The sequence below is a fragment of the Amblyomma americanum genome, chromosome 2, assembly GCF_052857255.1.
Source record: "Amblyomma americanum isolate KBUSLIRL-KWMA chromosome 2, ASM5285725v1, whole genome shotgun sequence".
Classification (NCBI taxonomy): Eukaryota; Metazoa; Arthropoda; class Arachnida; order Ixodida; family Ixodidae; genus Amblyomma; species Amblyomma americanum.
Window position 1 is genome coordinate 220,916,111 of NC_135498.1, and position 288,358 is coordinate 221,204,468.

At 47.8% G+C, this 288,358-nt stretch overlaps 5 protein-coding genes and 1 long non-coding RNA gene across 10 annotated transcripts; 4 read left to right on the plus strand and 2 right to left on the minus strand.

Moving 5' to 3' along the window:
* Nucleotides 1–9,853: 9,853 nt before the first annotated feature.
* On the plus strand, nt 9,854–13,936 carry LOC144122176 (thioredoxin-related transmembrane protein 2 homolog). The gene has a single exon (XM_077655756.1). The coding sequence runs from the start codon at nt 9,994–9,996 to the stop codon at nt 10,789–10,791; it is 798 nt and encodes a 265-aa protein (XP_077511882.1). The 5' UTR covers nt 9,854–9,993; the 3' UTR covers nt 10,792–13,936.
* Nucleotides 13,937–18,748: 4,812 nt separating this feature from the next.
* slgA (proline dehydrogenase slgA) lies at nt 18,749–192,941 on the minus strand. Its single transcript, XM_077655754.1, has 11 exons — nt 190,686–192,941; nt 105,214–105,422; nt 88,614–88,660; nt 85,891–86,043; nt 46,397–46,461; nt 44,204–44,385; nt 44,028–44,109; nt 41,002–41,094; nt 38,666–39,096; nt 23,035–23,123; nt 18,749–22,336 (listed from the first exon to the last, which is right to left on the minus strand). Exons 1-11 carry the CDS (start codon nt 190,977–190,979, stop codon nt 22,131–22,133), a joined length of 1,851 nt encoding a protein of 616 aa, XP_077511880.1. The 5' UTR covers nt 190,980–192,941; the 3' UTR covers nt 18,749–22,130.
* LOC144122175 (carbohydrate sulfotransferase 11-like) lies at nt 135,654–138,133 on the plus strand. The gene has a single exon (XM_077655755.1). It carries the CDS (start codon nt 135,765–135,767, stop codon nt 136,722–136,724), a length of 960 nt encoding a protein of 319 aa, XP_077511881.1. The 5' UTR covers nt 135,654–135,764; the 3' UTR covers nt 136,725–138,133.
* A 10,474-nt stretch (nt 192,942–203,415) lies between the features above and the next one.
* Nucleotides 203,416–204,492, minus strand: LOC144120376 (uncharacterized). Its single transcript, XM_077652731.1, has one exon. It carries the CDS (start codon nt 204,046–204,048, stop codon nt 203,416–203,418), a length of 633 nt encoding a protein of 210 aa, XP_077508857.1. The 5' UTR covers nt 204,049–204,492.
* Nucleotides 204,493–223,778: 19,286 nt separating this feature from the next.
* Nucleotides 223,779–229,815, plus strand: LOC144122177 (uncharacterized). Of its 4 annotated transcripts, none has more exons than XR_013312828.1 (5): nt 223,779–224,024; nt 224,931–225,071; nt 227,486–227,967; nt 228,923–228,981; nt 229,680–229,815. It is a non-coding gene; the product is annotated as an uncharacterized LOC144122177 (long non-coding RNA). The 4 variants fall into 4 exon arrangements; XR_013312829.1 differs by having other exon boundaries at nt 224,936–225,071; XR_013312831.1 differs by lacking the exon at nt 224,931–225,071.
* Nucleotides 229,816–234,243: 4,428 nt separating this feature from the next.
* vib (phosphatidylinositol transfer protein vib) lies at nt 234,244–286,966 on the plus strand. 2 transcript variants are annotated; one of them, XM_077655757.1, is made up of 8 exons: nt 234,416–234,740; nt 234,879–234,909; nt 234,968–235,309; nt 243,589–243,669; nt 264,159–264,197; nt 266,989–267,162; nt 280,933–281,055; nt 284,047–286,966. In XM_077655757.1, exons 1-8 carry the CDS (start codon nt 234,724–234,726, stop codon nt 284,089–284,091), a joined length of 852 nt encoding a protein of 283 aa, XP_077511883.1. In that variant the 5' UTR covers nt 234,416–234,723; the 3' UTR covers nt 284,092–286,966. The 2 variants fall into 2 exon arrangements, with proteins under 2 accessions (XP_077511884.1, XP_077511883.1); XM_077655758.1 differs by lacking the exon at nt 264,159–264,197 and having other exon boundaries at nt 234,244–234,740.
* Nucleotides 286,967–288,358: the final 1,392 nt, after the last annotated feature.

Below are 288,358 nucleotides of genomic sequence, written 5' to 3' on the forward strand. Positions count from 1 at the left end.
GCCAAGTGATTCCTCGGTGAAAACGCGGCCCTTTTTGCAGCAGGCGCTTCCCTGGTGGACGTGACGTCACCGGCGCATTGTCGACACGCTGGCTGCCTTCCCTGCCTACGGTTGTTTCCAACACCGACGGATACTGGCCGCGCAATTGACGCTGCAATGATAACTGACAAGATTTAGATGGTCTCGTCAGGCTGCCCTTAATTGCTGCTGCCAAGTGATTCCACGGGGAAAACGCGGCCCTTTTTGAAGCAGGCGCTTCCCTGGTGGGCGTGACGTCACCGGCGTATTGTCGTCGACACGCTGGCTGCCTTCCTTGCCGACGGTTGCTCCCAACACCGACGGATACTGGCTGCGCAATTGATGCTGCAATGATAGCTGACAAGATTTAGATGGTCTCGTCAGGCTGCCCTTAATTGCTGCTGCCAAGTGATTCCTCGGTGAAAACGCGGCCCTTTTTTCAGCAGGCGCTTCCCTGGTGGACGTGACGTCACCGGCGTATTGTCGACACGCTGGCTGCCTTCCTTGCCGACGGTTGCTTCCAACACCGACGGATACTGGCTGCGCAATTGATGCTGCAATGATAGCGGACAAGATTTAGATGGTCTCGTCAGGCTGCCCTTAATTGCTGCTGCCAAGTGATTCCTCGGTGAAAACGCGGCCCTTTTTGCAGCAGGCACTTCCCTGGTGGACGTGACGTCACCGGCGTATTGTCGCCGACACGCTGGCTGCCTTCCTTGCCGACGGTTGCTTCCAACACCGACGGATACTGGCCGCGCAATTGATGCTGCAATGATAGCGGACAAGATTTAGATGGTCTCGTCAGGCTGCCCTTAATTGCTGCTGCCAAGTGATTCCTCGGTGAAAACGCGGCCCTTTTTTCAGCAGGCGCTTCCCTGGTGGACCTGACGTCACCGGCGTATTGTCGTCGACACGCTGGCTGCCTTCCTTGCCGACGGTTGCTTCCAACACCGACGGATACTGGCCGCGCAATTGATGCTGCAATGATAGCGGACAAGATTTAGATGGTCTCGTCAGGCTGCCCTTAATTGCTGCTGCCAAGTGATTCCTCGGTGAAAACGCGGCCCTTTTTGCAGCAGGCGCTTCCCTGGTGGACGTGACGTCACCGGCGTATTGTCGACACGCTGGCTGCCTTCCTTGCCGGCGGTTGCTTCCAACACCGACGGATACTGGCTGCGCAATTGATGCTGCAATGATAGCGGACAAGATTTAGATGGTCTCGTCAGGCTGCCCTTAATTGCTGCTGCCAAGCGATTCCTCGGTGAAAACGCGGCCCTTTTTGCAGCAGGCGCTTCCCTGGTGGACGTGACGTCACCGGCGTATTGTCGTCGACACGCTGGCTGCCTTCCTTGCCGACGGTTGCTTCCAACACCGACGGATACTGGCCGCGCAATTGATGCTGCAATGATAGCGGACAAGATTTAGATGGTCTCGTCAGGCTGCCCTTAATTGCTGCTGCCAAGTGATTCCTCGGTGAAAACGCGGCCCTTTTTTCAGCAGGCGCTTCCCTGGTGGACCTGACGTCACCGGCGTATTGTCGTCGACACGCTGGCTGCCTTCCTTGCCGACGGTTGCTTCCAACACCGACGGATACTGGCCGCGCAATTGATGCTGCAATGATAGCGGACAAGATTTAGATGGTCTCTTCAGGCTGCCCTTAATTGCTGCTGCCAAGTGATTCCTCGGTGAAAACGCGGCCCTTTTTTCAGCAGGCGCTTCCCTGGTGGACCTGACGTCACCGGCGTATTGTCGTCGACACGCTGGCTGCCTTCCTTGCCGACGGTTGCTTCCAACACCGACGGATACTGGCCGCGCAATTGATGCTGCAATGATAGCGGACAAGATTTAGATGGTCTGGTCAGGCTGCCCTTAATTGCTTCTGCCAAGTGATTCCTCGGTGAAAACGCGGCCCTTTTTTCAGCAGGCGCTTCCCTGGTGGACCTGACGTCATCGGCGTATTGTCGTCGACACGCTGGCTGCCTTCCTTGCCGACGGTTGCTTCCAACACCGACGGATACTGGCCGCGCAATTGATGCTGCAATGATAGCGGACAAGATTTAGATGGTCTCTTCAGGCTGCCCTTAATTGCTGCTGCCAAGTGATTCCTCGGTGAAAACGCGGCCCTTTTTTCAGCAGGCGCTTCCCTGGTGGACCTGACGTCACCGGCGTATTGTCGTCGACACGCTGGCTGCCTTCCTTGCCGACGGTTGCTTCCAACACCGACGGATACTGGCCGCGCAATTGATGCTGCAATGATAGCGGACAAGATTTAGATGGTCTCTTCAGGCTGCCCTTAATTGCTGCTGCCAAGTGATTCCTCGGTGAAAACGCGGCCCTTTTTTCAGCAGGCGCTTCCCTGGTGGACCTGACGTCACCGGCGTATTGTCGTCGACACGCTGGCTGCCTTCCTTGCCCACGGTTGCTTCCAACACCGACGGATACTGGCCGCGCAATTGATGCTGCAATGATAGCGGACAAGATTTAGATGGTCTCTTCAGGCTGCCCTTAATTGCTGCTGCCAAGTGATTCCTCGGTGAAAACGCGGCCCTTTTTTCAGCAGGCGCTTCCCTGGTGGACGTGACGTCACCGGCGTATTGTCGTCGACACGCTGGCTGCCTTCCTTGCCGACGGTTGCTTCCAACACCGACGGATACTGGCCGCGCAATTGATGCTGCAATGATAGCGGACAAGATTTAGATGGTCTCGTCAGGCTGCCCTTAATTGCTGCTGCCAAGTGATTCCTCGGTGAAAACGCGGCCCTTTTTTCAGCAGGCGCTTCCCTGGTGGACCTGACGTCACCGGCGTATTGTCGTCGACACGCTGGCTGCCTTCCTTGCCGACGGTTGCTTCCAACACCGACGGATACTGGCCGCGCAATTGATGCTGCAATGATAGCGGACAAGATTTAGATGGTCTCTTCAGGCTGCCCTTAATTGCTGCTGCCAAGTGATTCCTCGGTGAAAACGCGGCCCTTTTTTCAGCAGGCGCTTCCCTGGTGGACCTGACGTCACCGGCGTATTGTCGTCGACACGCTGGCTGCCTTCCTTGCCGACGGTTGCTTCCAACACCGACGGATACTGGCCGCGCAATTGATGCTGCAATGATAGCGGACAAGATTTAGATGGTCTCTTCAGGCTGCCCTTAATTGCTGCTGCCAAGTGATTCCTCGGTGAAAACGCGGCCCTTTTTTCAGCAGGCGCTTCCCTGGTGGACCTGACGTCACCGGCGTATTGTCGTCGACACGCTGGCTGCCTTCCTTGCCCACGGTTGCTTCCAACACCGACGGATACTGGCCGCGCAATTGATGCTGCAATGATAGCGGACAAGATTTAGATGGTCTCTTCAGGCTGCCCTTAATTGCTGCTGCCAAGTGATTCCTCGGTGAAAACGCGGCCCTTTTTTCAGCAGGCGCTTCCCTGGTGGACGTGACGTCACCGGCGTATTGTCGTCGACACGCTGGCTGCCTTCCTTGCCGACGGTTGCTTCCAACACCGACGGATACTGGCCGCGCAATTGATGCTGCAATGATAGCGGACAAGATTTAGATGGTCTCGTCAGGCTGCCCTTAATTGCTGCTGCCAAGTGATTCCTCGGTGAAAACGCGGCCCTTTTTTCAGCAGGCACTTCCCTGGTGGACCTGACGTCACCGGCGTATTGTCGTCGACACGCTGGCTGCCTTCCTTGCCGACGGTTGCTTCCAACACCGACGGATACTGGCCGCGCAATTGATGCTGCAATGATAGCGGACAAGATTTAAATGGTCTCGTCAGGCAGCCCTTAATTGCTGCTGCCACGTGATTCCTCGGTGAAAACGCGGCCCTTTTTGCAGCAGGCGCTTCCCTGGTGGACGTGACGTCACCGGCGTATTGTCGTCGACACGCTGGCTGCCTTCCTTGCCGACGGTTGCTTCCAACACCGACGGATACTGGCCGCGCAATTGATGCTGCAATGATAGCGGACAAGATTTAAATGGTCTCGTCAGGCAGCCCTTAATTGCTGCTGCCACGTGATTCCTCGGTGAAAACGCGGCCCTTTTTGCAGCAGGCGCTTCCCTGGTGGACCTGACGTCACCGGCGTATTGTCGTCGACACGCTGGCTGCCTTCCTTGCCGACGGTTGCTTCCAACACCGACGGATACTGGCCGCGCAATTGATGCTGCAATGATAGCGGACAAGATTTAAATGGTCTCGTCAGGCTGCCCTTAATTGCTGCTGCCAAGTGATTCCTCGGTGAAAACGCGGCCCTTTTTTCAGCAGGCGCTTCCCTGGTGGACGTGACGTCACCGGCGTATTGTCGTCGACACGCTGGCTGCCTTCCTTGCCGACGGTTGCTTCCAACACCGACGGATACTGGCCGACGGATACTGGACGGATACTGATGCTGCAATGATAGCGGACAAGATTTAGATGGTCTCGTCAGGCTGCCCTTGCTGCTGCCGTCGGGATGCGGCCTCTCGTCTCTGCATCCACCACGTACCCGTCTGTCCCGTCCTTCTCGGCCATCTCTCCTCTCTTCCCGATCCCCCTTACCAGCTTGCTCTCCCCGTCCTTTTTTCCCCGCTGCTCCCTTCTGTCGGCTCCTTGTGAAGGCATCTTCCGCTGCATGGCTGCCTTAATCTGACGGTCGTTGCGGAGGCGGCGCGCAGTCCTTGGTCTTATCGGTTGATGCCCCGTAACTGCTGTTCGGGGGGGGGGGGTGAGGGGGGAGCGTGGTGTCTCGCGTGCGTCGCCGCTGAGCGGCAAGCACACACAAAGAAACACAATGCTCGTTTCACTCGTCCGGAGCGAACCAACGGACGCGCCCGACAAAGGGGATGCTATTTTGCCACTGATTCCCATATACTGCCACATTAACGGTTATTTGTAGCACCATCGCTGACCACCGATATGACAGTCGCTGCATATTACACGTGTACTTATCTTTATCGGGCGACCACGTTTCGCCGCCTAACAAGTGTTATCGCACAGCGCGGGACGGGCCTGCATCTATCCGAAGTTTCTGGCAAGTCATCGATGCTTCTATTCGCTGTCTGTTGTAGACGAACCTTATGTTATCTGATTTCATCGCCTGACGCGAATGGTGTAGAACTTTGTGGAAGGCACGCGGGTCCCAACGATTAGTCTGGAACATTCGACGACTGCTATATAACAGCCGACGCGCTAGACCCGCGGATCAGATTTTCGACGATCGCCGACCGTGTTGGCCGCGACCGTTGTGCTCATCATCATCATCATCATTTATTTACCCTTAAAGGCCCTTGGTTTAGGGCATTACATAAGGGGGGGGGGGAGTAGTCGTTACATATACAATGGTACAACAAAAATCAATACAAAGTGCAGGGTTCTTGTTAAACAGTAACATCATTACAAGCATCAACACTAATAAAGACACAGCTGCTCAAGAACAACTTGGAAAAAACAAAAAAAAAACAAAAAACAGACGCATACACATTCAAAAACACGGCAAAATATCTCAGCCCTTAAAATGTGCTGTTAATAAGTGCCTGAATTTATTAGGTTCTACTTCAGTAACTATGGAATCGGGTAAGTCATTCCACAATGTAATGGAGCTAGGTAAAAAGGATTTATTAAATGAGTTTGTGGAGCCATGTATGCTCTGCAAACTTAAAGAATTGAAAAGTCGGCGTGAGGTGCGAAGCGGCAGGTGTAATACAGAATTTCGTGGCTGTGGGAAGGTATGGTACAATTTGTGAAATAGGCAAAGCTGTGAAATTTTACGCCGAAGTGCCAGGGGTTGAAGATCAAGGGATGCCTTGATAAGAGTTATACTGTGTCGTCTGTCATACTGCGATGTGATAAAACGGGCTGCGCGATTTTGGATGGCTTCAAGCTGATCGATTAGATATTTCTGATGGGGATTACGTAAGTGTAGCCTCTTTTTGTGGGCACATTTTCGCCCAGTAAAAGTTAGTTTTTTTTCGCAGTATTGCTACTGTGTTCTTCAACGTCACCACCATGTGACAATATATACTTGTGCAGTTCGATAACTGCCTCCAACACAAGTTGCGCCAAAATGTTTCCAGGTGCAGCTCCTTTCGTGGCAAAGGTCGCTATACGTTGCACCCAATTTTCAAGCACATGCACAAACATAAGAACAAGAGCATGGTCCGCAAGCTCTGTGCTACCTTCTGAAATGTCACCGTAATCGACAAAGCCGTCAATCTTATATGTCCACTTGCTGAAGTTGTACGCCTGGCGCAGTTTTATTGCATCTAACATCAGAGTGCCAAATCCCTGGCCACTCATTCTCCCACGTAACTGCTTTTCTATTGCTTCCAAACAATTAAATGAAGTTGAACCCAAACTTGCAAGGTATGCCTTTGTAAGGACTTGAGTGAGACGACTCATAGAGGGCAGAGGCATATCATCTTCATGTCATAAATAACGTAAGCCTGCAAGCTCGTGGGCTAGCTATATCATCAGCATTAAACAGTTCAACAATTACCACTCAGCATTGTAGCGCATGCCACAAGCTGACTTTGATTTCAGCTGCTTTAATGATATATGTCATGAACGTCAGGCGCTGCAAAGGTGGGAGATCAACCAGTGCTCTTTCAATTCCTTGATCTGTAACCTCTGGGAGCGCCGCTTTCAGTGCCACGACCTCACTCTGATTTTTCTCCCACGCGACAGTTGCTCGACAAGCTTTCCTCTTCAAATTCTGCAGCTTCTGGCCCTTCTGTGCTGCCGTTTTCTTCCTCGCGCGCACCTGTCTTCGCAAACGGAAGCAACGTCCACAGATTAGCTGCTTCGAAAGAACATAACAGTGTTTGTGATCAACAGCTTCCGATTTCGTCGTCTGATCAAGATTTGTGTCTACTCCTCCACAAACATCGAATCCATCTGTTTCCATCAGAATGTTTCCAAGGTCAGTGACAAAAGCTACAGTTTTAAACAGCTGCTTGAGCAGCTTTTTGTAGCCGTTCACGAAGCAGCTACCATCTTCTTCAACGACAACAGCCTTAAGTTGGGAATCACTAGACGGCTTGCCGCTATAGCTTTCTGCAGTAGAAAACTGCGCACACCTACCCAGTTTTTTCGTCCAGTATAATTTCGTGTTGCCAGTCCGTAGATGGTATAGTCGCAGTCGCCAGGTCACGAATCGTCAGTGCAGTCGACGTAGTACTGGTTTCCACCGAGCGGGAAAGAGGCTCATTCGGGATGACTGCCTCACGCAAGGCTCGCCTGAGGAGGACGTACTGTCGCTGCAAGGATTTTCACACTTATCAGTCTGCATGACAGCAAGCGTTTTTGATGAATTTCGCCTGTATTTCGCAATTGTTGACTTTGAGAATCGGTCCGGAAGGCCGGGAAAGAGTCGAGGGACGGCACCGGGCACTAGCGCCCAGTTCCCACGGGGAATTCGGACCTCTTGCCCGTTTACAACGTGCTTGTACTCATTGATAATATATTCATGCTCAAAATGACGCTCACATATCTTAGATGTGTGAGAGAGCCGTCTGTCCTTGCGATGCAACATCTGCTACCACCTTTTAAATGCGCTTTCATCGCGAGGCGGTTTGAAAAAAATGATGACCGTTGGCATCATTTCTGTTGCCTCTTGTGCAGCCGGGCGCAAAGCAGGATGGCATGTTCACCTCTCGCTTGAAGTCACCAAGTGCACATATTTCACCACAAACACGTTTTCGCCTTTACTAACAGCATCATCACACGAAAAACCAGCTTGAAAATCTGACTAGCCTGTCGTAACTGCAGCGAGCGAAACTCCTGCGACAGCAGACGATGTAGAAAAGCTAGACTGCAGCGCCACTAGTTCCCGCGACCGCCACTTTAGCCACCTCCCGAGCGGAGCTGCGAAACCGAAACTGTCTAGGAACGTTGCTCTGGGCAGCTGACAGACGTGAAGTTGAACGAAACAATTCCCAGCACTGTTCGTGGAGCGTGTTTGTCTTACTCGTCTGCTAAAAGCACAGATCGGAGCTTGGAGAGTAACGTCGGGTGTGCTCTAGACGCGCATTCAAAATTGGCGCAGCGTGGCACGGAGATTCTGGCCGTTATAAACATCTTGCTCGTTCAGCGGGAATCGAAATCGAACCCTAGTGTGCGCGCGGGTTCTGCCGCCTCTAAAAAGGCACCAGTGCTTCCTGAAGAACATGCCTGAAGCGTCAGGGATTTTTCTGTCCGTCGTACAGCGCGCGTCCGCCGTATGGCAGCGCTGTGAACAAAACAAAATGGCCCCTCTATATATTATTGAGGGACTTTAAACAAAATGGTAGTGGATGAGAAAGTCCCCGATAAATGACGATTATGTAGAATGAACATGATATATAAGGGAAAGGGGGACAAAGCTGACGTAACTATCGTCCCATTAGTGACATCTGTGGTTTACAGGGTGGTGATGCAGATTATAAAGGGTAAATTGAAAACTAAACATTTTGACAGATTTGCCTGTCTGGCTGGGTTTGAAGACTTATAATAAACTGCACAACTCCAACCAAAAATTTCAACTTTAACCCAACGTATCGAAGCCGGCTCGGCTCCTTCATCAGGGGTGAGGGCAGTAGCTAAGCGTCTTTTAAGTATGGAGGAGGGGGGGGGGGGGATAGGCTGTGTAGTCACGCTGGCGCACTGCAGGGAGGTGGTGAATAGCGACTTTTTTTTCGTTGAGTTGAAGAGCGAAGTCCCTGGGGGCAGGTTTCCTTTTGTGCGGTGCATATTGTTCGGTGTGGTTTGGATATGCCAGGATTCCAGAAGAAGCCTTTTGTGGTAATTTGTTCCGAGGATGCAGGTTTCTTCGAAGTTGATTCTATGGTCGGAGTCCTCGGAATGTTCGGCTACTGGATTTCGTTCTCTTGCGAATTTGCGGACGTCGTTTTTATGTTGCCGAATTCTTTCTTTGAAATTTTTGGTTTCGCCGATGTAGCTTGCGTCGCAGTCGGCGCATGGAATTTTGTAGACAATGCCTTGGGCTCTTTCTCTCGGCGGCCGGTCTTTGGGAACAGGTAGGCAAAGCGCAACAGTGTTTGTGGGCTTGTGCGCAACCTGGAGACCCGATTTTGTCAGGACTCGGGCGATGGTCTCGCTGACACGTCCAACATAAGGTAAAGTGACGTATTTTGGTAGTGGCGTTGGTCTGTGTGCATTGATTTCGTGACGAATGTTGTGTTTTTGACGTCGAATGGTTTTTTGAATAAATTCTTCGGTAGCCGTTCATGATGAGTTCTTTGAATATCGTGCGTTGTTCTTTTCTTCTGTCAAGTTCTGTGCTGCAGTGTGTCTCAACTCTTCTGAACAGCGTCTTCACCACTGATGCTTTATGGTGAAGCCGTCGCTTGCCGTCGTTTGCCTAGCCGTCCGGCAGATGGCGCAGCCTGTGAGACCGGCTGCTTGGCTCGCGTCTGCAAAAACTGTACTCGTAGCCGAGAGCAGTTTCTCGCTAATTCCACCAAATACGGGCAAGTACTGACGCTTATTTAGACCTCAAACAACTTAGGCGATAATATTCTAACTTGTGAGCGGTGTTTGTTCTTGATAAGGCCAGTATTTTTCGCACAGAAACTTTTTAAAACCCGGCATATAAAAACGTAAGTCCCTGTAGTTCACTCTAGTAAAGCCTAGGAAAGCGATATGCGGCATCGAGCCACCTAGTGGAGATCAGTGGCGATCAATGGAGATCAATGCCACCAGGCACTGCATTTCCCCTTTTTTAAACAAAAAGCGTTGTACTTTCCAACCAGATGTACAAAAATAAACATTTTTTTAAAGCAAAAACTCGAATAATGCTTTTAAAAGTCATAAATTACAAATATGTGACCAATTATATTAATTTTGTTTCTCCACTCGTTTCATTTTGGCGCTTCAGTTCCGCAGCCATGTCGCTGGCGCTTGGCACAACCCTAGCTTCGCCTCACCTTCGCGACCTACGTAAACCGACCTTGTGGCGTGCACTGCTCGTATTGCGAAAAGTGTTCCCCGCAGCAGCAGCGCAGTGAACATGGCACTGGTGACGGGCGCCGAGCTGCGGCGCCTGCTGCACCCACATTACGTGGTCAACCTGCTGTTGGCGGCGTGCTTTCCAGTGCTGCGGCTGGTGCGGCCCTTCTGCGACATGCTCTTCCCCGGCGGCGACTGCCAGCTGGACTTCCGCGAGACCGAGATCCTGACCTTCGTAGCGGTCGTGGTGCTGTTTCGAACTCGCAAGACGGGCGTGGTGCGTCTGCTGCCGTACCTGGCCACGGCCTGCATGTACGCCAAGGTGGCCGGACTGCTGCTCTTCGTATACTGGGACCCGCGGCTGGGCCTGCTCTACGGCGCCCTGTGCCTGCTCCAGATGCTGGTGCTGCCGGAGCCGCCAGCGTACGGCGGGCCCGACCCTGTGCTCTACCTGGACGAGGACAGCTTCCGCGAGCTGGTGGAGCACGGGGACCGGCGCGTCACCTGGCTGGTGGCCTTCTACGCCCTCTGGAGCCCCGCCTGCGTCCAGATGGCGCCGGCCTTCGCCCAGCTGGCGGCGCGGTACGCGCTCGACAACCTGCGCTTCGCCAAGCTGGACGTGACCCGGTTCCCCGGCCTGGCGCACGAGCACCACGTGAGCACGACGCCGCTGAGCCGGCAGCTGCCCACCGTGCTGCTGTTCCGGGGAGGGCGCGTCGCCGCGCGCCGACCCGACGCCCAGGGCGGCCGCCTGGTGCCGTTCGTGTTCAGCGAGGACAGCATGGCGGCCGCCTTCGACCTCAACAACCTGCACCGCGAATGCCGCCAGCAGGAGCGCAGGAAGCCCAAGCAGAGCTGACTGCTGCACTGCATAGAGACTCCTGCTGCTGTGCACAGCAGCAGCCTGGCCGGGCTTCTGGCAGCAAGCTAGGGTTTGAAAGTGCTTACCCCATTGCTGCTAATGCCCGATGTAGCGATCTGTGTTCCACTGTTAGGTGCAGATTTGTTGGCTCCCATTATGCAGTCTCTTCCCAAAGGGCACAAGTTAAAACCTGAGGTGATGCGGATGTCACTGTTGGCTGCGTGCCTGCCGTAAAATAAGTTGCCACGAATTAGCACATTGTGCCGATATCTGCACTAGCGTGGACAGTTGTGTGGCAATTTTTTACTGTGTGCTATCCTAGCATCGAGGCCCGGATAGGACTGCGGGTATGTTGTGCATTTGATAATGGCGACAATTTTGCTTTCTGATCAGACTGAACACTACTGTAATGCGAAATGGCCCGTGGATTGCATGATTTAGGAAATGCCAAACCTGTGGATGTTTCTTGAGGTGGTTTGGATATGGCTGTTAATTTGCCTAATGAATTGCATTTGTCACGACATGGCAGCGTGAAGGTTTTGCTGTTTGCCAATTTCTGTATTTTTTATTTATTTGTACGTCCTGCAGGCCAGTGCTTTAGCCCAAGCAGCAGGGGCTTACAGATGTAAGCACACAACAAAATGAACACAACATCAAAAAGAACACATGGGAAACAAGTGCTTCTGAAAAAAAAAACACAAAAAATTGTCAGGCAATGAAAAACAACAGACTTTGTATATGATGGGAATGAGCCTTTCATGGGAGATAACTTTTTTTTTGTAAGGAAAACAGGATACATTAGGCATGCAAAATATGGCTTTCTAATTCTTTCACGAAATCGTTTGCTTTTAAAAATGTTGCGTGATAAAGAATTCCATTCTGTGACTGCGTGGGGGAAATAACTATTTGAATGTCTTATTGCGAGCAAGAATTGAGGCTAAAGAACATTCATGTCTATGCCGCGTTGTCCTAGTACTAGGATGTTTAACAGATTCTCGGATGGTTAACTTCATCTTTACGGAAAGGCCGTTGCAAAGAACTGTAAGGCGGCTAACCTTCCTCCGAGCTGCTAATGTAGGTATATTATTGTGCTTCATTAATTAGAAGGGGAATCTAACCATTTATATATTCCAAAAATAAATCTAACTGCCTTTCTGTGAACCATTTCCAGCTGCATAATATTTTTTTACAATGAGGCTCCCATACAACAGAGGCATATTCTAGTTTCGCCCTTATGCATGCATTACAAGCTAACATCCCGTCTAGTCGGTGCCACATGCGACAACTGGAGTGTCATCTATCTGCAAGGGTCCTACGTGGTTAGCAAGCCAGAGCTCGACTCTGTATTGCTAGGGGAAATGCACATCGCTGTGCTGAAAGCAGTTCGTGAGTGTCCAGGCCGAGCAGAGATGGTTTGGGTGAGAGTTCTCACCCAATAGAGTCAGGGCAACCTTACACTTCCATCAACCAAATGATCAGGCAGGCTTTCATAAAGGATATTCCACAGTACATCATATTCACACTATCAATCGGGTGATGGAGAAATGCACAGAGTATAACCAACCCTTCTATATAGCCTTTATTGATTACGGGAAAGCATTTGACTCAGTGGAAACCTCAGCAGTTATGCAGGCATTGCGGAATCAATGTGTAGAAGAGCCTTGTGTAAAAATACTAGAAGATGTCTATAGCAACTGCACAGCTACCATAGTCCTCCATAAAGTCTGCAATAAAATTTCGATAAGGAAGGGCATCAGCCAGGGAGACATGATCTCGTCAATGCTATTCACCGCTTGTTTACAGGAGGTATTCCGAGGCGTAGATTAACAACAGTTGGGGGTGAGATTTAATGGAGCAAACGTGAATAATCTGTGATTCACTGATGACATTGCCTCGCTAAGTCACTCAAGAGATGAATTGTAAAGCATGGTCAATGAGTTAGACAGGCAGAGCAGAACGGAGGGTCTAAAAATTAGCATGCAGAAAACCAAATTAATGTTCAACAGTCTAGCAAGGGAGCAGCAGTTTACATTAGGTAGTGAGGGGCTGGAAGTGGTAAAGGAATGAGTCTACTAAGGGAAGGTAGTGAGCGTAGATCTGGATCATGAGAGGGAAATAACTAGAAGGATAAGAATGAGGTGGAGTGCATATGGTAGGTTCCCTCGGATCATGAATGGAAGTTTACCAATATCCCTATGAGAAAAGTGTACAACAGCTTTATCTTACCTGTGCTCACATACGGGGCAGGAACATGGAGGCTAACGAAAAGGGTTCAGCTTAAGGCCAACACAGCGAGCCATGGAAATAAAAATGATAGGTGTAACGTTAAGAGACCGGAAGCGGGCAGATTGGGTGAGGGAACAAACGCGTGTTAATGACATCTTAGTCGAAATCAAGAGGAAGAAATGGGCTTGGGCAGGGCATGTAATGCGCTGGCAAGATAACTGTTGGTCCTTAAGGGCAATGGAGTGGATTCCTAGACATGGCAAGCGTAGCAGAGGGCTGCAGAAAATTAGGTGGGCGGATGAGATTAAGAAGTTTGCGGGCATTCGATGGGCGCAGCTGGCAAAGGACAGGGTTAATTGGAGAGACATGGGAGAGGTCTTTGACCTGCAGTGGGAGTAGTCAGGCTGATGATGACAGCTGGAAGCAAAGCATCGATTTCATACATGGGTCCATTTAAAATAGCCGGAAAGAGAGGCGGGAATACCTCTATGCTGCTAAGGGACGGCCACTGCTAGAATGCGTCCAAATCAGTGTACCAAATAGCAGGTCTGGCTTTACACCGCCCTGGGCACTGCTCCCAAACAATAATCCAACTGCTTCTCGATATTGCACCGCATCAGCAGCAGCCAAAACGATAACATCCAAACCACATTCTCTTCCTCCAACGTTTGAGGCAAGCAGTTCAACTTCAATTCCGCCTCAGACCAACGACACAAGTGCTGCGTCGAAGTACAAGAGATCCACCTGACGGATTCCAGTACTGTGCTGTTACGTGTGTTTTGTTTTTTTCAAGTGGGAGGCGATGTTATATCCCGCCCAAGTTTTTCATTTTCCATACAGTATACTATCATCATCAGCATTTTTCTCTTCTCTGGAACCCACACACACTCTGTTCGAAATAAACAGTCTACCCTGAGCTGCCACCTGTGCCTGTTGGTTCCTTTCATCCATACACCAGATACCACTCTGATGTTTACAATGTAAAGTCTCCCTGTAGAATGATTTTCTCATGCGTGTTGAATAGAGGGTAGAGAGAAGACCGTATAAAATTGATAATTTGAGATCGTGACACATTAGGTCAGAAGTGCAGCACTGTGACTGCATGTTGGCTTTTCATTTGCAAGAAACAGATGTCATCATAGTCAACATCTGTTCGGGTAGCCTGGATGATGTTGGCAGGGTAGATGGTGACCACCATGCATTTATTGCGTTGGGTCTTGCACATTTGGCTTTGCACACTGATGAGCCATCATATGATGGATATTTTATCTTAGCGTATACTGTTATGGCTTTAGATCACGGCATTGTGCAAGCTGTGACGTTGCAGCATTTTTTTTGTCTCGCTCGGCACCTGCTTTTATACAATGCTCAGATATAAATCTATGCTTAAATTGGTCTACATACCAAGATAGGTCACGACTGATTTGTGCAAACTCCGATCCACCTCGCATACAGTGTAGACAATGTGGAAGGAGACTGCATGTTTTATCTGCCACATCTTTCTGCACTGCTGCGACACATGAAAGAAACTTCGGTATGAACCATCAAATATGGGAAGCCGAAGCTGCCATTGAAACTGCACTTGGCCACAGTTGGCAGACTGATGCAGCTTGTGCAGGAGTGGCCTCTGCCAGTAGCTTTTTGCAGTACCACAAGGTGGCATTCAGTTCATAAGTTGCCTTTCTGAACTGCTGTAGCATGCAAATACTTGAAACGAACCACCACTCTGATGTAACCCATTTTCATGCCAGGATATTCGTAGTGGGTTGGTGCACCGGAGGAGGGGGTGTTTAAAGTGTGGCTAGGCTTGATGCTGCCGTGCCATTGACCCTTGTGAAGAAAAAGTGCAATGGCCCTAATGCAGAAGCAGGAGATCCACATGTTGGCTTACAATTAAATGCAGCTACTAAGAACTTGAAGCCATCATCATCAGCCCGACTACACCAACTGCAAAGGAAAGGCCTATCCCGTGTTTCTCCAATTACCCCTGTCCTTTGGCAATTGCGCCCACTGTATCCCCACTAACTTCTTCATCCGCCCACCTAACTTTCTGCCGACCCCTGCTATGCTTATCTTTTTCTGGAATCCACTCTGTTACCCTTAAGGACCAATCTTGCCTTTGCATTACATATGCCCTGCCCAAGCCCATTTCTTCTCGATTTCGACTAGGATGTCATTAACACGCGTTCGTTCCCTCATTCACTCTACCCGCTTCCAGTCTCTTAACGTTATACCTATCATTTTTCTTTCCATGGCTTGCTGCCTTGTCCTTAACATAAGCTGAACCCTTTTCGTTAGCCTCCACGTTTCTGCCCTGCAAGTGAGCATCCGTAAGATAAAGCTGTTGTACGCTTTCCTCTTGAGGGATATTGGTAAACTTCCATTCATGATCTGAGGGAACTTACCATATGCGCTCTGCCCCATTCTTATCATTCTAGTTGTTTCCCTCTCGTGATCAGGATCAGCGGTCACTACCTGCCTTAAGTAGACGTAGCCCCTTACCACTTCCAGCACCTTGCTACCTAATGTAAACTGCTGTTCCCTTGCTAGACTGTTGAACATTGCTTTGCTTTTCTGCATGGTAATTTTTGGACCCAGCGTTCTACTCTGCCTGTCTAACTCATTAACCAGGATTTGCAGTTCACCTCCCGATTGACTCAGCAAGGCAATGTTATCAGCGAATCGCAGATTCTCCATTAACTCTAATCCCCAACTGTTCCCAATTCAGGCCTCGGAATACCACCTGTAAGAAGGCGGTGAATAGCATTGGAGAGATCGTTTCTCCTTTCCTGACGCCCTTCCTTAATGGAATTTTATTGCTGTCTTTATGGAGGACTATGGTGGCTGTGCAGTGGCTATATATATCTTCCAGTATTTTGACATAAGGCTCATCTACACCAAGATTCCACAATGCCTGTATGACTGCTAAGGTGCTAATACTTGTTGCAGGGCTAGTTGATGCATGCTTCCAGAAAAGGGTTGTAGAGCCGAAAAAGACAACACACAGCAAATGAGACGAGACAGGCGCAAGCCTGAATGTAAAAACAATGTAAAAAGAGACATGCAGCTCCGCTTGTCAAATGTGCCCTGGGAGTCGTCTATCAGATTCCTCTCACGTGCGGAAAGTACATCGGACAAACCGGCCGCTGTATTAACGACCGATTAGCAGAACATAATCGGGATTTAAAAAATGGTACTGGTTCACATTTGCCGCATCATTGTAAAGCCTGCGGATACGATAGAAAGATTAAGTGTGTAGCAAGGCTGAAAGAAACGAAGATTTTAAACGGAAGTAAGGACCACACAGCCCGAGAACTGTTAGAGGCCTTCTATATTAAAAGCAGCTGTAGTGATTGTGTTAGTGCCACATCTATCACCATCTATTTTTATAGATACACGGGGGTGTGATACCTGTGTGCCTCACCTACCTTTTCCACTTTTTTTGTAAAACCCTCGCACGCATGTGCGGTTCTTGCTACCACACATGTGCCTGTCTAGTCTCACTTACCGTGTGTTGTCTTTTTCGGTGCTACAACCTTTTTCTGGAAGCTCTATCACTTGGTTGATAGTTTGAGTATGGTCTATTGTAGAGCATCTTTTACAAAAGCCTGCCCGATTTTTTTGTTGATGGTCTGAGGTTGTCCTGACTGTATTAGCGATTACCTTGGTAAATACCTTGTAGGCTATGGACAGTAAACTGATTGGTCTGTAATTTTTCAAATTCTTGACATCTCCTTTCTTATAAATTAAGATAACATTAGTGTTCATCCAAGCTTCCGATACAACCTTTTTCTGGAAGCTCTATCACTTGGTTGATAGTTTGAGTATGGTCTATTGTAGAGCATCTTTTACAAAAGCCTGCCCGATTTTTTTGTTGGTCTGAGGTTGTCCTGACTGTATTAGCGATTACCTTGGTAAATACCTTGTAGGCTATGGACAGTAAACTGATTGGTCTGTAATTTTTCAAATTCTTGACATCTCCTTTCTTATAAATTAAGATAACATTAGTGTTCATCCAAGCTTCCGATACGCTCGAGGCCATAAGGCATTGCATATGCAGGGTGGCTAGTTTTTCTAGCACAATCTCCCCTCCGTCCTTCAACAGTTCTGCTGTTACCTGACCCTCACCAGCTGCTTTTCCCCTTTACATTGCTCCTAAGGCTTTCTTTACTTCCTCTTTCATTACTGGCGGGATATCCCGTTGGTGTGCTCTAATGCCGACCTCACTTACGTCCCAATTACATTGGCTACTGTACAGGTCTGTGTAGAACTCTTCGGCTACTGTTACTATCTTATCTGGAGCCCTCCACTATGGCATCCCTGGTAGCCAGAGTTGCTTTGGAACGTTAAACCCCATGAAATCAAAATCAAATCACTTGAACCAGAGTTATCTGCAATTAAAATATATACATATGAGCATTTCCATGCCCTCCTCTCTCCTATAATTTTTTGCATGCTGCTGACGCTGCGGAAATTCCCCAAAGGTGGGGGAGCTTATGCACTGGTGCGACAGGGCCGACTGGACACAGCTGCAGAATGTGTGTGAAATGTCGAAGAATCTGACCAACAGCCATTTCTAAACCTACATACACAGATGTGCGACACGAAGGAAAGCAAGAGTGTGAAAGGTGCTGGGAAGAGCTCTTCCAATTTTTGAGCTCGATTGTGGGTTCTCAGCTGCATTTTATCATCTGCCTGACTGCACTCACAGCAGCTCCCCCATTAACCTTGGTCTGTGTCAGCCGCAACTACATTATCCCTGAAAACTTAATCACATCTGCCCACCTTTCTGCCACCCCCTGCTGCGCTTGCAACCTCTTGGAATCCATTCCGTTACCCTTAACGAACGCCGGTTATCTAGCCTTCACATTACATGCCCTACCCAAGCCCATTTCTTCATGATTTCTAGTAGCATGTCATTAAAATGTATTTGATCCCCGACCCACTCTGCCCTCTTCCCATCCCTTAATGTTACACCTATCATTTTCCTTTCCACAACTCGCTGCGTTCTGTTCAGTTTAAGTTAACTCGTTTCATTAGCCTCCATGTTTCTGCCTCATAGGCGTGTATCAGTAAGATGCTCACCTATGTAGAAGTGTATTGTTTAGCTCGCATATTCATGATGATACACTAGCAATGGAGCGAGTTTGTGCACTGCGCACAAAAAAATTTGCAAAGCTCCTTTAAGGTTAAATAAAAAAAAATGGAAAAAACAAAATAAGCACACCTGAAGATTATTCTGGAACAAAGCAGGACAGCGGTCCCTCTTCTCAGCTTAGCTGCAACACAGTGAAATTCTTTCCAAGTGCAAGTACCCATGCACCTTGCTCACAGTGCAGAGTACTGGGCTCATTGAATATCCAGTGGCTGCAGCCTTTGGCTATATATCCTTGATTGCCTGAAAGCCATGGCGTCCATTGCAGCTGGCCCTTGTGCCCTTCTGGGGAAAAGTCCTTCACCAGCAGCCACTGCCGCTAGAGCTGGCATGCGACGGCAGACCACCTTTTGGATTGACTCAGCTGCTTGCTGCACTTGGTGTGGCCTCCAGGGATCCCAGACACCATGCTCAGTGTCAGCATTTGTCTGGAGCTCCCTTACCAACAGTGAAGCAAAGGTTTGCCTAGCAAAGACTTTTGGAAACACCCTCGCTGCTTTCATGAGTGTCTTTGTGACTCAGCAGGAGGGCAGAACGCAGCCTGCAGTCATGAGCCGTGGCAACAGACACTGCTAAATGGCACAGCCGTTCTTTTATTGACACTACAGTTTCAGTTGGCCCAGCAGTGAACACCAAAGAACAGCCTCTAGTGTTGAGCACACTTCCTTCTTCCAAAGGGGAAGCAAAAAAAAATCCAGGCGAGATTCCAATAGCAGCACAACCGGACAAAATGGAGATTCATAGCAAACACTCATGTAGAAAAGGACAGCTGTTGAAAGAAAATAGAGGAGATTGTCTCTCTTCAGCAAAAGCTGCAAGACAGCATCCGGGCAGTGTTGCCTCAAAAGTGGCATCTGACACACTGCATCTTGTTGACAGCTAGCACCCAACCAGAGGCATCTCCAGTCATCCTTTGGCACCCACTGAGGCTGGGGCTTTGCCTTCGTGTGCCTCTGCTGCGTGCATTGCAGTGACTACCTTCCATGTCCACCAACCACGAAAGCATGGCTCTTTGACTGTACCAGTTGCAAAATTTCCCACAAGGCCCATGTATTGAAAAAGAGCGGCCCAAGTTGGCCAAAAACGTAAACAGCATTCAAGTTGCAAACTTCGTGATTGTTGATAAATGCACAACTGCCTGGCAACAAACCCAATGAAACAGATGAAAAATACAGAGATCCGACAGATAAATTAAGAGGTAAAAGAAGGGAAAAAAAATGCTTTTCAGAAGATATGGCGACATAAAGCGACAGCTTTTATTTTCCACTTCCAGATGACACCGCCATCCATAAGCACCCGAAAAGTGTATACTGGGACTAGTCACTTTTTGAAGCAAAGTTTCAAAACTAATATGATCAAAGAGGTCTGGCTACAATACAATACAATACTCAATACAGCCTGTTCAATTCAGTGCTAGCTCCAAGCCTGCGTGTCCTATTGGCGTTGAATGAAAGGCAAATGGCGTATCATTAAAACACAGTGACGTCACTAGGCAGGTGCAGACCTTGAGAGGGCACACTGACTGTGGTGGTTATACTACGCCTGTTGAAAAGCCTTTTCTAACTCAGACTGAGCTCAGTGTTTCAATTCTGAACCTCTGTGACTACTTGTCTGAGAGCGCAGTTGCCGTCTAAATAATGGCTAAGGAGACACCTCAAAGTGGTAGGCAATGAAGCCAAACGCTCGTCAGCACTGAACTTGATATTCACTGCTTAGCGGGAGTTTACTGTCTCGTAAAACTAGACCTGCAAATAATATGCACATCCCTTCCTCTGTTATCATGAGAGGAGGAATGGGCTTGCAGAATCATCGCTTGAAAGCGAATTGGTGAATTTTTCTGCACACTTGAAAGCAGTCCTTGACTGGTTGCCATTTTAAACTCAAGAGTTTGATGGAAGCCCGTCTCGTCGGGATGATGCTACATGAAAAATAGCCGGCGCCGTACAAAGGAAAAATGAAATGCTGTTTCAGCTCCCCACTGGAAGCCTTTTTCACAAAGAAGGAACATAGTGGTGCTACTCTAAATATGGTGTAGGGCACAACCCAGACATCTTGCATATACTGGTGGTACATTTCTGTCATTGAGTGTGTGAGCTGTTGTCTGAATAATCAACATTTCGCATAGAGCTGTGATGCTGCAGTGTGCTACTTTCTTTTGCGAGCACACGTCCGTTAACTGGGGGCACTGCACCAACTAGTCTAGCATAACGTGCTACCTGTTTCTGTCCCCAGTCGATACTGCAGCCAGCAGATATCCAATGTTTGTCCAATGTGCTTAGTCCATGCGACAATTCCACACTTCGATCTTATGTTCCCGCAGTCTTCTTGGAAGTTTCCTTGACTCGCCGATATACCCAGTTGGCTCATTGTACAATGACTAGACATTGCAGGTTGCCACATGCACAATCTGCATGTCACAGCAGCATTGTATATGCGCGAGAATTGCACTGCTGTCTGCTACATGCGGAAAGGGTTGGTTGCCATTTCAACTCTTCCTAGTTATTCCTACTCACATTTTTGTAGACTGTTAAAACGCTCAAGTGATGCCTGAAAAATCTAGACAATTTACATGCCACAAAACGTTGCTGTGTTTGCCTCTTCATTAGTGCTCCCTTGATGAAAAAGCGAAATTGATGGACCTGCCACATATGGTATGGACCGAGCTGAAAAGTGAGGCAGAGCATGGCGAGTGGAATGCGCCTAGTGACGCCACTGGTGAAGCACAACGGAAACATTTAATTCCAGGGGGATTCGTTATCAATTGGAAAGTGGGATGACAGGACACTCCTCCATTTACTGTGTTCTTGATCCCCCACTTGCCTGAATTTCATTCAACTCTGATAGAAAGCTAAACATTTCAATGGAATTGCCTCCTTGGTTGGCTTTGATAAACTGCAGTAAAGTGCGAGACATCTCCAACCAGAACTGGGCTCCTTCTTCAGGGGTGACACTGGCTTGCATCCTTATGTGGAGAGCCAAGCCGGCTCCGAAACAAGGAGGCTTTAAAATTACAAAGTACTGGTTGCAGATGTCTCACAGTTTACTATGATAGTACAATGCAATGGCTGGAGCACATCCAAACACTATAAAGGCATGCTAACTATGAGCTGGATTCTCTGTGTCAGCAGCCTCACAACCTGTAGGAGTAGAGAAGTGACAATGAACTTCTTCACATCAAGCATAAAATGCGGTGTGCTAAAAATGCCACCAGCAAAGCTGGCCACTTGTCAACACTGATGGCCAAAAACTAGCCCCCAAGATCTTGCATACTTATGCTGTCAACACCTGGAGCACTTTTCCCAATGAGGCAGAGGCTACAACTGCAAGGCCAGCTGCTGCTGACATTACCCCTGAACAGAACAGGTGTTGTGGCCAATGCTGTTACACTTCCTCCACCAATAAAATGCATCTTGACCAGCTGCAGAGACATCCTCGTGCCTCACAACGAGATGATGGCCCATCCAAGCCACCTATGCCAGAGATCACAGACTGCACAACAGAGCGAAAAGTTAGAGTGATCACTCCCATGTGAACACCTTGCCTGCCCCCCTGCATCCAACTGAGTGACAACTTTGTGCGTTATAAACCACGATGGTCAGGGTAGAGCAACTTCTTTGAAAAACATGTCAATAAAGATCACCAGCACAGCTGAATGTCATTTTTCATCCACTCCATCGAAACTCCTCTTCAAGCCTAACAAATGCTAATAATAAAAATAGACAGTCTTGAGACAGACTCTCCGATGTCTGCAATCTTGCAGCATGTCGCATGCTGCCATGCTTCAAGCTGCCTGCTTCAAGCTGGCTGCAGAGCAAATGCCACAGCAGAGCGCCGCAAGCAGGTAGCACCACCATTTAGGGCACCTCTGGTGACTGTGCCCAACCTCCACTACAGGCCGACGCGCATGCCTGGGCACTCAAGAGAAGGGCCGCCTTGGAGGCCGGAACTGTGGGCATCACGCGGGCCGGTAGTGTCCTCGGGGCGTGTACCAAAGCTCGCCAGACAGTAGGCGTCGCGCCATCTCGCGCCTCAGCAGGCCCAGCTCCTTGGACAGCTTCTGGAGCAAGCTGTTGTTCTCGATGGCACGCCGAGAGAGATATGGCATCACCTCTTCAATGGGCCCGTACGGGACGTACTTGTACACCGAGTAGCCCGCCTGGCCTGCAAAGGGGACTGGTTCAATCTCTGTGCCAGTTGGCCTCACCAGCCTCATTTCACGAACCACCCAGGCACGAATGAGGCCTGCCACACAAGCATTGGCAAGTGAATACAGTAGAATCCTACGGGTCACTAAAAATATTCCTATCATCGGAACAAAATCCGCATGTAGAGCCACAGAAAATGCACTGACGGGATGTATTTATGGCCGCGCCATCGTTCACTCACAATGTTGGTGATCCCTCACTGCAGTGAGCGCCACCGCTCGCTATGCGTACTGCGCAAATGGAGATCATGAAGAGCGGGCCGCACGCTGCTGCTCAATGTTTGAAGCATGTACCGCACATCTACAGACGATGACGGCGTCGGCAATGCACGGGTAGCACAGTTTGCATATTCGTATCATACACAGTGGTGTGGGAGAATGTTCGGCATATTCGAAATTCTGCACATTGTACGAAATGCACTCTTGCTAAGGAATTTCACAAATTTGTATCAGTCATGATCATATCACCAAGATTCTACTACCAACACCTTCTCCTCTGCCCCTTATCTATCAGCACGAGCAGACAGGATGCACGCCTCAACCTGATCCAAGCGGTGCTATGCTCAAATCAAGGATACGGTCACATCAACCTTTGCCATGAGGAGTGGCACCATGGCATAGCCAAGAATGCCAGCTGAAAACCCTTGGCACTCACCCAGAGGGAAGCTGACCTGGTCACACATCCCCAAGAGCTGGCCAAAGCAGACAACCCGGTCGTCAGGTCGGATGCCCAGCTCCTGCATTCTGTGCAAACAAAGCGACAAGCAGCATGAACGCTTGGTTCACACTTGGGAAACAAATTTATTTCTCCAACTCAAACTTCAGACATGACTGGACCATATGCACAGGGGGTGACTGCTGCTTGCATGCTACCAAAGCAAGAAAACACATGGACGAGTGAAAACGACAGACCAGCGCTACTTTCAACTACATTTCATTCTAAAGATCGGTTGAAATAAATAGGAACATGTGAGGGGGAGGAAGCTAAAGAAATGGTTTACAAGGCAGAACTACAAAGCCATGAGGTTGCCATGAGGTTATGGCACACATACCGAATCTCTTTTTGTGAAAAAGCGACTGATGGCGCGCTTGTGTGGTCACTGCCTGTCTGTCTCTAGTATCTCTCATGTAATCTGCGTAGGGTGGCTATCAATACCTGTGGAACTCTCGAAGTGGGAATTGGGAGGTATCAGTGGAGACTTTCCCAGGAAGGACAATGAGTGTGGTGCTAAGAGAGACGAACAGCACACTGTCTAAAAGAATGTGGCAGGGCGTAACCTGGTAATGCTAGTGGCGGGACTGAATGATGTTCTCAATACAGTAAACTCCCGTTAAGACAAACTCAGTTAAGACGAATTCTCGGATAAGATGAACAATTGAGACCATTTGGTTGGCTTCCCATAGGATTCAATGTGAGAAAAAATCCGCTTAAGACAAACTGTGTCGTGCATGCTTCGTTAAAGACGAACTTTTGCAGTGACCACGAATCCCAGTGACTCCGTGCAACGGTGCTCATGGGGCATCTGTACGGCATTGTCTAGAAAAGGAAAAATATATAAATGCAAAAAAAAACCACATCCCAACAAGATAGCTTCTGCACAACTTCGCGATGCTGTGCAGAGAAGCTTTCTTGCCGATGCGAAAAAGTCAGGGCACCTTCGCCTGTGCGCAGTGCAGATCCCAGATCTTGAAAATTTGGAAATTCTCGAACATCAATTTCTCGAATACGAATCGAATATCAAAGTATCAAAGATATTCGATTGGTATTCGAGAAACTAATATTCGAGAATTCCCGAATATTCGAAAATTCGCGAATACCCGCCAGCGATCGTATACAGCACAGACTTTCATAAATTAGACCATGGCAAAACCACAATATCTGAAAAAATTAGCCGATAATCGAGTTAAAAATTCCAGGAAAACGACACAGAGGTCCTATTCTCTTCCTTTTCCGTCGTTTATCACGCGGTCCGATCGCATTCCGACGCTGCTAGGCTTGACCTCATGCGAAATTCCGCAAGTAGGCTTTCCCACATATCACCCGTGCTGCGAACAAGATGGCTGACGGCCCGCTTCGAACAATCGCAACGCGAAATCGCGCTTTTTTTTAATCCTTCCGTAATAAGTTACACATTTAATGCTTAAATTCGAAGAATGCGTCCTGCCGCCTTCATATCTCTCCGAGCGTGACCTCCGCAATCCCGTTTTGTAAATTACGCTCTGCGGGAAAGCGCACTTGCGGAATTTGGCGGGAGCCTCCTGAAGGGCCGCGTCGAGTTAACACAACAGGGCAAGCAATCCTGTAAAAATCCCCATCTATTGCATGGTGCATTGTAACCCGCACACCTCTTTAGCGGGCGTAACGGCAGGCATGACAACGATCGGAAGGCCCCTGTCGCTAGGTGAAAAAATAGCCTGGCCGCGTAGTCTCGGTTTCTGAGCTTCGCCGCTGCCCCGCAGCAACTGGAACTGTCGGCCCGCGCATTCGCCGGTAGTCCAATCCCAGCTCCGCGCGACTTTTGAACGCCGACTGGCGCGCCGCAGGTGATTTATTTTTCCTTTCTAAAAGCCGTCCCGCCGGCCCCTTGCTTCCATTTGTGTTCTCCAACACAGGTGGCTCGTCACGGGCTTATACAGAGAAAGACGGAAAGGCAGGGAGGTTAACTAGGCAGCGCCCCGTATGCTACCATACACGTGGGAAGCGGAACGGAGGGAGAGATAGAAAGGGGAGAGAACAAAGGGATTTGATCACTTTTCCACGTGTCCGTTGGTCGTTACTTGCAGGGTACACAGGGCACACACAGATTGTTCACAACCTTGCACTCAGTCCTGAGTCCTTCAAGAACTTGAAAAGTGCCTTCAAAGCTGTCCTCTGCGATGAAGGCTTACAGGTGTTAGAAAAGCGCGATGGAGCTGCCTCATAAGGTCTTACTGCATCTTCGCATTTTCGGCAGTTTTTTTTTTTTTTTCTCGTGGGGCGCAGGGAAGTTTAGCATAAACCTAGGCCTTGGGATAAAGTGGGCATTTCTTACGGTCCCTTGAACTCCGAATGAATGAGGTTTTACTAGCCATCATGCTATTTTTTGTTGCCAGTCTTGTAGATTTTTATAGATTCTGTTTTGCATGACCTCATTACAGTTTGGATACTGTTATCCGGTGATCCGTAACCATCTCGCCCAACAACTGGTTTTGGATGCTGTTAAGCTGTCTCATCAATAGTATACATTTCTGTGTGCGCAGTCTAGTTTTGTTTATTTTAGTTGCAAAGACCATGCACTATATTGAAAAAAAAACAAGGGATAGATATTCGATTCGATATTCGAAGCCATTTTTTCTTCATATTTGTACTCGATTCATAGGCTACGGACAGCGAAAAGAAGAAAACTAGACCAATATTGTTGTGTTCAAGTAGGAAAACATGACTGTTTTATGCTCTCAATGTTGAGCTCACTTCAGATGCAGTGCCCTTCAAGTTTGTCTTAAAAGAAGTCTACTGTAATTCACCTTGAAACAGCTTCAAATTCAGTGTGACACATGAGGCGAAGAAAAAGGACAGAACTAGCGCTGACTACCTAAATATAGCATCGGAAGTCTGCACTTTCTTCATACTTGCCTCCTGTGTCACCTCGAGACAGACGTTCAAGGATTTTTATTTATTTATTTACCCACAGCGCCAGAGTGGCATTACAGTGTGTGTGTGTGTGTGTGTGTGTGTGTGTGCGGGGGGGGGGGGGGGGGGTAGGTTGTACAAAGCAAAAAAGAATTATTACAAGGGCAGTCATAATGACAATGCAAACACTTCATTGTTAGTAATATTAACAAGGCAAAGCATTCCATTCTCGAACAGTGTGAGGAAAAAACGACATCTTGAACAAATCGGTTCTTGATTTGAATTCGCGCACTTTCTGGTTCTGATCAACCCGCTCGGATCTGTACTTCTCCCTGGGAATAGCAATCCTGTTGTAATATATATTATGAAAAAATTCAAGCCTTAGCTTTCTCCTTCTTACTTCAAGGGGTTCCCATTCTAATTCCTGTTTTATGCTAGACACACTAATGTATTTACTATAAATCCCAGAAACATAGCGGGCTGCTAAGTTCTGGACCCTTTCTAATTTTTGTCTGTCGGTCTTTGTCGGCGGGTCCCGTACAGTACAAGCATATTCTAGTGCGGACCTAACATACATTTTAAATTGTTGAGTCTTGTGGAAACATTCTCGTGTTACGGGGCAAAAAAACCCAACATTTTACAAGCTTTCCCAGCAACATAATCAACATGCCGATGCCAATATAGTTTTGAGGTGATGTACACACCTAAATACTTATATTCGAGAACAGTTTCCAATAAATGGCCATTTATGTTATAGACGTAATTAGGGACATTCTTTTTATTCATGAAACACATGTGCATTGTTTTTTTGCAAATTTATATTCATGTGCCACTGTTCGCACCACCGGTGCAATGCATTTAGGTCTTCCTGCAAAGCAAGTGAATCCTGGGAATTTTTCACTTCTCTGTAGGCTACACAGTCATCAGCGAAGAGCTGCATGTAGGAAGTAATATTCTCCGATATGTCATTAATGAACACAAGAAAAAGCAACGGTCACAAAACTGACCCTTGTGGGACGCCTGACATGACGGAAGTTACATTTGATTTGGCTCCGTTTATTGTGACATACTGACACCTTAAGTTTAAATATTCCCTAATCCATTCAACAACCTTCTCATTCACATTTAAACAACGCAACTTGTGGACTAAGAGACCATGATCTACTACACCAAAAGCCTTTTTAAAATCTATGAGTATGCAGTCAATTATGCTACAACAATCCAAAGCTTCGCATACTTCGTGAACAAACTCGGTTAGTGGTGTAACACAGGATGTTCCCTGCCAGAAGCCGTGCTGATTTGGATTTAATAAGGGACTGAGATGATTCATTATGTTCGTATGTAGGATGTGCTCTAGAGTTTTACAAGCATTGCTCATTAAGGATATAGGACGGTAATCAGAGACTAATTTCCGAGGCCCGGTCTTATGAATAAGGACCATGCAGGCAACCTTCCAACCTGTAGGAAGAGAACTGGTGAGCAAAGACTTCTTGAATAGGGAGCTAAAAAAGGAGATAGATTCGGCACATATCTTTGAAAGGCCATTGGACAAACCATCAGGGCCTCCTACTTTAGACAGATTGAGTCGTTGAAGTAATGCAGTAATTCCCCTTTCATCTATTTCTATGGGCGCCATGGGATTAAGCCGAACTGGTTGATAAGGGATGTCACAAGTTGCGCTGGGCAGAAATACCGAACTGAAAACATCATTAAAGGAGTTTGCCTTTTCAAGACTGCCATCTATCAGGTGGCCATTGTGCGCTATGGATGGAATGCATACGTTATCTTTACCATTGCGTTTAACGTATCGCCAAAATTTTTTTGGGTTCTTTTTGAACCTTGATGAGAAGGAGTCAAGAAAGCCCTTTCTAGCTTTTGCAACAGCCATCTGTAGAGCATTTTTTGCCACCTCCAAGTTTGTTTTCGTCAAGGAGTTTCGATTCTTTTTATAACTTTTTAAACGCTCTTTGGCGTTTGTTATGAAAGCGTCGTAAATCGGCATTGAACCATGGCTTATTCTTCCAACGCCTTGGTGACTGCACCCATGACGGAACAAACCTTTCCTGTAAATCTAACATTTCCTTTTTGAGACTAAGCCGCAGATCATTAACACTGCAAGTTTCCGACAAGGCCTCGTAAAGGGGAAAGTAAGTTTCTAACACTAAGTCTATTTCAGCAGTATTAGCTTTCGAGTAATTATATATCTTTCTTACTGCATTCGATTTTACCTTTTCATAAGACACCTGGATTTGACACAAACTGATTCATGATCACTGATTCCTGGCAGGACTAAAGTGGACGAAACCCAAGTTGGCCGATTTGTCAGTACTAAATCTAATATATTGGTCAGTCGAGTTGCTTGGGTCACCATCTGGGTCAATGCGAAATCATGCATGATGTTCACAAATTCTTTTCCTGTGCCAGAGGCTGCACCACACGGGCTAGATTGTTGATTGAAACAGAGCTCTGGTAAGTTGAAGTCTCCTCCTGTCGCAAGGCACTCTGCTTGTATCATTTCTGCTGTTTTGTACAATTCTCTCATTGTATCAACCGAACTTCCAGGGGGCCTATAGAAGGAGCACACAGATAAACCTTTCCCGTTTGGCAACCTAATCCAGCACCACACAGCTTCGCATGACCCATCTGGCACTTCAAGACGGGAGCAAGATATAATATGATGAACTAAAATAAAGACACCCCCTCCGTGGCTGTTCCTGTCTTTCCTGTAGCATGTGCAATCGGCTGGAAAAACTTCACTATCTCCAATATCAGAATCGAGCCATGATTCTGTGCCCAGAACTATGAAGGGCTCTGTCATGCGCAGTAGGTTTTCCAAATTTTCCCCCTTGTTTCTGATGCTTCGGCAGTTCACAACCAGAACACCGCAGCGGTGGCCAAGTGGTTGAGCATCCGCCTCGTATGCGGGAGGTGCGGGGTTCGACCCCCAGTGCCGCCGGGTACCCACCGGTGATACAATGGGTACAAGCTTTCCCCTGGCCTGGTGCTCGGCTTATTTAGGGTGAAATGCTTGGGAAATGGGTCTTTGACCCCACCTTGAGAAAAAGAAAAAATACCTTGTGACATGGCACTCTTTGGCCATAGCTGCCCTTGCGCCATAAAAATCCATAATCATCATCAGTTCACAACCAGAAAAGAAATGTTAGATGCTGATACTGGCTTGTATCATGCACTCCCAACAACTTGACCTAGACCTTCGTGGTACACATATTTTGTATCATTTAGGTGCAGCACATCATACTTCGGTTTTACACGAGTGCCTTCACTCGTATGCAGCTTCAAAAAATCCCACAGGAATTTCCTTTTGCGACGTATAGCCTCAGAGAAATCTTCCAAGATACTAACAGTTTTCCCTTTCAACTTGTCGCTAAGACGCTTTGTTTTACTTTCAAAGAAGCAAATTTAGCAATGATGGGTCGTTTTCTTCCTTCATGGTGTTTCCCTAGCCTGTGCGCTACTTCAATGTGCACGGTGCCTACACCAAGGTCAGACACTATTTCCGTGACGTGTCTTTCAGATGTCTTGGGAGGCTCATGAGTCTCTGTATCAGAAATTCCGTAGAATAGTAAATTAGAACACAGACTTCTGTTTTCCAGATAATTGACTTTTTTCAATAAGTTCTTCACCACAGTTTGGGTGTCTTCGCATTGTTTCCTGCATGTGGTTAAGGTCGATTTAATAGCCTCAAACTGTTCGATAGTTTCCTCTAAGCTCTCTATTCGCTTCTTCAGGTCATGCAAGGCAGTCATAACCTTCTCCTGCTTTGCTTCGATAGCTTCTAACTTCGATTTAATTTCATTCTGTCCTTCCAGAAGCATGCCTAATGTATCTTGCATATCGGGTCCTGGATTCAACTCACATCCCCACACAATAGTAACAATTGAAAACAAAAAGCATAACTACGCATTAGGACCAAGCGTCGCCGCTCAGAACGCTTGACGCATTGCGACGGTGCGCTTGCAAACACAATCTGGGGCGGAACCGGCATGGCGTCATTGTTTAGCTGTCCGCTTATTTTTGAAGAGGGCACTTTTTAATGTATGGGCGCCCATGCGGAAACCTTTTTATTTATTTATTTATAAATAAATATGCAGGGAGGCATGCAGCGGCACCAAAGCAGCGGCACAGAGTTGTTGATATGCTGCATTGTGCAAGCATCTGCCCACCATGTGGATTAACCGTTGTCCAACGTTTTTGCATTTCGTTGTGTTGGTCATGGCAAAACTCAAAGCAGCAGTAAGACGAAAGCACATCAGTGCATGATTAGACTGCTGCGTGCATGCCTTCTCGGCTGCTCCAACAGCACTGCATCAGTGCTCGGTGCCCCGGAGACACAGTGACAAGTGGTGGCATGGATGCAAACCTGCGCGAACAGCATCTAGCTGCGTCGCTTTTGCATTTAAACCCGAAGGTGAGGTATTGTTGCTCTCGAGATTTGTGTCACATTCTGTAAAGCCTTCGATCTGTTCCCTTTGCTGCACATTTCAGTTACTGCGTGGCATTGACGCACCAGTATTAGCTGAATATTGGTGGTTTGTGATATGAAGGGTAATTTCTCATGGGTATATTAAGCAGTGACATCACTCTAAATTCAGTGCACTGAATGTGGTCGTTTTAAAGCGGCCTATTACAGAAAATCCGTGCCAAAAATATGCCCTTATGACATCATGAATTTTTTCCGTTGTGGTGTGATAGCACCGAATCTTTCAGGTGGGGCCACGAAACTCAGGCCAGAGGGGATAGCGTGGTGAAAAGCTATGCAGCTGCATCCACAAACAAGCTGGGCAGTGATGAAGGACGAGAAAGAAGTGCATGATGCGAGGAGACTGTGAGAGACAGTCGCAGGTGCAAAGAAGCAATAAAGGAGGGGCTGAGATACGATGCATGTGTGAAATTCACAGCACTGTCATGGAGGACTGTGGAGTCAATCACTGAACATGCGAAGTAGAAGGTACACGAAAGGATGGAACCTTGTTGCGGTGGCTGCAGGCTTGACTAATGTTCTCAGGGGCTAAGGAGGAGCAAAGAACATGGCAGATTGCGGCATGCACATGCATCCGCGAGGAGGATGCAGTGTTGGCTGCAAACTGGGATACTATTGCAGAGCTGGGACTCAATTTGAGGTACAAGATGCGAAAAAGGTTCCCAGCAGGATGGCATACATTTTAAAGGGGTCATGACACCATTTTGCAGACTCAAGTCGTTTATTGCACTGAGCAACTGGTCAAAATATGAGCTCATTTGGTGTAGCGAGTAATTTGCAACTAAATTTTTAAAAGTTCCCCTAAACTGTGTGGCACTCAGGCAACACAGGCACACTTGCAATCCATGACGACATAAGCCAACGGTCACGCACTTGCTCGTGACTGAACGACTGAACTGCACGTTGTGAGCGTAGAGGAGTGGGTTTGTACGGGTGCGGAGGGGGGAAGGCGGAGAGATGATGCGGAGTCGCCATAGTGCTGAGCCCACATCCCTCGACAGGGGGACAAAGGCCTGTGTGCTTCCCTTTTTTGTCTAGCTTCTGCTCGATCTCAGCGACTTCATTCAATGTGCCACATCCAGGCTCAAGTACACACGCCCAGTTCTGCACCGACCGTGTGCACGGTAGTTTTGCAGCAGACGACGGCGCTGTCAGGTCATGATGTCACTCCTTCAATACGGCAAACTTCTAATTGCAATTTCTAGCTCAAATGCACGTGTAGAGCCCTAATTCTTTTTTAAGTGTGCATTATAACGTCGTGGCTAGGAGCTGCAATGAAAAAGCAGAATTTGTTGGTAGACGATAAGACGATCCCTTAAACTACGGCATGGGTGGAACAATAGGATGACGGCTTGAGAGTAGAGCGGCAGCTTTTTTTAAGGGGTCCGAAAGCGTTCAGAAACAGAGAGTAATTGGAGACTGGCAGCTTTCAGAAGCCAAAAGTGTGCAGTAAAGACTGCTTGTCAGGGCACAAAAGGTGCCCAGAGGGCCCAGATGCCAGAACTGAAGCAAAGCGTGGAAAGTAATATGAGTGAAATCGTAAAAGAATGCAGGGAGGAATAGCGGCTCGAAATTAAGCAACCGATAGAAACAGAGAGTATAGCAATTTATCGCTTCCCGGAAACACACCTCGGGGATCTTAACGTAGCTGCACTAATTCCAAAGCTATTGTTGAAAAGGTTACAACAAGCAGGCCGGAGAGCACCAAGGTGGAGGTGTATGAGTGGTGATTATGCAATATGTGAGCAATATGTAATGCTGCAAGCAAAGATGTGCCAGTAGGAGCAGTGGACGGGAAGCAACAAGTCAAAAGACAAAGCTTTGAACAAATGTCTACCAGAACTGATGCAAAGAAAAAGAGAGATTCGCATATTGGGGGAAATGAAGAATTGGATGGATATGTAGACTGTACTGGAAAAATGATGCTGGCCATGTGTGAGCAGAATGACTTTACAGTATAAATAGGGAAGTGCAATGTGACTTTGAAATCATTGCATAATGATGGGGGATTCATAGTGTTACAAGTGGACGAATCATGAATGAAGAAGTGGCGGTGCGCTGAATGACGACGACGTTGACAGTGGGTAGCGGGGCGCTCGGTTCTGAGCTGAGTGCTGGCCATCTCAGAGCAGCCGCCAATATAGACTTACCGCCGTAACATCCCCGTAACAATATGAAAGGCTGAATGTGATGAAAAAAGACGAAGGAATAAAAGTATTGGGAGCAACCATTTAGTAGATCTTGCGATAGAAGTGTAAAAACAATTGGGGTGATCTTCTTAGATGACACGACTTGGAACGAACATGTCAAGATTCTTTGCGGGAAAGTGCAAAAAGCTGTTGGTATTTTAAATAGGTGCCGGTCACTCGTTTCCAACTGGTGTAAAAAACTTCTTTACAATTCTCTAATCCATTCACAGCTTGATTATTGCTCACTGATTTGGGGGAACACGACAGTAAAGAAATTACATAGCTCAGTTCTATTGCAAAAGAAAGCAATACGAGCAATTGAGAATGTGCCTTACTTGGAACACACTCAACCACTTTTCATCAAAAACAATATATTAAAAGCTACTTACATATATAGCTTCAAGTTAATTGGATGCTACAAGAGAGCAATTAAGGAGAAACTTGAGACATTCCTAACACAGGCAAACTTGGAGAACACACAGCGTCTACCGTTGTCGTCATCATCAGGTACCCTGGAACATTCCTTTTTCGCGTACATACTATGGCCAACAAAGAATTGCGCGCACGTTGCCAGGCATTTTTAACCGCTTCCACTCAGAAGGCATGGATGTGGAAAGGCTTAAAAACAACCGAATTTTTACAGATACTCTTATGTCATAGTGAAAATTTGTGATGTCAATAGAAATAATCAATGTGGATAAGTTTCCACATCATTGTAATAATTAGCGTTTTCGCTTTAGACAACTGCGTTGCATCTGTATGTCTCTCTTCCATGTATATTTGTCCGAAATTCATTTTTATATTTCTTTTTTTCCTGTAAACAATTACTGTCCTTTGACTTGGACTTTTGTAACTTCGAAATTGTGAAACTTGTAGTCCTGTATGCAGTATTTAACTTTTGAAATCTATAGCCTTTTCTCTAATCTTGTAACGTGAAATATGCAAGCTGTTGCTGTTGCCTTTGGGGGATGGAGAGCTGTCAAGCTGTGTTCAAACAGCTTTTTCTCCACCCTCCCTTTTCACTTTTTGTGTGGAATAAAAGTGACTGCTATGCTATGCTAAGCTGAAACTGCAAGAACATAACATGCAGCATAGAATGTAGTACATGAATGACGGCAAAGAAGTGAACACTGTGTTGCCATCTATCTCCATCCTGTGTCTGTTGTGGTTTTTAGTCATTACATCTCACCAAATGGCCTACAACTTTACTCTCCTAAGGCTCAAATAGACCATAGATGTACAAAGGGGCAAAAAACCACCAAAATGTTGGTGGGACAGTCCCAAGCCAGCAAGCAGTATACTGGGCACAGCAGAAAGCAAAACAAAAAAAATAGGCCATTGCCTAAAATTCAAGAGAACTGAGACAAGTACAAAGAACAAAAGAGCCATGAACAAATATGGTCCAGGAATATTGTAGTGCAAATATTGAAATATTCTGAATATCAATACGGTACTTGATTCAGACTTCAAAGCTAATAGCAATATTCGAAAATCTCGAAAATTTTTGACGTACTGCATTTACACAATTGTAAGTTGATCTATTTTTCAAAATTTGAAAATCCGAAGTGGGGCGGGGGGGGGGGGGGGGGGGGGGGGGGGGGGGGGGGGTAGACGAAATTGAAACCAAAAAAAAAATCGCACCACAAATAAAAGTGAGACAAACGAGATGTCAGGCATGGTACAGCGTGGTTGCATTTTTGCTGCGCAGCTCCGTCGCGCAGCAGTTGCTGGCCTTGAGCAACTGCTATGTCAACGCGCAGAACCACCATCCCCACCCCGCGTGCGACGGCCGATGGCTGTCGATAAGCAGCAAACCGGCACCAACCCACTCCCCACACATGGCCACAGATTGTGTCTGCTGATAAGCAGCAGCGGCCCAATAACACATTCGAGTTCTACTCTTAATAGGTGCCGTCCAAGTTTTTTTTGTTTACTTTCAACCTTGCACTCGGCGCTGAAGGGAGCGTCAGTAGTTGATGGAAGGGCCGCTGTTCAAATTGCGGCGGCACCGCCACCGCCACTCGGAACCACAGTGGCACCGGGTTGTGTCGGTAGCCGACGAAAAAGCCGACGCTGCTCACGCGTAGTTTCTCTTTGGCTCTGATGCATTTGACTACTGCCGGCCGCGTTTCACAAGTTCTTAATGTAGTGCTTCCCTCATTTGTGCTGTGGGTTCAGTAAGCGACCAGCGTTCATTCACGGCTACATTCAAGATTTCTGTCTTTTTTTACGCCAAAGAAACGAACAACTGTGCACCGGCCGCATGTTCGACGTTCACAACGGGTGATACAGGTTTGGCAACTGCAGCAAGGCAAAATTTTCAGCTGTTCCACGCAATGTCATGATGTGGCTGTTTGCGAAGTGCGGGATTTCGCTGCACAACGATGTTAGAACGACAAGCTGTGGCACCGCAGCAGCGATCACAACGGAAGCGCTAGTGAGGACGATGGCGCAAGTGTGGACAAGTAGTCCAGTGACTAATACATTTTCGTTCTGGAATGTGCCCATGGGCACACAGACGTGCTGCAGCCGATAGCGGCTGGGAATAAGTGGAGGCCACAGGATAGTGCTATCGCGTTCTGTTATCAAAGGCCAAGTGCAAACGACCTCCAAGTTGTTGTTTTTTTTTTTTTTCAGAAAAGTGATGTCGACTTATAATAGTTGTAATGGGACCGACTGGCAGGAGTTCAAGCAGCGCAGAGAAGAGGTAGACGAAGTGCAGCTGTGATTCTCGAGTGACGCCTGTGAGTGTGTTCGTCGTGCCGCCCCCCGACCAACATGGCATGACTCAGCGGTTCAATCGCACACTCAGTGACATGCTCGCCATGTACATTGACACCGCCCACTCCAACTGGGACTAAGTGCTCCCTTTTATCACGTACGCGTATAATACGGCTACGCAAACAACGACGAGGTTTTCTCCTTTCTTTCTCTTACATGGCCGGGAGCCTACATCTACCATGGACACCATCCTTCCTTATCGCCCTGAGCCTTCCGAGACCACCTCACTTTCCGAAGCTCACTTGTATATCCCGAAGAATGCCGGCAACTTGCCCGCTCTTTCACTACACAGCTCCAATGGCATCAGAAGCACCGTCGGGATTCCTCGGACCCTCCCGCGTCATACCCATCTGGCGCCCTTGTTTGGCTCTGGGTGCCTTCCTCCACTCCCGGCCTCGCCACAAAACTGCTTTCTCGCTATCACGGACTTTACCGGATGGTGCAACAAACTTCTCCCGTGGATTACATAGTTGAGCCGCTCGGCCCCGTCTGCGAACCACCATCGCCGGGGGCGCAAAACTGTGCACGTCGAGCGCCTCAAGCCTTATTATGATCCGCCCTTGCTTTCCTCCCCGTAAGTCGCCAGGATGGCTCCTTTTTTGGCGAGGAAGTAACTGTAATGGGACCGACTGGCAGGAGTTCAAGCAGTGCGAAGAAGAGGTAGACAAAGTGAAGCTGTGATTCTCGAGTGACGCCTGTGAGTGTTTTCGTCGTGCCGCCCTCCGACCAACGCCTACCGACCTGCGGTTCGAATAAACACCTTTACATAGTGTAAATACGGTATTATTTAAGTTGAGGAATTCATGAAAATAAGCTGCTAGAAGAAGCAGTCAATGGTCTTATGCATGCTCCGACACTTCCAAGCGAACGCACTGCTCTAGATGTCGGCACGTGGCGGCCGTGTCCACAAGCTTGGCCTACGACGACTCTATGGTTAATACCCCTGTCACACGGCCAGTTTCAATCACCCTCGAGTCGAGGGTCTTCGAGATTCTCAATCGCCATCGAACTCGCCGCTGCTACACGGCAAATCTCAATGGCCATTGAAATGGTTCTCGTGTCTTACGCCACAGATGAGTGGCGCCACAATCGCTACTTTGGATTTTGCAAAAATAACAAAAATAGTTGATAAATGTATACTAAATGCTGAAATACAGGCATACGCGAAAGTCGTTAAAAACCCTTTTAGTTGCACGTACGCGACGTACATATGCATACACTGCTGTAGCCACTTTAATACAAGACGAGCCAAAACCAAGCCAGTTCAACTGCGTCGGAGCGCTGCTTCGTCAGGCTTAAGACCGGGGAAATCGCCATGATATCTGAAAAACAAGAGCTATTTTTCTCTTGAAACTTTATGCGAGAGTAAGAATGGGCAAATCGAAGGCGAATACAACAGCTTAGAACACGATATTGCTTTGAGGGATTAGCGACGAAGCTGTTATCGCTGTGAAGCGGGCGGGCAGGGTGCCGCCATGTTGTCAACGTTAAGTACGCAAGCAACGCAAACACTGCAACGCAAAATGAATGCGCTTAAAACCAGTCTAATATAATTTTAAAATAATTTTACAGGCTGCTTACATTAAATTTTATGCGAGTAATGTTTGTTCATGTTTTTTCACCGTGATTGTGTCGTGTACGAAAGTGCGCTTGGCGCCGCTCGGAGCAACGCTAGCAACCTTGGGCAGCGCTCGAAGGCCCTCGAAATCTCGATGGAGTTCTGCGCTACTCCGTTGACTCGATAGGCTATTGACTCGATCGCCATTGAAACTGCCCGTGTGGCAGCGCTCGATCGCCTTTGAGTCGATAGACTATCGGTTCGAGGGCCCTCGAAATGCCCGTGTGACAGGGGTATTAGACACTGCTGAGGGGACAGAGCCCAGATGTGAAATCAAACATGCCGTGGTGGGAGCTGTGCTGCGCACACCACGGAGTTTCTAAATACTACCTAGAGCTGGTGCAGCAGTCTATACGAGTTTCTTAAAAGGGCATTTCATCCACCATGAGAATGCTGGGAAGGCAGCTTACTTGGCTTGGCCCTAAAACATAACTACGACTGCTGAAATACAAATTTTTGCAAAAAATTATTGCAAGAAAATGTTGTTTTACAATTAGTATGAGCAGTAATAAAAATATGCTCACAGGACATTGCAAGAAACGAGCTGAAAAGCAGATAGGCGTAAATGAGCACTGAATTTACTCTTAATGAGAGAGGGCCTCCACTTTTTGCAATCATCATGCTGTAATCCGTGTTGGATGCACGAAATGTGTCTATTTGGGTGCACAGGATCTTTCTTTGCCTGCTTCTGCTTTGCAACACTGTGATTCATGTTTCCAGCACAAAAAAAGAACACACGGAGAGAGGAGGAGGAGACACCGCACAGAACTGAAATTTATTCCACAAGAGTGAACCTGACATGCAAAGGGCGACACTGAAATGCAAGAGACCATAGTGGTAATAGAACAGCAATCATTTTGCTGCTTTGGATGATTGTCGTCTTGCTATTGAAATGGTCTCCCTCTGTCTGCGGTCTTCTTCTTTTTTTTTTTTTTGCTGGAAAACATGAGCCACAGTGTTGTCCAATCAGCTTTGGTGGCAAAATGCGGCCTTGTGGTCCAAGAAGTGGCACGATATGTGCTTCAGTCGGTTTGCACTTTCAAAGACGGGATCAGTATAGTTACTGTGAGATGCAGTGTGGGCAATTATGAATGAGAGGAATGGGACAAATTTGGGCGAGAGAGGGACACCACTGCACCTCCATTTTCCCTCCTTTCTACATTCCTCCCCTCACCCTTTTACAGCTGATGCTGCTCACTCAAGCCAGGAGTGGGTGCCTGACAGCAAAGGTGATGAGGGATGGGACATGAGCTGATGTACTGCAGGAAAAGAGAGCCTAGTTGAAATCAAGAAATGAGCATGAGTGGGGCATGCAATGCAAAGGCAAGATAACAACCGCTGGTCCTTGAGGGTAACGGAGTGGATTCCAAGAGCAGGCAAGCGTAGCAGGGGGCGGATGAGATTTGGAAGTTTGTGGGGATAAGGTAGCCACAGCTGGCACATGACACAGGAGAAGCCTGGAGTGGGCGCAGTTAGGCTGACGATGTTGATGCACTGAAACCAAATGAAGCTGCTCTCTCTTTTTGCCCACTTCTCTGTGGACAACCAATGAAAGCTGGTTATGACACGAAAGCAGGCTGCTCTCACTTGTTGACTGTGAAGCGAATGGTGTCCTCGTTATGGGAGGCCACCATGATGGCGATGGTACGGCGCTCCTTCCCTTCGACCACCTGGCGCAGGCACTCGGTTAGTGTGCGGTAGTACATGGCGTTGGTGTCCTCATAAGTGGCATTGATAGGGTCCTCGTAGCCCAAGGTACGTGCGCGCAGCCGCTCCTGCTCCAGGTAGGCGCCGCGCACTAGCTTGGCGCCAAAGAAGAAGCCCTGGCGCCGCGCCAGTTCCAGGTCACGCACCACGTGGTCGTAGGTGGCACGCAAGTAGCACTGGTACGTGTTGAACACGATAGCCTTCTCCTTGTTGTACTTGCGCATCAGCTCCATGGTGATGCGGCTGATGGCCGGCTGGAAGTAGGTCTGCTCAGCGTCCACCATCACACGCACGTCACGCGCACGTGCTGCCTGCATCCAAGGGCCACAAAGGCTAGTGCACGGACCCAAGCAAATACAAAAGAAACACCGCTGTCATGCAAAGGTGGAGCCACGCAAAAGCTTCTTCCACCAGAAAGCACCTCATGCAGGAGTGTGAAAACAAGCACACCCTGATAAGCTTAAGACTCAAAGTCCTCTGCAGGACTCAAGAGTAAGTAAAAAAAAAAAAAGACCTTGGAAAAATTACGCGCTATCCAAAAATGGTTCAAACATTTCCACTTGTCTGATAAAGGATGAGGAGACCTGACGTATTTAAAGACTATAGACACCAAAATTTTGCATGGTTGCTTTCTTACTTTAAATGATGCATTACATATTAATACACATGGGTCACCTCGTGATACTGGTCTATGATCACTGAATAACTTATAAATCAGTTTCTAGCTAATGCAGTTTCGGTTACTGTTTCATTAACCAAATGATGGCTGTGACATGTAGTTGACCCTTAGTTCACCTGAGGCATGGAAAAAAATAGAACTGCAATATCACTGTTGATATGCCCTTTTTTTTCATTTCAGCTCTTGAAGCAGGCTGATTTAAGTGTCGCTGCGAATTAAAACTACGTATCAGCACCTACATTTAAGTTTTTTCGTGCCTCATGTGCCCAAAAGGTCAACTACACGTCACAGCCATCGTTTCGCTTGATGAGACAGAAACTGAAACAGCATGAGAGAAGAAATTCAATCATAAATTATTTAGAGGTCATGGGTGAATACCGTGTGGTGATCTAATGTCTAATGCACCACTTGAAAGATGAAAACATGCAACCAAATTTAGGTGTCCATAGTCCTATGGCGCCTGTCCGCTGTCTCCTTGTCTCTTTTGTCTGTGTGAATTTATTTGCGCCAAGGTGGATTTTTGCAAGCTCCAAAAAAATGCTAAACAAACTAGCCCAGCAACATGCCTTACTTAGCCTTTTAAGGCACATGGTGAAGCTTTTATTCACTTTGGACTACAGAAATTTGTTATTTATGGTTGCAGCCAAGACAGCCTCGCAGTTGCCACCTCTAAGGCTGCACTAACAGTGTGTGAAGTGTGGAACAAGGCTCTCCTCTTCCACACACAGTTGTAAGCAGAAGGTCCTTTTCACACGCCACCACAGATTTTTTCCCACCTTTGATGATCCATACAATGTCTCCTTTATGGTCAACACTCGGCAGTTTGCCCTGACATGAGAGTGACATCACTTGGGGGAAGCACACGATCTATGACAACGCCAACATCATGACAATGCAACAACACAAGGCCAATCACAGTTGTGTAATGACTCCAGGCAGCAAAGCTGCAATAGTGGCTGCGACACATGGAACAAAATGAAAATTTGCTGTGGCTAGCCTGAAATGCAGAGAAGCTGAGCCACCAGGAGCGCTTAGAGATCGGCACCTGTGAACAGGGTGGTGGTGGGGCAGCAGGATGAGAAAGCAATGCCAGTCAAGGTGAGGCAGGGGCTTCCACCAGTCTCCGCCTCCGTGGCAGAGAGACAATGGGGAACCAGCCTGAGCCCCACTCTCGCAGCTGGGTTATCTGTTCAATCGTTTCGTTCGCTGTCGCCAGTAGCGGCCGACTCCTCTCAGAGGTTTTTTGTGACGTGTGCAAACCCCAACATCAAGAAGAGTTGAATGCCGCATTAGGGCTGCAGCACCAAGCACTATGAGCACAGACACGTACAGAGATGTTTAGTGTTGCAAGTGACGCTGTGCCTGTGCCTCCCCGATTCTTTGCACTTAATGTCCTTTCCAGATATTGCAGCAATAAAAAACTCCAAAATCAATGCAGTTATGAACTTTCAATGCCCCAAAGCTTTGTTTACATCTTCACGTGGTGGCGAAAATCGCAGACCGCGATGCCAGGCAAGAAAGGAGTAGCGCCACTCACCCGAGCAATGGTGTGCACCCGGCGCATCATGTTGCGGAACATCTCCTCTTCTTCCTCGGTCAGGGCTGAGATGATCGGCTCCATGCGCCCCGTCTATGGCACAAGACAGAAGACACTGTATGCAGTGCACCTTACATGCTCTGCATTGAAGAAGCCCCCCTTTCTGTTTGCTGCCTATATTCAATTCAGACTAGATGGACACATTTGGTTACTAAGAAATGAATACATGCAGCGGTGCATGCGTTAGCACTAGTAACCCCATTGTGCGACCGATATAAGTGGATGGACAGAAAATGCCAATACAAACTCTCCGCTTGTAATCTGCGATGCTTTTCCTCCGCGGTGACATCTCTGTTGTGCAGAATGGTGGGATCCCCGGCAAGAGGCTGAAAACTCCTTTCCAAGCTGCTGAAACTCAGCCTGCCCTGCTGGACGAGCGTCTGCATTGTACACTGAAAGGGTGGAATCCACCACTGATCCCCTCCCTGTCGATGGTTACCGTAAAAGCAAGCGGAGGGCAGCGGCCTTGCAAGGCTGAAGAGGATAAGAGGAGAGTGCGCAACTGGGAACCACTTGCAGAGGGCATGCTTACTATGGCAGGAGGGGGGTTACTATGGAAGGAGGTGGATATGGCGACAGCGTAGGAATGTGCAACTCCAAAGGGCCACTTCGGAAACATGAAATTCTGTAGGGTGGTTACCTTGGAAGGAGTTTATGAGGAACGAGCAACCGGAGGGTGACAGCCACAGGAATCACCTCAGAGGATGGTTACTGTGGAAGCAGAAAAGTGTGGCGACAGCGGATGAATGCATAGTTGGCTGGTGGTTACTGTAAAAGTAGGCGGAGAAGGGTTACTGTGGAAGGAGGTGGGTGCGGCGACAGCGGAGGAATGCGCGACAGGAGGATAGTTGCCACAGAACCACCTGGAAGGTGGTTACCATGGAAGAAGGAACAGTATGATGACTGCAGAGGCATGTGCGACCAATGGCAACCAGTGGTGGCCACGGGAATCCCCCGGAAGGTGGCTACAATGAAAGAAGGGTATGGCGAGAACGGAGTAAAGCATGAACGAAGGGTGGATGCCATGGGAAACATTAGGAGGATGGTTATCATGCAAGGAGGGAGGGTGTGGGGAGAGCGATGGAATGGGGTACGCTCTGTCTTTTACAGCTGCTGCCAAATGTGTCGCTCTATGAGAGGCTCATCGGCAGTGGCGCCGCACGTCTGGAGCAGCGAGCTGATGAGGAGTACTACTAGAGGAACGAGTTGTGTAAAACTACGAAGAGTGGTATATAACTATACATATACGCTGCTCAGCCACTGCGGTGGCTAAGTGGTTATGGCGCTCAGCTGCTGATCCGAAAGACGAGAGTTCGATCCCGGCCGCGGTGGTCGAATTTCGATGGAGATGAAATTCTAGAGGCCCGTGTACAGTGCGATATCAATGCAGATTAAAGAACACCAGGTGGTCAAAATTTCCGGAGCCCTTCACTCCGGCGTCCCTCATAGCCCGAGTCACTTTGGGGCGTTACAACCCCCATAGACCATATACCATATATGCTGCTCAATATCTAATGAAGGCCTCGAATCTGGCAGTTTTCATGTCGTAGGCAGCACAAGAAGGTTCTTGCACAGCTTCCGCCCTCACCGTTCGATCGTGCTCCTATGTGGCACTCGCGGTAGTACAGGACGTACTTATCCACTGCTATGGAAAAGGTGGTGCTGGTGAACACACTCAATGTTTGGTTACACTACACATAAATACTTGCGAAAGCAGAAGGTTGAGCAGCCGCCGCTGTAGTTTTGGTGGTAGAGCACCCGACGTGGAGTTCGGAGGTCATGGGTTCGGATCCCATCAGCGGCATGCGAGTGTTGTTTTTTCTGCTTTCTAGTCAGTTATCCTTAAAAACAATTAATTTATAGCTCATTGATAAATCCCAGAAATTAAAAAAAAAATCCCCTATGCTCCTTAGTATCGGTGACTGTTGGCTTCCGTCATGTATGTCATAACGAGCACCTCCTTTCCCTTCTCTTGTTTCCATATATATGCATGTCACTCTCAAATTATTCACCACCACAGTATATATCGTGAAGTGGAAATATCTCATGAGCTGTCGCTGAATCTCGCGTTACACAGTGGTAACTATACTAAAAACCCTTGCCTGCCGGCCCGTAGGTAGGCCAAGAGGGCTAGCCATCATCATGCACTGCGAATGCAGCATGCGCCTCCTGCTAAATATCCACCATGCAGAATTGACTGGCCTGTTGTTAACTCGCTCTTGCTGTTAACTGTGCATTTTTAAAAGGAAAAATGATGGTGATAATGGGTTAATGCCCATACATATGCAGAATTGGTCATCCCCTACTTTACGTCCATAGGGATTCCTCAGGCCACTCCTGCTGCAGCGGTTAAGTGACCCTGCGATGGCAGGTGCAGGTATCGGTCGGGCTTGAAAATCCCAGGTTGCTCTCCCCAAACAACCTCTCGTAACCAATCATTAATTGAACGGCCACAATGGGCAGTTTGTTCACATTCCTTGCCCACAACCAGGTGGGCAGCCTGCCACAAAGCCAGCTTCAAAAAAACAAACACACAATGGCTAAGTGCGGGGAATGGCGACTATAAGTGCTAATGCACTGAAAAGTTCACTCCTAGGAAGGAGATTTGAGCCACTCTCTGATGCATTGAAAAACAGCGCTAATCCACTGCACCAACGAAAACAAGTGCTTTTATTTTTAATGGTGCTGCAATCTGTTTTGACAAAAATTCTTCTGTTTTCCGTTTGGTGTCACTGCAGAGCTGCTCTGTAGCGGGTAGGAAACAACCTGGTCAGATACAAGACGCCTAGCATACAACACACAACCAGGCAATGCATGGCAGGGCATTTGGAGTGTTTTTCCTCTCTACTGAAAAAGGATGTCGTGAGCGTGACACCACAGCCTGCACCAAACAGTGCCCAACAGTGAAAGCTTCGTTCACTGCCATTTTGAGACAGCAGTGCACCTGATCAGGGCGCCCCACTCACCTTCAAGTTGGGCACCTTGAACAAGTCCGAGATGAAGTAGTTGGTGTCGACCAGGCCACTCCATGAGAAGATGTTCATCAGCCTGAAACAGCGAAGCAAACGCAGACCACCTCAGCTGCAGCTGCCCAAAGCCACCAAACTCATTTCTTGCTGTTGAATCCAGCTCGAATATTCACCCTTTGCGGTCGTAGTCCATGCGCTCGAGCCATCGGCGGAAGGCGTTCTGGTCGGCGGGTGACACGTGCAACTTCTGGCCAATGGTCGATGGGCTGACAGAGGAGAGTGCCATGGCCTGCTCCGCACCCGTCACTTCCTGGAAGAACTGTCTTGTGTGCACCACCACCTCGCTCAGCTGCATCTGCGCACAGGGATCAGCAGCAAGGCCTCCTTTTGACAAGGCTTCTTTCAAAATTTTTTTGCATCGTCTTGGCGACATGAAGCTCTGTGTGAAGACTGCTGCACCTTTCACCTTGTTCACTTTTCAGTCAAAGCTGATGCTGGAACCTGACAATGGAGCTGCGGACATTTCTCTGCCTCACACTGTGAAGACGGCTCTGTAATACGAGGCCCCTTTCATGGAAGATGAGGGCTCTGCTGCTCATGGGTCTGGCACTGCAGACACTACACTGGGGAAGTGGTTTTGCAGAAAACACAAGGCAATACTTTCCTAGAAATTAAAGCACAGAAAACAAAAGCATTAGGAGTACTTACCATATTTACACAATTGTAAGTTGACCTATTTTTGTTTTACAGCTATAGCTGTTAGGCACCCATCGCTAGCTTGCACGTAGTCGTCACCATCGGCATAACCGGTGGGTGCGTTAATGACATACACCCACCGGGAGGGTGTCATTAATGCACCCGCCGGTCATTAACACACTCACATTATATTACGGTCAACCCGGGTCACATAAGCCTACGGGTGGCCCTGTTTGGAACAGCCGCCTGCCAGTGCAGGGGTGCATCTCTTGAACACTACAACAGTGCGCCAGGAATATATCCCCAAAACTAAACACCTAAACAGCTATCGCTGAATCTCGTGCTACATAGTCGTAACTGTACTGCGAGTTTTTTTTCATCCGAAAATTCGAATTAGGGGGCTCGACTTAGAATTGAATCTGGCACCATAATTAAAGGCGAGACAAGCAAGATACAAGGAATGCTACAGAGTGGTTGCAATTGTATGTTTGCTCTACAGCTCTACCCTGTAGCATGTGGTTATCCTGCATGCTTTTTTCGGAAGGATTTTTCTTTTTCTTTTCCTTCTAACTGCGCGCTCAGCACTCATGGGAGTGTTGACAGTTGATGGAAGGGCCGCTGTTACAATCACGGCGACACCATCACTCAGAACGGCAGCACTTCCGGGAGTGCCATCAGCTCATGGAAGAGCAGCTGCCGCTCATGCATAGTTTCTCTCTTTGGCTCTGTTCGATGCATTTGACTTTACTGCCAGTCACGTTTTACCAGTTTTTAATGTAGTGCTAAGTCAAATGTCATTTGCGCTCTGGAGCCGGTAAGCATTCAGCGCTCGTTTACGTCTACATTCAAAATGACTATCATTCTTTATGCTGAAGAAACAAACAACTGGATGCTGGGCTACAAGTTCCACATTTCAGAAAGGGTGAAGCAGGTGTGGTGGCTGCAGAGAGGCAAAATTTTCAGCTGTCACATGCAATGCCATGGTACAGTTGTTTGCGAAGTGGGGGATTTCGCTGGCTGATGACATTACAAAAATGTGCTGCGAGACCACAGCAGTGATGACGAAGGTAAAAGCATGGACGAGTAGTCCAGTGACTGATGCATTTTCATTGTGGAATGTGCCCATGGGCACACCCTTCTTTTTTTTTCCTGACATGCAATATGGGGGGGTGACTTACAATCGTATAAATACGATACATGCAGTGCAATGCCCTGAAACTGATTGGAGGCAAACACAGGAAAGCAATTTCGATGCTTCAATGCAGAATGAATGCATAACGGCAGTCTTTCATTCCATTCCTTTGAATGGAATGGGCTGCGGTGCAAAATGACCACCTTGGAAACAGCGTTCTGCTGTGCTTGCTTGCTTGTGAACAATTCTTGAATGCCCTTGTTTCTTGACGCATTCTCTCATGTTCTTTTTCAGTCTCTGCTTGTGAGGCTCCATACAAGTGTTGCTGCTAGTGTAATTTGTTTATTTTTTACGTCACAGTGTGATAATACTGTATGCGTGCCTGCTTTCATAAGTTCCTGCCTAGGCAGGTGGCAGTATTGTAAAATGAAATGAGCTACACGTCCGCACATGCAGCTTGGCTAGCAACCGGCAGCCATGTCCAGTTTAGGGTGATGTGTACTGTGCCGCGAGCACTGCCTATATTGTGGCCACTCACCAGGAGCTGTGGTCTGCCCAGGGCTGTCAGCTTGATGGCTGCTAGGCCGGTACCTTCGGTGGCACCTGCGACAAGGCAGAGGGTGCCACCGTCACCATGGGAGAGGTGCCAAGGAGCACTGCACAGGCAGCGAGCTCCCACGTCGTACCACACACGAAAGAGAGACAAGCCCAATTTTGAGACTGAGCATAATAAGCGAAGCCTGCAGTACGAACCTACTCGTCAAAGGAAATGACCACGAACAATGGGGGACGAGCGCTTGCCAGCGAGTGTACACAATGAGACTGTTAGATGTGCAAATGCCAATCATTTCACAAAAAGAAAAGAAGAAAATTGAACAGTACACGAAAAAGCCCAACAAATCATCCCAGCCTGCCTTCACGAAGGACACTGTGCAGCCCATCCAAGAGCGCAAACTTGTGGCACAAACCACCAGAGTGGCAATGGGCACTTTTGCTCTTTCTCTACTGACTTAAATCTTTCATTACCGCACCTACACAATGCGTTCAATTTAAACAATGCCCCAATCTACGTGATCCAAGCTGCTTCTGGGCAAGTAATGGCATCAGTATGTTGCTAAAGAACTATGCTTCAGCTTCGGATAGGTTTCCTTCGTCAGCCACATGCGGGAGCATTTTTAAACTGTCAGCATACCTGTCAATGCAGAGCGATTATTGCAGCAAGCCTGGAGTTCAAGGTGGCATCCCCACATTTCGCCGATGCTGCTTAGCAATGGCGGCATTCTTGAGCATCAACACTTGACTCTGTAGATGCAGGCGACAGCTTTGTGTGAAGTCCATTCATCTGATTTGAGTTCGACAGAGATAACTGCTTTACCCAACCTGAACTGTCGACATGTGCCCAGCCTTAACTCTTGTTTCCGCCACTGCTGAGGAGATCTGCAGCTTTCCGAGGCTCTCTGAAGGTACTGCGAATGTTCTAAAAGATTCTGTGCCACCAGCAGTGTAGCTGACCATATTTTTACAAGACAGCCTGGGGTCTCCATTGCACTGCACTGCACTGCACAGCAGCCCACTACTACAGCAGCTCTTACTGCTGCTCCTTAAAAAAGCGACTGTCGTCTTTTGGTCCTGCCGTGCCCACATCAGTCTGTTTCAATGGCCTATGATGTGTACTGTATGCGTGCTTGCTTTTTGGGATGTTAAGTTAAACCCCGGTCCTGGCACAGATGAGTTGTTTTACATTGGGTTTAATGGCGCCTAAGCAGCTAAGGCTATCATGTGCCAAGCTCAAGGTATAAGAAAACAGCTTTCTGCGGATTTTTACAAATATGTGAAAAAAATATGGTAGTGTAGAAAGCTTCTACGACACAGACTGACAAAGCGCAATGGAACTAGGACGAGTAGAAGAAACACGAAACACAGGAAGCGCCTGTCTTGTGTTTCGTGTTTCTTCTACTCGTCCTAGTTCCGTTGCGCTTTGTCAGTCTGTGTCGTATCAGTATGAACCAACTAGCCCACACCAAGGTCCTCTTAGTAGAAAGCTTAAAAAGTTATTTCCTTCTACCTAGTATTGAGAGCAAAAAGAAGATTTACACATGGCTACCGTTAAAAGTTTCAAAGGAGGTCGGGTAACCTCATCAGCCATCCTTGGCTGGGCAAGGATCTGGAGGCCTCCAACCAATCAAATAAAAACGTCAGCCATTTTCTCAGGAATGAGAAAGTGGCTGAGGTGCATCAGGCGAAGCACTGGGTCATGATTTACATTTTTTAAAGAAAACCAGCCTCTGCTAAAAATCTAAAAATGCAAGATATGTCCACAATTGCATTATCGCCCAAGAGTAGTACTTGGTGAAGAAGAGATGCATTGGTTATAAAATGGAGAAAAACACTTTTTCCTTAGCTTTTCCAGTTAAATGAAATTAATGAAATTAAAATGTGACTGACTGTAAGTCCACCTCCACATGTACAAACTGGTTTGTCTTTTTTCGTCAGCAGAAAGCTGTGTGTAATGTGTGTGGCCTATGCAGAAACGGCTTATACGAAGACTGCCACATTTTGATTAGATTGTGCATGTGTTGTTACAACCCAGTGCGCGCATGCACCACCGAAGTGAATTTATGTACCTTTCTGTCGCAGTAAAACCTCAGCTGATGTACCTGTCTTCTTCTATGTCTGTGTCCCAGTTATATGCGCTAGTCTTTAATTAATGATGACACACCAACTAGCCCAGCTTTCCACTTTGATGGCAGATAAGGACTTCCTTGAAACATTTGTGGTGCATACATTCACCTAGAACTGGTTTCATTAAGTGTAATTTGTTATTTACTTCGTTGTTCCAAGCGGACTGCCATTTTTTTCCTTGCATTACAGTGTAGTAAGTTCATGCAATTTTTATAGGGCATATTTACATTTTTAATTTGCTTGCCACAAGTTTGAGCAGCACACAAATCTGCTCTTTTGTTGCCGTTTCTGCCGACATGACTTAGTATCCAGCAGAGTCTTATGTTTTGTCCTTGAGCCGTGGCTGTTGTAATGTTATGTACGAGGTCGCCAAGCAGTGGAGTTATTGCATCTCTAAAATGAAGTGCTGTAAGCACACTTAGTGAGTCTGTAAATAATACTGTTGGCAAGGTTCCCATTTGCTATTTTTCTATGGCCACACAGATGGAGTAACATTCCGCAGTGAAGATGGAAGCACAGTGTGGAAGTCTTACTATTTTGTTCCAATTCCCCTGTACAGCTGCACTTCCAACGTAAGCATCTGTTTTTGAACCATCTGTACAAAAAGTTGTGAAAGTACTGTACTTTTCCTCAAGTGTAATGCTGCAGAATTTATTTTTTACAGAACTGTGTAAGAGTGAAATCGCAGATTTCAGGGAAATCACTGATTTAAGAAGTTTCCAGGTGGTCAGTAGTGGAGCACGCCTTTTTGAAACCACATTGATGGACATCCAGAAGCTCCCGGTCTTCTAACACGAACGTTAGTCTGATATTCAATACTCTTTCAAAGGATTTCGCTAGACAATTAGTCAGGGCTATGCCCCTATAGCTTCTAGGAAGGGTAGGTGGTTTTCCAAGGTTTTAAAAATGAAACAATAATGGCCTTCTTCCAGGCTTCAGTAATTTTCCCCGATACCCAAACTTTGTTAAAAATCTTAAGAGTGCTTCTAAAGCCGGTTTAGAGAGATGAGCTAACATTTGATAATGTATTTCATCAGGGGCAGGTGCTGTTTGCTTACCGGCGAGCAGTACTCTAGTAATTTCTTGAACTGTGTGGGTTTCTCAGTGGGCACAGGCCACTAACCACCGCGGGTTCAGGCTTCGCGCGAGCCAAAGGACCCAATCAGCCGTCATCACGTGCACCCTGGGGCACCGCTGCGGTGCACTCAACCTCTGCAGAGAGGAGACCGACCCACCGCAAAGACACAGGCCTCCAAGCTCACGAAGGAGACCTTTATTCACGCCGTCCTTCAGCGGTACACAGACTCAACTGTCACCCCGTCCCGAGGCGCGCTCAGAGCAAGCCTCCGGTGCGCGCTCGGACCAACAAGAGTATTGCGTGCCGCTAGCACGCCACTGCAGGAGATTGTCCCCGCGGCAGTGCTGTGATCTCTCTCGTGTCGGCCGTTGGGCCATTTGCGAGAGAGAGTGGGCAGTCAACGCAAGGTGCGCCTGTTGGAGGTCGCTGGACCCCTGGACAGGCTCGAGCCGCTGCAGGTCGAGGGCCCATGCTGGCGAGCTCGAGAATGCCCTGGTCTGAATGGCAAAGGCCGGCCCAGACAGACAGTAGCGTACGCACCTTACGCTGTCCCTAAGAAGTCTCTCTCTAGCTCCGCTCGGACGGTTGTGCAGCACGCAGCCGCCCAAGCGGGTTTGAATTCCTGCCAAAAGGCATCAATGGTAAAGGCCCTTGGGAAGCCAGGGCAGAGCTGCATCTCCGTCGCCTGAGGCGGGAGAAAGGGAAAGAGGAGAACAATGCGGGATGTCGGCAACAGCTGCGCAAAGGCAACGGCGGGAAGCCCGGATTCCCACAACTGTAAGTAATTTATTATAAGACTCGTATGTACCACCACTTGTAGGCAGTCTTGTTTCTCATCTGTGTTTTTGCATTTGAGGAATGATTCTGTGTAGTGAGATGAACTGGAGACTGCAGAAAAATATTCACCCAAAATGTCTGCGTGCTCCTCTATATTTGTCTGTATACCAGGGGCTGACAGAAAAGGAACTGTGAATGGGGAGTAGCTGCTCTTTATGCTTTTAACCATCTCCCACATTTGTTTTGATGTGGTTGAGCTGTTTATAGAGGATGCGTAACCTTGCCATGAAGTTTTTTCGGCATTATGGCAAATATATCGGTCTTTCGTTCTGGACTTTTTGGACTTTTTGGGCGTTTTGTTTCTTTTTTGCATCTTGGCATTCTTGTGTATACCAAATTTTGTGATTCTGTTTTACTACTCCAGACAACCGAGGAATTGCTAGGCATGCAGCGGTTAAAATACAGTTTGTGGTAAATTCACTTAGTTCATCTATGCTGAAATTATCTGAAACTATTTTATCTAGGCTGGCCTTTTCTCTAAACAGTGCCCAGTCAGCCAAATGCAGCTTCCAGCGTTGTGGTTTTGTTGGGATGACTTGCGGTGCACATGTTAAGCTGATTAGTAAAGGGCGGTGATCGCAACCGTATGGGTTGTCGATGACATCCCATTTAAAATCGCTAAAAACAGTGTGAACTAAAAGACAAATCTATGGAACTCATTTCTCCCGCGCTCGGAGAGCAGTATGTATCTTTGCCAGTGTTTGGGAGGGAAACATTACTACCTAAAATAAAATCTTCAAAAATACCACCTTTTGCATCAGTGTGTGCACTTCCCCAAAAACTGGAGTGGGCATTAAAATCAGCAACTAGCAGATATGGCCCTGGTAGCTGTTCTAAAAGGGTTTCTACATCACGAACTGTTCTTGTTAGGTGTGGCTCAAGATATACGTTACATACTGTGATTGCTTGAAAATGAAGGATGGTGAATGCGGCAGCTTCGTATTTGGTTTCTAATTCGATCTCGCAGGTTCCAACACCAGTCTAGATTACAACAGCAACACCTCCAGACAAATTACTTGCTAGCTCAAGGTCACACCGAAAGACATAATACTGGTTTAAAATGTTTTTTCTTTTTTTGTTTAGGACCTAAGTTGGTTTCCTGTAAGCATAAAGCCACCGGGGGCAGTCTGTTTAAAAGCTTTTTTACGTCACTGTAGTTATTTACTAGCCCTCGGCAGTTCCACTGTATAAGGAACGCCATGTTGGATGATTTCTGGGAGTGCTGTTTAAAACTTAAGCTACCGGTTTTGCGGGCGCCATTACTGGGGTCTTCTCTTTTCATTTTCGCCCAAGGAAGCTGTGCCACCGCTGCAGCGGAGGTGAGTTCTATGTTGTGTCCATTGCCTCACTAGAGGCTCTGGAGGCTCGCGGAGAACCTGTGGGTGTGCAGTTTGTGGGCCTCTCTCGACTGGAGGAAGCCATGCGGGCGGCCGGCTGAGGGGCAGCGGGCCCTTTTCCTGATGTGGCAGGGCAGCCTTCACTGCGTCTGCCAGGGGCGTGGGTGGCCCTGCCTCACGCTTTACTGGGGCAGTGGCCAAAGCCGGTGTGGTGTGCCGCCCCTGTGCACCTTGTTGTCTTTTCGCATTTTGATGTGGTGGACATCGGTAACGTTCTGGTCTTTCAGAACCTCGAGCATTTCTTCTTCTGAGAGGTTGAGAAACTCATGTTCGGATATTACGCCTCTGACAGTGTTTAGAGATCAGTGAGTAGTTACAGATACAGGGATGTCTCCAAAGGGCACTATGGTTGGGAGTTTTCAGTATTGTGTTTTGTCTCAGATTTGGAGAAGGAGGTCGCCACTGGCTAGCTTAGCTTCGTCACCTTGTAGCCAAAGCCCAGGGCATCAGTAAGAGATTTAGGTACAATGAATGGAGGCATTTTTCTAGCTGGCTGCTCTGCATTTTCACTATGTATGACATGATATCTAGGGAAATGTTCTTTTGCTTTTTTTGGAAGCATTGGGCAGTTATATCATTGGCCCACACTCTTTTTAGAGCACAATCATTTTGGGAGGGAGGTGGAGCCATAAAGTGTGTTACATGTTCGGTCACGATGCCAGCCGCCCACCACAGACCCCAACGAGAGGACGGGACAGGAACTTGCAAGCAAGTCCTGCCCGCGCCAGCTGTACACCCCAACTATAACCAAATATGACGCAACTCAGGGTGGTTGGCCACAAAAGGTTAACCCTCGACGCCAGAAAAGAAAGAAAAACCAAGAAGTGAGCAGGAGACAGGAGAGTTGTGAGAAAGGGGTAGGAAAGTGAAAGATAGAGGGGAGGATAGGTAAAGGCGACTGCTGATTTCCCCCAGTCGGGTCAGGCTGGAGGTGCAGTCTACAGGAAGCTGGAGCCAAAGTGTGTGTTGCCTCTGGCAAGGGGCCTTAAAGGTCCCAACACTCGCCATCGCTTCAACCACCAAGATCCCCCTTTCCCCTGACACGGCAACGCAACGCAACGCACGGCTAAGCGCGGATGCTCGGGTCTGTGGTGATGCACTGCTCACCATCATCCCCCTGCGGGGATGTCTCTGCGAATGCTTAGGAACCCTTGGTGTCGCAACTCACCAAGATCTGCATGAAGCAGACGTCCCTGTGGGTCGCAGCTGCTCGGGTCCGTGGTGAAGCACTGCTCACCATCATCCCCCTGCGGGGATGTCCCTGCGGGGATGTCCCTGCGGATGCTCAGGAACCCGTGGTGTCGCAACTCACCAAGATCTGCATGAAGCAGATGTCCCTGCGGGTCGCGGGTCTGTGGTGACGCACCACTCGCCATCATCCCCTAGTGGGGATGACCCTGCGGACGCTCAGAAATCCGTGGTGTCGCAACTCACCAACATCTGCATGAAGCAGATGTCCCTGTGGGTCGCAGCTGCTCGGGTCCGGGGTGAAGCACTGCTCACCATCATCCCCCTGCGGGGATGTCCCTGCGGATGCTCAGGAACCCGTGGTGTCGCAACTCACCAAGATCTGCGTGAAGCAGATGTCCCTGCGGGTCGCGGGTCTGTGGTGACGCACCACTCGCCATCATCCCCTAGTGGGGATGACCCTGCGGACGCTCAGAAATCCGTGGTGTCGCAACTCACCAACATCTGCATGAAGCAGATGTCCCTGTGGGTTGCAGCTGCTCGGGTCCGTGGTGAAGCACTGCTCACCATCATCCCCCTGCGGGGATGTCCCTGCGGATGCTCAGGAACCCGTGGTGTCGCAACTCACCAAGATCTGCATGAAGCAGATGTCCCTGTGGGTCGCGGGTCTGTGGTGACGCACCACTCGCCATCATCCCCTAGTGGGGATGACCCTGCGGACGCTCAGAAATCCGTGGTGTCGCAACTCACCAACATCTGCATGAAGCAGATGTCCCTGTGGGTCGCAGCTGCTCGGGTCCGTGGTGAAGCACTGCTCACCATCATCCCCCTGCGGGGATGTCCCTGCGGATGCTCAGGAACCCGTGGTGTCGCAACTCACCAAGATCTGCATGAAGCAGATGTCCCTGCGGGTCGCGGGTCTGTGGTGACGCACCACTCGCCATCATCCCCTAGTGGGGATGACCCTGCGGACGCTCAGAAATCCGTGGTGTCGCAACTCACCAACATCTGCATGAAGCAGATGTCCCTGTGGGCCGCGGGTCCATGGTGAAGCACTGCTCACCATCATCCCCCTGTGGGGATGTCCCTGTGGATGCTCAGGAACCCGTGGTGTCGCAACTCACCAACATCTGCATGAAGCAGATGTCCCTGTGGGTTGCAGCTGCTCGGGTCCGTGGTGAAGCACTGCTCACCATCATCCCCCTGTGGGGATGTCCCTGTGGATGCTCAGGAACCCGTGGTGTCGCAACTCACCAACATCTGCATGAAGGAGATGCCCCCTGTGGGGACCTGGAACAGATGAGGCTGGCACTCGTGAATTGCTGGAAAAATTTCTTTTGGGCCAGAATAAGTTGGCTGAGGAAGTGGCAGCACGCTGCACTCAACAAACATGGAAAAACGCTTGCATAGACAGCCTTGAACGCACGGTGCAGTCCTAAGATTACTGATTTAGAGGACCGAAGTAGACGCTCAAATTTAGTTGTCATAGGTGTACCAGAAGATCATGATGAGACAGACGCTGTGTTGCGCTACAAAGTTTAAACAGATATTTTTTCCACTAAGCTCGAAATCACGTGCAAGTCAGTCAGCAGAATCCGTCACCATGCTAAGCCTGGTAAATCATGATTAGTCATCTTGTACTTACAGGACTATGAAGAATGCTTGCGATGCGAAAGGTACCAATACATCTCTACAATATGACTACTTTCAAAACACGCTCAGGAAGCGCAAGCTTCCATGGGACAGTGCTTCAAAAGGAAGACAGAAAAAAAGGAAAGTAACTTTAATTTCAGGACAAACTGCATATATCTAGTGAGCTTTTTAATTGGGATGACACAAAAAACTCTACAGTTCTAATTGTAAAGTACAATTCTAAGAAAGACTGGCTTCATCGACTTTGATAATAAAGAACTCCGAATTATAACCATTAGTGCACATCGTGTTGTCAACACCTGCGACTGACTTGAGGCTGTTATCTCAGGATATAATCTGCATATCGTTATTTTAACAGACACTTGGCTACACAGCGGTATAAACGATGACACATTCCCACCTTCTTATCACGTTTTTGGTGAGGACAGACCAACGAAAGCAGGTGGGGTGGCTATGCTGGCAAAGAAAAGCATGCCAGTCACTCTTTTGTGTGACGCTCATGATAGAGAAACTGTTAGCCTAAAGGTTTCTTGCTTGGGACAATAATTTTTGTTCTTTATCGAGCGCCAAGCTCACCACTCCAATTATTGCGTGTTTTCCATGCACATATTACGTCCTTCGTGCACAAAAATTTCTTTTAATTGTAGCCGTTAATCTTCCAGAAGTTAACGGGGATCATATTTCTTCTTGTGCTGAACTTCCTCCTCATGTCAGCTATATGCGTGATATATTCCTGTGCCACAATTTATAAGTTGTAAATTTACCTACACGTGTGTATGACTCCTCCTCGTCAGCACTTGATATTGTGTTTGTGACTGGAACAGTGTCAGTTGAACGCGGCATATCTGATCATGAGTGCTAGTCATGCTGTTTGCAAATACGAAAGGTGTTTCTACAAGGGAAAACTTTGGGCTAGTTGGTCTGACATGATTAAAATGTAAAAGAACCGCGACTTCAGAACAGGATGTAAGAGGAGGTGGACAGGAAGAGCGGCAACTAGCAACTGACGTTTATTATGAAGAAACACATAGCAGCAAAACATTGCGTCTGCATGTGGAATGCCATGAAATAATAAAAGCACAAAAATAACACCTGGTAAAATCACAGATGATGACAATGAAAAAACAACTGCCAAGGGATAACACAACTATCACTGGTCAATCAAGAACCGGTCCCTTTATCTAAGAGAGCCAGAGAAGGCTCACTTATACAGGTGTCAAGGCCAAGTTTGCACATGCGTGCTGCTTCTAAAATCTCCCGCTCAATTCTAGACTTTCCCCTTCCTACGATAATATTTTGATTAAGCTTGGGAAAACAACCACTGCATTCCCTGCAATGTCTGGGGAAATTAGAGCCAATTTCACACTTCAGAGAGCAAAAATGCTGCCGCAGTCTATCATTGACACATTGGCCAGTTTGGCCAACGTAAACTCTGCCACACTATAGCGGAAACTGGTAAACCACACGAGTGGAGCAACGCACGCACTGGTACCCGTGCTTAGTGGTGCAATCGGTGCTGCACGGACCGTCCGTCACACGCCTGCAAAGTTGAGACAACTTGCAGGGGGCGGAGAACACGACGGATTCCCTGCTTAGCAGCCACCTTCTTCAGGTTATGTGCCATTTTATGCACATAGGGCATAACCACTAGCTGGCCTTTGTCAAGGGGGGCCGCTTGCCTCAGCCCGTGCATCTTGTCTTACAGCTTCCACATCAACGATTCAGCCACTGCCTGGAGGACGGGTGGTGGAAAGCTGGCCTGCTTCAACTTATTAACCTGGGCCTGGAAGCTTTCCGCAGTTTTGTGTTGGCACGACTTTAAGAGAGATGACCTCATACAGGTCAAGGTGACACCTCTCTTCAATAGTTTCGAGTGTGACGAACAGAACGGTAAAATAGCTTTGCTGGAGCACGGCATATACGCTCAGCACACATGTTCACTCACTTGGAAAGAAATTTGCAGGTCTAAAAACTGGATGGTGAGCCCATGCTGCTGTTCAGGAGTGAAATTTAAGGATTGGGAGCATTGCTTGAAATTTTCCAGAACTTCCCTGGCAATACTGTCACGAATCGCTTTGCAGTCAACATTAAGCATGACTAAGAAATCGTCTACATATCTAAACCCTTTTTTAACACCGAGGTTGGTGGCGTCAAGCTGAGGCTGAAGCTGGTGGCATCAAAAGTGTTTTTGTCAGACTTTTCACATGCCAGCGACAAAACTGTTTTAGATTACCTGCATCTCCACCTCAACAGCACACAATAGAACTCTGGGACAGCATCAAAGACGTTTGCACATTCTGTATTGAAAAACTGATGCCAAGCAAAACAAAGCAAACAGCTAAAGTTAACCCTTGGATGATGTAGGAAGTCATTCAATTAAAAAGAAAAATTAAACGCTTAAGACAAAGGTATGCCCCTTGAATAAAAATTCAAAACTCACAAACCTTATTGAGCAGGTCTCTTGTGCATGCTAAACGAAGGTATTTTAATCACATTTGCCCAATTTCATTCGTTCCGCACCACAAAAGTTTTGGATGTTCTCGAGTAAGAAAAACAAACCGGTGGAACAAACAGTGGAGGATGGGATTCGTATTGCCGAAAAGCAAAGTACAGCAGAGCATTTTAACGCGGACTTCCACACTGTCTTTTTAAGTGCAAATGACTTCAGCTCCTATTTTGCCATTTTCCAGTACAAACTTGGAGCCTACATCTGTAGCGGGAGTAATTTCTATGCTCCCTTATCTAAAAACGAAATCTACTCCTGGTCCCGACAACATACCAAATGTTTTTCTGCATCTATGCGCTGCAATGCGGTCCCAATTTCTTGTAATCATTTTTCGTGCATCATTATTTACTGCAACCCTTCCTTCTGATTGGCGAACCTAATACTGATAACTATCGCCCAATATCGCTAACATCATCCTGGTGAAAGAGGCTAGAACACATCATAGCTAACTTCACTACCAAATTCTACGTGATAACAGTGCCCTCTCACCTCGGGAGCATGGTTTTTGAAAGGGTTTTTTCATGCAACATCAGTAACTCAATCCTTTGTGAATATCCTAGATAAATCCAGCCATGCAGACGTAATATTTTAGATTTCAAGAAAGCGTTTGATCTTGTTTCGCGCTCTAAACTGACTTTAAAACTTTGATCAATTAATCTTCCTTGTTTCATCATTACCTAGGTTCCTGAGTACCTGACTAAACAAAAGCAGTTTGTTAGCATCGGTACTCACTATTCCCATGAACTCCCAGTTACCTCGGGTGCCCTCAGAGTAGTGGTTTAGGCCCTCTGTCATTTTTAATACATATTAATGACATTGTGAGCATAATTGCTAATCTCGTTCAAATAAAATTGTTTGTTGATTGTGTGATGTTCAGCGAAGCGACATGATAAATAGCCTTGAACAATAATCTTCAACATCTTCTTTCTTGGGGCAGTCGTTAGAATGTGGGACAAAATAATAACCACAAAATTTAATAACCTCTCTTTTCCTTACACCCTGGGCGTCTGAACCGTTAACCGAGGTGAGAGAATTCAAACAGGGCGTCATGCTAACAAACAGCCTAATGTGAAACGCTCACATTACTAATGTATGTGACTGAGATGTATATGTAACAGCAGTGCGAACACAAAACAGGAAGAAGAAAGAGAATATAGTACAGAGCGCTGAGCTGAGTGCTCTGTACTATTCTCTCTTTCTTCTTCCTGCTTTGTGTTCGCGCTGCTGATACATATGGATTGCAACCAACTAGCCCGGCAGATGGTGTTATGTGACTCAGCCTTTCCTAAACTTTGCCTTCTATGCCATAAACTAAAGCAAGCTGCCACTGAAAATAAACTTTTAGCCCGCACTTCACTAATTAGACCAAAACTGGAATAGGCAAGCATAGTATGGGACACTGAACATTGATGCACTAGAAAGAATTCAGCATAAAGCTCATATTTAATTCCTCAAAGACTGATTCCCTGATAGCACTAATAATAGAACAGCATGGTATCCAGACACTAGAAATGAGAAGAAAAAATTCGAGGGGACAGTTAACCTCTGCCTTGAGGGTATGACATGATACAGTAATGGGTTAATTCTATATATTGCCACACTACTAACTCCTCTAGTGGCGTCATACCACGGCTAAACTGCATTTCTTGGCAGTTGGCAAGCCTTGAGCCATCTCGGGGCTAGATGCTTTTGTCGCCTTCATCTCTTGTGCTGCCTGCTGCCTTGCACGTCCCAACGTCTTGAGCGTATAAGTAACGCAAGTAAACCAGCCCTGCTTACGTCAACCGTTTCTCGGTGACATATTTGGTGGAGGTGGTGGGTACGGGCCATGAACGCTGACCTCGACATCAGCTCTCAACGCATGGCTACAACACCAGTCCACAAGGCGAGCCGCCGCCTGCGAGGCCTACAACCCGAGTTCGGCCAGCTCACAACATTGGCAAGGGCCATGACGTCCACTACGGCTAGCCAGACAAGTCAGCTTTCCGGGGAATGCCCCGCCGTTCGTCCTCCACACACCGCGGCAGCCCCCATCGTTCCATGGTGAGAGGCTTGAGGACGTCGAATACTGGTTGGCCAGCTTTGACCGTGTGGCCGGTTTCAACGAGTGGGACGGCGAGCGCAAATTACGGAATGTCTACTTTGCACTACAGGACTCGGCCAAGACGTGGCATGAGAACCATGAAGCTGCCTTCACTAACTGGGAGGTTTTTCGCTGAGAGCTCTTAGCCACGTTCAACACCAGCGAAAGAAAGGAGAAGGCTGAAATTGCCTTGCAATCGAGGTCGCAGCAGCAGAACGAGAGCGTCGCTATGTTCATTGAGGACATGACGCGACTTTTCAATCGCGCTGACCCTGCTATGCCCGAGGCCAAGAAGGTACGCCACTTAATGCGCGGCATAAAAGAGCAATTGTTTGCTGGACTGGTACATGACCCCGCCAAGAACAGTGGCAGACTTTGCCAAGGTGGCAACAAGCATGGAGCGTTCTCTGCAGGAACATGGCACGCACTACAGTCGTCAGGCGAGCATAGCAGCCGCTCACCACTGTACGCCTACGTCACTACCCACTAAGGAGCTTCGAGAGCTTGTGAGGAGCCTGGTACGCGAAGAACTCGAGAAACTCCGCTTCGAAGCTCCACAGGCCAGCGTTGCTGCCATACCGGACGTGGTCTGGGATGAAGTCTGGCGAGTTGTTAAGCTGCCACCAGCTCTGTAGCCGGCGCCCTTCTCCCCCGTCCCTCCTGTGCCTTCACTGCGGTATCGAATTGCAGCTGTACCCGCCGTACCGCAGGAGTCCCGGTCTAAAATGAGAAAAACACGTTTGGTGTATGCCAAACAGTAGGCCACTCTGCTACCACTGCGGGGAACCCAGCCACATCCTCCGTCACTGCCCCTACCGCAGAATGCGCTTGCGGGGGTTTCCTTCCGACGCCCGTCGACCGCGCAACGCGCTACGGAGAACGGCCGCGAGACATCGAGCAATATCTGGCCGACAATGTGCAGCCATCGACCTGCAGCCCCGATCGCCATCCCCAAGGCGGTTTTCTTCGCCAAGCCGCTTGTCGTCTTCTAGCCAGTTCAGAAGCACGTCCCCACATCGGGGAAACTGAAGATGGCATCCTCCGGGGGTAGGGCTGCCGCTAATGGACCAAGTGAAGAGCCTCCACCCGATGATCCGCGGCTACGATCTGACCGACAATGACTTGACCTCACGACCTCAACGACGACACGCTGTGACCGACAGGCTTCTGCCGAAATCGATGATTCGCTGCTACGATCCAACCGACGACCTCACCCGACGCCCTCAACGACAACGACGTGCTGTGACCAACTGGTGTCTGCCGAAATCCCTGTAACCGCTGATAACAGCGATGTGACCGCACATGTGGATACCGGTGCTGATTTTTCTGTAATGAGCAGTCGGTTAGCGTCGGCCCTCAGAAAGGTTCTGACCCCTTGGTCTGGACCGCAGATCCGCACCGCTGGCAGCCATGTGGTTACGCCGATTGGCGTCTGCACGTCACAAATACAGATCCGCGGTGCTACTTTCCCTGGTTGCTTTGCTGTGCTGCCCGAGTGCTCCAAAGACCTGATACTCTGTTTGGATTTCCTTCGAGAGTACGGAGCCGTCATCAACTTTAAGGAGCTGGTCGTGTAATTTTCCAATCAACCCCCTGTTGACGGTGATCCCGAGCTACACAGGACTAAATTACGCGTCTATGACGACCACGTTTTGATCCCGTCAAGATCCTGCATGTTTGTTACTGTATATTGCGATAACAGCACCGGAATTCGTGGCATCGCTGAAACCAACATGTCGCTGCTCCTTGGTCGGCAAGTCTGTGTTGCTCGAGGAATTACTGAACTGAACAATGGCCGAACCAAACTCTTGGTGACAAATTTTGGCTGTGAACCTCAGTGTTTGCCTGTCAGAACAGCTATTGCGTATTTGGAGGAACTCAGCGAATTCGCGGGACAGCACGCTTTGTCCGGAGCCCCGGCATCAGTGGAGGAACCGACCACTCCCATAAAAACTGAAGTGAACCCAAACCTCCCATCTAATCAGAAACGCTGCCTGGAAAGCGTTATCCAGTCTTTCTGCGACTGCTTTGCCTCGACCTCCAAGGTTAGGCAGACACTGCTCACAAAGCACCGAATTATAGTCGCCAACCAGCGGCCGTTATGTCAGCCGCCTTACCGGACCTCTTCGAAGGAGTGTGATGCCATTCGCCTCCAAGTTCAAGAAATGCTCCAGGACGACGTGATATAGCCGTCGACGAGCCCATGGGCGTCGCCTGTTGTTCTAGTGGCAAACAAAAATGGAACCCTACGGTTCTGCGTTGATTACAGACGTTAAACAAAGTCACAAAAAAGGATGTTTATCCTATCCCGCGTATTAATGACTCCCTGGACCGGCTGCGCCACGCCAAGTACTTCTCATCGCTAGATTTACGAAGCGGCTATTGGCAAATCGAGGTGGACGAACGCGACCAGGTTAAGACTGCCTTTATTACACTGGACAGCCTGTATGAATTCCGGTTGCTCCCTTTCGGCCTGTGCTCGGCTCCAGCGACCTTCCAGAGGATGATGGACACCGTTCTTGCCGATCTCAAATGGCAGTCCTGTCTCGTGTACTTGGATGACGTTGTCATCTTCTCTGGCACGTTCGAAGAGCACCTGAGATGCCTGCATGCTGTGTTCGAAGCAATTCGGTCAGCCAGTCTTTCCCTGAAGCCCAAAATGTGTCATTTCGCTTTCGAAGAGTTGAAGTTTCTGGGCCACATCGTGAGCGCTAAAGGGGTTAGCCCAGACCCCGATAAGACTGCTGCCGTGGCTGCTTTTCCTGTGCCCACCGATAAGCACAGTGTGCGCTGCTTTCTAGGTCTCTGCACCTATTATCGGCGTTTTGTGCAGAACTTCTCCCAGATTGCTAAGCCCCTCACCCGACTCACGAAAGATTCCGAACTGTTCTTCTGGGGCCTGGAGCAATCAATCAATCAATATCAATCAATAATTTTATTTCTTCCTCACAAAAAGATTAGCGGAGGACGAGGAGGGCTCGAAGAAAAAGTGGAAGTTTCCACTTGACGAGCTTCGAGCCCCCTATTTACAAGGCATATACAGTGGAAGATTAAGAAACATACATCTTTATACATTAGAAAGTTTAAAAGTCAGTACGTATAATATGCAATACAAAAATAATATACTCATTTTTGAGCCACAAATAAAGGTCAGTATGTACAAGGAAGGCAGCCACGGTAGCACACCAATTCTACAAGAGAATTTCTAAAATACATATAACAATTTCATACACGCTCACTGTTGCGTTACAAAGGACTTAAGCATATTGTTGGTAATGGTGCTTATGTTAATTCCTTGACAATGAAGTTGGTTTAGTAGGGTCGGTAGGGCATGACGGAGCATTTGTTCAGATAGTCTTAAGCGTGAGTAAGGAATTTTCCAAATTAGATTAGTGCGTGTATTGTAGTGTCGTGTTTGAGGGGTCAAGTTAGCAAGTGTACGGAGAATTTCAAGCGAGTCATGCTTATATCGCTTTGCAAGGTAGAATGAGTACATATGATGGATGGAAAGAATGTCAAATTTAGTGAAAAGTTCGGACGTATGTTCACGATAATGAACATTTGCTATGCTGCGGATCGCTCTTTTCTGTAGGACATGTATGCGATTTAAATTACCAAGTGTTGTTTTACCCCACACTAAGAGACAGTAGTTAACATGTGAAAGGAAAAGTGAATTGTAAATGTGTAATTTAACGGCCGTCGGTAAGTACGATTTATATTTAGTTATGACCCCAGCAGCTTTTGCTATCTGTGTGGTAACGTGGTCAACGTGCATGTCCCAGGACATATTTTTGTGAAAGTGGACACCAAGACATTTGACAGAATCTACGATTTCTACATCTGCGTCGCCTAAAGTGAACGTCATTTCTGGAGCGCTGGCTGCTTGTCTGGTAGTGAAAATAATTGCCTTTGTTTTATTAGCATTAATCTGTAAAGAGTTTATTTCGCTCCAGGTGGTCAGTTTTTCCAGAGTGTTGTTTTCCAGAGCAAGCCTTTGAAGACCTCCGCACTCGTCTCCAAAGTACGCCCATCCTTAGACATTTCGACGAGTCAGCCGACACTGAACTACACACAGACGCCAGCAACATCGGCCTCGGTGCGGTCCTTGTGCAGAGGCAGGATTGTTTCGAACGCGTAATCGCATACGCGAGCAGCACCTTGTCATGATCTGAGGCGAACTATTCCACCACCGAAAAACAATGCCTGGCCATTGTGTGGGCAGTAACCAAAATTCGCCCATACCTATATGGCCACCCTTTCAGGGTCGTCAGTGACCACCACTCGCTGTGTTGGCTGGCGAACCTCAAAGATCCCTCGGGACGGCTTGCACCCTGGAGCATTCGACTTCAGGAATTCGATGTCACCACCGTCTATAAGTCTGGTAGGAAGCACTGTGATGCCGACTGTTTGTCTCGTGCTCCTATCGAGAACAACCGAGCTGACCCCGACGACGATTCTGTTTTTCTTGGCGCCATCTCCACATCCATTCTCAGTCAACACCAAAGAGACGGCAGCGAACTACGGCCCCTCATTGAGTATCTCGAAGGAAGCACTCAGTCTCCCCCGCGAATCTTTTCGCGCTGGCTGTCATCGTTCTGTTTACGTGACGGCATCCTGTATAAGAAAAACTACAGTCCAACAGAAGCTGTCTATCTACTCGTCATGCCTACGGCCCCTCGCGACGAAGTCCTGCAGGCGAGCAATGATGACCCATCTTCTGGTCACCTGGGTTTTTGTCGAACTTTGGCACGAATGCGGCAAAAATACTACTGGCCCAGGGTTGCTGCAGTTGTGAAGCATTACGTAAGAACTTGCCGCGAGTGCCAGTGTCACAAGACTCCGCCGACTAAGCCAGCCAGCCTACTCCAGCCTATTGATCCACCTCAGGGCCCCTTCCATCAAGTCGGCATGGACATACTCGGCCCATTTCCGGAGTCCTCGCTGGGTAACCGCTACATTGTGGCCGCCACCGACTACCTCAGCCGATACTGTGAGACTAAACCTCTTCCCCGTGGTACTGCTGACGAAATTGCGAACTTTTTCATTCAAAACTTTGTGCTTCGTCACGGTGCACCCACCATCGTTTTAACTGACAGCGGAACAGCGTTCACCTCGGCCCTTACGCAGGAGGTTATGCGCCTGAGTGGCACCAGTCACCGCAGAACAACCGCTTACCACCCTCAAACGAACAGCCTTACCGAACGGCTCAACAAGACGATTGCCGACATGATTTCCATGTATGTCGACGCAAACCACCGGAACTGGGTCGCCATACTCCCTTACGTCACCTTTGCCTATAATACTGCGGTCCAGGAAACAACACGCTTCACTCCATTTAGTTTAGTACATGGTCGCGAAGCCACAACCATGCTGGATGCAGTGCTGCTTCCAGCTAGCGCTACCCCCTCTGTTATGGGTGCTGCCCAATTTGTTCGTTACGCTAAGGCCGCCCGCCAACTCGCTCGACAGCGCATCCGGCACCAGTAAGTTCACGATGCTTGGCGCTACAACCTCTGCCACCGAAACGTGCGTTACCTGCCCGGCGAACAAGTTTGGGTGTGGAGCCCAATCTGCATGCGGGGACGCTCTGAGAAGCTTCTACGCAGATACTTTGGCCCCTATGAGGTGCTCTGCCAGCTCAGTCAAGTTACCTACGAAGTTCTCCCTCAGGGAACAGTTCGCTCTTCTATATGGCCAACCTCTGAAGTTGTCCACGTCACCCAGATGAAGCCGTACCACGCCCGCTAGCCCCTCGCGCGTGTCTACACCACACGCCAGACACGTACGACTACCCTTGTGGCCGTGCCTCCCATTGCTAGCACACCGAGTAGGTGTCTTTCAGAAAGGGGGAGCAATGCCACACTACTAACTCCTTTAGTGGTGCCATACCGCGGCTAAACTGCATTTCCTGGCAGTTGGCAAGCCTTGAGCAATCTCGGGGCTAGATGCTTTTGTCGTCTTCATCTCTCGTGCTGCCTGCTGCCTTGCACGTCCTAACGTCTTGCGTGTATAAGTAACACAAGTAAACCAGCCCTGTTTACGTCAACCGTTTCTCGGTGACAATATGCAGCATTGGTCATTCTCTACATTCATAGATCCCTGGTAGTCCTCATACCACTCCTGGTGCAGCAGTGCAGCGGTTAAATGACATGCCACTACCCTGCAATGGCAGGTGCTGCCACCAGTGGGCCTTGTGCGACCTGGGTAGCTCTCCCCAAGCGACCAATCATTAATTTAACTGCCACCTGCAACGGTGGGCATATCCGGTGGGCAGGTTGTGGCGACGCCGCAAGGTCATGTGACCTAGGTGGCCCACCTGCCTCCTAGGTTTCTTCTCTGGGGATTTTTCATTGATTTTTCACTCACGGTCAATGACACCAAATTTTCTGCTACACAAGCTCTCCTTCATGCTATAATGTCAAAATCCATAGGTTAAAATTTTTTTCTTCCTAAAAAAAACCCTGCTTGTCCTCACTCCCAAGTTTTATATAACGCCACTGGCAGCACACAAATACAACATTGTCACGCTGACACTCTAACTCCCTATAATGGCAGAACTAATGTTTTTAAATATTCTTTTTCCTGCATACTATTACAGATTGGAAAAATTTACCTTAGTATTGATTCCACTGAGCATTTGAATTATTGTCATCCCTGTTTTCTTGTGAAATAACTACCGCAAAATTCCGAGCAAGTGCCCCCACCCCTCGACTTCACTTCCAGGACAGCGACCCCCGCCTAACCAAGACCTACTGAACTAGAGACCTGCACATTTGGCACTGCTCCAGCGTGCACCTTCTAGGTCATGCCTTTTGCCGCTAGGGAAGGGCAGCTACTGGCAGTGTGGCGCTACAATTAACCTGTTGAACAAGATGGTGTTGGTTATTTTATTTCAAGGATGTAATAGTTTTGTCATTTGTCTACGTTTCGAGTACTCATCATTCGTCCATGGCCTTAGCAAAGATGCCAGAAAGTCTCACACATGCATGCGTGCAAACAAAATATTCACCGCTAGGATTTAAAGAAATGTCATATTTGCATCGCTTATTACTAGGGTTCAAAATAATAAGACAGGACAAATGCACAGGGAGGCAGTGAGAGGAGAAAAATCATTTGTCGCAAGCAGACGATGATGGTCATCATGACTTACGGACAGGTCAACCGAGCGCCCTCAACGGCCAAAACGTTAATGCAAGTTGGCAAACGCAGTCCCATAGGACCCTGCCAAATCTGCAGGTCTGTAGTTCCGTAGGTCTTGACCCTAACTCCCCGCTCTGTGCCCTAATCACGCATTGCGCGCAGGCAACACTGGCCTGCCACATGCAGTCCAAGAATCTAACCCAATCCAGCCATGCTTTGCAGCCCCATCAGCCATGCGCTATTTGCTGTTTTGTTCTGGTGGTGCCACATCAGCTCTGCGTTCCTGCACAGTGGCAATGAGAATCGAGGCCATCCAGTGGCATCAGAAACAAAAACCTGTTCTCGACACTTCAAGTCTGGCCGGAAAGGGACATGGGAATGGGATAACAATTTTCACACTTTGCTACAGCAAAACTGTGGAAAAGAAAAACTTCCATGAAAGCTAAGTAACGGCGCATCGGTGTTCAGTGAATGCATGGAAGATGCGTCACTCAAGTTCTTTGAGTGCGAAAGAAGCACAGGTCTTGCAGTTAGCAGCTCACTTCTTTTTCAAGAGGCTGTAACAAATCTTTGACCGAACAAAGTGCATGTTCCCAGAGATAAATAAAATTTGAAATCCATGTGCACTGCGCTTCTTTTTTCTGGGAGGAAAATTTTGTCGTCGCCATCCTGTCTTGAATTTTGGTGCTGTTCCGAGATAGCGCCCCTATCCGTCCTGTCTTTCTGCCTTGTGTTGTGTCTGTTTTTGCGCCTGTAACCAGAGATGCAGAGTTACCAACTTGCCCAGCAAGACGTTCTTTTAAAAATGTTCGTGCAACTTACATTACATTTCAATAACAATTCTACTAACTGTAATTTATTCACATAAATCACAGTTGCCAACGTTCGTTATTTCAGGCAAATTTCTACCACAACTGCCATGTTTTAACATTACAAGCTCAAGGAAAATCAATTTTAACTCGACAGCATTAGAGCGGACATTTGGAGTAAAAGCAGAGTGTGTTGTCACACTAATACCCCTATCACACTAGCAATTTAATGTCATTTGATTCGAATTCCATTAGCGTATCATGTCATTGTCTGCTACATGGGAACATTTAACATCATTAGGTTTGAACAGCATTTGCCATCGAACGAGTTTGTGGAACTCAATTGCAATCGATCTCAAACCAAATGTATACACCAGATATGCAGTAGAAACAAGCGATGTGAAAAAAATAATGCGCACTCTGCCAAATCTAGAAGTTGCATTTATATAATACCACTAAGAAAATGTTAATGAAAGTATTCGTACTTGAGGTTGTCGTGGATAGCTATTACTCTCGCTCTCATAAGCAGCCAACGGCAGTGGCTGAGTGTGAAACACTGCCTTGCCCGCGACCGTCAATCATTTTGGGATGAGTGTTTGTTGTTGGTTGGCTGTCACTGTACGTTTAGCTCGGGAATACTTAAAGCTGAAACTGAGTGTTTCAACTTTTGGAAGCCATTTCCATGCTCCACCATGTCCGCCATTTGGGTTGTTTTGTAATGGACTAGACCGAAGTCGGAGCACGTCACCCTAGTCAGGAGACGACGAAGACAAGTAGAAGCTGGAGCAACGCCTCAGAGGAGCCCACAGAGCTTATAGTCCAGCGTTTCAGCAAGGAAGTCCAGGGACTGAACCCCACATAACATTTGTTGGAGGTCGCTCTTGATTTTTGTCCTCATCCTCGAACTCCGCAGCCGTACATTACCCTCAACCGGCCACGATGCAGGACGGTGCCAGCCAGACATTGCCGCCCGTCCCTCCTACCATTCTGTGCTCTGGTGCGCAACGGCAGTGCAACCCGGCTATCTTCAGTGGTACCGATGACCACAACATTGACGACCGGCTGGCCTCCTATGAGCACGTCAGCACTTACAGGTGGGGCAATTCTGTCAAGTTGAGCAATGTGCTCTTTTACCTAATGGGCATTGCCAATCATTGGTATTACAACCACAAAGCTGACATCCCGACATGCAAACCCAGCTTTCTGACGGATTATTGCTAGCCCGACAGAAATATTTTTCCAGTACCTTGCCGAAATACATAAAAACTAGTCCTGATAAATTTTTGCGATACCTTGGAAATAAGAGCACACACTTGCAAGAAATAAGACGGCACGATAATGTCATAGCTGATCCTCAGAAAATTTCCAACATAATGAATGAATACTTTCATTCTGTATTCAACCAGGTTGATAGTGTCACAGAGGCTTCGTCTTCTTGCTACCAAGTGTCAGACTTCATATCTTTTGAGGGCGTGTTTTCATTATAGCTAAAAGTTAAACAAAAATCTTCTGGGGGCCCAGATGGCATACCGAATTCCTTCCTTCATCATTACGCCGAGCCTATTGCACACATTTTAATAACTATCTTTTCTTTATCTATTAGCACGGCAACATTACCTGACGATTGGCGTGTGGCCCGTGTCATAGCAGTCCACAAAAAAGGTGGCCGCCAGCTTGTGGAAAACTACCGCCCAATTTCGCTGACATCTACGAGCTGCAAAACACTAGAACACATCATCGCTCACTACATAACAAATTTTCTGGAAGCTAACAACTTACTCTCTCCATTTCAGCATGTAGTTCGGAGGGGTTTGTCGACATGTACCCAACTTTTAACAACTGTTCATGAAATCGCTCTAACACTTGATTCTTCCGGGCAGGCTGATCTTATCTTCCTTGATTTTAGCAAAGCGTTTGATCGCATTCCTCATGGCATTCCTCACTTCTTGAAAAGCTTACTAATTTTGGACTTCCTGCATTCACAATAAACTGGATAAGAGCGTACCTTTCGAACAGCACTCAGTTCATGGATGTCAATGGCCATGCCTCCAATGTGTTACCGGTTTCGTCCGGAGTGCCTCAAGGAAGCGCACTGGGACCAATTCTTTTCTTAATATATGTTAATGATATAACTAGTGCCGTTCATACTCATGTTAACATCAGATTGTTCGCGGACGATTGTCTGCTCTTTAAACAAATTACAACCTGTGACGATCAACTTCAGTTACACAATAGTTTAGCCACACTTAATGAATGTTCACGGCTTGGTCTATGACCCTAAACACTGAAAAAACGGTCTTACTTCGCGTCACGAACAAAAAACAGCCAATTTCATTTTCATGTTGCATCAATAATACTCAAATAAAGGAAGTCACAGAATGCAAATACCTTGGCGTAACGTTTATACATGCTCTTTCATGGTCCAAACACATTGATAACATTTGCGCATCCGCCTCCCAAAAACTCGGCTTTCTGCGTCATAAGTTGAAAACAGCCCCTCCTGATTTGAAACTGCTAGCCTACAGAACTTGCATATTACCGAAATTAGAGTATGCAGCCATAGTATAGGATCCCTTTCATCTAAAGCATAAACATAAACTTGAAATGGTTCAGAGGCGAGAAGTAAGGTTCATTTTCAACAAGTTCAGGCCCACTGATTCCAAATCAAAACTCATGGCTGAAAACCATATCCCTACCTTAGAATCGCGAAGAATTATAACACGACTCAAATTTCTTTTCACGATGTGTGGCAAGTCGCTGGAATTTAACAGATGGCCATACATTCAACGTTACCTGCCACGCGCATCAAGGCACCATCACGCTCACAATTTGCTGCCTTTCCATGCCTGCACTAACTTGTATAGAAATTCTTTTTTTCCCCATACAGTTAGTCAGTGGAATGGTCTCCCCTCTGAAATTTTTTCATCAACAATTTTGACCAGGCGCTGCTGCTGTATTTTGCGTCGTGACATTCTGTGCCGTTTTTCCGTACTTTCATCAGGTTATCGTTATTCTGACGGGTAGCGTATGCAAGTTCATTTCTGTTGAGATTACGTGAAGATCGTTCTACAAAACTGAAATGCGTGCTTGTTCACTTTTGCTATCTTTCACATGTTAAACGCAAGAGCATATGTATAATTGATGTTAATCAGAAGGAAATGTTGTACGACATGACCACCTGCTTAGTCTCCTTGAGACCGCAGTATTTTTAAATAAATAAATAAATAAATAAATAAATAAACATCCTTTCAAAGCTAGCTTTGCGGATGTCTTCGGCTGACCCGCAGTGAGGCAGCTCCGCGCCGAACGTCTCCATGCCAGCGCTCAACAAACTGACGAATCTTTCACAAGCCAAGGACATTGTTGACCTGTGCAAGCGTGTAAACCTGCCCATGCCAGAGACTGACAAGGTCAATAACATCCTCAAAGGACTCGCCGATGATGCTTTTCAAATGCTCTTGGCAAAGTATCCCACCTCCGTCGCCAATGTCATCCGGCTTTGCCAAAGCTATGATGAATTACAGAAGCAACGTGCTTCTACGCGCCGGTCGGACGAGCCTGGTGAGGCATCTGCTTGTTTGGCCCTTGGCGCTCCACCTTCAGATCAGTCACAGTTCGTGCGGCAGGTCAAAGCCTTCATCCCTGAAGAAGTCTCTTGCCAGCTGTCTCTTATACCTCATGTTCGGGACCCCATCTGTTCTGGTCCTAACCCTGTGCCATCTCTCGTGCCAAGTATTCACCACGTCATTCAGGACAAGGTCGCTGAAGTCCTGCCATTGACTCCTCAGCTTCCTCCTGTTACTGCTTTCACCTATGCTGAAGCTGTGACTCAGTCGCGTCACCCGTTCGCTCTGGTCGTGTATCCCACCAGCCCTCCTATGTTTACTGCGACATATAGCGCGAATAAAACAGCGGACAGAGCGGACAGCGAACACACACTCTCTGTGTCTGTCCGCTATTTTATTCATGCTAGCTAACATGTCGCAGCCAGTATCCCAGCACCAACTAGCGCCCAACTTTCTTGTTTAATACTATGTTTACTCTGCCACCGCCCTTGCCTCCGCTGTCTTCGTCGTTCCCCCGGTATCCCTGACACCCTCAAACGTGAGGCGCACCACCAATAATAGCCCCATCTGCTATGCATGTGTGCTTCCAGGCCACATCGCCTGCCTCTGCCATCAGCGTGCGCCTCTTTTCGACACTGCTGTGCCTCGTGAGGGGCAAAACCCCAAAACGGGACGGGACTGAGGCAGGCGACAACACAGGCGACAACACGGGCCTGCCTCAGTCCCGTCCTGTTCTGTTGTTTTGCCCCTCACAATGTCCTACCCACTGGCATACAACCAAGTCCTTCTTAGCTGCTCTGCCCCCCTACCAATACGATACCAATCCTCCCTTGCCCAGCGTCTTTTCTGGCTCGTCTTCAGCTCACCCACCATGCCTACCTCGTCACTCACCTTTGCCTTGACATCGGTCCATATCTCCTATGCTCCACTGCTCTGGCACTCCGCCTCTGTCTGCGAGGAAAACTAACATCCGCAGTTCCAGAGGCAAGCACTGCGTGCTTTGCGAACTGCTCAAGTCCTCCGTCTACTCTCACAAATGCAATTAAAGTGTCCATTGAAGGCGTCCTTGTTCTCGCTCTCGTCGACACGGGAGCTGCAATGTTCGTCATTAGTGATGCCCCTCGCCGAAGAATTCACAAGGTGGCCATGCAGCTCCCCGACTTTTCCCTCCAGACAGCCATTTCACAGCACGTCCAGCCTGTGGCAGCGTGCACGATTCGAGTTTGCATCAACAATGTTTCATAAACAATGTTTCATACACCATCGAGTTCGTTGTGTTGTGCCATTGTTCTCACGACGTCATCTTCAGCTGTGGCTTTCTTTCGACCCACAGTGCCGTGATTGTGCCCATGCCAAAATTGCACTCTCCCCCTTTTGTGACGCTTCGTTGTGCACCCTGCTTATGCCTCCTGTTAAACTCCTCGTGGCTAAAGACACTGGTATTCTTCCATTTTCCTCTGCCCTTGTTCCCTCTCGCTTGTGACTCCGCCTTTGACTGCCGTGTCCTATTTGCTCCCGCCGCAGCCTCTACGCGACGACGCCTGGTTCTCCCTTTTGCCGTTCTCGTGATTTGCAGCGGAAGCCGCGCAGTCTCTGTTTGCAACCCATTTTTATGCCCGTCCTCCATCCTCCGTAGCAAATGTCTGGGATGTGCCAAAGCCTCCGACAATGCACTCACCTGCGTAGTCTCCTACGGCCATGCTATTCCTCAGGTTGATGCCATGACCTGTTGTGCTGCTGCGACCGCTTTGCTCCCCGTCGACGTATTGGATTGTGCCATCACTAACGACATCTTGCCTGCCCCATGCGTCCAATTATTCACCGTTCTTCAAAGTTTTAGTGAGTCCTTTAACTTTTCCCAGTCTTCCTTTGGCCGCGTGTCGGCCGTCACTCACGGAATTGACACCGGCCCGTATGACCCCTTCAACAGCATTCGTATCGCGTCTCAGCCACTGAGCGCCGCGTCATCTGTGCAAACGTCGACGACATCCTTCACCCTGGCATCCTACAGCCCTCACACAGCCCTTTGGCCTCTCCAGTCGTCCTGGTGACGAAAAAGGATGGCTCCATTCGCTTTTGTGTTGACTGCCACCGGCTCAACAAGATCACCCGCAATATTTATCCTTTGCCACACATAAACGATGCGCTGGATTGCTTGCAGGGTGCTAAGTTTTTCTCTTTCAACTTATGTTCCGGCTACTGGCAAGTGCCGATGGCTGCCGCTGACCAAAACCTAAAACAGCCTTCATCACCCCTGACGGCTTGTACGAGTTTAACGTGATGCCATTCGGCCTGTGCAATGCCCCAGCCACGTTCGGGCAAATGATAGACAATATTCTGAGTGGGCTCAAATGGGAAAGCTGTCTTTGTTATCTACAGGATATTGCCATGAACCTTTGTAGTGTTCGTTTATTCTTCAAAGTTGCCAGCACGCCACTTTACCGCTTTGTTTGTGATGCAAGACGCGACCAGATTTATCTCGATTGATCGGATACAGGCGAAGCCGATTCTACCTTGTTCCAGAATGTTCTTGTAACTTTGCACGCTTTATCTCGCAAGTTCGCTATCAGCTTTAAATTGAGAACAACAGAGAGCGGCGGGGATTCTGTTTGACGATCGCTGAGCACGCTTGTTGCTACAGTTCATTGTTGCTTCAGTCCATTGTGAGCGCAAGTCAGCCTAAATAAAGAGTTTTGTTTAGCCGCCATTTTAGCTGTCTTTCTGCTCTCCGGATCGCAGTCACCACTTTGTTACATCTGGTGGAGATGCTGGGTAGCCGTTAATGTACCGGGCACCCCCTTCAAGTCGTGACGCCAGCCCCCTGCGCTTCGCACCGGAGGATGAGCCAGCAAGTAACTGAGCCAGCCGACGTCTTCAGGGAGAGCAGCCTGAGTTCGGGACCCTGCTGGACCGCACCCAACAATGAAATTTAGACGCCGCAACATCAGCCATGCCCACATCACAGACGTCGACTCTGATATTCCTCCAGCAGCCGCGAATGGCGCCAACATTCAGTGGCTCCCCAGGCGAATACCCAGAAGAATGTTTGGACCAATTTGCGCGCGTTGCATCGTTCAAGAGTTGGGATGATGCGACTAAGTTAGGGCACGTCTTTTTCTCACTGGAGGGCTCAGCACGCACGAGGTATGAAAACCACGAGTCTTCCCTGACGACATGGGGGCTATTCAAGAGAGAACTTTTGAAGACATTCACCAGTCTCGTGAGGAAAAAAAGAGACGAATGACTCCTTGAGTCCAAGATCCAGCTTCCGAACGAGCCTGTATGCGGTTACGTAGAAGAAATGCAGCGCCTCTTTCGCTGCGCTGATCCTGACGTAACTGAGGAAAAGAAAGTTCAGTTTTAAAGCGCGGCATCAAAAAACAACTCTTTGCCAGCCTCGTCCGCCAGCCGCCAAAAACCGTCGAGGAATTCATGCAAGAAGCTTGCATCATTGAGAAGATCCTTGATGTCCGGACTCGGCAGTACAACAGCCTTGCTTATGTCTCTGCTATTCACCCAAACGCGATGACCACCACCAGCGACAGTTTGCAGGAAGTTATCCGCAAAATCGTTCGTGAGGAGCTAAAACGACTGCTACCATCCTCCACACAGCCCCAAGCAGCGACTCTCATGGATGTGGTGCGGGAAGAAGTGCAACAGGCACTTGGCACCCCGGCGGCCACAGAACCCCAGGCCATGACCAAAGCCACTGCAGTACGCACTCCTCAGCCCCAACGACACCTCCCCCGTCCTCTCAGAGATGAACCACTTGTTCCAGAACGCCGCCTCCCTGGCCCCGCCCGCACAGCCTATGAGCAATGCTCAAACCCCAGAAAATGCGACGCCTGGAGGACTTCCGACAATCGACCGTTGTGCTTCGATAGCGGTGAGGGCGGCCATATTCTTCGTCACTGCCGGTACCGGCGTATCGAAGGCGTGGATTTGCCGTTGACGCACAGCAACCACGCTTCGGCCAGTGTCTGTAAGAAATCAATGAGTACCTGCGTAGAGAGGAGTACTCGCTGAACCGCCTTTTGCACACCGTCAGCCTCGCGCTTTGCATCGCCACGCAGCCGTGGTACGAGGAAGCTCTCCCAGCCCATGTAGGAGAAACTAAAGACAGCAACCTCTGGTGGTGAGGTTGCTCACGAGCGAAACACCGAACATCCTCCAACGATCATGCCGCATGAAGACGCCCCTCACCCCTGACATGCCGACGCCACATACAATGACAACCTCAACCACAATGCGAACCGCCTTCAAAGCGACGCCGCCACCGAGAAAGGCTTCGATGAAACGACATGCCCTACCCACTATTCCCATACCGGAAGAAGCCGTGACCCAATGCCCATGACGATGTGCAACGCAAAAGCCAGGACACTCGACTTAGAAGTGGTTATCGACGGCCAGAAAGTTACCGCTCTAGTCGACACAGGAGTTGATTACTCGGTGATGAATGGAACATTCGCTGCGCAGCTGAGGAATGTCATGACTGCTTGGGATGGCCCACAAATTCGCACCGCAGGGGACCACCTCATTATCCCATCAGGACGCTGCACAGCACGAGTGACTGTCAAAGGACATACCTATTCCTGCGACCTTCGTTGTGCTACGGTAATGTTCCTATGAAGTGATCTTGGGCATAAATTTTTCCCTAATGAGCTTCAGGCGATCATCGACCTGCGATCCAAGCTGATCACGCTTTCGACGGACGAAGCCATCGCTTCGATGAAAACTCGGGAAAATCCCGTTGCCCTAAGTGTCCTGGAGGAAGAAGTGAGCGTCCCACCCCGTTCAAGCGTTATCGTGACCGTAGGCGCCACGAAAGCCATTAACGCTGAAGCCATCATCGAGGGCAACATGGAGTTGCTCGTAGACCGAGGAATCAGCATCGAAAGAGGCATCGCACATTTGCGCAATGGCCAGGCCGAAGTACTGCTGACTAACTTCACTGAAGAATACCGGCGCATTGACAGAGGAGCGACGATTGCTTTCTTCGATGAAATATTCGACGTACGACACTCCTTCGCCCTCTCCGACCCCTCTGCAGAAGATTCGCCTCACCAAGAGAACTCGCCCACTTTCGACATCAACCCAGCCCTACCCCGGAACAAACAAGACCAGATCCGCAATCTGCTTCGAAGCTACAGCGAGTGTTTTTCATCATCGCCGAAGGTACGACAAACACCAATTGCCAAGCATCGCATTATAACCGACTAGCACGCTCGACCTCTCCGTCAAAGCCCCTACCGTGTGTCGCCGCGAGAACGACAAACCATCAGGGACCAAGTGGAAGAAATGCTTCCCGACGACGTCATCCAGCTTTCAAATAGCCTATCGGCGGCACCGTTTGTTCTAGTGCGAAAGAAGGACGGCGCACTTCAATTCTGCGTTGATTACCGCCACTTGAACAACATAACAAAGGTGGACGTCTACCCCCTCCCCCGCATCAACGACACAGTGGACCAGCTCTGCAACGCCAAGTATTTCTCATCGATGGACCTCAGGACCGGCTACTTGCAAATTGAGGCCTATGGAAGATATCGTGAGAGGACCGCACTCATCACTCTGGAGGGGCTCTTTGAGTTTAAGGTGATGCCATTTGGCCTCTGTTCCGCACCAGCAACGTTTCAGCAAGTAATGGACACAGTGCTGGCAGGCCTGAAGTGGCAAATTTGTCTGGTATATTTAGATGACATCGTTATCTTCGCCTCGAACTTTGAAGAGCAGCTCAAAAGACTTCGAACAGTGCTAGACGCCATCAAGTCGTCTGGCCTAACCTTGAAAGTAGAGAAGTGCCACTTTGCGTACAAAGAGCTGCTGTTTCTAGGCCACATCGTTAGCAAGGAGGGAGTACGCCCAGACCTGCAGAAAACAGCTGCTATTAAACAGCTTCCACCACCAGCTGATAAAAAAGCAGCGCGCTGATTCCTCGGACTGTGCGCATATTACCGACGATTTGCAAAAAACTTTTCGCGCATTGCCGAGCCCCTGACCCAACTGTCGGAGCCAGACGTGCCATTTAAATGGGAAGTGCCGAGAGCAGAAGCCTTAAAAAAAACTTCAGCGTCATTTACAGCGCCCACTGACCTTCGTCGCGCATTTTGATGAAAATGACGATATTAAAGTTCATTCATGCTGGCGCGAGCAGCGTGGGCCTAGGCGTCGTCCTCGTTCAAAAAAGCGACGGGCTAGAGGAAATCATCGCATTCGCTAGCCGTTCCCTTTCCAAGGCCGAGGCTAACTATTCGACAACTGAGAAGGAGTGCCTTGCCATCATCTGGGCTAGGTCGAAATTCCGCCACTACCTGTACGGACGACCGTTCAAGGTGGTCGGCGATCACCACGCGCTATGCTGGCTTGACAATTTGAAGGACCCCCCTGGCCGCCTCGCTCGATGAAGTCTGCGTCTTCAGGAGTTTGACGTCACCGTCGTTTACAAGTCCGGACGCAAGCACTCTGAGGCCAATTGCCTCTTACGAGCCCCTGCAGATGCACCACCGCTGCACGACGATGAGGACGCCTTCCTGCGACCCAAACCCCCGCTCTTTTGCACAGCAGCAACGCTCAGACCCCGACCTAAAATGCGTCATCGAGTACTTGGAAGCAAGATTTCTTCAGTTCACCCCCCGCCTCATTCAAGTGAGGACTGTCTTCCTTCTGTATACAGAATGATGTCTTCGTGAAGAAGAACTTCGAAGCGAACAAAACAGCCTATCTGACTGTTGTACCTGCTTGTCTCCGCGAAGAAGACGAGCCGACATCTGTACATCTCGGGTTTACTCGTACCCTCCGCCTTATTCAAAACAAGTATTACTGGCCACGACTGTCTGCCGATGACACACATTATGTGAAAACCTGTCGAGATTGTCAGCGACGCAAGACCCTACCCAACCAGCAGTATTTCTGAACCTCATTGAACCCCCCCCACCCCTCAATGCCCTTTCAGCAAATCGGCACGGACTTGCTTGGCCCTTTCCCAAAGTCAACGTCTGGAAGTAAGCGGATCATCATAGCGATCGACTACCTGACCCGCTACAATGAGGCGAAGGCCCTGCTGAACAGAACAGCGGCAGAAGTCAACAAATTTTCCCTAAAGTCCATTCTACTGTGACACGGTGCCCCCGATGTACTCATCTCGAACAGAGGAACAGCATTCACGGCAGAACTGACGCAAGCCATCCTGCGTTACAGCCAAATCAGCCACCGGAGGACAACTGCATACCATACACAGACCAACGGACTGATCGAGCGCCTCAACAAAACCATTGCCGATATGCTCGCCATGTATGTCGATGCCGAACATAAGACCTGGGACGTCATCCTGACTTACATCACCTTCGCCTACAACATCGCAGTGCAGGAGGCCACCCAGATGATGCCTTTCAGGCTCGCACATGGCAGGGAGGCCACGACCACGCTAGATGCCATGCTACCCAATGTCACGAAGAAGAGAACATCGACGTCACCGCCTACCTTCAACGCGCAGAAGAAGCCCGAAGTGTTGCCCGACTATGTATCAAAGACCAGCAGCGGACCAATGCCAGGCGCTACAACCTACGAAGATGCAACGCGGAATACAAGCCAGGAGACAAAGTCTGGGTTTGGACGCCCATTCGCCGCCGTGGATTGAGTGAAAAGCTTTTGCGCCGCTATTTCGGCCCTTACAAGGCTCTTCATCGGCCAGGTGAACTGGATTATGAAGTCATCCCTGACACAATGACTGCATCCCAGCGACGTAATGTACGACCACAAGTTGTCTATGTCGTCCATCTAAAGCCCTATTACGTGCGCTAAAAATTAAGGAGGCTGTGTTTCAACATTTGGTGTTTATTTTGCACAATCGGTGGTGTTTCTAGTTGCCTTATGTTTTAAAGCATAGAGTCGATGCTTATTTGAGAGGGAGAATTGCCGCGAACATTTGTTTCAGTGTGTTTATTCTTCAAAGCTGCCGGCATGCCGCTTTATCGCTTTGTTTGTGATACAAGACGCGATCAGATTTATTTCGACTGATCGGATACAGAAGAAGCCGATTCTACATTGTTCCAGAATGTTCTAGTAACTTTGCACGCTTTATCCCGAAAGTTCGCTATCAGTTTTAAATTGAGCACGGCCGAGAGCGGCAGGCATTCTGTTTGACGATCGCCGAACACGCTTGTTGCTACGCCGCCACCGAGTAATTCAGTCCATTGTGGGCGCAAGTCAGTCCAAATAAACAGTTTTGGTTAGATGCTATTTTAGCTGTCTTTCTACTCTCCAGATTGCAGTCACCACTTCGTGACGTAAGTGTCGTTTTGTAGTGATAGCTACATTACGCTAGCATTTTCCGAGTGGGGAGGGGGGGGGGGGGGGGGGGGGAGTGAATCACGTCCAGGGATGAAGATGAAGAAGGAACGTCCAGCGAAATGGGGCGGCAAAAGACTGACTTTGCAATTCAACTCAGCGAATTCCACTCAGCCAGCTGTAACTGTCGCGTTAATCCAGGTTTAACCAGAGCTAAACCACAGCTAACTTTTTTTGTCACATTTTTCTTGCCGACGCCGGGGCTCCAACTGAACGTGAAAAAATGTCACTTTGCTGCAAAGAAGCTCACGATCTTAGGGCAATGCGTCACCAAGGATGGCGTTCTCCCTGATCCTGCAAAACTTGGTGCTGTTGCTGGCTTCCTCAAACTGACTGCCTTGAAAGACTCCGAAGTTTTGTCGGCTTGTTTTCCTATTTCTAACAGTTCATACGCAATTTTGCTTGCGTGATTGCCCCTTTAACTTAGCTTCTCTCCGGCAGCCAGAAGCTCTCATCCTGGCTTCTACCGTGTTGGAATTGATCTCTATGGTCCACTTCCAACCATTGCAGCTAACAATCGATAGGTGATCGTCACCACATATCACCTGATGTGTTACGTCGAAACATCGCCCCTGCCCTCTGCCTCAGCCAGATGATGTTGCGTCCCTGATCCTTCACCACCTCGTTCTGTGCCACGGCGCACCTCAAGAACTGCTCAGTGACCGCGGGCGTTTTCCTTTTGAATGCAGCTTAATCCTTGCTTAAAAAATGCAACACCATTCATCGATCAACTACAGCGTACCACACTCAAACTAACGGCATTACCGAGGGCTTCAATTGCACTCAGCAACATTCTTGCCATGTACATTGACTCGGCTTGCGCAAACTGGGACCACCTTCCTTTTGCCTCGTATGCACTTAATACGGCTACGCAGACTACGACAGGCTTCTTTCTTCTTTTATGGCCGCGAGCCCACGTCTACTATGGACACCATTCTCCGCTGCAGCCCTGACACCACTGAGCTACTCCCCTTTCCGCAGTATGTACACCGAAGAGTGCCGCCAGCTTGCCCACTCGTTCAGCACTCAGCACCAGTGGCACCAAAAACACAGCTGGCAGCCCACCGATCCTGCCCCCTCATATCCACCTGACTCTCTTGTTTGGCTCTGGGTCCCCTCCACCACTCCTGGTTTATCCATGAAGCTGCTGTCCCGCTAGCCCGGCCCTTACTGTGTTGTCCTACAAACCTCCCCAGTGAACTAGACTGTCGAGCCCATTGCGCCCCCTTCGGACCATCGTCACCGCGGCAGAGAAACTGTCCACGTTGAGTGCCTCAACCGTACTATGACCCGCTCGTTCTTTCTGCCCCAAGTCGCCAAGATGGCTCTTTTTTCGGCGAGGAGGCATTGTAATGGACTAGATTGGCGTCAAAGCACGCGACCCTAGTCACAAGACATCAAAGACAAGTAGAAGCTGCAGCAATGCTTCAGAGGAGCACACAGAGCTTATGGTTCAGCATTTCAGCAAGGAAGCCCTGGGACTGAAGCCCGCATCAAAGTTTACATTTATCAGATTTGGAGTTGACTTAGTATTTGGCTTGCTTTTGATGGCTAAAGTGCTGTAGAATGGCTGGAAATAATATTTTAAGCCTTTAATATTGGGCAGAAAAGTTCTCACTCACTTTTAAAATACTACACAGCAATTTCAAACACCTTTTATATGCGCTGATGTCCCTTAGCTGTACTAATTTTCTTTCACTGATCACCATTGCTATCATTTAACAATTAGTTTTTTTACTGTGTATCATGGAAAGAGACTGAATGACATTAAATTTGCTAGTGTGAGAGGGGTATTATTCAGGACTGGTTGAGAGGGTTGTGACGTCAACGTTGAGCTGTAGAATGAAACTGAATAAAATTCCAGTTAAATTGTGACTATGAGGTCGTAGCATGACTGCAATGTCATTCTGGCATATACAGATGCAAAGTAAGTTAATTACGTTGAGAAGAAAACTGAGGTAATTAGTAGGGAATCAAACCTATGACCTTTCTGTTATGTGCCAGACACTCCAGCCGTAGGTCATTGAGGCACGTTCGTTCAATTTGGTTAAAGATAGATCTTGTGTGTTTTGCGGTGTATCACATCGCCTAGTATGCCTAGTGATGTATGCTTATGAGTGTGTGCAATAGACAATATGCGAAACTGCTTGGTGGTCTGGCAACACCGCGCCCGCCGCTTCCAGTTTCCATCTTGGTTCGAGCTCGTCGAGCCGGTGCGTCGTTGCCGTCATTTACTATGCGGACATTCTGATACCGGTGTTGCTGTCATGAATCTCACGAGTGAAATTTCAAAAGCCAATGCCTCAGTTGCTGTGCTGCTTGCTCTGCTCACTTTTTACCAAATGAGAAGAGCGAGTTGACGGGCTAGTTGGTATTGCATGGTGAAGGAACAGCGCTAACTACGGGACAGGAGACAAACATGGAAGCACAAACACAGTGCCCGTGTTTGTGCTTCCATGTTTGTCTCCTGCCCCATACTTAGCGCTGTTCCTTATTCACGTTTTACCAAAAGTAGGTCCTTTTACTTAGCGCCAGCATGCCCCTACCGCGTCCTCAGCTTTGCTTGAAATTTGGCGCTGATGATGGCAAGAATTGGCACAGGAAAGTGGGCTGGAAAGTTGAACTCTGTGCCGTTGTCGTTTTATTATGCGCATTTAAGTACCGGTTCAAGTGTTGCACATTATTGTCGCTATTTTAGGTGGAGGAAAATTCATCCGGTAGGGTAGCAAGTGGTTATTTTGTGCTGAGTGCATGAATTCGTGCAATGCAATACATTCCCACAAGACCCTTGGCCAGCTGCATACTGCCATTCCCTTAACTGCAGTGTGCAATGCATGTCCCAGATTTTCAACATCCCCATTTCAAAGTCGGTGCTAGTGCGCTGATTCAACGAGGCCTACGCCTCGTTTAAACTGCGTCATGGAGTGAATATTGCGCTGTTAGCAGTCCATATTAACAAGTAGATATCCTTAAAAAATAACACATTCACGCCTCAGTTTTTATACGTAGTGTGTATCACGTCACACAGACACATTGACGCGCATACCATGTGGAGGCGATCGCGCGACATTAAAGGAAAACAGCGCTTGGGGCCTTGCAATAGCTCCATGGCTGTGAGAGCTTTCAAGGCCTTCTAAAAGCAATCGAACTTGAGAAAACTCAAGTGAAGACTTTGAAAATTAAACAGTAATCAGTGTATGGTTCTTTGAGTGCACTTATTTCGCCATGGCATGAGCGATCGAGATTCGTAGATGAAGCACACTTAGTGCCTACGGCCATGATTTGCCGGCAAATTAATTAACACGGTTCTTCCTGACTGGACTACACGATTAACCAACACAGGCCTAGGCTGACTGAAAAAATTTGCCTCCTCTATTACGCTGTTGAAGTATGTATCGGTATGTTCACGTCCGACCGACTTTGCGCTATCAAATAGTTAGTAAATGCACAGAATCGACTCCTAATTTTGATCAGAGAGAACAAAGACTCTGATCTGTAACCTAGTTTGAACGAAAATCACCTCTAAAGCTTTGTGAAAAATCAGCGCAGAAAGTGAAAGGTGTGCACTGGTCAGCGTGCTGACACGATACCTTGTGTGACATTTGGTATTATTAAAACCGAGTTAAAAGATGCTGAAACTTAGCTGGTTCCCGCACGCATCGTCCTTGCAGAGCGCACCGCAACAGTGCACCGGCAACTCCTACTTCAAACGGAGCGCAGCCGTTCTAACCCAACGCTGGGCAGCGGTTTCGTTTTCCCTACCGAACAAACATTGCGGGCCTAGTTCTCGGAGCGCCAAGAGATGCCGCTGCGCATTTCGCATATCGTCTATTAGGAGTACAAAATAAGAAAGTACGAAATAACCATTAACGCTGTCATGTCATACCCTTAAGACAGAGCTCAAGTGTCCTCCAATTTTCTTGACTACAATGAATTTGCTATGCACGTCTATTTGCAAGACGCTTCCATAGATGGCGCCAGCTTTACCAGTGACGGAGTGAAGCGACCATGCCTATTTGGCAGAATGACATGGACGCTCTGCCCCTGTGATTCCCCTTCATTGACAAGAAAAGCTGTCTCAGAGTATAGCGAAAGTGACACTGCACATGCCTGGCACTTTTTACAGCAAGAGCGGTTTCTAGAATATTCTAGCACTGCAGCAGCGTCACTCCCCCTGGTGACACCACATTCAGCGGGAGATCGGCACAAGCTCTCTTCGGCGCTGCCGGCCACCAACATAGTGAGCTGCGCTTTACCCGCCACTCTTGTGCTCGTGCACCCTCTTGCCATGCGTGCCCTTCACCGGGGCTCCACAGGGTTGTAACCAGCAGCTCCTCACCTTTGACCTGCTGCTCCAAGTGCACTGCCCACCGAAAGCCAGGGCTGACCACCCGAACTTGGCAGCTTTCAACGAATGTTTGACGTCCTGACCTTGGACTTGCCACAACCCATTTGCACATTGTTCTCCTTGCTATGTGCCACTGACTGACCGTCTAGTGCCAGCACGAGCGCTTCAGAACACTCGGGACCCTTCACTGCTGCCACCGCTCCAATACGTAGGGAAGTCTGCTAGTAAATGTGGCTGTGGTCTCCTGCCAGGCGGCCTCCACAATTTATTATTCTTCAAGGGTCCCTACACACGACATTACTTAAGTGGTGCGGATAACAACAGCAAAAATAACATTATACATGACTTAAAATGATGAACAATGGCTTAGACTGATGAATGTGTTTCCTTGATGGCAGATTTGAAGTGCCAAGAGCTGATGATTGTCACCACTTCAGTCAGAAGGCCGTTCCATTAATGAGAAAAACGACTGCTGTAATGCTGCGGAATGCATATGTTTTGGGTAAAGCATTTGGGTGGTTATCTTTACAATTTGGAAAGTGATAGCAGCTGCTTAGAAGGAAAGGACACACACAGCTAGTGCTTTCCAAGACGTAAGGATGATATACCAACTCAATGTCATCATCATCATCAGCCTGACTACGCCCACTGCAGGGCAAAGGCCTCTCCCATGCCTCGCCTCTCCAATTAACCCTGTCCTTTGCCAGCAAATTTTTTAATCTCATCCGCCCACCTAGCCATCTGCCGCCCCCTGCTATGCTTGCCTGCTCTTGGAATCCACTCTGTTACCCTTAAGGACCAGAGGTTATCTTGCCTTCACATTACATGCCCTGCCCAAGCCCATTTCTTCCTCCTGATTTCCACTAGGATGTCATTAACCCGCGTTTGTTCCCTCACCCACTCTGCCCGCTTCCGGTAAAACTTTGAAGTGGTTATGGCAGGAATTGTGATGTGGGCATGCGATGATTTCGTTGGCTTCTGGAATGTTGTGAAGGCTGCCCTTTGATAGCGTGCACTCAAAGTTGATTAAGTGTGGCATTGTGTCTTCTGCTACCCAAGCAGCGGTGATAAAAATTTGCCTGCATACCAGGTATGCAGAGCAGTGTTGCAGCACAGGTCGAATGTCTGTACAGCGCACGCTACACTCCAGACCTGGTGCATAGGCAGGAAGAGTAGCAAGCAAGAGGAAGCTGATAGCTGTACCTTCATAAGCTCTCTCACAACTGAGAGAAGGTAGGCAAGTGAAGCGGCGTTAATGTTGTTTTCTTGGCCCTTTGCAAACTTGCAAAGGTCTGTATCTTGCTGGCCAAACCAAAGAATAAGCCGTGTGCAAAGAAAAACGTTGATCCTTTCATGGAATGTACCACATGTGTTATCTATGAGATCCCTTTGAAGTGCGGACGGTGTAAATCAGCCAAACCAGCAGGTGTCTAAATAACAGGCTACTTGAACACCGCCACCTTGTAAGAAACAAGGCCAGTGGCCATTTGGATGACCACTGCAAGACATGCAATGAGTGTGAGCCACTGTGCATACGCATGCGAATCAAAGCACGTGCTCGAACTGAAATGGAGAGGGTGATCATGAGACTCTGCTGATTGCCAAAGCCGGGGACCAGTGTGTCAGCACCCCTTCTAATTTACTGGCTGACAAGGAATATGGTTTCCTAGAACATTGTTAATTTTGAAGCAGCTTTTGTATTCATGTATTGACTTTGCCTTTCTGTTATTCTTTTTTTGCACGTTTTGGTTAAAGCTGCTTCGTGTTCGCTGTTATGATTGTGTAGTTCTGACTCAGCTTACGCTCCGTTGTTTTCCTTGTTAGAAATGTTTTGTTTCTGTTATCTTTTACTGTGGACATTATGACGCGTTTTTGTTCCTGTTAACTTTTACTTCTGACTTTACATTTCGTTTTTGACACTGCTCTGGTTCGCGCTTTTAATCTTGCTCGTTTTCACTGTTTTCTAGTTATTCACCGGTCTCGGTTTCAGCTCACCGTGTCTGCCGCTACATGTTGAATTCTTGCTGTACACGTGCCAAATGTTTGATAAGGCTATTGATGGATGATGTTTCGATATCAAGATTTCTTTGCTTTGTGAGCTGTTAATCATTTTCTGGTGTCACATGGGTCCCGGCTTGCATTTATAAACCTGCCTGTCGCTCTCAATAAATTGTTGGCAGCTCGGCACCTGTCCTGTTGGCTTCTGTGTTCGCCCTCATCTTTTCATGCTGCTCCCTCTAGCCATGAAACGAGCCCAACAAGCCGAAACCACAACTCTAGCTGTGAAAGCACTCGAGAAATAAACACAAGTTGTGTGATGGCTGGCAGTGAAGCGACAAGAAGCGCTTGTGCTGCAGAGCTATGGGTCAAAAGTAAAGTGAAGTGCAGAGTATAGGTGCCACCTGCGACAGCGTCGATGCACTGCAGGAAAATGTCCATGTTCTTCTCGCACTGGGCCTCGTTGAGGTAGAAGTAGGTGCGTGCCATCACATGCGGATGCCGCCGGTCAGCAAACTGCTCGCTCGGCTGGAACTGCCGCAGGTGGCCACCTCCCCCTGCAGAGACAAGTGCAGACAGGCTTCTGTGGGAACGCCACCACCCCTGAAAGGCATGCCTATTACCCCCAGGTAATGCGCACTCAGCACAAGGGCATTGCTGTCCACTGAAATGCATCAGCCATAAGCCGGACTCAACATGCGTCCTTGGGCCCCGCAGCCAGACACAGCCACTGGGCCACTGCAGCATGAAAGCCCCCTTAAGGCCCATTTGTTATTATTAACAAATATTGCGCGGATTACACTCAGTGGTGATGGCAGTCTGGCAGTCAGGAGAGCACCAAAAGGTTTAAAAATCTTTATTGGGCAGGCCTTTGCCCATAAAGAAGAGCACAACTTGGTGGTGGCAGCAAATGTGCTTGGCGTTCGTTGAAGAAAATAATCACCGCCGCTCTCACTTTAGAGCTGGTGAAGAACTTTTGAGATAAGGTGTCATAATCATCTACAACAATCTCAAACCAATTGCATGAGGCAAAAAAATTTAGGGGCAAACAATTGGATCGCTGTGAAGGAAACGCAATAGCATTCTTCTTTCCCCTGCCAATCTATTCCAGTTTTTACGCTATTTCAATTCTGATTGTATTCCAGTTTTGAGTCCAGTGTCTCACTGCAATTCTGAATCTATTCCATTTCGTACTACTCAACTATAAAAAAAAATGACACATTGCTAGACCGTAACAAGTAATCGTACCACGACTGGCGCAGTGATTTTGTGATACACCACTGCACTGAAAGACGTCAGTTTCAAGTACACCCAGGTCGCTCTTCCTGAGCACTGTGAGAAGGAACAGCTCCTGCAAGCCTCATTTTTACATGCATATTTCTTCAGGAGGCTTTGCATGCAAGGCTGCTGTTGTATTTCTCTTCTTAGTCATTTCTTTTTCTCCCTTACAGGCAGGAAGAGAGAGATGATGGAGAGGGGTAAATCCCCCTAGACACCACCAAGCAGCTGCAGGCTTCACAAAGACAGCGACACAGGCAATGCTGACATTGCCGGACAGTTCTCACCTTCATGGCCCTCCTAATGCTATCGCACTACAATGCTCCAGAGAAATCTGGCAGCACCTTTCGTCATGAAGTGATAAAGTCGTGTGCTGGCAGCTTCGAGCACAAACAAACAAGCATTACAAAGTTTCATGCCAATACTCATCTGCCCTGACGCTATGCAAGATAAGCTATTAGAAAGCATCACAATCATATTGACTACCACCGTCATCTCAACCTCATTTTACTGACAACTTCATTTCAGTGAAGTAAACTTCCCCACGACTTTGCATAGCGAATTTGAGACCTAAAAACAATAGGCAATGATGTTTGATACCTGATACCTGATTTAATATCTGCTGCTGGTCCTTGGACCCAAGATATTAAACTTATTTTTGAAATTAGGCGGAGTGCTAGACGAACTCTGGCACGGGTCGGCCCGGTATTGCACTGCCTCCGGGATCGGCCCGGAGGCAGTGCACGCACGCAGCAGCGAGCGTGGCTTGGCTAGAGCCAGTAGGCAGGCCCGTGCACTTTCCTTTCTTTCTTCCTGTCAGCAACAGCAGCAGCATTCGATGCCACAGCATGGAACTACTGCACTTAACAAACGTTCCTTCATAAAGCACGATAACCAGGCCACACATTTGTATTTGCATTATCGTTTGCATATAACAAACACTACAGTAAAAGCAGCCAGCACATGTGTTTGTGGTTCTTCACAAAAAAGGTCACCACAACAAAAAAATTGCAACACTAGTATGCATAGTTCTTGTAAACCAGTGCAACGGCTCGAAGCCAAACAGAAAGGGACAAAACACAGCGCTGAACTAACAACAGAATAGTTTTATTCAGGGCACCATGCAGTGGTTAAATACACGCTGGTATCGCAGACTAACGGAAAAACAGAGAAAAACAAGAAAAAAAATAAGAAAGGTATCGTTTCACAGCCTAATCATTGTGATTGTGCGAAAGCTTTGCCGAAGCACGTAATCTATGACATTAGGTATCCGTGTTCTTTTTCCGAGATAGCAACAGAAGGGGTGCTTATGCTTTGCGTGCCTATCCTCATGATTTCTGATGCCTCAATTATCTCCCTTTCACTTTCCCGATTGTACGTTCTCTGTTGCATGTAGAAGTGCACTGTTTGGCTCAGGTGTTCATGACAAGAGGATGTAGTCATTGCGACAGTTTATGTACTCTGCTCAGAAGGTTTTTCAGAGCCCCTTTAAGGGCATGATGCAGTAGCGCTAATGGGTTAATGCCCGTACATGCAGAATTGGTCAGTCTGTACTTTCCATTCATAGATCACTGGGAGCCCCATTCCACTCCCGGCACAGAGTTGCTGTAGTTCAGCGATGCACCATTGCCCTGCGATGGCTGCCACCGGTGGGGATTGTGAGACTCAGATTCGTCTTCGTGAGCAACCTCAGTGAACAATCATTAAGCTAAAAGCCACCTGCCACGGTCGACAGTTAGCCACAGCCCTGTGAACAGGTTGTGATTACGTCATGGCCAACAACACTCAGAGACGGAACATTTAGTGCCACAGGACATTAAAAAGGAAAGGCTACTGTTATCTGCCTTACCTGATGGCTGACTCTCTTCCTTGGCCGCTGCCTGGGAACTGCACGCCCTGCAAAAAGCACCAGCTCTGCATTACTTCGGATGCCGCAGCAAGGGCACGCTCTGGATGCAAACCCATGACTATTAAACAAAAAAATTAGAGAATTTTTGCCTACATTTTATAAACCTGCAAAAGCAGATTTGCATGAACAATAACAACGACAATGTGCAATGCACAGCTCGAGAGTGTGTTGCACTTTAACACGAGGTGTGATCGGCTGCAGCGATAGCCTAGTGCTCTTGTGCACTGGCCAGCGAAGCTCATCGGTTCATGCCGCCGAGGGTTCGAATCTCAGTCGTGGCAATATTCGTTTGATTTATTTCTATTTATACATTTCACCTGGCACAAACCCGCAAACACTGCAAGGCCTTGCTCGGGGCTTACCCATCAGAATAGCGCTTTCGCATTAACATGTTTTCTTCCAATGGCTGCTCCTTTGTAGCCAAGTGGTAGCACTAAACGTTAGAACCATGTTTATTTTATTTATTTATTTATTTATTAACAATACTGCAGAGCCGTATGACTCCAAGCAGGAGTGAGCACAAAAAATTACATACAATAAAAGTTACACCACACATCACACCACGCAATAAGCATTAACTTCTTCACATCAGGGCATGAAGTTAAACAAATGAAATCGGACACAGGAGTACAAGAACATCTTGAACGCATTTTCCTCAAATTCACAATGAATGTATCAATACTGGGGCTATCGACAATATGTTTCGGCAATTTATTCCAGTCGTTGATCGTTCGAGGAAAAAATGAAAATTTAAACGTGTTATTCTGAGCGGCATACTCTTGAATCATTTTGCCATTATCAAAATGGGAGCTTGTTCGTTTGGTGTTAGCTGTAATGAATTTATGAGTGTTCAAGATCTGTTTATTGTACATTAGATATAGATACCTTAATCGACATTCATTACATCTGGATTTAAGTGTGTCAAGGCCGACATACCTGATCATTTCTGTCGGGCTGTCAGATCCATTATATTTATTGCAAATGAATCTAGCTGCGGTCCTTTAGACTTTTTCTACCCTAGTTATGCTTTTGTCAGTGAAGAGATCCCAATGACAGGAATAGTACTCTAAGCATGGTCTTACTAACGCTTTATATGCTGCTAATTTAACATTTACAGGGGCTTTTGAAAACTTACGCCGGATAAACCAGAGAGACCTAAAGGCATTGGTACAGATGTTATTAATTCCATCATAGATCTTCTTTAATAGTAACGCCTAGATGTCTTACTGCCAATGATTCTTTAAATGGAATGCCATTAACTGATTAAGAACGCAAAACTGTTTTGGTCCTGCATTAACGAAGAACTATGCACTTATCAGTATTTAAATATACATGACCCATTTCGTGCACCAGTCCGAAATTTCTTCAAGACTTTTTTTGAGCTTAATTTGGTCGGTTTTAGATATAACTGAGGTGTAAAGAACGCAGTCATCTGCGAAAAGCTTTATCTTAACATCACTACGTACAGCTTTTACGATATCATTAATATAAATAAGAAATAGAATTGGCCCCAATACTGAGCCTTGTGGCACCCCTGAAGTTACTTTACTGACAGGGTCTCTGAGCAGGACTTTTCAACTTGAACATATTGACACCGGTTTTCTAGATAAGCCCTGATAAATTTAATGAGCGTACTATTTATTCTGATGGCATAAAGTTTCTGTATTAATTTATTATGAGGGACTTCATCAAAGGCTTTGGCATAGTCTAAGAATATAGCATCAATCTGTTCTTTGTTATTAATAGCGAGTGCGAAGTCATGACATACACTAAGTAGTTCTGTCACAGTCGACAAGCAACGTCGAAACCCGTGCTGAGCGTCTGATAAGAGATTATTTTCCTCCAGAAATGCAGTCAAGTGGTAGCAGATAATGTGTTCTAGTATTTTACAGCTCGTCGAAGTCAAGGAAATCGGGCGGTAGTTGGAAACGGACATGCGATTGGTTGATTTGAATATGGGAATGACGCGGGCATTCCTCCAGTCTGACGGAACAGAGCACTGTTCTAGCGAGGCCTGATATATTATCAACAAATAGTGCGAAATCCATTCAGCATAGCGGCGCAGGAAAACTGCGGGTATCTTATCAGGACCATCTGCTTTTTTAGCATCAAGATCAAGAAGCAAGTTAAAAATACCTTCCTGGGAAACAACGACATCAGACATGGGAGACAAAAACCCTTCTGGCTCAGTAATAGCACTGTTATCTTTTGAAGCGTATATGGATTGAAAGTATTTGTTAAATTCATCTGCAACTGTTTTAGCATCTGAAACCGGTGAGCCGTCAACCAATAATTAAATACTGCTGAATTTATTGCCGCTTAAGTACCTCCAAAATTTATCTGGCGCTTCTTTAAGAAAATTGCCTAAAGTGACAATGAAAAAGGTGTCCTTAGCTTTTCTCATCTCCGTTTTAAGCGCGGTACTTAGCGTGCTCATAACAGAATCCTGAGGCCGACCTGAGCACCTTATTCTCTTAAGCTTTCGTTTCATGTGAATTATTTGTCTTGTAACCCAGGGATTATGTTTTTTTTTCTTAACCCTTTCGAGAACAAACATGGCAATACAATAATAGCAAATTTTTTTAACTTACACCACAATGCATTTACATTTTCTTCAGCACTAAAACAATCCATATTCAATTCTAAGTAGTCGAGGATGCTCACATCATCTGCCCTACTGAGATCTTTCACAACAATCATGGACTTATTTTTCCCAGAACACTTTTGAAAGGAAAAGGTGGCAGACACTAACTTGTGATCTGAGAGACCATTCATGACATCAACGGATGTACATTTCATTGCAGTGCTTATAAGCAATAAGTCAAGTGTATGTAGCAGTAGTCCTGTTTGGAGCAGTAACAATCTGAGCCAGGTCGCACGAAAAAGCAATGTTCAAAAGAAGGTCAGAGTGCCTAGAATTCATGCCCATTACATTCATGGTTGACCAGTCAATATTTGGTAAATTAAAATCCCCAGCGAAAACAAATTTTACGTGCTCCCACGGAAACGCAGTACATAGTCATATAGTTGCTCAAGAAACCCATGACCTATTGTTGGAGAACGGTATACAACACTGATAACAACAGAATTACCATAGAAACTAATTTTACAGAATATACTTTCATGATCGGGAATAGCTGGTAAAACAGTCACGTTAATGCTTTCGTTAACAACAATGGCTACTCCACCCCCTCGGGACTGTCCGTCACATTTTTTTGTACGACAGGGGAATAATTTCATTGTCAAGGACTCCTGCATGCAGCCAGGTCTCCGTCAGCAATGTAACGTGTGGGTCATGGTCATAAAGTAGCGTTTCAAATTTAGCTGACTTATTTACAACACTTTGTGCATTTAAAGAAAGCAATCGCTGAGGGCAAGTGTTACTCTCTTGTCAATTTGACGCTCAGTTTGCGGCCATCCGCCACTGGGTGAGGATCCGATCTGTTTGAGGCATAGACTGGCTGTCATCATCTTGCACTGATTCCTCGTCTGGATCCGTACGAGATCTAACAAGCTTGCGTCTTTCGTTCTTGACCTCGTCCCACACGTACGTTTCCTTGTTAAAAACTAGCTTATCATATCTCAGATACACTTTATATTCAGGCGTATGACTGTCTTTAACGGTTGACCATAGCTGCTTTCTTATTTTCTGAATTCTGGGTGAATAGTCCTCAGACATCGAAAATTCAGTGTTCTTAAGTTTCTTTGCATTTCTCAAGAGCTCAGTTTTTTTCATTGTGATCATTAAAGCGCATTATCACTGGACACGTCTTGTTCAACCCCCTTTTTCCGAGGCGCTGTATGCGCTCAAGACTGCTAACTTTGATTCCCAGTTTCTCTTCAAATATTTCACTGAAAACAGTATCTCTCAGTGAAATCGACGTCTCATCTTCATATTCTTTCATTCCATAAATGATCAAATTATTGCGCCGACTTCTGTTCTCAATGTCATCAATTTTCCCTACTAGTACTTCAGTCTCATCTTTCAGCTTAGAAACAAAACGCTCAAACTCTTCTACCCTTTGTACGGCATCTGAGAAGGACTGGAGTTTCTGTTTAATTGAAACCAGCCTTTTGTTTGTTTCTGCAACGTGAGATTCTAGACTTTCCCGAATAGACTCAAGCTCATTTGAGGTCACCTTTTGGTTTTCTAGAATAGCTTCCAGCTGCTCAGAAACCGTACGATTGGGACCGTGGTTCATCTCGATATCCCCACTTAACAAAAGTACAATAAAGCACAACGATTCAAAACAACCCGCGACACATTCACACAGAACCCTTGGGCAAGGGACCACAATCAGACACAAGGAATCACTTTTAAAATCGAGACCACTAGGCCTGCGCAAAAATGATGAACCAGGTTAGACGTGTCTGCATCCTTCCGTTGGTCCCTTTCCCACTGAAGAAAAAAACTTGAGGGGCGGTGCCCGTCGGCTCAGGTGATGACGATATTGCTCCGATGTGCCTTTGCGGAACAGGATAAATGTTCGAAATTCCAAACACCACTCCCGCTCCGCAAGAAGTCACTGTCAGAAAGCGACACAACCCGCACTTGTGGATGAAGCTTTTAGATTGGCGGCGTCTTGGCATGATTGAATCCTTGGGTGGCTAACGGCTCATTGCATGCAGTCAGAACCTGCGCAAAAATGATGAACCAGGCTAGACGCGTCTGCATCCTTCCGTTGGTCCCATGCATATGATGTCAATTGGGCGGCGTGCAACACAGCAGTGTCATCGCGTTGTCGGGCAAACCCGACACTGACGTGTGGAGCCTGTCTTTGTGCAGACCTCCTCGCAACAGCCACCCCAGCAGGAGCCGCTTACATCTTAGATCGATCTTCATCAGCCTGACTACTCCCACTTCAGGGCAAAAGGCCTCTCCAATTAACCCTCTCCTTTGCCAGCTGCGGCCACCATGACCGCCAGACTTCTTAATCTAATCCGTCTATCTAACTTTCTGCTGTGTGAATCATGTTATAACCTAAGGCAGGCACATATAACGTTATAGCTGTGTTCTAAATGTTGATAAACGTTCAGATCATAACTTCAAAGGAACAATACAAGTGTATTTCGAGCCCAAGGATACAGCCCAGTCGTGAAGTGGAATGCCACAGTATTCCACGAGATTAGGAAGACAGAGGATGCATATCAAGTGCTGAAAGGCATATTCCAATACTGCGGCTGCCTGGAGAGGCTAGAGCTAGTAAGTGTAGCTTTCTTGTTCAAAAAAGGATATAGGTGGCAACATCTACAGTTATCATTCAATCATTATTTGTACAGCCTCACAAAATACAAAAGCCCTGTGTCCATGGTTAACACAGAATACAAATACAAACGCACCAGCCAAGCAAACAAAACAACAAATACAATACCCAAAATTAACTCTTTAAGCATAGCTTAAGCGACATGATGAATATACATTTTCACAATTTTCTGCCATGCACCACAAGAGTTCGAAAAAATGCACCTTTAAAGGGTCCCTCAAAAGAGTTTTTGAGCTTGGCTATAAAATGGTTGCATTATGTACAGTGCAGGCCACCGTGCGTTCATGCCCCATATGAGACCTCAAAAGCAAGTGGATAATTTACAATACATTTTTTTAAAAATTCCTGCTTTTGCATTTCGCAGCGACCAGCCTTGCCAGGCTTTTGCACGAAGCCCCCCCCCCCCTTGGAATCCCCGTGCGCGTCGGCAGCAGGCAGAGGTAATGGAGGGGCCCAGTGGGTGGGGACTGCCAGAGAAGCGTCAACATTTCAGCGTGCAAGAATTGACGAGAGGAGAGGGAAAGGCGCTAAGACACGGAAATATCAAATTTTGACTACAGATAACACAGCTTCCGCAACACTCATTACAAATGTTCTTGCTGGAGGATACTTGTGAAGCGCTGTCCTTTGCTTGGTATACTGCGACTTTATTCAGAGCCGCTTTAAGCCTGACCTAAAGTTAAGGGCTTGCAGAATGTGTACTGGCTAAAAATTCCAAATAAGAGTTGTGTTAAAATCCACGAGCCATTTTCAGTGCAGATTATGAGATGAAGGTAATTTATGTTTATGGCAGCTCTTGTATTTCGTAACAGGATTTTAAACAAAGTGATGAGAAGCGGATCACTGGCAGCACATGAACAAAGCTAATCAGGTATGAGCAGGGTTGAGTGCCCCCTGAAAAGGTAATAACTTAGTTTTTGCAGTTGGTTTATAGGTTCCAGATAAGTCATAAAAGTGTTACCCCAAGACTCAATAGAGTGACCCCGAAAAAGGCATAAGTAGAGAATGTGCAGAATAGGACATCCGAAACATTGACGAGCCTTGAGTAAAACATGTGCGAGCTTCGAACAAAGGTGTTTAATGTGCATTTTCCATTGCATGTCCTACTCAAATGAAGTGCCTGAATATTTGTGAGAGACAATTTAATGTTGTTTTCTGCCTTGTAATGATACATCGAGTTCCTCAGTATTCCACTGCTATCCGCGAAAAACAGCATACTTAGTCCTACGAAGATAAAGGACCAGTTGTTTGGACATCAACCTTGCAGAAACACTGTCTTAACTCTAGGGTTATTTCCCACAAATTCTGTCCTACGGATATACCAGAGGTGTCATGAGCATATAAGGATTCCAGTTCTCAGCTCTTAATTGCGGGTAGTGAGCATAGCGGAGTGAGTTGTTCGCTGTTCAGGCTTGAAGTGCCTTGGAGTAAAGAGAGAGTAAATAGAGCGCAAAGGCCTGTGTTCCTCCCTTTTCTGTCTAGCTTCTGCCCGGTCTCGGCGACATCACCACAGTGTGCCACGGCCACACTCAGGTAGGCGCGCACTCTGCTTCCCATTGACTGTACACGTGGCAGTTTTGCAGCAGACAACGGCACTCTCGGTTTATGACGTCACTCAGGCTGCTTCAATATGGCCGTCGTTGCCAGGGGGAGGGGCTTAGATCCAATAACTTCAAATCACAATTTCTAGTTCAGATGAGCGCATAGAGCCCTACTTCTTTTTTAAGTGCACATAATAATGTTGCGACCAGCAGCTACAACATAAAAGCACGATTTGTTGGTAGACCATGTCATGACCCCTTAAGTGTCCAGTAATTTCCACTTTCTCCGGAGCGAAGTGTCTCGGTGGAAACAGGAAGCACATCAATCATGATCTCAAGATTCGTCCTGTGAAAAAGCCGCTTCGCATATATTTACTCGTGCACGAAACTGCAATACGTAGAACAACCAAGTCGTGGCTGCTTTAAGGAAATACAGACTTGTTGCGCAGGCTTGGTGCAGATTACTCGTATTTTGTAATTATGTAGCCACATGTAGCAGGCTTTGCTGTTTGGGGAAGAAATCACATTACTGCCCAAGGGTCAGGGGTTCGGCTCCCGACTAATTAACCCAATTTTTTTTTTTTTCAGCGCAAGTCATTTACTTTATATACCCATGTGTTCTAATAAGGTTTGAGTCATGTAGCGACCTTGTAATCACCACTTTTCAAGTCTCCCGTCCCAAGCGTGACGTAGCCACATTTTTCAATCAATCCAATGTTTGACTGATTCCCACTGATTCCGCACACTAGGCAAGCTTGTCCTTGTGCTTCTTTTTTGCACCAAAGCTTGTGAGAGGTGCTGGGATTTTTTCCACTCCCACTCAGCTCCAGAAACTGTGCAGAATGACCAATCCCGGCACCTCTCACAAGCTTCGGTGCAAAAAAGAAGCACAAGGACAAGTTCATCCAGTGTGCAGAATCGGTCGTCTATAGCTTACCAATGTCACGTGGAAACACATATGCAGGTCAGAGTGGGAGGTGTGTAAATGATCGCCTCCGTGAACACTGCAGGCATGTGACGGACAGGTACGGAGGGTTCCTCGATGTGCATTGTAGGAAATATGAATACAGATCCTCGTGTAGAACCCAGTTCCGCCCCAAGAGAAGACCCCATTGCAAAGTTCACCAATCTATCAGGATTGCACCATCATTACAAAAATCAGCTGCCAACTGAAGCGCGAAATAATCGAGGCAGAGTTGATCGACCGTTTAGGGGACATCTGTGTGTCCAAGCCATCTACCAAGCAGTCTGCGAAGGAATTACAGTCCTTGCGTTGTCACCGATTGCTTTGCTTGCTGCACATGCGTGATCTCAGGCCATGATTTGCCTAGATATTCTGCTCTCCGGTTCATAACAAACTGCTGCAAGTCAGCGCTCGTGTGTCACCTATCTTTCTTTGCCACGCTCGTCTGGCTGTGCACTTAAACTTTCATGTCATATCATGCCAACACGCCCAAACTGCAATTCAAAATTAGTCATTCTCTACTGTACATTCATAGGAGTCCTCACACCACTCGCAGCGCAGTGGTTAGGTAGTGCGCCACTGTCCCAGCAGGTGAGACCCAGGTTGCTCTTCCCGAGCAATCTCTCGTGACCAGTCACGACTGCCACGGTCGACAGTTTTCTCACAATCTGGTGGGCAGGATGCCATCTGTCACTGAAGGCAGGCTGTGATGATGCCGCAAGGCCACGTGACCTCGGTGCCTAGGTTGCTCGGGAAGAGCGATCCGGGTCTCACAAGCCCCAACTGCTCTGAGAATTTTTCGCTCAAGTTGTCACCGCTGCTGCCAACGGGTTTTCCACTGAACGGGACCCTTAACGCTATCATATTAAAACAGAGTACACTGCAGTGATAGGCGACTTCAATGCCACGGTAGGCAAGAAGCAGGCCGGACACCAGGCTGGACAACTATGGTACAGGCTCTAGGAATAGCAGCAGGGAGTTATTAGAAGAGTTCGAAGAGAGAAATAATTTACCCATCATGAATGCTCACTTACGCAAGCGAGAGAACAGGAAATGGACGAGGAAGAGTTGCAATGGCAAGATTAAGAACGAAATAGGCACAGTGCAGGATGTGAAGATCCTCGGAAGGGTGCGATGTAGTGACCATAGGATATTAAGGTCTCAAATTAGCCTACACTTTTAAGAGGGAATGGAAGAAACTAGTGAGGAAAGAGCCCACCAACGAGTTAGCGGCAAGAGGGAAAGTAAAAGAATTCAGGATATCGCTGCAGAACAGATACTGAGCTTTAACTGAGGATCACGACCTTAATGTTAAAGAAATTAATGATAATCTCACAGCTATCATTACAGTGTGTGCAGCAGAAGTAGGTGTACAGGATGGTTAGACAGGATATCGGAAAGGTTTCTCAGGAGACGAAAAATCTAAATATCAAAGCATCAAAGCATCTTACCCCACAGACAGAAGAGAACTGGCAGAGCTAATCAATCAATAAGCTCAAAGTAATCGACATAAGGAAGTTTAATAATGAGAGAATCAAACACTCTCTAAGGAATGGAACGTTAATCAGAGAACGTTAATCAGAGAGGCAGTACAGCACAGCAATGGGACATCCCGCCAGTAACACAGAAAGCCTTAAGAGCAATGCAGAGGGAGAAATCAGCTGGTGACGATCAGGTAACAGCAGATCTGTTGAACGACGGAGGGGAAATTGTGCTAGAAAAACTAGCCACCCTGTACGCGCAATGCCTTATGACCTCGAGTATACTGGAATCTTGATCTTAATCAATACGAAAGCAGACGTCAAGGGCTTGAAAAATTAAGAGACCGGTCAGGTTACTATCTGTTGCCTACAAAGTATTTACTAAGGTAATCTCTAATAGTCCGGGCAACCTTACACTTTAATCAACCAAATGACCAGCTTTGGCGCCCTGCGTTAGCCGTGGTCGTCAGAGTCCTGCATTGAGCATGGTCATCGGCTGTGAGTTCTTGGCCTGCACCACCCGGCTTGCCCCAGCCTCTCAGACCTGAGCAGACCTCGCCATTGCTCTCCCGCCCCATCCCCCACCCAGAACACCCGACATGACGAACTGCACCCGACATACGGACCTGACCTACTGACCCCACCGACCTGAGACGCCGCTTATATATTGTGGGGACTTTGCCCCACGTCGTCCCCTTTGGTTTGCTTCCCCGCTATGAGTATTCCCTAGTTAGTTACCTTAACTAACAAGGGAGGGCGCCAGCGTCGCAGCTACATGAGCGCCACAGACGGCGTGATTGCTGCGTGCACGAGCGCGGGGGAGACGACGCTATCTTCGAAGGGCTGAGGAACTTGGCGGGCGCTGATGTTCCGGCGCGATGCTCCGCCCTTAGCCAGCGGGGCGAGGCTGTGGGGGAGGACGTTCTCCCACATCTCATCCTGTCCGGCCGTGGAGTATTTAGCTTGAGCGAAAGTTCGCTCGTAACCATGCTGGTGAGTTGGACAACCTCGATTCCTTACCGCATTTCATTGCTAGCTGGCGTTATTGTTGTTGTAGCAATAAATGCCTTGTTTATGTCAGCCAGAGTGCCGTTCCTTTGTTTCCCTCAGAGCAAGCCCCCCCATGGTCGGCGTGCGCTGGGCAGGTGGGTTGCGGGCGGCACTGATCTGTCAGCCACGATTAAACGGGGGAAATGTATTTAATCCCGTATTACAACCCCACAGTATCGATACACTGTTTCCCTGCCCATGCCGTACGTTCTGCCCCTCTTGGGGCTTTGGTCGTTGGCTCCTGGCAACCTGTGGCCCGGAAGCTTTGTGGACCAGGATACATTGGCTCATCTCTCATCGTGGCGGCCAACACGTCACAACCTTGCCATTGCTGTTGTGCCGTTGCTGAAGCCCCTCACCATTTCCCACATCCCTTCGTCGGTGTCTTCTATTAACGATCGGGACAATCGCTGGGTGGCCTAGGGTAGTGTCACGAAGAAGACGAAGCTGGCAGTGGCGTGGGACGGAGCGCTCATGCTAGGCCAGCGGCCATAAAATCATCTCACTGCCATAAGTCGTGTTGTCTCATTGTTTGGCTGGCCACCAGGCAGCAATATTGCTGCTTTAGTGCAGCACGATCTGCTACCGTGATCTGCTTCTGCAGGGACCCAACTACGCCTGCGCAGCGGCAGGTGTATGTTCCTCAGTGCCATCTGCGTAGATAGCTCACCGCGGATGTTGTTCACAGTAGTGGTAAAACTGTACTAACGCAACAGCGTTCCGTAGCTTGCGAGTCGGAAAGGCCGGCATCGTCGCCAGAGCAGCGGTGGAGCCGCGTCGTTCGTGCTTGAAAAACCCCGAGGTACCAGCAGCAGGGGCAGCTGCTCCATCAATGCGTGGAACCAGCGGTGGCCCAATAACGATATTGTCACGGGCGATTCACATTCTACTCTTAAAGTTGAAGCTTAAGTGTCCTCCAAGTTATTTTTTTTAATGTTATCCCACGATTAGAGTCCCATATTCTCACAACAACCAGATTGAATGCAGCATCCAGTACAGTTTCAATTTCAGTGTCGCATCTGTATGGCCACGCGCACGTCGTGCGTGCCTTCGAGGCAAGAAAGTTACGATGCAAAATTGAAGCTGCATCAGGAATCGCGCAGCAGGGAGACAGTTCGACATGAGGGGGGAAAAATTATCCCGGACTATCTGCTTCTTTTTGATAAGGCAACGAAGGAAACCTCGGACTCGGCGCTCACTGAGAGCTTCGCAGTAGCCTGCCGAGCAAGGACGTGAAGTCAACACCAGCTCCATTTGTAAACTTTTGTGCCATGCGCATTTTTGGCGTGCACTCCACAGCACGAGATGACCAGAGTGTGTGCTGCAGGCCTATTTCGCTTGTTTTCATTATGCGGGGCGACAACTTGCCCGGTCAGCATGATGCCCGCCCTCATATATATATTAGGGACTAATTGAAGGATTCTCGTACAACGCACATTTTCCGCTAGTGCTGCCTAACGCAGAAGTTGAATAGCGTGCGCTAACAGGACGAACACAAGAAACTTGGAGAAGGCCAAGTTTCCTGTGTTCGTCCTGTTAGCGCACACTATTCAATTGAAATGTACCAACTAGCCCGCCAGAAAGTTTTACAACGCAGAAGTAAGATAACACGAGGCACCTTAGAATTTTGTCCGCAAGGAAATACGGAGTTTTTGCACAGCTGACTCGTTATTTGTTGCAATGTAGCAGCATATAGCAGGCATTGCCTTATGGCGCAACTGGCGCAGCTATCACATCACTGGCATGGTTCTCTGGAATTTGCAGAGCTTTATGTCTCTCGCGATCGTTCGCATGCACAGAAAGTCCTAAACGACCTGCAATGGCTCTGCCTGAGCTGTTGTTGGCAGAAGGAAGGCAGCAGCGCAGTTTGGGCATGCATGCAGCTCCTCCACTATTTTCGCGGCAGCCGCTCTAACCCTATACAATCCTCGTCTATCAGAACCTTGAAATCGCATTTTGAATCTTCAAGCGAGAGGGATTACACAGATGACAGAAACATGCCTCGGAGTCTCGTGCAGCGCTGCCCGCGTGGGGTTTGCCGCGGCATAGTTTCATTTGTACGTCACGGGTGTCTACGAGATTGGTTTATTGGGGTTTAACGTCCCAAAACGACCGAGGCTATGAGGGACCCCATAGTGAAGGGCTCCGGAAATTTCGACCACCTGGGGTTCTTTAACGTGCACTGACATTGCACAGTACACAGGCCTCCAGAATTTCGCCTTCATAGAAATTCCACCGCCGCGACCGGGATCGAACCCTCATCTTTCGGGTCAGCAGCCGAGCGCCATAACAACTGAGCCACCGCGGCGGGTCGGGTGTCTATGAGAGCTTGTACAGGACTGGCTCATGAAAACGTAGCTGCTGAGAATGTAACAGCGAAGTTTTACTGTAATAAAAACAAGACAACATTCCTAAAGGCTACTCAACAAAAGACCATATTCGCATTATCAATCAGAAAGATTTATTTATTTGCTTATTTATTTTGTTACTATCAGAGCCGCTGAGGGGTTACAGATAGGTGTGGTAAGTGATTAATCAAAATCAAATACAAAAGGAGAGATATTAACATAAATGATGAAGAAGCGCAGATTTGAATGCTTCCGGTTCTGGGATGCAGACGATGCAGGCGGGCAGGTGGTTCCAGTCTGAGCTGGTCTTGGGCAGGAAAGAATGAAAGTACTCTCGTTAGTTCTGCAACTTGGAACACTCACTTTGAATCGGTGATGAATAGGGGATGATACATAACTTGGAGCAGTGAAAAGACTTTGTTTTAACGATTCATTTGTGTAATATATTTTGTGGAAAGTTAAAAGTCTAGAAAGGTGATGTCGCAGTGAAAGGTCTGGAAGGTCTAGAGTTCGCTTCATGAGTGTGACGCTAGACGAACAAGAGTATTTAGACAAGATAAAATGGGCTGAATGATTCTGAATAGATTCTAAGGCATTAATCACTGATTTGATGTTAGGGTCCCATACGGAATGCGCATATTCTATTTTAGATCGGACGACTGTTTTGTAGAAAAGTAGTTTTAAACTAACCGGAGCAAGTGAAAAGTTACGGCGAAGGAAACCAAGCATGCGATTAGCATTGTTAGTTATGTGCTCAATATGCGTTTTCCATGCGAGGTCATTGGTAATGTCTACGCCAAGATACTTATAGGCAGAAACAAAAGCTAAGGGGGAGCCATTTCGAATATATGGATGCGGGTTAGTTTTGTAAGGTATTCGTGTTACTTTCACTGCTTTACATTTACATGCATTAAGCTTCATTAGCCAAGTGTCACACCAAGCAGAAGTGTTATTAATGTCAGATTGAAGAACTAAGGTATCAGACGGGTTGGAAATTTCTCTGTAAATTACGCAGTCGTCAGCGAGCAGCCTGATAGATGATGTTATGAGATCAGGAAGACCATTATTACAGATTACGAAAAGGAGAGGCCCTAGAACAGATCCTTGAGGAACGCCCGATGTTACTGAAGAAAGACCTGGATTAGGAACAGTTGTGAATAAGAGCTAATGGACAATATCTCTTTAATCTGCGATTCACCAATGACATTGTCTAGCTAAGTCACTCAGGGGATGAATTGCAAAACATGATCAAAGGCTTAGACAGGCAATGCAGAATGGTGGGTCTTAAATTGATATGTAGGAAACTAAAGTAATGTTCAACAGTCTCGCAAGGAAACAGTAGTTCACAATCGGTAGCGAGGTGCTGGAAGTGGTAAGAGAATACGTTCACTTAGTGACCGCAGATCCGGATCACGAGATTGGAATAGCTAAATAAGAATGGGGTGGAGCATTTAGCTGGTTACTCTCAGATCATAAATGGCACTTCAACAATATCACTCAAGAAAAAATACATTTCGCAAGTATTCATCATGGGCAGAAACGTGGAGGCTAACGAAAAGGGTTCAGCTTAAGTTAAGGACAACGCAGCGAGCCATGGAAAGAAAAACGATAGGTGTAACATTAAGAGACAGGAAGCTGGCAGAGTGGATGAGGGAACAACCGCAGGTTAATGACATCCTAGTTGAAATCAAGAGGAAGGAATGGGATTGGGTAGGGCATGTACTGCAAAGGCAAGATAACCACTGGTCCTAAAGGTTAACGGATTGGATTCCAAGAGAAGGCAGGCGTTGCAGAGGGCGGCAGAAGGTTAGGAGGGCGGATGCAATAAAGAAGGACAGGGTTAACTGGAGAGGTATGGGAGGGGCCTTGCAGTAGGCATGGTCAGGCTGCTGCTGATGATGATGACAACTGACACTGTCACCTTCATGGGTCACACACACTGGAACAATTAGCTTGGACGCTTCATGCTCACTTGGTTACCTGCGACAAAATATTAAATCTGCATCTCCTGACACAAAGCAGCTAGCATGCCAAATCTTTCTTTGCTGAAGACGACAGTGTGCAGCATCTATCTGGCTCCCACGGCAATCATTTTACAACTTTCAGACGATTCAAATGCTTTATCAGGTCCGTTGAAGTCCGAATGATTGAGATTTTACTGTAGAACCAGCTGCTCTATATAGTTCTGAGAGCTTACATTTGACAGAGCTGAAACATCAGGAGTCATGAAGCCTAGGGTGTAGAAGAGGTGTGTTGTTTCAAGAAAACACACTCACCAAAGGACCCCCACATGTACCTTGTTCTGAATGAGGATGGATGGAATGGGCCACCTCTTATAGTGGAGTGGGCATAGATATCGAGGAGATTGCCCTTCACCCTGTTAATAACATTCTTGGTAGTCTGGATGTAAATAGATTCTAAAAGCAAACGTGGTGATAAAGATTTCTCCGTGTCCAAGATTGCAGTGTTACCCCAGTCAGGGGTGTAAGTAATCACTTCTGCATGTTCTGCAAGGCGTCAGAGGACGTGCAGCCTTGGTCGATGTCATTCTGGAGTTCTCTTATTCTGCTCCTAAAATTGCCTAAATCCCTGCATAGCTATTGCAGTGGACCCTGTACTCAGCTCCAGGCCATTGCAGACAAGCTGCTGAACCGGGGCTGTATGCGCAGGTTGCAGAGAGCACTGCTCATGGCTTTGCAGCAGCAGTTGTCATGGCAGGCTTTCTTCTGCTCAGAAGAATGCACACTGGGACTGGAACTGACCAAGAGGTGGGCAGAGTTAAAATCCAGGCCCGCAGGCTTTCGGTAAATGGTAGCAGCAAGTGCGTTGGGAGTTCGGAGAATGAGGATGCCAAGAAAAATGATCCTTTCGGTGACTTCTTCACCCATTGCAATCTGAACTGCTGGCTGAAAAGAGAGATGGTACAGAAACGGTCTGGCATCCTTGTGGTGAATTACACAAAGCCAATCGTCCACACAACGCAAAAATTCGCAAGGCACTCAAGACTACTTACGTATGGGAACACAAAAGCATTAACGCGTTGAGTCATGCTATGTTGCGGGATGACTGTGACTATGAGTCATGACTTTCATACGTTATCTTACATCATTCATGACTATACAACTTCGCTTACATGTGCTGCGACCTTGTACACCAGCATTCTGACATCATCCGAATTTCGTGCCATGGATGGCGACGATCGCCGGCTTTTATGCTAATGGGACATATACTGCTTTCGCATTAATGACAGCTTCGGACGGGCATGGAACAATTCCAGTGGCGAAGTGCGAGGTAGGCACTAGGTTACAGACAATGATGCAACCATAGGTATGCCAGGGGACCCATAGGGGTCCCGAAGTGTAATATTTTAAAACTTCTTTTTTTTTCGCAAGCACATATTTTCTTGAATCAAAATGCTTCTCATAGCCAGAAAGGAATAAGGCAAACCCTGGACTAAGAGGCATGTGTAATGGTAGTATAAAATATCTTTAGGGATGCAGACATCACAGTCCTCCACAGGAAAAATGTTAAAATTTCAAAAAGGAAAAGCGTCAAACCGACTCGTTCAACCAATCGCACTGGTTCGCCCAGTGTTTTCGGTAGCGATTCACTTTTCTCAGAATATCAAAAAGGCCGCACTGATCTGAACCCCGAGCTTTAGCATGAAGGTAAAACTCCGCGCACAAATTTTTATGTTGCTTTTAACTGCTCACTATAGCGGAGGTCCCTTCCAATGGTTGCTTCCACAAGAGCGTTGCTACTTGGGAAAATTATTCCTAATGACAGGCTTTGTTGGAGCGATTGAAAAAGAGGAGGCTGGCTCTTGTCTTCGTTATCCGCTATTAAAAGAGCCCGAATTATGCAGTCAAGTGGAGCGCAATGGTACACATACGCCATCTCGGCCTCTTTGGCCTCCTGCTCGGAGAGGTCCTCCTCGGCGCTGTAGTCCAGTATGGACTTGACGCCGAAAGAACGCAGGCGCTCCAACAGGGGCTGGATGGCCGTCGCAGACTCGCCACCCACGAAGTGACCATAGAAGGTGCTCCGCATCAGGGCCCGGAACAGCCGCCGGCCCAGAACACGCTGACCCAGCCGCAGCAGCTGTACATCAGCAAAACACGTTACGGGAAATTTATTTCTCTGCTAAAAAGTTCTTTTACTGCATCAGCTGTATAAGCGACAACCCCGGCATACCACGATGCCTCCACCATGGAGAGGAAAGCGCGAGCCGTCCCAGATAATCGAAGAAACCCCCGCGGAAGCCGCAACTATGTACACAGTCCGTTGTGAATGTAACTGAAGGAGGAACTGGCGCTAGCGTCTGTAGTAAAAAACAAGAACTAACCACAAGAAGGTTCTGAAAGGATATAACGTCTCTATCTATCCCTTTTTAATTTTGCAACTGCCACGCTTCCTTTGCGTGTTTCGTGAACTCCGTCAGCTGCGTTACTTTGGGTGTTCTCGCCTGCTTTACGGCACTGGTCACAGTCACATTGGTGTCATGTTCCTTCATGTGTTAGTGATGTCGGTGCTGCGACAACCAGAGTGGTGTTTGGTTGTGCTTGTGACCTTCGAAACTGTGAAGAGTGCAGCGAGACACACAGGATACGATGGGAACCACTATCTGCACTTTCTTGGGAGCCATTGCTCATTTCAGCACTGCCCACGAGAAATTAGCTGATGGTTGGTAACTCGCCAGCCTTGAGTTGGTAGCTGATGTGCTCGGCCAAATTTTGCTCGGGTCAGTGTTGAACAATGGCAGGCGCACTGCTGTGTCATTCTATGATTGGCAAAAGGCAAATAACAGACCGCTGGCAAATGCCTAGCCATAGTTGGCCACCGCAAGCAAACACAGGCCTACACCGGGCCACCACAGACCACGAACCACTTCAGGTAAATTTTTACAGTTATGCGTAATTAGGGCACAGCCATTGGTCAAAACACTACATGTCTTGATAGTATGTGTAACAGCCGGAAGAACGTTTTTCAAATATACCACACCACATAGAGATGCCACCACAACTCTGCAGTCCCAGTCATACACAGTGCCACACAGGAGCAGTAGGAGGTAACGCTGTCCAGCCGGGAGCCCGATGATCAGCTTTCACTGGTCGAACAGGCCCAAGCTGCCGTAGCTACCGCAGGAGTCTTGGACTAGGGACTCCACCCACGAAGACTCACAAGACGCTATGAGTAATGCACAAATGGTTTGTCTCTCTCTCAGATATACGAAAGTATAACCTTCATGACATGCACATGTCGCGCAGTCATGGTGCCTGAGAAAATCTAGTCTACGTTTGCATAATGTTCGCAACAAAGACTGCAGAGTGGACTATTAAGTTTTCCTAATAGAAGGTATTAGCAATGCAGTCCGCTCATTTGCATTTCTCGTTTGTGTCATCACAGAGTTACAATTCAGTGAATATTTCATAACGTGCAAGAGCCACTGGCTCCAACAGCAGGGCCTAGATTTGGAGTATCCGTGAAAATTCTTCGTTCTGTGGATGTGCGCTCAACATGGTGCTACATGACCTTTTCTGGTTTGTATAGTGTTTGTATAGCTTGATCTACATGCCGCATCTGCTAGTCGTTTGGCGTTGGTCTTCGTAATAGAGTGATAATATTACTATTCAGATTTAACCAGTAAATATATCGTAACTGGGCCAAATGACTACTACATCGTGAAAAGCTGAAGTCTGTTCTTTTTCATGTCTAAATTAAAGAAAATGCAAATTAGGCTTTGCGAATATTTCTCATGTATTTTGTACAGCTGCCAGTCTAGTGTTCACTCTAGTATAAAAGGTCCCAAGCAAAAAAGGCCAACTGCCGACCATCGGTCCATGCTCGGCTTATGACGCGATGCATATTTAATTGGCTCGCCCATCTTGGCAAATGCACGGGACATGAGCCAGGCACATTGGCATTAACTTGGTCACCGACTCCGGACAAGTCATTTAGGCCAACCAGACGCCAAGAGGGCCACTGCTGATCGGCCCGAGAGGCCAGCTGTTGGTTGGGCCTGCGCGGCTGGCCGAGTGTTCCCATATCTCGAACAGCTTGCAACCAGCGCATGTCGCCGATTCTCTGTGAGTTACTGACGTGGTGTTTTAAAGACTGGCTGTTTAAAAAATCTGAGATCTTCAGCGGGAACTACATACATCATAATTTAGAAACCGAAGTTCCCACTAGATGAAATGTGTTCAGAAGATAGCAAAGCTATCAGAAGTAAATGCAAATAGCATGAGAAGTTACTATTAGTGATTTCCATTTTCGATAAATGGCAGCTAGGCTAGCGCGAGCAGAAAGCCGAGATTTCCTAACCTCAGACGACTGACATTATCACACTGTTCGTGTCCCTGCCATCCAGCAGGGCCTCCTCAGTGCGCTCCCTTTCCCTGGGTGCTCTAGCAGAGAGAAGAAAGCGAAAACGGGTTTCACCAGTTCTAAAGATGGCAGCACAGCTGTGGCCTCGGCGCGCAGATGGAAGTCACTTCACTGCACATTTTTTTATCTCGATGCTGTTATTTTTACCCATGAACTTGTTAAATTCTGATGGTGGCACTGCATTGCAGTGGTGGCAGCGATTAACTGTTGTGTAGGCATTTCAGAAGTCTTTGTTTGCTCTTGATGGCCAGTGAGCACGGGCACGGCCGCTCGATGGAAGTGCAGGGACGTGGCACGGAAGTGGCGAAAGTTTTGCGGGCTTACTTGAACTCGTAAGCAAGCGATCCCATTCCGGTGTCTCACAACTTCAGGTAAGCGATGATTATTCTAACACGCTGTTGCAGGAACTACCATTTGTGATGAACAGTATAATGCCTTCCACGGGCATTATTAATAAAGTTGCGTGTTGATGTACTGTGAATATTCCATGCCTCTCTTATCTGATGCTAGTTACGAATTAGGTTTGCAAGCGTCATCTCAACCGTGTTCCATGCTCCCGTTATAGTTACTTTGTGGCCGCGAAGTGTTCAGATATTATTTGACCTAAATGGAGATGCGTGCGCACTGTTTTGTCAGTGCTAAAGCGCCACTGTCACGGATGGCAGGTTGTTTCATGTCGCGACATGCATTGAGGAGCCACTTAACAGCATGTGAGGTTTAATTAAAGGAGGTGCCAAATTTTTATTGTGCTGCCTTTTTGTGATGGTGCATGATGGTGCACAAGACATGAGTAAAAGGATACCACGTGGAGACTTATGCACGCACATCCATAATTTTAATTGGCTACGTGCGCATGGTATTCGGCTACACTAGAGAAACAATTTGTTCTCACAAGCTGTTTCTGTTCCAGGTCTCGCGACAATATCTCTTAATAGTTATTGCGGGTTCTAGGGCAGGCTGTAAGAGTCTGAGTGATTGGGCGTGAGTGAGTGGGCTCGGCGGACCAAGCGTCAGCATGTGGCTTCAGAATCCTTTCTGCTGCTTTGTGCAGGTTATCTTCCTTGGTCTGACCGGAGCGTATGCGCAACCTCATCCATCATTAGGGCACGCATGCAGCATTGCTTCAACCACGTCATCGGCACATGGACATCCTTACTACGCGCCCTGTGACGTCACATCTGCAGCGCCACCTTTCGGAGACGTGACTTCGTCAGAGCTGCCTTTAAAAGACCGGCCAGCAAGTTCCTGCTTCAGTGGGCTCGGCGGACACAGCGTCAGCATGTGGCTACAGAATCCTTTCTGCTGCCTTGTGCAGGTTGGTAGCTATTATTCTGCCATAAAAAGCGACTCTCGCTGTCTTCTGGTCGTGCCAAACCCCAAACAGCTCCTTTGTTCAGTGCATAATGTTTACTGCGTATGCACTTTGCTTTTATGCGGAGACGTCGAAACAAACCCTAATACCGATCTAGACGACGCCAGTACTACTGAACTCCTACAAAAGCTGCTGCTAGGACAAAATAAACTGATAGATGAGATAGCTGCACTTAGGACGGAGCAAACGGAGATGGGAAAACTTATTTCCGATATGAATCTCAGGTATACGGAGCTGGAAAAGCGAGCAGCCGTTGTGGACAGCCTGAAAAAAACAGTCAACTTTCTTCAGGCGAAGGTTACAGAAATGGAGGATCGAAGTATGCGCTCAAACTTAGTTATTTTCGGCCTTAAGGAAGATGAAGATGAGGACGCCACTGCATTAAAAACGAAAGTTATCACCGACCTTTTTTCTACGATACTTAATGTAAATTGCACTTGAGTTGGCAGGATTCATAGGCTAGGAAGAGGCAGTGGCAACCGACCAGTAATCATATTTTTACAGAATTACAACGAAAAGCAAGAAGTGCTGAATAATTGTCATAAGCTAAAAGGTGTAAAAATATCGGTGCAGAACGACTATTCTCGAGACACGCTCAGGAAGCGAAAACTTCTCTGGGAAAGCGCTAAGGAAGAAAGACTGCTGAAAGAAAAAGTGTCTTTAGTCAATGACAAACTGAAGATCGGAAAAAATATCTTCATATGGGATGACAATAAAAAAGGAAGAGTTAAGCTGGCCAGAACTGAAAACAACTCGCCTAATCAATGACGTGTAAAACAAGCAAGTCAAAGACCTACGCCTGCTGAATTTAAATGCGCGAAGCATCGTGAACAAAAGTGAAAAACTGGAAGCTATTTGCTTAGAATATAACCCACTTATAGTGGTAGTAACGGAAACTTGGCTACACAACGATATTGATGACGATGTTTTTCCTAGCACTTTTCGCGTATTTCGCCGTGATCGAGAGTCAAGAGGGGGCGGAGTTGCCGTTCTAGTAAAAAAGCCATTGTCTGCATTTATTTTACAACAGATTGATAATCACGATAAATAATCTGTGATTTGCTGATGACATTGCCTTGCTGAGTCACTCAGGAGGTGAAATGCAAATCATGATCAATGAGTTAGACAGGCAGAGCAGATCGATGGGTCTAAAAATTAACATGCAGAAAACCAAGGTAATGTTCAACACCCTAGCAAGGGAACAACAGTTCACAATTGGCAGCGAGAGCCTAGAAATTGTGACGGAATACGTCTACTTAGGGCAGGTAGTGACAGCTGATCCGGATCATGAGAGGGAGATAACTAGAAGGATAAGAATTGGGTGGAGCGCATATGGCAAATTCTCGCAGATCATGAATGGCAGTTTACCAATTTCCCTCAAGAGGAAAGTGTACAACAGCATAATCTTACCGCTACTCACCTACGGGGCAGAAATGTGGAGGCTAACGAAAAGAGTTCAGCTTAAGTTAAGGACAACGCAGTGAGCCATGGAAAGAAAAATGATAGGTGTAACGTTAAGAGATCGGAAGCGGGCAGAGTGGGTGAGGGAACAAACACGGGTTAATGACATCCTAGTCAAAATCAAGAGAAAGAAATGGGCTTGGGCAGGGCATGTAATGCGAAGGCAACATAACCGCTGGTCCTTAAGGGTAACGGAGTGGATATTCCAAGAGAAAGTAAGTGTAGCATGGGGCGGCAGAAGATTAGGTGGGCGGATGAGATTAAGAAGTTTGCAGGCAAAGGGTGGATGCAGCTGGCAAAGGATAGGGTTAATTGGAGAGACATGGGAGAGGCCTTTGCCCTGCAGTGGGTGTAGTAATGCTAATGATGATGATGATGATGACAATCACGACAGTGTCACCTTAAAGTCAATTTTTTGGGGCAGAGTACTTTGTTATTTGCTGTATATAGAGCACCCAATTCTCACCCCCCTTTATGAATAGTTTGTATGAACATATGGCTACATTTACTCACAACAAAATAATACTGACAGGGGATTTCAACCTGCCTGGCACTATTTGGAACAAACCACCCCTTGACAGTTTTGCACAACAGTCATTCTAAGTATATGTTTGACATAATGCTTGCTAAGAACATAATACAAGTAGTCAACGAGCCTACTCGTATTACTGACACCACTAGTTCTGTACTGGATCTAGTTTTTGTTAACCGTTCAAATGAAAATTTTGAAGTGACTGTTGATCCTGGCATATCTGATCACAAAATGGTGTGCTTTTCATGTGTTTTCAATGTTTCACGCGACTTCCTGTCCGTACAACCTGAAGCTGTGAAAGATTTTTCACGCAGAAGCAACGAAAGTGTGCTGGACTATCTTGATCTTCGAGTAAGTGATTTTCATGGGTCTGACGTCACTGTACTATGGCACCAGTTTAAGGAGATATGCAGTCATTGTCTCAACAATTTTATCCCAAACAAAATCAGGAAGCGTACAAAACCAACACCTTGGATTATACGATGTATCTTACAAACCAAAAGGAAACTCAAACATTTGAAACGGAGTGGCGCCTGCCAGCGCATCATTGATCGTACACGGGCCGCACTTGGCGGCACTATTTTCAGGTTACTTTGCCTAACTTTATAAAGCAAAAGCCTGATAAATTTTGGGGTCATTTATCAGTAGAGCCAGTAGATCAAATACTGCATGACGGTGCTATCACTCACGACAAGCAAGTCATCACAAATCAGTTAGTTAGTTAGTTACATTGATTTTAATGGCGCAAAAGCAACTGAGGCTATGATGCGCCAAACACACGGTAAGAGCTTTTGTTAAAGGTTACGCTTTTTATATCTAAAGTTTGTATAAAACATTGGCTTCTCTGAGAAATTTAAAAATGCTGGAAAAATCAACCAGTGCTTGATCTCCTAAAAGTAACATGGGGTGTAGTGGGATGTATTCATTGTACAATGTTGTGAAATAATTTTTCCTCAGTTGTTCCAGTTCTTTGCATACAATTAAAATGTGGTTTACCGTGAGTTCATCGCCACACATTTCGCAGAGAGGTTTGCCTTTTTTTGTCAGTAAGAAGTTCTGAGTAAGGTGTGTGTGTCCAATGCGTAGTCGACACAAAATAACTTCTATGAAACGCTCCTGATGTGTACATGATCTCCATTCTCCCAAAACAGGCTTTATAGAATGTAGTTTGTTGTTTGTTTGTTCGTCCCATGCAATCTGCCACTTATTCCTGAGTTTACTGTGCAGTAATTTAGAAAAATCCCTCTGTGGTATGTTAACTTGTTTTATATGGCCAATTCTAGCTTGTGCTGCGCAAGCATCTGCTCTCTCATTACCTAAAATTCCAACATGGCTAGGGACCCAGCAGAATATGATGTTATGTTTTTGCTTTGTAATTTTAACTATGTTATGTATGATTTTTCCTATTATGGGTTCAGCAGCGTTTGTAGAATGCAGCGCTTTTAGCATACTCAGTGAATCGGTGTAAATGATGCTATTTTTTATGTTTTGTTTTACTATTTGTTCTACAGCTATAAAGATGGCATAACATTCCGCAGTAAATACCGATGCATACTGTGGTAATCGTATCATTTTTTCTTTTGTTCCTTGAATTACTGCACTTCCGACATGACTTTCTGTTTTTGAGCCATCAGTGTAAAATTCGGTGCAAGTGTCATATTTTTCTTGTAATGCAAAGAACTCTTGCAGTATGTGCTCGTGTGGTATTTTCTCTTTGTTTACGTGTGTCAATGTGAAGTTACACACTGAAGGAAGGCTGTACCATGGTGGTAGATATTCATGTCTTTGTGCAATATTAGGTAGGGCGTCCAGCACTGCTAAGTCTTCACATTTATCTTCAAAGCGCATTATTAGTGGCCTGATAAAATGTGGTTTATTATTGAATAATCTCCTAGATGGGCACTTGGTAACAATGGGATAGCAGAGATGTTTAGGGAGAGAACGGGTTTTTAGGATGTACGTGCATGTTAGTGTGACTCTTCTATCCTCTAGTGTGGGCTCATTAGCTTCAACGTAAAGACTCTTTACCGGGGATGTTCTATAAGCTCCAGTTGATAGGCGCAAACCAAGATTATGAACAGGGTCCAGTCGTTTCAAGTAGGATGCTCTTGCCGAACCATATACCACACACCCGTAGTCCAGCTTGGAGCGCACCAAAGAGCGATATATTTGCAATAGGCATGCTCTATCGGACCCCCACCGTTTTCGCGAGAGTACCTTTAATACATTGAGGGCTTGGGATGCTTTCTTTTTCAGGTTGTTAATGTGTGACAGAAATGTAAGTTTCTTGTCAAAAGTGACGCCTAAAAATTTATGTTCCTGTTTGACTGGCAGTGTGGTTTGATTCAAGCATAGATTGGGATCGACCTGTAGGCCTCGTCGTAATGAGAATAAAACAGCTATTGTTTTCTCAGGGGAGAACTTGAATCCATTTTTCTCTGCCCAAGCAGCCAGTTTATTTAGTGTGATTTGTATTTGTCTCTCGCAGGACAGTATGTTGGATGAAGTGTATGCTATCTGTATGTCATCTACATAAACTGAATACATTACGGACTTAGGTATTACTTTGGCCAAAGAATTCATTTTTACTATAAAGAGTGTCGTACTTAAAATGCATCCCTGGGGTACGCCATTCTCTTGGGTGAATGTCGTTGATAGAGTTGCTCCCAGACGGACTCTGAATGTGCGGTTAGTCAGGAAGTCGTTCAAGCAGTTCAGCATCCTGCCGCGGATCCCTAGATCTGCTAGGTCATGGAGGATGCCGAACTTCCACGCGGTATCATATGCCTTCTCCAAATCGAAGAAGACACCGATACAGTGCTGTTTGTGGATGAACGCCTCTCGGATGGTGTTTTCTAGGCGGACAAGGTGATCAGTGGTCGAGCATGCTTTCTTAAATCCACATTGATGTAAATCTAAGAGTCGACGAGATTCAAGTGTGAACGTCAGTCTAATGTTTACTATGCTTTCGAAAGATTTAGCGATGCAGCTAGTGAGGGCTATCGGTCTGTAATTGTTAGGACTTGTTGGTTGTTTTCCGGGTTTCAGAAAAGGTACTATTATTGCTTTCTTCCACTCCTCAGGTATTCTGCCAGTCATCCATATTTTGTTAAAGAAGTTCAACAATGCCTGCACGGCAGCCTCAGAGAGATGGGCAAGCATAGCGTAATGCACATTATCTGGGCCTGTTGCTGTCTTTTTACCAGAAGATAATGCCTTAATCAATTCATGGAGTGTGATGGGTTGATTGTAGTCCTCGTTCATACCTGCTGCAAATGGAAGTTTTTGTTTTTCTGCTATTGCTTTGTGCTTCTGGAACGTGTTTGTGTAATTGGACGAACTGGAAACTTCAGCAAAATGCTCACCTAGTATGTTGGCCTGTTCTTCTAATGATGTTTGTGTCCCGGGTGTAGTCAATAGAGGAAGTGTGAAAGGGGTATGGTCACTACTGAATCTTCGAACTTTTTCCCACATTTTTTTTTGAGGTTATTGAGCTGTTTATAGAGGACACATATTTCTGCCACGAGGATTTCTCGGCGTTTCTCCGAACGAATCGCGCTCTGGCCTTGGCCCTCTTAAAGGCTATCAAGTTCTCCGCTGCGGGATACCGACGCAGAGAGCCCCAAGCTTTATTTTGTTGTTTTTTTGCCAATGTGCATTCTTGTGTCCACCATACTTTATGTTTTTTGTGTACGAGTCCTGTTGTTTGTGGTATGGCTAGTGTAGCGGCCGATATTATGCATGTAGTAAATTTTCCATTAATTTCGTCTATGCTGAGATCTTCACAAAATTCTTTTTCTAGTGTGGCACTTGCTGTAAAAAGTGACCAGTCGGCGAGGTGAAGTTTCCAGCGCCGTGGTCTTGTGGGGATGACTGCAGTAGACGATGAGAGGCTGATGATAATAGGAAGGTGATCACTTCCCAGAGGGTCATTTAAAACATCCCATTTAAAATCGGTAAAAAGCGATGGTGATGCGAAAGCTAAATCGAGAAAGCTCATTTTTGCCGAGCTTGGGCAACAATAAGTTGCTTTTCCTGTATTTAAAAGACAGATGTTATTTGAGAGGATAAAATCTTCTATTGTTTGCCCCCTAGAGTCGCAGCGCTCGCTTCCCCAAAAAGGGGAGTGAGCGTTAAAATCCCCAACTACCAGATATGGCTCTGGAAGTTCATCTATCAATTCTTCTAGATCATGGACTGTTAGTGTAAAATGTGGAGGAATGTATACGGAACAGATTGTTAGTGTTTTATAGCTGACGATGCTGACTGCAACCGCCTCAAGTTTTGTATTGAGCTTGATTTCTCGAGCAGGGACACCGCTTTGGATGACAATTGCGACGCCTCCTGAAAGTCGATTTGCCTGCTCGCGATCGCGTCTAAAAGTTTGATAATGTTTCAGGATATGTACATGTTGTGGACCAAGATTGGTCTCCTGAAGACATAAAACTATGGGTAACATTGACCCTAAAATATGTGTTATGTCACTATAATTCCGCATAAGTCCTCTGCAATTCCATTGAATTAAAAAAGCCATGCTTGTGTTTTTGAGTGAAAATAAAAGGAGATTTACTTATGAGGTGGGCCCGTTATGAGGGGCCTGTCTTTTTTCCGCTCAAGAGAGCTGTTCCGCCTCTGTAGTGGAGGCGGAGTGGGTGCTGTATCCATCACCTCAACGGAAGTGCTGGAGAACCGCGGAGGGCCCGCGGTTGTGTTAGTTTCAGGCCTCTCCCGACGGGGGGAGGTCCTGCGGGATGCCGACCCATGGACCGGCGCTCCCTGCTTTGAGGGTGGCAGAGCAGCCTTCGCTGTCCCTGCCTGGGGCGTGGATGGCCCTGCCACTGGCTCTGTGAAAGCAGCCTCGGCAGGTGCCGTAGAGCTGTGTGGTGCTACGCCCCCGCGCACCACATCAGCGAAGTTGGGTTTTGCTGTGAAAGAGAAGGTGTTCGTAAGCGCAAAACGCCTCCTTGCTTCTTTGAATGAAATGTTTTCTTTTGCCTTTATGGTAATTATTTCCTTTTCTTTTTTCCAGGACGGACATGCCCTGGAGTACGCTGCATGGTCTCCTTCGCAGTTTGCGCAGCGCAGTGCTGCGTCACATTCTTCAGAATGCTGGTCTTTCGAAGCGCATTTCGCGCAGGTTTTGCGGCCGCGGCAACTTTGTGAGCCGTGGCCAAACTTTTGACAGTTGAAACATCGGCGGGGATTGGGTATATAATGTCTGACGTTGACTTTCAAGTATCCAACTTCGATCGTTTCGGGCAAGGTACTGGTATTAAATGTGAGGACCATGTGTTTGGTATCTATTTCTTTGTTATCCCTGCGGATCTTGATTCGGTGAACATCGATTACATTCTGGTCGGTAAGCCCTTCAAGCATTTCAGCTTCTGTGATATGGATAAAGTCTGATTCCGAGATTACACCTCGGACTGTGTTTAGAGATCGGTGGGGGGTTACAGAGACAGAGATGTCCCCTATAGACGCAATGTTGGAGAGTTTTGAACACTGGATGCTGTCGCGCAGCTCAAGAAGTAGGTCACCGCTGGACATTTTTGAGACCTTGTAGCCAGGGCCCAAGGTATCGGTTAAGCATTTTGACACAAGGAATGGGGATATTATTCTTGCCTGTATTCTGTCACTTTCACTGTGGATTACGTGGAACTTTGAAAATGTTTGTCTCTTTTTTGAGAAAAAATCAGCTGCTTCGTTCCGCCCTCTCTTGAGAGAGCGATCGGGTTTTGAAAGGGGGGGAGCCATAAAAAATGAAGTTTTTCAGTCATGGTGCCAGCCACCCACCATGGAGTCCAACAAGGGGACGGGACAGGAACTTGAAAGCAAGTCCTGCCCACGCCAGCTGTACACCTTAACTATAACCAAATATGACTCAACTCAGGGTAGTTGGTCACACAAGGTTAACCCTCGCCGCCAGGAAAACAGGAAAAACCAAGAAGTGAGTAGGATATAGAAGAGTTGTGAGACAGAGATAGGAAAGTGAAAGATGGAGAGGAGGATAGGAAAAGGCGACTGCCGATTCCCCCCGGTCGGGTCAGGCCGGAGGTGCCGTCTGCAGGAAGCTGGGGCCAAAGTGGTGTGTTGCCTCCTCCAAGGGGCCTTAAGGGTCCAAACGCTCGGCATCGGCTCAACCACCAGGATCCCCTTTTCCCCGGACACGGCGATGCCACGCACGGCGAGGCGCGGGTGCTCGGGTCCGTGGTGATGCACAGTTCACCATCATCCCCTTGCGGGGATGTCCCTGCGGATGCTCGGGAACCCGCGGTGTCGCCACTCACCGTCGCGACGCCTGCAAGCTGCAGGCACCCCCCTGCGGGGCTCATCACAAATCATTTTAATGAATATTTCCAGAGTGCTTTTTCCATTCCAGTCGGACATGCGCAAAGCAATGTCCTCCAACAAAACGACGATCAGTGTGACTTGGTGTCTTTGCCTGGTGTCTGTGCAATGCTTATGAACATAAACTACGTTCGTCTCCAGGACCAGATAACATCCCCAATGTATTCCTGCACCGTTACGCTGAAATGTCAAAGTTCTTAGTCGTTATTTTCTGAGCGTCCATTTCATCGGCAAACCTTCCTTCTGACTGGCGAGCGGCTCGCATAGTCCCTGTGCTCATAAAAGGCAACTCCACCCTCCTCCAGAATTATCGCCCCATTTCATTGCTATCGTCATGTTGTAAAATGTTAGAACACATCATTGCCAATTACGTAACTGAATTTCTAAATAACAAAGGTTTTCTAACTCCACTTTAGCATGGTTTTAGGAAAGGTTACTCATCTGTAACTCAATTAACTTCAGTTGCGCACAGCTTTGCAGAAATCCTCGATAGATCAGGCCAAGTAGGTGTAAATTTTTTAGATTTTACGAAAGCGTTTGGTCTTGTTTCACATAACAAACTAATTTGCAAACTCAAATTCGCTGGTCTACCTTCTTTCTTATTCAAATGGATTACCGCATACCTCACTGACAGAACCCAATTTGGTTATGTTGGTGGTCACTCCTCGCACTTCCTCCCTGTAACATCTGCAGTCCCTCAGGGAAGAGTCCTTGGCCCGTTATTATTTCTTATCTATATAAACGATATTGTTAACGTTATCACAGAACCAGTTCAAATTAGGCTGTTCGCGGATGACTGCGCTTTATTCACGGAAATTTAAACTACGGAGGATCATCATCATCATCCCCCTTACTGCACCCACTGCAGGGCAAAGGCCTCTCCCATGTCTCTCCAATTAACCCTGTCCTTTGCCAGCTGCAGCCACCCTATGCCTGCAAACTTCTTAATCTCATCCGCCCACCTAACTTTCTGCCGCCTTCTTTTGGAATCCACTCGGTTACCCTTAAGGACCAGCGGTTATCTTGCCTTCGCATTACATGCCCTGCCCAAGCCCATTTCTTTCTCGTGATTTCGACTAGGATGTCATTAACACGCGTTTGTTCCCTCACCCACTCTGCCAGCTTCCAATCTCTTCCGGAGGACCAAGTAGTGCTTAACTCTAACCTCAACAGCATTAACGATTGGTGTTGCAGACACGATATGAAACTAAATGCTGAAAAAACAGTTTTCATGAGAATAACTAACAAAAAACAGTCTATCTTATCAGTACCGCCTATCATCACGGTGTCTATCAGAAATAACGCAGTACAAGTACCATGGTGTAACAACAACTAATACCTTAAGTTGGAATGCTCACATTTCTAACATCTGTGCATCATTTTTCCTTAAACTGTGTTTTCTTAGCTATAAATTAAAACGAGCCCCTTCCGCACCTAAGCTTTTAGCTTATACATCAATCATTAGACCAAAATTAGAATATGCCTGTACAGTGTGGGATCCTTTCACTAAAACTAATATCCATGCATTAGAAATGATTCAGCGGAAAGCAGTTCATTTTATTTTTTGTAAATTCTGCACTGCCGATTCCCTTACAACTTTAATGAATGTTAATGGCATAGCACTCGAAGAAAGCTTTTGCGAATAAAATTTCTCTTTTTGTTGAAAAATAACAAGTTATCAATGAGCCCGGACACTTACTTAAAACCACTAGTGACGCGATTAACGAGACATCATCACGCCCAGTCCTTAACGCCTTATCATGCCAGAGCAAGCTTGTACAAATATTCTTATTTTCCCAGAACAATAACTGAGTAGAACCAGCTTCCTTTGACTGGACTAATAAGCACTGAAAGCACTGCCAATTTTTTATAAAGACTTTTGAATGTTCTATGTCTAGTTATGGCGAAAAAAAAAAAGTGCTCAATTTACCTATTTTTTTTTGTTCGAAGATGCCGCGTTTTTCGTTATGTTTTCCCCTCACGCGACCTAAAGTGCAAGCAGTGATATTACAAGTACATTTTAGCTGTTGAAACCGAAATAGCAAGGAAAAAAAAAATATTCACCGCGTGTATGCGGAGAACAAGACATGATTTATGCATCGTATATACTTGCATATTAGCAGACACGTTGTATGGGTCGCTCCTGATGCTTTCCCCAGTATCCGGGCTTATGCAGGTAGGCTTATGCAGAATGCATGCTTGTAATTATGCTTGTGAGCGCTGTACTCATGCTCATCTTTGAAGATAATCAGATGAACTGAAACCTTCGTGCACGTCACTTCTATTCTGCACTTTGCTGTCACATTATGTAATTTTATCTGCAACTTTTTTGCCAGGCATAAAGTTGCCTCTTTTCAAAAGCCTACTCAGCCTAGTGTAATATGCATGAGTGTTTGCGAACGCAATTGTACTGTATGTATGTGCGTCAGTACAATTTTCCTTTGAGCCTGCATATGGTGTTCCAGGTTGTGCACGAAGCGGCATTCCAGATGCAACACTAGCCCCAATCGGTCACACGATGGCTTATGGGGGCCCAAGACAGGGAGGGCATTCGTAATGAATGAAAGCAGTGCCAGGACCAGTAGCAGTGGCACAGCATAAAGCTAAGTGGCCGCAGACTCTTCCAGCCTCAGGCCCACAAATACTGTCATTTTTTTGTGTACAGAACTGTCAGATTTTTTTGCATAAGTGAAATGTTCTTGCTGAAATGTTTTAAACAAACTGCTTAGTGCTTAAATATGCAAAAGAATCAAGCAATGAGTTAAGTAAAGAAAGCATAGAGGAATGTATTTTATGCTCATGTTGATGAAAGGAGGGAGTCAGTCGCATGGTCACTCAGATGGAGATGATTTAGCACAAAGTAGAAAGAACAACCAAGTGGTTTTGGTGGGATCCACACCCACGACCTGCAATTGTTACGTGTGGTGCTCAACCACTTGAGGTAGAAGGCAAAGCAGCCACCACCCTATTTTGGTTGGCCTAGCACTGCACGCAACAAGCACAGGTCATGCATTTCGATTCCACCAGTGCCAGGTGGCTGTCTTGTTTCTGAAAAATTATCTCCTGTTAATAATGCTGATGCAGTCAGATACATTCTGTAATCAGCACTTGTGTTAAACAGCAATCCTCCGTGCCTTCCTTGCTTTCTATTCGTGACAGCCTCTTTTGTATACATAGCATACATCCTGACAAGCCCTTCACTTCCAGGCTACTGTCTCCTGCTGTGCATCAAAGAGGCTTTTGAAGCCAATGGGGTGTTCATGAAGGAAAATTTTGTTTAGCATTGTATACAGTTACATTTGTGAATGTGCTTCTCTTTTGAGTGTTCTATATTGTCGGTTTTTTGCGGTAAACATGCAATCTTCTTGCAGGTACTGACGTCTGGAGCAGTTAATAATTGTCTGTTGATACTGCTGTTTTTCAATTCAGGCCATCGTTGGGGATTGACACTGGCCTTGCACGAGTCGATCTCCGCTTGCCGATGCCGGGCCACGCCCAGCCCTGCGACGGTCTAGGGATGAATTACCTTTTGTACTACTAGTGAGTTCAATGTGCACAAAATAGATGCAAAATAATCGCAATGCCTAACTTGCATTTTCTGTAATTTAGACGTGAAAAAGGAAGGTGAGGAGCCGATCACAAAGGGGTAGTTGTTTGGCCCTATGCAGACATATTTCAGGCTGAAATCTTAGTATAAATAGATGTCTAATGACAAACGAATGTGACACACACATCAAGCTCTAAAAGCGCTATACAAATCAGAAGTAGTGCAACACCAACATATGAACATATATCCACAGAACGAAGAATTTGCATGAGCTTATATACCCCAAACTTAAGATCCTCATGTTGGCGCCTGTGGCTATTACGCGTAACACAATATTATTTCATACTATTGTGATTCTGTGATGACGCAAACAAGAAGAAGATGAGCATGCCACGTTGCAAATATCTTCTATCAGGAAAAAACTATATAGTCCATTGTGCCATCTTTTATGCGAACATTATGAAAACGTAACGGACGTTTTTTTTCGCAGGCACAGGACCGTGGGGCATGCGCTCGTCATGAAGGTGATGCTTTCGTATATCTGAAAAAAGTTGCGCCAGCTGTTATACATACGATCAAGGTATAACATGTATAGCGTTTTGACTACTGGCTGCACCGTAATTACGCACAATTGTCTGAAAATATAACCGACGTGATTGGTGGCCAGCAGTGGCCCAAGGTTGGCCGCTGTTTTCTTGTCTACGCGTCGGCAGCAAACTATTGCCAGGCATCTACCAGTGATTGTTTGTTTGCCTTTTGACAACCAATATCCGACACAGAAGTTGGCCAGCCATTGTTCAATGCTGGCCAGAGGTTAGGCAGCCGAGCACATTGGCTAAATACCCAGAACCGGCGACTTACCAACCACCGGCCATTGGAAAATTTCACTTGTGTAGTCACTGAATTGTCTCTGGGTTGTTTTTGCTGTAGTTGTAAGCGTTTTGCTTACAACAGCAAACAACATGAAAGCATTATTTCTTTCTGGTGCAACAGAACTTCCTTTTAATCTCAAATATGGTTTTTAAACTTTGGCTATTGAGCGACACATTATATAACTATAACTGCACTACAGTTAGGACCGACACAGCATAAACATGCTTCCTCTACTGCGGCTGGTGTGTGTGCATTCCAATTATTCAGTATTCACTGCTTGACAGCAATATCACTTATTTGCATCTGAAAGTGCAGTTGCAGGTGCAGGTTACAACTATTAAAGCATGTATTCGAGTTATCCAGTATCTTTGACTCTTATTGTTCTGACTGATGTGGTTGTGCTAGTCATTGTAAGCGCATGTGGTTGTATCTTCAAAGCTTTGTGGCTCTGAGTTCTATGGTGCGTATGGTCCAGATCTGTTCATACATTTGCAAATAAAATAAATAAAACAAATCTTGCTGTTATTTGAACCATTCCTAACCAGAGTGGAATTACTCAGGTGGCACTGGTAAACCATGAGGTCCATGTTTACATTTTACATCATCATCGTCATCTGATGCTCAAGTTAACAAATCTAAATTCCAATCAATTACCATATATGTACAGTACTGAATGCTAGAACAAAGCAGGTGCTAGGAGACGGGCCGCCTCTACCCGACCACTGGGCCATGAACCGCCCAGCCACCACCACGATGCTGACCCGGTGCACCTTGCCAGGCGGCTGCTGGTCATCGGCAAATGACAAGTCAAGAACAAAAACAAAGCACGGTGCAGAAAAGACGGCCAAGGTCGGGCCAGTTATTGCTTGGCAGTTGATGCTGGGCCAATCGTCTGCCGAGCTCAATTTTTTGCTTCAGTTATCGTTAGGCCGCCGTAGGGCTGAGCATGGCCTGGTGTCGGCAAGCAGTGATCGACTCGAGCAAGTTTGCAGAGCTCGGGCCATGGATGGCCTGGTTGGCTGCCGGAGCAGGCCATCAACAGGCCATGCAAGCTTTTTCCACTCGGTGTGGATAATGGACAACGATTGGGTCATTGCTGTTGATGAAGCAGTCATGAGTTTGGTCCACAAAGTGTCGGCACATCGTGGAAGCCGATTATGCAACTGTATGTTACTGAATTTTATTGGTGTCGCAGTGAAGGCCAATGCATGCTGGTGATTTGCTTTCACGCATTTACTCAACTTTTTGCAGTTATTTATGATTGTAAGGTACATGTGCATGCATTAAATTGCGTGCACTCACTGTACACAGACTGATCCCAGATCTCTATAGGAGGCACTCACATGCAGAGATGGGCATCCTCACAAAGGCGAGCCCTCATAAGGGCATCCTCGCCCTTACATCATGCGGATATCGCTCTGTGACGTGAGGGTGGGGGAGGATGAGCGCATGAAAACTCGTGAGGACGAGGTCGAGGCAGGGCAAGATGCACGGTCCGAGGGCAAGGCTGATGGCTCAAACCGTACTCCAGCTAACGCTTTTTTCTGTGCAGCCCGTAATGAATTCCCATTTTAGAGCGCCAATTCTTAGGGTGAAGGTTCCCAGGGAAGACACAGTTTCTGCGGTCTGGAGGTACACGAGGCGAACACGAAAGGCGAGGAGCCGCACGCCTTCTCTACCGCCGCTGAGGATGCTATGCCAAAAAAAGTGCTCTTCTAACTCAAAAAGCCCATTTTTAAAATGTGTAAAGTTCTAGGTGAAAGACCTTGTATAGTGCGCTGACAAGGAGGCACTCGTCGGGCCATGCGGGTGGCCACTGGTCTAATGGGAATCGTGGTACCGCCGTTAGCATTATCATTATCGGCCCCGAGTCTGTCAGATGATCAGAGTGTAGAGTAAAGCATGTAGAAATTATACTTTGCAAGGCTATTGAGTTCCCAATTTCTAAGCCTTGCTTAGTGAGGTTTCAAAGAACTTGCTGCAGCATAAAAATACTACGAAATTCCACTGTCAAATCAAAGCCTGTTGGCAGCATTGGTGTGGAAGTTTTTCATTCACACTGAGTAGTTCAGTACAGTCGTATCTTTCTATTTTCGCTAGAATTGCGGTATAGGAAAGCGGTGTCGCAATGTGGTGGGCAAAGCCAACCATTGTAGTCTAACCATGGAAATAAAGCAGCAGCTTAACCACCTTGGTGTGAATCATCTCTCGCTCTGCCTTGCATTGTACGAGGTGCTAAAAAAAAAAAAACTTATACTGCTCTCCAAAAAACAGGAACATCTCTTGGTTTATTCCTGTACCTCATGAGACGTGTGACCATGTAATCACGCCTGGTTTTATGAAACTAATTTCTTGCAGGCACGGTAGAGAATTGACACCCACTGTTTGGGTAATGCGGAGATGTGCAAGCAAAAAAGTCACGGGCGGTTTAGCTTGGGGTTAACCACTAATTATTGTGTGCTAGCACCACTGGCCCTGGTTTTATGGTTTATCTTGAATTTCTATCTTTTGCTTGACCTGAAATGGCTTACTTCGGCTGATATATGACATAAGTTTGCGTGATATTGTATCATTTTAGACTTCTACTGAGGCAGAATTGCACACTCTGCAATAACAGGTCCATGGGAGTCCTGATTCCGCTCCTGGCGCAGAGGTACAGTGGCTAAGCTACGCGCCACTGCCTTGCGATGGCAGGTGCTGTCGTTGGTGGGATATATAAAAATCTCTCGCGATATAGAGGAATCTCTCGCGACTAATCATAAATTGAACTTCCACGGTAGGCAGTTTGCTCACAATTCGATGGGCAGCTTGTGATGACGTCACGACGTCACGTGACCAAGGTGGCTTATGTGCTAGAAGCAGGCTTCGGACAGACAACCACTTTTCGGCGCAGTGGAAGCGCTGGGGCACTAAATGGCCACCACAGGAATCGCTCACTCCAGACTCGGGGAGTTAGTGATTACTATTATTCAGCTCAATGCTGCATTTTAGCGACCCGTTCGATTTTCAACAGGGCTGGATAATGTTTTATTTTAGGTGACAGCATAGGAGCCTCACAGCTGCAGAAAGCCGGCATAGCGCTGGGGAAAGACACTAAAGAAATAAAAACTTCACAGCTGGGGGAGCAGAATCTGAACCCGTGGCGACGCTAAAAAATCAGTTCCGCTGGCCGCTACTTTAGACCACCACGTCATCGCCGCAGCTTTTTTTAAGCGTGGTATTTATTACATTGAACTATAATATATTTATATGAACTAAATTATTTACACAGTTTTTAAGAAACTCCACAAAGCACATCGCAAAAAGACAAGAGCAACTGAGCACTAGACGCTAGGTAAGGCTGAGCACGCCACCAAGAGGGAGTGCCACGTTGAAATTCGGGCCTGTTGGTTCATATTTCGGAGTAATAGCGCAATAGCGCTGTGTGTGTCTACTCTTTCTTGGTCCCTTGTCCTGCTTGCGCTTCTGCTCCGAAGGGAGTGCCACTTCGGTTTATATTTGGTCGGTTCATACACTTCCCTCAGAGGAACGATCGGTTGGGAGAAATCTTAACATCCTGCCTGTATGAACTGCCAAGCTCTCGAGCTGTACTTGCATGTCGTCATCTTTGTCACTTACCCCTGTTCACGCGTGTTAAACTGTCAGTCTCTCACACTGTAGTTTGAAAGCGTGGTCTTCATCACATCTCCATACATGCGCGTGGAAGCGTCATCAGATGAGCATGCAACAAACCACCCGAAATGGCGGGAGATTAGAAGAAAAATTCAGAAAACCCAGTGCTATCGCAACGTCATCGGGTAATGACAATAAAGCGACCTACAAACTTTCCTTGTTGTGAGTCTATTCTGTGCTTAGCACTTATTGTAGTAGTTGTGCTAACTGATACTGCATTGTTTTCTAAATATTGTTGGCGTACATCAGTTTTTGTACACAGACAAAACAGGCTGACTGATTTTAGCAGTGCACGTAGATAACAATGAAATGTTATAGTACAGGGAACATGTATACTTGCACTGCGTGCCAGAAGTAAAGGCAGAGTGACATTTTTGGGCTCAACTCGTAGCTGACTTGGTTTTCTCTCACGCATTAGCTCAAACAGCACACGTACACACACAAAAACATAAGCATTTAGCCTCTCATCCAATAGTGCCTTGATGGCTTGTCTTATATGTTTATTAATCAGTAATATCCCCAGAAGTTGCTGACTACAAAAAATAACCAGTTTTAAAACCACTGTGAATGAGGGCGAGGGAGGGCCAGAATTTTTCCCAGTGAGGGAGGGTCGTGGATTCAAAAGTGAGGGTGAGTGAGGAAAGGTAACGATGAGGGCATTTGCCCACAACGTGTAGCTTCAGTAGTGCAGGCAAGAACAGGAGGCGAAAATCCCATTAGGCAAGCCAGCAGCCTTTCGCAGTGCTCCACAGACAACAAAATAGTGAATACTTCCTATTGCGTGAGCATTATGCAGAATTGATCACATATGTATTGTGTCAATGATATGCACGAAATGTACGAAATGATGTACTGCAAAACACAGCTGCAGCGTTTGAGATAAACTTTATATCTCTGGTGCGTTGAAACACATTATCTATATCGTACGGAATGCTGTAACATAGACAATACCATTTGTTGGGCGAGTTGGTGCCCACGATAATCCATAACAGCGTGACAGACGGGACAGAGGAGAGAGGACACAACACAGAGTGCTGATTCTCAACTAAAACGTTTATTGGCCGCCAGCCAGTATAAATACTGCCCTGGTGGCCGGGAAGGAAACAAGCACGCTTGACTTGCTTTATTTATACTGGCTGGTGGCCAATAAACGTTTTAGCTGTGAGTCAGCGCTCTGTGTTGTGTCCTCTCTTCTCTGTCCCGTCTGCCGCGCTGTTATGAATTATTGTAACAGTATTAGAAATCTCTTTTAGATTGAAAGTAACGTTAAAGACATATGTGGAAATAAAACCATGAAAAATGTTCTCTGTTCTCGATACATTATCAGAGCAACCAATTTTAACATGCCACAACAGCAACTAAACGGTGCACAAAAGCCGAAGTAAAGTGCGGCACGCGGCCGAGCGCAGCAGGCCGACAACACTACATCCGTCCACCTCCCCTAGCGGGCCCGATTTTGGACCAGTGTGCGCACGAAGCAGATGCCATGTGTTTCTGTCGTCCGTTGTCACGGGGATAACTCGTACATCATTTGCTATGAACGTAACTGAAGGAGGAATCGGTGCGTCTGTAATTCGTGGCCGTTGGGAGGTATAGAAAGTTTCACCCACTGATCTCCACTAGGGCGCTGGATGCCGCATCGGGCGCCCGAAAGTGAAGCTACCGAAAGTAAGCTGCTTCGACCCAGAAGTCAGCCTTTGGCAGTGAACAAATTAGACCTCAGCATGGTTTTTCAGTTTCAGTTTTCGTTTTCCGCTCAGCATTTCGTCTTTTTGCCGTTCTCATCTTTTTCCACGACAACGCCTACCTATTGCCCGTCGACTGCATGAGGAGGCCAGCAAAGCCTTCGGTAAAGATGTTTAAAAAATAAGGGTCCATTGCATTGCAATGGGACGACACTAGCAGACGACAGGACGCCACCACAGACAGCACGTACAGAGCCTCGTGTGCTCAGCTCGGTGTCGTCCCGTTGCACTAGTGTCGCCAACCGTGTTCCTTATTGTGACGCACGTTGTCGCTCTCTAAGCCCAAGTTACACCATCAATGGGGGATAAACTTATGAAAGGGTAGGTGGAAACTTGCACCAGGCAGCCGACTTTGCAATGACCACTTTAACGAATTATGTTCAAGCTCCTTCAGCTGGCTGAAGACTCCGCCGCTGCCCAAGGGGCGGCCATCGTTTAAGCGGAGGGGGAGGAAGGCCTTCAGGTCGCTCCTCTGTATCCGCTGGTAATAAGGTTTCACCACCACCACCCTAGACCGAAGGGGCGAGGGCGAGGCTACTATCTGGTGAAGTGCCTGAATGGGCTTTATTCGTGATGCTTGGTGCAGGTGACTGCTAACAGTGCTTGTCATGCGCGTTGCAGCCAGCCGTCTTTCTCGTCAGTCATTTCTCTCGCGCTGTGCAGCTGACACGTGGCCATGCTTATAAAGTTAGGTTAAAAGCACGTCTGGAAGATAAATGACACCCCAAAGTAATAAACATCACCCGGCCACGCTGAGACGAGACTTCGGCCGCCTGCGACTCAGAACTGAAACTGCAGCCTTCGAGTGTCATGATTTCTGTGCTATCGTTCGCCTTTCCTTTGCTACGCGAAAATTCGGTTTTTAGATGACCTAGCCTCATTGTCATCCCATTACCGCTCCTAATTACGCTCGGAAGACAAGAACCAGATTAGAACGTAGTGTTTAATGCACGTACCACTTTGCCACGGCAGGGTGAGACCTGCATGCCTGTTTTCTTTGGTTTCTCTGAAATTACAGGGCTCTCCAAACAGTGCTCACATTTCTTGCATTTAGCTTGATTATTTCTTTGATATAAGAGCAGACTACACAAGAACTGAGAACGACAGGGCGAAACACGAGACTTTTTGCATTGAAATACACAGCAGACACTGGAGTTTTGGGACATGCCGTTCAAATTCCTGTGGCTTCACCAGTGCCCACTTCGGAAAGCAGCAGAAAGCGGGAATGCAGCATCCAGCCACCTAGTGGAGATCAGTGGTTTCACCTCCCTGCCTCCACCCAAGCGAAGCAGGTGGCAAAATCAAATTTAATGGTAAGGCAATCAATGTACAGGCGAAATGTACCACCAATACTGCTAACGCAGATTTGTCGCATCACATCGTATGGTCGCCTGGGCGTTCTTTTTTTTTAAAGCGAAAGCTTTACTACTCCCTTCCGTAGCTTGTTCGGCATATGGTTCATATGGCCTTGAGCCGAGGTGCGGGAGAGGAGGGCGCAAAACAACAAAGCCAAAAGCCCTCAGTTAAGGCTGCCATTCCGAGAGCGCTCACGTTCGTTGAGGAAGGTTAATTCTTTTTTCGTTAGGCAGACTGATGCCGCACTAATGCAGGTCTTTGTAGTTTTGTTTTATGCATCCTGTTATTCACTGAGTTTTTAGGTTTAGGTCTCTTTAGCCATGTTCTGTTGGCGTTTTAGGTTTCATTCTCATGTTTTTAGCGCTTTTAGTCCTTCATCGTCATTCCCCTGTTTGTTGTGACGCGGCCTTCCATCGACTTTTTTTTTCTCGATGATATGTTCATGATTCGTTAAGGTTTTTAGCTTGTTTTCTTCCCGTTTTTCGCCTCATGTTTTGTCTAGTTAGTCATCTGCGACAGGCATGTCCCACGTGCTGCTGTACAGCTCAGTGCACTCGTCATGTTGTTTGCCATGTGCATTATGATTTGTTGCTTCGCACATCGCGTCTAAGTGCGCCACTGTTTTAGTAACGTATATGGTGTGGGGCGTGTTGCTTTGTACAAATTCGGCGTAGTGGCAGCCAAACAATAAAGTTGCAAGTTGGCGCTTGTGTGTGTTTGTGCTCTCCTGCTGTCCTGTCACTTGATGCTGCGCTATTATTCCCTTTAGCATGTCTGACCAACTTGCCCAATCCTATACACTCCTTAGTATAAAAGGAGTGTTGCTGCCGTGAAGCAGTTGGCAGTAGTTATAATTGACTACGCGACCTGAAAGTCATTCAAGCAAGACTGAGCTGAGCCAAGTATAAATATGCGTAACCTTCAGCTTCCGCTTTGTCTACTTAGGTGTAGCCAAGTTAACCCTTTGCTTAATTTTTTCTGCCTGTGTTGCCTGCCTCGTATAGCTAAACTCTGCATCTACATGGAACTTCGCTCGTCGACCGGAAGTGCACGTGCGATTAGCACATAAGACAAGCTCTCAGAACCTCAGCAAACGCACCGACGTGGCCATCGCTGCTGATGCCATATAGAGAAATTATGGCTTCAAGGCAAAATTACAGAAGAAAAATCTGCTCTTCAGTAACGAAGGACTAACAAGGCGGGCACGCTGCATGCATTGCAGGGCGAGATGCGTGTCGGGCCGGCCATGGGGATTATCCCGGTCATCGCCTCTGCCATCTTGGGGGGAAAATATTAATGTGACAGTGCAGACAGTGCATCATGCCCACTCTGTTGTGAGCGACGGGTGATAGGGGGATACCGCGTGGTGCTGTGAAGCAGAGAAGGTCGGGCTACGTACAGCCCCGCCCGCTACGGTCGTATACCTGTGCGCATCCATTTGTCGCCATGGCTGTGTAAGGCAGGGCCCCAAAATGCGAGAAGCTCAGGTGAGCGTCGCTGTTCTATTCGTCCACCGGTAATTTCCACTGACGAACGAACGAAAAGCTAAGAAAATTAAGGGCACCCCAAGGTTTGCCCTACAAGGGTAGCTACTGGGATGGGCCAACTGGGATCACCCACGTGGACATTTTCACTCGGGTTCTCTACACATCTTTCTCGGCGGTAAGCAAGCAATGTGATCTGGAACAGGGCGCGTTTGGCGTGTAATGACCCACATGCTATTCACACCTCATCGCGAAGGAGAAAGCTATTTGACTGACTCGTAGAGGGCCTGTCTGACGCAAAAAAACTCCTTCATAAAAAGAAATTTTCGCAAATGCGCTCGTCTACGGCACAGTAGATGTCACAGAGAACTGGAGCGATGGAAAATCTTCCAGGGACAGTAGTCGCAACCATCTTTCGGTATGTGGACAATTTCCTCGTTATCCTCAAAAGCAGCTCGAATGAGACCGGGCCATTTACGATGTTGTCACCCTTTTCACTACACATTACGGAGGGCTGAACTTCATGTGGGAGCCGCCCAAAAAGAAAGCCTGTTCAGTTTTTAGATTTGTTGATCACTTTTGAATCTGAGCAACCCTGTTGGATATACCACCCTCGTTCAAGGAAATGACTGTTGCACTTTGATAACACGCGCTCAAAGTTGATCGAGTGTGGCAATGTGTCTTCTGCTATCCAAGCAGCGCTGACAAAAAGTTGACCGCACACTTTGCAGAGAGCAGTGCGATAGCATTTCGGAAACCCTGCATCAGAAGCGCCAAAGGCAAGAAGGGCCAAGAGGAAACAAGGAGGATGCCGTTATGGCGTACCTTTATAAGTGTTATAGAAGTACTTGCTGTTGGGCTAGTTGGTTCATCATTAAGTTGAATGGCGCAAGGGAACGAACACAGGAAGACACAGAGCCAGAAAGAGCGCCTACTAACAAATTGGGCAGACCAGCCGTTGTTTCAATGAGAGAGCGATTGAGAATAAACGGACAATAAAAAACAATGAAAGGGTGAACCTTCCTGATCACTGCAGAGATTGCCAAGATTGCGGACCGGTGCTGGAAGAGGCAAAGTTTATCGGCAGAGGCAGAGAGCGAGTTGAAAGGGAAGTTATAGAAGCATTTCACATACAGAAAGGTAGTCCCACGTGCACTTTCGGTCAAACTCAGTGGGCAGGAACTGGATTTTTTAGACGGTCATGTGTAGATCTTGTCATTTAATCTTGCTATCATGTTCGTAAATTTTTCATGCCTTGTTCTGTGAGTAGCAATTCTCTGGCTTTTATGCATGAATGTAATCTCATTCTGTACATATATTTTTCTTGTTAGCTTGTCCTGGCTATGATAACGCACTGGTGGTGATAATGTACTGGGGTATAAAGGTGGTGTTTTCCGCAATAAACTCGGTAGTAGGCGCTCTATCTGTCTCTGTGTCTTCCTGTGTTTGTTCCCTTGCGCCATTCAATTTTATTAAGCGTTATAGTTGTCTTTTCGGCTCCTTGGAAACTTGCTGGCCAAACCAAAGCAAAACCACGTCGATCCTTTCATGGACTGTACCACGTGCGTTATCTATGAGATATCCTTTTGAAGTGCAGACATTGTAAATCAGCCAAATTGTCTAAATGACAGGTTACTCGAACACCGCAGCCTTGTAAGAAACAAGGCCGGCGGCCATTCAGATGACCACTGCAAAATGCGCAATGCATGTGAGGCACTGTGCACACGTACGAAGCCGATCTAAAGCACATGCTCAGACTGAAATTGAGGCACTGCCGACTGCCAAAGCCGGGGACCAGTGTGTCAGCACTGAAAATTTTCCAGACGCAATGAAAATAACTTCAGTTATCTTTAAAGACGGAAATCGTAACTCGCCAACAAACTATCCACCGATCTACACTCTTCCTGTTTTTTCCAAAGCATTGAGAACAATAATTTCTGTTAGAATTACCAAATTTTTTGAAAAACATAACGTTATAAGTGACGTGCAATTTGGCTTGAGAAAAATATAGATTGGCTGAAATGGCTCTGTTAACGTCAAAGGAACGTATTCTGCAAAGCATATAAAATAACATGTTCACAAGTGCTCTGTTAACAGATTTTAGGAAAGCGTTTGACTGCCTCGACCACCAGATTTTAATGAACAAACTCCAACGTTATAGAATTAGCAGGCAGTGCTCAAGTTTATCAGAACCCTGCCTTTAAAAAAAAGCTCAGTTTGTGCACTTAAACAACCAAAATTCAACGCTTCTACCAATAAACCACGGTGTCTCACAATGAAGGCAGCGCCGATTTCGTCATGGGCTGCAGTTTGACCTTCGTTTGACCGGAGCTGCGTCGCCACTGGCTTGGCTCATGTGCTCTCTGCAGCTGGGTCGCCACCTGACCACCATGCACGAGAGCGACCGTCTTCTCTGAGCGTTGTGCGGGAGCGGGAGGCTGTGAGCCATCGTCGGAAAGCGGAGTCTGACCACCCTGCGGATATCGCCTGGCGAGCTGCTTCAGTGGACAGGGTCCAACGCGCGAAGCTAGCGTCAGAGACTGAGGAAGAGCGAGCACAGATGCTATGGGGGAGAACACCAAGGAGCCTGCGTGCAGTGCACGCGCGCAGTACTATCAGAACTTCGTAGCAATAAAGGAGCAAAAATACTGATACACAACTCGTGTCTGACTCTGTCAACTGGGATTAACTAAGCTTAACCACAGCATAATTAAAGCTTTCGCTTATATATCTAGGTTTAGCCACAGTTAAGCCGCAGACATTTTTTTTACTGTTTACAGGTCGTTTTTTTTTTAAACCCTGCGAGATATACATCGGTGTGGTCTATGCAGGTGGATTGTACATGCAGCAAGGCTAGCAAGGCGGACATTATGTATGTGATACAGCTCAATGAGTAAAAGATTAATTAATTAAAATTAACTAATAAACTTTCTTACTTTTGATTTCAAGGGCCAACATAATGTTAAAAAATTGAAGGCTGTCAACATAGAAGCTAAGTTCAGTTTTTAAATTTTCATTATCGGCAATGCATTTCGAAATATTTAATGTCACAAAAATACGCATTCTTTTAGCTCGTAAAGTTGGCTTCCCGCAATACACATTTTTAAAATGGTGTCGCTGGGCGCAGTATTGTCGCGGAAATTCATTTAACTGTTCCTAAGGCATAAAATAGGCAAACGGCCTTTCGTATTTGCTGTACTATAGTGCGGACTACAGCTACACTATTAAAGAAATGTGAGCGACGCCATTTAAAAATGTGCGCTGCGTGAAGCCAACTATACGAGCTAATAATACTAATAATAATAATTGATTTTTTGGGGAAAGGAAATGGCGCAGTATCTGTCTCATATATCGTTGGACACCTGAACCGCGCCGTAAGGGAAGGGATAAAGGAGGGAGTGAAAGAAGAAAGATGTGCCGTAGCGGAGGGCTCTGGAATAATTTGGACCTAATATGGGTATTTTTGAGGTCAAGTATTTCGCACTGCATTGCCGATAAAGAAAATTTAATACCAGGACTCAACTTCTACTTTTGACGGCCTTCAATTTCTTAATATAATATGGCCCTTGAAATAAAGAGTAAAAGTTCGTTAGTTAATTTAAGTTAATTAATCGTATAACAACTGAGCTCTACCATGTACATAGTGTCCGCCTTGCTGTACAATCCATGGACCTGCACAGACAGCACTGACGTAGCACCTCTCGCAGGGTTTAAAATAATGATCTGTGAACAGGTTAAAAAAAAATTTATCCGGTATAAACGACGTCGACGATATGCATAGTTCAATAGATTTTATCACCTAGCCGCCGCGGTGGCTGAGTGGTTATGGCGCTCGGCTGCCGGCCCGAAAGACGCGGGTTCGATCGCGGCCGCGGCGGTCGAATTTCGATGGAGGCGAAATTCTAGAAGAGGCCCGTGGGCTGTGCGATGTCAGTGCACGTAAAAGAACCCCAGGTGGTCGAAATTTCCGGAGCCGTTCACTACGGCGTCCCTCATAGCCTGAGTCGCTTTGGGACGTTAAACCACCATAAACCATAAACCAACCAGATTTGACGATATATGCGGATGATATAGCACTCTCCTCATTTCTGGTTTAAACTGAATTTAAGTCTGAAACATAACAAACGAAGTTAACGCGCGGCTGTCTGGTCAATAGTAAACCAAATTAAAATTAATGCCACCAAAACTAAAGCAATTATTTTTCGCGCTGGAAATAAGTAACTACCCAGGCAACACCAAACGTCCTGAGGACGTCCTCAAATGATCAAAACATCATCCCGAACAGGACATTCTGAGCACTTTTGAATGCATATACCTCACAATTAGATTCGAACGCCAGGAAATATAGATTGGTAACGACAGCAAAATCCTTGGAGTATACTTCTAACTGGGGCACTCATCTCAATTACCCACCTCACAAAATTCTCATCAATTAGGGAGTTTGTAGCACGTTGGCGCAATATACTTCCTTCGAGAGATAAACTTCAGATATATCACGCATTATTTAACTCTCATTTAAATTATTGCACTTTGATACGGTGTACAGCAACTAAGGGACATATGAACAGGCTTCTGACAATATAAAAGAGAATGACTCATCATACTGGGAAGACGTACTGAAGCAATGGCAATGTACTGCAAAGAATGCTTTCAAGTTATTTGAAATAGTTGACACAGTTATGAATTTCGCCTATTCTAGTTTTCCTCCCCTGCACCGAATAACGTCATCAGCATCTCTAGAACACGGAAACCCTAATGTAGAATCTTGAGAGGCTCGAGGTCTGTCTTCTTGCAATTACGATGTTCTGGTTATACCTTGTTCTCTCACTCTTACTGCCTTTTGTTTTGTACAGAACTTCTGAAAATTGATGGTGCTTGATGTATTATTCTTGTAATGTGTTTTTGATGTATACTGTTGTTAAAGCAGTCGTATTTCTAATTTTTGTTGATCCTTATCAAAACTGCAATTACTGGTGCCATATTTATATTAAACAATCCTGTTATCACGTAAGGGGCTGCTTGAGCAGCTTGCGACAGCTTTTCTGCAAAAATAGACTGCTGCCTTAATTCCTGCTTGTCAGCGGCCGGTCGCCAGCTGCAAGTGCGAGGGAGTCCAAGTCGACTGCACTATTATACAATGACTTTGACGCTTGCATTTTTGTTCTTTTTTTAAGTTTCTATTACTCTCGTCTGAAATGCCTGACCCCTTGAGGATAAAAAATAGCCGTTGTTGCGATTTTTTGTTCCCCCGAGATCAACAGCAGGAGGCCTCAGCTGAGAGCAGGAGGACGGTGACAAGTGCCCCATCGGTCGAGCAAGCAGATCGTCGCCGTCTCTCGGAGGGGCGCCGCTTAGCATTGCTGCAATTCGGACCAGCTGGCTCACATGCAGAACGCAAAAAATCGCGCTCTGCAAGTGCTCTGTATCAGAAATCGAGTCAGGCCCTCCCTACGGGCGCACGCTGTCTTCCCTTCTCTCCACAAGAAACGGCGTCCGCACTGTTCGCCTATTCGTGCTAAAGCAACAATCCGCGACTGGAAGTGCACACCCCTCTTTTTCGTTCGGGGCGCGCTACGCGGCACTCCCTCCGTAGGGAGGAGGAGGCCCCACCCCTGCCCCTCGCAGCGGCGGCAGCTTCGGGGAACGCAGCAGAGCATTGCCCCCAGAACATGCGCAGCCGACGGAGGCTCGCTCCCGTGCTGGGCGCGCTGCTGAGCCTGCTGCTGGCGCTGGCCGCCCTGCTGCTGCTGCTGGCGCGCCGGCAGCCCCCCGGCGGCGGCGAGGACGAAGGCACGGGCGCAGAGCAGCGTCGTCGGCAGCGGCGTCTCCGCGAAGCCTGTCGCCGCGCCCCGGGGGACGCCCTGGAGGACCTCCCCGCGGCGCTGCTCGACCACGTGCTGGTGGACGACGCGCACGGGCTGCTCTACTGCGCCGTGCCTAAGGTGGCCTCGACCAACTGGCGCCGCGTGCTGCTCGCGCTGCGCACCTCGGCGGCCGACCCGAGCCGCATCCCGGCCAACCGGAGCCACGAGCCGAGCGCCTTCCGAAGCCTGGCGCAGCTTCCCCGCCCCGAGCAGCGGCGGCGGCTCGCCACGCACCTCAAGTTCGTGTTCGCGCGCCACCCGCTCGAGCGGCTGCTGTCGGCCTACCGCAACAAGTTCGAGCGCGCCTGGAGCGACTACTTCCCGCGCCGCTACGGACGCCTCATCGTGCGCCAGCAGCGAGGGGCCAACGCGTCGCGCCAGGCGCTGGACACGGGCCGCGGCGTGCGCTTCGACGAGTTCCTGCGCTACGTGGCGTCGCTGGACGCGGCGGACCACGCGGCCGCCTTCAACGAGCACTGGAGGCCCCTGAGCGAGCTCTGCTTCCCGTGCCAGCTGCGGTACGACGTGCTCGGCCTGTACGACACGCTCGAGCGGGACTCGCGGCTCGTGCTGCGCCGCGCGGGGCTCGCGGGACGCGTGGCGCTTCCCAGCCGCCAGAGGACCTACTCGGCCGAGCCGACGGCGGCGCTCATGCGACGGTACTACGCGAACGTGAGCGACGCGCTCATGGCCAGCCTGCGACGCGTCTACCGCGACGACATGGCGCTCTTCCGCTACGAGCAGCGCTACCCGCCCTTCGGGTGATGCGCTTTTTCCTTCCCCTCTTCCCGCAATGGAAGGACTCACCACAAGCGACTGTGATTACAGCGCCGTCTTCAGAGGAGGTGCAGAAAGAAAGCGCAGCCAGCTCGCGGTGGTGGCCTCTGCTCGCACGCCGTCGAGCACGCAACCGAACCTACTACCAGTGAACTCTGTGCAGCAGCTGGCTGGGACATGATGTGACGAAGCACGATTTGGCGACCGCACTCTTGTCATAGCAAATGTCAGCTGCTGGTGCGCTCCTGTGTGAACGAGCCATTCCTCTGCGTGAGAAATTCTCCAACGCCAAAGAGTCATACTTTGGCTAAGCTTTGTCGGAAGTACGATGGGGTTCCTTCGGGGCAGTGTAGTGGGGGGCAGCCCTCCCTATTTCTGGCAGAGGCGCCTTTGTCCACATGCAGCGTGGCTCCTCCTGCGTCACACTGAGCGCGTGTTTGGTAGAGGCCAAGCGTCGGTCGTGTGCTGCCTCGTGATCACGAGCTCGCTGTCGCGAAACGTTTTTGTCACATCCTGCCCACACTAACTGGAAAAGCAAGCACACCTCGCATGATAATAATAATTGGTTTTGGGGGAAAGGAAATGGCGCAGTATCTGTCTCATATATCGTTGGACACCTGAACCGCGCCGTAAGGGAAGGGATAAGGAAGGGAGGGAAAGAAGAAATGAAGAAAGAGGTGCCGTAGTGGAGGGCTCCGGAATAATTTCGACCACCTGGGGATCTTTAACGTGCACTGACATCGCACATGAAAAATTGGTTTTGGAGGAAATGAAATGGCGCAGAAATTGTGTCCCATATCTCGGTGGACACCCGAACCGCGCTGTGAGGGAAGGGGTAAAGGAGGGAAGAAAGAGATGCCTCAGTGGAGGGCTCCGGAATAATTTCGACCACCTGGGGGTCTTTAACGTGCGCTGACTGCACAGCACACGGGCGCCTTCTCCATTTTGCCTCCATCGAAACGCGGCCACCGCGGTCGGGTTCGAAGGCGGGTACTCCGGATCAGTAGCGGAGCACCCTAACCATTGAGCCACTGCGGCGGGTTTTTGATGCGAAGTATGCTTTTCCGGTTAATGTAGGTAGGATGTGTTTTTTTTTTTGTCATATGGTAGCGCAGTTGCACTCGCAAAAAAAAAATCGGTAAAGTCCTACACTTGCTACGCAACTGTAACTAGTGTAGGCAGAAGGAAGTCACATAATGTCCTCTGGCTTTTCCAGTATCAATTATGTATGGCCAATATGAACGCTGGCATGAGTCAAATGCGCCTGTAATAGGCCAGCGGCTATCGGTGTATTTCACAAATATGCCCACAGACTTACTGTATAGCTTTAAGCAGTTATAAAGACTGATACTTTTATCAGTCCCACAGAAGTTCAAATAAATCCAACGAAATACAAATGTGACTTCTATCAAAAATTAATGTGGATTAATTAGCTCAGCTAATCCAGGATATACAAAGCGAAAGATGTCGGCGTTCACTGTGTTCACTGCCGTTGGCGGTGACAATGTTCCAGACGGCGATGGCTTTGGGCAAAGGAAGGGCGCATAACTGGCTCCCTGGATATGCGAACGCCTCATTCGTGCGTTGATACATGTGGCGGTGGTGAGAGAGAGATGTGGCCTGAATGCATTAGCGTTGTGGTTGACATGCGGCAATAGCTAGGCCGCAGCGTTCATTTGGTGATGAATCTCTCGCGATCAAGCATTAGCTGCATGTCACCTTACAGGGTGGCAGGGAAGGCGCGCTGCCTATCCAGTGTGCGGAGCACAATCAGAGCAGCCGTTTTCAGTTGGACACCAACGCCACAGTACATGAAAGCGAGATTGAGGTCTCCACGGAGCCGGTTGTGCGCCTTTCCTTTCGTGAAAATGAACGGCCTTTGCAAAGTTGTCAATGCAATGAACGCCGTCGGCTCACTTGTTTGGTTTTTGTGGAAAGGTAATGGCACAGTAACCGTGTCACATATCTCGGTGGACACCCGAATCGCGCCCTAAAGGAATGGATTAAGGAGAGGAGGAAAGAAGAGAAAATTGAAAGTTGGTTTTTGAGGAAAGGCGCTGCGCAGCGGCGGAACACCTGTGGCTTTGTGCTACTAGTGGCGCATGCGCAGTAGTGACTAGGGGGCGAGAGAGAAATATCCGCGGAGAGGCGCGCGTTGTGACGTCATGTGCCTCTTCGGGGCACCGCCACGGCGAAATCGCAAGTTCGCGGCCAGTAAAGCTTTCGCTTTAATAAACATCTTGTATTTTGCTAGTGCTGGACGCTACGCTGCCCTAAGGGTCTAATTCACCCGTCATTCGCACCACCCCCCAGCAACGAACTGACGTTATAGTCTAATAAACGCGAGGAAGCCCTTTAAGCTAATTAACTAAGGAAGCACGGAGATTTCCCAGTGAGCAACACAATATTCCCCACGGTGAGCACCAATAAACGCTCAAAAATACGTTCGTTACAATAAGCACTGATTCTTGCTTTTTTATGGCGGCCATACGTATATTTTCCACCGCGGTCGCCACTTTGCGGCCACGCCTGTGGACAGATGATATGTGGCCACCGCAGACGAGGAATAAAAACAAGCGCCCACTGGCGGCTGGGACAGTTTGCCTTGCAGATTGTGCCACCTAGGTTTACCACAAATACACTGTGTGTGCAAAAATAATTGCCACAGAAATATAAATGCAAACTGCAGTTAAAAATTTGGTCGCAAAACGTACAAACAAACATTGGAGAGGACACTTACGCTCCGCCTTTAAAGGTACGGCGGATAGCGTAGTGGGTTAGACTTTCCATTGAACGCATTTTCCCATTTTTTTCAATTGTTGCAATTATTTCATCAATTACACACTTTACATTTTCTTAATTAGCATCGTCAAGCATTGCTTTTCATACTGAGCATCTTGACACCTTTGAAAACGTTTCATTGTTTTTTTTTCATTTCTTTAATAACCGTTTCGATGGAGGCGAAACGCAAATGCGCCCGTGTGCTGTGCGATGTCAGTTCACGTTAAAGATCCCCAGTGCCGCCACCCCCGCTAGGGGTGAAAGTGGGGGGTCGCTGAGGTCCAAACGATCCTGCGTCTGTATCTGCAGACTAACAGGCAGAATAGGGAGGCCTTGGAAAGGCTTAAAAATGCGGTCAATGCTACCGAGAGGTTAATCAGGAGAATCGGCAATCGTAAGCGAGTGGTCAAGGAGAAGGACTTGTGTAAGCTGGCACAGGCGTTTGTGCTCAGTGGAATAGTGTATGCGACGCCTCATATGAAGATTGACGCGACGGAGAAAGGCAAGGTGGAGGCTATGATTAGGCAGGCGTACAAGGCGGCCCTTGGGTTGTCTAACAATGCGTCTACCGAAAGGCTGCTGGGATTAGGGGTGCACAACACCCTGAAAGAACTGCGGGAGGCGCACTTGGTGATGCAACTCGGCAGACTTTCAAAGACGAGAGTAGGAAGGAACATATTGGAGAGGATCCGCATTGGAGTTGATACAGGTGAAGCGAGAAATGCACAAGGGCCTGTACATAAAACCTTTGCCCAAAAATATGCCTCCGATACATCACGAGAACCACAGAAGGGCAACAGCCAGAGCTTTACGTACTAAGTACGGGAAGTACAAGGGGGCGTAGATGTCGCCGAGTATAAGAACAAGGGCGCAGCTGCGGTGGTGGACGGGCGGGGACACTTGGTCACCTCTGGATCAGTCAAAAGCCGCTCCTCAGAAACTGCAGAGGGGGCGGCGATAGCTGTAGCTAATACTAAAGCTGACCTGATTTTCAGCAACTGTAAAACAGCCATCCGAAATTTGGCGAGGGGCAGAATATCTGTCACAGCGGCACGATTGCTACATCGGGCCACGGAGGTGGAAATTGTCTGGGTACCGGCACTGCGCGGAAAATTGATGATTGGACAAACAGTAAATATACTGCGAATTGCGTTAATAAATAGAGATACGTTTTGTCAAGATTTTGCGTTTTATATTACATCAACAAAACCAACTTTTTTGCCTTTGATAAAAGCGCTGTAAAGCAAGCAAAACAAAAATACACCACCAGAGGCTCGGGCTACTTTTTGCATCGAAGGACTTTGCGCCTCTCTGTAAACATCCTACGACCTAGCACACAACACTTATGGCTACTCTCTATGTATCTGAGAACGGCTTTGCGGAATCGATCCGATCGAGCCATTGCACCCTACGAGCGTTCGTTTCGGTCCAAAGGAAGGAACGAAGCAGAAGCAAAGAAAAAAGCCATTTGTTTCACATTTAGCAGTGCACATCGTCAGCCTGTGGAGGACCACCGGGCGGCGCCAGATGGCGCCACGCTCCCGTCAACAGCAGTCAACAGCGCGCGCGCCTTGCTCGCCGTGACCAATCAGCTCGTTCCTAGCGACGGACCATGGTAGGCGGCGAGCGCTATGCTAAATGTATCTAGAGTCTTGCGCAGGCCGTCACACCGTCGCAGTATCTCGCGCTCGAGTTCGGATCCATAAGTCAGGGAACGTCAGCGATCAGTGTTCCCTTTTGTGCCATCGACGTGACGATGAAGAATCGCTGGGTCAGCTGAGCATTCACGTGGTTGCTGTTACCATGCAAACGGCGCTGCCAGCCTTCGCCAGGAGTTACAGCGATTAGGCAACCATGCATGGTGTGCAGACTTCCGTGACGTGCTCAGATAGGCTGTTTTGATTGCTCCCGCCCAGTATCCTCATTGAAAGAGTGAAATGGGAATGGGAAGCCGCGCGAAAATCGAGTTCAGGGCAGCGTTTTCTTTGCTAGTGTTTTTAAATTTCTTCACTGAATACCTCCCGTTCCTATGTATCGATTCCTGTAATTCTTTTTGAGTCAGCATCTGTGCGACATAAAAAAATTCATCTGAAGTATAGCCGGCATCCATTCAAGCAGTGTTTCCCAGCCTCTTTAAGACGGCCATTTAAGTGGCACATACTGCTACATGAGCGGCTGATTTTTAAAAAAAAATGATTTGGGTAATTATGCCAAATGCGGGCATGTGCGCTAGCATTGTCGGTTGGGGCTACGACCAACTAGGCGCCACCAGGCTGCCACCTAATTACCACCACCACTTCTTGTGCTCAGCTACAGCGCAAGTATCATTCGAACCACGTTTTCCTCCCAACCGCTGCTGCTCATTCCGCTTAGCCTAATTAGCGTCCCAGGCTGCAAGTAGGCCACCCGGCGGGCATGTCAGCAGCGGCGCAGTGGCACAAGGCAGCTGCTGCCCCTTCAAGAAATAAGGCGCTACAAAACACAGACGACGGTACAGGCGCCAACTTCGCACTGCTTATTCGGAAAACGAGATAGTACATGCATTTATACAACGCAGAACCGCCCATTCACTTGTTCCGACGCTTATCAGAAGCCGCCACTTATAGGACCGCACTGCAGTGTGTTGGCACATAAAATCAAACTCCGCCACATACGGGTTAGTTGACGGATCGCTTGCACACCTAGCAGCTTTTTTCGTGATGTGAAACGCCAAAACCATCGCCTTTTAGTTCTTGCTCCTGCCTAGAATGCCTCGCTCCCTCAAGTCGTGTCTCGCACTTGCACATGCCAATGTGCTCGACCAAATTAGCGTATTTTCCCCCCATTTTATACATTTTTTTTTAGCCGTGCTCCCTAAGGAGGTCAATAATGCATCGCCCTGTTTGTCCTGTACAAGACAATCCACTACTCAGTGGGATCTCGCAGAGCAGCGGCTGTCTCACGTTTTGTCATGCAGCCGGGCACTTGCGCGCCGCAGATCCGAGGTATCAGTCTCGACAGCCTATTCGGGGCTGAAAACATCAGCGCTGCCATCGGTGGGAGTTGGGCTGCGACCCAGGTTGTTCATAATATCCCGAGCAACCTCTCACGAATACATGGGCTGCCGCCTGACACGGTGGGCAGGTATAGTGTATAGCCAGCCACAAAACCGGCTTCAGACAGGCAGACAAACACGCAACGTCCAAATGCGGAGAATGGCCACTACAAGTGCTAGCGCACTAAAAGGTTAATGCAATCTGTAGGTCACTTCTGACCGCACAGGGACCTCATATATTTCACCGATAAAAAACCGAAGCTTTGTCCGTAGAAAATAATATTTGCTGAAGAAAAAAAAAACGAAAGTGGCGTTGTGAAATAAACTCAAACAAAGCCTGCCAAATTTTCGAAAAATAAAAACCGAAAACTCTAACCCTTATAGAAATATAATGCTGCCGTCAGCTGATCGCTCGATCGCCTTTATAACAAGGAAGCTTTACGATGGCGAATGACAAAACGACCCAAAGTAGATTCCGCGGGACTGAGCACTCGGCCGTTCAGTTCGGCGAAGCACTTGTTTCGAGCAGATGCCACCAAGTGGCGCGAGTGCAAGAAGGAACTAACTGAAGGGCACAGCGCACGAAGGGCGGGACTGAAAAAGAGACAAACACAGCGAGGACGGGACTGAGAAAGAGACAAACACAGCGCTGTGTTTGTCTCTTTCTCAGTCCCGTCTTTCGTGCGCTGTGCCCTTCAGTTAGTACCATGTACCGACTAGCCCAGACAAACACCTTATTGAAGAAGGAACGTCGTGGCTCCACTCGAAGAGATAATGAACCGAACATCGGCAAAGTGCGTTTACGTTCGGCGGCACTGCTTTAACGGTGCTTCCGTTTTGAAAAGAAATCTTACGCATGCCAATAGTCCCTGAATGAAGCCTTCAGCGGTGGGAGTGGACGCATCGCCAATGCACGCAACGGCGAGTTATTCAGCACTTGGGCCGTCCCGACGGTCGCCACCCCTCGTCCCACATTGTCCCCGATAAGGGTCCGCTAACTCGACGAACTGCACATCGTGTGAAATTGGGGGACACCTAAGGGCATTTTAAAGGGAAAATACAGCGCGAACAGAGACGACGGACGAAGAGGTGCACACCACAAGCGCTGATGTGGTGTGCACCTCTTCGTTTGTCGTCTCTGCTCGCGCTGTATTTTCCCTTTAAAGTGAACGTAACGCAACTTTCCATCCTACTGCACTTAAGGGCATTTCTGATTACTATCTTGATTAGTATGCCTTTTTAATTACATCAGTAGGCATATTACACCACGTAGTGCCTCTCTCCCCAGCTAGCTAGGCTAACGTCTAAAGCCGGTGTCGCATAGGCGGACATGCCCTTCCGCATAAAAATAAAAATGGCCCATCAAAATGAGCCGAAGGACAGCGTCAAAAAAGCACGCGATTGCCCTTCCTTTGCCAAAATTTTACTCGGCAAAAACTGGACGGGACAACAGTGGCAAAACGTCAAGAAATCGCAAGGAGAAAGATTTTACGGACCCGCCGCGGTGGCTCAGTGGTTAGGGCGCTCGACTACTGATCCGGAGTTCCCGGGTTCGAACCCGATCGCGGCGGCTGCGTTTTTATGGAGGAAAAACGCTAAGGCGCTCGTGTGCTGTGCGATGTCAGTGCACGTTAAAGATCCCCAGGTGGTCGAAATTATGCCGAAGCCCTCCACTACGGCACTTATGTCTTCCTTTCTTCTTTCACTCCCTCCTTTATCCCTTCCCTTACGGCGCGGTTCAGGTGTCCAACGATATATGAGACACATACTGCGCCATTTCCTTTCCCCGAAAACCAATTATTATTATAATTATTATTTTACGCAGTTGTGTAGCACAGCGCGAGGCTCCACTTGGCGTGCGCAAGGTGGCGCCACGTGCCCGTCAGGGCCAATCGGTGGGGCCATCGAGTGGCAGCTGCCTTTTTAAATAAAGCACATTTATTTCACTCTCCCACCGGGAGGAGCTTTTCTCCAATGCTTGGCCTTAGCAGATCAAAACACGAGCGGCCTGGTGAAATGCTGCACAGGGCGTGGGCCGGAATCGCGGTGTGTTCTCATGTAAAGCACTTGGCCGATGCTTTCTGCAACAACTGACGCATTTAATTGTTCCCTGTAAGGTCTTTCTGTTCTCAAGGCTGCTTCCCATTGACGCAGCTGCAGGGAAGGGTGCTCTCGAAAATGTCTGCTGCTCCACCCTGTACGGGAGCATTCAAAATGCGCTGCACATACTGGCCGCAGTGGTGCGTGCAAAATGTTAGGAATCCGTCTCCTTTCAGAATTCTATGGGTATATCTGTGGCCGGCTTCCTAGAACTTTTGACAGTTTAATTCCTTAACTCTATTTTTGTTTCATGGGGTGATCGTACTTTTATTCAAAAAAGCGGAATGTGCATCGGCTCCTGCATTGCTCCCATCCTAAGCGATATTTTCCTCGCCCATCATGTTCGACTTCTAGAAGTGCAGCTTTCTTCGTCAGCTGCTGTTAAGGTATTTAGATTCGTCGACGACTACCTAATCCTTTTGGCCAGTAACGAAAGTACTTTTCCTAACGCCGTTTCAGATGTGCTTTCTTCCTTTGAACAGTGCTTCGCGCCCCATGTTCTGACCCATGAGTTACCTGAAAGTGGGTCTTTATGCTTTCTTGACTTAAGCCTATCGAGGGCAGAAAATCACCTTTGTTGGTGGTACGAACCGAGAGGGGGCAAGTCCCTGTTGCCTTACAGTTCGGCTCACTCGAAGATCGTTAAGCGAAGCATCGTGTGCCTATGCTTGACAAATGCCCTAATGAAATCCTGTCCATGGGCCAAATCTTCGAAGAGAAAACTCACCGGCTGGTAAAAGCTGGCTCCCCGAGCACCTTCCAATCTCAGCAGCTGGCTCCCTTTTAAAGAAACTCAACGGAAGAGAAAGGAGTGCTGACCCCGACCATCAACACAAGGTTGCTGAGGTTGCTGTGGTCGCAGAGTGAATGCCCCAGCGTTGCGAGGGCAACCTACCCAGTCAAACACCAAGCGTGCACCTTTCGTTCCTTGCGAAGTTGGTCTGGTTTATAAAATTGCTTTGAACTGTGGCAAGGTTTACGTGGGTGAAACCGGGCATTGCCTCAATGTGCATCGTATGGAGCATTACAATAATGTTTACAACACTGTAAAGAGAAAACTGGGAGTCCACTGCCTAAAATGTCAGTCCCGTTCCTGTGAGCCCTTTTTCCATGAATGCACTGTCATCAAGAAGAATGCACATCAACTCATACGTGAAATCATAGAAGCCGCCGACATTCTAAATCTAGAAGATTTTGTGAGAAGATAGGAGAAGATTGTGTGCACACCATCGGTAGCTCTAACAAAACGGGAATTAGAATACTTGAGCCAGACTTTGTTGGAGTAATTAGGTAGTCGTATCCTAACCTCGATGTTTTATTGGATGGGTTCTGAATTAAACCTTTAGCTCTTATTGGCCCTTTTGACATCGGTTTTCCTCCTGTTTTAATGGCGTTTTTCGCTCTTTTAATGGAGTCTAACTGTCATTCTGCTTTTAACAGCCTTTTTGGACCTTTTAATGCATTTTATCTTCACTCTGCTTGTAACGCCCTTTTGGCTTTTATTCCATTTTTTCATAATGTTATCACACACTCATTTGTCACACTGTTACTACCTCCCGGCGCCATCCTTTACCAGTCCTTGCCTTTTATTCACTCCCAGGTGCGCATTGTTATCTCCTGTCTTTTCACCTCGGTTACCTTTCTGTCGCGTGCAAACCAAGCAGCTGCTTCCCATGTATTCCCGCCCATTTTTCCTACATATATATTGTGTCGCTCTGTATTTAAAAAAAACTAGTTTGAAGTCAGCGCTGTGTCGTTAAATCTGCCTCTGTCCTTGTCTTAAGGTGCGCTGTTTTTCCAAATATGAACTACAAACTAGCCCGTTTGACCACCCGTGCACAAGTTTTCGATGAGGATATGAAAAACGCGTTTGTAAGAGATAGGTGCAAACACAGGCTGTGAGACTGGACTTCCGATCACAAGACACACTCCTCGTCCATTAGTATTCTTATTATAGTGAATGTCTTCGTCAAACTGCACTTCCCTAAAACAACGTGTCCAGCGTCTTCAAAAATAAAAAAAAAGGATTGTCGTGCGCCGTACATTGACGAAGCAGCTCACACCGAGACGAATAAACAATGGGATGGCCGGACAATCTAGTGCAACAAGGCGGAATAGCCTCGCTCCTTAGCCGTGCGGCAGCCGCGTATGTTGCGCTAGGATGTCTTCAACCACGTGAATGGAAACGGTGCTTAAAAATCTTCGTGGCGGCTCCTCTTTATTCCTCCCCTTTGTTGCTCATCGGAATTCGTTGCGACATTTACAGGCATTTATGACGCACTAATGTGGCGTTTTTCTTTTCCTTTCTTATTTGCTTGCAGCTGATGAAGAAGACGCTCTAGCACCCCGCGCAGTATCAAGAGCATGCAGGCGTCCTTGCTCCGCTTCATAGAATTTGATATCTTTCAACGCTCTTTCCCTTGCGACCGTGTCCGACGTAGTGCTAACGTAATGAGCCCAGGAATGCATGCAGCGCCAACTATTCAGATGCAGTGTGTGCGTCTGCAGCCAAGGCTTCGCTAACATGACCGTTCGTTCGTTTTAAACAGCGTGATTTGTGCGGTGAGCTTAATTATATTTCCCGGAGCCTACATCTGCTATTTCCTCCCTTAATGTTCTGCAGCCGCAGTGTTGTCATTGCTTAAATAGGCGGAAGGTTAAGCAGAATTGGCGGAAACGCGCCTGTGTCAAGCGTTTCTGATGTGCGCATAATCCCTCAAAATAGAACGCGGCTCAATGTCAATATGCAGCACAGCTGAAGCGGGGGACCCTACGAAGCCGTTGCTCCTACGTTTGGGGCCTTGAGAAGAAAAACAGTAGCACGCGCTGAACAGGAGCAGCCCCCTCCACTGTACTACAATATTCACTGGCTGCCATGTGGCGCCTTCTTCCAACCTCCAAGCGGACGAAGAGTGGTCAGGGATGAACTTGCTTGCTCGCACCGCAAAGAGGAGGGCACGCATTCGCCCCAAGTGGAATCAGCCCTTCCAGTGACCACGAGAGAGCACCGAGGCATTATCCAGGGGACGAGTGAAAGGCAGCTAATAGGGCGCAGCCTTTGCCGATGACATCCCCCCGGAAAGCGTTCCGAAAGTGCACGCACAAGAGTCGACAGCACTGTGCGGAGTGGTGAAGCCATGACGAATGAGCGGAAGCAGGTTCGTGGAAATAAACGCCGTGCTGTCCCTTCAGCTTAGAATCGTGGCCGGCATGGATGCGCACTTTATGCATCGCCTATCGCAGCTTTGGTACACTGCTGCAAGGCCCTAGTGAGATCACTGCGGCCGCACGATGTCGTCCTCTCCCGCGGCGGCAGAGAAGAGACGCCGCCCTTCATGTGTAGCCCTGGAAGAATGCCTCGATTTGGCCCCCTCTGCGCATTGTCTGCAACGCCTGGTCGTCATCGGCGCACTGCCGCCGCGCTACGCAGTTGGCCCCGCCGCCACAACACCGGGCGTTGTCCACCACGTACAACAGTCCAGCCCTTTCCCGACGAGTGGTGGTTTGTTGTCGCCCAACGTGCGGCATTCGGATGTTCGGGAGGCCATATGAAGCAGGTGCTGATCCACTCTGCATGGCAAAGGAGCGCATAAAGTACGACGACGGTGGCACAAAGCCTTTGCAAGTCTATTTGCACCTGGAGTACTGTACACTAAAACAACAGGGTTGGAAGAGCAGAGTCAGGAGAGCCGGATTAAATAAGACGACTACACGTTACAAATAATGAACCAAAATTCGGAATCGATGTGCGACAATATAGAAGCTTGTCCAGAAAAAAACACCGCCATCTTCTATACTACTGGAAAGTGGCAAATAAACGCGAAGACAAAACGTGCAAAAAACCCTCTGTAGCTATAGACGAACAAAAAAAGGACTAATTGAAGACCTAAGAACACACACATAAGGGACACGACCATCGTAAAGCTGTCGGATTACCTAGGCAAAGAAAATCCTGAGCTGAACCAGAAACCGAACAAGCGAAGTTCAGGACAGAATTGAGCCGCCGCAGAACGAAATCAGCATCCGACCCTGACCGTATAAGGAATAAGATGCTGCGAAACTTTGACGACGACTCAATCACCGAACTCACAAATTACAGCCAAGAAGCTGACAGCGAGGACAACTCCCACAGATATCGAAGACAGCTCAAATTGTAATGATTCCAAAACCAGCAAAGAAATTACAACTAGAAAACCTGAGACCCACTTCCTTAACATCCTATGAGGCGAAGCTCATGGAGCATGTCATACAGACAAGACTTAACACATGGAAGAAAAGGGATTGTATCCCAGCACCATGATAGGCTTCAGACCGGGCTTATCCACGCAGGATGTTATGCTGCAAATTAAACGCCAAATAACAGAACCAGAAACAAGACACCGGAACAATCCTTTCTTGGACTGGTTCGGGCCAGAAGGGACAAACACTAGTCTACTCGGATGAGAGTTTATTGCTCCTGAGTAACACAAGCAAAAACCAAACAAACAACCATCGTAACGATGGGGTGTGCCGCTCACGCACGGGGGTGAAAAGCACAAAAGGGGAGAACGCCCGCAAAATGGTGGGGGAGCAAGGTTCCGCTCACCTCGCGTGGCTCACGGCCCGCGGCGGTCAGCTCACATGGGGTGGCCGCGGGTGATACGGTAAACTCGTTTTTAAGGAACGGAAATGATGACGTAACTGTCTCACATACCTCGATGGAGAGCCAAAACGCGCCTATAAGGGAAGGAATAAACGAGGGACTGAGAGAAGGAAGGTGTGCCGTAGTGGAGGTCTCCAATAATTACTTCACCACCTGGGGATCTTCAACGTGCACTGACATCGCGTTTCGCCTCCATCGAAATGCGGTCGGGTTCTAACTCGAGTACTCCGGCTCAGTACCACTGAGCCACCGCGGCGGGCTTTTGCTGCGGCGCCGGCAGCGGTCTCCGTGGTCCGTGCGCGTGCACGGCTCCAGCCAGAAGACCAGCGAGCCCCGCTCTCCTTTGCCCTGCCTCGTGCCATGCTAGGGGGTTTGTTCCCCACTACTGCTTGGCAATAAATGTCCCCACCACCTTCTCCCGGGCTGTGGAGAGGAGGTCTCTCTGTTAGAGCGAAAGCTCTATATTACTACGTGTCTCCCAGGTCAGCACCGATGCGCGTTTGAGGCCCCGGAGCGAAGCCAAACCACGCGACTCGCCAAGCAGAGGCACAGCTGCGCGCGCTAGCCAGCTTCACTGTCGTGACGAGGTGTAACAGTTTCTACGTCGGCGGTATTTCCTTCAGCTTGGCCATGGATGAGGCGCGCGCCGGATCGAGTGTGTCAACTCTTCGGCGTCGCCGTCAAGCTGCGTAAGACCATCCAGCTCGCTGAGGAGGTGCACTGCAGAGGACGCGAGCTGCTGAAACCGAGGAGCAACGAGAAGCTGGACTTGCGAAGCAACTGAAGGATGGCCAGGAGACACGACGGCTTCGTCCGTTGGTGAGACTGAAGCATCGGAATCTGGGCGTAACCGGCGTCTGACCGACCACACCATCCGTTTGGCGGAAAGTTCATCTGCGACAAACAAGTTACACCGTGGCTGCGGCTAGCCTATGTCTAACAACTAAGCTGAACGAAAGCATAACCAAGCCAAACAGCTCTCGCTCTGTATAACTATAGGTTTAGAAAATTAAGCCTCCCCATTTTTTTTCCAAGAGGGGAAAGCATAGAGTTTCTTAGTGTGCACTAGAGGGAAAGCTGGCGGCATTTCAGTTTCATCCACCATGGATGCCCGAGGCATGCTGGGAAGACAGCAAACCGGACTGCAAACCGCACCTCAGCTTGTGAGAGCGGATCCTGTAAACGCCGATTCAGTACATCTACAAGCAGTCCAAAGCTGCGAAAAAAAATCTGCTCCCAGGATGGCAAATTTTACGTCGGCCACCACAAAAATCCACCGAAATATCCTCATGAGTCCCAGGTCCAGCGAGAGAGAGAGCGTTGCCCGTACGTCGCTATTGTCGTATCTTTGACGGCTTGCAACGGTGATGAACATGGTTGTTTGCGATCGGCTGGCGACGCCGATCGCACTACACTGACCTCCGCCCCTGTGTCGACCAGGAAACCGGTGCGCCTCTCACGATCGGTCAGAAAGAAAACCGATGGGAGACTGTCCGGCGTGGCTGAGCCACTGGTCACCCTCAGTGCTGGCCCGGGGTGTTTCCCCAACTTTCGCAGGGCGGTACGCCTTTCCGTGCAGCATTGCCGAACTTGCGGTGGTATCAGCACACTCTGCGTTGAGGGTGCGATGCACTGCCGTGGACGCTGGTTGCCGCTCGATTTCAGCGCTTCGATGGTGTCGGCGAGGTGAGAAATTTCTTCTCGTACCTCTTGCAGGGAGTTTACGGTGTTGTATCTGAGTGGACCGCCGCGACAGTCGGCATGACAACCATCAGCTTGTCGGCGAGCTCGGCCAGCTTGCTCAGGTCCGTCTCTCCCGACGCAGTGAGGCTTGTCCGCACGTTTGCGGGGAGTCTTCGCATAAAAAGTTCCCACACTCAGCGGCTGTCGACGCTTGCCGTGCTGCCGACCAGTTGCTGCATGTGGCGCAACGGTTGACTAGGTAGCGATCGCCCAGTTCAGCCTCCCGTATTAGATGCTCGAAACGCTCCAACTCCGAAGGCGTGACGCGTCGGATCAGCGTCTCCTTGAGCGTTGCGTAGGCGTTCTCTGCGGGTGGCGCAAGTAGTAGCGCTGTCCCTGGAGTAGGTACCGCACCTCGCATGGCCGTCACAGGCGGGAGACTGCCCACCACGTGGTGGTACTTGGTGCTGTCGGCGGTAATGCGGCGCGCAGCGAACTGCGACTCAACTTGTGCGAACCACAGTTCTGGGTCGCCGGTCCAAAATGCAGCCGATCTGACGTCCAGTACAGCTACAGTGGGGCTGGCGACGTTGCTCTGCTCGTCCATGGCGATCACGTCCCGGTCACCAACTGTTGGCACGTGCAAGGAAGCCAGAGACGATGCGAAACGCTGGCTGGATGGACGGGCGGTGGTTCGAGCCACCTAGCCATGACATGAAATTTTACTCTTCTCTTGATTTTAGCCACCAATCAGATAACCTTCGCTTGGTTACTGCTACCCGCTTGAAATCTACTTTCCCTTCACTGTCCTTAAACCCCCAATGCTTTGGATAAATCAGCCCCACTGCTTTCCACAGTAGAGTGAAGCCCTTTACAGAAAATTATCAAGTGTTCAGCCGTTTCCTCCTCTCCGCACGCAACGCACAACGTGTCTATCTCGTGGTACCTGACTCTATATATGTCTCAGTCCCCAAAACTCCCGTCCTGCCTCAAACAACAAAGAGTTTCCTCTACAATTACCATAGATATTTTCTTTGGCAATTTCATGCTGACAGATCATGTATATTCCCAGCACTGACTCTATCAGCATATCTGTTATACACAGAGCTCTCTCTGTTTCTTTAACCTTTTTCTTAAGCGATAATTGTCGATTTGCCCCCGACTGCTGTCCAGATATTTGCTTGTCAATTTTCTAGGTCGCTTTCTCCATACCGTGTCAACATTCCTCATGGACAGGTATCTGAAAACTTTCCTAGCCCACTGCTTTTCCCCCATTTTCCCCAATCGCTCCTCAAATGCTATCTTACTGCTAGCTTCTCTGCTCTCGAATGACGGCCATCCCATATCACCCTGTGCCCCCCGATTTGGTGTATTGCCATGTGCTCCCAAAGCTAGCCTCCCTACACCGCGTTGTTTGATTTCTAACCTTGCTTGAAGATCTGGTCTCATGCACAGGACCGCATCGCCGAAAGTCACACTAGGAGCCATCACCCCTTTCCAGATCCCTCTCACCACTTCATACCTATTTTAATTCCCCAGTGCCCCATTTCTCATGACAGCTGCATTACTACTAGCTTTATTCATTACATGTTTTTGATGCTCTGTCAGATACTCAGCACTGTTATTTATCCACACCCCAATATACTTGTACTCATCCACTACTTCTAGCGTGAACTCCTGTATTCTATGCTAACTGCCCTCATCATTATAAATATCATGACTGCAGATTTTTCCTTACTAAGCTTGAAACCTAGCCTACCTCCCTCTGTACCACAACTGTCTATCAACTTCTCCAAATCTTCCTTGTTGTTAGCCATCAGCACTATATCATCCGCGTATATTAGTCCCGGTAATGACTGTTTAATCCATTCCCCTTGCTTGAAAAACGAAAGGTTGAAGCCCAGTCTGCTCCTCTCTAGTTTGGTCTCTAACCCTTGCAGGTACAACATGAACAACAAAGGAGACAGAGGACATCCTTGTCTAAGCCCCCGCTGTATATCTCTATAGGCCCTGATACATTTTTTCCCCATTTTATAAGCACTCTGTTACCTTTATATGTATCTTTTAAAAGATTAATTACTCCATCTTCCACATCCAATGTGCCCTGTACGTCCCACAAATACTCTTGAATAACGTTGTCGTAGGCACCCCGAATATCCAGAAATGCTAACCATATGGCCTGTGTTCCTTTTCAGCAATATTGCTACGGTTGTGCTTGTGCTTGGAACGCTCGTGCTTGGTGCGCTCGCGCTTGGAACGCGAAGAGGACGAAGTGCGTTTCTGCGGCTGGGCTTCGCGTGCCCGGTTGTTCGGCTGCGTGGCTGTAAGCTGTTTCCCTGTAAATATATTTTTCCCTTTTGGTGTGCACATCTTCACGTTACATTATTGGTGTGAGGTGCGGGGTACAGCCACAGCAAGCACGGAACTTCGCAGCGGTCGTCAGCTCGCCGGCTCTTCAACCATGACCAACGAAGGGGCCGCTCCGTCGGCGTCCGCCAACCCGGCGTTCATCATTGCCCATCCGAGAGATCCTGGGACCTTCAACGGAACGGACGGCGTCGACGTGGAGGACTGGCTCGCAATGTACGAGCGCGTGAGCACACACAACAGGTGGGACCCGACCCTAAAGTTGGCCAACGTCATCTTCTACCTGACGGGCACTGCCAGGGTATGGTTCGAGACCCACGAGGATGAACTCACCAGCTGGGATCTCTGCAAGCGCAAGCTTTGTGACCTGTTTGGTAAGCCATTCGGGCGTCAGCTCGCTGCGAAGAAGGAGCTCGCATGCCGTGCACAAACGTCCACAGAGTCCTATGTATCATACATTCAGGACATATTAGCTCTCTGCATGAAAGTCGACGCCACTATGTCAGAGTGCGACAAAGTAGGTCACGTGCTCAAAGGCATCGCAGATGACGCCTTTAACCTTCTTGTATACAAGGACTGCGGAACGGTTGACGCAATCATCAAGGAATGCCGCCGGTTCGAACAAGCGAAGAGCCGCCGAATTTCTCCGCAGTTCACGCGGTTGCCGAATACGACTGCGACGTCGTCCTGTGTAGACTCGACTCCACCGAGCCGTCTGCCGACATCTGAGAGCCTGACACGACTTGTGCGCCAAGAAGTAGAGGCAATGTCCCCCGTTGCGTTTCATCCACCCGCAACAGACAGTACTCCAGCAGTATCCCTTATACAGGCTGTCGTTCGCAAAGAATTTGCCAATCTTGGGATTCAACCTGTTTGCTCAGTTAGTGCCCCATATGCTCGCCGCATGTCCCCGGAGCTCGGTTCTGAACGTGCATACTACCCTCGACGCAGCCGCAATCCAGATGAATGGAGAACACCTGATGACAGGCCCATCTGCTTTAACTGCTCCCGAGTTGGCCACATATCTCGACACTGCCGAAGCCGTCCGTCCCCGACCTACAGCCGCTACCCGCCGGGTTCTGCATATTCCCACCGCTCTCCCTCGCCCTCGGAAACGACCTCTTCTGGCCACAACGCTCAGACCCCGCTTACCAACCGTTCGTCGTCACCTCAGCGCCGGCGATCTCCATCGCCCCGACCTCGCCGCCCTTCGTCGCCGGCCCCATATGCCCGCTCCCGGTCGGAAAACTGATGGCTGCAGCGTCTGGGGGTGATGCTGCTCTGACGACCCGACCAGAAAACCCTCCTTTAACTCTTCATGCTCATCGGAACATCCTTAACGTCGACGTGGACGGGGTCCTTGTTACCGCTCTGATCGACACTGGAGCGCACGTCTCAGTCATGAATGCTCGTCTTCGCCGTCGCCTAAGGAAAGTGCTCACTCCTGCCCCCTCAACTGTGGTCCGTGTTGCAGATGGCGGTATGTCTATTGTCGTCGGAATGTGTACTGCTCGTGTTTCAATAGCCGGCCGCCATACTTCTGTGCTCTTCACTGTCCTCGAACACTGCCCTCATGACATCATTCTCGGCCTTGACTTTCTCACCGACCATTCCGCCCTTATAGATTGCGCCACAAGCATCGTTCAACTCGCTCTACCTGTTCCTTCAGAGCCACCGGATCCAATTGTTCACCGACTGTGCACCGCCGACTTTGTCCGCCTGGACCCCGATGCCGCCACTTATGTCCGTTTCTTCTCGGTCCCGCCAGTTCCCGATGGTGACTACATCATTACTCCGGTTCCTGATGTGCCCTTTACACGCAGTGTTGCCCTTGCGCATACAGTTGTCACCATGTCGGCAAATCAAGCGTCCCTTCCGGTTCTCAACTTTGCCTCTTACGTTCAGCCGCTCCCACAAGGTATGTCGCTCGCCACGCTGTGCCCTGCTGCCGAATGCGTCGTATCGGCGGTGAGAAGCGTCCCACCCTCGTCGAACTGCCGCGACTCTGACGTCCCACCACCTGATGAATATGCAAAAATGATTGCTGCTGACCTCTTACCAGGGCAAGCTCACGACCTTCGGTATCTTCTGTCGTCTTTTCGCGACATCTTTGACTTCGATGACCGCCCTTTGGCTCGAACATCTGTGGTCACGCATCGCATCAACACCGGTGACGCAGCTCCTATTCACAGACGACCCTACAGAGTGTCCAGTACAGAACGCACCATCATACAGCAAGAGGTGGACAAGATGCTCAGTAAAGACATCATAGAGCCCTCGTCGAGCCCTTGGGCCTCACCAGTTGTGCTGGTTAAAAAAAAGGACGGCAGCTGGCGCTTTTGCGTTGATTACCGGCACCTAAACAACATAACAAAAACAGACGTCTATCCACTCCCAAGAATAGACGATGCTTTGGACTGCCTTCACGGAGCCAAATTTTTCTCTTCAATTGACCTTCGGTCCGGGTATTGGCAAATCTCTGTTGATGACAATGACCGCGAAAAGACGGCATTCGTCACACCGGACGGCTTATATCAGTTTAAAGTTATGCCATTCGGTCTCTGTAATGCGCCAGCTACCTTCGAAAGAATGATGGACTCCTTGCTTCGCGGCTTTAAATGGTCCACATGTCTATGTTACCTCGACGATGTTGTGGTTTTTTCGCCCACGTTTACCACGCACCTCGAAAGACTGGCGAGCATTCTTTCTGTCTTCCGTCGAGCCGGGCTACAGCTCAATTCGTCGAAATGTCAATTCGGTCGCCGCCAACTCACCATTCTCGGACATCTAGTCGACGCTTCTGGTGTCCGCCCGGATCCTGTTAAAGTTAAAGCCGTCAAGGACTTCCCTATTCCCCAGTCGTCTACGGATGTGCGCAGCTTCGTCGGCCTCTGCTCGTACTTCCGCCGTTTCATCAAAAATTTTGCCGGCACCGCTCGCCCCCTGACCGACCTTCTAAAGAAGGACACCCCTTTTACCTGGGGCCCTGCCCAAGAGGAGGCCTTTTCTTCGCTAGTCGACTTACTCACCTCCCCACCTATTCTGGCCCATTTTGATCCGTCGGCTCCGACTGAAGTTCGCACAGACGCCTGCGGTTATGGGATTGGCGCCGTGCTAGCCCAACGTCACCAAGGGCAAGAACGCGTTATTGCATATGCCAGCCGCCTCCTTTCTACAGCTGAGCGAAATTACTCAATTACAGAGTGCGAGTGTCTAGCTCTTGTTTGGGCCGTAGCTAAGTTCCGACCATACCTGTTTGGCCGTCCATTCTCCGTAGTGACCGATCACCACGCCCTTTGTTGGCTGTCTTCACTGAAAGACCCCACAGGCCGGCTCGGACGTTGGACGTTGCGCCTCCAAGAGTATTCTTACACTGTTCATTACAAGTCAGGGCGTCTCCATCAAGACGCCGACTGCCTGTCTCGGCACCCTGTAGAGCCGCCTGATCCTGGAGACAACGACCTCGGCCCGTGCCTCTTCGCTATCTCCGATCTGGTTAACATCGCGGACGAGCAGCGACAAGACTCTTCCTTGCGTATTCTCATTGATCGCCTCAACTGTGCCAGCCGAGATCCTTCATTGCAACTGTTCGTCATTCAGGATGGCGTCCTATACCGCCGCAACCTTCGTCCTGACGGACCTCCGCTCCTGCTAGTCGTTCCCCAGCGTCTCCGTTCATCTGTCCTAGCGGAACTACACGACCTACCGACCGCAGGCCACCTCGGCGTCTCCCGCACATACGATCGGGTCCGACGCCGCTTCTTTTGGCCTGGTCTGCACCGCTCTGTTCGGCGTTACGTTGCCTCCTGCGACCTCTGTCAACGCAGGAAGAGACCATCAACGTTGCCTGCTGGCCTTCTACAGCCTATTGACGTACCTCTCAAACCATTCTACCGTGTTGGACTCGACCTTCTCGGACCTTTCCCGACGTCCTGCTCCGGCAACCGTTGGATTGCTGTCGCGACCGACTATGCGACCCGGTACGCTATCACGCGTGCGTTACCAACAAGTTGCGCAACCGATGTCGCCGACTTCCTATTGCAGAACGTAATCCTTCACCACGGCGCTCCACACCAATTGCTGACGGACCGCGGCCGCTACTTTTTGTCCCGAGTAGTTGACGATATCCTCCGGTCCTGTGGCACGCAGCATAAGCTCACTACAGCTTACCATCCCCAGACGAACGGGCTTACCGAGCGCCTCAACAGGACTCTGACCGATATGCTATCCATGTATGTCTCGCCCGACCACCGCGATTGGGACGTTGCCTTGCCTTATGTAACATTTGCTTATAATTCGTCGCGGCATGATACCACCGGCTATTCTCCTTTCTACCTTCTGTTTGGTCGGCATCCTGCGCTGCCATTGGATACATTACTACCGAGTTCTACTGCCTCGACCACAGAGTATGCACGTGACGCCATCTCCCGAGCAACTATGGCCCGTGAAATCGCCCGAGACCGGCTCACTGCATCTCAGACCTACCAGAAGTCAGTTTACGACCGCCGGCATCGCCCAGTACACTATCCGCCGGGCTCACTCGTCCTCCTTTGGTCTCCTTCTCGCCATGTCGGTCTCTCTGAGAAACTTCTACGTCAGTACAGTGGCCCTTATCGAGTTCTCCGTCAGGTGACCAACGTGACCTACGAGATTACACCTCTTCATGCTCCGACGTCGTCCACTAGCCCTTTGACTGACGTCGTTCATGTAGTCCGTCTCAAACCGTACCACACGCCTGCTACATCCTCCACTTAGCACCGGGACGGTGCTTTTGCGGCCGGGAGTTATGCTACGGTTGTGCTTGTGCTTGGAACGCTCGTGCTTGGTGCGCTCGCGCTTGGAACGCGAAGAGGACGAAGTGCGTTTCTGCGGCTGGGCTTCGCGTGCCCGGTTGTTCGGCTGCGTGGCTGTAAGCTGTTTCCCTGTAAATATATTTTTCCCTTTTGGTGTGCACATCTTCACGTTACAATATGTATACACTGCGCCAATGAAAACAGCTTGTCCTCCAACCTCCCTTGCTTCTGGAACCCATTTTGTAGCTCCCCTAGCACCCCCTCGTTCTCCACCCAAACCTGCAGTCTGTCCTTTATAATATGCATCACCACTCTGTAAACCGCAGACATCACTGTTATGGAACCATAGTTACGAAACGTCAGCTTTGTGCCCCTTTCCCTTATATATCATGTTCATTCTACTTAATCGCCATTCATCGGGGGCTTTGTCATCCACTATCATTTTGTTCACTACCTGTATTAATGTTTGCTTGGATTTTGGTCCTAGCTTCTTTATTAACGTAATCGGAATACCATCTGGTCCTGTTGATGTGCCACTAGGAACTTTCTTCTCTGCCCTTTCCCACTCGCTTTGCTCAAGTGAAGCTATTGCAGTAACCAGTCTATCCTCCTTCGATAAATTATGTGCAACATTTCTTTCTTTAAATTTTTCTGTCATCCTTGTTCCTATGTGTTTTATCGCTTCATCCCCTTCTAGTCAAATACACTTATCTGTAACAATAAACCTTTGTTCTAGCCTAGTCTTATTACTCATTGCATTTAGATGCTTCCAGAATTTTTGAGCTGCTTTTCTATCCTTTTTATTATCCATTGGGCACCCTTTCTTCAAATTTTCTCATTAATCAAATAGGATGCTTCCCTTCTACACTTTATGAAGGTATCCCATTTTCTGTCTGCTTCAGCTTCTGGTTCCCTCCTCTTTTTGGAATATCTGTGTTCCCTGGATGCTTCCTGACGTTTCTCTATCGCCTTCTTGACCTCCTCATCGCACCAATTGTTGAGTTTGCGTCTTTTCCCTTTTGGCTTGAGCCGCCGTGGTGGCTGAGTGGTTATGGCGCTCGGCTGCTGTCCCAAAAAGACGCGGGCTCGATCCCGGCCGCGGCGGTCGAATTTCGATGGAGTCGAAATTCTAGAGGCCTGTGTACTGTGCGTTGTCAGTGCATGTTAAAGATCCCCAGGTGGTCGAAATTTTCAGAGACCTTCACTACGGCATCTCTCATTGCCTGAACCGCTATGGGACATTAAACCACCATAAACCATAAACCAAACCTTTTGGCTTTACTCGCGCCTCAGCTAGCTCTAGATCAAGTAATCGAGTTAATTTGGTATAAGTCCATTCTGCTTCACTATCCTCAAAAAAATTACTTTCTCAATTTGTTTGGCTGCTGCTTCGAATTGCTTTTCTGAGTAAAAATTCCCCTCTGATTGTTCATCTCACTTCAGTCCTACATTGGTTTCTCTACTGAAACTCAACTTGATACGTTTGTAGTCACTAGCTAGACTTCTGGAACCATGTTCATCTATGCTCATTATCCCTAATCTATTTTACATTCTCTAACATTAGAGCGCAATCTATCGTCGAGTGACGATTCCCTGCCTCCCATGTTATGAGCCCTTCACTCTTCTCGGTACTGTTGCATACAACTAATTCATGCCTGTCACACATATCCAGCAGCATGCTTCCTGTCGAATCTGTGTACCCATCCAGGTCTTCTATGTGTGCATTCATGTCGCCTAATATAATTCTCTCGCCTTGTCCTCCTAGCTCATCAATGTCGCTTGCAATACATTCTAACATTTTCCTGTTTTCTCTTTGGCATTAGCTCCTGTCCACAGGTATACAAAGCCAAGGAATGTTTGCTCCCCTGCCACTTTTCCTTTTAGCCATAAATGTTCATGCATCCCAGTTTAGTTCTTTGAAAATTCATACTTTTATGAATGAATGCCCTAATTCCATCCCCTTTCTGCTGCCCTCTGTTCTATTGCAATATTCCCATGTGTAGTCTGTGTTACAGGGTGGTTGGCTCAATGTCTCTAAGATGCGTTTCTACTAAAACATATACCATTAATTCCTCTTGCTTTAACTGTTCTATGTCCTCCCATTTCAGTCTATTCCTGCCACCTTGCATGTTAATGAAGCCTATATCTCGAATTAACTTGGCCTTGGAGCTTGTGTCTATTTTTTCTCCTATGGTTCCATCATCTCTTTGACCTTGGTTCTTCCTTGTCTACAATGGTTACCTCAGAGCTCGGGGTCCCCCAAAAAAGCTGTTGCCTGGCGACCTATCCTACTAACCATCCTCTTGCCAGTGGCACCACCGTAGTGAATGCCATCCTGAGCAAAAAGGTGGGGCCTCGCCCCGTACACTTCCCTGTTAACTTCCATTACCCCGTATCTTAGTCGTCGACTCATTAACCTAATTACACGGTTAGACTCAACGATCATCCTTTCCGTTTCGCTAGCCTGCCTCTGGACCTCTGGGATTGTGCATATGATCACATGCACACTCTCAGAGGCCTCTCTAAGCCTACGCATCCCCAGTTCTAACTGCTTCTCGAGATTCTGGCTCCTCCCCTTGAGCACATCATTGAGACCAGCATGGATAACGACAAGGTGTTCGCCATCCATGTTGCCCCCCACCACCTCCTGGGCTTTGCTTATTGCATCTACCATGCACTTCCCTGACTGGGCCTCCACCTGCACCTGCCTGTCCGCCTTCACTGTCGTCAAAACGCCTCCCTCAACCGTCGCTATGTTCGAGTCACCGACTACCAGAACCCTTCTGTGCTCTAACTGTTCGCTTCCTGACTGCGACTGTTGCCCTCCAGATCGAGCTAGCCATCTCTCCCACCACCGTACGCTACTGTCGCAAGTCACTGTGCCCGTTTTTACCTCCCTGTCTTCCCCACTCAAAGCCTGCTGCGCTACAGCACTGTAGGATCAACGAGTCTCGTCCCCCACCTGACACTGCTCCGAACCGGGGTGCCCTGCCGGCCGCAACCTGAGCCCTTCTACCTGCTCTTCTAGCTGGGCCCACTTTTCCCGTTCCTCCTTCAGCTCGCGCACAATTCGCTCCAACTGGTCGGCATTAGCCTCCTCCCTCTTAAGCGACTCGGCGACCTGAGTTTCGAACTTAGTCCGTTCTCCTCGTTCCACCTTCAGGTCCCATTTGAGTTCCTTAATCGTAGCTGCCCATTCCCCTTTCAACGTCTGAACGGCCTCCTCAAAACGCTTACATAGCTTACACGCAAAGCTAGCCCCATCTGTCCCGGCTAAGCTCCTAAACTCAGTCTCCTCTAAATAACACCATCGGTCGCACTCCTGGCACTGCACTAACTCCCCATCCACCTTGACTTTCCTAGCATGCCGACCCATCGTCCGGCCGACTACGTAACGTAAAAGCCCGCCAAAATTCCTACACAAAAACCTTCAGCACACACACACTTCCGCTAGCCTTCCTACCCTTAACACGGTTTAAAACTACCGCCCCTACAGCATGTACAAGAGCAAATACGAAAAAGCACTTGGCTTCAGACGAAGTCGCTGGAGCTCCGAAAAAACCTCCGACGCCGTCACGAGCCAAAAGCCAAGCTCGTGCGCTGGCAGCGTCACTGCTTAACCGCGGCGTATTTTGTGTTCACCACAGTGGCACTTCAGAAGGTGTGTGGCTTAAAGGGGCTCTGAAACACCTTCCGAGGAGAGCACATCAACTCACTCAATCGCTGCATTGTGTTGTCATGAACACCCGAGCCAAATAATGCACTTCTCCACACAGCAGAGAACCCACAATCACGCGCGAAAGTTGGCGAGCCCTCTCCGGCAACTTTTTCATGCTCGCACCCTTCTCCGTCGCTGAGAGAGATGGCTACCGGTCAGATTCTTTCAGGCGTCAGGAAGGTACCACGTTCGCGGCCAGTAAGCCGCGTAGCTCTGGCGGGGCAGGAAGCTCTGCACTCAGGGGTGGGGCCGCCGGAGGAGCGCTAACCTTCCAGCGTGCAAAAAGAGATCCGCTTCTGCGGGGCACCACTATGTGCGCGCTGATTGGTCCCGACGCAGCAGGCGCACATGCAGCTGACAAAAACGTGGCGTCATCTGGCACCCCATGGCGTTCTGAGCACGCGCAGTGGTGCCTCGCAAAAGCAATTCACGTTAGCGGATCGCGCTACGACAAGAAGCTGACATTCGTTGTTATTTTGCCTCGACCATCGATAGTTTTGAAGGGAAAAACTTCATTCAAAAGTGCAGCATGTGCATTGGTTCAAGCACTGCCCCTTTGTTGAGTGATATTTTTTTTATCATATTGTGAAAAGCGAATTGCTGAGCATCTCGGCACAGCACACTCGGCCAAGGCTTTTAGGTATGTAGATGATTATGCTATTTTCTTGAAAGGGGTACGACAGCGATGAACCAGGTTCTTGAAATCTTTAGAAAGTGCGTCTTCGGGCTGAGCTTCACCTATGAGTTACCACAGCAGCGATGCTTGCAGTTCTTGGATACTTGCATTGTTGTTCATGAAACCCAAGCGTGGTAAAGGTATCAGCCTCGCTCAAAAAAAAAATATTTTAAATCACCAGTCTGCTCATTCCAAGCTTGTTAAAAGTGTTATAGCAAAAATCTGCCTGCATGCCGCTTTTGATAGGTCCTGTTTGGCAACACGAAATGCAACATGAAATGCGTTTCCAGCTGCAAAGACTCAACAGTGCAGGTTTTCCCTGTGGGATGATCAGCGTGGTCACAGAAACCCAGACTAACGGAGCTACGGGTACACCAGAGCACCGCTGCAGTGAAGAGCCACAACGCCCAAGACCCATTGTCATTCTGTACTACCACCAAATTTCCCCTCATCTCAAAAAAGTGGCTCAGAAAGGCGACGTCCCGTCCCGGTGGTCTTTACAGTACCCAAAGAAAAGAACTTGCTGGCACGTGCGATCTGATGAAAAGAAGACAGAAGGTGGAATGCAGCATCAAGCGCGCAGACAGGTTCGTCCCGTGCAAAAGTGGGGTTGTTTACCGAATACCCCTGTCGTGCGACAAGTAGTACATAGGGCAAACTGGACGTTGCATAAACGTTAGCACCACGAAGGGGCGGGCAACTGGCCGACCATTACGCAGTTGGCGGCATATTATGGCCATGTACTGACCACACTGTCACGCAGGTTTATTGCATCGTTTGCCTTTGGTGTCCCCTCAAGATCAAGATTGTCCTGATTGTGATTGCAGCGAGCATCCCTTCACCCGCTTAGCGCATCAAGAAGTGTCAGTGAAATCTTGGGGGCCGTTCCCATCAACGCGACTTGGTTGGCTTCCGCTAGGGGCGCTACCATTGATCATCTCGGCCTTCAAAAAGCCTCGGAATCCAGACAGTCGTTACAGTTGGTGGCATATCATGGCCATGTACTGACCACACTGTCACGCAGGTGAGCGTTGAGAGCCGTTGTGTTAAATTTTTCTTTTCTTTGTATTAAATTTCTGCTGCCAACTGCAAACTTTGAAGCCTTTGGAAGCACTGCGACGAATTTTGCTTTGTAGTCGGTGTATTAAATGATTCCGTTGATGCTTTCGTTTTGTCCGAGATTAACATTTCACATAACTATTCACAGCAATTTTCGATATTGGGATACTCTAGCTTTTTCTTCACTCGTGACTCTGGTCTTGGGGACGGTACAGCAATTTTTGTCAAGGACAGTTAGTTATATTGATTTTAATGGCGCAAAAGCAACTATGGCTATGATGCGCCAAACACAAGGTTAGGTTCTTGTTAAATGTTACACTTTTTATACCTAGAGTTTGTTTAAAACAGTTGGGTTTCGACGACTACTTCTATCTCTTTCACTACTGCAGAATCATTAGCTGTCTGCATTAACAAGGGACATTTTGACACAACTGTGGTTGCTATTTATCGTCCACCGAAGCAAAATATTGCCTATTTCATCGAAGAGCTGAGCAAGACTAACTTTCCACAGGGTCGTATTTGCATGATTGGTGACATCAATATTGACCTTCTAAAAACTAAAAAACAATTGGTTGTCGATTACTTAAGCACTCTTGGCAATGCCGGCATTGATGCCACAATCAACCTTCCCACACGCGTTGAAATGTTTGGTAGTAAATTAGTATCATCATGCCTGACCAAGTGAGCGTTCGCCTTGAACACAATGAATCCAGTTCATTTATCGTAGAACAAAAAATGTCGGACCATTTCTTCGTTGGCTGTCGTGTTTTTCCACAAGCTGGGATAAGGGCTATAAAGCAAGATAAACTAAACACAATCGAAGTCGTTGACAGACTTCGACATGACTCCGTACTGGAAAAATACGACTGGGATCTGTTCCTAACTCGCACTTCTGAAAGCTCTCTTTACGATTCATTTGTTGAAACCTTCACGCCATTGTTGGAGTCCCGTAAAAAACTATAATAATAAAGCAAAGAAAGACTGGTTTTACCGTGGATTAACAATGACGTTTTATCGGCTACTGCAGAAAGGGGAATGGCTTGGGCCCGCTGTAGGTATTCGCCTACGAACACTCAATTGAGGGCACTGTACAGGTCTGCTCGCAACAGGGCTAATACATTACTCCGATCAAAAAGACATCAGTATTTCCTAGCAAGGTTTGTGGTGTCGAAAGGGAAGCCAGCTAAGTCCTGGGATGTTGTTAATCGCTTACATAGCTGTGCACCTAGGAATGTAGCTGATTCCATTTCCCACAACTTTAGGGCGTTATCTCTGACACTTGCTGATGAGTTCAATGCTTTTTTTTTCAGATGCTGGTCTGGCTGCGCATTCAAAAGTTCCCAGTCTACCATCTTCCAGCATGCAATCTGTGCTTGAATCAGCATTTCTGCCACCTTGCACTGAAGACGATCTACGCTGCATTCTTTCTGGCTTTAGCAGACGAAAGTCTCCAGGGTAAGACGGTATCTCGGTCGATACACTTTTCAGAAATTTTGAACGAATAAAGCACGTTCTGCTCGCGATCATCGATGGTATAATTTCCATCCAAATAGTACCTGAGGGCTTGAAGAAGGCGATGGTTATCCCTATCTATAATAATGAAGTGAAAAATAAAGTTGAAAATTATCGTGGTATTTCGATCCTAACATGCATTGCGCTTGTTTTAGAAAAACACATTTCGACAGTGATGGTCAGTTTTCTTGAAACTCATGACGTGTTCTTTGGTAATCAGTTCAGGTTTATTAAGGGTCGTGGTACGCTGAATGCGCTTGATTAACTATGTAATCTTCTAAAGAGCTGCATTGAAGAAAATGAATTTGCTTGTGCTTTATTTTTGAATGCATCCAAGGCGTTTGACTCTGTTAATCATGTTGTGTTATCAGATAAACTCCACAATTATGGGTTTAGGGGTCCTTCCCTGTCTCTTCTTTATAACTATCTATCCAATTGATCACAGCTCGTTGTATTATGTAAACATAGAAGTGGCCTGCTGCAGATTAAATTCGGTGTTCTTCAAGGATCTGTACTTGCACCTATTTTGTTTCATTTATATGTCAATGACTTGAGCTCGGTCTGCAAACTGTGCAGTGTTTTCAATATGCTGATGATACGCTCCTAGCTGCCAGACATAATGACTCTAATACAGCATTATCTCTCATCCAACATGACAGAGAGTTGGTTATGGAATGGTTCAGCAATAACTTAATTAATGTTCACAATAAAAAACAATTAGTATTTTTTCACAATTATTTAAAGAGAATTCCTAATGATGTGTCTATCCATTTGCACCGACCAAATTGTGCTCTTTGCAAATGCCCATCAATCATACCTGTGTCAACAGTAAAATACTTAGGTGTATTCTTCGATTCCGACATGTCCTGGAATACCCAATTGTCATTTGTCTGTTCTCAGCTTCGGAAAGTTGTATGTTCACTGCATGTATGTACGCAAGCAAATAGTATAAGTCTTAGCCTACAGTGTGTTACGCTATGGTATTTGCTGCTTTTATTTCTGCTCTGCCTTTTGGCGAAAAAAGTTCAACAGCATACTGAAATCTACCCTTAAATCAGTATTGTATGGTAGGGCACGAAATGAAGATAGTAGCGTTTTTAGCGAATAACAGTGTATAGCGATAGTCGTTTGATATTTTCCAGGTGTCATTGCGATGAATGTATAAATGTGACGCGCCTCTGAAGTAAAACTCATTTGAAGTTCCTCATTTCCTTCTTCGTCCCTTGTGGTTCCTTGTGTGTTAAGCCTCCAGCGCTTTCAAACAACCATTGGATGATGACTGTATGAGGATGTCGACTTAAAGACAGTGATGAGACATCTGGTGTAGGTGGTGCATGAAGGCCACGTTATGAGCGCTACCACGCCATTGGTTGAGTTTGGAGGGAATCAATGGACGAATAGCGCCTTTTGTATTCACAACCAGCCCTTTCTTTCTGAATGGCTAATAAAACATCGTTCTCTTCCATAAAACAGATATTTTTAACACCTTAGTGAAGCATTTCATGTCTTTAAAAAACTAGCCATTCTGGCACCTTTTTGTTTGTTTTTTAATGAGCCCTTAAGGGTCCAAGACAAATGACTAGGCTTGATGGTATGTTAACACATTCAGCGCGACACATGAGGTGAGATCGCGAAAACACAACAAGAATTGACTATCTAAAAATAGCGCTGGTAGTCATGTCTTCATTGGTCCTTGTGTTGTGTCCCAGGCTGAACCTCGAGGTGTTCGAGAATTTATTTTTTCTGCCAAACAATACATAGCTATGACGTCAATCTGTCGTTGTCCACTCACTTCAATGGTGGCACTGTCTCTGCACAAGCCACCATGTTTTGAACATATGGGATTCTGCTACGCTACCACACTACATCTATCCACTTTGGCACGCCGCTGCAGAGGAGCCGTGCGCGAAAAAGAATGAAAGAAGTTACACGCACTTGGCACAGTATGGCGCGCCCGTGATTACTGTAGCTGCTGTGCAGTGCTATGTATGCTGCTAAAAAGAAAAGCAGCATGTTCGATTCGGCTGCACTCACAGCATCAGTTCCAGCAGTTCCAAGTGCAGGCCTGGCCATCTGCTATAGTGTTGGCACCACCAACAAACTGCAGCCAGTTGTGTATCACCTACATCCAGAACAACACCCAGAACCAGAAGAATTTTCAAGCAGCACATCGCAGTCACGTGTTGTCTTGAACCAGCTGCGATGGCACGAAATTACGTGCATTCTTTTACTAAACACGACTGAAGTGTCAACGTGAATTATGCTGCATGCCTGTGTTTGCTTTTTAGACGTCAAGTACGTGTTTCCTTGGCGAACTCGGGCACCGTTTTTCTCGTCAACGAATGGAGTAATTTGAGTGTTCTCGCCGTTTACCCCGATGCACAACTGTCGCGCAAGCCGTCGTCTGCTTCAATGGTGTCTGCAGCTGCACGATTTTCGACACTGACCACCGAGGAGGCGCACAGTTTTCCTGCACTGCACCAGCACCATGTCAGCACTTAGCGCGAAAGCATTTATCAGAAGGTTCAAAGCCTAGTAACACCGTATCCTGTATGTGCACATCGGGAGCACAAAAAAAAAGAGGCAGAAAAAAAATCACATCGCTATCTACGACTGGGAATCGAACCCAGGGCCACTGGCGTGAACAGATCAGCTTCAAAGGCTGTTGCGCCAGATCACTAGAGTACCGCCGCAGCTGAAAACGCCTCACACTAAACTGCACAACACACTCGCGCTGTGTATTGCAAAGCGTTGTCTTCATCAACTTCCATCTGCTCTGTCTTGCGGCACTGGCCATTCATCATCTTCTACATAGCACAAATGCATGCTTTCGCACTGATTCGAATGTAGCAAACATTCTCTGCAAGTTTTTGTTTTTTGAAACAAATAGAGAAATGCAGCACAGGGAGAATCAGCTCACCGGAGAATTGAACGGTCCTTTAGCACTGCCTGTATGCTGCTTGCGTGTTCGTCACGACTGTAGCAGAATCGGATTAGCGCAAGCAAAAACTCGCATGAATCCTGGCCTTGCCAGCTGCAACTGGTGAGCAAAATGAAACTAGCTCACTGATTAGCGGGAACGCATCACGTGACCTTCTTTGAAAATGAATTTTGAGCATTTCATTCTGTCCCCACCACTTATGTCTGTTCTCCCGATTTCCGAACACAAACAAAGTCTCCCCACAGTACAGTAAGGGAAAAATAGGCCACAATAACTGAAAGCACTTGCCACTAAGTTGCATTGCATCTAAGAGGGTCCATCAAAACAAAATTATACGAGACCAAGTCCTATATCTCAGTTGGAAAACTCATAATGCATAGCAAAAATTTATATTTTGAAGATACTTTCTAGAGCGAAATTATGTGAGGAACAAGATAAGGCCCAAGTGTCCAAAAAAAGTTTCCAGAACACGAAATCCTCGCAGCCCTGAGATGAGGCTAGGCAATGAGCGGTACTCAGTGGTGGAACTGACAACTGGCTTCTTGTAGCAGCTTTTGTAGCAGACGAAACCGCAGTTTGTAGCAGAAATTTCAAGTTTTGTAGCAGTAAAAATGGCATTTTGTAGCAGATATTTGAGCTTTTGTAGGAGGAAAAAACTGTTTCTTAGCAAAATTTCATGACTCGAAGCACTTAAATAAAGAAGGCTTGTTTTATTTCTGGAACAGTCAATTGCTCAGGTGTTTATGACGACCATAGCCACACAAAAACAAGCTTCAATCCCAAATTCAGTCTAAATTCTGTTCTTTCCTTAAAAAGCTGCAAAAATATGCAAACAGGAGATTTTGCTAAAAATAAAGCCGTTTTTATTCAGATGGACGACATAACGAGATATGCAACAAAGCTACAAAAAATTATACCATTCTTAGAACTGCAAATTTAAGGTACTATTTCTTTTCTTTCCTTGATGACTCCAGCTCAGACAGCGCCGCTGCGAGCCTTTCCTGTCCATTCTTCAGAATGGCTTGCAACATCTGCAAAATTTTTAGACTTGACGCCTTTTGCGAAAAGCAGCTTAGCATTGGTGATCATATTCCTGGCCAGCCTGATCTTTTCCAGTACCTTCTCATCATTCTGACCTCTTTTCTGGGTGTCCTTGTGCGGTACATCAGCCTTCTTTTGCTTGTTTTGCACGTGTCTCTTCTGGGGCATCTGTCTCCAACCACTGCAGCTTTCACTTCTGCGATACTTTCAGCGCTCTGATTATTCGTTGTCATAGGAATGGCAGCTGGGTTTCGGCCGAAACGCTGGGAATATGTCATTACAGACCTAAGCCCATTTACAATTTGTATTGAAAAGGACGATTGCCCTCTCAGCACTCGCCGATTTTCACTGAAGCCACTCTCCAAATGAGCATTGCTGTGCGAGAGGCATAGAAGTGCTTTTACAAGTGCCGCCAACAAGGGATATTTTCGAGCCCTATCCTCTTGCTTGAGTTCGAAAAATTTTTGCCAGAAGTCATTAAGTCGATCGGATTGTCTGGCTAATATCTTCTGAGACACAAAGACTAAACTCATCCATCAAGGCGGAGACCTCGTGAGCTGCGATGACCTCCGGCTGCGATGACCAGCATGGAAGAAGATGGACACTTTCTTCGCGCCATTTTCTTCCAATCAGAACAGGTCTTGAACAGTGTTGCCGGCAGATGTCGGGTTCCGTGACAGGGAATTTCGGTTTTGCTCTCGGAAGAGTTATTCAGCGGCGTTTTGGCACAGACGTGGCGCAAAAGTAGGCAATACTAAATACTTTACTAAATTGGAACAATCTGTCTTTTGGATTATCGCAAACGAGCGATATTATCCTTGATGTTATGCTTGCTCTTGGTCTTGATCAAATAATTACTGAATGTACTCGCGAGACATCAATTCTTGACCTGCTGTTCATTAGCGAAAGATTTAAAGAAGGAACGGTTACAATTGAACCCGGTATATCTGACCATAAGTTAATTTTTTTTTCCTGGAAAGTTGAAAAATCAAAAACACACGCGCTCGATATTGCTACAGTTAAGGAATTTAGTCGAGCTGACGATGTGGCGATTATTGACTATATTGAAGAAAATCTTGTGATTACATGTGATGTGGAAAGCTCTTGGCAACGGTTTGCTAATGTGCTTAGGCATTGTATTAAAGATTACGTTCCAGACAGAAAAACATTTAAAAAGCGGAAACATCCATGGATTACTCGTGAAATTATACACATTAAGCGTAGACTTAAGAGATATCGTAAAAAGCATGGGACGTCAACGCCGCTGTTTAAAGACATCAAGCATGACCTGTTATCAAAAGTGAGCAGCGCCAGGACTAAATATTTTTCGCACACTTTAGCAGAGTTTCTAAAGTCTGATCCGCAGAAATTTTGGCGGCACTTCAGAAGACCCAAAGATGCACTCACGGATCACGGACGCTGACGAAATAGCTGAAAATTTTAACCAGTATTTCTACGAGGTGTTTTCAGAATTAGATGAATATGAAATAAAAGCAGCGGCTGCACCAGAGGAGGGCATTGAAGTGACTCGTGAGGGTGTCCTGGCGATGCTCTTGAAACTGGACACTAAAAAATCCGCTGGACCCGATGGTCTTCCGAATGCATTTTTGAGGCGATACGCAGAACAAATATCAGGTTGCCTAGCAGACATTTTTAAACTATCATTAGCATGCGGAAAACTTCCTTCAGATTGGAAAATAGCACGTGTGGTTCCTGTGTATAAAAAAGGTGATCGACTGTCAGTTTCAAATTATCGGCCTGTTTCCATAACATGCAGTTGCTGTAAGATGTTGGAGCACATTGTAGCCGGCTACCTGCGAAAGTTCCTGAGCGATCATAATCTTCTGTCTGATTGTCAACACGGGTTTAGGCAGGGTTTATCTACAGTTACTCAGACTGTTCTGGCTGTGCACGACTTTGCGCGGGTGCTTGATATGTCCGGGCAAACGGACGTGGTTTTCTTTGATTTTAGCAAGGCCTTTGATAAGGTGCCACATGGTAAACTTCTCTATAAGATGGAATGTATGGGTGTGCCTTTTTTTATCATTCGGTGGGTTCAAGCATACCTTACAGACAGACGGCAATATGTAGAAATTAATAAGACCGCTTCAAGTGTTGTTAATGTTCAATCAGGAGTCCCCCAAGGAAGTGTGCTTGGGCCATTGTTGTTTTTAATATATGTTAATGATTTAGTTGCGGTCGTACCTGAAGATGTTTCTGTTAAGTTATTCGCAGACGACTGTGTTGTGTTTAAACAAATTTCGTCCGAATATGACCACAGCTCTGTACAAAAAGCAGTTTTTGCCATTGAAAAATGGTGTCTTAAATGGGATATAGAACTTAATATTGAAAATACTGTCGTCTTACGTATAACTAGAAAAAAGTCTCCAAGTTTGCTGCCCTACCTTATTCGCGGTAATAGGATTTTGGAAGTTGAGCAATATAAATATTTAGGGATAACACTTGACAGTAAGTTAAAATGGTCGTCACACATTACTAATATTTCTACAGCCGCATTGAGAAAGCTATGGGTTTTACGTAGAAAGCTAAAAACTGCCCCAGCACACATGAAAAAATTGGCTTACGAAACTTGTGTGCGGTCTTTACTCGAATATGCCTCACTCGTTTGGGACCCGTACACGAAAAAGGACATAATGGTCCGTGAAAAAGTCAATAGGAAAGCGGTTAGGTTTATATACGGAAAATACAAAAGGGAAGACTCTCCATCGCAGTTAATGATGTCAAATAAAATTCCTACGCTAGAAGTCCGCCGAAAGATTAATAGATTGGTATTCTTGTTTAATAGTTTAACAGGTAAAAATAAATTCCAGCTACCGGAGTGCATTAAGCGTCCTCTAGTGAGAAGGACTCGGAACGTTCTTGAACATTCACTTACTCCCCTTTTCGCCAAAACTAACAGTTTTAAATACAGTTTTTTCCCTAGAACAGTGCAAGATTGGAATTCGCTACCGGAATCTGTTTTTTCCTCGCAAAATTTTTCTGATGCGTTAAATCGTCTATTTACCTGCTAATATTGATTATATGTATGTTTTGTATACGTGTGCTGCTGATATTGTATAAGTTTATTGTTTGGTTTATTCTTTTGGTATCCGTGCGCTGCAACATTGTATAAATTTATTCTTTTGGTTTTATTCTTTTGGTCTCCGTGTGCTGCTAATATTGAATAACTTTATTCTTTTGGTTATGTATCATTATATGTTCACTCCTGCTTGGGCCAAGCAGTGGCCTGCGGTATTATGAAATAAATAAATAAATGAATAAAAAAATCGATTTTGTAGCAGCATGTAGCAGGATTTCTGATTTGGCGCAGTTTGGCGCAACTGGCGCAGCAGTTCCAGCACTGGCGGTACTTGGTGCAGGTTCTTAAGGGAAGTGCAAGCTCAGCTTGCATGCTTACACTATCTGCCCAGTAATTATGCTTTCTTGTTGCGAAACATTAATGGGCACCTGTACTTATCTTGCTAAATTGTTGGTTCAAGTCAGAGCATAAAAAACAAAGCTGCTTTAAAGTTGTGTGATACGCAGAAAAAGTGGCCATGAAGCAACAATCTCTTGACCTTATCCATAATGAGGTGGCTTTCCTCGGGTTGTCTTTTCCGAAAAAGTGACCAAATTGTATATAAAGAATGATAGCTTTCCTAAACTGCCACACTCGCTAGCTCTACCCGGTGTGAACAACACTTCTCACACGGAATATTCAATATTTAAATTTCTGTCATACTCTAATGATACAAGGACACAATATCGCCGAAAATTTCCTCAAATGAAAAATCGACCAAAATAACTTCGTGCTTGCATTAAAAAACCATAAATTGAGGCAGCCATCGCACTGGCCGTAACGTAACGTTAATTCTTTAGTGAGTCCAAATGATCCATTTGGACCTACACCAAAAGACGGGCACCCCCATTACCTCCTTCGCTTACACTATCCTGCCGTCTAAGTCGGATTCCCTAATCCGGTGATGTTCCCCCTGGTGGCACACTATGCAAACTATCAATCACATTCTATGGGCATACCCCAAGGACCTGCCACCTCAGGACTGCAGCTCACTAATCCCGAGACCGGCCCATCAGCTCTTTATCACGTGACCGGACCTCAAACCGCTAATTTAACAAACAAATGTTTTTGCTGCTCCTAAAAATTGACACAGCGGTTCGGATGTTGGCCCTTGTGTCTCAAGTAAGTCTGTTGGCATCGTCTTTTGCATTTCCTCCATCAAAACACAGCCATGAATTCATTCGTTGTCTTTATGCTCAGCACACGATTGCCACAGAAAACGGCTGGATAATATGATTAGTGTTTCATTTGGGTTGCCATCCTGCAAAAACCACCCGGTTTAACTCTCCGTGACGAAATTCCCTAATTGGTAAAGAGGGTCGAGCGTGACGTCATCAGTACCACCAAGTTTGAAAATCTGGGACTGGAATATTGGAGCACCTTCCATTAGATTATCATTAAAAATTGTCGACCCAGTAATCCACCTTCATCCATTTCTGTCCATGACGTCAACAACCGGATAGGCGAAGGGGCACCAGTATGGCCCCTGCTGGCGCATCTGGGTTCTACCACCACCCCACAGAGCAGGGACCGTTTGTACCAGCTGAGCAAAATCTCTCTCACACCCATTCAGGGGTGGTTGGCATCCCCATGATAGAGCTGCCCCAGCGTCCAAAGGCATCACGTTTTGCGTGCACACTCCATCTTTGAGATGCCCCTTCACCACCTGCTGCTGGCATTGTATTTAGGAAGCCATTCGCTTACCTAGGTAATCTCAGTTTCACGAGTGTACCAGGAGATTCGCCGAAAGCCCCGTCATCTGCAGCAAGGCCGATGTCGTCCTCGCCTGCTAACCAGAACTGGCAGAAACTTATGGGTGGTAGAAAACTGTTATTGTCAATGCGCTGGGCTGTAGAAGCCAGACTATTAAATTGGATGATGTGGTGCCGGCGGGAAAAAGCTTTGCACAAGACAGCAGTCCCCGAGCATACCTTGAGAGTGCTCACTCCCCCGAAGCCACAAAATGGTGTCAGGCGTGCGTCATTCAACATGTGGTTATGCTTTTCTAACGACGTCTGTGATACCTTTTGGTTGCGCAGCCTTGTCGAGTAGGTACGCACTGCTAGGTGCTATAGCAAGCGTTTTAATGCCAAATCATTACTAATCCTATTATGAGAAAAGCCGGTAGCATGTTTAGTTGCAGATGGTACACAAAATCCCAGCCGTGTACCATCCCAGCCGTAGACCATCCTATACATGTCGTTTGTCTAAATATACTCGCCACTGGGTGACCTCTCTTTCGCGCCATTTTCCAAACAATCGATCGAAATTATGAGCAACCATTTGTAGTACAGCGTTCTGGGTGGTGTCATAAGATTTCTCGTTCCATATAGCTTACATGTACTAGTCAAGATGGAGGCTGGCTTGCCAGAGAGAGAGAGAGAAATAACATTTATTAGCACCCGTCAAAAGGATGATGGGTATCCGAGGCGCCGCTCGGTACCAGCCATGTCCTCCCCCTCAGCCGTCGACCGGGATCTTTTGGATCTCAGCAGCAGCAAGGGCGAGACAGATGACTTCACGTTGTTTAGTTTCGTCCTCGTTGTGAAGCAGTGCCTCCCAAGACTCATCTGTTCTGTCAAGTTGTCCAAAGCTCGGACATGTCCATACCATATGGATCATGTCCGCTATGCCGTCGCAACATTTGCTCCTGGGGCTGAAAATCTCAGGGTGCCACTTGCTATAAAGCTGAGGGTTAGGGAATACTCCGGTTTGCAGCTTGTGCCACACAACCTCTTCGTTTTTGGTTAGCTGCTTACTTGCTTTTGGAAGTACCGCTCGGCCTAATATGTAATGGTTTAGGATTTCCTGATACGTGTTAAGGTCGTCATCGAACTGTAGGAGCTCCTCATCGCGCGACGGGGACGGGGTTGTGCACAAGACGCCACTGGGATCCCGGAAATTAGCTAATCCTCGGGCCAGTGCGTGCGCTTTCTCGTTTCCCCTCAACCCTTGGTGCGCGGGTGTCCAAATCAGCGCTACCAGTTCTGCAGGTGGTGGACTGCCGGCTAACACTCGTGCTGCTGTAGCTGAAATGCAGCCCGCGTCGAAGTTTTTAATCGCTGATTTTGAGTCACTCACGATAATTTTAACCTGTTGTTGAGTTAGAGCCAACACAATGACCCAACTCTTCCGCCTCCGTTACTGTCGAGTGTCTGGTGCTGCAGCACGCTGCCGGGCCTCCGTTTTCCCTAGTGGCTACCGAAATGTGCCCCGAATTGTTTGTGCATTGTGCGGCATCCGTATACAAGACATCCTGTCTGCCCTGAAAGCGGGCTTGCAACGCTACTGCTCTTTCCTTCCTCCGGCTCTCATGGTAGATGGGATGCATGTTTTTGGGTAGTGGGGATATCTTTAATTTGTCCCTAACCTGTCTGGGAACCGGGTCCGTACGTCTCGAGCACGCTCGAGGCTTGTGCCCCAGCTTCTCCAGAATGCTGCGACCACTGCGACTGCGCAAAAGTCTCCGATACTGCGAGGTCCTTGCAGCCTCAATGAGCTCTTCGAGGGTATTCGAAACCCCTAGATTCAAAATCTTGTTTGTTGGCGCACAGGGTGGTAAACCTAGTGCTGTTTTTATCCCTTTACGGATTAAAACATCCAGTTTGTCCTTTTCCACCTGGTAAAGCCGCAAATAAGGTGCCACGTAGACTATCCTGCCGATTATAAAAGATTGCACTAGCCTAAGGAGGTTAGCTTCTTTCATACCCGCATGTTTGTTAGCGATTCGTTTTAGGAGTCGGCAAGTTTGACTGGTGCTAAGAGACATTTGAACCGACGACATATGGACCTTCAATTGCATGCCTTCCCAGACTCTACCCCTAAGGTGCAATTGAGCTGTCCATCCAGATGCAAGACAGTTACTGCGCATTTCCTTTCCTCAAAAACCTTATCAAAACTGTAATGCCACCATTCATCCTACATTGTTGCACACGGCAACATACTATTTCTCGCTGCACATAGCATACGTCTCCTAGTCCGGTTGGAGGCAACAGATATTGGAACCGAGTGTTTCACTTGGATCTTTGTGGATTCAGCGTTCAGAGGCACATGCTTGTTGCATTCCACAGAGCACAGCCTGCATCGAGATTGAACTAATGCTTTGGCAGTCGAACAGCAAAGTATAAGGGCAACAGACCAGTAGAATATTTACTTGGGAATACATGATTTAAAATGCAATTCTACAGTGCATGTGTACGAATGAAGCAAGCAAGCTTCGTAGCATGTAAGTTCCCCTGGAACCACTCCCAATTCAAAGCCACTAATCAAGAGAGCCTTAGATCCAGCAGCACAAGGGGGCCTGTAGGGTTCGGCGCGCTGTCGCATCTTTTTGTACATGTGTTGCGAATATTCCGCGAGAGGGCAGTGACCTAGGCTGCGCGTCCGGTTTTGTTTTATTTTATTTTGCTTGGGTGCATGCCGTTAGAAGGGGACTCATGCCTTTTTGGTTAGTCTCCCCATTCGTCCTTGCGGTTTCCTTCGCCGCTCGGGAGGCTATCTGCCGGGCGCTATGGGACACCAGCGGAGGGCGACACCTTGGTGAGAGGCCCCGCCGCTGCGGCTGATCATCGTGACAAGTGAACGCCGTTGCGGAGGAAGTAAGCGGGCTCCTGGTGACGGGCTTCGGAGGCTGTTGGGAGCGAGAAGAGGACGCCAGCTGAGGAGTGTCTTGGACGAAGACTGGTGCAAATCTGCGGAGCAACGAGGAGGCAACAAGAGGCCTCCGAGGAAGAGAGTGCTGCAGCCGTGGGAAAGGACTAGGCGGCATCTGACTGAGAGGATCGGAGAGGTCGCAGGAGCCATGGGCAGCGACGCGACGGCAGAGTGAGTCCCCCTTCCCATTTGCTTGCCTCCGTAGCACTCAAGCCGCAGGGTTAGGGAGCAACAGGTGTGATGGCCGCATTCAGGTGTTCGAGTGGGCAATACGCCAGGCGCGCCTTATGGTCCAGGCTGGACGATGTCAGCATAGAATCCCTCATGCGCGAACTAGCGATAGCCAAAGAAGAGTACAAAGAGATGAAAGAATCTCTCCAGATAGAGCGAAGTACGCAGCAGGAGGTGGTACCACTAGAGCGAGCTCGGAGCCGATCACCCCCTCCGGGTAGAGGAGACGGCAACGAATCGCTGAGCAGTGTAACAGAGGATGTGGTTGGTTGCCGCAGCTTGAAGCCGGTAGGGATTGAGAGTGCTTCGAGCAAAGCGCAAGTCCCGGCAAACAATGTAGAGATCGCTGCCGCATTCAGGTGTTCGAGTGGGCATTATGCCAGGTTCGCCTTATGGTCCGGGCAAGGTAGTTACCTCGAAAATAAGCTGGACGATGCCAGCCTGGAATCTCTCGAGCGCAAACTAGCGATAGCCAAACAAGAGTACAAGGAGATGAAAGAATCTCTCCAGAAAGAGCGAAGTGCGCAGCAGGAGGTGGTACCGCTAGAGCGAGCTCAAAGCCGATCACCCCCTCCGGGTAGAGGAGATAGCAACGAATCGCTGAGCAGTGTAACAGAAGAGGTGGTTAGTTGCTGCAGCTTGAAGCCAGTAGGGATCGAAAGCGCTTCGGGCGAAGCGCAAGTCCCGGCAAACAATGTAGAGATTGCTTGCGCTGAGTTGCCGGATGCTGCTCAGTCAGCAATCCAGGTTGAAAGAGAACAGCGGTCCCTACGTGCTGGCTTGGAGATGAGCCCCGTGGAGGGGAAGGCCAATAAAACCCATCCGGTGGGCGACGCACGTGAGGGCACGACGGACTTTTGCGCTGAACCTCATGAGCATGAGGAAAAGGGCGGCTCGCCAGGCGCAGGCGTCCAGTGTGAACTTTCTTTGCGCATCGGCATGGAAGTGGTGCGTCGGGGGTGTTTCACCAATGACGCGGATGAAACATCGAGCTCAGCGGTAGCGGCATCACTTGAGGCGCAGGTGTCGCAGCTGACTAGAGCTGATTCTGAGACAGCGGACACGGGTACAAGCAATGCTACAGTGGAGAGATTGCCATACGGTAGATCAGCTGGTGTGGACAGTGTCTGCGTCCTTTACCGTGAACACAGCACGGAAACACGTCAAAAGTTTTTAACGCACGCCAAATCACGGCACGATCTTGGCGTGCCTTTGCCTATGCAGCCCGAGGGACTGGCGTCCAGCGTAAAGACGCTACAGCAGTTGAGCACGCAAAGCATGAAGGCCTCAGAAAACATGGCTCTGTCCATAGTGAAGGCGCGTGGCCTGAGTGCGCTGACCGCCAACGAGGGTCGTAAGTTGGATAGACAGCAGCGCAAACGGAATGTCACTGCGCTGACTGCCTGTGCCGCACCGATATTCGGTCGTAGATGGCGGGTGCGAGTGTTCGACCCGGGAGGACGCCGCTGAATCGTAGGCTGCGTTGGCCATGCCCACTCCACCTTTAACAGGCCTCGCCATGTCCCAACAAGGACCCATGCGCAGGTATGCAACACAGCTATAGCCTTGGTAGCATGTCTCGAGATGAAACAAAAGGCTTGAGTAAGCGCGGATGCAGTAGGTGGGTGTGGGAGATCCAGAGTTGGCAGGACTCAGTGTTCGGGTACTACAGACATGGACATGACCGAATGTTCTTGTGCGGCAGTTACGCCGGTTTTACCTTGTGTGCTTCAGTGATTACGGACAGTGTGATATAAACTTCTCGGAACTGTCTTTGTTTGTATATTACAGATGTTTGAGTGCCCCGAGAATGATGTGCTGTCTTAGTTACAAGATTGAGAGTATTTGTGATTGGCACTGTCATTAGCATTGCCATTAGCATTGTCCTCGGGATGGGTGTGAGTGTGTGACGAAGGGTCGTGGCATGCGGGCTCGCAGGCTCCGGTTGCTTGCTCGTGCAGAGGTACTCAACCGCCACTTGCCGAACCCTTTTTATTGTTTGTTGCCTCGGCTTATCTCTGAATAGATTAGCCGAGTCTTGGGGGGAAGGTGTAGGGTTTGGCGCGCTGTCGCATCTTTTTGTACATGTGTTGCGAATATTCCGTGAGAGGGCAGTGACCTAGGCTGCGCGTCCGGTTTTGTTTTATTTTGTTTTGCTTGGGTGCACGCCGTTAGAAGGAGACTCATGCCTTTTTGGTTAGTCTCCCCATTCGTCCTTGCGGTTTCCTTCGCCGCTCGGGACGGCGGGGCTATCTGCCGGCCTCGACCTTGGACCCCTGTCCCCTTGGCGAAGGATTGCGAGACCACCTAGGGAGGCCTCGGGGGTAAGGGAAAACGCTGACATCAGTTCTGAGCTTTCCTATTCGTCAAAACTGATGAGCCGCGGTTAGCAGTTTATTTTTACGTGTGAAAAGGGGCGTGGGCATCTTCGGGGTGTACCCGCAAAGGGAGCCGCGCCCGTGTACTTTTGTCTCTAGCTACTCCTAGCTGGCAGGCGCTCGGTCTGGCCGAGTGCGGAGGAAGTGACCGTTGAGAGCTGGTGCAAGGCGCGCCAGTTTGACTGTTGGGATGCGGTGTCCCTCGCCTCTGTGCAGGCGGTCGGCTATGCCGGCCGCGGATAGTTGTGGCCGTATACTGACTTTTGTTTGTACCCATCTGTAAATAGCCTGTATAAAAGTTCGTTTCTCACTAAATCGCTTCGCCTGCAAGTCATATCATCGAGAAGCCTTCAAGCGGTGCATCCAGTTTCTGGAAATCACCGGACCAACACCACCGGCAAACCTTTACGGGGCCTGTATACTGACTACAAAGCAAGGTTATCGTCCTAGAAAGAGATCGGAAAGCGAAGGCATTCAAGGTTGTTACACATGGCCAAATGATAGCTGCCAAGCCACCTCCCACCCCCGCAGGCTTGTCAAAGTAAAACCCCTGCTATGAATGCGGAAAGATGTCTTCATGGCACATTTCGCAGCGCAGTCCAGTTTCAGCTGCAAGAGCTGCAAGGGTTTAAAGGAAGAGAGACACCAAATTTTTTCGAGTGCGTTTTTTCTCTGGAATGACACGTAACACATAATAAACATGAATCACATATGTGGTATTCGTCAGCGCTCAAGAAATCATTTATAATTTAATTTTTTTTCCTGTGTAGTCTCAGCTGCCAGACAATGGCTACAACATCACAAAATGAGATCCAGTGAGGCATACAAAAACTGCAATATACCTGCTGCTTTGCCGCTTTAATTCATTCAAGCTCACACACTAAGCTGCTCCGGAAGCCTGAGTGGCAGCAAGTGAACAAAGAGCTATTATATTGCAGTTTTTGTATGCGTAATGTGATCTGATGCTCACTAGCGACATCGCAACCATCTTTCAACTGCTGAAACACAAACTGCATGGAAGAAGAAATTCAATATAAGTTAGATACTGTGCCTAGGAAAATTTCATGTCTTGACTGATGTTTACTATGTTTTATGCATCTGTATTGCAGCGGTGGACTGGTGGTTGAGCATCCACCTCGCACGCAGGAGGTGCGGGGGTTCGATCCCCAGTGACGTCGGGTACCCACCGGTGATACAATGGGTACAAGCTTTCCCCTGCTTGGTGCTCGGCTTCTTTAGGGTGAAATGCTTGGGAAATGGGTCTTTGATCACATCTTGTCCAATGAAAACTACCTTGTGCCATGGCACTCTTTGGCCAAAGCTGCCCTTGTGCCATAAAAATTCATCATCATTCATGTTTTATGTATCATTCAAAAACAAAAGTCCACTAAGAAAATTTTGTGCGTCTACCCATTTAATGAGTACTTCAAGTAACTCCCTCTTACTCATGACATTAAACACCACTGACAATAACAACGCGTAGGCCTTTTTCATATGTTTGAAAAGTGCAGCACGGCTGTGAGTGGTGCACTGATTTACTTTTACACTTCTCAACTTCATTTGAGACAAAAATATCCCTATCAATCTTTTTCAGCTTATTGAGCATTCCTTCATGCCTCTTTATTTACAGTTTCCCACAGCAATTTGTGCTTTCCTTGCAAGGTGCTCTGTGAGTAGCATCAGCAGGTACTGCCCTTTTTTTCAACTAAGTACTGATGATTAACAGGCTCATTTCTGTCTCCCTTTCCAGGCTTGTGAATGTCCCATAGGACTTGCAGCTTACTCTCAATTTATCCTTATGTACTTTGGCAACCACTGTTTACTTCAATGCGAGCTCCGTCTCAGTAGGAGCCTGATTAAGTTTAAACATGCATGGTTCGCAAAGCACGAAGACAAGCACAAAAATAAACGTCCAAGTGTCGAGTCCACCAGTGTGCAATGTGTCCTCTCTTACAAGCGTCTTTTTTTTTTTAGATAGCAGTTATGTCCGAAAGCTGCCTTCAATTTTGGCGCATTTGGTTCTCTCAGATCTTGAATGCCTGTTTACCAACATCCCTCAAGAGAAAAGTGTACAACAGCTGTATCTTACCGGTACTTACCTATAGGGTAGAAATGTGGAGGCTAATGAAAAGGGTTAAGCTTTAAGGAGTATAGGCACCTAATTTTGGTGGCATGTTTTTTTCTCTACAATGATGCGGAAGACACTACCATGCATGAATCACTGGTGGTATTCGCCTACGACCGCTAAATAATCTATAATAGAATTTTGCTGTCATGCTGTTTAAGTTTCAACAGCTGAGCGATGGCTGTGACGTCAAAGTATGGTTATGTGTCATGTGAGGCATGGAAAAGCTGCGATATAATTGCTGCTTCATAGTTATAATTCACTACAGTACTGAAACCAGTCTTCAAGAGCCGGAATGACAACGAATGCAGCGATAATATTGCAGTTTTCTTATGCCTCAGATGACCTATAACCCCATTCTGACATCACAGTCATTGTTCAGCCCTTGAAACCGAAACAGCAGGAGAAAGTAATTCAATTATAAATTATTTAGCAGTTGTAGAATACTAGACGATATCCTATGTATAATGATGCCCCATGCATCATTACAAAGAAGAAAACACGTGCCCAAAAGTTAGGTGTCTATATTCCTTTAAGTTAAGGACAACCCAGCGAGCCATGGAAAGAAAAATGATAGGTGTAACATTAAAGGGACTATGCAATAAATTAATTGAGATTACGTAAAGCAGACGAGAGATAGGCATTTCATCACTCGTCACCCCAACGCAAGGATTTTTAAGCTAGCATCAATAACAACGAAGATGGGCACGACATCGTTGCGGCCATGCGTTTACACGTCTTTTTCGCCCAGGTTCTGACTCTGTCACTGCTGGGTGCTACATCAGAGGATCCTGACCTACCGTGGAATGCCGCAAGGCATGAATCTACTTCTGTGTCATTCAACAAGGCGGACAGCAGTGCTCTGGAGCGACCGCATCGTGGCTTTGAAGCTTATCCGTGTATGCATCCAGGCTTGACTCCAACGCAACAGCTCATCTGGCAACAACCAATGGGCGGTACTTCTGTGGAACGGCTACTTAAGCGGCCACTCAGTGCGAGGCTCCCGGGGCACGACATCGTTGCGGCCATGCGTTTACACGTCTTTTTCGCCCAGGTTCTGACTCTGTCACTGCTGGGTGCTACATCAGAGGATCCTGACCTACCGTGGAATGCCGCAAGGCATGAATCTACTTCTGTGTCATTCAACAAGGTGGACAGCAGTGCTCTGGAGCGACCGCATCGTGGCTTTGAAGCTTATCCGTGTATGCATCCAGGCTTGACTCCGACGCAACAGCTCATCTGGCAACAACCAATGGGCGGTACTTCTGTGGAACGGCTACTTAAGCGGCCACTCAGTGCGAGGCTCCCGGGGCACGACATCGTTGCGGCCATGCGTTTACACGTCTTTTTCGCCCAGGTTAGTTATTTGTGCCCTGGCTCTTGTTACCGGAGTTCGAATCGCTGTGTTATTGCGGTGTCGTGCCCCAGCGACCTGTTTCGTCTCGTGCGAGTGTGCCATGCCTTTATATATTGTGTATTGTTCGGTTTGAGTCAGTTTTTACTGATGCTCTCCGGGGACGTTGAAAGCAATCCTGGCCCTGATTCCGCAAACAGTACATCGAGTACACTGGGTGTAACCACCGATACTGCCACTATCGCTGGGATCTTTGCAGTTGTTAAGCGCTTAGAACTGGGCCAAACTAATTTCCTTCAAGAACTGCAGGCAATAAGAGAGAACCAAAATGCCATGAATACATCTCTGGATGGTCTTCTGGGTAGAGTTTCAGCTCTCGAAAATGATATGGAAGTCATAAAACGTAATGAGGCTGCTTGCGTATCTGCTCAACCCCAAGCCGTTGATGATCTAGCGCGGAATTTGGCCGAGCTTAAGACATCGCTTGATGATGCGAACAACAGATCAAGAAGAAATAACCTGGTTCTTCTGGGTTTGGCTGACTCGGCTACAGAGACATGGAGTGAATCTGAAGAGAAGGCTCGTGCCTTCTGTCTAAACCAGTTGGGTGAGCCCGTTCATTCAGAAAGTATTGAACGTGCGCATCGTATTGGCCAGTTCCAAGACGGTAAAAACCGCCCGATAGTCATTCGGTTCTGCAACTTTAAAGACAAGGAACGCATTTTGTCTTGCGGAAATAAATTGAAAGACACAGACTTCGCGATCCGCGAAGATTTCACCCGGGCGGTGCGGGTGGCTCGAGCTAAGCTTGTAAGCTATGCTCGTGCCAAGAAAGTTACTTTCAAACTTCGTTATGACAAAATGCTTATCAACAAAAAGTGGTTCGTTTATAACCCACTTCAAGACCAGGTTATTGAGCATAAACCTTAACAAAAGGCCAGGCAGCTGCGCAATGGGTTCCAGCGCCTCATTCACTGCGGTCTTGCCAGGATTCAGTCCATATCTGATCTTACTATACTTGTGGTGAACTGCCGTAGCATAAAGAATAAAATTGATGATTTTGCCACGCTTATTTCCTCAGTCCAACCGCATGTAGTCATGGGTACTGAATCCTGGCTGGACGATTCGATTCACAGCTCCGAAGTCTTTCCAGCAGATTTTGAAGCTTACCGTTGCGATCGACACTCACGTGGAGGTGGCGTTTTCCTGCTCATTCACTCCAGTCTTCGCTGTTCTGCTCTGCCGGAACTTAATGGCTGCGAAGAATCTGTTTGGCGGAATCTACATTTAGAGAACGGGCAGCTGCTTACGCTTGGCTGTTTCTATCGTTCTCCTATGCGGGCTAATCCAGATGTATTTGTATCCCTCTCTGAATTCATAAGTAAGATGCACAACGATTACATCATTGGAGGTGATTTCAATATGCCTGAAGTTACATGGGCTGACAATAAACCAGTCCTTACCAACCTGTCAAAGCTGTATGTTGATTTCCGCGACCTCATTATTGCAAACGACCTGTATCAGTTTGTTAAGGAGCCAACCAGGTCATGCCATGGTTCCTCGTCTGTTCTAGATTTGCTTTTTTCTAACCGAGATTCACTTGTGCGCGATAGTTATATTATCCCAGGTATCAGTGACCACGACTGTGTCGTTGCACACGTGCCAATGACCCAGCCTTCAGTGCCACACAGGCACCCCAGGAAAATTTTCTTCTATGATAGAGGCGATTACTCATCACTATCTAGCGAGCTTGCCAACTATTTACAAGACTTCATATCCATGAGCCAGCGTTTCGATGCTACTGCGCTGTGGGACATATTTAAGCAGAAGCTTGATGTGCTCATTGACAAATATGTTCCTTTCAAAAACATATCAGCTAAGCGGCGCAAGGACAAGCCGTGGGTAACTCAGGAAACTGAACTATTGATTAAGAAAAAGCGTCGTCTCCTAAACACGTACAAAAAATACCGGGACGCAAAAGTTCTTGAAAAGGTACGTGCTCTTGGAACAGACATAAAAGTTAAAAATAAAGCTGCGAAAAAAAGATACATGAAGGAGTTAGGTGCTAAAATTCAGAGTAATCCAAAAGAACTGTGGAAATTTCTTAAAGTTAATGGCCGTGAATCAGTCGGTATTCCGGCACTGAATAACGGCGCTGAACCTATAACTGATGATTTTGATAAGGCATGCTGTTTCAATGATTATTTTAAGTCTGTTTTCGCAGCGAACTCGCATCATGAAATGCCAGTCATGGATGCCCATGTGCAAGAGACAATGCCTGAGCTAACAATTACATACAACGGTGTGTTAAACCTGCTGAATAACATAAAGGTGTCTTCGGCAAGCGGGCCCGAAGATGTTCCCGGTAATGTCTTGAAGGTCTGTGCTGAAATCATTGCTCATTACTTAGTTATTCTATACTCGAAATCGTTAGATACAGGAATAATACCCCAGCAATGGAAAAACGCTAACGTGGTGCCCATTCATAAGGGTGGTCCTAAAAACATAGTTGCTAATTACAGGCCGATTTCGCTTACAAGTATTAGTTGCAAAACGCTTGAACACATAATATATAGCGCGTTGATGAAGCATTTGGAACAAAATGAATTTTTCACTCAAGCTCAGCATGGTTTCAGATCAGGTTACTCGTGTACGACGCAGCTCTTAGAATTTAGCCATGATATTTTTTCATTTGACAAGGGTCTACAAACGGATTGCATTTTTTTAGATTTCAAGAAAGCGTTTGATTTGGTACCTCATGATTTGCTACTGTATAAATTATCTTTGATCAAGATTCCAACTACCCTTCTAAACTGGCTTCAATGTTACCTGCAGGAACGCAAACAACGTGTATTGATTAATGGGTCCCAGTCTGATTATGTTCCTGTATCTTCGGGGGTACCGCAGGGGTCTGTTTTAGGACCTCTGCTGTTTCTAGTTTATATTAATGACATTTCTAAATATATGACCTGTAAAATACGTTTATATGCTGACGATTGTGTTATCTACCATGTTATTAACAGTTCTTCAGATTCTTGTCATTTGCAGTGCAACTTGGACCGCATACAGCAATGGTGTTTGAAGTGGCAGATGTTTCTGAATCCAATAAAATGTCAGTTTATTTCTTTCACGCGCAAGCATCACCCTTTCTTGGCTGAATACAAACTAGATTCTACCCGACTTTCTAGAGTTACTCACTATAAATACCTCGGCGTTTACTTTTCGTCTAATCTCACCTGGAATGAGCACGTCGAGCACGTTTCTGCTAAAGCTTATGGCATGCTAAATTTTCTAAGAAGAAATTTTAAAATGGCACCACTAAAAGTTAAAGAGCTTCTATATTTCACCTATATTCGGCCAATATTGGAGTATGCTTGTGTTGTTTGGCACCCCCCTACTTTAAATTTAACAGACATGCTTGAGCGTATTCAGAACTTTGCCGCTCGGTTTGTCTCAAGTAATTATGATTTTAACAGCAGTGTTACTAACATTAAACTAACTCTGGGATGGGAGCTGTTACGGAAACGCCGTACCAACTCCCGGTTAGAAATGCTGTACAGAATCTATCACCGAAAAATAAAAATAGATAAAGAAAATTATTTGCTTCCACCCCATTTCAGGTCAAGCAGACTTGACCATGGGTGGAAGATTAGAGAAATTAAATGCAAAACTAACACTTATCAAAACGCATTTTTCCCATCTAGCATTCATGACTGGAATCGCCTGCCCCATGAAATTGTTGAGTGCCGTTCCGAGTCTATGTTCCGCGCGTTACTGTCGGATGTATGAGTGCGCAGTTGGCTTTCTTTTGGCTTTTTTTAATCACGCGGTCTTCGTTCTTGTTGGTCCAGCATCATTTGGTCAGTTGGCTTTTTTTTTCGTCATGTCTCTTTGTTGTTTCATATTTCATTCATTTTGTACTTGCTGTGTCATGCCTTGTTGTATTGATTTTTTTTTCTTCCTCTTTGTTTGTCTGGCCTATTCTTCTGTTATGTATCCTCATCCCCCCTGCAATAATGCCTTCGGGCGCTGCAGGTATTTCCAATAAATAAATAAATATAGACAATTAAAAATTACGCTCCTCCTCTCCCCCCTCAACTCGTACACGCGGGGCACCAGACAAAAATAAAGAAAACAGGTCTGAGACTGGGCCCCGCCCATGAATACATCATCAGATGACGTTCGCTTTGCAACTTCCGGTTGTTGCTCCTAGCCCCCCAGCAGCAGCGTCGGCGGCATGGCGGCATTTCTCCGGTCTCTCTTCGCCTTCCTGGATTGCGGCGCGCGTCGGGTTTCTTTGCTTGCAGTCTGTTGTAGTTAGCAGTAATAAACCCAGACCTCGAGGTGCGACTGCTCACTCTTACGGCCGTGATGGGCATCGAGCCCTATGCGTGCCCACGAAGAGCCGTGCGAGTGGCTCCGGAACTCCCGACAGAAGGAGGCGGCAGAGGAAAATTGAAACCATATGCGCGAAGGCAATGCCCTGGACCGCGCTTGCCCGTGAGGGTCGCGCGGCGGCACAAACAAACGATTTTCACGGCTACCGGAAGTGTGCCCGTGACGTCGTGGCTGCCATGGCTCCAGCGAATGACAGAGTGTGGTGGCCTGGAGACGTCATGGTACAGTGACGTCTTTCTTTCACGATTTTAGTTCCAAAATTGGTCACTATGAGCACACCAATCAGCCCACGAATTTTAAAAAACACGTTTTTCTTTAATTTATAATAAATTGCCGGATCAGTTCCGAAGACTTACGCTTGGTGTGAATGCTCATTAGCATCATTTCTAAACATAGAAAACATTTACAAGCGACTTTGAATTCTTTGCATAGTCCCTTTAAGAGACTGGAAGCGGGCAGAGTCGGTGAGGGAACAAACGCGTGTTAATGACATCCTGGTCGAAATCACGAGGAAGAGATGGGCTTGGGCAGGGCATGTAATGTAAAGGCAAAATAACCGCTGGTCTTTGAGGGTAACAGAGTGGATTCCAGAAAAAGACAAGCATAGCAGGGGGTGGCAGGAGGTTAGGTTAAAGAAGTTTCCAGGCATAGGGTTGGCGTAGCTGGCAAAGGACAGGATTAATTGGATAGATATGGGAGAGGCCTTTGCCCTGCAGTGGGTGTAGTCAGGCTGACGATGAATTTTGACGTGTTACTGAGCTTTTGATACAACTGCTACTCTAATCAATTCACACAAATTCCCCACTATTTGTTAGTGATTCTTTGTGATGTGGGCCCCGTGCAGTGAATAAATCATAGGTTGGTGGATTCACTCATGAGTCGATCTCATTCGGGCTGACATCCAGGTCTCGATCTGAGTGGAGGGGAGGGAAGACGCAACCAAGGAGAGCGAGCTGGCCCCAGTGGCGTCTGTGGATGAGGGCTGTTTTTCCTTCCCCTTTGGTAGTTTACGCAGGTGCAGTAACGAGCAGCATGGAGATGTGTTGGAAGCATTGACTAAGTTCCATCATGTCGCTGCGCTGGGAGGCAGGGGTCCTTTGTCGCGCGTCTCAGGGCCGTACGACATGTGCTCTTCAGTAAGACCGTGTGCATCTTGAAACAAAATGTCGTCGGCTCAAGGCCGTACAACACGTGCTCTTCAGTAAGACCGTTTGCATCTTGAGTCAAAATGAGTGAGTTCAGATGGGTCACGAGTTGTAACGAGTGGCTGACCCTGGATGAGTCGGAGTGAGTCCAAATGAGTTGTGAGCCTAAATGAGTTATCAGAGTGAACCCATAGGTTGACCAAAGTTTTTTGAAAGAGCCGCACTAATTTTGCCGAGGTATGGAAGAAACGCCTATACTTTAATGCACTGCCAGTTGTCCCATCCTAGCTAAGCCCCAAAATATTCCATAGCTCCTCGAGCAGCAAAGCTGTCCTGCAATAAGCACCTTTGAAACAGTTCAAGTCTTTGGATAGTCAAGCAAAGGCACCTGCGGTTGTACCTTGTTGAAATAATTCCATTGGAGACTGCATGCGATTGTGCTGATGCTCCTATTAGAGAACTTCTTCACTGCACCTAACGTTGGCATCATGGCTGCTGTTTCGCAGAAATTTGTAGTAATTCGACATTAAACACAGGCAAACAAATTTTAATTCGACATTAAACACAGGCAAACAAATTTTATCTCAATCAGCCTGCAGTCATACAGCAATTACTGTTATTTTTTTGCTCAGAAGGTGACCATTCATTTGTACTGCTCTTCAAAATTTTAAGCAGCAGACTCAATTAACATAAACAATTATTGTGTTTATTAGGTGCTGTCTAAGCAACGTTCAACATTTTCAGTGTTCAGAAGGCATCATGTATCGTTCGGTGCAAGATGTCGGCACTTGCACCTTGTGCTTTCATGGCAATTTATTATTTGGCTCAGAAAACCATTCTTTCCGAGTTCAAAACAAACAGAAAAGTGCCATGTACGCTACACAAATAGTCACCATTCACCCTGTAAACTTACAGTCAAACCGTGTGAGAATGTAATGCCTGCTGTTCAGCAAACTTCTGGTACAAGTCACAGCGATTGACAGGATGTGCTCATGAAAGCATTCCGTGGTCACATGCGTCGCTGGAACCTTATATCACTGACTCTGCAGCTGAGTTGAATCTCAATGATGGAGAAGAGGAAGTTTCAGACTTGGCCACAGAGAACAGTGGGGTATGGAATTACAAGTAGCACTGCATTGGATAAACAAATAAAGCAGGGTAAAAAGACAGCATCCTCCTCCTTAGTCTATCCGAATGTACTTGCATGGTTAAAATCCTCTTGCAGTCATTCTGTGAGCTTTGTTTCTGAGGGCTGCTGTCCCAGTGCTCAAGGACTAGGACTTGAACAGGAGAAAAATGGTTGCTCTTCCTCATTGAAGAACTGTGGAATGTAAGAGGTCTGTAAGAATGCTTGCTCTCTGCCCCTTCTGAGCTGTCCCTGCCTCTCTGCGGCAGAATTAAAGCAACAGGAGAGGCCTCCCGGGGACAAAGAGGTGAGAACCATGCCGTCAGCAGCTGGCATCTGTGCCAACCATTGACTGGTGCCATTGACACTGCACAGAGGTTTCATCTCAGTCAACAAGGCACATCAAGGAGGTTTTGCAAGTACAAAGGGGAAGCTTGTGCAAGCCAGGCATCAGTCACTGTATAACAACAGGAAGAGGAGATTTTGTAAGCAAGGAGACCGCTGATATGCGGGGTTTGAGTGCTATACGTACCGAACTATCGGCAGGACGCATGGAGAAACTGGACTCAACAAGTTTCCTTCTTGTTTCTTTCTACAAAACACTACGGCTCATCTTTCCAGTGAGAGTATACAGCACAGCGTCTACTCGCTCCCTGTCCGTGTCATGTGCGCTGGAAAGATGAGTCGCAGTGTTGAAAACCACCAACTGGACCAGCTGTCTACACTTGGTAGTATGCTTTGTGGAAGACAAAAGCGATATCTCATACATTCTTGAATAAAAAATTAGTTGCTCGCATCATAGCTTCATTGATCCATTTTTTCTGGCACCATATTTGGCTGCTACAAAGCATTATTAGGCCACAAAAAAAAAAAAAATCACGGCGTCATAAATTGCTTGAGAGGATCATTACTTCGTTCCAGTATGAAAACCATCCGTGAACACGTAAAATAATCGTCGTTCGCTGGTTAAGCGACGACTGCGGCCCACAGGCACCGATCAGGTATGCGCGCCGCGATGTGCACAAGTATTTTTCCTCGAGGGAATGACCGCGACAGCTGTGCGTCGGAGGAGCATTCCTTCTCCGGCGCGCAGCAAGCCCCCGTACTGCTCACCTCTTGGTGGTGGCTGACGATCCAGTTGCTGGAGCTGAGCTTGAGCACCACGTATGCCCTGAGCAGCTCGCCGGTCGTCTTGCTCTTGTAGGCGGCCCGGGCGTCGTTGAAGCTCAGGTCCAGCGGGTCCCGCTGCGGCGACAACTCTGCACTCTCGCTCCGATCCAGTGCCGCCGGGGAGGCGCTGGACTTGGGCCGCCGGCTGCCGCCGGGGCTCGACGCTACGCGCAGTCCCAGTCCGCAGCGGGCCGGCACCGGCCGCTGCAAAACGCACAGCAGTCGCAGAGCAGCCATCGCGCCTACTGGCCCCGATCGGCGCTAGCGGCAAGGACACGACGCAACAACAAACACGGCCAACTCCGGCAGCGTGAGCTTGCGCTTGTGACACTTGTGGCGCTTGTGGCCTTATCGTCAAACACTGACGTCACAAAATACAGTTTCGGTTTCGGTAAGTAATTTTTTTAAAAACGCTATTGGTAGAGGCTTCTCCCAGGCTAAAAACATCAAGTGCAAAAATACATTAGCTAAGTACACGCAGCACTATAAAATCCACCGTATTAATGTCTGTAGCTTAATGACGCTGCAAATCACCATAACCAAGCTTCGTTCACTTCATTTGCACTCAAATTATGGTATTTATAGGATATGATGAAACCAATGGTACTCAAATTAAAGGAGTAGTCTCGCCTAATTGTCGTTACATGTTTTAGGTTCTAAATATTTGCGAAAGCCACCACTATGCATGAATCATCATGCTGTTTCGGTTTCGGTTTCAACAATTGAGTGATGGTTGTGACGGAAGCATGGACGGCAGTCACGGCCGGTCTAGGTGGCTGGATACCGCATTCCGCTTTCCGAAGAGGACGCAAGTGAAGCCACCGGAAGTTTAGCGGCATGTCCCGGAAGTTTGGTGTCTGCTGTTTATTTCAATGCAAAAAGTCGCGTCTATCGCCCTTCCGTTCAGTTTTTCGCGTTGTTTTCGTGTAACGTCTACCGTAATATCAAAGGAATAAGCAAGCTCAACGCGAGAAATGTGTGCATTGCTTGTGGAACCGTGTAATTTCAGAGAAACCGAAGGAAACAGGCATGCAGGTCTCACCATGCCGCGGCAAAGGGTACGTGCATTAAACACTATTTTCTGATCTGGTTCTTGTCTTACGAGCATAATTAGGGTAAGTAGTGGAATGACGATCAGTCTGGCCAAACAAATTTTCGTGTAGCAAAGAAAAGGCAATGGCACGGAAATCCTGACATTCGAACTGCCGCTGTCTCAGTTTCGGGTTGATGGCAGACGATGTCTCTCCTCACCGACGACAGCTGATGTTCATCGCTTTAGGGTGTCATTTACCTTCCAGACGTGCTTTTAATCTAACTCAATAGCACAGCCATGTTTCATCTACACAGCGCTAGAGAAACGACTGACGAGAAAGACGAATGCTGCAGCGCATGTTAGAAGCGCTGTTCTGGCCAGTCCCCCTATGTGGGCATGTGCTATAGTATGAGGACAACAACAAGCGCTGTTAGAAGTAACTGCACCAAGCATCACGAATAACAGCCCATTCAGGCATAACTTGCTACAGTACGAAACAGTACTTGATACACTAGCTCCGTCTAAAAAGTAGTACCATATACCTTTTGGACGCGCTAATGTGTACCAGCAGAACACCGACGGCACCCCACCAGATTGTGGCCTCGCCCCCATTCAGGTTCAATCTAAACATAATTCGGTAAAATGGTCACTGCAAAGTCGGCTGCCTAATGAAGGCTTCCACCTATTCTTTCTTAAATTTATACCGCATTGATGGTATAACGGGCTTAGAGCGCGACAACGTGCATCACAACGAGCAGAGTTGGCGACGCAAGCGCAACGGGACGACACACCGAGCTGAGCAGACGTGGCTCCGTACGTACTGTGTATAGCGACGTTCTTCCGTAGAACACGTTCTTGGGCAAGTTGGTTCATAGCTTGAGTAGATGAAGCGCACAAAAACACAGCACACAGTAAAGGAAGACACGAGACAGGCGCTACTTGCAACTGTTTATTAAGTCAAGAATGGCTTATTTATAGCCATGAAGAAGGCGTGCAGGAAAGGGTACAAAAACAATATAACAAACAACAGGTAAATGACTAGTGCGAGGGGGAGGATACTACAGAGTGGGGAACAAAAGTGATTCAAATCTTTCTAAATTTATCTAAAAATATACTTTCATTCTTATGAATGACCAGCGATGGGGAGGTGACACAGGAACTCCCGCTTTTTTTAATCCGGTGGGCTTCTAGCAGTTCACGGACAGTCTTATCTTTACTCCTATATAATATCTGAGTTTCTTGGAGCTTCGCTTCACAAATTTTTTGCTCTTCTTTGCCGCAGTCCTTGCAGTGATGCGGCAAATGTGATCCGGTACCAGTTCTTAGCGAGCGTTTATGCTCCGGTAGGCGTTCATTAATACATCGGCCTGTCTGGCCGTTGTACACCTTTCCACAAGTCAGCGGGATGCTATAGAATACCCCCACAGCACATTTCAGAAAAGGGTTTGCATGTTTAGTTTCGCATTCTGCTGATTTTGCATTATCATGTACAATCTTCTGACACAGCGATGCAAGTTTTCTGGGTGCAGAGAAAACCACCGGGAATTTGTATTTTACAGCAACATGCTTAAGATTATGGGCCACTTTGTGGGAGTATGGAATGACCACCGGTTTGATTTTCTTTTCAGATACTTCAGGGATTTTGGCCTCGGACGCCGAGGCGTGCGGACGTGTCTTGCGTGTGCTCCCCGGTTTTTCGATGTTCCTGGCGGATTTATGCTTGTGCTCAAGCCAACTTCGATTGGAATCATCAGCGGAAGTCGCCAGGATCACCTGGATACCGAAATTGCGGCAAGTGGACCCAATTTTCGGCTATTTTTCGACTTTGACGCGTCGTCCCGGCGGCTGCGTTCTACCTAGCGTCGACTCCGACCACTGCCCGCCGGCCAAGCGTCGGTGTGCCGCGCCGCCGACCCCTGGGGCTTAGCACGGCCGGATATTTTCGGCGGAAATACAGGTTGTTGTTCAAGGGGAGGATATTTCTCCCGAAGAATTTTCCGAAAAGGTCGGTTGGTTCACGATCAACACAAACCAGCAACGCGGCATCAAGATGGCGGCCGCGAGGGAGAAGGCCAAGGTGTCGGCTCGGATCGAGGAAGGAGACAAGATGGCGGCCACGTGAGCACCAAATCAATCAAGATGGCAGGGAGGAAGTTGGCGCTGCGCTCCGTGGCGTCACAGCAACCACGCCTACCTACTGGCCTGCATAAGGTGATAATCCGACCGAGCGGAGGATTGAAAGCTCTATCTTTGGGTGGAGACGTGAAAATATATGGGATTGTGCGAGCCGCTGCGGGCGTGAATCTGAAGGAGGCTAAGGAAGACATTATTCAACTTAACACCAAGGAAAACACCATTTTGGTGGGCACCATGAGTGAAGAAAGAATGCATCGGTACCTGAAGATAAAAACACTTCAGGTTGATCAGAAAAAGTACGACCCCCTGGTGCCTGGAAAAAATCAAGTTAGCCGCTACCTTCTAAAACAGCTCAATAACCTGGTTGTGGAAAATCCGTTTGGCGTCAAAAACAGTCTTTCAGTCATTGAATTTCTGCGGGAGAACAACTCACTAGGTTGTATTTTTTATGTAGATGTGGTTGACCTCTTTTACTCTATACCGCATGCAGAGTTGATGGCATCTGTCTTAGCCTGCATAGAAACGAACGGCATGATTTCTTTCCAAAATACTGCCGGTATATCTGTAGATAACTTTCTAGCCCTCTTAGAGTTTTATTTGTCTTCGACAAACGTTTCCTTTCACAGTCAAATGTATGTGCAAAAGCGTGGTATATGTATTGGTTCATGCGTCGCTCCCGTACTGTGCTACATCTTTCTTGCGGGCATTGACAGAACCCTATCGGGGGCATTTGACGCAGGCAAAGTTCTGAAGACCTTTAGGTACGTTTACGATTTTTTAATTATATTGACTAAACATCGCCCTTGACTTACTCGCAAACTGTGCAGTATATTTTATCGGATATTAAACAACATGCTAAGGGTTTGGTTTTTAAATATGAACTAGCGAAAGAAAACAAATTACAGTTTTTAGATATTGACATAACCATTACTGACGAAGGTGTTTGCTGGATGTATCGTCCTCGTGCCCGCGAATTGTTGCCGTACGATTCGACGCACTCGAGAACAGTGAAACGTGCCATTGCCATCATGTGCCTTGATTCAGCTCTAAAGAAATCGTGCTGTCATAATGTACAGGAAAGCTTTGACGCACAGATAAAAAAGCTTAAACAGGCAGGCTTTCCTTCCCTGGTGGTTAGCTCTGTGACGGAAGCATTGCTACAAAAGGTAAAAAAAGAAAGAAAAAAAGAGCGCGGATGGTGAAGTATCTGAAAAGAAAATCATACCGGTGGTCATTCCATACTCCCACAAAGTGGCCCATAATCTTAAGCATGTTGCTGTAAAATACAAATTCCCGGTGGTTTTCTCTGCACCCAGAAAAATTGCATCGCTCTGTCGCAAGATTGTAAATGATAATGCAAAAAATCAGCAGAATGTGAAACTAAGCATGCAAACCCTTTTCTGAAATGTGCTGGGGTGGGGGGTAGTGTATAGCATCCCGCTGACTTGTGGAAAGGTGTACAACGGCCAGACAGGCCGATGTATTAATGAACGCCTACCGGAGCATAAACGCTCGCTAAGAACTGGTACCGGATCACATTTGCCGCATCACTGCAAGGACTGCGGCAAGGAAGAGCAAAAAATTTGTGAAGCGAAGCTCCAAGAAACTCAGATATTATGTAGGAGTAAAGATAAGACTGAAAGAAAAACTGGTAATGGCGCAAGAAACGGGGACACAGAAGGCACACAAAAGACAGGACTGTCTTTTGTGTGCCTTCTGTGTCCCCGTTTCTTGCGCCATTACCAGTTTTTCTTTCAACATGAACCAACTCGCCCAAACTAGTTTTACTTGAAGATAAGACTGCCCGTGAACTGCTAGAAGCCCACCGGATTAAAAAAAGCGGGAGTTCCAGTGTCAGCACCCCATCGCTGGTCATTCATAAGAATGAAAGTATATTTCCCTTGTGTCGTCGTTCTCTCGCCGTGTTTGTCTCTTTTTTAGCGCTGACCTGTTTCAAACGAAATGCTTAACCAACTAGCCCAGCACCATGTTTTGCTAAATTTTTAGATAAATTTAGAAAGATTTGAATCACTTTTGTTCCCCCTCTGTAGTATCCTCCCCCTCGCACTAGTCATTTACCTGTTGTTATATTGTTTTTGTCCCCTTCCTCCACGCCTTCTTCTTGGCTATAAATAAGCCATTCTAGACTTCAATAAACAGTTGCAAGTAGCGCCTGTCTCGTGTCTTCCTTTCCTGTGTGCTGTGTTTTTGTGCGCTTCATCTACTCTAGCGACGTTCTGTCGTCTGCTAGTACCGTCCCATAGCGATGCAACGGACCCTTATTTTTGGAACGTCTTTCCCGAGGACTTTGCTGCTCTCCTCATGCAGTTGACGGCGCAGCAGGTAGGCATTGTCACGAAGAAAGACGAGAACGTCGAAAAGACAAGGTGCTAAGTGGAAAACGGAAACAAGCAGAAAAACCGTGCTGAGGTCTGATTTCATGCACTGCCAAAGGTTCCGGTGGCTTCACTAGAACATATGCTGCCCAACTTCCAGTGGCTTCACTTTCGGGTATATCTAGCCTCTATGTTTTTAGAAAATATGTCCCTTCAACATTTTAAAACGTTTTTTCAAAGCATTTTGGAAAACAAAAACCTTTTATTGGCGTCGTGTGCTGTTGCGTTTTCGCTACTATGACTTTTGCCAATGCCTCCTGAAGAACATGCCTGAAGTAGAGTGTACTACCTGAAGCGTTCAGGGGTTTTTCTGCCCGCCGTAGAGCGCGCATCCGCCGTACGGCGGCGCTGTCAGCTGATTCTCTCTACAGAGGGAGATAGATTAGGCTTCAAGTATAGTAAAGAAAAATCTGCAGCCATGACATTTAATGAACCCCGCCGCGGTGGCTCAGTGGTTAGGGCGCTCGACTACTGAGCCGGAGTTCCCGGGTTCGAACCCGACCGCGGCGGCTGCGTTTTTATGGAGGAAAAACGCTAAGGCGCCCGTGTGCTGTGCGATGTCAGTGCACGTTAAAGATCCCCAGGTGGTCGAAATTATTCCGGAGCCCTCCACTACGGCACCTCTCTCTTCCTTTCTTCTTTCAATCCCTCCTTTACCCTTCCCTTACGGCGCGGTTCAGGTGTCCAAAAAACCAAATATTATTATTATTATTCATTCAATGAAGAGGGCGGCGAGCATAGAATACAGGAGTTCGTGCTAAAAGTAGTGAATGAGTACAAGTATCTTGGGGTGTGGATAAATAAGTGTTGAGTATCTGACAGAGCATGAAAAATATGTAATGAATAAAGCTAGTAGGAATGCAGCTGTCATGAAAAATAGGGCACTGTGGAATTACAATAGGTATGAGGTGGTAAGAGGGATCTGGAAAAGGGTGATGGTCCCTAGCCTGACTTTCGGTAATGCGGTCCTGTGCATGAGACCAGATGTTCAAGCAAGGTTAGAAATCAAACAACGCTGCGTAGGGAGGTTAGCTTTGGGAGCACATGGCAATACACCAAATAAGGGAGTACAGGATGATATGGGATGGGCGTCTTTCGAGAGCAGAGAGGCTAGCAGTAAGATAGCATTTGAGGAACGATTGAGAAGGATGGAGGAAAAGCGGTGGGCTAGGAAAGTTTTCAGATACCTGTATATAAAGAATGCTGACACGAAATGGAGAAAGCGAACTAGAAAATTGACAAGCAAATATCTGGACAGAAGTAAGGGGGCAAATCAGCAATTGTCGGTTAAGAAAAAGGTTAAAGGAACAGAGAGAGCTTTGTGGAAAACAGGGATGCTGACGAAATCGGCACTAGAAACATACCGGACCTTTAAACAGGAAATTGTCAAAGAAAATATCTATGATAATTGTAGGGGAAGTTCTTTGTTGTTTGAGGCCAGGACTGGAGTTTTGCGGACTAAGACGTATAGAGTCAGGTACCAGGAGATAGACACTTTGTGCATTGCGTGCGGAGAGGAGGAGGAAACAGCTGAACACTTGATACTTTTCTGTAAAGGGCTTCACCCTACAGTGGAAGGCAGCGGGGCTGACTTACCCAAGGCATTGGCGTTTAGGGATAGTGAAGGGAAAGTGGATTTTAAGAGATTAGAAGTAACCAAGCGAAGGCTATCTGATTGGTGGCTAAAAGCAAGACAGGAGTAAAATTTCACAAGACATGGCTAGGTGGCTTGAGCCACCGCCCGATGTAAAGGGTTCAGCCGTATCCATCCATCCATCCATCCATCTAGCAAACGACACGCAGGCAGCACAGAATTTTATTGTGACTGTCGTTTCAGCAAAAAGTATGCCTTCTGGTGCGCTGTTTCTTATATTATTTGTGTGGCGTGTTTAGTGTCACCGTTTAACAAGTGACGCGTTGATGACTGCAGTTGCTGGAGGGAGTAGCGAGCGAAAATGCGTTGCTGTTGCGTTCCGTTTTGCACTTCCAGTCAGCGAAACAAGAAGCCCGGCGTTTCGTTCCATGAAATTCCTGCCGACTTAGAACTCCGGGAAAGATGGCTCAAGGTAATTAGAAGGAAAAACTGGCAGCCAAACACAACATCAAATTATTCTGAAGTTTGTAGCTTGCATTTCCAGCCAAGTGACTGTCGGGAAGGCACCAAGTTGACGATGTTGAAAAAGGGTGTCGTGCCAAGCATCTTCAATCAGTAACCGTCGTACCTAAAGCCGGCACCAGCGAAGTCCCGCGACGACAGCTGTATAAAAAAGCGAAAACGCGAAGACTCGCCTGTGGGCACCGTCCAAAGTCCTGAACCTGGACCATCGGGCGTGACCGCCGTAGAGGCCGTAGAGCTTTACCTGGCGGCTAGCGAATAAAGTGATGCAGCTGGCACAGTAAGTCCTGTTCCCGTCCGTCAGGCCGCGTCCGTCTTACTCTCGTCCAGGCACCCAAACAGACAAATAAAAATCATCAGCGGCTTTCGATCCTTGACCGAAAAAAGTGGCGCGATAAGGAACGTGCTTGGAAGCAACGAAATGAAAGGTTCAAATGCACTGTTGACGCGTACAAAAAAGAACCGGAACGCCTCAAGGAAAAATGCCACGTAAAAACGTTCCTTCGGATTGTGGCAGACTCCGAACACGACAAGAAAGCCAGGCTATTCCTAGATCAGGTTGTTGACTATACGGCATAAAAACCAGTGTGGAGTGAGACCACCGTCCGACACTGCATCATTCTGCGCAACATTTCTCCCAGGTGCTATGAGCATCTCAGAGCAGAACAACTCCTTGTCGTGCTGGTAGAACCACACTTAACAAATACATGGGGACTTGCTCAGGAGAAGTTGGGTTCAGTAGCCTGGTCAAGAGAAGGTTGAGCACAAAGCTAGGTTGTTTAGTCACCTCACAATCAAGGGTGTGTAGCCTAGTCATAGACGAGATGCACATCAAACAGAAGCTGTAATATCACAGGCAGAGGGACGCTTTTCTGGGAAACATTGACATCAGCCCAGATCTTGACCATCTCCTGCCAGTGCAGGAAAGGGGTAAACTCTCCAATTCTTTGTTGTGTTTCCTGCTCTGCGGGCTGCACGATAGGTTCAAAATTCCAGTGGGGTATTTCTTCACCAAGGGATGCACAGGCGAAGTGCTGGCAGAAGCTATCAGGCATGTGATAAAGAAGACGGAAGAAACTGGATATAAAATTGTCAGACTCGTCACAGACAACCACAAGGTCAGCGTGTCTGCAATAGAGTTCCCATCACAAGGGCAGCCACAAATACGAGTGCCACATCCTGCCGACACGTCTAGGCACCTCATGTTGGCTTTCGACCAAAGTCACATAATCAAAAACGTAGGTTCGCAGTTCCTATCGAAGGAAATGGGAGCAAAGAAAGAAATCTCTTCACTCGATGTCAGAGAATTGTACAACATGCAAAAGAGGTCTGTAACGTGCCAAGGGAGACGACGCTTACAGCTACATGGCCGGTGCAGTAAAGAACCCAGGTTTATTGAGAGCGCGGCTTATAAAGCCATGAACGCAGCGCGCTGCACACACTGCGCATCACTGATGCGCATCCGCGCTGATATAATCAGTACACGTGTCCGATACATCCTCCCTCGGGCAACACACAAAAGAGACTTAGATACATATACACATTTGCCGAAACTTATGACACTTGCTGAAAATGTTCATCATAATGAAGCTTCTGGGGAGGCCGGACGACACGAGTCGACCTTCTAGTAGCCTGCGTCGGACGGATGCCAGGCGAAGGATCGCCGTCGCTTGCTGATAGCATTGACCCTGCGGCTGATTCTAGAGATGACGCCTCGGTGGCTTGTGCTGTTGGTTCAGCTGGTGCTGCAGGCGCCGGCGCACGGGAGCTTTCACAAGGTGGAATCTCCTCGCAGTCGTCGTCACTTTCGCCGCTATACTGTTCACCCGTCCTGAGTAGATGTCGGCGGTTTCGCCGCAGAACCCGGTTATCTTGCGTTCGTACCAAATAGGAATGTGGAGCAGTTTCACCAACGACCTTTGCTTTTGGGAACCACGCAGTCGCATCCTGAAGCCTCACCTTCGTGTCTCTGCGCAGTATTGGCAAAGGCTGCCCGGCCCTGGCTTGGTGGTGCTTTCTCACAGGGGTCCGGGACACCCTACCGAAGTCAGGAAGGTTAGAACGAAGTCGCCTTCTTTGCAGCAGCTCACCCGGAGAATGGCCATCTTACAGTGGTGTTGAGCGATAGGCTAGTAAACCCAGCCAGTAGTCCTCCCTCGCCTCTCGAGTCTTTTTCAGGATGCGCTTTACGATTTGGACACCTTACTCATCCAAGCCGTTCGACTGCAGATAACGGGGGCTGGAGGTTACATGGTTGAAGTCGTATGTTTTGGCAAATCTGGCAAATTCATGGCATGAAAACTGGGGTCCGTTATCCGTGCAAACTTCTACAGGTACGTTGAACCTGGCGAACATGGCACTAAGGGCTGCGATCGTAGTTGCTGCAGTTGTGTCGTCAAGTTTCTCAACCTCAGGGAAATTTGAAAAGGCGTCATAATCAACCACGTACGAATTTCCAGCATAAGAAAAGATATCTACGCCGACCCTATACCAAACACATTTTGGAACTGGCCGCATTAAAAGTGGTTCACGTGGTTGCCTGCACGCGTACTTTCAGCAGGTTGCGCAGCTTTCCACTAGCGCAGCTATTTCGACGTTCAGACCGGGCCAAAGTACAAGAGTTCGGGCCCTCTCTTTGCACTTGTGCAACCCGAGGTGGCCAGCATGTATTCTGTTCAGGATGCTTCGTTGCATACTCTTCGGTATTACAGCTTTCGAGCCTTTCAGCACTATTCCATTAACGACTGACAGCTCTTTCGCAAAAGGCTTATGTTCCCCGTTCACCGGCTGCCCGCTTGTTAAGCTCTTCCTCACGGCCTGTAGGTATACGTCACGAGACGTTTCTTGCTGCAGTAACCGCTGCGTTTCGGAAGTGATCATGTAGCCCAAGGACTGTACCGCATGGATCTCCACGTCGTCGGTGGTATCACAAGTAGTGCCAACTTGAGCTTTGCCCTGGTCAGCCGTTGAGCGTGACAACATGTCCGCGAGAACCAGCTGTTTCCCGGGAATGTACTGCAAGACAAAGTTGTATTTTAGTAGCCGCAAAAAGAATCTTTGCACTCGCGGTGGCATGTCGGCGATTTCCTTTTGCGCGATCGCTATAAGCGGCTTATGGTCTGTTCCGATAAGCACTTTTCTTCCGTACACCAACTCGTGAAACCTCTCACAGCCAAAACAAATTCCGAGTGCCTCCTTTTCAATTTGTGCATAGCTTTGCTCGGCTCGGGTTAATACACGAGATGCATACGCTACCGGTCGCCAATCACCATTGTAGCCTTGCAATAATGCTGCACCGACACCTTCCTTTGATGCGTCGCACGTTATCTTAGTTTCCCGTTGCGGATCGAAGATTGCAAGTAGGGGGGCGGTAGTCAAAACTTGCGTCAAGATTTGCCACTCTTTCGCGTGGCTTTCTGTCCATTGGAACTCTGCGCGGGACTTGATAAGCTCTCGTAAAAGCGTCGTTCGCTCGGACAACCGTGGCACGAATTTGCTGAAATAGTTCAGCACTCCCAGCATCCGCTGGACGTCAGTCTTGGACGTTGGTGTCGGCATGTTCGCCAGGCTTTCCATAAACTTTGGGTCAGGCGATATGCCCGTTCGGCTGATGACGCACCAAGGAATTTGACTGATTTCACACCGAACTTGCATTTCTGCGCGTTGAAAGTCAACCCTGCTTTCTCTGCAGCCTTAAGCACTTCCGTCAACCGTTCATCGTGTTATTTTTCCTGGCACCTCAAACTAAAATGTCGTCAATGTATACCAGCACCCCAGGTAGGCCCTCGAATACTTGACTCATAGTTTGTTGAACTACCTGCGGTGCGGACGAAATGCCGAAGGGCAAACGCAAAAAACGGTATCTCCCACGCAGTGAATAGAAAGTGCAGATCTTAGACGTGCGATCGTCAAGCGGTATCTGATGATAGCCGGAATTCGCGTCAAGACAGCTGAAGTACGCGGCATTGGTTAAACGGGCTTCTAAATCTTCGCGCCTAGGAAGCGGGAAATGCTGCCGCTTTATGTACTTGTTAACAGCTCTGGGGTCCATGCACACCCGTAGCGTGCCCTCTTTCTTTTTTGCCAGAACTAACGGACTGGCCCAGTCGGTAGGCTCGGTCACTTTAACAATTATGCCAGCATGTGCCATTCTTTCAAGTTCCTTCTTTAGAGGTTCTTCCAGTGCCAAAGGGACTCGTCGAGCTGGTTGCACGATTGGCACCGCTTCAGGTTGCAGGACCATGCTGTATGCCTGCTGCAAACAACCTAGGCCCTCGAAGACATGCCTGAATTTCTTGAGAAGTCCGTCGTTGGAAATCTTGTCTGTGGCGTCTACACGCTGGACCAGCCCCAAAGCCTCACTAGCTTCCAGCCCGAGTATGGCCTGACGGCCATTTTTCACAGCAAAAAATGTGACCGTAGCAGAAGTATTACGAATCCTTACTTCCTGCGTAGACGTTCCATAGCACGCTATGGTAAACTAAAGCGGCTGTTTGGGCTTGTTGGTCAGTGAACATGGTAAAAGAATGCAGCGCGAAAAAAACAAGGACGAATAGAAGTGGACAGCGCCCTGTCCTGTGTACAGGACAGCGCCCTGTCCTGTCCACTTCTATTCGCCCTTGTTTTTTTCGCGCTGCATTCTTTCACCACGCTATGGTACCGCCGTTATACGCCCTCAGCACCGAATTTGTTGGCTTCAACTCTTCAGCTCCCCTCAGTTGGCGGTAAATTGACATGGGAAACAGGCTTGCTTGCGACCCCGTGTCCACTTTAAAGCTTATCTCGTGATTGCGAACTTGGGCTTTAACCGTCCAATCCCTTTCCCGAATAGATGTCGTGATCTCGAGAATGTCGAAGTCCTCGTCTTGCTGTCTTTTGACTTCGCTGACTACCGCTGACGCGCAACTGCTTGCAAAATGGTTCAGCTTGTGGCACAAACGACACCTCTTTCCAAACGCTGGGCATTTCTTCGGTTTATGCCAGCGGTTGCACTTACGACAGTGAAATTGTTCTTTTTCTTGCTTCCACTCTTGAGGGTGGCGCCGTGCGCCTCGATACGGCGTCGACTCTGTCTTCCCCGCTACGCCATACTTCGTTTCGCTGCGCTGCCGTCTCCGCTGCTTTGCACATTTCCTCTACTTTTTGCAAAGTCAGTTGGCTGTGCCGAAGCATTTTCTCCCGTAGTCTAGGATCGTGTGTGCCAAATACGATCTGGTCCCTTATCATGGATTCTTGCAAAACGCCAAAATTACACTGCGCTGCTTGCTTTTTCAGGTCACGAATAAATTTTTCAAATGGTTCACCCTCCGCTTGCTTTCTTGAACGGAATACATATCTTTCGTGCACTTCATTGCTCACTTCGGCACAATATGCATCAAACTTTCTCACCACTGTACTGTAGTCGGTCTTGTCTTCACCCAGCGCGAACTGGAAGTTGTTGAAGACGTCCAGCGCGTCGTCACCCGCCATGCTCAGCAGGAGGGCCGCTTTCGATGCTTCCGTTTTCGGCTGGTCCTTTGCCGCTGTTGCCTGCAGAAATAACTCAAATTTCTGCTTAAAACGCTTCCAGTTATCCGTGACGTTACCCGTCAGCCGCAATGGCTGTGGTGCCTTCAGCAGGTCCATTACGTGTTCTTCGCGGGTACGATTTCCCTCAGGCGTCGACAGGCAGCGGAGCAACTTCTGACACCATGTAACGTGCCAAGGGAGACGACGCTTACAGCTACATGGCCGGTGCAGGAAAGAACGCAGGTTTATTGAGAGCGCGGCTTATAAAGCCATGAGCGCAGCGCGCTGTACACAGTGCGCATCACTGATGCGCATCCGCGCTGATATAATCAGTACACGTGTCCGATACAGGGTCCACCGTGAAGCCAGGGCGATTTCTCACTAGAAAACCCGTCTACCCATCTACCATAGAGAAAATGGCAGTAAAACCAGCGATTGAGCTCTTTTCACCTCCTGTACCGCTGCCTTGAGCTTTATGAAAGAACAGGCTGGACACACATGCGATGCTAAGTTCTTAAACGTAGGCCCGACAGTCGAGTTCATGTGCAAGATGAACAAGTGGTTTGTAACCATGGACGTCAGTAACCATAGCCAGCACATTCATCAGAACTACCCGGACACAAAATAATTTTCTGACATTAATGATCGAAGTCTGCACTGGCTTAAGCACGAATTCGTTGAGTACGTGGAAGGCCTGAAAAATGCGAGCACCCAAGAGAACTTTTTAGCTAAAGAGACCACGCCCTCATGTTCACGACACTGTAAAATGTACACTGCATCCGATTCTTGCTAAATGAGTGCCACTTCAAGTTCGTCTTGACGCACAAATTTTCAAGTGACCCCATTGAGTCTCTCTTCGGCTCTTTGCGGCGTTCAGCAGGATGTAATGACATGCTAGATGTGATAAGTGTTTTGAGCGGGTTGGAGAAAATGCTACGTACAGGTATTGTTGCAGCCTCAGAGAACAGCAACGTCAGAAGCTTCACTTCCTTTGTCTCATCCCGTGCCATTGACAATTTAACTGAAGCTGGGGCCGCCACTGCTGCTGAAAACGAAACTATAGATCTGGCAACAAACGCACTCCAAGACATGTGTGTCGTCGGAGCCTTTCCTGCCGACTCCGGAAATGGCAGCTATCAGCCTTATTGGGGGCTACATAGCTGGTGTGGTTTCCGAGGTCGAATGTGACAGCTGTGTGGCTTTGGTGCAAAAACCCAAAGGAAATGTTGCTGTAGACAGTTTGACTGCCCACCAACACATGGGTGGACTTTTTTACCCGACGTCAGTGCTCCTAAGAGTGTTACAGGGCCTCAAGAAGTTCGTCGATATGCTCAAAGACCGCACGCATCTTCAAAGGCCACTGGACACATGCTTGCTCTATGGTATGAATAAAATCACGGGTTTGCCTGTCCTGACATGGGAGAACAAGGAAAGCGGCCACAGGGAAGCACTACCGCATATTATATGCAAGAAGTTCATCAAACCATTGCTAACAAACCATGCATTTGACATAACAGACAAAAATGCAGTTGCAAAGATGTACAACAAGAAACCTCTTTCCCGAAAATTCTTGAAACTGCAGTAAGAAACTCACGCCATTTTTCCTTGTAAGTGCGCACGTGTCTGTGCCTTCAAGAGCAGTTTTTTTTCATATTCCCAAGTCGCTCACTATGTCTGATACTCCCCTTGTTCCAGTTGTCATTTCACCAACGCATTTGGAGAAATCCGGTCAGTCAGGCCGGCTGTGTTACTCCCAAAGTCACTGTGCGCGTGTGCATCACGCAGGAACCTAGTGAGCTGTGTTTCTTACGGAAATAATAGACAAGAGTGGCATGGGTTTATTTGAAATTTGTCAACGTACGTTATTCAAGGAGGTGCCGTTCGGCGAAAGCTCGTCGGAAAAGTGAATAGAAACCGCGCAGGCTGGGCCTTCCAAGATCTGCTTCACCCGATCGAAACATCTCTCGCAATGCTCCGCAGCAAGATTATAACAGACGTGCGCTTCGCAAAGTTCTAACAACATTAGATATGACGAATGTGCACCCTGCGGGCCAGCGACTCCCCAGGCTAGTTACCTCGACGTCTCCGGCTTGCGTTCATTGAACGCCATATGCAGTTCTCCTTTGCTATGGGTCACCTGGCTACAGTTGAGAGCTCAGGTAATTCCGCACTTCCTCCTGTCCTTATTCTATCTCATGAATTATTTCCCCTTTTTGCTTGTCCGAAGTAGTTAGTAATTTCTTGCCATTGGTAGCAGTACAATATACAACCATATGCATCATGCAGTGTAAGTACTTTTTTTGCGGCATATCTCGCCACTTCAAGCCCTTGTTGCAATATGGATTTTTAGAACATGTTCTTTTTGTTGCAAACCGTCCAAAAGTTACTGGTTATGCAGCAGACAAAAGGTACTAACGGCATGATATAACGGGATGCACAGCACGCGTTTAGATTTCGAAATCGAAACTGATGATCCTCTTTCAGGAAGTCAGCTTGGACTTTTTAAGCATCTGCTGCACTCTGATACATCCAAAAACGTGTTTTTTGTCGTTAACGAATTAAAAGTTCTTCCTCGAAGCCCGAAAAAAGAATGAAACAGCATGATCGGGGGCCACGCATCACAGTCTCCCAGCCATTGAAACCGAACTCTGGATGGATGGATGGATGGATGGATGGATGGATGGATGGATGGATGGATGGATGGATGGATGGATGGATGGATGGATGGATGGATGGATGGATGGATGGACGGACGGACGGACGGACGGACGGACGGACGGACGGACGGACGGATGGATGGATGGATGGATGGATGGATGGATGGACGGACGGACGGACGGACGGACGGACGGACGGACGGACGGATGGATGGATGTATGGATACGGCTGAATCCTTTAAATCGGGCGGTGGCTCAAGCCACCTAGCCATGACTTGTGAAATTTTACTCTTGATTTTAGCCACCAATCAGATAACCTTCGCTTGGTTACTTCTACCCGCTTAAAATCTACTTTCCCTTCACTGTCCTTAAACCCCAATGCCTTGGATAAATCAGCCCCGCTGCTTTCCACTGTAGGGTGAAGCCCTTTACAGAAAAGTGTCAACTGTTCAGCCGTTTCCTCCTCCTCTCCGCACGCAACGCACAACATGTCTATCTCGTGGTACCTGACTCTATATGTCTTAGTCCGCAAACCTCCCGTCCTGGCCTCAAACAACAAAGAGCTTCCCCTACAATTATCATAGATATTTTCGTTGGCAATTTTCTGCTTAAAAATCCTGTATGTTCCCAGTGCTGATTTCGTCAGCATCCCTGTTTTCCACAAAGCTCCTTCTGTATCTTTAACCTTTTTCTTAACCGATAATTGCTGATTTGCCCCCTTACTGCTGTCCAGATATTTGCTTGTCAATTTTCTAGTTCGCTTTCTCCATTTCGTGTCAACATTCTTTATATCAAAACAAAGAGACGCCGACCAGTAAAACGAAAAAATTGTATTGACGTTTCGGCGCCCAGAACGGGGGCCTTGTTCACAATGGAAACACACCAAGAGGGTTCGTCCTTCTTAAAAGCTATAGTAATCGCCGTAAAGATCGCGCGTAAATCGGGTTAAGATTGCCCTCGTTACGATTAAGCGTGTGAGCCGTTGTCTGTATCACCAGGGACTCGAGATGAAGCCGTGATGTTGTCAGTTTCTCTTTTTCGATGATTCTTGCTTTTTCCCAATCTATTCTGTGATTTGCCGTCACCGCGTGCTCTGCCAAGGCGTTATTGCGGGTATCTTCTTTCTGCACATCACGAGCATGTTGCTGTAGGCGCTTCTTGTAACTTCCGGTTTCGCCGATGTAAACACCGTTGCAATCTGCACAAGGGATGGCGTAGACAACTCCTGGGAACTTCTCTTTTGGCAACTGATCTTTGACGTTCATCAGTTGTTGTCGCATTTTCTTGACAGGGACATGGGCAACCTGCACGTCATACTCTCGTAATACACGGGCGAGGCACTCACTTGTTTTCGGCACATAAGGAATAGCCGCACGTTTTTTGGGCGGAAGAGGGGCGTCCGGATGACGAGGCCGTGACAGCCGTCGTTCTGTGGACCTGATGAAATGGCTTGGGTAACCACAGCTAGTGAGATCTTTTCGTACCCTTGACGCGTCCGCAGCGGCGTCAGTGGTGTTTGTGCATATCTTCTTGGCCCGCTGCATTAAACTGCTCACAACGGCTCTTTTTTGGGCGGCAGGATGGACGGAACTGAAATGTAGGTAGCGGCCTGTATGTGTAGCCTTTCTATACACGCTAAACGACAACTTCTGGCCTTTCCTTGAGACGAGGACGTCCAGAAAAGGCAGACTGCCGTCCACCTCTTCTTCCAACGTAAACTGAATGGCGTCTTCCTGGCTGTTCAGGTGTGTCAGAAACTGGCTCACCGCGTCCTTGTGCAGAATGCAAAAGCAGTCGTCGATGTAACGGAAGAAGACCTTGGGGGCAGGGTGAAAGGAGGTTAACGCGCGTCGCTCCAATGACTCCATGGTGAGGTTAGCGGCCGTCACCGAAACAGAAGCACCCATGGGGGTCCCATGGACTTGCTTGTAGTAGTTTCCCCTAAAAACAAAGTAGGTATTGCTCAGGCAGAAAGCAAGCAGCCGGCGCAGGTCCCGTGCTTCTATTGGCGATCTTTCCGGTAGAGAGGCATCGCTATCGAGCGCAGCGGTGCATACGTCGACAGCAAGGTCAGTCGGTACACTCGTGAACAGGGACTTCACGTCGAAAGACACCATCAATTCACTGTCTTCGATCAGGGTGTTGCGGGTCTTCTCAACAAAGTCGTATGAGTTGCGAACGTGGCAAGTCCCATGGCCAACAAGCGGGGAAAGAACACGGTGCAAGAATTTGGAGAGGCTGTGCAGAGGGGAGCGGGTAAAATCCACGATAGGTCGCATTGGAACTCCTGGTTTATGTATCTTTGGCAAGCCATAAAACGCTGGCGCGGAACCATTGTGGCATAGCAACTTGTAGTAGAGCGGTTTTTGGCTCGGCGGGACGAACTGAAATACGTCGGCGAGAAGCTTCTGTAGTTCCCTCTCCAACTTGAGTGTAGGGTCCTTCTTGAGGCGGACGTACGTGTCACCGTCTTCCAGGAGAGACAGTATCTTGCGGTCATAGTCAGACTTGTCCAAAAGGACTGTCGCGTTGCCTTTGTCTGCTGGCAAAATTACAATATCTTTGTTGTCACGGAGGCTCTTCATAGCGGATTGTTCCTCGCGAGACAAAGCAGAACGGGAAGGCCCGCGATGAATGGCGTTGAGAACGCCCACCACCCGTGTGCGGGCCTCTTCGCGGCGAGTGTTCTCAACTTGGCTGATCGCATTTTCCACAGCGCATATCAACTTCTTCCTATTCGGTGCAGCTCCTAGGCTGAAATTCAACCCCAAATTCAGAACAGCCTCTTCAGCTCGGTTGGGCTTATACGATGAAAGGTTATGCACAGCGGGTTTTGAAATCATCGTCTGCCCTCTCTGGTGCTCGGATAGGAGCCTGCCTAACTTATTGTCATGAGCACGCTCACCTTTCTGGCGTTGACGTTCCATCTTCTGATTTGCGTGCAACTGAATGCTGGTGAACTCATTAGGAGATTGGTGTTCTAGACAACGACGAGCAAAAAACGCTTCGTTCTCCAGTGCGCGGATTTTTCCTTTGCAGTCCAAGATTCTTGCTTGCAGGAGCTGACGTTCCGCTTTGCCAACCACACTGAGCCCAAAAGGCGTCGACACCGGTCTGTTGAGACGCAAGGAGCGGGGAACCAAGGCGCGGGCTTTGCATGTTAGAGTAAAATTCAGGTGAGCCTTGAATGAGGCAATACGGCAGTTGAGGCCAACATACTGACGAACCTTGGTGATGAATTTGGGGTTGAATTTCAGCCTAGGAGCTGCACCGAATAGGAAGAAGTTGGTATGCGCTGTGGAAAATGCGATCAGCCAAGTTGAGAACACTCGCCGCGAAGAGGCCCGCACACGGGTGGTGGGCGTTCTCAACGCCATTCATCGCGGGCCTTCCCGTTCTGCTTTGTCTCGCGAGGAACAATCCGCTATGAAGAGCCTCCGTGACAACAAAGATATTGTAATTTTGCCAGCAGACAAAGGCAACGCGACAGTCCTTTTGGACAAGTCTGACTATGACCGCAAGATACTGTCTCTCCTGGAAGACGGTGACACGTACGTCCGCCTCAAGAAGGACCCTACACTCAAGTTGGAGAGGGAACTACAGAAGCTTCTCGCCGACGTATTTCAGTTCGTCCCGCCGAGCCAAAAACCGCTCTACTACAAGTTACTATGCCACAATGGTTCCGCGCCAGCGTTTTATGGCTTGCCAAAGATACATAAACCAGGAGTTCCAATGCGACCTATCGTGGATTTTACCCGCTCCCCTCTGCACAGCCTCTCCAAGTTCTTGCACCGTGTTCTTTCCCCGCTTGTTGGCCATGGGACTTGCCACGTTCGCAACTCATACGACTTTGTTGAGAAGACCCGCAACACCCTGATCGAAGACAGTGAATTGATGGTGTCTTTCGACGTGAAGTCCCTGTTCACGAGTGTACCGACTGACCTTGCTGTCGACGTATGCACCGCTGCGCTCGATAGCGATGCCTCTCTACCGGAAAGATCGCCAATAGAAGCACGGGACCTGCGCCGGCTGCTTGCTTTCTGCCTGAGCAATACCTACTTTGTTTTTAGGGGAAACTACTACAAGCAAGTCCATGGGACCCCCATGGGTGCTTCTGTTTCGGTGACGGCCGCTAACCTCACCATGGAGTCATTGGAGCGACGCGCGTTAACCTCCTTTCACCCTGCCCCCAAGGTCTTCTTCCGTTACATCGACGACTGCTTTTGCATTCTGCACAAGGACGCGGTGAGCCAGTTTCTGACACACCTGAACAGCCAGGAAGACGCCATTCAGTTTACGTTGGAAGAAGAGGTGGACGGCAGTCTGCCTTTTCTGGACGTCCTCGTCTCAAGGAAAGGCCAGAAGTTGTCGTTTAGCGTGTATAGAAAGGCTACACATACAGGCCGCTACCTACATTTCAGTTCCGTCCATCCTGCCGCCCAAAAAAGAGCCGTTGTGAGCAGTTTAATGCAGCGGGCCAAGAAGATATGCACAAACACCACTGACGCCGCTGCGGACGCGTCAAGGGTACGAAAAGATCTCACTAGCTGTGGTTACCCAAGCCATTTCATCAGGTCCACAGAACGACGGCTGTCACGGCCTCGTCATCCGGACGCCCCTCTTCCGCCCAAAAAACGTGCGGCTATTCCTTATGTGCCGAAAACAAGTGAGTGCCTCGCCCGTGTATTACGAGAGTATGACGTGCAGGTTGCCCATGTCCCTGTCAAGAAAATGCGACAACAACTGATGAACGTCAAAGATCAGTTGCCAAAAGAGAAGTTCCCAGGAGTTGTCTACGCCATCCCTTGTGCAGATTGCAACGGTGTTTACATCGGCGAAACCGGAAGTTACAAGAAGCGCCTACAGCAACATGCTCGTGATGTGCAGAAAGAAGATACCCGCAATAACGCCTTGGCAGAGCACGCGGTGACGGCAAATCACAGAATAGATTGGGAAAAAGCAAGAATCATCGAAAAAGAGAAACTGACAACATCACGGCTTCATCTCGAGTCCCTGGTGATACAGACAACGGCTCACACGCTTAATCGTAACGAGGGCAATCTTAACCCGATTTACGCGCGATCTTTACGGCGATTACTATAGCTTTTAAGAAGGACGAACCCTCTTGGTGTGTTTCCATTGTGAACAAGGCCCCCGTTCTGGGCGCCGAAACGTCAATACAATTTTTTCGTTTTACTGGTCGGCGTCTCTTTGTTTTGATATGTATCCCCCCGGCCAGACGGGATTCCGTCACACTCTCGACTTCAACATTCTTTATATACAGGTATCTGAAAACTTTCCTAGCCCACTGCTTTTCCTCCATCTTTCTCAATCATTCCTCAAATGCTATCTTACTGCTAGCCTCTCTGCTCTCGAAAGACGCCCATCCCATATCACCCTGTACCCCCGGATTTGGTGTATTGCCATGTGCTCCCAAAGCTAACCTCCCTACTCCCCGTTGTTTAATTTCTAACCTTGCTTGAACATCTGGTCTCATGCACAGGACCGCATTACCGAAAGTCAGGCTAGGGACCATCACCCCTTTCCAGATCACTCTTACCACTTCATACCTATTGTAATTCCACAGTGCCCTATTTTTCATGACAGCTGCATTCCTACTAGCTTTATTCATTACATATTTTTCATGCTCTGTCAGATACTCAGCACTGTTATTTATCCACACCCCAAGATACTTGTACTCTTCGACTACTTCTAGCATGAACTCCTGTATTCTATGCTCGCCGCCTTCTTCATTAAATATCATGACTGCAGATTTTTCCTTACTATACTTGAATCCTAATCTATCTCCCTCTGTACCACATATGTCTATCAACTTCTCCAAATCTTCCTTGTTGTTAGCCATCAGCACTATATCGTCCACGTATATTAGTCCCGGTAATGACTGTTTAATCCATTCCCCTTGCTTGAAAAAAGAAAGGTTGAAGCCTAGTCCGCTCCCCTCTAACTTGGTCTCCAACCCTTGTAGGTACAACATGAACAACAAAGGAAACAGAGGACATCATTACCTAAGCCCCCGCTGTATCTCTACAGGCCCTGATACATTTTTCCCATTTTATGAGCACTCTGTTACCTTTATATATATCTTTTAAAAGATTAATTACTCCATCTTCCACATCCAATGTGTCCAGTATGTCCCACAAATACTCCTGAATAACGTTGTCATAGGCTCCCGTAATATCCAGAAATGCTAGCCATAGGGGCCTATGTTCCTTTTCAGCAATCTCTATACACTGTGCCAATGAAAATAGATTGTCCTCCAACCTCCTTTGTTTCCGAAACCCATTTTGTAGTTCCCCTAGCACCCCCTCGTTCTCCACCCAAGCCTGCAACCTATCCTTTATAATCTGCATCATGCACCCTGTAAACCACAGATGTCACTGTTATGGGACGATAGTTACTTACGTCAGCTTTGTCCCCCTTTCAGTTATATATCATGTTCATTCTACTTAATCGCCATTCATCGGGGACTCTCTCATCCACTATCATTTTGTTCACTACATGTATTAATGTTTGCTTGGATTTTGGTCCTAACTTCTTTATCAACATAATCGGGATACCGTCTGGTCCTGTTGACGTGCCACTAGGAACCTTCTTCTCTGCTCTTTCCCACTCTCCTTGCTCAAGTGAAGCTATTGCAGTAACCGGTCTATCCTCCTTCGATAAATTATGTACAACATTCCTTTCTTTAAATTTTTCTGTCATCTTTGTTGCTATGTGTTTTATTGCTTCATCCCCTTCTAGTTGAATACCCTCATCTGTAACAATATACCTTTGTTGTAGCCTAGTCTCACTACTCAATCAATTTAGATGTTTCCAGAATTTTTGAGCTGCTTTTCTATCCTCTTTATTTACTTTTGACATCCATTGGGCACCCTTTCTTCTAATTTTCTCATTAATCAAATAGGTTGCTTCCCTTCTACACTTTATGAAGGTATCCCATTTTCTGTCTACTTCGGGTTTTGGTTCCCCCCTCTTCTTGGAATATCTGTGTTCCATGGACGCTTCCTTGCGCTTTTCTGTTGCCCTCTTGACCTCCTCATCCCACTAACTCTTGGGCTTGCGTCTTTTCTCTTTTAGCTTTACCCGCACCTTAGCTAGCTCTAGCTTCAGTAATCGAGTTAATTTGGTATAAGTCCATTCTGCTTCACTATCCTCAAAAATTTCTTTCTCAATTTGTTTCGCCGCTGCTTCCAATTGCTTTTCTGAGTAAAAATTCCCCTCTGATTGTTCATCTCGCTTAAGTCCTACATTGGTTCCTCTTCTCAAACTCAACTTGATACGCTTGTGGTAACTACCTACACTTCTGGAACCATGTTCATCTATGCTCATTACCCCTAATCTATTAAACACCCTCTGTGACATTAGTGCATAATCTATTGTCGAGTGCAGACTCCCCGCCTCCCATGTTATGAGACGTTCACAGTTCTCGGTACTGTTGCATACAACTAAATCATGCCTGTCACACATGTCCTGCAGCATGCTTCCTGTCGAATCCGTGTACCCATCCAGGTCTTCTATATGGGCGTTCATGCCTCCTAATATAATTATCTCGCCCTGTCCTCCTAGCTCATCAATGTCGCTTGCAATACATTCTAACATTTTCCTGTTTTCCTCTTTGGCATTAGCTCCTGTCCACAGGTATACAAAGCCAAGGAGTGTTTGCTTGCCTGCCACTGTTCCTTTTAGCCATAAATGTTCCTTCCATCCCAGTTAACCCTTTGAAAATTCTTACTTCTATGAATGAATGCCCAATTCCACCCCCCTTTCTGCTGCCCTCTGTTCTATTGCAATATTCCCACGCGTAGTCTGGGTTACTGGGTGGTTGCTCCATGTCTCTAAGATGCATTTCCATTAAACCATATACCATTAATTCCTCCTGCCTTAAGGGCACAGGGTAAGCCCTATACTTCCCATGCATTTTAGGCCATGTTGAGGTACATGTTTCTCACTAACTAATAACAGTAGCCTAATAATACATATATCATTGTTTGCCAAATTTTGTGCTCTTTTTACTGAACTAGAATATTTGAAATGTGTTGAAAATTCGATTTTTAATAAAATTTTTTCCGGTAGTACACAAATCTGGCCTTTCTTTGCGCATTTCAAAATTCATAACAGAATAACTGCTCAGTGAAATTGCTTAATTCTAGTTCAGTAGTTGGCAACACTTATGTAGATGATTGCAAAAAAAAATCAGCCGTCTGTCTTGAAAGGCATTGGAAATAATGGTACCTTTGTAGGAAAAAACACTGTTTTGAGATAATAGAGCGTAAAGAGAAAACAGATGTGAAAAACCATTTTTTATTCGCAGAAACGCCTCCATAGTAATTGGTTTAATGGCCCCCTGCTTCGTAGTCACTGTCGCCGTCATTTTTTCGCTTTTCGGCTTGTCGTTTTGACAGTCGGGCCTCTTTTGTAAGCTGTCGTGTTGCTCGGTCCGCAAAGTACATGCGCTTATGGTCAGATTCCCTCAGCCACTTGATGGTGTTGCTCCCTGGGTTCAATCCACACGCCTTCAAAACGTTGGCCCGTGCGATGCTACCATCATTAAATGAAAGAACAGCATCCAGTGTTGCCATCCGTAGGGTCGAAGCCTAACAAACACATTCTTTGGCGCGCGTTCCCAAACAACATGGTTGAACGACTCATTTGCATTTTGAGTTCGCCCATGCAGGCACTTCTCTAGGAGCTCAGCCTTCGATAGCTCCCTATAAATGGGTTTGATAGCCTCCAAGACAGATGCAGGCAAACTCTCCTTGTGGAAAAATGGCTTGCCCTCTGACTGACTTCTGTTGAAGGCACACCACGTATCAGGTCCCTTTGGGCGAAGTCCATGGCATGGGTCATCGTCTGTGGCCGATAAGTGGAAGAAGGTTGCCCAAACGGCCTTTCGCATTTCATCCAGGTTTCCTACATTTCTTCTGATGGCCAAACCATAGTACGTCTGGAGCTTGTCTATTACTGCATCAGTCAGTCGGCCTCGGCCCGAGAGGCTCTTTCCATCAGAGTTTTCCTGCTTTGTTTCCTTTTTTTAGCCTTCGTAACCTTGTGCCCATCCTTTTTTGCACGTGCCCTATGCACTCAACCTTGGATATTTCAACGGAATCACCATATGAGATTTGTGCCTTCACAGCCATAAAAGCCTTGCTGTCACCATCCCCAAGGTATTTGACGTATCGAACGCCGTGAAGCTCCTCACTCCTGCCAAAAATTTTCAGTGCTCCTGCGACTTCCATTCCACCGCTGGTGCCTTGGTAGTTGCTTTGGCACACCTCTCTATGAAGGGGGTCACCGTTTGCACCCTTGATGCTGCACTTTGGACAACGTTTAGACAAAACCTCCACATCCAGCACTTTCCCAGAGTCTACACTGGTCGCAGAGACTATGCCGTTATTGGAAGTATGGCCTCGCTTCTGCCAGCTTCCATCAAGAGCAACTGCGATGTCTTTATCCCCCTCATTCAGCTGCACAGCTTCGTCAGCTGCCCTTTTCATCGACTCCTGAGCAGCAGCTTCGATGTGACCTAGAAGCTCTTGATTGTATTTCGCAAACTTTGTCGGCGGCTTAGGAAGGTTTAGCATAGCACAGAGTATATTTCCTGCAGCCATTCCCTTACCAATGGACCTCAAGGCATACACTAACCTGAGGTTGGCTTCATAGAGGCCAGAAGTAGTTTTCTTCGTCTCAAATCGTTGTGCGGCACTACACACTTCACAGTTCAAACTGTAAACGCTTGCAACACCTACCCGTTTTGTCACAATTTCGATGAGCTCAACACTTCCACCGCACTCTCTGCACACACAAATCTGTGTAATTGCGGCACAAATGCCGTCCATGTCCATTAAGGCATATTGGCTGCTGCTCTGTAGCACATCCTCTTCCTGGAAGCACAGAGAAAATCTTGAAAGCTTCGATGTCGAGGAGCTGGCGCGTTCGGCGTTCGGGATCTCATTCGGTCGTGGACATCCTTTTGCTTTTTCACGATGAGCGTAGCGGTTGCCGTGAAATTCACGCCTGACGAAGGCCTTCTTTGCCCTGGGCATCTCAACTTATCAGCAGCAACCAACACCGGCACAATTTACAATACTGATCGAAAGGGATAGCACTCGGACGCAGCTGCATGAAGGTTGCAGAAACGTGGAAAAAACGTGCAAAGCGTCTCAGGATTGTCTTGGCTAAAAAAGAGGAGCTGTACAATAGTTGCCAGAGAATTTTTTATATGTAGCTGATTTTAGACAAGTTTTGAAATCAGGTGGTGGACTTTTTGGTTGAAAAAATTGACGTTAATCCTGAAAGGGGGCGTGGCCGCTCACTACTTGGTTTCGGAAAAAGCGTTTTTCAGCCGTAAATATGGCTTTCTGAGGAATGTGCGATCATGGAACATGTGTAGAAAGAATTGAACTTCTAAAATTCCAAAAGAAAAAAAAACGATTTTTTTCTCATTTTACCTTACCCTGTGCCCTTAACTGTTCTTCTATTTCCTCCCATTTCAGTCTATTCCTGCCACCTTGCATGTTAATGAAACCTATATCTGAATTAACTTGGCCCTGGCGCTTGCGTCTCTTTCTTCCCCTATGGTTCCATTGTCCCTTTGATCTTAATTCTTCCTTCTCTACACTGGTTCCTTCAGATTTCTGGGTCCCCCCAAAAAGCTGTTGCCTGGCGACCTATCCTACTACCCACCCTCTTGCCAGTGGCGCCACCGTAGTGAATGCCATCATGTGTGAAAGGGTGGGGCCTGACCTTGTAAACTTCCCTGTTGACTTCCATCACCCCGTATCTTAAGTCGACTCAATAACCTAATTATACGGTTAGCCTCAACGACCCTCCTTTCCGTTTCGCCAGCCTGCCTCTGGACCTCTGTGATTGTGCATATGGTCACATGCACACTCTCAGAGGCCTCTCTAAGCCTACGCATCCCCACTTCTAACTTCTTCTGGAGATTTTAGCTCCTCCCCTTCAGCACATCGTTGAGACCAGCGTGGATAACGACAAGGTGTTCGCCATCCATGCTGCCCCCCACCACCTCCCGGGCTTTGGCCATTGCATCCACCATGCACTTCCCCGACGGCATCCGCCTGCACCCACCCGCCTGTCCGTCTTCACTGCCGTCAAAACGCCTCCCTCAACCCTCGCTACGTTCGAGTCCCCGACCACCAGAACCCTCCTGCGCTCTAACCGTTCGCTTCCTAACTGCGACTGTTGCCCTCCAGATCGAGCTAGCCATCTCTCCCACCGCCGTACGCTACTGTCGCAAGTCACTGTGCCCGTTTTTACCTCCCTGTCTTCCCCACTCAAAGCCTGCTGCGCTACAGCACTGTAGGATTGACGAGTCTCGTCCCCCACCTGACACTGCTCCGAACCGGGGTGCCCTGCCGGCCGCGACCTGAGCCCTTCTACCTGCTCTTCTAGCTGGGCCCACTTTTCCCGTTCCTCCTTCAACTCGCGCACAATTCGCTCCAACTGGTCGGCATTAGCCTCCTCCCTCTTAAGCGACTCGGCGACCTGAGTTTCCAACTTAATCCGTTCCCCTCGTTCCACCTTCGGGTCCCCTTTGAGTTTCTTAATCCTAGCTGCTCATTACCCTTTCAAGGTCTCAACGGCATCCTCAAAACGCTTACACATCTTGCACGCGAAGCTAGCCCCATTTGCCTCGGCTAAGCTCCTGAACTTGGTCTCGTCTAAATAGCACCACGGGTCGCACTTCTGGCACTGCACTAACTCGCCGTCCCCGTCCACATTGAGTTTCCTAGCTTGCCGACCCATCGTCCGGCCGACTACGCACCATAAAATCCCGCCAAAATTCGTACACAAAAACCTTCGCACTACGCAACGTAAAAGCCTGCCAAATGCCTATACAAAAACCTTCGGCACTACGCAACGTAAAAGACCGCCAGAATTCCTACAGAAAAAACCTTCGGCAATACGCAACGTAAGAGCCCACAAAAATTCCTGCACAAAAACTTTCGGCACCACGCAGCGTAAAAGCCCGCCAAAGTTCCTACACAAAAAACCTTCGGCACTACCCAACACAAAAGCCCGCCGAAATTCCTACACAAAACCCATTGACACTACGAGACGTAAAAGCCCGCCAAAGTTCTTGCAGAAAAAACCTTCGGGACTACGCAACGTAAAAGCCCGCCAAAATTCCTACACTGAAAACCTTCAGCACTACGCAACGTAAAAGCCTCCCAAAATTCCAACACAAAAACCTTTGGCACACACACTTCCGCTAAACTTCCTACCCTTAACTCGGTTTAAAACCACAGCCCGACAGCATGTACAAGCGCAAACACCAAAAAGCACTTAGCTTCGGACGCAGTCGCTGGAGCTACGAAAAAAAGCGTCCTCCTCCGACGGCGTCACGAGCCGTAGCCAGCCGTATGGATGGATGGATGGACGGATGGATGGATGAATACGGCTGAACCCTTGAAATTGGGCGGTGGCTCAAGCTACCTAGCCATGACTTATGAAATTTTACTCTTCTCTTGATTTTAGCCACCAATCTGATAACCTTCGCTTGGTTATATCTACCCGCTTAAAATCTACTTTCCCTTCACTGTCCTTAAACCCCAATGCCTTGGATAAATCAGCCCCGCTGCTTTCCACCGTAGGGTGAAGCCCTTTACAGAAAAGTATCAAGTGTTCAGCGGTTTCCTCCTCCTCTCCGCACGGAGCGCACAACGTGTCTATCTCGTGGTACCTGACTCTATATGTCTTAGTCCGCAAAACTCTCGTCCTGGCCTCAAACAACAAAGAACTTCCCCTACAAATATCATAGATATTTTATTTGGCAATTTCCTGCTTAAAAATCCTGCATGTTCCCAGTGCTGATATCATCAGCATCCCTGTTTTCCACTGAGCTCTCTCTGTTTCTTTAACCTTTTTCTTAACCGATGATTGCTTATTTGCCCCCCCCCCCCCCCTACTGCTGTCCAGATATTTGCTTGTCAATTTTCTATTTCGCTTTCTCCATTTCGTATCAACATTCCTTATATACAGGTATCTGAAAACTTTCCTAGCCCACTGCTTTTCCCCCATTTTTCTCAATTGCTCCTCAAATGCAATCTTACTGCTAGCTTCTCTGCTCTCGAACGACGCCCATCCCATATCACCCTGTATCTCCTGATTTGGTGCATTGCCATGTGCTCCCAAAGCTGACCCCCTACGCCACGTTGTTTAATTTCTAACCTTGCTTGAACACCTGGTCTCATGCACAGGACCGCACTACCGAAAGTCAGGCTAGGAACCATCACACCTTTCCAGATCCCTCTTACCACTTCATACCTATTGTAATTCCACAGCGCCCTATTTTTCATGAAAGATGCATTCATACTAGAAATATTCATTAAATATTTTTTCATGCTCCGTCAGATACTCAGCGCCGTTAATTATCGACACCCCAAGATACTTGTACTCATCCACTACTTCTAGCGTGAAGTCCTGTATTCTATGCTCTCCGACCTCGTCGTTAATATCATGACTGCAGATTTTTCCTTACTAAACTTGAAACCTAATCTACCTCTCTCTGTACCAAATATGTCTATCAACTTCTGTAAATCTTCCTTGTTGTCAGCCATTAGCACTATATCCTCGGCGTATATTAGTCCCGGTAATGACTGTTCAATCAATTCTCCTTGCTTGAAAAAAGAAAGGTTGAAGCCTAGTCCGCTCCTCTCTAGCTTGGCCGTATGGATGGATGGGTGGGTGGACGGACGGACGGACGGATGGACGGATGGTTGGATGCATGGATGGATGGATGCATGGATGGATGGATGGATGGATGGATGGATGGATGGATGGATGGATGGATGGATGGATGGATGGATGGATGGATGAATGGATGAGTGGGGGGTGGGTGGGTGGACGGACGGACGGATGGACGGACGGATGAATGGATGGATGGATGGATGGATGCATGGATGGATGGATGGATGGATGGATGGATGGATGGATGGATGGATGGATGGATGGATGGATGGATGGATGGATGGGTGGGTGGGTGGGCGGACGGACGGACGGACGGACGGACGGATAGATGGATGGATGGATGAATAGATGGATGGAGGGATGAATACGGCTGAACCCTTTAAATCGGGCGGTGGCTCAAGCCACCTAGCCATGACTTATGAAATTTTACTCTTCTCTTGATTTTAGCCACCAATCAGATAACCTTCACTTGGTTACTTCTACCCGCTTAAAATCTACTTTCCCTTCACTGTCCTTAAACCTCAATGCCTTGGATAAATTAGCCCCGATGCTTTCCACTGTAGAGTGAAGCCCTTTACAGAAAAGTATAAAGTGCTCAGCCGTTTCCTCCTCCTCTCCGCACGCAACGCACAGCGTGTCTATCTCGTGGTACCTGACTCTATATGTCTTAGTCCGCAAAACTCCTGTCCTGGCCTCAAACAACAAAAAGCTTCCCCTAAAATTATCATAGATATTTTTTTGGCAATTTCCTGCTTAAAAATCCTGTATGTTCCCAGTGCTGATTTGGTCAGCATCCCTGTTTTCCACGAACCTCTCTCAGTTTCTTTAACCTTTTTCATAACTGATAACTGCTGATTTGCCCCCCCCCCCCTACTGCTGTCCAGATATTTGCTTGTGAATGACTGAGGGTTAGTGTTCCTGTATACACTACTGGATGGATGGATGGATGGATGGATGGATGGATGGATGGATGGATGGATGGATGGACGGACGGACGGACGGACGGACGGACGGACGGACGGACGGACGGACGGATGGATGGATGGATGGATGGATGGATGGATGCGGCTGAACCCTTTAAATCTGGCGGTGGCTCAAGCCACCTAGCCATGTCTTGTGAAATTTTACACCTGTCTTGCTTTTAGCCACCAATCAGATAACCTTCGCTTGGTTACTCCTAACCTCTTAAAATCCACTTTCCCTTCACTATCCCTAAACCCCAATGCCTTGGGTAAGTCAGCCCCGCTGCTTTCCACTGTAGGGTGAAGCCCTTTACAGAAAAGTATCAAATGTTCAGCCGTTTCCCCCTCCTCTCCGCACGCAATGCACAAAGTGTCTATCTCCTGGTACCTCACTCTATACTTCTTTAGTCCGCAAAACTCCAGTCCTGACCTCAAACAACAAAGAGCTTCCCCTACAATTATCATAGATATTTTCTTTGACAATTTCCTGTTTAAAGGTCCGGTATGTTCCCAGCGCCGATTTCGTCAGCATCCCTGTTTTCCACAAAGCTCTCTCTGTTTCTTTAACCTTTTTCTTAACCGATAATTGCTGATTTGCCCCCCTACTGCTGTCCAGATATTTGCTTGTCATTTTTCTAATTCGCTTTCTCCATTTCGTGTCAACATTCTTTATTTACGGGTATCTGAAAACTTTCCTAGCCCACCGCTTTTCCTCCATCTTTCTCAATCGTTCCTCAAATGCTATCTTACTGCTAGCCTCTCTGCTCTCGAAAGACGCCCATCCCATATCATCCTGTACTCCCTTATTTGGTGTATTGCCATGTGCTCCCAAAGCTAACCTCCCTACGCAGCGTTGTTTGATTTCTAACCTTGCTTGAACATCTGGTCTCATGCACAGGACCGCATTACCGAAAGTCAGGCTAGGGACCATCACCCTTTTCCAGATCCCTCTTACCACCTCATACCTGTTGTAATTCCACAGTGCCCTATTTTTCATGACAGCTGCATTCCTACTAGCTTTATTCATTACATATTTTTCATACTCTGTCAGATACTCAGCACTGTTATTTATATCCACACCCCAAGATACTTGTACTCATTCACTACTTTTAGCACGAACTCCTGTATTCTATGCTCGCCGCCCTCTTTAAATATCATGACTGCAGATTTTTCCTTACTACATACTCGAAGCCTAATCTATCTCCCTCTGTACTGCATATGTCTATCAACTTCTACAGGTCTTCCTTGTTGTCAGCCATTATCACTATATCGTCCGCGTATATTAGTCCCGGTAATCTCTGTTTAATCCATTCCCCTTGCTTGAAAAAAGATAGGTTGAAGCCTAGTCCGCTCCCCTCTAGCTTGGTCTCCAACCCTTGCAGGTACAACATGAACAACAAATGGGACAGAGGACATCCTTGCCTAAGCCTCCGCTGTATCTCTACAGGCCCTGATACATTTTTTTCCCATTTTATGAGCACTCTGTTACCTCTGTATATATCTTTTAAAAGATTAATTACTCCATTTTCCACATCCAATGTGCCCCGTATGTCCCACAAATGCTCCTGAGTAACGTTGTCATAGGCTCCCCTAATATCCAGAAATGCTAGCCATAAGGGCCTGTGTTCCTTTTCCGCAATTTCTATACACTGTGTCAATGAAAATAGATTGTCCTCCAACCTCCTTTGTTTCCGGAACCCATTCTGTAGTTCCCCTAACACCCCCTCATTCTCCACCCAAGCCTGCAGTCTATCCTTTAAAATCTGCATCACCACCCTGTAAACCACAGATGTCACTGTTATGGGACGATAGTTACTTATGTCTGCTTTGTCCCCCTTTCCCTTATATATCATGTTCATTCTACTTAATCGCCATTCATCGGGGACTTTCTCATCCACTATCATTTTGTTCACTACCTGTATTAATGTTCGCTTGGATTTTGGTCCTAACTTTTTTATCAACATAATCGGGATACCATCTGGCCCTGTTGATGTGCCACTAGGAACCTTCTTCTCTGCCCTTTCCCACTCTCCTTGCTCAAGTGAAGCTATTGCTGTAACCGGTCTATCCTCCTTCGATAAATTATGTACCACGTGCTTTGCTGTAAATTTTCCCGTCATCCTTGTTCCTATGTGTTTTATTGCTTCATCCCCTTCTAGTCGAATACCCTCATCTGTAACAATAAACCTTTGTTCTAGCCTACTCTTATTACTCATTGCATTTAGATGTTTCCAGAATTTTTGGGCTGCTTTTCTATCCTTTTTATTTACCATTGACATCCATTGCGCACCCTTTCTTCTAAGGATTAAAGCCCCTTGATAATAGGAAAGTACCGCCATCCATTGAACTTTACCGCCGCCGCGCGACCTCCTCGCCTTCTCCTTGCCCCTTTCGTTCCCCTTCCCTGAGGGCCGGCTCTCCTCCCGATTTCCTGCTCGACGATTGGTCTCCCTGCCGTTGCCCTTGGAAACGCGTTGGTCCGGCGTTTTGCTTGTGTTTTTCTTTTTCCATCGCGCCATTTTTCTCCTAGGCTCAGCGAGCGAATATTACGCGAATATTGCAACGTGCAAGCGCCATGCCGTGCTGTTGCGCGTACAACTGCAGCAAGCGGCCTGAAGATGGTTACGCGGTATTCATGATACCTCAAGGCAAGCTTGACGGCTTGCGCAAGAAGCAGTGGCTTCACAATATTGGCCGAAAGAACTTTAAGACCGAAAGAACAAAGAACAGCGTTGTTTGCGAGGTAAGGCGCCTTTCTCACTGCCCGTAATAACGCGTCACCTGACGCTGCGTTTTCTATTCTGCCTCCTTGCTCCTTAATATTTTTGCTGCGGCAACTTGATCGTTCCATGAAAAAGAGGTTGTCCTCTGCAGCATGCTGAATATTCTGTGAGGCTCCATCATTTCATACGTTGTCGACTTCTGTACAGTCAGAAATACGGCACTATAGTCTGCTTTCTGCTGTCAACGATATGTGGGAAGGTACAGCCTCCTGATTGCATTTGTCGCGATTTTGCTAGGATCTCTGTCCTCCTTTACTAAATACCGAAATTGTGGTTCGCCGAGGAGCTAGTCTTTCCAGCTTGTACTAGTGTTCGTAGGTTACTTAGGAACAATTAATACTGGCCCTGAAAAACTCATTGGCAAGTAAACCCGCGGTATTGCGGGTAATGAGCGCTAGCGAGTTCGCACTGCGTTTTTTTTTAATTCTTGAATGTGGCTTGCCATGCTTCCACGCATGAGGGGGTTAACAGGTATGGCTTGGTTTTATCAGGGATACGGCCAATGTGGAGGGGGTGTTCACATGATCACACACGCTTCACTTTGATCGTGACTACTAAACGTTGGCCAGGAACATTCGCTTCGAAAGCTGGAGCTCTAAAACCGCAATTCCGCGTTTTCTTTTTCTGCGGGAAACCTTTTCCCGTCGATGTAAAATCAGCTGGAATCATCGCGCCAATTTGCGGTATTTACGAAACTTAAACAATCAATAATGATTGTGGTTATGGCATAAAAATAGGGGAACATTTTGCGAGCAACAATTCTTAGCATTGTAGCATATTAGTTATTTCAATGGTATGCAAGATTTTTTTCATCTTGCCTGAGTGGTTAACTCGTCGCTCTATGTTCTATCTACATTTCACTGAAGACCAGTTTGAGCCACGAATATTACACAAACTTGGGGAAAAAATGCTGAGGCCCAACGCAGTTCCGACAATTTTCTCTCACCGACCAGTCCCGAAGCAAAGGAAGCCTCCTCGACAGAGACATGAACCTCCCGCTGACAGCAGTAAGTTATTTTTGTGGCTTGCTGTTTTCCAATCTCCATTTATGAAAAAAAACAAGAAAGCATAAGAAATTAAAGTAAATGTACAGATGACTCGTCAGATGTTATAATAGAGATAAGACTGACAATGTAACTCAATGGAAATTGAGGTATATCAGTGGTCTAAGAGCACTTGCTGCTAGGCTAGTTAATTTTGGTTCGTAATTAAATAGTTTTTAGGCGCAAAAAAGGACAAGACACATAGGGTAGGAGACAAGACGAAGCGCTTCGTCCTGTCTCCTACCCTATGTGTCTTGTCCTTTTTTGCGCCTAAAAACAATTTAAGTATATCAGTGGGTCACGTGACGGCATCAGACTATATAGTGATGGTTATGAATAGTGATAGCTAATCATGGTGACTGTTACGAATATTAATAGTAAATGATAGTAATAGGCCCGGATAGTGATGTGATAGTGCGCAATGCATTGAAAGTGCGCAACTGTTTTATTCAGTGATCAGACTAGAGTGAAAAAACCACTTTCACACTGATGAGACAAACATAGGGACGGAAGATGCACTCATGACTCATTTATTGTAAGCGGGTGCACGCTAAATAAGACCTGCTGCACGCAAGTATGCACAAACAAAGAGAAACATTTCGAAGCAGTTCATGTTAAACCTAGTTAGTGTTTTAGCTGTGTTGTTGTGAAGTTTATATTTAAGTTTGGCTAGCTAGCATAATGCGTTTACACTTGCCCTTAGTTTTCCATCTATAGTGGAAAGTTTGAATTTAACTGCATTTAAATAATTATCACTAATTAATACGGGTCGATAACTTGCGCAGCTCATTTGCATTCAACCTAAGCTTTCGAAAGGTATATGACTCGATGCTATAATGCCAGGTGTAGTTTTGTTTGCATATAGCTAAGTAACGCTAATTAATAGGGATCGCTAACTGATTCAGAGCATTTGCATTCATTTTAAGCTTTTCAACGGTATATGACTTGATCGTATAGCTTAAAGTTCGGTTTAATACAAAATTAACTAATTAACACAGATTAATGCGGATCGCTAACCAGCACAGTGCCACTACACTTGGCCTAAGGTTTCCAACGATATATGACTCGATGCTGCAGCAGAAATTTGGGTTTTAATTGTAATTTACTAAATATCAATTAATTTGGCTTGGCAATTGGTCAAAATAAGTGTATAATTAACCAATTATCCAAACTAACGGTTGATCACGTGACCTATACTATGCTTAGATAGCTTGGCAGTAGCGAAATAGACCATCTCCCGCTTTGACCTCTGATCTTGAAGTTCAAAACACCAGCCTGGGTCGTTTTCCGAAGTTTTACCGCGGTGACAGAGTTCACGCCCTAAAAAAGCAAACACAGACAAAGTCAGAGGCAGTACTAGACCAGGTGCACAAAGTAAAACACCTTATCATGTTATACTTAAAAAGCGTCTGCAGTGCCGAACTCGCCTGAAAGCTTTGTTTACATCAGTATTTCCCATTCAAACAGTTCTAAGAAGAAACCGATCTCTTTATGAACGTGACTTTGGGCATTCTGAATGCTTTTCTCGCAATTTTTCAAATATTTTGCGCACTCCTGGAGAGCAGACCTGGCCCAAAAACACGTGCTTCACTCACTGCTGCGGCCGACCGGCGAGCGCCAAAGAGAAAAATCGTGTCGTGCGCAGAGCTCGCAGCCCGGCGCGAGGAGAATCGAGGAGGAAAGCGCGGAGCGGAGGAGAGTGTCGCTACTTTCCTATTATCAAGGGGTTTTACTAGATGAGTGGATGGATGGATACGGCTGAACCCTTTGCATCGGGCGGTGGCTCAAGCCACCTAGCCATGTCTTGTGAAATTTTACTCCTGTCTTGCTTTTAGCCACCAATCAGATAACCTTCGCTTGGTTACTTCTAACCTCTTAAAATCCACTTTCCCTTCACTATCCCGAAACCCCAATGCCTTGGGTAAGTCCGCCCCGCTGCTTTCCACTGTAGGGTGAAGCCCTTTACAGAAAAGTATCAAGTGTTCAGCCGTTTCCTCCTCCTCTCCGCACGCAGTGCACAAAGTGTCTACCTCCTGGTACCTGACTCTATACGTCATAGTCCGCAAAACTCCAGTCCTGGCCTCAAACAAAAAGAGCTTCCCATACAATTATCATATATATTTTCTTTGACAATTTCCTGTTTAAAGGTCCGGTATGTTCCCAGTGCCGATTTCGTCAGCATCCCTGTTTTCCACAGAGCTCTCCCTGTTTCTTTAACCTTTTTCTTATCCAATAATTGCTGATTTGCCCCCTTACTGCTGTCCAGATATTTGCTTGTCAATTTTCTAGTTCGCTTTCTCCATTTCGTGTCAACATTCTTTATATACAGGTATCTGAAAACTTTCCTACCCCACTGCTTCTCCTCCATCCTCCCATAGCAACCATGGTCTCAACGCCGCTCACCGAAACAAGCATGGCCGCGGAGCCGTGTGGTACGGAGCGCGCCAAGCGCCTTGCACTACTTGCACGAGAAGAGAACTCGCCGGCAGGCTAGTGCAGCAGTGCAGAAGAACTCGTGCAGCACGAGGCCAAATCGAAGTGCAGGTGGCACTAGCTGCACTGTCAAATCGAGCGCGAGAGTGCCGCACTTCCTGAACTGGTGCAGAAAGTGCAGCCAAATCGAGGAGACCTGTGGCGTGGTGCTCCATTCAACCTTCACTGTTGCTGCAGTGTGCGGTTTGTTTGTTCTGTGGTTGCTTGGCAGTGCTACAAATGTGATGTGTCACCTACACGCTCGAAAAGACGTTTTTTTGCACCTGAAGTTCTCGTGAAAAAGCTCCGGTGTCGTGCCCTTGCTGAGACGCCGGTGCTTAGTTGCTTCGGATGAAGGAAGCGGCCTGCTGGTGTTATCACTTGCGAGGTAACTAACTGTGTTTGAAAACTACTTTCATGGTGTTGCAGTGGGATGAATGAAGCGCATTAACGCAGTTATACTCTATTGCACAACTTGTTTGCACTGAAGTGGACGTTACAAGCACGATGCAATAGCTGCCGCAAACGTGTTTGCTCTAGTTCGCGAGCCTAACTCGAAACTCCGGAAACCAGTGCGTCGCGCTTGTCTTTTATTGATCTACACTGCTAAAGAAGTTGAGACGGGGTGTAGTAACATGGAGTGAATTTTAAGGGAATGGTTCATAATTACGATAAAACAGAAAGCGCGAAAAGCATAGCGTCAGGACGCTGTGTGTTTTGCACTGATTCGCGACTGTTTTTTTGCTTATTTTCCTATTGCCCTTGCATTGCGGATGTGGCCTGCTTGCAGAGTGTATTGCTGCCTAAATTATGCCACGTCATGGAAAGCACAGGTAGGTTGAAAATGTAAAAGTTGTCTACCTTCACAGCTTGTCAACTTGTTTCATTAGGCTTGCCGAATTGAAGTCTCCAACCATCAATCTACTGCACAGTACTTTGCGCTCAGCAGTAGCTTTGTTTAGGAGAGCTTAAGTGTTCTGTTAATTTGCGAACTTCAGTCACACATTTTTCACTTATTTCCCAAACACTGAGAACTTAGTGCAATGAGATCATGCAGTGCGTTGGTGCGGTGCAGCTTTGTCAAACTTGTTTATGCCCGCAGGGCTCAATGCTGAGATAGGTAGCAGGGCCTTATATGGCACCCTTAGAGCTACATGTTCTTGGATTGTGAGCAGACGCCTCTTACTCCTGTGCAGCTGTGGATCATCAAATATTCTGTCAGTGCCCTGATGCATGATTCATCAGCGAACCTTGTGAGCACGGTAGTTACGACAGAGTGTTTTGCTGCATTGTTGACAAACTGCAGTATAAGTTGCTCTCCCATACTTTTTTTTTCCATGCAGTGTGACTCACCTGTGCTAGCAGCTATATAGTACCTGCAGTGTACAGCAGCAGCCTTCAGGTAAGCTTGAACTGCAAGTTTCCTCCTCTAACATAATGGATACTGTCTTTTTCTTTGCTCTGTGCTGTGGAGGGTATCATGCTAGAGTGCAGTGTACTTGTACAGTGATGGATAAAAATTGGCAGGATGAGAATTCGTAGGAAAAATTTATCTTTGTGCTGTTAGCCAAAGCAGTTTAATCAAAAGCCTAGAATCATGAGGCAGAATACTCGATCTTATTGAACAAATTTCTGCTGATTGCCTGGGAGGCAATGCAAAAATAAATATTTTTCTGCAAATCCACATCCCGCAAACTTTCTCTATGAGTGTACCTTGTGCCCAGCGTGCTAAGCCAACGAGTAGATTGCAGCTGTGTGGTAAGGATCTCTACTCTCACGCATGAATTTAGGCATATAGCTGTGACTGCCTGTGGGAGTAGCTGTAGTGTTAAACGCATTTTTCATGAACTAGTAGAAAGCTCTTTCCAATGGAGTGTATTTGTCTTGTTTCTGCAGTGCTTTTTGGAGAAGCAAAGTATTTTGCATTTCAAGAAATATTCTCACCTCCGTTGCTTAGCAGTTCTTCAAGATATAAACTTGCTCTCGCAGCTACAGACGTGGGCACTGTGGAGTTTTTGCATAGAAGTGAATGTGATCTGTCAAGCTTGCTTGATTTAATGACATATTCTGAACTTGATTAATGTGCACTGTTTTCTGCAGCAAACGTCTCCAGTTTGGCTACAAATTCATCCATGTCCTGTACAGTCTCCTTCCTGCTGCGTTAACCATCTCTGCGGCCAGCTTGAAGAATTTCTTGTGAAGACTGCATTTATGTCATTAAAAAGATCATCCCGAATTTGTTACGCTTTGCAATTTTTGTTTGGGCGTTGATTGCTTTACAGATTCATGCATATGAAACGGCAGGGTGTATGTCCGTTTTCTGACATTCTGCAGGCTTTTAATAAACCCATGGGACCTGCGAGATGTAATTGGTGGTAGTAGTTCTGGCTTACTTCATGACGGTGGAGAAGACATACCTGCGAATATCCTCACAAGCAATCATATTTGCTAGCGCTTGTTTTGACATGAGGCCAGAGTAACACATACGCACAGGAAAGACGCTAGCATCTGTCCTATGCGTGTGTTACTCTGTCCTCTTTTCAAAACAAGCGTTAGCAAATATGATTGTGAATGATTTCCAACTAGCCCAAATTTCTGCTTCAATATCCTCCGAAGGTCCGGCGGCAGATATGCGGGATGGATGTCTGTCGGCGGTCTAAATAATTGTTTGTACCTCCGTTGGAGGTCCGTGCGAGGGCCATTGGACATCTGCGGATCTCCTACAGATATACGTATGTCCAACGAAGGACATAATTCGAACATCCGATGAATGTACACTGGTTGATTGGGGAGCGTTTTTTGCTCTTTCTTTTTGTGCATGCTTAACGTTTAGGAAGTTACTATCTGTTTCAAAGTTTCAGAAAATTTTGAAAATTACAGGATTTATTGCATGAATGATTCATCTAAACAATTAAACGTAATGTTTCGGTGCAGTATGGAAGCTAATGGCCCCAGCACCTACAGGTTCCATCAGATGCTGGTTCCAGTAGCTGCTGGGAATGTGCTAATAGACCAGTACTACTGGAACCAGTAGGATCCCAGCAGCAAATTTTTACACAAATTGCTTCGGATTCGCTCTTTCCGCAAGAGAGAGAGATAAAACATTTATTATTTCATTGAAGTGTTCTACGAGTCAGGTAGGTGGACTCCTCAGTTCAGGACTCTGGTGGCTTGGGCGGATGCCTGGACCAGTCTGATGATGCGACACTGGTCCTCCAGACCATTGCTGGTCAGGGCTGCCTCCCACTGCTCCTATGATGTCTGTAATGTTTTTAGATGAGGTAGTTTTTGGGCAAAATTCCAGGAAATGTGAAACAGCGTAGGCTTTTCGCCGCACCATGGACAGAAGGGGCGGTATTTGGAAGGGTGAATGAAGCTGTACAAGTACAGATTAGGGAAGGTATTCGTTTGTATTCGCCTGCAAAATGTGGCTGCTTCTGTGGTGAGCTTAATATGGGGAGGGGGATATATTCTACAATCTAATCTAAGCATCTCCAGCCGTTCCCCATAGTTTGATGGTAGAGGGGTGAGGTACGGGCAAGGATCCGCTCGGTTTGTTAGCTCACGAGCTAGATCGTTTGCCGCCTCGTTGCCTTCATGACCTGAATGGCCCGGGGTCCAAGTAATGTTATGGGGGCGTTGAAGTGTAGGTGAGAGGTCCGACGGTATGAGTAGAGTCGCTGTAATTTTGGGACTCTCCCTGTAATGTAATATTGACAGGCTCGCTTCGAGTCAGTTATTATGTGAGCTGATTTGTCCGCCAGATCACAATGCCTTATGGCAAGGGCGATGGCGGAGGCTTCCGTCGCGGCAGGATCCTCAGCCCGGAGTGAAACACTCGTCAGTAGTTGAAAATTGTGGTCAAGGGCGACTGCAACAAACATGCTCGACTCAGTGTACGCCGACATGTCTACATAGACAGCTTTGTGATCTGACTCTAGACGCCGGCGTAGATTAGTGACCCTAGCCTCCCGTCTGCCTTTGTGGATTTCTGGATGCATATGTTTTGGGAGCGGAGCCACCGAGGTCTGTCTTCTTATGTTTGCAGGTAGGGAAGTGTGTCGCCACAGCTCTTGTAGATCTCGTGGTGTACCAATGCGCTGAAGAATGGCTCTTCCGGTGGTGGTCTGTTGGAATCGGGCTCTCTGCGATGTTAAGACCGCATCTCTGATCTCCTCAAAGGTGTTGTGGACTCCAACCTTGATTAGACGTTCGGTCGAGGTGCTTGGAGGAAGACCGAGAGCTGTTTTGTACGCGCTGCGAATGACAGTGTCGGCCTGCTTAAGTTCTCCCTTTGTGAGATGATGATACGGAAGGCCGTATGCTACTCTGCAGATAACCAAGGACTGTACAAGACGAAGAGTGTCTTCCTCGCGCATGCCTTTCTTGTGGCGTGTTATATGACGAATCATACGTGTAATTTGGTGGGTGGTTGTTTTGAGAGTTTTTATGGTATGTCCAGCGCGTAGGCTACTTTGAATCTAAAGCCCGAGAATTCTAATGACCGAGACCTCTCGAATCGGTTGGCCTTCTACATAGAGATCTATTGGTCCAGAGTTTGTAATTTTGACCGTGCACCCTGATTACTTCTGACTTCTCCGGTGCACAGCGAAGGCCACTACTAGCGGCAAATCTTTCGACAATCGATGCCGCTTCCTGCAGGGCTTGTTCCTTCTGTGCAAGGGATCCCTTTGTCGTCCAGATAGTTATATCGTCTGCATACAGTGTAAATCCTATATCGGGTAATTCCTGCAGCCGATGAGCCAATCCTGTCATGGCAATATTGAATAAGAGGGGAGAGATGATTAATCCCTGCGGAGTGCCCTTGTTTGGCATTAATATGGTATCTGATCTGGTATTAACAATTCCAATTGTTGCAGTGCGGTCCGTGAGGAAAGCTCTAATGTAGTTAAATATCTGTCCACATCCCAGGGAGTTCAGTTCGCGGAGGATAGCTTTGTGTGAGACATTGTCAAAAGCTCCCTTAAGGTCAAGCGCCAGGATCAGATGCTCACTTCCTCTTGGGATGCCTGTAAGAACTACCTCCTTAAGCAAGAGAAAAGCGTCCTGGGTTAAGAGACCGCGCCTGAAGCCAATTATCGACTGTGGAAAGAGATCCCTGTCCTCAATGAAATTCACGAGGCGGTTTTGGATATCTCGCTCATAGAGCTTCCCGAGACAGGATGTAAGGGAGAAGATCGTTCTTAATGTTTCAAGGGTGGGCCGCTTTCTGGCCTTAGGAATTGTGATAATCTCTGCATGTCGCCACTCGTTTGGGACTCGTCCTTCCTCCCACAGGCCATTAAGGTAGTCGGTCATTGGCTCAATATGTTTTGAGCTAAGGTTTCTTATCATTGCGTTGGTCACTTTGTCTGCTCCTGCGGCTGTATTGTGTTTAGTGGCTCTTGCTGCCGCATATACTTCAGCCACCGTGATGGGCTCGTCTAGATCAGTGTTCAGAGCTCCTGTGTATTGTAGATTGCATGGCGGGATTCTTTGAGTGCCAATGTACTGGTCTTGTAGGGCTTGTTTCAATGCCTGATCTGTTCCTTGAAATTTGTAAGCAATTTCTTGCAACGTGTGACTGTGGTTTTGGTTTTGCTCGTATCAATATGACCCCACTGATATATGCTTCAGATTTTTTTTTAATAGCCGGCATCGTTGTAAATATGGCCTGCTGTTTCATTTATTTTATGAGAAAAATGCAAGTACCGCTGTGAAATGCCCCGACGATATGCACGGTTCGCGGTTACGATTTTGCGCGATTAAGGTATTCGTTTGGTCGAAAAGCCGTCGGCGCAGTAGCAGTACGTATTGTATAGCCGGCACCGAGGGTCGAAAATAAATGGGGCACAGGTGAAAATTTGCTGCTGGTTTTCTGCTGTGATCTCAGTAATACTGGTTTATTAGCACATTCCCAGCAGCTACTGGGAACCTGCATCTGATGGAACCAGTAGGTGCTGGGGCCATTAGCTTCGATACAGCACTGAAACATTACATTTAATTCTGTTTAGATGAATCATTCATGCCATAAATCCTTTAATTTTCGAAATTTTCTTGAACTTGAAAACAAATAGTAACCTCTTAAACGTTAAGTATGCACAAAAAGAAAGAGAAAAAAACGCTCTAAACCTACCGTTACTGGTATAAAACTCGTCCTGCAGGACCATGCAAATCTACCCATAGCAGGAACACAAGTACAGCTTAAATTTAAACCCCACTTGAAAAGCAGCTAGCAAGGCTGCGTAAAAAAAATCGTATTGGTAATTTGTGGTTCCAGTAAGTGATTAATTGGTGTGTAATATGGGTGATGATGAGCTAATGAAATCATTGTAATTAATGATTAATTCAATAATTAAAGAAATGGGAAAGAGGGTCCAAAAGCCAATGCTTGATGATGCTAATTAAGAAAATTCAGTGTGTGTAATTGATCAATTAAAACAATTTAAAAGAAAAATAAGTTGTCAAACTCCTCAGAATGGAAAGCCTAACAAACTACACTATCTCGTCATACCCTTAAAGTGTACTCTTCAATTTTTTTTCATTTATTCTTCTGATACGGTACTCAACTGCAGTTTCTGATCAGTGGTTATTGTTGTTTTGTGCACAGCTAGCCTTAATTGCCGCGCCCCAGCATCATGCAGTTGCCGTCAGATCACGTGCTGTGTGCATATGAATGCAGCACGAGCCAAGTTCAAGGTCAGGCGCGCCGAACACCGCCGAACATTGCCGCGTCCGCAGAGATGCCCCGACGCTTCGCCGAAGCGGCGGCCAAGGTCCACGCACGCGGCCTTCGAAACGACGTCACGACACCGTATCCAAGTGACGTCTCGGATGACGCATACTTCGCTGTGGGCGGAAGATGGCGCTTCGCGTATCGATTGTTCTGCAGTTGCTTTGAAGTGGAGGAAGACGAGCTTCATTTCCGGCTTTTTATGGCTCCCGAGCAATTCTAGCCACTCCAGCCGCGTGGAAATTGGCCGCAGACCGAGGGGACCGGTGCCGACCCAGCGCTGAGGCGGCCGACGCTAGGGGTGCTCGGTTTCGAATCGCGATTTCCTGCGGGTCACAGCCGGCGGCCTCTTCCCCTGTCAAGTGACGTAGTCCTTCCTCACCGGCCTATGCTGCAGCACTGATAGCCGCGATGCTCATCAAGGAATTGTAAGTAGCGCTCGCGGGGTTTCAGCCGGGGCCCGGCGGCTGGGCCCCGCGGGGCGGCCGCCGTTGGCCGGCGGTTGTAGTGCTCGCCGGCTTTCAATGGGGGTGGCGCCGCTGACTGAAGCCCTTCTCCGGTTGCAGCCGCGTCGTCCTGCCCATCACCGTGGAAGAGGTAAGTGCCAGGAGGGCGGAGGAGGGGCCCCGCATGTGCTGACCGCCCCCCCGCTCAGTACCAGGTGGGCCAGCTGTACTCGGTGGCCGAGGCGAGCAAAAACGAGACGGGCGGCGGCGAGGGCATCGAGGTGATCAAGAACGAGCCCTTCGAGGGCAAGGATCTGCTGGGCGGCAAGTACAACAAGGGCCAGTACACGTACAAGATCTACCACCTGGAGAGCAAGGTGCCCTCCTTCATCCGCATGCTGGCGCCCAAGGGGGCCCTGGCCATCCACGAGGAGGCCTGGAACGCCTACCCGTACTGCCGCACGGTGCTCACCAACCCGGACTACATGGCCGGCAACTTCACCCTCTGCATCGAGACCATGCACGCGCCCGACAACGGATGCCAGGAGAACGTACGTCCACTGCCTTTCCGAAATGCGCTGTCCAAGCCGGGAGGGGCATGCATCCGTCTGTTCCGGAGGCAGCTCTCGGTGGCTGGTCCAGCTTGTGCCAGGAAGCTGTGTATGCACGGTTTACCGCAGCGGTCGTAGTGGAAATTGATATTATGGCTCTTCCTCGCTGGGTTAGTAATTTTTCGGCAGCAAACAATGAATTTGTTGCTTTGGAAATAGCAGTTAAAATCCTCCCCTCGGTCATTTGAAACCACCGTTTGGAAGTGTAGCCTGGCATTCAAACTACATCACACTGTGCTTGTTGAAATGGCTGGTGGTTGCAGCGGTGGCACTTTTAGCCTCCTCTCGTCACTCGCTAGAATGTTGCTCTCCATCGATACCTTTGACCTCGGTCCCTCCCTTCAAGTTCTGCAAATACCTCATTCAAAGATGTGACACTTGGAATGGGCAGTGCACAGAGCACTTGAAGGCTCCTCCTTGTAGCACTCACCATTACATTCAACTTCCCATAAACGTTTCAGCAGCATTGCTTTTCAGATAGCACTGATTACATGTCCAAGCATGTTGCATTTGTGCTTGCTTCTCGCATCACCCAGTCACTTCTCAAGCTGGCAGTAATTAGAGAACTGTTCATTTGGTGTGGGCAAGGATAACACGGCGAGCCGAAGGGCAGCTGATATTAGGGTGCTATTTAACTGTCAGTCCAGCTGTTATTTGGCGTATTACATCAGTGCGTAACATTTAAGCAATGTGCGAGTGGCCGAGCGTGTAGGGTTTGTTGCTGTGCAGCCCGTTGTGTGAGGGTCTCATCTTGGGAGGCGCCGAGATGTGTACTAGGTGATGTTTGATGATTTTCTCTGTGCACCTGGTGGCTTCTGCTTACAGGCATTATACTGGTGATGCTACACAGAAGGTGCTTTGTTTGAAACCAGCTGGGCAGTATTGCAGCCACCTTCTTCCCCACTCATGAAATGTGCTGGAGATGTTCATGTTTCTCCCTGTGGTGGCGGGGGGCAGTGCTGCCAACAGAGAATGAATCAAATTGTGAGGGCTGCCTGCAAGCAGTGGTGTGGACAGAAGTGTATGAGGCAGGCCACGTGTGTAAAGAAGAGAGCACAGAGGCCCCTGCCACATAACTGTCATAATTATTTCAGTAGATGGTAGATTACACCTTAGTAGAATGTCACTTCGAGGAAAGGTAGGCCTGCATGGATAGAACGAGGACAAGAGGTAGAAGAAACGAATACAACACCACAGGCACAGACTGCCAACTGTTTGTTCATGGACGCGAAAGCATAGGTGGTATAACCCAAACGTGCACTTTCTCAAAGAAAGGAGGGTTGCACAGAGGCACACAAATTTATGACATAACATAATTGGTTGAATGGGGGAAACCACAAAACAAAGGTGGCAAAATGTCGATTGACAACCAGTGTAAGTGAAGGTGAGGGAATACAAAGCGCTGTGACAACACAACCGTGGAATGGAAAATAAGAGTAAAATGTGATACGACTTTACCTGTGGTTGTGTGTACATTTCTTTGCCTCACCCTATTCACGCAGCTCAGTCATCTGTTGCTCCATGGGAATAAGTTGAATGCAGTACTTGCATGTTCTGGTTGTTGTTTCACAAACGTCTTGAATGCAGTCAGCTTGTTTTGGAGCAGCTCTGACAATTGGTGCAAGTCTTGCTTTGTTTAAGGGGTTCATTCCTGTATTAATGCTCAATGGGTTAGATGCCATGGTTGCCTTCAAGCATCTCTGTGCCAACCGTGACAGACAGAACTGCGACTTGCGGTGCAGTAATCTGCAACCATGGTAGGTTTGGGCCAGAGGGACAAAGACTGAGCATTTATAGCTCTCGAACAAGCATACATGGCAAGAATCAAAGAACCGCCTCTGCAGTGAGGCAGCGTAGTCTAAAGTCAGATGAAAACTCGAGGAAAAGCCATAACTAGAAACGCCAGAAGGAAGAAAAATGGGCTGAAAAGAAATGGGACCTTTGTGTGTCCGTTCACATACGAAAGGAAAAATTGTGTATTTCTACATCACTGCATGCTTCAGGCAAGGGCCCACATGTTCGAGTATCCTGAAATGTCATTTGTTATTAGCCCATTTTTCTTCCTTTTGGCGACTTAGTTTTTAGTGAGGTCTGCACCCATGTGAAGCCAGAGGAAAGGGGAGTGCACATGGAAGGATCCGGTCTCCTTGGCCAAGAAGGGGAGGGGAGGCCTCCTGATGGTGTGCCATTACTTCTGAAACAGTTCTGATGTAGCAGTGAGTGTGTTCAGCGCAGGAGAAGGGAACCAAGTGGTCCAAAGCGAATTTCTTTGAAGCAATATACTAGCTTTGGAATCTTGGGATATATGATGGGCAAAAGGATGGGCATGGAGTGAGGAAGGTTGTTGATGAAGACTAAAACAGATCTTCATTGTAATTGAAATATGATGGCGGGTTATGGCAAGACCGTAGGCTACCACTGGCGAAAAGATTTTTCCTTGCCAAAGGATTACTGTGGGCTGACGGGCTGTCTGGAGGCGACGTAATCTGGCCAGCGTTTTTTATCATTCAATAAAACCTTGGCGCACGCAGTGTGCTGCATTTTGCCTCCATACAAAATGCTGCTACAGTAGTGAGGTCAAGCCTGCTTAATCCATTTTTTCACAAGGCTGCTCTGCATATGTGTCACCACTTCTCCACTGATTGAAAATAAACTGCTTGCTCTTACTGCATATGCGCGCAGTTCATGTTAGTGACAGGCGCATGCAACAGGTGGTGTCAAGCAAGCACACGCCACTTGGTAAGCGCTGCTGGCTCCTGGTGGAACCAGATCGCGTCTCCCACAAGCGTTTTATTTCAACCAGTAGCAGACGAATTTTCGCCACTCAAATCTTGCGAAAAAGGCGGATTGTGCTCAGCACCTCAACTGAGCCACTGGCACAGTGGGCTAATCACGTGGGTATTTTGTCATTTAGACTAGTGATATAACTCGGGTGGTAGTTGCTCATCTGGAGCTTTAGCAAAAGGCTGAGAGAATTTAGTAAAAATTTGATGCACAGTAGCTGCAATAAACTGTGGGCAGCTGTCAGCGAGGTGTCACCCACTTGGTGTAAGGGGCTTGACTCGGGAGGGATCAAGAAATGTACTCGGTCAACATTTTTGTTTGAAGCACTTGCTGGGCCTTCCACTAGAAGAGCGGCAGAAAACCATTTCATTCTCAGCATGCAATGCTGTGCAAGTGGTGCCTCGGACACGAAAAACCCAAGTGTGCTCACAAACACTGGGATGCCTTGCACTGGGACCCTAGAAGGCACACAGTGAAACGAGGAATGGGTCTAGCATCGTTTCTGGCACTGTTCTGGATCTATGGCGCGGTTTATTGTCACTTGGGAAAAGCAGTGCACTCGTGCAGCTGTGGTTCCTTTGTTCTGGGTACGTACCAATACAATGGCTACAAAATCCCTGGAGGGTTTTGAGTTAACTTCTTGGACCTACCTGACTTGGCCTCAGATAATTTTTCAAAATATAGAGAAAAACAATTATAAACAAGAGAAAGCCAATTCACTGACACGGTCACAAAACGTCTTGTGTGTGTTGATTGGTTTAGCTGGTGACTGTAAGTGACAGTTTCGATCATTATTTGTCTGAAATGAGCAAACACAATCTCGGAACTTTTTTCCTTGAGTGAATGCAGAGTGAATATTGACAGGGGCATAACTCGTGACATCACCCATCTAAAGTTGCCAATGGGGATCGCCAATTGAAGCGACAAAGCCAGGAAACTTAAAATTACTTTGCACTGAAACAAACCACCATGCGGCTGCAAAATTTCTCGCGAACGATCACAAGGCCAGTGAAATGTGTGGAGGTGAAAAAAATGCCAGAGTTGCTCATTAATTAAAGGGGGTCTTTTTGTTGTAATGAGAGGCATATCTGTCCCTGCATTCAGTCTGAGCAGATAATGAGTGTTGCATTGGGCTTGTGTCTGGAAGAAGTGCTAGGATCTGGAGTGTGTATTGTTGAGGTGATGCATTGTTTTGCTATTGTTCTGCTGCTGCAGTGATAAGCATCCTGGCTGTACTGACGTGTGTAGCAGGTGTCGCAATGCATTTGATCACTGACAGCTTGCTTTGCCAGATGCATTTGTAGTTATGTGTGTTATGTGTGGCTCAAGTGAGGAGACCACACTGCCGTGATGTGTGTCGGCTCTTTAATGGCAGCGTGTACTATAGACGCCTAATTTTAGTTGCGTATTTTCTTCTTTCAAATGATGCATTAGGCATTGGAATACATGGGGCACCGCATGGTATTGGCCTACGACTGTTAAATAATTTATAATTGAATTTCTTGTCTCAGGCTTTTCCCATTTCATCAACCAAACGATGACTGTGTGACATGTAGTTGTACTTGAGGTTACATCAGGCTGGAAAAAAGCCTTCAGTATAAACTCTAATACGTAGTTTTAATGCGCTACAACATTTAAACTAGCCTGCTTCAAGAGCTGCAATGACAACAAACGGCGTGTATTGCTATTTATGTCATATTAAGCATAGTTTGTGTTCGAGCTAGTTGGTTGTTTAACACTGGAGTGAACAGCACGCACTGCATAGTTATACAAGAAAAGAAGAGAGCTCAGGGAAGGTGTTCAGCACGGTTAGGCACACACTGCCAAGTGAAGGTTTATTCTTGATACAGAAACGATAATGAAAGAAGTCACTTGATAACAATAGGCAAGTCAAAGTAAAATGGGTTGTTTTCAGAAACAGCTACGTTGGGTCCACATTCAGGCGGTCCCATACAACTTGCCAAATTTTTGCGAATGGATAGTCATGGTAAAAACATCCAAGCTACTGCCCAAACCCATTTGTGGGCGTTGTGCAGGTTGTGCCACGTGCAGCATATTAATAGCAAGCATGCTTCCGAGCAATCACACCTCTCTTCTGCTCTTACTGCCCTGATTGAGTGGCTGCATCTCCTTTTTTTGCATAGAGCCACTGACTGAACACTGATGCATGCTCCCTCCTGTCTCAATGTCAGTCTGAAGGCTTCAGTAATTTCTCTTTTCAAAGTGTCTGCTTTGGCCAAGATTGTTGTTTCTTCAAACCTAGCCTCGCAAAGCCTTTCACGAGGATCCGTCTCTGATCCATCCTTGCCACACCGAGAGCAATAAGCTGTCAGGGTACTGGGCGCTTGCAAAGCGTTGCATGCTCTCTTAACTAGCTTGGTACCACCGAAGTCCAAGAAGGCCTCTCTCTCTCTCCTCGTGTCCCATAGAGCCAACAGGAGTGAGCTGGGGCAAACACAAGTATCGAGAAAGTGAGCTGAGAAGGGAACTCAGTGCCTCGGTGCGCTAGTGGCATTAACGACGCAATGGCCTTGCGGTTGGCGAACTTTGGGTACAGCAGGCAAGCAAGCAAGTCATCAACGTATCCGAGTGCCTTGGCTTCCTTGAGTTGGGCAAACATGGTCCGGTTTCCCCTAGCAATAAAGAGGTCGCTCAAGATATGGTCGCTGTGGAAGAGCCGATGCAAATTCCATCTGTATGCTCCAGGACACTTCCCTCAAATGGCACGTACAAAGACTTTAGTTATAATAGCAGTAGTCCTAGAAAACAGTCAGTGGTCATCCTGCTTTCATTCTAGAACTGCTCCGTACACATCAATGGTTTCTTCAGTGGCAAGGAGGGCCAGCGGCTGCGGAACGTTTTGGAAAAGGTCTTTCGCATCGATCGACTGAGAAGCATCTAACTGGCCAGTAGTTTGCATGAAGGTGACCAACTCATTTCAATTGCTGACCAGCAGCGGGTCAACTGGAAGAAAATTCAGGTATTTCTGCAAATACAATGCTATGCAGTGTTGCCAAGTGGCACGGTCCTCGAAGAGATAGGCCGCCCTTGTCTTTACAGGGAAGAATGGTGTCAGTGCTAACTTCTTGTGCCCCTTAACTTTTTTTGGCCAAAGCTTCAATGCCCCTACGTTCTGTAACGATTCTTCAGCTTACTTGCGGGCAGAGCTGAGCTGCCTTCTGGGTTTTTTTCCTTTCAAATCAGTTTTCCGGGATGTCTTTCTTTGCCTTCCCCTGGTAATCCTCCTTGTGCATAACCGCCAACTCCCCTGTCTTATCAGTGAGCAGTATTTGCAGGTGCAGACGCTTTTTGGGGTTTTGGCTGTGCTCTACCTGGGTGGTATACGCCTAAGGCCTGTTTCACATGCTGCGACTAGAACGACAATGTTCAGCGTAGTCGGTGACGCCACAGTGCGATTTTCGGTCAGTGCTTTCACATGCAATGCGTACCGTTCAAAGGGACACGCTAGGTTTCTTGATGTTCGCAAAGGCAAGCCATGATTAAATGCGACACTATGCGGAATGTGTTGATGATGTTATAACCAGCGCACTTTTTTATGTAAGGCAATATTCTCAGGTACTTTGGAAGCCAGGCTGTGTGCCATGCTCAGAATATTGGCTGTGCCTGCCTTGGGTTGCACAGCGTACTTTGGTCCCTTAAAGTGAAGAACCTGCTTGGGAATAGCATGAGGGTAACAACCCCACTGTGTCTGTCTGGGTAATTCTTTTCTTTCCTTGGTAGCCTACACCACTGCTCTATAAGCTGGTCTGCCTAGTCAGGAAAAAACTCCGTCATGACCTTTGATTGGTGAGTACTGAGAAGGGTACTGCAGACGTTGGTGATTCTGAGCTTGAAGAACCATACCTGGCGCCATGTTTCGGAGCGCAAGCTCTTGCAGATGCACTTTGACGATCCCTGTGCTGGGGCGAAATGTCCGAACAATGCAGCCGAAATCGGAGAAGTGAGTCCTCTGTTCAGTCCTCTGTACGTCAAGGCACTGGTCCCTGTCTTTGCTTCCACCATGAGCACACATACTAGAAGGGGGGAGGCAAGGGGAGTGGACCTAACGCAGCCGTTTCTGAAAACTTGTACTCTGACTTGCCTCTTGTAACCAAGTTGTCCTTTGCATTTCCTTTTTCTTCATGTCCAGAGTAAACCTTGATGTGGCAATGTGCACCTAACCGTCTTGAGTGTCTTCCCTGGCCTCTCTCTCATTTTCATGTAAAACTGCAGCGCCTGGCGCCACCTGCATTATTGCTTGCCATTTTTTTCCTACTTTACATGACCTAACAACCAACTACACATCAAAACCATTGTTCGAGTGATTAATCCAGAACCGAAACAGCGTCAAGAACAAATTTAATTATAAATTATTCAGTGGTCTTGGGCAAGTATCTCGTGGTTATCCAGGTTTATTAATGTCTAACACGTCATTCGAAAGAAGAAAACACTCAAGCAAAAATTTGGTGTTTGCAGTGAATTAAATTCTCAGCTCAAGGCTGCTTGTAACTTTTTAGTCTGTGCTGCTTGTAACTTTTTAACATACGTGTTGCACATGGCAGGTTTGTTTTGTTGAGCAAGGGCTGTTCAGTTGGCTTGTTGTGTGCATGGATGAAAACTGTGTGGGTAGCACAACACTGCAAAGTATTTTCAGGCAGCTGACTAATTATTGGCAGGTCTTGTATTTGACATGACACCGGTGTATTGCAAGTTGACATGACACCGGTGTATTGCAAGTCTTGGTAACACTTGCTGGTTTTTAAAAATGCAAGGGGGGAAGCACAACTGGATGTTTTGTTGTAGCATCCGGGATACTTTGCTTTTACAGCGCAGCTCTTAATGGTACATTTGCTGTTTGAATGTTGGTGATGTTGGCGTAGCCTTTCCAGTGCTTCTGATTGCTTCTCAATTTGTGCTATAAAAGATGGTGCTCACCCCAGCCTCATCAGTCACTTCACTTGAGAGGTGCACGCATGAAAAACAGCACGAATCGTAATTCTGAGGCGCAAGTGCTGTGCTAAAACAGCGGGTATCGTAATTGTGCTGCGCACATTGTGCCTTTGTTAGGGGTGAGGGCCCACACAGGAGGGCAGCCATCTTTTACTGTGAATCTTTTGTTGGCAGAGGAGGAAAGCGGAAGGGAAACCCGACTTGTTCCTTATTTTCATCTTCCTCTGAAAGTGCTGTGGAGCATCGCTCACTGCTGGGCGTACTTGGTGAACCAGTGCGGGGATGGAAACTCTCAACGCCGTCCATGTCTGCTTTGTTGTGCTGTGCTGCCCAGCTGATTCGGGTTGGGATGTCGGGTTGGGGCATGCCACTGAGCATGCCCAATGTCCAGTTAGAGCGCAGCTGGGTCGACTGCAGTTTGCTGTCTGCCATACACGGGTCGCAGGTCTTTGCTGTTGAGCATGCTCTCCGATGCCTCCCTGCAGGTTCACGAGCTGCCGCCGGACAAGCTCAAGATGCGTGAGGTGGACATCATCGACATAGCTGGTGACCCTGTCATGCCACGGGTGAGTTCAAGCTTCGTTACGCACGCTGGGAATAGTAATAGTGTGTGCACATTTTGTTGGTAAGCGCTGTTATCTATGAGTGCTCGGTTCTTGTTCTTTTGAAGCAAATGGATGCAGTTATGTCATGCCAGGTGTGTGCAGCCATTTTCAGAGGTGAAGTGGCTCGTATCCAAGCCACGCTGTCTATGGTAGTGGTATCCGTGCAAGTTCTCCTAACTTGGATTACAATCCATGTCAAGCCGCACAGCTAGTTCTGAAATGTTGAATCTGCTCGGAAGCAAAACTTGTTCCGAGGGCATTGCATCCTGCAGAGAGGATTCCCACTTGAGGTTGAGACAGAATGCTTTCTTCATTTCAGTCTTCCCTATTACGCCAAGTCATATGAACAAGGCATGGGGGATCAAGCAGGGTCATGTCATGCACCCGTAAAATCGCGATGTCTTCACTCGGGTGGCTCTTACCCCGCAGTGTCGTTGGTGGCATTGCTCATAGCAGCTTTCAGCCAAGGGAATTAGTTGAGTCGTTTAGACACAAACTTCAAGGGATCACGAATATTTTTTCATCTTTGCCTCGTGCTCCCGAATAGGACGCATGAATGTGCCTTGCTTTGCACCTTCAGCCTGTTGCAAGTTAGTGCGTGCACCCCTTCGTCCATCCAATGTAAACCTGCAGCCTGTAGTTGTGGAATACCAATGTTCCTTGGAAAGACACTGTGTGTTCCTTTGCCAAATGACACTCTACTGTGCACTTCACACATGTGACATCGCATGCACTTTCGTAAGAGTCTGCACACGATTTATCACGACCATGTCTGCACAAAGGCAGTCCATCAGCATCATTAGCATGTCAGCAAGAAAAATGTCTTGTGTTTAGGAGTAGCTAAATCACTTGAAGATAATTGTGGTGCGGGGTAGGTGGTGGTGGTGAAAAGCATTTATTAGGCTATATGTACAGAGAGTTGCTCGGGGAGAGGCCCCTAGTGGGTATCGCCCCTTACAATAGAAGGCGGGACCCCGTTGGTCCTGACCGCTGCGCAGGTCCGCTGAACCAGGGCCTGTTGGGCCGATAGTTCCTTGCAGCCGAGCAGAGCCGCCTCCCAGTCCTCTCGGGTAGGGGAAGGGGTGATGGGGGGCAAAGAAGGATTTTGCCTGCATGCCCAAACCATGTGAAAGGTGTCTGCCACCTTCCCACAGAATGAGCAGCGGCCATCAAAAGAAGAGTCAAAGTGCTTGAGAACCGCCGGGCACAGCAGGGTGTTTGTAAAGAGCCTAAGGAGAGTTCGTTCGCCAGCTTTACCCAGTCCCTTCATAGGAACCGGGTAGCGCCGGTGTTTGGCACGATAGTGCTCTGTGATATCTTTAAAAGAAAGAAGAGGGATTTGGTTCAGGTTAAGGTCCTCCCAAAGAACGCCTGGTGCCCGGTAAGTGAGTGCGCGGGCTGCCTCATAGGCGGCTTTGTTACCTGGCATGCCTTGGTGGCCGGGGACCCATATGATTGAGCGGTGAGTTGGATCGCAGTCACGAGTACTGTGATGAAGAATTTTATGAGCAAGTGGAGTGATCCAACCAAACTCAAAGTTACGACAGGCTCCGCGAGAGTCTGTGAGGATGAATTTAGAGTCGGGATGGGAGGCTGCGAGGGCGATCGCTACCTCCTCCGCATGAGTTGAGCTGGGCGCCCTGAACGAGAGGCCGTCCACCTGTCTTCCTTCGTGTACAACTGCAGCCGTGTACCATTCCCCCCTGGAGTGGTGGTAGGGGCCTGCAATGTCGACGTAGAAAACGTGTTTCTTTGAGCCATAGTGGCGGTGCAGGGCATCCGCCCGTGCCTGGCGCCGGCCATTATGGTCCTTGTTCATCTTAGTCGGAAGGGGTCGAACGTAGAGGGCGCGTCTCCACAGTTCGGGCACTCGAACCCGTTTTATTGTATGATGGTCAATTTGATGTGTAACCGGTCCAAGAGGCGTCGACCGGACACGGTCTGAGCGAGACGCGTGTATTGGTTAACGAGATGCGCCTCGCAAAGTTCCCTATAGGTGTTCACCATCCCCAACGCGAGCAGTCGCGCGTTGGAAGTGGAGATCGGGAGGTCGAGGGCTCTCTTGAAAATTTTGCGGAGGACAACCTCCAAGCAATCTTCGTCATGTTTCCGTAAGCGGAGGTAAGGAGTCGAGTACAGTACATGACTAGTTACGAAGGCATGGGCGAGCCGCACCGCATCCTTACTTCGCAACCCTCCTCGCTTGTTGGAAACGCGGCGAACCATTCGGCCTACCTGGTCGCCGACTCTGCGGAGTTTGGCAATGGTCGTGTCTACCTTGTGATGCTGATTAATGAAGAGACCGAGTATTCGCAGCTCCTGCGCTTCACGGATGGGGCCGCTGGCGAGAGAGAGCTGAACGGAGATTTTGCTTTTCGGAGAATGTCGAATATGCACAAATTCAGACTTGGACGGGGAACTCTGGAGGCCGCAGTACGTAGCATAGTGGTCTACTGTGCGCGCCGCTGCTTGCAGGCATTCCTCCATCTCTCCCATGTTTCCCGTAGTAGCCCAGATGGTGATGTCATCGGCGTACAGTGCTTGCTGAACACCGCCGACACCTGCCAGCTGCGCTGGGAGGTGCATCATGGCAATATTAAAGAGAAGCGGGGACAACACGGCGCCTTGTGGTGTGCCCCGTGTTCCCATCTCAAACGGGCCGTACTCGGTCTCTTGTATGCGTATTGTTACGGTGTGGGATGCCACGGGGTGGCCACGGGCCCGCCCAGAGAAATATAGCAGCAGTACGGAGGAGAGCCGGCGAAGCACGACCGGCGGCGGCCAAGCTTTCTCATTCTATCCCCCTCGTGCTAGAGCCGCGCGCTCGCCGCTCGCGCTCGCTCTCCGCCTCTTCTTTTATTCCCGTATCACCTTTCCACCGGGGGAAGGGGGGGGTCAGGCCGTGCTTTGATGCAGGGTTTCCTGGGGCGATGCAATGTGGGCTCGCAGATAGGAAACAGTCACACTCTTCGTTGAATTCGAAGTGTGTGAGCTGGGCGAAGGTGTCTGCAGTCGCCGAAGAAGGTCCCACACCGGTTAGGCTAACTTCAGGGAGTTTTATGCATATTGAGCGGCGATCCGTTTATGGGACTGCATTGCGTGGGGAAGGCATGGAGCCAGCAGGCGACGACGGCACTGATGAGGACCCGGTAGCTAAGTCGGAGTCACCGCAGGCGCCGTAGACATATCGCTTCATGTTTGAAACATGCTCTGGGAAAATGTGGTGCACACCGCATGGTCGATGCTCTGGCAGGTCTTCGAGGCGGTATGTCACGGGGCCGAGTCGGGCAACGACACGGTAAGGGCCGCGGTATCGGGGCAAGAGCTTTGCGGCACGGCCAGTCGCACGGATGGTGCGGCGAACGAGGACCAAGTCACCGGGCCGGAAGGGGGGATGTGGTGGTGCTGCCGCGTTGGCCGCTTGCACACGCGCGTGAGCCGTGAGGAGGTTGCGCTGGGCGTCGAGGCGGGCGGAATGAAGTCGTTGAGCAGATTCAGTTGGTGACGCAGTAGGATGGGGAAGGCCCAACTGCGCGTCGAGAGGGATGGAGGGCGTTCTGCCATAGACGACTGAGAACGGCGTCACATGCGTTGTTTCTTGCGCTGCAGTGTTGACTGCAAAAGCTGCAGCAGAAACAAAACGATCCCAGTTTGTGTGGGACGGAGCGACGTAGGATGCGAGTATATCCGTGAGGGTACGGTTAACACGCTCCACGAGGCCATTGCACTGCGGATGATTGACGGATGTAGTGGAATGCGCAATGCCGAAGGAGCGGAGGGCTCGCTCGAATTCATGGGACATAAAGCAGCTCCCACGGTCCGTGATGAGGCGCCGTGGAACACCGTGCCGAAGAACGAGATGCTGTTCCACAAACGCGACGGCATAAGCGGACGACGTGTCTGTAACGGGCAGTGCTTCGACCCACTTGGAGAAGTAGTCGATCGCAACCAGAACATACCGGTTGCCGGCACGCGTCTTCGGAAACGGGCCCAAATGATCCAGTCCAACCAGCTCGAAAGGTGAACTTGGTGGCGAAAAAGCCTGCGGGGGTGGCTTGGTTACACCTGTGGACGGTTTTCTGTACTGGCATGTCTGGCAGGACGCCCCGTGTTCCTTGACATCTCTGGACATATTAGGCCACCAAAACCGCTCCGACACTCGTGCGTAGGTCTTGCCGCGACCAAGGTGACCAGCCGTGGGAGCGTCGTGTAAGCCGCGCAAGATTTGCGACCGCAGTGTTGCCGGCACAACTGGCAACCAGACGGGTGGTCGACCACGGAGCCGCTTCACATGACACAAGAGGTCGTCCTTCATTCGATAGACCCGGCGTAGTTGGCGGAGGCCTGCGCCGGCGGCGGTGCCAAGGGAGTGGATTATGGCAGCAATGGCGGGATCTTGCGTTTGTGCAGTCCTCAGGTCTGTCAAAGCCGTCACGGAACAAGGGTGGCGAGAAAGGAAATCGGCATCTTGATGGGCAGAGCCGCGCCGATGCACTATTGTGAAATTGTACTCTTGAAGTTGCAGGGACCAGCGTGCAATCTTGGCATTCAAATGTTTGGCGGACTGCAGCAAAGTGAGAGCGCTATTGTCCGTGACTATGGTGAAGTGACGGCCGTACAGGTAGGGACGGAACTTCTCGACGGCCCAGACAACGGCGAGGCACTCGAGTTCTGAAGAGTGGCGGCAGCGCTCAACGTCGGAAAGCTGGCGGCTGGCATAAGCTAGGACTTTGTGGTCACCAGACTCGTCTTCTTGCAGGAGGACAGCGCCGAGCCCATCTTGGCTGGCATCCGTGTGGAGGACGATGGGGGCCGATTCGTCGTAATGGGCCAATGTAGGAGGCTCGAGGAGGGCGTGCTTGACGTCAAGAAACGCGAGCTGTTGGGCCTGCGTCCAACTCCACGGTGCATTCTTCTTCAGCAGGGCGGTCAATGGAGCGCTGCGCTTGGCAAAGTCCGGAATGAAACGACGGAAATACGAAGCAAATCCAAGGAAACTTTTGAGCTCCTTGGCGGTGGTGGGAGCTTCGTAAGCTGTAAGCGCTTTTAGCTTTTCAGGGTCGGGACGGATGCCATGCCGGCTCACAACGTGACCCAAGTACGTCACCTCCGCGAAACCGAAGAAACATTTTTTTGGTTTTAAGCGAAGCCCAGCAGAGGTAAGGGCTTCGAGGACGAGTTTGAGGCGTCTCTGGTGTTCTTCAAATGTAGCCGCGTAGACAATTACGTCATCCAGGTAGACCAACGCCATAGTCCACTTCAAATGGCCTAAGACTCGGTCCATGAGACGCTGGAAGGTGGCTGGAGCGTTCGAGAGACCGAAGGGCATACGGTTGAACTGGTAAAGGCCGTTGGGAGTCACGAAAGCCGTCTTTTCCGCATCATCGGGGTGAACAGGCACCTGCCAGTAGCACGAGAGCAGATCTAGCGTGGAAAAATAACGGGCCCCCTTCAGGCGGTCAAGCGCATCGTCGAGGCGAGGCAGCGGGTACACGTCGCAATTAGTAATAGCATTTAGCTTCCGATAGTCAACGCAGAAGCGGAGTGTTCCATCCTTCTTGCGCACAAGGACGACAGGGGAGGACCAAGGGCTACAAGAAGGGGCAATGATTCCCTGGTCAAGCATGTCGCACACGTGCTGCTGGATGACTCTCCGTTCGGCTGGCGCTACACGGCGAGGTTGGTGATGAACGGGCCCGCGGTTTTCGGTGTTGATCCGGTGTTGAGCCCAGGAAGTGCACCCGAGTTCACCGGCGCTGAGAGCAAGGCAACTGCGATGCTCGAGCAGCAAGGTCTTCAGAGAGGCGAGCTCCGCGCAGGTCAGGCTGGGTCCAAAGTTAAATTCTTTCCATGATAGGATCGCCGGCGCTGGCGGGTGGCGAGGCGGGGCTTCAGGTTGCAGAGACGCCACTGGTGACCCGGGGTCCAAAACTGAGGCTGTACCCAATTGCGTGCCGGGAGTCAGCGCGAGAGGTACGCTGCTGATGTTGAGTATAAATACGTGGGCCTCTCCTTTGAGCACAGGCAGAAGGCTTCGAGGGGAGGTCATCTGACGGCCTGGAGCTGAACACCGGATGGGTTCGAACAGCACGTCTGCTGTGACCGGACTGTCAAGCTTGGCATACACCCACGTTGCCGCACCCGGTGGCAGGGTCACGGCGGACGCCACAGTCACGGTAGTGACGTCGAACGGCTTGACTCGACACGGCCACTTCGTCGCGAGGTCACGCAGAGATGCTGAGGCACGCTTGGTCGCCGACACCAGGGACTGCCACAGGGCGACACCGAGGCTGGAAACCTGGCTAAGCCAGCCCGGCCCACAGAGAGTTCGGCTCGCCCGTGGTTTGGTTCTAGTAAAATTAAGGACGACTCCGGCTTGCTGGCACCACCCGCACCCGAGGACCACTGGCCAAATAGGGCTGTCTGCGACAACAAACTCGGTGGAGATGGTATTTCCGAGTGCTGTCAGGTTGACGACGACACGTCCGACTTGCTCCACAGGGGTGCCGTTAAAAGCTAAGAGCCGGGTTTTGGCGGCTGGCAGAAGCAGGTGGGGCGCGTTAGCAACAAACGATTTGTGCAGTACATTGACAGCCGCTCCAGTGTCAACCAAGGCCTTTACGTGCCGGTCAAGCAGGGCGACGTCGACGAGCACGTAAGGAGCATCAGTGGTAATCGGAGCCGACGAAAGGAGGGGACGCGGAGAACGAAGGAGTGTGGGGACGGACTTTATTCGGCGGAACGGTGCCCCCGGAGTTCCGCCAAATCGTTTCCCGACGTTGGAGGGCCGGCACAGTCCCTCGCGTAGTGTCCCCGCAGGCCGCAGCGGAAGCAGGTCATGCGGACGTCGTTACGCAGGCGTCGGATAGAGGCCGCAGTTGGGGCTGCGGACCGAGGAGCCTGTACCCGGACGCTGCGCTCGGCAGACGGTGGCGACCCCCGCGTGGCCAGCAAAGTCAATTCCGCCTCGATGGCGAGCGCCATGGCGGCGCGGACGGAATCAGGACGGCCAGAGCGGACCAAGCGCTGCACCTCGGGGAGTCGGATGGCGTCGACAAACGCCTCGGTGCCGACCAGGGCCACGGCGTTCTGAGGCGCTCCCGGCAGCGACTGCAGAGCCAGGCGCTCAATGGCGGCGGCGAGGTCCTGGTACGTCTCCCCGGGCTCTTGACGGCGGGCTCGCAGGCGGTGGTACTGCACACGGGGTTGACCTGAGGCACCATAGTGGTCGGCGAGGAGGCCCGCCAGAACAGTGTAAGAGCCCAGCTGGTCGGGCGGCACGTTCTGCAGCAGCTCGGTGGCGCGGCCCCTCAGTTTTGCAACGAGCATCCATGCCTTCATTTGCTCGTCCCAGCCTCTCGCCGCCGCAATACCGTCCAGCTAGATGCGGTAAGCATCCCACGAGATGGTGCCGTCAAATGTGGGCAATTCCACAACGTCCAACGAACACTGCGGCGAGGACGCACCCGCGCCGAGCACGCCATTGGCGGCCACGACCGCTGGCCCAGCGACGGCAGAGCCGTAAACAGCGGCGGCGGGGACGCCCAAAGGCACCTGACCTGTGCTCGGCTCGGCTGGCACCAGGCGACGGAGTTCGCGCCGGAGAGCTTCCATCTCCCCAGCCTGGGCAGTCAGACGGGCCTTCCATGCTTCCATCCGTTGGGTGACTGTATCCAGGAGGCGCTCAACACCGGCGTCCGGCTGCTGCGAAGAGCCGAGCCCCTCCGAGCGCTTAGGTCTAGCGGCGCCGGCCGCCGCGTTGTCGGCGCTATCGGCTGGTGGTGGACTCCTGTCGTCTGGCACGTCGGGTGCTTGATTCCGGGAGCGGGTGAGCGGCATGATCCCACCGCTGCCACCAAATGTTACGGTGTGGGATGCCACGGGGTGGCCACGGGCCCGCCCAGAGAAATGTAGCAGCAGTACGGAGGAGAGCCGGCGAAGCACGACCGGCGGCCAAGCTTTCTCGTTCTATCCCCCTCGTGCTAGAGCCGTGCGCTCGCCGCTCGCGCTCGCTCTCCGCCTCTTCTTTTATTCCCTTATCAGTATATAGGCCAAGCGGTCTGTTAAGAAATGTTTGGTGTAGTTGAATGTACGAGGACCGCAGTTGGTCTCGCTAAGATGTTTTAATATGACGCTGTGTTTAACGTTGTCAAACACACCCTTCAGATCGAGTGCTAGGACTATCTTGTCATTGTGTGGGTGTTCTATGGGTTCGAGAACCTCGCGATGAAGCTGTAAATGTACGTCTTGTGCGGATCTATGAGGTCGGAAGCCGAACATGGTGTCGGCGAAGGTGTTCTTGTTCTCGAGATATTCCGAGAGGCGGTCACGGACCATCGTTTCCATAAGTTTCCCTACTCATGAGGTGAGGGAGATGGGCCGGAGGTTGTCTGTGTTTACCGGTTTCCCCGCCTTTGGGATAAAGGTTACCAATGATGTCTTCCAATCAGGTGGCAACGAAGTGTCCCCGGTCCAAATGGCGTTGATATATTCAAGTAGGGTTTCGTATGCCCGATCGGGGAGGTTTGCCAACAGTTTGACTGTGTCCTTATCCCTCCTGGGCGCCGTCCCCCTGCGCATTTTGGCAAGAGCCGCGTGAAGGTCGTGAAGTTGGAAAAGCTGATCCAGTTCCGGATTATCATTGCCTGCATACGAATAGTCCTGCCCATGCGGATCTTGATCCTGACTGAGGTATTTTGAGCGTAAGTCATTCGCTAGCTGCTCTGTGTTTCCTTGGAAATTGTGTATTGCGCGAGTGAGGTGTTTCTGGGTTTCCGAGCGTGTTTGTGTGGGGTCTATGAGACTCCTAAAGAGCCGCCAAGTGTTGCGGCTTGACATCTGTCTTGCTGCGCTGTTGCATCTATCTACCCAGTTATTGTCAGCGAGCTGGGCAGCATACTCGGCAGCTTGCTGGGTGAGGTCAGAGATGCGAGCGCGGTGCTTACGATTGTGCTTTTGCCGCCGCCATCGTTTAGCGAGGCTGCGGCGAGCTTCCCAGAGGTGTATCAGGTGGTTATCCACGTCCGATGCACGCTCCGTAAGCTGGATATGCTTTTCGTGTGAACGGAGTGTTTGCATGAGTCCGTGTGCCCAAGTTGAGTACTCTTGGTCCAAGAGAGAAGTTACTGGGAGGGCCTGGCGGAAAGCATTCCAGTCGGGAAGTTTGGCTGATGCAAGGGGGCGATGTAAGGGTCGAGTGTAAATTAGTGTTCAGTATGCAGTGGTCGCTACCAAGGGTGTCCTCAGTGTTGATCCACTCTGCGTGTCGGATGTGTTTCGTGAGGGTAAGGTCGGGGCAGGTGTCCCGAGTGACGGAATTCCCTACACGTGTCGGGTGAGCAGGGTCGGTTAGAAGAGTGATGCCCAGCATAGATATAAGTTCCGCCAACTTACGACCACGCGGCTCTTCCTTGCGATAGCCCCACATTGGACACGGGGCGTTAAAATTGCCCACTATTATGAGGGGGTCGCGACCCGCGATCCTTAGCACTGCGCTAAAGATGTTAGAAAAACTGATATTTTTGAGTTTTGGGGGGCAGTAGATATCAAGGATGTGTGTGGGACTGACTATCTGTTCGCCGTAGAGGGAGGGTGGAGACCATCACGTACGAATATTCCAGATTTAGGTCGAGATTAACCTCCTGCGCTGTGTAGGCGTTATGGACTAGGAGACAGGTGAACGGGTCTCGTTGGAAAGTACTATAGCCCGAGAGCTTGACCGCATCCCCGGTTTCTTGCAACGCAAGGACTGCAGCGGGGTGTTCAAGGTTGTCAATGTACGCCCTTAAGTTGGCGCGTTTGGTCCTGTCTTTGAAACCCCGACAGTTCCACTGTACAAGGGAAAGAGCTTGCTGTCTTTGCGGGGGGCAGCGCCCTCTAGGGGGTTGGTTGGGAGGGGACGCAGCCATGCCGATTTGAAGAGACTGCCTTGGAGAGCCGGAACATGTTCCGCCACCTGCAGCGGAAGCGGTTCCGGCTCCTCCGAGAGTTCGGTTAGATCAATGGGCCGATTGAATTTTGACGAGCGGATCGCCGCTCTGATTCACTAACTCCATTCACCGCCATAACTAACCTATTTAAATACTCCGTCTTCCCTCGCACCGTAACTGAATGGAATGCTTTACCTTCAATAGCACTACGTGACATAGACTCCATTGAAGAAATAGAAGATTGACGCCATCAAAATTATTGGCTTTGTGTTCCGAATTTTTTTCAGTGCTTTTTTTATATTCATGTTGCATTGTATTGCCCCTCCTGCGAGGGCCCAGAAGGGCCTGCAGTATTCTGTACATAAATAAATAATAAATAAAACGTTGCGAGCCGCCCCAGCACGTCCATCGCTCCGACCAACTCGTGAGTGACGGAAGCGATGCACTCGTCTTGAATTTTGGTTTTTCTGTCATCATCATCCTCTTGTAAGTGCCCCAAGCACACCGCAGATACCAAGTCATGTTCCGTCGCTGTCATCGCTGCAACTACGTGGCAGTCACTGGCAGCCTCGCAACGGGGAATGCCGTCGGCCCCCTCCCTCCCTCACATTTCCCTTACTCTCCTGTCTTTCTTCATGTCGACGAGAACGAGGAAAGTCTCCTCCAATCGCCAACCAATGAAGCGAAATCAGGCCAACCCCGCTTCTCTTTTCCTGCCATAAGCGCGAGTGCGTGTCCTTTTGCACATACGTGCATTGTTCGAGTTAGAAGCGAGGTTGTCAGGTGTGAAGCGTGCGACGGGCTTCACACCCGGTGGGTGTGCCAGCGGCACTGACCTTCCAGTCCTTTTACCAAGCTTTGGGCATCCATAAATGTGATATACGCGGCACTCTGACTTGAGCACAAGGAGTGCATCACTTTCGGTGCCAGTTCGCCATTTTGGATGAGATAGAGCCGCGGGCTGGCCTGGCAGGTTTGGCAAGGCTGTGCAGACGCTCGTGCCATCCTCGCCCATACTGCCCCAGATGCCACGGCCGGAAGCGCGTTGACCACTATGATCATCGTCGTATCTACCTCTGCCATGCGCTCTGTATGTGAGAGCAGTGTGGCACCCATATTATGGAAGCGCTCCGATACGCGCTTCGTTACGTGCTCCACTCAACCACTCGTGCCCGCGTTATAATTTTAAGGCAAAAGCCTTTAATGGCTCATACTGTTGTCCGTTGTCCGTTCGCAGAGGGTGTCACATGTTTAACTCGGGAACTAAAAAGACAGCAGAAAAAGAATGGTTGTTTCAGATAGAGGAGGAAAAAATGAACCTAGAAGCCAAATTTGATGTCTGTAGAGTAATTAATTATAGGCAAAAATGTGATCCAAAAGGCTCCTCGCACCATGATCAGGAGTGAGGAGCCTGTACCAAACTGATTCGTGATCGCTGTTTTTCACATCAATTGCAGTACACTGCAAGATTTCCTTAACTAAGATAAATACTCCGCCGCCTCTAGCGTTTGTCTTTTCTAAAGATCTGATAACCCGAAGGAAACACTTCACCGTCTCTTACTGAGTCGTTTAGCCATGATTCCGTAGCAAAAACGATGTCTGGGTTGACCATCTATGCCAAACCATAAAACTGATCGGTTTTGTTTTTAATGCTTTGGCAGTTTAATAAGAGAACAGAGCATTCAGAATTTTGGGACTTCCTATTGATTAAAACTGGTCATTCCTTATTTAGCTTATTTACAGACTGGGTATCCTCATCCCACCCAAAGGCCTCTCCATTTATAATTAGTTTGTCATATGCCAGGGACACCTTGTCCTTATCGTGAAGCTTTCTGGGCTTACCAACAGCTGAGAGCTTCTGACGAATTTCTCTGACACGCCGAGTGTAGTCCCGTGAGATAACATAATCAGAGCCTTTTAGTTTATTGCCGTTGCTTAGGATCAGTTCGATATCCTTGTATGAAGCACAGTTTGCTATTATTGGTCATTTACGCTCAAGGGTGTGTTTGCCTATCCTATGGGCCCGCTGAATCTCCCCTATGTTCACTTTTAACCTGTCCTGGCAAAGGTTCCTTACTAATTCTACAGAAGTTTGCCAGCTTTTGCATGGTTCCTTGTCTTCGAAGCCATAGAAAATAGCCCAAAAAAATCAACTTTTTTCCCGCGTAATGATTGCCCCCCCAAATTGATGTCAACATTTTAGAAAAAATGTGGGTTCATTGCGGGAATATATACAGCACAATGCAGGTGACATCTTCCCACGAGGTCCACTTTTTCAGCCCTTGCTGCCGGGGCACGTATTCTATCACTTTTGTGAGTCGTTCCAAGGAATCTGCTCATATCAAGGCCCAGTCATCAAAAGCTTATCAACACCACCTCTGCTGCCGGGGTCTGTATTGCTTTTTTCTATTCAGTACTGCCAGCCGCCATTTGGTAGCCAAGGCAGGAGTGGAACAAGCATAAAGCATACATCGTCGTACAGCGCGATGCAACAAAGCAAGCACACACAAAATAAAAAGCGAGCACAGAAGCAAGAACAAATACTCTGCATTTCTCATGAATACAAAGATGCAAAAAATAAGAGCATGAACAAATACACTGCGTGTATAACAGAGACACGACAGCAGATAAGAAAGAATCTTGGTTTGTCAAGCTGACCACGCCACGCGAAAGCCCGTTCCACTCTGATATTGGTTATGGAAAGACAGGAAACTGGTAAGCTTTAGTTCGGCATCGTGGCACTACTATGGTCGAGTTGTATGCCGCGTGTTGGCGAGAAGTATTATATTCCGTGGTAGAGTCAAAATTAATGTTTGTTAAATTATTAATAATACCACGCAGGAGTTTTAAACGGTGTAAGTTGTGGTGGGATTGAAGCGTCTATTCTATTCCGTGGTAGAGTCAAAATTAATGTTTGTTAAATTATTAATAATACCACGCAGGAGTTTTAAACGGTGTAAGTTGTGGTGGGATTGAAGCGTCTGGAGTTCAGATTGCCTTGGTAGATTAGTGACACAACCATCCATTCAGGCACATCCATCGGATGTGCCCGCTGCTCACGCAGACGCTCGTGCCTGAACTACCAATGCTGCCGCTTACTACAGAATCTGCTTCTGTCTGTTTGGACATGGAAAACTCTTTGGCCTGCCCGCTGGTTCTGCCGCTCAGATCCGACCTGTACTCTCCTATGGATTTCGTTAATACCCCGGCTGATGGCTGAGAAATGGCTGGTGCTTCCCGCGAGGCTGTGTGCTCCCGCCTGGAGATGATCTCAGTGTGGCACACTCGCCTCCACCACCTGGCCCTATGGCCTGCTTAAGATCAACGCTGCCAGTCTTTCAGAACACCCCTGTCACACTCCAGACAAGTCAGCCCAGAGCATGGTCTTTCTCGGGACCCACTCGGATGTCACTGTCAACCTTCTTTTGCACATCACCCACATTAGCAATTTCAGCCCTGGGTTTTTGTTTTTGTCGCAGATTTTTTTGCTCTTTGCTTTTATAATGTCTAAAGCCCCATAATCATGCAGTAAAAATTTAAGCTCGTGGTGCAAGTATTAATTGATTTGCAGTTATGGTGTCAAAATTGGACATCAGATCCCAGGTGGTCGAACAGGCGCCATCCTCCAGCACCTCTTTCCTACTTCCTTCTTTCAGTCCCTCCTTTATCCTACAGCAGTGTCTGGGGAGATGCGAGACAGATAATGTGCGATTTCCTTTCCCCAAAAATCAATATTCAATTGCTCAATGGATGTGAAAAGAACTGCTTTGATTATCGCAATTCGAAACAAAAAATTCAAGGAAAAAATTTGTTATTCTGCAGTGAGGAGTACTCTACAGAAAGTTTTTTTTTACTTAATAAGGGATAGATTGATTTTGCAGTTGCCACAAAAGGTGCCACTGTCTCCTGTTTGCCTTGCGTTTTGTATCATTTCTCCTCGTTCTTGTCGCTGACATACGTGTGTTCCAGCCGACAGTGTGTCATGTCAACAATACACATGTTCAAAATTTGTACACCCTTCCGGAAGGCGGCTGTAGACGAGATGAAGGCTTTCCCCAAATCTGTAATGCCCTCTTTATCGAGCTTCATGAAGCGCTTCAGTAACGCTCGGCGCAGAACCCAGCGCATCTTAGTTCTCGGCTTTCGCGAGGCATAGTACGTCTGGCTTGCACCAATTGTGAAACCAGCTGTCTACTATAAAAGAATTCATAAACAGGACGATAATCTCTCATATCTGCAATATTGATCAAACGCTATTCAGGCAGCAAGAAATTCCCTGTCAACAATAGGATTATGCAGTGCAGGTATCTCTTGGCCAGAGAAAAAGCGGAAGCTGCTTATGAGCATACCGAATATGCGTAGACAAACACTGTGCATTGCATGCTTCCAGCATGAAGGGTACGCCACACGTGTTGCACGAGTGGCGGTGCGCGAGTTGCAGTGTGCATGCCCTGGTCGTTTCTCGCAGCTCACTGTTGATGCTCACAGAAGGGGGAGAGCAGTAGAAAAAAAAGGAATAAAAGCGCAAAGTCAGGCGTCCATTTATTCTCACTGTTCCTTCGCTTCGGTTGCTGTTCGGCGACATCTGCATTGTCATTTCCAGGCTCGATCCCAACATTCACTTTCTACGGTGGTGAAAATCTCCAGTTTATCAAAAAGCGTGTTGTATTAATTCGTCTATTTGCCACAAGGAATATTCATGTCACCAGTTCAACGAATTCATCAATATAGGTGCATCAGCAAAAAGACTAGCAGAAGTTCCTCTAAAAAGATTACCTATCTTCACTCAATGGCCACCGCTCACAACCGCTGTGCCCTGGTGGTGTCAAAATGGCACATGTAAAAAATGTGTTTCAGCACAGCCCGTACTCATACAATAATATTTGCGACGCAAATATAAGCTTGATGGGTGTTTCACAAAACGTTAAAAAATCCGAGTGGGAAAGAGAGTATGGCTAGTGGCCTGCAAATTTGCCTATCATGCTGCTGCTGCTGCTTCTTCCTTAGACCACATAGCTCACTGGAAGTGCTTGAACAGCGATGCCAATAGCAACAGGCATCCTGGAGGTACTATCCTATTATTTTCATCCGTTACTGAGTTGTGAGTGGTGTATGCCGCCAGGGCCGAAAGGGTTGGCCGACATCCGCAGCAGCTTCGGTGGTAAGGTTGTCAATGTCTGCCCCTATCCTGTCAGCCCTCCCCTCTTCAGCCATTCAGGGCATCATACCCGGCCCCTACACTACAGACAGAATTGCTGCACGCATGGTTGGGCCTACCGACACCATACTCATTATGTTCGCCAGTACTGTCATCCTCCGCACTCTTTTCATTGCACCGCGTTTCACTGCCGCCCTCACAAACCATGCGCTCCTGCATGTCTTGAGGTCTATCAATGCTGCTCTAGTGCCCCCCCCCGCTAAGTGCCTCGAGTGCACTTCCCCCAACCCCCCGCTGTCCACATCGCCCTGGTGCCTGCACTGTCAGACAAATGAGCACTGTATGTTCACGTTTACCTGCCCCTAATTCGCACAGAAAAATAAGGAGTGTGTAAAGAAAGCTGCCAACTCCTCCTTTGCAGCCCCCTCCACTGTATGCCTATCCTCCTCTTACTGAGCACATGGTCTACACTCGTGCCTCGTTAATATGGACATTTTGGTTCTTGAGCAAAACTTTCCATAAAGTGAGTCATCCGTAGTAACTAATCTCAAAGAAAAAAAAGTGCCATGATTAAGGTCTGCTTCTGTGCATAGTGGTGGCTAGCCCATTATCCTGGTCACCATTATGCTTGGAATAGTGTGATGCAGCCTGGCGGTCTGACATGCACTTGATGCGCGTCGCATGGCTAAACGACCTAACCACTACTGTGACTGTTTACATCTCACGAACCACTGCTACATATCAGCACTCAGTAGGTTGACAGCCGCTGGATGTGGTTTTCTGTGTGGCACAAGTTGAAGAGGGAGTTTGTTTATTTATTTATTTATTTAGCAAATACTGCCGGCCTGTGTTACAGGCCTTAGGCAGGAGTGGGGTACAAACATATTGATAAAAATAACAAGTACATTGCAAAAGAAGCAGATAGCGAACAGAGCAAAAACCAGTACATACAACATAAAATCGATTACAAAGACATAGAACATATAATGACATCGATCCTGGCAGCAAACGAAGGCATCGGACTTGGCCCAAAACAAGGATACATAAGAGCTCTATACATCCTTCAGAGCTTGTAAAAATAAATCCACCGATTCGCAATTGACAACATCAGCAGGTAAACCATTCCACTTAATGATAGTATGGGGAAAGAACGAACACTTAAATACATTAGTTTTGCATGAAAACGCTGCAACTTTCTTAGTATGGTAAGAGCGTGTAGGGTGTCGAGATGTGTGCTCAACTAAAATTCCTTCCTCTATTGTTAGTTTATTGTGATAATACAAGTAGAATAACTTTAATTTTTCTCGATGACGACGCATGGCCAGGTGTTCAAGTCCTGCGGTTTGCAGTAGGGCTGTTGGGGAAATATTCCAACTGTAACAATTAAAGATAAATCTAGCAGCTTTGCGTTGGACATTTTCTATTTTAAGTTTGTTACTTTCGGTCCAGGGATCCCACACTGCCGCAGCATATTCCAACATTGGCCGAACAAATGTTTTGTAAGCTAAAAGCTTTATTTCTTGTGTGGATTGTGCCAGCGTTCTTCTCAAGTAGTGCAGTTGTCTTAGAGCTTTTTTTTCTATATACGATATGTGCTCGTTCCATCGAAGGTCTGAGGCTATCTGAATTCCTAAGTATTTAAAAGCGTTGACAACTAAGAGGGGCTCATTGGCTAAGCGGTATGTAAAACTAAAAGGATTCTTTTTACGTGTCACAGTCATCGCTACTGTCTTGTTGGAATTCAAAGTCATTTGCCATGTGGAGCACCATTTTTCTACTGCAGACAGTGAATCGCTTAAAAGGAGTTGATCTTCAGGGCTAGAAATTTCTTGATAAAGTATGCAATCGTCTGCGAAAAGCCGTATTTTAACATGTACGTTGTGAACTATGTCATTAATAAATACTAGAAAGAAAAGGGGACCCAAGACTGAGCCCTGCGGAATACCGGATACTACTGGGACAGCATCAGAGAGGACACCATCAACAACCACACTTTGACGTCTATGCGAAAGATAGGCTTCGATCCATGAGAGTAGGCACTCGTGTTTCAGTATAGGTTTTAACTTCTGCAGTAATTTTTGATGAGACACACGATCGAATGCTTTCTCGAAATCAAGAAAAACAATATCAACTTGATTATGCCTATCTAGTGCTGCCGCTAAATCGTGGACTGTTGCAATAAGCTGCGTTACTGTGGAGAGACCGCGACGGAACCCGTGCTGGCGATTATCAAGAACGTGGTTCTCCTCAAGAAAGTTAGTCAAGTGTTTACAGATGATGTGTTCAAGCAATTTTACTGAAGTGCACAAAAGAGAAATTGGCCGGTAGGAAGAAGGTGCTGATTTGTGTTGGTCTTTGGGAATCTGGGTGATTTTTGCGTGTTTCCAATCACTTGGCAATTCAGAGCAGTTTAGTGATTTCCTAAATATTAAAGTTAAATATTTGGCGGACCATTCAGCGTACCGTACCAGAAAGGCATTAGGTATTTCGTCAATCCCTGGTGACTTCTTTGTGTCCAAGTTAAGCAGAAGAGCTAGCACACCTTCCTCAGTTATGCAAATGTCACTGATTGGTGCCAGATCACTGATTGGTGCCAGTTTTCATCAGTCATGCATGCAATATGGAAAATTTTGAAGCGTGTCAGTTGGGCAACTGTGAAGCATGAAGCCACAAGAGAAAAGGCTTTTTCACTGCATCCCTCTGGGGTCCTGCACTCAAAATTGAGGAACTGAAACACCCATTTGGGGCAGTAGAGATTTTATTACCATCCATATTTACGAGACAAAATGCATGGGCCCTAACAGGCACTGTGCATTTTCCCCTTTTCCACTGTCCGGACAAAGAGTTTCCATATTAATGAGGTGGAAATACATTGAAAAAGTTTGGTTCTAGAAAAATTGACCAAAACTCAAGTTCATAACGGGGCTTGCAACGAGGCACAACTGTGCTCACCTTCTGGCTCGTGTATGGCAGTAGCACAAACACCTTCCCAGCCTCAACACAATCCAATTCTCCACGTTGTCGGTTTCAGGCCCGTCCGATTCTCGCCCCTCGTTACTCCCTCCAGTGATCTCCACAGTCTTTTGCCTCTTCCCCATGTCTACTTCCGTCCTGTTTTAAAGAATGCTTCCGTTACCTCGGGGCTATGTGGGGAGGAAGGGTATGTCTAGACCTGGCCATTCGATATTCGATTTATTATGCATTTTGCTAATCTCACCCCTTTTTTTAAAATGAAATAAACAATACTCCTTACTATTAAAATAGGATTAAATCGTTTTTTTTTTTTTTCATCTTTTAACATGCTTACTGGAGAGTGATACCACCAGGCGGCTTTGCGTCAGCTTGTTTTCGCATAAAACAAAGTACTGTGCCACTCAGGGAGTTTTATAAATGCACTCAAGGAAAACCTGGAAAACTCGGGGGAATTTGGAAACGTCAACTTGGTAGACACCCTGAAAGTGTACAACAGCTGTATCTTACCGGTACTCACCCACGGTGCAAAAATGTGGAGGCTAACGTAAAAAGTTCAGCTTAAGTTAAGGACGACGCAGCTAGCTATGGAAAGAAAAAATGATACGTGTAACATTAAGAGACTGGAAGCGGGCAAAGTGGGTGAGGGAACAAACGCGGGTTAATGACATCCTAGTCGAAATCAAGAGGAAGAAATGGGCTTGGGCAGGGTGTGTAACGCGCAGGCAAGATAACCGTTGGTCATTAGGGGTAACGGAGTGGATTCCAAGCGAAGGCAAGCGTAGTAGGGTGCGGCAGAAAGTTAGGTGGGCGGATGAGATTATGATGTTTGCAGGCATTGGGTGGCCGCAGCTGGCACAGTACAGGGTTAATTGGAGAGAGATGGGAGAGGCCTTTGTCCTGCAGTAGGCGTAGTCAAGCTATTAAGGATGTTGCTGTAGTGGTTTCCAGCCTAGGCTTTCCTTCCCTCTAGATACACTGAAATTCTTTGTATGTTCTTCTGAGCTTGCCCGAGTAACTGAAAGGCTTCACACAAGATTCTTGGTTGGGACTGCGTCAAGTAGTGCTTTCGTACCAGAATGTCGATCAGCATTTCGTGGCTTGGAGTCTGAATAAGTCCTTCTCTAGTGCTTGCACAGTTCAGTCCATGGCACTAGCACACGTACCTGCTTTGCCCCCTCGTGCCCTGCGGGGAAGCCTTTGCGGCTGTAAATGGTCATAGCACTCTTGGTTTTCATGCTGCGTTCCCCAGACCCAACCCACTTGGATGTTAGCGCATTGGTTCATAATGGAAATGTACAGCGCAAATACAGACAAGGACACAAGAAAGAATGACACGGAACACACGAGCGCTTGTGAGCGCTTGTCCTTTCTTGTATCCTTGTCTGTATTTGCGCTGTATATTTCCATTATGGATCACCAACATGCCCAGTCTGCCACCTTAGCATTGGTTCAGTTATCAAATGTTACATTCCCATCGTCATGCATTCTTTATGTTGGATTCCCAGCTGAAAGCGCATGCTCGTACGTAAGCACAGTTTTTATGCTTCACCCCTTGGCACCTATGTGCTGCAGAGAAGCTGCTGCCGCTGCATACCAGCTCTTTATGCTGTGTGCCCCTGTTTCGGCCCACTGGTACGTTTTCACATGTGCGGTTGGTCACTAAACATATTTTACAACCAGAATTTGCTTAAATTTTTAACATAGTAACTGGCAAATTGTGTTATCCAGGATTCTGTTAACTTGAAAAAAAGTAGTGTAATTGTGTGGGTTATTTTCTTCTGGCCGCGATTTTGAGCATATGCAGTGGGAACATATCAGCGAGGTCCTATCTACAGTGTTCACTTTGAAACATGTAACAGATGTTTACATGCAACGAAAGGTGCCTTACTTGTAGCTGAATCTACTTTTGTACTCCAGCAGCTCTGCACTGTTTAACAGTGTGCTCTTTTTGCTTCACAGAGTGTACTGTGATGTTTGACTCTGAGCATGTTTTTGACAGTTTTGTTTTATTCACTTTGCCTAGTCTGCTTTTGTTCTGACGAGTGCACTACAGCACATGGCATTTGCATTTTATGTCTTCTCGGTGTGATCCGCACTCATGGAGCAAGTTTGTGTTCCTGATCAGATGTGCTAACAGAGAAGCTGATTGCGGAAGAGTTGGGATTGGGGCCTCGCTTCTTTGCCGTTGGCCATGTGTAGAAGAGGGTTGCCTCATCTCTCCCTGGAAGCAGCAAGGTTGTGCTTCTTCCAGGGGGGCAGGCCCCTGTGCTTGCGTAGTAGTCTCTGCACGCAGTGGCTAGCAGCTGTGTGCGGAGTGAGGCACTGTGCACGCTGTATTGCTCCTTTTTATTTTGTTTCCCTCCTAAGGCTTGAATGTGTGCGCATTCCAGGATGGACGCAGGCGGCATGCAGGTTGCGGCGCAGGAGAGGTAGTGACACCCATTGGCCCTCTCTCTTCTTCTTCTTGTGTGTGCATGCGCGCATGCTTCCACTGGCCAAGATGCATGCTGCCTCCTCCTTTCCACGGGGGGGCATATTCGAGTGCTGGGGAAGGTGGCTTGCCTGTGCCGCATTCGGTGGGCTCTCCCTTGTGCATGTGCTTCTGCTGGCTGAGCGATTGGCTGAATGCGGTAGTGTGCAATGCAAAACCTTTTTTGGTACTAACCGGTCAGAAGCACCAGCAGGCTACAACAGTACGCAGCCCTTTTCCTTTCAATCGAATTGGACTTGGCACACTGTAGCACGTTTGGGCATTGTTAACTTGAACAAAGAAGATTGGATTAATGCACAAACCTGCACGTGGTGCTGGCCCAAGGTATCCGACTGTGCACTGACACAAAATACCAACCAGCTGCAGGTTAAGGGAATCCTGATGTTGCATCTTTTAGGCCCTGCAGTTCCTCCTCGAACTCATCTTGCAATCACTATTTCTGGCAGCGTCAGGGGTAGAATGTCATTGGCCCATGCAGCCCGTGATGGTGGTTAATTTTACAGGGACAAAGTGAGCTTGGCTTGTTTGGACCCAGGGCCGCATGGATTCATGCCCAAGTGGTTGTGGGTAAAGTAGGAGAGAATTTGGCGAAGCAGAAACCCGATCCCTTGTTCCAGTTCATTTCGGAGAACCCGTATTAGTTAGAGAGTGTAATTGTCTCGAAAATAGCGCAGTTTGTATTGACCAGAAGCCACGCAGAGAAGAAAGCGCGGTTTGGAGGGTGACCCTTGCATGCCATGCTTTGTGCAGTTTGTATCAAGGGGGCTTCCGCTCATGTGTTCACACAATGCCACAAGTGGTGGCAGAATACTCGGTGGTGCTCTGCTGTCACCCACCGGGGCTGTTGTGAGGGTGGCGGTGTCCAAAGAGGGGCTGCTCTTGTTGTATCTGCTGATCCTGGCTGTGTGCTTGCCTGCACAGCCACAGGCCCTAGAATTCTAATGATTGACACTGAACATCCATACACAGTTGAGGGGGCTGACCTGAAAGGGGTAACATAATACCGCGTCAATAATCTTGAGTTTAAAAACAGTGTTCATAAACTGTGTGGCCAGTATGTGAAGAAAGATTGCAGAAAACACTGACTTCATGGATTCCTAAATGAGTCTAACCTAAAGGGTAAAACGCACCATTTAAGTTAAAATGTAACATCAGAGAGCGGACTGTCCTCCATGCAGATACTGTTTGGATTGCTGCCTGTTTGGACTGTCAGTGCATTCAGTTTACCTGAAAAGTTTCCCGCTTACCAAACGTCAGTCTTGGATGGGAGTGGTCTCCTTCTGTCTTCAGTGTCGCAAGAGGCTTCCCCAGCTGGAGGTGGCATGGTAGTCTGCTTCTGGCAGCTTCTCACCCAACTCGTGGTGCCTCGGCTGCCGATCGAGCCACCCTGGTGTTGAGTGGAGAAACGCCCCCATCAACAGCAGTAGGTGAACAGGTTGGCTTGTGGTGACACCCCATGCTGTGTGTGTGGCAAAGATTTGTTCTCGGTCGCAGTGGGGCCCTTGCTGTGTCTGTAGCCTGGGGCTGCTAGGAAACCTAACTAGCCTCTGTGTGAGGACCTGCTCCTAAGCCTAGGGACAGGAGGGGGCTGATTGCCAGCCTCTGCCTCGGCCTGGCATTTCGTTTAGCCTCCTTCTCTTTTGTCTTTCTGTTGCATTGTGCCGGCTGCTGCGGGGGTTGGCAGCAGATGCCTGACGCACATGCATTCGTCTTTGCTGGTTTGCACTGCAGCCGTTGTGAGGGCACGCATGCTCTGGAGTAAGGCCACCCAGCACAGGTGTTGTGGGCGGGTGGGAGAATGGGAGAAATGCTGCCAAGCTTTTTACTGGAGTGGTGCAGGGATATCATCACATATCATCACTTGCTTACGTCCCTGTCTTGACAAGGAAGGCTTCTCTGAGCTGTTTTCTGCTGGTCGTAGTGTTCCGGAAGGAATTTCCATGGGCTGTTTATGTGTGCTATTTCGTTCCACAGTGTCAGCTCTGTGCAGGGCCTCCTTGAGGAGTATGTCTGCCACAGGTTCACTCCGAAATCTCTCTTCCTCAGCCATGTTGGCAAAATGTTTGCAGTGTGGGATCAGTATTTATTGAGTTGGATGTGCTAGTGTCATGTGACACAGAAGCAATAAAGATGTCCAAATTGGAAAGGGTGACCTTTTGGCACCCACTGCTTAAGTCACTACCAGACTTTGGTTGCTGTTAAGGGGTTGTATTTTGCAAGGAACAGGTGAGGGAAGAACCAGGTTTGCCTGCTGACTCGGGTAATTGTGTGAAAAGGGCATGGCATTTTGTTGGCCATCGGTAGTCTTGCACTGCATGTTGTTCTTCTGAAACTGGTTTTAGTTTCTCCCACGCACTTGGAAGCTGAATTCTTGAGACAACCAAGGTGCCAGGGCAGGCCACCATCCTTGGTGCAGGATTTCCTGGTGGCCAGTGCTAAGCTTGTACTTGATATGCGTTCTATTTGCACAGTTCCTCACGGTTGTCCCTTCAGTGCTGCTTGCTCGAGGTGCAGCAGCAGCAGTAGTGGCTGCAGTGTTGGTCTGGCAGTCTTCACTGCCAGTGTGCTTGACGTGTCTTGCATGGTCAGTGGGAGATTTCTTGTGCCTGGCCACCACCTCTCCTGACCTGACGCGCATGCAGCTTCCAGGCATTGGCAGCATGGGGCTGGGCCTTCCTCTGCAAAACTGCTGTGCTGCCTCTTCTTCAGCTGTGGCCCGTGTTGTGCAGGACTACAAGCAGGACGAGGACCCCTCGACCTTTGTGTCCCAGAAGACTGGCCGGGGCCCGCTCAAGGGTGACTGGATGAAGACGGCCAACCCGGTCATGTGCGCCTACAAGCTTGTCACGGTCGAGTTCAAGTGGTTTGGCCTGCAGAGCCGAATCGAGACCTACATTCAAAAGGTGGGCTGGCTTGGAAGGGGCTGACCGAGGATTGTTCTGCATGGCTGCATTGGATTGCAGCTCGGAGTGGCCTTACGAGAGGACAAGGGGGGCGTCATTGCGAAGGTGCTGAATGCCAGTTAGGTTGGCTTCCCACCACTGCACTGCTAGTGCACAGCTTGTCACAGGCATGGGAGTAGGACATTTACTGCATCTTGCTGCGTTCATCTTTCTGAGGGTGTTGGCATATTGCTCACTGCACTGCTGTGTGCACAACATTCAGGGTGGGAAGATCTGTTGAGTAGAAACTGCGAGAGATTGTCAGGAATACTTTGGATAAGTTTCATACAAACAGTCGTTCAACGTAGTGTGCAACAGATGGTGCCACTAGAGACACCTTGCAGTCTTTAAGATCCGTTGAAAGTCTTTGAAAGATTTTAGTCAAAAATCGTGATTTACAAAAGAAAACCATACCAAACTCGTGAATAAAGAGAGAAGTAATAATAATAGTACTTAAAGAGGATCTTAAAGGGGCTGTGAATAAAGTTTTAGTATGAATAAAGTTGTAGTAAGACAGCCTTAGGAGCAATGGAAATGGAAAGGGGAAAAGCAGCTGGGGAGGATCAGGTAACAGCAGAACTGTTGAAGGATGGAGGGGACATAGTGCTAGAAAAACTAGCAGCCCTGTATACGCAATGCCTTATGACCTCGACCGTACCAGAAGCTTGGAAGAATGCAAACATTATCTTAATTCATAAGACGGGAGACGCCAAGGACTTGAAAAATTACAGACCGATAGCTTACTATCCGTTGCCTACAAGGTATTTACTAAGGTAATCGCTAATAGAGTCAGGGCAACCTTAGACTTTAATCAACGAAATGATCAGGCTGACTTCCTTAAAGGATATTCCACAATAGATCATATTCACACTATCAATCAGGTGATAGAGAAATGTGCAGAATATAACCAACCTCTATATATAGCTTTCATCGATTACGAGAAAGCATTCGACTCAGTGCAAACCTCATCAGTCATACAGGCATTGCATAATCAGGGGGGAGATGAGCCTTATGTGAAAATACCGGAAGATATATATAGCAACTGTACAACTACTATAGTCCTCCATTAAGTCAGCAATAAAATTCCGATAAGGAAGGGCGTCAGGCATGGAGACACGGTCTCGCCAATGCTGTTCACCGCCTGTTTACAGGAGGTATTCCGAGGACTAAATTAGGAACAGTTTGGAATAAGAGTAAATGGAGAATACCTAAATAATCTGCGATTCGCTGATGACATTGCCTTGCTGAGTCACTCAGGAGGTGAACTGCAAATCATGATCAATGAGTAGACAGGCAAAGCAGAACGCTGGGTCTAAAAATTATCATGCAGAAAACCAAACTAATGTTCAACAGTCTAGCAAGGAACAGCAGTTCACAATTGGCACCGAGGTGCTAGAAGTGGTAAAGGAATACTGAGGGCAGATAGTTACTGCTTATCCGGATCATGAGAGGGAAATAACTAGAAGGATAAGAATGGGTTGGAGCGCATATGGCAGGTTCTCTCGGATCATGAATAGCAGGTAACCAATATCCCTCAAGAGAAAAGTGTACAGCAGCTGTATCTTACCGGTACTCACCTACGGGGCAGAAACGTGGAGGGGAACGAAAGAGGTTCAGAAGTTAAGGACAACGCAGCGAGCCATGGAAAGAAAAATGATAGGTGTAACGTCAAGAGACCAGAAGCGGGCATAGTGGGTGAGGGAACAAACACGGGTTAATGAAATCCTAGTCGAAATCAAGAGGAAGAAATGGGCTTGGGCAGGGCATGTAATGCGAAGGCAAGATAACTGCTGGTCCTTAAGGGTAACGGAGTGGATTCCAAGAGAAAGCAAGCGTAGCAGGGGGTGGCAGAAGGTTAGGTGGGCGGATGAGATTAAGAAGTTTGCAGGCAAAGGGTGGATGCAGCTGGCAAAGGACAGGGTTAACTGGAGAGACATGGGAGAGGCCTTTGCCCTGCAGTGGCCGTAGTAAGGCTGATGATGATGACGATTATGCCTAAAGGATGCCGCTTCACATCGTTGCGTGCTTTTTGCTGCTAGGATCACGGTTACTTAACTCTGAGTGCCTATCTTTGGTTATTGCGCGCTTCACCAGCGTGTTTAGTGTGTTGTACATGATGTGCCTGCGTGTCTTGCCACTGTGTTGCGTGCTGCTGCGTTGGTAACACCAGCGAAGTGGCCGAAGTGCTGTATTTACATGATTGTAAGTCGAGTCAAATGTAAGTCGACCCAGATTATCAGATTTTCAGACCATTTTATTTCCTTTCAGTTGAAAGTGGAATGCATCCTGAAACCGCGCAAAAAAAGACAAAGGACGAGGAAGAAACCAACAGGACAGAGCGCGGAACTTCAACTGGTTTATTACAACAGTGCGTCACATTTATGCAATCATCGTAATCACGTGGTAACATGACAAACGATCATCACGTAACAATTGTGCGCAGGCGTGTATGAGACATAATGCAATCTAGATATGAATACTCTTTATCGGACAGGTTAACCGAGGTTTTACAGTAGGCGTCATACACTTCTCTGCTTAGTTTAGACCCGAACTTTTTGAGGGTAGTGGTATCGCGGAACCGAGGCGTGCAACCACGGCAGTGGCGACAATAGTCGGCCACGTGTCCTCCCCCCGCCAATGCGCCTACTCCTGCGTGGTGCTCCTGATGTCTGACGTTTATACAACATCCAGTTTGTCCGATGTAGCTTTTGCCACAGGACAGGGGTATACGGTAAACAACCCGCCTTTTGCACGGGACAAATCTTTCTGCGTGCTTGATACCGCATTCTTCTTCGTGCTTTCCCTGCGCCTTGTTGCATAGGCCGGCCAGTTTTTGGGGTGCGGTGAAGACCACCGGCACGTCGCCCTTCTGAGCCACTTTTTTCAAGTGATGCGAGATCTGGTGGTAGTATGGGATGGCAACGGGTCTCTTCGAGTTGCGCTTCTTCCCTACGGCGGTGCTCAGGTACGCCCCTGGCTTCACTGGCAAGGGCCTCTAGAACAGAGCTGATTAACTCCCCGGGGAAACAGGCCGTGGTCAGCCTTTTTAGCTGGAAACTCACGCTGTGTGCCATTTCATGATTACAGGATTTGTCCAGAGCAAGTCCTGTAATTTCCCCGGGGAGTTAATCACCTCTGTGCTAGAGGCCCTTGCCAGTGAAGCCAGGGGCGTACCTGAGCACCGCCGTAGGGAAGAAGCGCAACTCGAAGAGACCCGTTGCCATCCCATACTACCACCAGATCTCGCATCACTTGAAAAAAGTGGCTCAGAAGGGCGACGCGCCGGTGGTCTTCGCCGCACCCCAAAAACTGGCCGGCCTATGCAACAAGTTGCAGGGAAAACACAAGGAAGAATGCGGTATCAAGCACGCAGAAAGATTTGTCCCGTGCAAAAGGGGGGTTGTTTACCGTTTACCCCTGTCCTGTGGCAAAAGCTACATCGGACAAACTGGATGTTGTATAAACGTCAGACATCAGGAGCACCACGCAGGAGTAGGCGCATTGGCGGGGGGAGGACACGTGGCCGACTATTGTCGCCACTGCCGTGGTTGCACGCCTCGGTTCCGCGATACCACTATCCTCAAAAAGTTCGGGTCTAAACTAAGCAGAGAAGTGTATGAGGCCTACTACATTCTTTTTCTGGCTGCCACACCATACTTTTTGTATCAAGAAGGAATCTGGCTCGTGTGTCAGCAAAACCTTGGTTAACCTGTTCGATAAAGAGTATTCATATCTAGATTGCATGATGTCTCGTACATGCCTGCGCACAAGTGTTACGTGATGATCGTTTGTCATGTTACCACGTGATTACAACGATTGTATAAATGTGACGCACTGTTGTAATAAACCATTTGAAGTTCTGCGCTCTGTCCTGTTGGTTTCTTCCTCGTCTCTTTTCTTTTTTTTTGCGCTGTTTCAAGATGCACTTGACTAATAGCCACCAACTAGCCCGTCTCTCTCTATTACACTTGAAAGTGGAAGACAAGGCAAAAGGCATGGAGCCTGACAAGGCCGCGACTCCCATCTTTAGTTCGGAGCAGGCAAAACTTCAATACATTTGCAGGGATTTCTCGTGATGAAACGGTGTACAGATAGACATAAAATGTAAAGTACAGATGAACACAAAATGCTGGCTGTCGATTAACGCAACGTTCGAAAGCACATCAGAGGATCCGCGACAACACACTGGCGAGAAAAAGAAACCGCTGGATAACATGCTGGCAGAAACGTGGGAAAAAAAAACTTTTTCGCAAGAGTGGTGATTTGCATGGCCATATGAGTGCAGCTATATACATACGATATCATCAGTGATCATTAGGAATGCTTTGTACTGTAATTTGAAGGGCTTAAATGGTAGCGTAATATCAATGTAGGACTCGTGATGGTTAAATAACTTTGTTGCTTGATAATCAACATTCTGTTTCCCATAATTCTCACTTTTATTGTTTTATGTGTAGGGGTTCGAAAGATATAGTGTGGCGATATATCTAAATCTAGTGTAAAGCTTTATTTTATGGATTAATTGCATCAGTTTTAGAGTAATACTTTGTTGGCTGGTAATATATCATGTCTTAAGAAGACCCCCATGTCACATTGCAGAAAAAAAACAAACTTTGATGGCATTTAAGCTTGGCCTTTAATATTGGAACGTACTAGCATTATCCTGTGGCCGCTGCTTATTGCCAGCCTCTACCGACTTTCGTGTGCGGGTGTGCCTGTGGGCACATACTAAACCGAAAATGTATTAGTCACTGGACTACTCGTCCACACTTGCGCCATCGTCCTCACTAGCACTGCCATCGTGATCGCTGCTACGGTCTCACAGAACGTCGTTCTAATGTCGTCGTGCAGCGAAATTCCGCACTTCGCAAACAGCCACTTCACGACATCGCGTGGAAAATTTTGCCTCGCTGCAGTTGCCACACCTGTATCGCCCGTTGTGAATGTCGAGCTTGCGGCCCAGCAGGCAGTTGTTCTTTTCTTCGGTGTAAAGAACGACAGCCATCTTCAATGTAGCCATGAACGAGCTCCAGTCACTTGCCGGACCCGGAGCACAAATGACGACTGACGAAGCACTACACTAAAAACTTGTGAAACACGGCTGGCAGTAGTCAAATGTGCCAGAGCCTAAGAGAAACTACGCGTGAGCGGCGTCACCTTTTCCATCAGCTACCGACACTCCCCAGCGCAGTGCAACTGCAATCTGCAACCAGGTGTGGGGAGTGGAAGGGGGGGGGGGGGGGTGCCAGTTTGCTGCTTATCGACAGCCACCATCGGCCGCTGCGTGTGGGGAGGGGATGCCAGTTTTGTGCACTGACATAGCAGCTGCTCTGTTCAAGGCCAGCACCAAGAGTGATGCGACGGAGCCGCGCAGCAAATATGCAACCATGCCATAGCATGCCTGATATCTCGTTTGTCTTTATTTATGCTGCCATGTTTTGGCTGTTTTGATTGCAAGTCGGCCCCCCCACTTCGGGTTTTCAAATTTTGAAAAACAGGTCGACTTACTATTGTGTAAATACGGTACCAGGCAAAAGATCTAGCCACGAAAGTGGAAATATTGAATGTGAATAAGAACGGCGCTTTATGCCGTGACAAATACGAAGTGATAAGAACAGTCTTGGCCACGTACTTCAAAAATGGAAAAGGATCTTGGAGGCGCTTGACAGTGAGGCCTTCAATGCCAGAAGAAAAAGACTATAGACAGCGGCCCACACAGAACTCGAAGAACCCGTACTCTGGTGGAACTCAACATGCACGTGAGGCCCATCTCCCTGTGTGTGGGCCTCTAGTTTGAGCTCAGGCTGAAAGGTTTTTTGCGAAAATGACCATTGAAGATTTTAAACCTTGACTCGCTTGTTTTAGATTCTGACTTTTAAAAGGACTATGCAATAAGTCTAAAGTTGCTTGTTTTCAATGTTTAGAACAGATGCTGCATAGCATTCACACTACATATGAGTTCTCGGAATGGCAATTTAATATGAATTCTTAAAGACAGTGTTTTTTAAAATTCGCGGGTAGATTGGTGTGACTGATTTTGGAAGTACTCATCCAAGGATAGATGTCACGACTTTAATGATGTGGGCAGGTCAACACAAGCTACCATTCGCTGGAGCCTCTGCAGCCGTGAAAATCTTCTGCTCAAGTTGCTGCGTGGACCCCTTAGGCAGGCGCGACCCAGCCGGGTCCTTTATTGCCGACAACAATAAACGAGAAGGAAAGGAGCTGATGTGTACATGTGAAAGCCAGCAAGGCAAAGACCCTTGCGGGGGATAACACATGCGACAACCAGAAGTTGCGAACCGAATGTCAGCGGATGATTTATTCATGGGTGGGGCGCAGTCGCAGAGCTTCTTTATTTTTTTCTTGTGCCCGGCTTGTACGAGTTTAGAGGGGAGAGGAGGAGTGTCATTTTTAATTGCCGATATCTTGAGTTATTGAAGCTAGGCTAGCTAAAAAATTCTTGTGCTGGGGTGACCACTGATGGAATGCCTATCTCACGCCTGCGTTACTTAACATCAATAGATTCACTTGATATAGTCCTTTTAAAAATGTGCTAAGCGAAAGAGCCTCCCTGAATGAAGTGATCGAGGAGTGGCGAACCATCAGGCTTCGGTATCCATCCGGATGTCGATGCAGGCACAGTCACTCTTCCTGAGGCCCTAGGGTTTAGAGATAACAATGGTCATGTAAATAAATCTGCGCTGGAAATTAGCAAAAACCGATTGAAAGATTGGTGGCTGAAAAGCAGAGAGGGCACATAAGGTTAGAAGCGTAGGACTGAAAATGTATTGAAAGAAAATGGTGAATTTCAAGTCAAATTTACGGTGCAGTTAAACATGTATAAAGAAAAAAAGCCGAGCGTGGTGGCAACTGCCACCACCCCATTTCAAAAGGGACTTTTCTAACTTCCATTCATCCATCCAGCAACTGGCTGTGTGTGATGCTAGGAATACATTAAGCGCCGATGAAACAGTGCTGTTTTGTAGCAAAAGATACATTGGCCACGAACTCGCAGTTTCGCCGTGCTTGCATTCCCACGGTGGTCGCACCGCACCATGTGACCAGCCACGTGACCAACCGCGTGACGAACCACGTGACAACAATAGCCAGACAATCAGACTAACCTAGACTTGCAATCAAGCTTAACCAAGGTTAACCAAGCTATGCCTTAGCTTTCGCTACGTATATCCTGGCATAGCCGAGCTAAGCCACTGCCAATTTTTTTAGAGCACTCCCGTACAAAACGGTCACATTCAAAGGTGACCCTTGCACAGCAGGAAAACGCAGCAAGGAATGTGTTGCCCGGCTACTTGCCACCAGCATGACGGTAACAAAGTGTTTGTCGTTCTTATTGATTGGGAAGGAGCAGAAGCCGAAGTAATTCAAGGAGGCGAAGCACTTTCCTGTTGATTACCATGCTAACAGATCAAGGCATAATTCAATACATCAAATGTATTGAAATTTGTTTTCAACATCAAAGGTTTAAAAAAAAAAAACACGCAGGACGGTGAAGGGTGAGGCATTTTCGCTCCCGATCTCGAGCTCGCCAAATTGTCTGGGGTCTGAAGGTACTGCTTCCTTCATGGTGTTTCAGTGTAAAGTATGTTTACATAGGGTTCCAGTTTAAACTGCTACGTACTCTCCCATGCTCCAGCGCTCGCATGCTTTCTAAGCATGTAGTTGCACTGCCGGACGCGCAGCTGCACGCCGAGCGAGCCACAGCCGCTGTGCCAGTTTTGCAGAGCACCCCCCTTCCTCTCCCTGCCTTCCACAGGAGCTCTTGTCAAACGATAAACACGACATGGTGTTATTGGGGCAGCATGTTGGCACGCTGCCAAGGTCTGCGCTGTGGATGGCGGCAAAATTGAGAAATTCTGTACGAAAAGCTAACTGTAAAAAAAGAACACTTTTCACCGACAAAAGTGGGGGGTAGGTTCATTACGTTAGTATGTACGGTAGTTCAGTATAACCGAAATTTGTAATATAAACTTGCGTCAGAAACGCATGCAGTAGCGTCACATTTCATTCATTGAAGGGGCTCAGGCGACCCTTACTAGAGAACCAGTGAGACCTTTTTCTTGGTTTTAGGGGTGCTTGTGGCAATTCCGGAGGCCGCAAAAAATGAAACGGCAGTTAGGTTGGCTTCTTTTCACAGCATCACAAGCAGGTCAAGTGCCAACTGGATGGCTTCCCCGCATCACAGCTGTGTTGCATGGACAGTGGTATGTCAGAGCGAAAGCTATTGCTGCTGTTTTCACCACTTACACGACAGCCGATGTGAGCATAGGATGGTTACTGAAAGCCTACGACAGTCCACATCAGTGTGGCGGCAATCACTTTTGTAGGCGACAGAAAAGTCCTACAGTAAAATCTCGTTACTACGAACATCAGATTAACGAAATTTTCAGATTTACGAATTTTTTTAAGTCCCCGCCTAAATGCCTATATCTTAAATGTAAAAAACTTTCAGTACTACGATTTTCATATTACCGAATATTTCAGAATAACGTATGTAATTTAATCTCACAATCGTCGCAAGACGCTTCGTTATTGCGAAGTTCCGTCGAAGTTTCGTACCAAATCCCTCAAGCTGACGCCTATCATCATCCGAAGCAGCAGCTATGCGCTGGGGAACCCGTTGCAACGGATACAGCCCCAGCGGCATCGGCATCAACGCGAGCGTCGCGTTGAATGAATTTAGGCTAGACGGCGCAAGCTGCCGCCCGATACAAAGGGTAAGGCCATTATCATCCATCCAGCGTGTGGTCGCATACTGCACCGTAGTCGTAAGCCTATTCAGCGCAGTGTCACCACGTCGACAGCGAACGGTAGGATCTGCAAAGTTATCGGCGCTGTGATTGTGTTGTGCATTAGCTTTTCTGACAATAAGTTCTCCTGGCCCCGCGTTAAAAAGAAGCGACGCCAGTTTTCGCTTAAAGAAAAAGTGGACATTTTGTCGCAGCTGAATGCTGGAAAAAAGCAAGTGGACTTTGTGCAGGGAGCTTGACATCACACCGTCAACAATGGCAACGATGCTCAAAGATCGGGACAAGATCATAAAACTACATCGAGAGTCGCTCCCTCAAGAAAACGTCTGCGGCTGGGCAACTACCGTGGACAGCGACTTCCGAATTATGTGGACAGCGACAGAGTGGCGGCTACATCCACGGAGCTCACCACCGAAGACATCGTGAATCAAGTGTGTGAGCAAGAATAATGTAGTAGCGACGAAGACGATGCCGACACTGCATCAGCGCACGAAGAGGAAGAGATTGTTTCCGCCTCGGATGTCCTAGTTTTTCTAGAAAAGGCTTGATCATTCGTCGGGCGCTGAAAAGATGTCCCCGATGACGTGCACAGGAAGGTCGAGGATGTGGAGGCGTTCGTCCTGCAGCGCTTGTCATCTACTCGCCAGAAGAAGATGAGATTTCTTCAAGCAATAAATTGTAGTTAAACTGTGCCCAGCGTTATCGTTTATTATTTACTTACCAATACGTAAATCTGCTGCAAAGGTACGTAATTTTAGTTCTTGTGATGCGTTACTGACATAAAAATAATGGTTTTTCAGTACGATATTTCAAAACAAATTAAATTTGGCGCTCCCATGAAGTTCGTTGTAACGAGATTCTACTGTATTCCTACTGGTGCAGAACCCAACATGCCAGAAGACCAGGTGGATCACGCATGCCTATGAGCCAGCATAGGGAATGATGATCGGTCACGATAGTACACGGACGTCCACCCAGGTACACAGCACAGGTGGACAGCAAAGGCAAAGCATTCTGAATCAGTGTAGTTGCTCTCGGACTTTGTGAATGTGTAACTGGCATGCATGTTCGGTGCCAGTATGTGTCTGGACAAGCACCGCCCCAAGGCCGATGCCAGCTGGCATCAGTGTAGATCTTTGTGGCAGCAGTAGGATCAAAGGGGCGCTAAAGAGCTGCTGAAGTCGGAGCAAATTTCAGCTGGTTGAAAGACTAATCACATTCGGATGCCCACACAAACTGCTACTCTCCTTAAGTAAGAGTAGTGAAACACGGACCGAAGGAGAAGACACAAACAACAGGACTGGCACTGACTAACGACTGAAATTTTATTGAAAACAGCAGGGCTTTAAATACAAACGGCATCACATGGCCAAGTAGATAATGAATCGGCACAAGATTGTCCAACCAGCGTCAAAACCCACTGAAACATTTATCACAGAAGGCGTGAACAAACGTACAGCCCGAATATTGCTGGAAGGCATGCGAAGCTACTTAAAAAGCGGATGACTCATGAAAAATAACAGAACAAGAAGTCATATCATGGCCACGCCTCTGTGACAGATGTTTCAGTCGGTTTGATGCTGTTTGGACAATCTTGTGCAGATTGATTATCTACTTGGCCATGTGTTGCCCTGTTTGTATTAAGCCCTGCCGTTTTCAATAAAATTTCAGTCGTTAGTCAGCGCCAGTCCTGTTGTTTGTGACTTCTCCTTCTGTCCCTGTTTGTTTTGCACTGCACTACTCTCGAAAAAGAACAGAACAAGAAGGCATATCGTGGCAAAAGCTGAGTCAAGGAAAAAGGTCATATCTTACTTTTACTTAAGGTGAACCACCGACTAGCCCATACCAAGATTTTGATAGATTGCACTCTCCTTATGGAGGAGAGAAGTGAGCGGAGGGGCAAGGTGCACAAAACCGGGAATAAAGTGGCGGAAATATGACGACAGGCTGAGAAAACTCCGAAGGCCTTTCAGGGTTTGTGGTTTTTCAAAATTCCTAACTGCAGCAAAATTCTGCCGATCAGGCCGGTTCCCTCCTTATCCACGAGGATTCCAAGAATGACAGTTCGCTGCTCTCCAAAGTGGCACTTCTTGGAATTAAAAGTCCAGCCTTGCTGATGCTGTCCAGAACGATACCGATGCCTTCATTGGGCTTATGAAAGGTCTTGCCAAAGATAACGTCATCCAAATGACACATGCATATATCCCATTTTAGTCCACGGAGGACCATATCCATGAAACGCTCAGAACGTCGCAGGTGCATTACACAAGCTGAATGGCATTACACTGAATTCAAAGAGGCCACTAAGGAGTCGCGAAGGTGGTTTTTCTGTCTGTCTGATGGACTCATTGGTATTTGCTACTACCCAGAGCAGCGATCAACAGACGGGAAGCATGGCGCCGAGTGACGACAGTCTAGAGAGTCAACCAATGCACGGTAATGAGTACACATCGTTTTTTGTGACTACATTCAAGCGACGATAATTGACTCAAAATCTCCATGAATTATCTTTCTTCCTTACTAGTATTATGGGTGTGGCCCACCGAATGCAAGTCTCCTGAATGATTCCGTCTTGCAGCACCTCTTGGACCTGATCATGAATGATTTTGCGTTTGGCCGCAGAGACTGCCAAGGCACACCACCACACAGGCATGCTGCAGCGAATTCTGCTAAGGTTGACCTGCCAGCTAAAATAGCCAAGCCATTGAAGTGATTATGAGTGCTTAGTGGAGTGTGCTGCCAGACGTCATGTGTTATTGCTGACGGAAGGCTGGATTTGCTACAGTTCAGGACAGCGCTAGTGACACACCTGATGCGTGTGCCGATGACAGTAATTGTTCCGATTCTGCTGCACAGCTCCATGAATTGTTCAACTCATATGCCACTTCTTGCAACACGGCAGCAGATGTTGGTTGGTGATGACTTGATGTCTGCTTGGACCTGACAGCATTGTTGAAGTCATCAAGGACGGGAAGTAGGTTGATGAAGATAGCAATGGTGAAGAGCCTTCAGACGAAACAAGAATTATGACGAGAGGCAATACTAGTGGCATTCAATGGTTTTCAGAAGTGTCCGGAATGAAATTATCGGCTTCTTTTATTATCTCTTCAATTAACTTTAAATCAAGGTTTGTTGTGTTGAACATGCTTAGCTTGATGTATAGCATACGATATGGTGCATGACCTTTATAATGAGGGATTTTAGGGGTCCCAGCTGTACATGCCACTACTGTTGTTGTTCCCCTCACAAAATGGCACAAGTGTTTGAAAAAGAGTTCCGGGTGGACCATTAATGTCGATGCCTATACTGCAGAGATAGGGTGTGGGACAGCAAGTCAACTCTAACCCCTTCATAACAGCGTTGATCCAATGCACGGAGTAATTTGCGTGTGTAAAAGCATGCATGTGCATACCACAGTGATAACATCTTGAGCATGTGGTTTTGTTCGGTCTAGCCGATTTCAGCTGATGAGGTTGCTGCTGAGTATGTGCCGGCCTCTAGTGGCATTTGTAGTCTTCTTTTGGAAGCCGGAATGTCAGAAGACAGAATGATGATTGCAGCTTGTGGAACCGTCATGCACATGTCCTCATACACTTTGCATGCCTTTCTTGGTCTTGGCTATCTGGGTGCAGGCACTGCACAGCCCAGGCCCTCACAGCCTTAAGCCCTGCTAGCAAGCTTTGTGGTACAGTTAAACCTGGATGTAACGAACATCAACGTGGCGAATTCCTCTATATTACAATGTTTCTAAAGTCCCCAACGCCGCCCCCATTGAAGCGTGTGCATTTGAGACCTCCATGTAACGAAGGTGTTGCGGCGGTTGACCTTGATATAATGAACTGGCTACGGCATCTGTTAGGTAGTGTTGAGTTACTCGAAATTTGGCAGAACAACACGAAAGTTTCGGGGCGATAAAGCACGAACTGACACGAGAGGAACGGCGATCGCAATGAGCGACTGCAGTTGACACACCGCACCGTACTCCATCGCCATCGGCGCATTTCCGGCGCTTTCTCTTTTGGAACATCATACCACGTGGCATTATACCAGTTCATGCTCAAAACAGCGAAAAATGGGGCATAGCAAAAAAATAAACGGCACGCAGTGTGCGGCCATCGCTGCCGCGCGATTGCTTGCGTCAGGAGCAGGACGGCGGAGAGCGCCGGAGATGCAAGGTGAGGATTCCGGCAACAGCGAGGGGAGACAGAGAGAGGACATGCGGGAAGAAGCATGTGCCTCCGCGGTCGGTCTACGGCGGCGGTGCGGCCGAGTGCGTTCTCCCCTAGCACGACCCGGGTGCCCCCCCATAGCAGCGCTACGCTAGCTGCGGTGGAGGTGGCAGTGGCTGCTGATGCAGTCGCATTATCAACGTGATTGCGAAACGTTTCTCCGCGTTTATGACTCCGAGTAACGCTGTTTGTACACATTTTCAAGGTGATTTCATGTATATTTCTTATTTTGTTTCCATTCTGCAGTGTCCTTCCGGGTCTGCTCGCGAAAACTGCATGTAACAAAAACCTGGATGAAACGAAAAATCTTTGACTTTTTCAATTTTGTTATAACCAGGTTTAACTGTATACTCACCCATGAAATGTTGACGTCATGAATATTTTTTTTTATGTGACGTGCCAGATTTTCTATCAAAGGTTTAACTGTAAATGTTAAGAACTGGATGCCCTAAATAGTATATTTGCGAAAAAATGTCTGTGACCTTAGCCAGTGTTGTTGATGCCCTGCCCACCGCTGTGTGGCAGGCCAGTGTGGCAGGCAACTGCACAGTGGCGTTAACCTTAAGACTGTCATGGTGTCGTGCTTAATGAATTTTTGCCCCCACTGGTATGAGAAGCATTGGCCTCCCTTGAGGGTTCGTTCTTCACTCTAGTCAGCACTGGTGATGACCATAGGTGGTGCGCTGCTGTGGCCCTCCAAGCCCTTATGGTGCTTCCTCTGTGTGTTGCAGACGGAGCGAAGGATCTTCCTCAACTTCCATCGGCAGGTGTTCTGCTGGATTGACAGGTGGCATGGTTTGACCATGGCTGACATCCGCAAGCTAGAAGAGCAGACCAAAAAGGACCTGGACGAGGTAGGGGTCATGCTGTAATACTGTGCAGCCTCGTTAATTTGATCTCCGTTAATTCGGAGCGCTGCTAGCATCCCGCCCAGCATCCATGTAAGTCTGGCATTGGACACTCGTTCATTCGGATGCCACTGTAAAATGCAGCGTATTAGACTAACCTGTTGGTAGTGTGCATGTTCTCGGACGGATGCATGAAGCTCCGTGGGCCAGAAAAAAAAAATTCTTTGCGTGCATCCCGGTTCCACTTTGAAAATTTAAATTGCACACTGTTTACCCGGCTTGCTCTCACTGGCAGTCGCCTTCCCTGACTAGCAGTAGACACCATGCGAAAACCTTCAGAGTGCAGAAAACGTAGCGAAAAAAGACGGACTCAGAAAGACAACACACACAGCGCTAACTTCCAACAGAGATTTATTTCGCAAAGGAAGGATGGTTTTTTATAGGGACTAATCGTACAAGCACCATCAAACCGTGCACTAGCAAAGCGTATCAGCCAGGTATGGGAGCTCCTTTGGCAACAGAGCGACTGAAGGGCTGCTCACACAGTCATCTTCCAACAGGGAAATCCATTTGGCTTCAATTATTTCTTGTGTTTAGCAGTTTTCTTGCACATTTAAGACCACACATTTTTTGAGGAGTGGTATGCAATGACACGCACGGCAATGGGCTGACAAACCTTTCCCACACATATCCCTTACGTCACGCCCATGTTCCCGAAGCCTATCGTTCAGGCATCTGCCTGTTTGACCTACATACTGCTTGCCACAGGAAAGAGGTATCTGGTGTGCGACATTTTCAATGCTGTCAACAAATTTATTTTTATGTTTCTTCGTGCAGCCAACCACCTTTTTGGGTTTTGTCAAATTTTTCGTGCACAAATGACTCAACTTTTTACGGACTGAAAAAACCACTCTTATCTCCCGAGCACTGCACTATTTTTTTTTAGATTGTGGGACAGCCGATGAAAGTAAGGGATGATGGCAACTTTTCTTTCTTATGTGTAGACTTTTGATTTTTCTGCGCTTTTTTCGTGCAGAATTTTTTTAGAACACCTTCCTCTACAGAGACCAGAACATGGGAAGGGTGTCCAGCATTCTCCAGCCGCTTGCACTGCTGAAAAAAACTTTCATGCATGACTTCATGAGAGAATTAAGAAATGACTGGCTCTTTTTACGAGTTTAGAGTGTGCTGAATGAAAAGGTAACAATGGTTTTTCGCCTCGAGGTTTGACCATCCAGCATGCCAGTTTCTGAGGCAGCAACGAGGGGAAGACCAAGAGAGGGGACATACGGGTAGAAGCAGATGCCTCCACGATTGGTCTATGGCGGCAGTGCGGCTGCGTGCGTTCTCTAGCTCAGCTATGGTGCTTCCGCCCCCCTCGTAGAGGCGTTGCGCGAGCCTTGGCGGAGGTGGTGGTGGCTGCTGCCACAGTCGCGCAATCAGCATGATCACAAAACGTTTCTCCACGTTTATGACATCGAGTAGTGCTGTTTTCTGTACACATTTTCAAGGTGATTTCACCTAAGTTTATTTCTTAATTTGGTTTGAGTTCTGCAGTGTCCTTTTGGCTCTTCTTGTGAAAACTGCATGTAACGAAAACCTGGATGTAACGAAAAATCTCTCTTTATTCAATTTCTTTATAACCAGGTTTAACTGTATAGCCATTTCTGCATCTATGGCACGTATGCTTTGTAAGGATGCTGTCTTTGCTGAGAGCTAACCAGTGATAGCCTTCCACAGAAGATCATGCTGACGTTGTGTATGGCGGGTGGCTGTTTCTTAAGCACAGGAGATGTTCCAAACTGTCCAAGCTGTGCACTTGGCTGGAGAAAATTTCTGGACCAAACTGAGCACACTTAGGGCAGGCACAATGCAAGAGAAAGGTTGTTTCTGGGAAGCTTGTATGTCTGCCCTTGGCCAGAAGCCATACAAGCACGCAGGTTTGACAAAAGGCACTGGAGCTGTTTCAGCTCTTTCAACATTTAATGTCTTCAACGGAACCAGTGATCAGTGCAACTGCCGCAACTGACAAACGCGTTGCGGCAGGATGTCTCCCCAAGTTCATTGTTTTGACCTGCCATAAAAAGACTCATGGGGCCCCGTGTTTGAAGGATACCATTGGCAAACCACTACAGTGCCTCTGCCACGAGGTCGTTTGCCGCTGTGGGCATAGTTGAGTAAACTGAAGCCGACCTGAGGCATACTCTTCTGTTTTCTTTGCGTAACCTGTGCCCTTTTCATTGGTGTTGGTATGATAAGTCAATGCATTATCAGCATGGTTGTTGGTTCGCGATAAGGCCATGTAGAATGCCCCCATTACGTAAATTCCTGGCACATTCATGTTTGCTGTAAACAAATTTTGCATCCGGGGACGTTCGCTGCATTTGAGATCCGCTGTATTATAGATGTATTTGAGTGTACATCATGGTGTCCTTTGTTCATACTAAGCGAGTGTTTGTTATAAGCGAGCTCAGCTGCAAATGCATATGGTATCGTGTCATCTTTCCGTCTTCAGATTTAATGAGCTTTCACAGGCTACATTTTCCCACTTGTGTGTTGCTGGTGCATAAGGCATTAAAAAAATGAGATTTATTAGAAGCTGAGTCGTCCCAAAGTGAGTGAGTGTGCCCTAACAGAGTTCTATGGCAGGTCGGCTTCAGTTTACTCAACTATGCCCACAGCGGCAAACGACCTCGTGGCAGAGGCACTGTAGTGGTTTGCCAATGGTATCCTTCAAACACGGGGCACCATGAGTCTTTTTATGGCAGGTCAAAACAATGAACTCGGGGAGACATCCTGCCGCAACGCGTTTGTCAGTTGCGGCACGTGCACTGGTCACTGGTTCCGTTGAAGACATTTAATGTTGAAAGAGCCGAAAGAGCTCCAGCGCCTTTTGTCAGTTTTTATACTGGCTTCTGGAGTCCTCTAGTCGAGTGCAGTGCTGTATAACTGCCACTGTGCCCCATTTTGAGTGCCTTCTCTCCTGTTGTGTTTCAGCAACGCAAAAAGGGCGCAGTTCGAGGCACCAAGGGTGAAGAGTGAAGAGTTGCCTGCCGCTGCTGGTTCATCTTCTTTTTGAGTCACTGTTGTTGTTGTTGTTTGCGCGTTGAGGACCTCTAGCAAAAGCAGAGACGAGAAAATTGGGGTGCCCGTGTGGTGTGCAAGAACCGCCGGGTGCCCTCAGCCACACACACACATTCCTTTGCCGCTGCCATCGGGGGTCTCGTCTCCAATAAAGAGGCCCTCTTCCCTGCGTGTGGAGCTCCCATCTAGTCCCTCTAGCAGCAGAGCCAGTGTGGAACTCTCTGTCCCCCCTCCTGTCTGGTGGGCACCTTCCCCAGCACTGCAGTGGAATCTTGTTAGTCCAAACACCTGCCCCGCTCTGAGCCAGGTCCCGAGTAAGTGGAGTCCTGGCCCAGCGTCTTCAGCTCCTACACCATCACAGCAAGCCACTGGGCCACTCTGTGGCAGCAGGTTTGCTGTTGCTTGCAGGAGATCTGCAAGGCACAGAAGAGCGCCCTGTGGTTTCTGGCAACTGTGAGTCACTGCCTCTTTGCACCACCAGGCAAGATGTCAGGTGTGTAAGTTTCATGAGCCAATGGCAGGTTTGTGCAAACAAACTGTTTCTGCATTGTGGAGGGTATGAATTGGTGGGAATGTTCTTCCATTCAGGGCTGTACATGATGGCTTGGATGAGGAGTTTGGATTATCGAGATTCCACTGTTTCTGCACCCTGCTGGGAGGAATTGGCAGCCTTCTGGAGGTGCAGCAGTATTTTCTTACTTTTTTCAGCGTACTGATCTGCTGGTCTAACTTCATTATGGTTGCGAATTCTCTCAGCTGGAAAGCTATGCATGTGTCTAGACTCTCAGTCTGCAAATTTCAAAAAGTTACATTATTGCTGGAGCTTTTCTGTAGCTACACACAAAGAAAGGCGGTGGCCACAGGCGCTGACTGTGTGCGTGTTCATCTGGCTACTTGTCTTGAAGGGTTTTCTCAAGACTCGAGGGGAAAAAAAAAATTCTGGTAGCACCTTTAAATGGGTACAGACATTAAGTTCTACCTGTGTTCTTCATTGGTACACAAGCCGTTAAGTATGAAATGGCAGGTAAAATCCGCATCCACTAGTAAATATTTGTTCGAGCTATCTCTCGTATGGTTTCAGTTGCAAACACCAAATGATTGCTGCGACATCAAGGCTTATTTCAGGTCACATGAGGCATGCAAAAAGGGCAGTATTATAGTTGCGGCTTCAGTAGTTGCGATTCTAGCTCTTCGAGCAGGCTTTTGTAAATCTTGGAGAGTGTAAATGAGAGCAGTTGTATTGCAGCATGTATTGTCAACTTTGGCATAATAGCCACCATTCAGGTGTTGAAACCAGATTCTAAAAAACGTCAAAGAAAACATTCAATTGGTCTATAAATGTTTACTTAGCATTTATAAATTTTATGTTGTCTATGTACACTGTAGAATCTTGTGTATGGGCTTGGTAATCGAGAAAAAAAAATGGTTGTACGTTTCTTTAATTCAATTTTGGGCTGCACATTCAAAATAAAAAAAAAAGTGCGGCCCTTACACGAGTTTATACAGTAGTAATGTCTTGCGTCCTAAACAAGAGGAAACAACCGGAAATTTGGCATTCATATTCCTTTAGCAGCACGATTTCCAAGTGGAAAACTGCCATCTCCAGTGACATAGTTGTATCATTGCTGATGAAAATGGCAGAGCACACTGTGTGTGTGTGCAGCCTTTGGAAGTATTTGAACTGTAACGTTTCTTAGGCTAAGCTTATTAGGAGCAAGAACAATTTAACTTAAGAGAGACTTGATACACCACCTGACGGACGGCGATGCCCAGTCTGCAGTCCACTTCGTGGAGATGGAATGTGTGGCTGCGAGAGTGTGTGCTGGCCTTTTCCACTGCATTGTTGTGGTTGCATGCATGCGTCAACATTTTTGCGTGAAAGTCTGCTCCACTTAGGGTTGGGCACAGAGACGCATACAGCTGGCCCGTGCTTTCTGTAGGTTGACTTCCTTGTTGACGCAAGCTGGGTTCAAACGTGCTTGCAGCCCTCTACTGAACTCGAGGGCGGGTTTGTGTTGTTTTGATGCGGGTGCTTGCAGGCATGGCTGATGTGATCTCACTGTCATTTGCCACCAGACATGCGCCATGTGTCCACCAGTGCTTGTTTTGAGGGCCCTTTGTCATTGGCCTAGCATGCAGAATCTGTGTGGTGTTCAACCATTTCCAGGCTGAGAGAGAGAAGTGCCTAATCTGCACATAATAGCTCTGGCGTCACTCTGTTCAACGGCCATGCAGGACACCATTAGTTGGGATTCATGGTTTTTACAGGGCTCTAGAGAACTTGGAGATGTCTGTGTGGCTGTTAGACTGGTTGTACTTGGCTGCAGGTAGACCTGCAGTTTGGTGCGCAGGTCTTTTAATTTTATTCCGGCGCAATCAGGGCATGCAAGTGTGACAGAGTAGGTTGCGCATGGCTCTGTGCATCTGACGAGAAGAAATGAGTGGTCTGCTCTTGGTAAAGTAAAATTGGGGCCAGGGCCTTCTTGGCTTCTACAGCTTTCACAAGATCTTTCTTCACCCATCCTGAAGCTTCTGCTGCTGCAGGGGCACTGTCCCATTGGAATCTGAATGGCCAGGCAGCATCCAAATGGAGCTGCTACTGCCCACCAGACAGGTGTGTGTGCGCTCTCTGGGCCAGTGCTGCAGATTAGTCTTCTGAAGCATGCCAGTGGCTGAAAGAGCTGTGTGTGTCCTTGATGTCTCATTTCTAGCTGCTTGTTTCTAGAGAGAGGGAGTCTGTGTTTCTGCTTTATTTTTGTTGGTGTGAGGGGAGGCTTTTCCTCAACATGCAACGAATGACACAGTAAAAGGAAAAAAAAAATAGGCATGGTGAGACGTGGTGAGAGTGGCTTCATTTACACTGACACACACACCAGCAGGAGCCAACCAGAAGAAATGGCCGCGTTATGAGGCTTGTTTTACTGTTGAGTGGAGTAGCCTAGCGATGAGTGTGTGGCAGAGTCGGACCACATTTATTGAGCTGCCTTGTGCTCGGAAGGGCTTAAAAAATGTGGTATGGGGCGAGCCTTAGTATGCATTAGACCCTCCTGCTAGAGCCCACTCGCTAAAGCAAAAAAAGCTAACCAAGAGCTTGCACTGCAGTTTGTCATCTGTGGCCACGATCGGGTCTATCGAGGGCAGTGTCTGGGATGGGAGACTGCTCTGCAAAAATGAGACCCATGTTGGGTCCTGAAGGCATGACTCTGTTCCCTCACTGGTACTAAGAGATGGCATCCCCCCTCTCCCCCACCCCCTTTTGAAGTGAGCCTAGTAAATTAAATTTTCTATTTTGTAATTTCTTCCCTTTTTTTAGAAGTGTTACGTTTTGGGTGAGTTGGTTCTACATTGATTCTTGGAGTTTGACACATGAAGAAGGACGACACAAGTGCCAACCTCAACTGGGTTTTATTGTGGTTGCCAGAAATTGCATGCTTTCACAATCTGGATGATCAATCAGAAGCATGAAAAAGGTTTTAACGTAGTTGCAAAATCGCGTGTTTAGTCTGGTTGGCTCAATGTTTTGCCTTGCTGGGTCGTCTGCACTTCTGGCGACAATATGTAGACTGGTTAAGCTCTGATCGAAGTCGAGGTGCATCTGATCTGTTCGTGCCACAGATGGAAGTTGATATAGACGGCTATGTGCAATGCGCAGCCCAAGAGAGCTGCCTGATCGGCTGTGGCAATAGCACGGTGCTCTTGTTGCAGTGGCCAGTGAAGCTGATCTGTTTGCGCTGCCGCGGGGTCAGATCCCAGTTGCGGGAAAATTTATTTTATTTATTCAAGGTGAAGGCTTCAGCGGTGAATTTGGCCGTGAAGTACTGCATTCGCTCTAACAGAGTACTGCAATGCCACATGTGCTGGAAACAAAATTCATCCCTGTCTGAAGAACTGTCAAATAAAGCTGCTGGTAAAGCACTCGTGAAGCCAGGGCCGTATTTAAAAATTTGCCTCTCCTCGCCAGCCTCCCGGGGCAGCTAATTCATGTGGGAGTACAAAATCCTGGCAACCATTAAAGATACCTTTCCCCTCAATGACAGTGCTCTGCAATGCATCTTTCAATGCTTTGCCCCACATTACAGTAATGTTCGCCCATTTTATCTACTGAGGGAAGAGATGTTTCTTTTTTTTCACTTTGAATCGTATTGTTTGCTCCAATACAATTTTTCATGCTGTAAGCTGTATTGCTTTGATTTTGAGACAATTCGTGCAATTTCTCCATTCTGCA

Bases quoted from the DNA above. Each gene is read 5' to 3' on its own strand.
- slgA (XM_077655754.1), bottom strand. From the start codon at position 190,979: ATGGCTGCTCTGCGACTGCTGTGCGTTTTGCAGCGGCCGGTGCCGGCC. The intron at 88,661-105,213 runs GTATGTGTACCA...TGCTTTTTGCAG, and splicing joins GCCAAAGAGGCCGAGATGGC to GGCGTGCAGTTCCCAGGCAG. The intron at 86,044-88,613 runs GTAAGGCAGATA...TTGTCTCTGCAG, and splicing joins GGAAGAGAGTCAGCCATCAG to GGGGAGGTGGCCACCTGCGG.
- LOC144122175 (XM_077655755.1), top strand. From the start codon at position 135,765: ATGCGCAGCCGACGGAGGCTCGCTCCCGTGCTGGGCGCGCTGCTGAGC.
- vib (XM_077655757.1), top strand. The intron at 243,670-264,158 runs GTGAGTTCAAGC...TGCGCATTCCAG, and splicing joins GTGACCCTGTCATGCCACGG to GATGGACGCAGGCGGCATGC. The intron at 281,056-284,046 runs GTAGGGGTCATG...GTTGTGTTTCAG, and splicing joins CCAAAAAGGACCTGGACGAG to CAACGCAAAAAGGGCGCAGT.
- LOC144122176 (XM_077655756.1), top strand. From the start codon at position 9,994: ATGGCACTGGTGACGGGCGCCGAGCTGCGGCGCCTGCTGCACCCACAT.
- LOC144120376 (XM_077652731.1), bottom strand. From the start codon at position 204,048: ATGGACCTGCTGAAGGCACCACAGCCATTGCGGCTGACGGGTAACGTC.